Here is a 286975-nt window from a genome sequence, read left to right on the forward strand (position 1 = left end):
TGTGGAGTGAACTTTTTGTGTTTTTTGGTTGTTGTTTTTTTAGTTAACTTAAAGGCAAATGAACTTTCAATCAAAATTTCATACACACACACAAACATACCTGAAGGCTACTGCCTATTAGCATTTTGAGAAATCTAGGTTGTGTAGTCGTGTTACTGAAATGTTCCTAACTTTCCCAGTAAGACCCATTCAGCACACCAATTTGATGCTTGTAGTCAAAATCTTATGCCTTCAGTAGGCATATGTGAGCAAAAATATTTTGAAGATGTCTTCCACATTGATTTGAACAAGAGAACCATTAAAGCAATTATTGCTTGCTGAATGAAAGTGAAGATTTAATGTACTTATTTATCACCCCAGGATGATCTATCAATCAGTATACAATAAACACTGCAGTTAGGTGAAATTGTGTGTTTTGTTGTCTGACTATAGTGTATTGCAAGGTAATAGGTAAAGGTAAAGAATCCCTGTTAAGTCCAGTCAAAGGTGACTATGGGGTGTGGCACTTATCTCGCTTCAAGCTGAGGGAGCCGGTGTTTGTCCACAGATAGCTTTCCGGGTCATGTGACCAGCATGACTAAACCACTTCTGGCACAATGGGACTCTGTGACAATCAACTTTGCCTCCAATAACTTCAACAACCTCCATATTAAACAATAAGTCTTTCCCTCTTTGTCCACAGAAGGGTTTCTCCACTGTAATCGTATACTGAAATAATATCCCGTAGTTCTTTTCTTGTTATGCATTCATTGATTTGCATCCAGTTCTGTGTCTTCCATTCCCATTTCCAGATGTATTTGCCATGGTTTCCCATCTTGATTTTTTGGGGGGAAACACCCCTTCCCTTTACACATCTTCCATTCTTTTTCCATGAAAAGCACCAGAGATTTGATAGCTTTTTCTTCTGAGATGAACAATGATTTAAAATTTAAAGAAGCTAAAATCCCTGGTTAAGGAGCTGCTTTGCATGCCGAAGGTCCCAGTAGGGCTGGGAGAAAACTCTGTCTGAAATAATGGACAGCTTCTACTAGTGGCAGGAGCCTTGAAGCTGCCCATTAACATCTAGCAGCACATGGTCAGCACACTGAGCAGACCAGTCATCTGGTTAGTTGTCCCCACTGTGGTGAGATGCATATTTCTACTTAAATTTTAATCCTTATTTATAAATGTGCATCTATACATGTGCATCACAATATGCAAATTTAATGCAACATTGTGTTCTCTTTTGTACCTTTTTCTGCTGATGAGAATCCTCTTTTTTGGTCACCCTAGTGGGCACCAACTTCTGGAAGGAAAGCAGGGACTCCAGGCTGGGTAAAAAATATAGTTACATCTGGAATTTATTCATACTGACCCACACTGACGTTTGTTTAAACACTTCCAGGAGCCAGACAAGTCTGGAATACGCTTGAGAAGAGCTGCATAAACTCAAAATAGAAAACATTTTCATCTCATTGGCTGGTTTGTGTGGAGAGAAATCAGTTATTTTCCATGACCTAAATGATGTGTTTTTAAATAGTTTTCATTCCTCACTCTAGGGTTCTTTTTGACACTTTAACACCTTTAGAATGTGCCATTTTAGTTCTTGTGGGAGGCGGCAAGCAGTTACTGGGATTAGGGTTTATGGTGAATGCAAACACAGCTAAGGCTTTGAGTAATGAAATGTTTTACAATCTAAAAGTAATACAAAAAAAGTTGGGAGTCAAGTGAAGTGTCACTTTCTTTTGATTAAACTTCTCAAAGCTAAATCTATTCAGCTTCTCAAAAGTATGGAAAATTAAGATATCCATGGAGAAATGCAAGCTTTCAAACAGGAAATAGGATAGAAACATCAGTGCAGTCTTATTTCTATTTTAAATGTGTGCGAACCTGTCTTGCAGTGTATATTTTTCTTATATTTTTATTTTTGATGCAAAAAGGTCGCTCACCATAAACTTGCTGTAAGCAAAGAAGCACATTTCATTATCTAAGTACAGCCAATATTATTTCAGATTACATCAGTTCACAAAAACCTTTGCAAATATATATGAAGTAATGATTTATTGCTTCAGAAACAAACTGTGAAGCACATAATAAATCCTGGTCTATGGATTAATGAACATCAGGGTCTAATACTGAAAAATATTCCTCACCTACCTACCTCAATTGCTTTTAGCTCTTCTGGTGGTGATCAGGTGAGGAGGGAGAAAAGGAATGAGACCACCCTCAAGATTGTTGATGCCATGCCTGGCTTCACAGCCCTTTGCAGACCAAGCTTTGCAGACCAAGGGAACCTGCTGTATAGACTCCCTACATAATTTAGAACCCAAATTGTGCAGGGCTGACCCTGTTCATACACAATCCAGTGCATCAATAGGGGTAAGCTCCAGGTTGCACCCATCAAAAAGGATGGTGAGATGCGGTTGGGCCCTTTTAGCTCCTCCTCTTTCCCCCCAGTACTGTATTGGATGGGTATTGGATGAATTCAGCACACAAATGCATCGTGTTTTCTGGAAAGCAGGACATAGTGTTGCATCCAATGATACCTTTGCCACAGCATAAAGCACTTCTGCTTGCTCAAGTCAAGCCACCATGTGAGCATGCACATTCAGGCTGGGGGGGGCTTTAGTCCCATCCAGGCCCTGCCCCCACCAACCATCAAGGTTTGGGTTGATGTCTTGGTGGGGCTGCTCAGATGTGCATCCATGACCTTTGATGGCTCCCCACCCAGAGCCTCACAACTGCACCCAACCAGACAGGCAATGGCAAGCCTCTGTGTACGCTCTCTATACAGATATTAATTTGTGCAGCATGAAGCACAAAACTGACACAAAACATTGTCCAGACCCATAAGTTTGATTCAAACTTTACTTGCAGAACTTTATTCAAAACAGAACAAAAAGCAGTAAACGATATAGCTGAACAGTTCCATAAGATCATGTGCATGTCCAGCACAGGCCTATCTTGTTGGATATAAAATAACTTTTAATCAGAGCTGACAGACATCTCTCTCACACATAGGCTCCATTAGCCTGCATTCCAGCACCAAGGCTATTGAGGTCCTGGAGAGCATCTTATCACATCTTTCTCCCATGGAACAAAAGATCAAACAGCAACTCCCCAAGATGGTGATTTGCAATTCAATAGCCTCCCATGTGATCTAAGGTTAAATACCACATGACAGTGTAGTAGTTACAGCAACAGTTAATTATCAACCCCTCTAGGATCTCAGAGAGCTTAATATGACCCCATGGAAAATGTGAAAGCCTTCAGTAACACACATTCAGGCATACTCCATTTCAGTGTGAATTAAACAATGATACAATGATACTCTCTGCATGTCCCATGCTCACATCTCTGGCTGGACATGACTCTTACCTAAACATGCCAGTTATTGAACCTAGGACCTTCTGCATATAAAGCAGAGCTTTTCTACTGAACTACAGCAGACTAATCTCAATGGGGCTACAGCTGGGGTTTTTCTTGGGGCCTCTGGTGTTAATGGGTTTTGCTGTAAAGCTTAAAAGTTTTGCTCACTGAAAGGTTGATGTGAGATCACAGATTATTATTTTTTCTCTCTTTTTTAAAAAAAAAAAAGTGGAGAAAATTAATTCCCATTTCAGTGGTCATTGCTCTCATCTTGGTAGCATTTGTTAAGAAAGGATGTTTCACTTTTAATTTGACTCAAGCTATATCTCTATTGTTTTATAATTACATTTCTAGCTGAGGTTTCATCCTGCTATTTGGATGGCCTAAATTACCCACATTTCATTTTTTATGGTACCCAAGTTACAAAATTGGAATGTTCCTTCACATGTGATTAGTTTGAGTAATTGTCAAGAGTTTGCCAAACAGCCTTGTCCACTGAGACATGGGTTGTTAAAAACGAGCCAGACTGTGAATCTTAAAGGAGAGTTTGTGTAAGAGATAAAGACCTGGAATTAACTGGTAGTGTTTTCATGTGTAATTAGAAAATGCATTGCTCTCCAATTAAGAAAATTAATTAAAACCAACCAGATGGTAATCAAGGCATATTGTATTATAATTGTATCTGGCACCTGTATTGCTTTTATGTCCTATACGTGTATTGATGCACTGTTGTGTTTGACTCAGAAAATATAGCTGCAGGAGAATTTATCTACAATGTACTCAGCCCAATATATTCACAGCACAATCCACTCACAGTCAAAAGCCCACTTCAGAATGTGCGTGTGTAGGTAGAAACGGCTTCAAATCACTCAGAGCACTCTTGAAAAGCATCACATGGCAATAGGAGGGCCAGTGTTATGGAAACAGTACACAATAGTGCCCCCAACATTGTGCTAAAGGTAGGTGATGCAGTAAACTGAAGTGTGTCATGTGTGTGTCAGAGTTCCCACAATACAGCAACCAGATTACTGGCCGGGGTTCCATCTAGAACTCATAATTCCTGTTTTTAAACAGCTACATTAGTTGCCAGTTTGTTTCCAGGCTCAATTCAAGATGCTCATGTTAGTTTTTAAACAACGTAGGCTCCAAATATCTGAAACTGCCTCCTTCCCTTCAAACCCTCTCAAGAACTGCAGGTGGAGCCAGGGCCAGATTTAGGTTTGATGAGGCCCTAAGCTACTGAAGGTAACAGGGCCCTTTATATGTCCAGCTGACCTCTGTCAACAACAAATTGTCACTGTTTTTTGTGTTGAATATATGCTATATGGTAATTTATGGACCTAACAGGTATCTAAAGCCGTTTGAACATAACAAAATAAGTATTTTATCAAAGTTATTGTTGAACTGAAATACAATTAAGAAAAAGTATAGTGAAATAATTACTAACCTCTAACTGTATGTAGTTTTATTTTGTTTGTTTTTTATCTTATATTTTGGGAATGTTCATCCAGTTTTTTTCTTTTAATTTTTTTTTGGGGGGGGCCAAGAGAGTGGGGCCCTAAGCTATAGATTGTTTAGCTATTTCATAAATCCAGCACTGAATGGAGACCTCTTATCACCCTCAAAAATTTGGATACAGGGTTGTGGCAGCCTGGAAGAGGGAATTACCGGTATCTGTGACAGCCCCTAAGTCGTTGAACTCCCCACAAAGATGCATCTTGCAATTTCTTTATGTACGTAGTTTTTTTTATGAATGCTGAAGATGAACTCGAGGGAGATATTTTTAGGACCCAGCCTACTTTTATAATTACAGTTAGTTTAAAACTATTTGTAATGTTGCACTTTAAATTGTTGCAGCCTGCCCTGGGGCCTCAGAGTAAAGGCTTCTTCTTGTTGTGTAAGGAGCCAGGAATGCAAGGTACCTTCTACTGAGAATTAAGGATGAGGGAGAAATTCTGTTCATTCTGGATTTAATGTGAACCTATCTAATCCACACTTCCTGAAAAGAATGGATAAACTGAAAGACTTCTCCAAATGTTACAATGCAGTTGTCCAATGGAATAATGTGTAAAGTCTCTAAATTATGCAATCCAGGTCTCCAGCTAAGATGTGTACAAAGATACATGCGCGATGGGAATGTTTTGCATAAACATGCTTATATTATTGAATGTAACACCCCAAAATTGAGTATATTAAGAAAACTGCATACAAAAATGTGTGTATTATGCAAAATTGCATACAAATTGTGTGCATCAGGAGAAATACATACTAAAATGCTGAAGAAAATTCTCTCTCTCTCTCTCTCTCTCTCTCACACACACACACACACATATATATATAACACAACTGATTCTGAAATGTGGAGAACCAAATAGAAAAGTGGAAGGATGGGAAACTGAGAAAAACAAAACTGACACATCTCTCCACCCCTACAGACACTCAAAACATTGCTTATTTCAAAAATGATTTCAAAATGTTACTTATTTCCTAGAACATAAAACAATTTTGATGGCCAAACGCATGAGATCAACTTATTGCCTAGAATATTACAGAAACTGTTTCCTGGGAAATGTGTGAATTGACCCCAGTTTGTCCAAATGTGCCCAGATAATACGTTATGATCTTCACAGCAGCCATTCATTGGACATAGCAGATGTCTGCTGCTTGCAAATGAGCAGTGCTCTGTATGAACTCAATTATTATTTAATCCATTGACCGTGGCATAATGAAGACACAAACTGGTTTAAAAAGACTGGTGACCGTATGTCAGATACAACACACCGCTCTAGTCTTCATCAGCCAAGTGCCAGTGCAGTTCAAGAACACATTCCGGCCATGCAAAAGGACCTGGCAAAAGCTCAGAGCAAGGTGAGTGAGGTATAGGGTCTGGGTAGAGTGGTGAGTCCTAGGCAAGAGTTCTGAAGGATGAATGAGGTTCCCCACTCCAGATCCAGAGGGAAAGGCAAAGATAAATGAAAATTCATTTCCTTGCTCTTGTAACTGTTTGCTCACTCAGAGATGGCAGATGAACACATCATGATGGCAAGGAAAAGGAGCCACATCCTACGGGACCACCTCTTCTGGTATACCCCATGGAGGACCTTACGGTCTGCTAACAACAACACCTTGAAGATCCAGGGAACAACACCCAAGGGAAATTAGACTGGCCTCACCTAGAGCCAGGGCCTTTTCAGCTGTGGCCCCGGCCTGGTGGAACGTTCTCCCACAAGAGACCAGGGCCCTGTGGGATTTGACTTCTTTCCGCAGGGCCTACAAGACGGAGCTGTTCCACCAGGCCTTTGGGCAGGATGCAGTTTGACTCACTTTCCTTTGTATAAAACAAGCCTGAAGGAGGCCCCCAACCCGCTCACAGGTCCTTGTATGATCAGTGGAAACAGTTGGTCCTGGCAAGTATTAACCACACTCAATTCCACCCTAATAATTGCCACCTGCCCAGATTTTAACTTGTCTGAGTTAATTTTAAGATGTATTTTAATTAATTTATGTCTGTTTTTATGCTTATTGCGTTGTTTTTATGATGTTAGCCATGCTAAGCCTGACCTCGGCTGGGGAGGGCGGGATACAAATAATGTATTATTATTATTATTAATTATCCCAGGGCCTCCAGGGCTGACAATGGGAGCCTCACTGGGTGGGTGGTCCTCAGCAATTGTGTAACAATATGCCTGTTGAGATGCTGGCCCTGAACATAGGAACAAACAGTTGTATCCAATGCAATGCCAAGTTAAAGTGGTATATTTGAGCTGGTGGGATGTTGTTGCTTGAGGGGAAACACATGTACAGTGGTACCTTGGGTTACGTACGCTTCAGGTTACAGACTCCGCTAACCTAGAAATTGTACCTCGAGTTAAAAACTTTGCTTCAGGATGAGAACAGAAATCATGTGGCGGTGGCGCGGCAGCAGCGGGAGGCCCCATTAGCTAAAGTGGGGCTTCAGGTTAAGAACAGTTTCAGGTTAAGAAAGGACCTCCGGAACAAATTAAGTATGTAACCAGAGATACCACTGTACATCATTGAACAAGATTTCTGAAGAAGACTCGGCTGTTTTGCAAGGGAAAATGCAAGCACATTAACAAAGATTGCAACAGATTGCACAACAAGAACCCAATATTCCACTGGAGAACTGGAAGGGTAACCTTTAAACTCACATCTGCTAGTGCAAGGGCTAGCACAGGATGCTGGATCTGTCCACTTGGATTGGATCCAGACTAAGACAGTCCCGCTGAAATCTGTGGGATTTTAGTTACCTGTGAGCAACTTGGCCATTAGGACTAAAGCAGGGTGGCCCAACTTTCCATACCTAGTAGGCCGCAAGAGTACTTCCCACCCTGCCTTGACACGTGGGGCTGGAGGAACAAGGCCAAAATTTGATGCCCCCTTCCCAGCCCTCATGCTGCCTTCCCAAAGCCAGCATAACAAGGCACCAGGTTTTGGGAAGGAGGTGGGAGACTCTGGCAGGGTCTTAGAGCCATCCCACTTCCTTCCCAAAGCTGGAAAAGCTCTAACTGGGCTTTTGGAAAGAGGTGGGAGGACTCTAGGGTCCTATCAGAGCCTTCATGCCTCCTTCCCAAAGCCCAACGCCCACTGGAAAGGCAGCCCAAGGGCTGGGGGGCAACATCAACTGTTCCCGAAAGCCACCAGAAATGGCCTTGAGGGTGACATGCATGTTAGACCACCCTGGTCTAAAGTATGACTAACTTAGTCTGGATCTATTCCAATGTTTCTACTACAAATTATGGAGCAGAATAGGACAGGGAATTGTGAAAGGGCTTTTATGGGGTTTTTCTTTTTTTAAAAAAAATCATTTAAAGGTTAAGTCAAAGTTCCTGAACATCAGCACAACTTTGGAAACATTGAAGGATTGAAGTTGGCCCTGGAATGATTTTATAATAATAAGGTGCCCATCTTTTCTTTAAATGGCTGGCAGTTTATCACATTTAATAAAGATTACAAACAATTTTATAACACATATTTTGCAGGATGCCACAGGGATAATGGATGCTTTCAATATGAAGCAGGGTCAGAAAATAATAAGCCTTTTGACAATAATAAATCTATAGTCCCAGCATTGCCATCTTCGATACTAACAAATAAAATGAACAGGGCTTTTAAATAAAAATGGAAATGGCAAATAGACTACAAGGTTTGCTCCTTCAATCTCACCACCTTGCCTAACCCCCACCTCCCAGTAGAATCTCTACTGTCTGGCAAAACAGTTTCCCTGTTCGGATTTTAAATGGCCTGTATTTTAATGTTTCCTCCATTCTGCTTGGCAACATCCCTGTTTCTCACTAACTATGTAGTTTGGAAACTTTTGATAGAAAATAAATTATTCTGCACAATAATCCCATTATAAGGGCATTGCAAGTTGATTGATGCATACACATTCTAGCACAGGGCTATACTGGTTTGTGATTATTTGCAAAGATAGTGAGATACTTCAAATCTTTGATGGGGCTTTTCATTATTAAGACATCTGCAGTTTCCAGGGTCATTTTTTTATTATTATTTGCATTCCTTTCTCTTTTTTTCTGCAATAGTTATTTTCTATCAAAGCCTGCAAAAATTAACCACACAGAGCAAGCTGTGGTATTCAATTAACCTTTACTCAAAGTAGACCCAATATAATCAAGGGGCCTAATTGTGGCCCTCATTTGATCCAGTGCAATGTGTCCTGACTGGTTTTTGGGCAGAGAGATTGTGATGCTTTGTCACACGTGAACTTGGCTACCCACACTCATTTCTGAACCTAGCTACCTCCTTCCCCACTTTTATTGCTGCTGAGGCATAGAGTTAGGATTACAGAGATATAGATCATTTATATGAGGGATAGTGTAGAATGGGTTCATAATTGTTGCTTGATTGTACTGCAAATTTTAAAGGGAATAACATTTTTTAAAACAAAAAACAAACTCTTCGTTTGTTTTATTATTATTTTTGTACCAAACTTGGTTTGAGGTTATTTTCTCATCTCTGCACTTGGAATATTACACATATAAATCCAAGTGCGTGACAGTGATAAGGATATATTCCAGTGTTTATAACCCTTATTTTGGTTTTCCGATCTCAGTTCTTCGCATCCTTAGTGGAATGTTATTGCTCTTTTTGGCAGTGTGATATACTAGAATGGGTTAATCTTTTCCCCTTTCCTATGATTTAAGCTTTTACGACCAATATACCTTGATATACAGCAAACTCCCAAACTTCTTCAATTTCACTGTGCTATCTCTGTGACAAAAAAGCCAGTGCAGAGATAAATTAAATGAGGCTGTCAGCACTTTGGAGTTTCTTTAAATAAAATCCTAAAGGAAGCATCTCTTGAAGGGTGTGGGGGAAAGTGAGAGGGGGTGGAAAACTAGCCCTGAATGAGAAACTAATTTTCAGATGCATGGTTAAAATCATTTACAGGCAAACTGATGATCCGAATGTTCCTGTGGTACAATCCTTGCTGAACAGGAAAAAAGCCCGAAATGCCAGTGAATCGCTTCTCTGAGGACTGCAGCCAAGTGCTATTACACATTTCTTTGCCCCCCACTTTCCTCACAGTATGAAAACAGTCTGCTGACTGAAGAGAATTCTCCTAATTGCTTTAGGAAGCTGATGAAAGATACAAGCCTGCTCTGTTAAAAATGCAAAACAGTAACTGAACCATGTCAAGCAGAAGTGAGAGTCGGTTCACAGAGTTGAAGCTGCTACTTTATCTGTCACCCCAGTGGACGCCTCACAGAAATATAAAATTGAGTGGACGGGGTAACAGCCAGTGAAGGCATGCATGATGTAAATTAGCACTATGCTGAACTCTGTGCTCCAGTTTCACAAAATATTTCTTTCCCTGTGAAAGATAGTTCTGTTTTTCCAGCTCTATTTCTTTATAATTTCAGTGGCTGCAGGATTGAGCCCCTTCCTTCCTTCCTTCCTTCCTTCCTTCCTTCCTTCCTTCCTTCCTTCTTTCTTTCCTTTCATTTTTTTCCAGCACTTTGCAGCCTCCCCAGCTGCTTGGGCTTCCTGATCGCAAACATCCCTATGGGAACAATTGCCTTTGTTTAAACTGAGTGTGGAAACTAGTGTTTCCACTAGTTTTTCACTGATTCGTTTAAAAGTAAAAAAATTTCACTTAAAAATAAAACCAACAATGAACAGCAGTTAGGAACACCTTTGTGCAGACCACAGTGGAGGGGTAACTGAGGCCTGGGCAGCCAACACACCCTTCCAGGCCTTACTGTCTGGCCACTGGAATATCCGAGGCCACACCTACTTCCCAGGCCACTCCTCTTGCCACTCCTGCTTCCCATCCTTGAGTATTTTTGCCTGGCTGGTAGGCATTCAGAGTAGTTTTGTTTTCAGAGAGTGAACCCAGATTGAAACCATTGGAAGACTTAAGGAGCCAAGTTATGGACTGGTTACAGTATCACCAATTACATGATATGTTAAAACCAGACAAGAAAAATGGGTTTTCAGACCAAAGCTCACAATTACAAAGAGATTTATTACAGAACAAAGATAATTTTTTGTCAAAAATGTATATGTGGAGTGGTGGGCTGGCCCCACTCCAGTTGTGATACCACCATGGTCATTCATTCATTCATCATCAAGGCTACCAATTCAAAACACAACAGGAATGGTTATCTGCTGAATCTCAATCTCATATTTTAATCAGTGGCCAGGAGCTCCGAAATCCGCAGTTGAGTTGTGTTTTTTATTAGTACCAATCACAAGGTCACAAAATTGTAGCAAGCTTTCAAATTCTTTGAAACTTTCCATCAGACAAGCTATTACACGAGATATGCAACAAGATATGCAACATCTTGCCTGACAAAGAGTTCTGGAGAATTCAGAAGTGTGGCACTTTTTTTGACATTTTGGTTGCTCCAAATGAAGTTATTGTCCATAAAGTCTTATGGACCAACATGGCTACCATTGCTTTTGATGCTTTAAGAAATCACACTTTATCTTGCTGCATAAATAAGATGTTCAGATATTCACATGCATAAGTCAACTTTCAAAATAAAAGGACCGGAAGTACTCACTAAACCCCTACTCCACTTGTTTGAGTTCTCTACCCTGAGCACCATCGTCTTCCTTCAACACCATTCCTTCACTCATTTCTGATGGTATGGTTCCCAATCCAAGGGTCTTCTCTGCATTGCAGTGTCTTTGCTTCTGGCACAATACAGAAACAAAGATGCGCAAAGAACACAACATTCCAGTTCTGAAACATCTTGGCCGGCTGCCAGTCTGTTTCCAAGTACTCTGCTGTCATTTTTTTAAAACTGATAATATATAAAAATAATAAATACAGGCATAATGTTGTAGCACCTTTTGCAAATAAAAAAATCGGCAATGATGCTAACAATAATGCTGGAAAGCAGCATATAGAATGCTTTCCGTGAACCCATTTTCATCTGTCACTGAAATTGCTTGGGAACAAATTTATTCTTCTTTCTTTTTTACATGTTGCACTTTTAATAGTTTGGCATTTTACAAATTATTATTATACACATGTCCATATGCACTTGCCAATGTGAGCTCAGTGCTTGCCCATAAAAACGTAAAAGGTAAAGGGACCCCTGACAATTAAGTCCAGTCGCAAATGACTCTGGGGTTGCTGCGCTCATCTCGCTTTACAGGATGAGGGAGCTGGCGTTTGTCTGCTTCCGCAGACAGTTTTTCCAGGTCATGTGGCCAGCATGACTAAGCCGCTTCTGGTGAAACCAGAGCAATGCACAGAAATGCTGTTTACCTTCCCGCCGGAGTGGTACCTATTTATCTATTTGCACTGTGTGCTTTCGAACTGCTAGGTTGGCAGGAGCTGGGACCGAGCAACGGGAGCTCACCCCATCACGGGGATCTGAACCACTGACCTTTCGATCGGCAAACCCAAGCGGCGCAGTAGTTTAACCCACAGCACCACCCGCGTCCCTCATAAAAAGGTACACTCCAGTAAAATCATCGTTGGTATCTGCTTTAATGCTAAGTTAGGACAAATGTATAATATGGAAGCATCATAAGTAACAATTCAGTCAATCAAAGCGCAATTCTGTGTTGGTGATTTCTTTAAAGCTTTGGTCCTGGGTACTTTAAGGACTGCATTCCCCCACTGTTAATACTGTGCATTAACAGTGCAATTCTATGCATGTCTGCTCAATATGAAGTCCTATTGAGTTCCATAGAACTAACTCCTAGGTAAATACAGTGGCGTAGCGTGGGGGGTGCAGGGGGGGCCGGCCGCACCGGGCGCAACATCTGGGGTTAGGGCAAATCCACGGGTTAGGGGGTGCAAATTACTTGCCTTGCCCCGGGTACTGACAACCCACGCTACGCCACTGGGTAAATATGAATAGGATTGCAGCTGAAAGTAAGTCACTTGGAACCCAAGGGGATGTACTTGTTATTGCAGATATTAATATTGTGCAGCTTGAAGCAACTGGATGCACGGAAACTTGCTACTTTTGGAATAAAACATTGTCCAGACCCGTAAGTACTGTTTCAAACTTTACTAACCGGAACTTCTTTTTTTTAAAAAAAGGTGCAAAACATTCATCCAAATAATTCCATAAGACATATGCCTGTCGAAGCATCTTCTTAGAAATAAGATAACTTCCAATCAGAGCTGACAAACATAGCGCTCTCGCGCTCTCTCTCTCTCTCTCTCTCTCTCTCTCTCTCTCTCATAGGCTCCATTAACCTGCATTCCAGCCCAAGGCAGTTGAGCTCCTGGAGTGGGAGTAATTTGCACATCCTTCTCCCACGGAGCCTAGAAACAAAGAAAACAGCCACCATTCTTCTAAGGTGGAGAATGATCACATGATCTAAGGTTAAACATTCATGTGAGAACTACCAGAGAACAACAGTTAATTATCAATTGAGCTAGAGCTCAGAGAGAGCTGTTTCTGGCTTAGTATACTCCAATGGAATTTTCCACTGTTAGACTCTTAGCAGCATTCATGCATTCTCCATTTCAGTGTGAATTAAACAATTATACTTAACACTTGTGATTTCAGGATTGTTTTCTAAGACTGATGTTGGAAGACCTTCTCCAGAAGAGTTCACCATCAAAACTTAAGAGACAATTGGGGAAAGGCCCATTCTGACTACAGTGCTCCTTAGCAGATATGCAGGAGTTGCTTGTTAAACAAGGCAATAGGGAAAGGCCTCTCTGAAGATACAGATTTCAAAAATCAGTGCTCCAGGGCGGTAATGCCTGCTAAATTGCTGAGCTGATATTATCTAATTGTTTGAATTAATTCAATACAAAAGCTGCAGAGGCATTCACAGTGACTTAGCACACTGGAGTCTCTTCCGCTGACTGATTCCATCAGCGATACAAATATAGATAGCAATGGTTAGATACAGCTGTCATTTCAACTTGCCTTGCCTGCAGATTGTAGCAGATATGAGTGAGCAAGATTCTGATTCAGTCCCTAACTATTCTTGCCTCCCTGCTGTAAATGAAGCAGTGGGTCCCCATCAGCACGGCTGCATGCTTCATTTGGCACACACAAAAAATCTATTCCTCCTTGGCAATATGTTGAAATGGCAAGGAAAGGTCAAGCTTCCCTTATGCTTTATTATATTTGTTTGTCTAACAAGCAGCTAGGAGCAGCATCTGTCGTTCTTACATTGCCATCTGGTGAGCAAATCTTGCAAAGCAGGCAGGTGCAATCACAGGCTGAAGTTTAAATGCAGCCAAGAGGCTGAAATTTAAATGCAATGGCGAAACAGAAAGGAATCTCCACTGGAGCAGAAGGAAAAGTCACGGGTTCTTCAGAATATCATGAGAAGTGTGAAACAGCTGCAAAGGCCTAGCCAAGGAGCTACTGTAATGGGGCTAACAAAGTTTGTGGTGGGCATGCATACTTGTGGTATGATAAGGTCAAAGCACATAAAGCGTTTAAAAACCATATTGTCAGGAAAGCACTGTTCAATGTTTGTATAAGATATAAGGATTTGCTTGAAAATAAAACTCCAAGGTGGTTGTCACCAATGGAAGCGAAGGCTCAGAAAAAGCTCAATATGGAGGCCAAATGGCCAAAATATTGGGAAATTTTGGAACAAGAAGGAGACAGATTAAAATTGCAGAGTTATGAAAAACTAAAAAACAAAGTGCGAGATTGGCTTCATTATTACCAAATAATGGAGGCCTATAATTTGGACAAGAAAATTGGTTTTCAGGTGGAAAAATCAAAACTGGAAATAGAATTGTTAGAACCCAAAACTAAGAATTTGTCGAGAATGTATAACTTGCTGTTGAAATGGAATACTCAGGATGAAACGGTTAAATCTGTAATGATTAAATGGGCAAAAGATGTTGGACATAATATCATGATGGCTGACTGGGAACAGTTATGGACCACAGGTATGAAGTTTACGGCATGCAATGCCTTAAGAGAGAATATAATGAAAATGATATACAGGTGGTACATGACACCAGTCAAGCTTGCAAAAATCTATCATTTGCCTGATAATAAATGTTGGAAATGTAAAGAGACTGAAGGTACATTCTTTCACCTTTGGTGGATATGCCCAAGGATTAAGACTTTCTGGGAGATGATCTATAATGAAATGAAAAAGGTATTTAAATATACCTTCCAGAAGAAACCAGAGGCCTTTCTCCTGGGCATGGTCGGCCAATTGGTGCCAAAGAAGGACAGAACTTTTTTAATGTATGCAACAACAGCAGCAAGAATACTCATCGCGAAGTATTGGAAGACACAAGATTTACCCACCCGGGAAGAATGGCAGATGAAAGTGATGGACTATATGGAACTGGCGGAAATGACTGGCAGAATCCGAGACCAAGGTGAAGAGTTGGTGGAAGAAGATTGGAAAAAATCAAAGTTTATTTACAGAAACATTGTAAAATTAAGGAATGTTAGAAGGTTGTTGGAATGAAGTAATATGGTTTTAGCAGAAATGATATAAAGGATTAGGTTAAAATTGATTTATTAATTGGTGAAAGACGAGAACTACAGTATATTAAGATAAATTATTAGGTTAGAAACAAAGCTGGAAAGGATTTGCTGAAACATCTAATTGAACTAGAATACAAAAAAGGGAGGTGTGAGGAGGTCAAGGAAATAAGTAAAGGAAAGAAAGCTATGTAAAGGTCTGATCTGTTGTTTTTTTTAATTGTTTGTTTGTATTTTTTATGTTTTTGTTATTTTTCTTTTTTATTGTTTCTTTTTGTAATTTTCAAAATTTGAATAAATATTATTAAAAAAAAAAAGTTTGTGGTGTACTGCAGCCACAAGATTTGTCCTGCATTAGTAGCTGTAGTGTTTGGAAGCAGCCCAACAAATCTTTTGTCCCATTGTGGCTCCTCCAAAGAGCCAAGATGAAATCTGTTCCTTTGAGGACAAGCTCACTCTTTCATTCCTCACAGAGTGTTCAGCTTCCAGCACTTGGCCTGAGCACCCCTTAACCAGAGGCTCATCTTGGCACAATCCAAACTCACTACATCTGGAACATTATAGCTAAGGGGTCCCCTTTGTCTTCAAACTCAAACAGCACACTTTTCCACAATATATAACGGTACAGTATATAAATTTAATAAACAATAATAATAATTTTGGATCCACTCTGTGTCATTTGTCATCCATGTCTGAATCAGAACTGTTAAATCAGAAGCTAGTTTGCCCCCAGTGACTATGTAGAATCTAAAACCTTTGCTTCTAAATATATATATATGGATGGCTTTTTTCAGATAAAACTCAGTGGAACTCAGTTCCAGCACTTCTCAGATGGGTGCCATTGCCATTATGAGAGAACAAGGGAGGCGTTGATTGTGAGTTCTAGCACCTCTTTTTCTAGAAAAGCAACACTCTGTGTGTGTCTCTCTCTCTCTCACACACACACACACACACACACTCCTTTTCACACAAGTGGATGAAATTTAGAAATAAAGTTGTTCCTCAATGATTGATGAAGCCTGTCAAATTTCAGGCAGATCCAGCAGGCAGCATGGGAGTGGGAGGGGTTTTCCAGAGAACATTTAAACTTTTTTTCTGCCAGAATTGGATTCAAACTGCAGGAACAATTTCCCCTTCTGAGAGAATGAAACTGGTCACTTCAGGAAGATAGGTGGAGCAGTTCTCTCCTGCAAGGGGCAGACTTTAATGTTTTGAGGTGGGAAAACAGAACTCACGTCACCGTCTCCAGGTTTTTTTGTGGGCAATTCATTCGAAAACTGGGCTCCCCAACATGCATGAGCAAGTAGCATTTTCTGCTGAAACAAAGACCACCACTGAACGACCTCTAGCTGTGACTGGATGAGTTACTGCGATGTCATGGAATGTCTAATTGTCAGAGGCACCAGCTTGTGGAGGAGATTGGGGTGGCCGATAAATGTGTGTGTTACGTCACAGGAGCCAATTTCCTTTTAAAGCTGCATCAGAAGCAGAAATAATGGAAAGGTTCGCTGCCTTAACTAGGGTTGCCATATTTCAAAAAAGTTGTTGAGCCTACATTCCAAGAAGACATTGTTTTTTCCCATAGCCTCAGCAGCCGTGCATTCAAAAAGAAAATCAAACATTGCATACCCTCCATCATTTTTGTCTCCAGAATTGGGATGTCAGGAAGGGCACAGCTTCTGTTCTGGTGCTCTGGCACTTGTCAGCTGGGTTGCACCTGAGCACCAAATCAATAACAGTATTATTTTTAAAGTGCTTAGTTTCGCTGTGTACATTATATTTGTTGTTTCTTTACTGAGTATGCAACCTTAGTTATCGATTTCGCAATATAACTCTGTGTTTCTTAAATGAACACTAGATGGTGCTTGAAGCCATGCTATCATTTTTTAAGAGAGACCATTCAGTTTTGAAGCTCCTGCTGGCTTCAGCGCTTTGGAGTGAAACTTGGAGTATATAAAGGAACTTGTTGACCACACACGATTTCCTTCTGTACACTGTGCATGAACCCTTCCCATAACTAGTGAGCAATTTTATCACTGTTCCATGTCAAGCAAAGTCTTTCATGTCAAGCAAAGTCTGAACCATCCTGCTTCTATTACAAAGTCTGAATTACATCTATAGGATTTAGAATTCATTGCCTAGCTGAAAAAGATACCTAGCTTCCAAAATTTGAAGGAGCAAGATAGGCACATATGCTTTATAGGAAGTGATGAAGGGTTCATCCAAGAATAGTGAGAAATGTACATGTTCCTTCTAAAATTACATATTTATGATTGCTGTGAAAATTGCAATTAATTGCCCTCATGCAAATTCATCAGCATTTTAGTGTGAATTTCTCCTATTGCACACATTTTTGAACACATTTTGCTCAATATACACATTTTTGCAACCAATTTCCTCTAACATTTATTAATTATTTTATTTAACATATATTTTGTAGGGTATTTTCAATAATATATGCATGTCTGTGCACACCCTAATATTCACATATGTGCACACAATTCTTGGCTAGAGATCTGCATGAAAAATTTGGAGAAGTGCAAATCTTGAAGGATTGCCAATGCAAATTGAACCAAAATTCTCCCCCTTCCCAAGGCCACCTGTTGATCTGGCCTTGCTCTGCCCTGTGTAGCAGCCATCAATCAGCACAACCCAGGAGCAGCACTGTGTAACAAACAGGTATGGTAAAAAGTCTACTAGTTCCACCAGCAGTCTACTAATGTTGAAGCAACACTTGTCTCCTTACTACTTCATCCATTCCACAAAACAAAACTAGAAAGTTCACACCCTGAAACAGCACTGTAGTGGCTAGCCATGAGGCCTCCTATGGATTGGTAAGACCCACCAGGCGTGTAGAACAAGTTCATGCTAGGTCATGGCTAACCAAACTGAGCAAGTGATTAACTTCTTATGGCAAGACCTGACTAAAACAAGCAATACAGGAACTGCCAGGTTACATTCCTCTGAAACATTTTTATGTTGTATGAATGCCTAGAAGAATCAGCTAATCCAAATCATAGTTTAGGCTTAGCTATATTGGTTCCATTTTTATTTTTTGCATTGTTCCGAATCTATGCACCTGCTATACTCTGAATCTTAATCATCATTTCCCTAAATTTTATCAAGCTGAAGCCAAAATCATCTTAGTACAGTGGTACCTCGGGTTACATACAGTGGTGTAGCGTGGGTTGTCAGCACCCGGGGCAAGGCAAGTAATTTGCGCCCCCTACCCCTTGGATTTGCGCCCCCTAACCCGTGGATTTGCGCCCCCTAACCCTAACCCCCAGGTGTTGCGCCCGGTGTGGCCGGGCCCCCCTGCACCCCCCATGCTACGCCACTGGTTACATACGCTTCAGGTTACATATGCTTCAGGTATGTACGCTTCAGGTACCAAGAAATATTGCCTCAGGTTAAGAACTTTGCTTCAGGATGAGAATAGAAATTGTGCTCCAGCGGCGGGAGGCCCCATTAGCTAAAGTGAAGCTTCAGGTTAAGAGCAGACCTCCAGAACGAATTAAGTACTTAACCCGAGGTACCACTGTAGCCTGTTAAAATGACCACAAACTGACTCAGATTTTTTTTAAGGGCATAGTTACACCTTTTACAGTATAGCTCTTCAAGAATAATACCTACTGGATTCTCTGCCACCTTCGACTCCCCCACTCGGTAATCTCTTGGTCACCCAACAGATAATTGTTATATATTCAGTGGTCTGTGTTTGCCTGAGCTTGAGTCTGGACTAAGGATTCTGAGCCCCTGTGTTTTGATTGGATTCATGATATTCAATCACAGAACATTTCAAGATTTGGTCCACTGCCACTGGCCCTTAAACTCTGAGTTATGATACACAGCTTGGGAGTTTAGACAGCCAATCATGTTGAGAGTGGGAGGGGCTCAGAAATGTATATAAGCAGTTGCTTTGCCCCTGTTGTCCAGTTCCGTTAGTTCTATAACAGTTCTTGCTGTTATCACTGTGTCTTGCTTTGTGGGAACCCACCTACATTGCTGTAACACTTCATGGCACCATGCGTCACACTATCCAAATATGTAACACACCCCTCATACTGAGGAAGCCAATGACTTATAGGACTATGCCTCTCTATGAAGCTGCTTGCTATTACATTGATTTTGTTTTGCCTGACAAGGTGTAAACATCTCTATATATCCAAGCTAATGCTTTGATTTTTAAGCATGATGGGGCAGATTATTGACTTTGAAGAAAGAAAAAAAAATGGCATGAGGAATAAAGTAGCTTTTATGCATCAATATATTATGAGTGCAAAGGAGCCAGAAACCTGCCTTCACCGGGGGATATATAGGGACATAAGAATTACTGTTGCGTCAGATCATATCAGCATCTACCTAATCTTAGCCATTGATTTGTACTAGGCACTTCAAAAGAAGATGCAATTATGGATCAGACCTCCCATTTGGCAAGGCCTCCTAAGCCCAGCAGCTAGTGAGTGTGCTATAACTTGATTTGAGGAGGTAGGGTTTCTCTTTGTACTTCCTTTATTCTTTCAGATATCTTTGTGAATAGCTGTGATTTCAAAGCTTCCATGCATGCATATTGGGGCTTTCTGTTTCTCTTAATGCAAAAGAACTCTCTCTTTCTCTCCATGTTGGGAAATCACCATGTATCAACAGAACATAAAGCCTCTGTTCCAGCCTAAGTTTTGGTGCCAGAATATATGGGTTTCACAACTATTCAAGTGACTGCTTAACCAAAAAACATGTTTCTTGTAACTTTACATTCACTGCATGGATTTAATAGAGCTAAATATGCATGCATTAATCTTTTACATTTCTTTCTTTTTCACAGTTCTTGGGGAGGATTCCTTTATATTTTATAAGAGCCTAGCCTGATTTTATTACCTCTTGTTGCATGGAGTTAAGGCTGCATGCTGCCTAATTATAGACAAGAGAATTGCTCGAATTTACATTTCTTTTCTTTTGGCTTTTAAATTATCCTTACACTTTAGCTATGTGCTGTTAGACAAACCCAAGTTAAAGTTAGACTAGTCCTTAATTTTAGGAATTAAGAACTATGACCTCTTAATTTTTTTCCCTTTGGCTGATTTATTTTTTCTCCCTATAGCAGATAAAGCAATTTTTTTCTATCTTTTAAACTTACACAAACATTGCAAAGTAAACATTGTATTCCTTGGGGTAAGGAATTCGCCCACTTGTCCCTCTGTAGTCCATTGTTACTGTTACCTATGTACACTATAAAGAACTCTGAAGAGCTCTTGACTGTTTGCACTTCGCATGATTTGAAACATTTCTTGACACAAGGGGAAAGCCTCCCTGCAGGCATTAGAGAGGCCATCGTGTTAAATTCATTCAGAGTTTACGCAAGAAAACAGTTCAAAAATAGGTCTGTCACGTCTCATTCAGATACACAAAACCTTTCCAGTGCTTGACAGCTTAGGTAAGCCATACCCTTTCCCTGTTGCCATCTCAGAAGTACATCTCACAGTGAACAGCCAAATGCCTGTGGGAAGCCTATGATCAGGACATGAGCACAACAGAACCCTCCTCACTTTTGTTCCCCAGCAGCTGATATACAGAGGAATGCTGGCTCCAACCATGGAGGTAGAGCATGGCCATCATAGCTCATAGCCAATTATGCATTTGCTTTACTGGGCTTTGCTTCATCCATTGACAGGCAATATTGCTAATGGAAAACACAGATTTTGGACATGTAGAAATGGCTGGTGGTAAAGGGTTGTGTACATTCTTAAGGGTGTATTAGGTTTACAAGGCAACGCTATACATTTCTGCCCAAAAGTAAGTTCAGCTACTTTCAGTGGGGTTTACAGGTTTGCCTCCTTATTTTACTACTCGTCTATGATCTTATTTTCAGCTGGATATGTCCATATTTATTCAGTTACACATTACCAGAGGTTGCTCCAGAATCTGGCAGAGCCGCTAGCAGGAAGATCTCCCACCTTCCATGATGGAATCCTGGCAAAGCAGTACGTATCTATTCCATTCTTGACACACACAAACCCCCTTTTTGACGAAGAACTGAGTGCTTCCACTTATCCCTTGTCATTATTAATTCACTTTGTCTTTTCATTCTTTTATCAAGGAAGCTGCCAGCTCTTGTTGCTTTGAGCATCTTGATCTCTCTAAGCTCCCTTCTTCCCATCCATCTCCTGCTATGAAAATTCCTATAATGACTACTGTAACAACCCTCTTTCTGCTTTTGTAAGTTTTCATTTCATCTCCTCCCTCTGCTGTCTGCCTCACTCTGCTGCTCAGCGTGTTCATTCTGCTTCTTGTGTAATTATATCACTCTTCCTTTCTTCTTTCTTCCTCTCCACTCTTCCGTTTTCTCAGTAAATGTTTACATTCTGTTGCTCCAGGGGATCTTTTCTCTTTTTACAAAGCACATGTTTCCCTTGTACCGAATCCCACCTCCAACTTCTCCAGCTTCTCTTATTTGGTCTGGTTCCTTTCTTTAGAATTGTCTTCCTTCAACATTTGGACAACTCCATATCTTTCTCTTTAACAAAGTTCTACAACTTTGTAGGACGTGTACCATCCTAGCTAGTTTCATCTCGAGCCCCTTCCCCATTGTTATTTTCGTATCTTAAGTTGATTCTGAGCAAGGATTTGCCTTTAGGAGAATAATTTTTAACTGGCTAATTACTACTATTAAGAAGAGAGCTCAAGAGTTTTGTTTTGCAAATCCTTATGATCTCTTCAAGCAGTATTGAAGCTGTAGCTACCATGATGCTCTCCAGATTTGACTATTAAGGCCCATCATCCCTGACAATTGGTCAGAATGAATGGGGCTGATGGGAGTTGCAGTTCAACAACATCAGGAATGGACCATGTTGTCTACTCCTGCAGTATTATAATTTTAAACAGGAAGCAATTTCCTATTCTAGGGAAGGAGGATAACTAGAGAAATCAACAGACAGAAGAAATTGATGTGATTTATACATACACACAAATGAATACACCAGACAGGAGCCAACTCCTAGGAGCTGAGGGGCCTTTGCCCCCCCCAATAAAATATTTGAAGAGGCCGGGGCCCCCAAAAGTTGATAAGCATTGCCATTCAAATGGTGTGCGTGCACAATATCATGTGATCAATAATGGGGGTGGGGCTTACCTGCCCCCAATATTTTATTCAAGTTGACACCCCTGCTACCAGAAAATGATATGGTGGCTAACAGCATAATGAAAGCCCTGTTCATGAGACATATTCATATATAAGAACATATGGACAGGGAGAAGTGTGGTCATGCCTGTTAGTTTACCATTCCACATGTCCATCCACAGGTCTGAACAGAGCCTACTCATGAACAACTGCACATATGACCGGGCTCCCTACCTTTTGCTGGGTCGCTCCTCACACAGATACATGCGTATAACTTTTAGTTATGTAGGCTGTTAGGTTCTTTGGCTGAATGTAGAGATGCTGGAGATGGGGGCCAGCAACCATGACCCACAGAAGTCTAGTGATAAATGAATTCATGGAGGCTAAAAATATATAATGTTTGTACAGCATGTATACTCAGGAGTACCAAGTCCAATGAGATTTATGTAATTACATAGACTGGCTAAATTAGTGTTCTAGACATGACAAAGAGTTAAGGTTTCTAGATACCAAAGTGACTGTGCCCTAGAACAGTTGGTTCTGAAACTGAATGTCAAGGAGCCCAAGTGGGGCTGCTGTGCTCATGTCATGTTGTTGTTGTTTAGTCATGTCCGACTCTTCGTGACCCCATGGACCAGAGCACGCCAGGCACTCCTGTCTTCCACTGCCTCCCACAGTTTGGTCAAACTCATGCTGGTAGCTTCGAGAACACTATCCAACCATCTCGTCCTCTGTCGTCCCCTTCTCCTTGTGCCCTCCATCTTTCCCAGCATCAGGGTCTTTTCCAGGGAGTCTTCTCTTCTCATGAGGTGGCCAAAGTATTGGAGTCTCAGCTTCAGGATCTGTCCTTCCAGTGAGCACTCAGGGCTGATTTCCTTCAGAATGGGTAGGTTTGATCTTCTTGCAGTCCATGGGACTATCAAGAGTCTCCTCCAGCACCATGATTCAAAAGCATCAATTCTTCGGCAATCAGCCTTCTTTATGGTCCAGCTCTCACTTCCATACATCACTACTATGCTCATGTCATACTTATGGGCTTCTCATAGGCATCTGGTTAGCCACTGTGAGAACAGGATGCTGGACTAGATGGGCCATTGGCCTGACCCAGCAGGATTCTTCTTATGTTCCGAAGTTCTCACTCTCTAGCAAGGGTGCTCAGGATTGCAGCCTTTGTCAAAATAGTGTGCTAACCCCCATGCCAAATTAACACATGAAGCTTTTGCAGACACAGTGTGCTACAGAGCCCTATTGATCCCTAACAGTAAATTGTAAACACATTTCTATCAGTAATGCAGTATCTCAGCGAACACAAGTCTTTACTGATGAATAAAGGAGGCATTGTTCCACTAATTCATTTGTAGAAAGTTAAGCATGTTAATATGCTAGTCTAAATCGTAGCACTATTTCTTTCCATGCACTGGTACGTTCTTATTTATTATACTGTATATCCAGTGCACATACTATGGAAACTATAACTCACATATTATTAGCATTTAAATAGCTTAATATCTAGTTAAATACTTGTATAAAAGTATGTTCTACCTGGCCTATATTTTGTTTTTGTTTGTTTTTCCAGTATGCAGCTGCCAATGAACAATGCACTAAATTATTTAAAGGGGTAACGTAGAGAGTCTGTTAACTTATTAAAATGGTTCAGAAATATATATTAGCATATAAAAGATTAATTGGAAGCTTGCATTTCTACAGCCCAACTCTACTGATGTTTAAATAAATTTTGGCATTTGTGATTCTGTGCCTGGTGGTGAACTTGAAGGTATTAGCTCTGGAAACACTCTTGCTGGGTCTGTTGACTGTATTTATTTAGCTTGAGTTTCTTTCATTCTGGATGAATATAATCATAGATGCAGCTACATGCAGTCGTGTTTTGCTGCATGTGACTGTATCAGACACAGCCACCAGTCTTACTATATAATAAAAATGTAAGAGAGTCATCATTTGAAAATGCAAGCACTGATAGATGGGGAGAAAGAAACTTATTTCTCTCCTTACCCATGCCTCCCCATCTCCACTGCTATTAGAGGCACAAGAAAGAAACTTACATTTTAAATTCCAGGCTTCTTTCTCAGGCTTCCCCAAGCACATGGGCATTTGGGAACCCTGCAAGAGGAAAAATGTGGGGAGAAGGTTTGGTGAGTGGAGCAAGGGTACAGCCCAAGTATAATAAAAACATAGGAGTATTGTCATGCTGCAGTTTGTTTGGCCACAGATGGGTTCAGTGTAGTCATGTTGCGGAGGGACAGCTAGAACAGTCTGCAAGAATTTGTGTGGCCTGTTCTCAAAGACAGTCACTGAACTAGCACCGGCCTATGGCAGTGTGACAAACTATACTGTACTGAATTTTGCTATGCAGTGGTACCTTGGTTCTCAAACGCCTTGGTACTCAAACAACTTGGAACCCAAACACTGTAAGTGTTCTGGTTTGCAAACTTTTTTTGGATGTAATGGTTCATTTGGATGCAATGGTTCTAGGGGGTTGCTCATGCATAAGTAACCAAGGCAACTCTTGGCTTGGTTGCCTGGTTGAACCCTTTCTGTCTGGACAGCCCTTCACTTGGTGGCTGTCTCAGTCACTGGCAGAATCCGTCAGTGGGCGTTTCTTAAACTTCTTCCAGCAAAAAAGTTCTTTGACGCCAAGTCTCCTCCTACTCTCCCTGCGCGGAAGTCTTCTGCGCAGGGAGGGTGTGGGCAGCGGAGTACCCGTGCTCTCCCCACTAGTCTCCGGTGAAGAGTCCTAGAGCCTTTTCTCCGATTCCCCCCATCTGCCCCCCTTCTCTCCTGGTGTTACGTTGATTTCCTTCGCAGCAGATGGGCTGCCTCTCTCCCTGCTGGGACCCTCTCCAGCATCGCTCTGGAGCCTTTCCTCCGCCTCTGGCTCTGATGGCAGTTCCCTGACACCGGACATGCTCCGTTTTGAGCGTTACACTGAGGTCTGTCTGTTTTTGCTATTCATTTTGCGTTTTTGTTTTTGTGGCTTTTTTGTTTTGTTTTTTTGACTGTGTGGAACCCAGTTCAGCTACTGATTGATTGATTGATTGATTGATTGTGTGACTGCAGTACATTGCTTTATTGCTTTCATTTTATGGATCAATGGTCTTGTTAGATAGTAAAATTCATGTTAAATTGCTGTTCTGGGGTTGTTTTTTAAAGTCTGGAACGGATTAATCCATTTTGCATTACTTTCTATGGGAAAGCGCGCCTTGGTTTAGGAACGGATTTTTGGAACGGATTAAGTTTGGGAACTAAGGTACAACTGTACTTCATGACTTGTAGTTTAATCCAACTCGTAACTTTGCACCAGGGAAGGGCTTTTGATGCAGTGCACACCTCCATTAATGGAATATGTGGAGACCATTTTTGCCAACTCAACCTTCCATCCTGCAGAGCCGTCCCCCATCCATGCCACCTCTCATTCTGTTTTGGAGGGTCTTCCAACCTCTGGAGCCTATTCAACTCTCCGACTCTCTGGATGTTGGAGACTGCAAAGGAGAGATGAAATTGGCAGAAGTCATCTGCCCTCTTCCATTTGTAGAGGCATCTGCAGGATCAGAAGTCCTTCAGCGAGCACAAGGGCACAAATGGATTCCGCCCAAGCCTATATATAGACAAGCCTTTGGGGATGCATGAATAATGGAATATTACTAAGCACATGTCTCATAATTATGTCTTAACTTTCCTAGGTTACAGAGATGTGCCTGTATTTCCTATTTCTCCTTTCATCCACATATTTTTCAAAATGTGAGCAAGGAAATGTGTCATTGCAAGGGATGATGTGCAGTGACCAGGAGCAGGACAAGAGTCTTCCCTCAAGGCAAAATCAATTTTGGTACAAATTCTGCCCTCAAAACTTCTAAGGATCAAAGTACTTTCTACACCCTTACCGCACAAAGGGATAACGAAGACAAATAAAAAGTGGAGAGTGTCTTCTTTTGAGGCATGTTTAACTTGGGTGCAAATTCTGGAGAACAAAGTGTGCACAACTTGCATTAGGTGTGAATACCAAGCATGTGTGCCATTGAACATGTTCCCTTTGAAGATACATGTTAGCACAACATATTTTAAGGCAAAGAGCATAACTGACTCAATGCATTTGTATCTTGTGTACATCTGGTTCAGGCTAAGTTTCTTTTCAATTGTCCTACTGCATCTGCCAAAGTCTCTGAAAGGAGAGCATTTAGCCCATCTGTAAAGCAAGCTCATCTTTACATTCTCTTACTTCTCTCTCTGACAGCTGGAGAAACATTATTCAAGTACAGCGTCTGTATGGAGTGTGTTATGTTGTGGTTACAGCGGATAGGCTATAGTGTGGGAAATGTAATACTTCATATATTCTCACCCCCATCGGGCTTGACAGTGTTTTGACTGATCTTGGAGTTCAGTCTGGAAAAGATTTCCATACTTGCTGCAAATATTTCAACACATGACTTTCTTACTAGAACACTGACTGTTCAATGTATCTTCATTATGGCCTAGAAGGTAACATGATGTTGCTTTTAGTAACAAAGGCTTCAAACCAAATATGCAATGGGAATTTTCACAACGGCACTCAAATATACTATTGTCCATTGGGCTATAAAGGCAAATGTGTAAATCTCAACATAGATGCTATGCCATATCTGCAGAAAGGAAGAGGGATACCCCAGAGTGTGAAAAAAAATGAAAAGCATCTGGTGTACAAGAAGGTAATACCAACCTTGTGTGTTTTTAATATGAAATCATTATTGAAGCCTCGAGGTACCACCCTTTAATAACATTTTCATCTGAGAATAGTGTGATTTGACTATTAGGAAGCACACACATTCTACCTTTAAAATGTAATCAAAGCACATTCATGCCCACAAAGAATTCTGGGCACTGTAGTTTATTACAATCCCCAGCAACAAACCACAGTGCCCAGATTTATTTGAGGGAAAGAATGTGCTTTGAATGTCCTCTTAAGGCACAGTATAGACAGAATCTCAGTTCTGTAGTCAAACTTCAGAAACAACTTTTGAGTAAGAACAAAACTACATTGTAATCTACACTCCTCAGGTATCGGCTTGGCATTGCGTCATTTTTGTACCCAACAGCTCTAGCCTTTTGCATCTTTCCTGTCTAAGTATCTGACAAAGTGGAGACTGTAGAAGAAGAAACAATTGTTTTAGTATAGGGTTTATGTAAGTAAGGAGAACACTTCCCACAGTGAGAGCAATAAGCCATCTAAACTCAAGAGTGTGGGATGGGTGAATGTAGGCAGACTTCTCTACTTAGTGAAGCAGTCAGATGTCACCTTCACCATATGCCCATTTTTAATTAAGCCCGTATTTACCGTATGGGGTTGACAACTTTGTGGTAGCTGACTTAAACATGAATTGAATTACGAACTAGGAGTTGACTTGTATCCTGATCAGTCGGTGGGGCAGGATATTTGGGAAATGGGGAGTGAGGAGGAATAAGACAAGTGTGAATGTGGAGAGAGAGAAAGAGGCAGATATTGTATAATCACTACAGAAAAGAAGCCTGATGGATCTGAGGCAAGGAAAAGAAATATCAGAAGTAGCAGAACTGAGTTTACCAGCAAGAACTTTAGATATGGTAAGGTGGGAATCATAGAATCACAGAACTGTAGAATTGTAGAATGGAAAAGGATGCTGAGGGTCATCTAGTTCAACTCCTTGCAATGGAGGAATCTCAGCTAATGAATCTGAAGGCAGCCCTGTTTAGGGAAGCTTTTAATGTTTAATAGACTATTGTATTTTAATATTCTCTTGAAAGCCACCCAGAGTGGCTGGGGAAATCCAGCCAGATGGGCGGGGTATAAATAAATTATTATTATCCATGACAGATGGCCATTCAACCTCTGTTTTAAAACCTTCAAGGAAGGAGAGTCCACACCCTCCGAGGGAGTCCATTCCACTGTTGAACAGCTCTTACTGTCAGAAAGTTCTTCTTGATGTTTAGTCAGAATCGCCTTTCTTGTAACTTGAATCCATTGGTTCAAGTCCTACCCTCCAGAGCAAAGAAAATAAGCTTGCTCTGTCTTCCATATGACAGCCATTTAGATGTCTGAAGATGGCTATCATATCTTCTCTCGGCCTCCTTTACCAGGCCAAAACATACCAAACTCCCTCAACCGTTCCTCATAAGGCTTGGTTTCCAGATCCTTGAACATATTGGGCCCTCTCCTATGTACACATTTTAGTTTGTCAATATCCTTCTTAAATTGTGGTGCCCCAAATTGGACACAGTATTCCAGTTATGTTCTGACCAATACAGAATGGAGTGGTACTATTACTTCCCTTGATCTGAACACTGTACTTCTGTTTGGTGTATACTTTTTTATACTTCCCAACCCCTGCTTGAGCACCATTCCTGTTTGTGAATGTGCATGTCCATCTTAAAATCTTTACAAGAAAATTTGTGTAACTAACTTCAGTGCTTGAAGGTTATACTAATCAATACTATGCCATTTCAGTTAGCAGAAACAGCATACTGCAAATGTATATGGGCTTAATTTAGAAACCTTGACATATTTCCAAAGTGAGATGCTTCAACAAGATAAGTTTTAAATTTATTCTAGCACACAAAGTTCATTCAGTGAATGTGGTAAACCTTAGATGTACAACTCACAGTCTCCTTCTTCAGTTGAATGAATCATGGACTTACCAAGCAGGTGGGGGCGGGGAAGAAATATCCTTTATTTACTTAGTATTCACAGAAGTAGGATGTCTTGAGCATTTCAATCCCTCCCAATCCTTCCAGAATTTTACACTGACAAAGAGAATGGCAGGAATTCTAAACAGTGTATATAGATCATTTCTTTAATGCTGTCTGGCATTATTCTAATATGAACTTAGAAGTAGCACCATTTTCCCAGTTAACCTTGTATCTTTGTTGTTGTTGCCATCCATTTGTCTCGAGAGGCCATGGAGTGCACCTCAGGGGGGAGTCAAACTGTTGCATTAGCAACACTGAAGTGACCTCCCCAGGGCATAAGCCTAGGCAGTGTGTCTGAAGGTCCTCAGCTGCCCAGACAACCAGACCCCCCTCTTGGCCTTGCTGATTTGGCCCAAAGGAAAGAAGAGCAATACAGTTGGCACCAACTTAGCTACAGGAGTTGCTGGAAGGAGACATACAAGGTATCATCCAACTGTCTTAGGGACTCCACTCCAGATTTGTGTAGGGTTTATAGCCTTTTCTTCTTCCAAAGAGGTCCTGCAAGACATCTTTACAATGAGAGTTTTCCTCTCTCAGATTGACAAGTCCCATCTACCCCTCACTTCTCTCTACAGCAGCCTTTCTCAACTTGTGGGTCCCCAGATGTTGTTGAACTATCACCCCTAGCTAGCAAGGCCAGAGCTCAGGGATGATGGGAGTTGTAGTCCAACAACATCTGGGGACCCACAGGTTGAGAACCACTGCTCTGCAGCATGTGCAGAAACAGCCTTCTTGATAGTTGGCCCCACTAATGGTCTCGTCTGCTCAATCTGCCAGAGCCTAGCTTTGCATGCAGGGGAAGTCCCTAACTCATTGAGGGTTTGAGACCATTGGCTACCCTCACCTGGTTAACTGGCCAGTTGAAGCTGTTCCCAGGGTGCGACTGTCATATGCTGACAGTTTCTAGGAGCTACAGGTGAGAACTGACTGCAGGATGGGGACCAAAGACAGACAAAGGGGAAAGTGAGAGAAACTGCTGTTGGTCACACTGTGGAACAGCTCTGATAAGGCATTAAGATTGTTGGGGCCAAGATGTTCCCAGTATCATAGCCTACTAGGAAACATTGCTACATTTGTGGGAAGCACTTTACAGCAACTTCTCAGAACTGTAGGAAGGAGCAGGAGACAAAAGTTTTGTGAGAAGGCCACGCACCAGCACGAATCCAAATAAATACATATTTATAAACCACCAGAAATAATCAGTTCAAGCACAACCTGCAATTAGTGTGAAAAGGCAAACCCCACACTCACTCTCTAATAATAGAGCCATTTGAGGAAACGTGCAATCAACTGCAAATTCATTCTTACAAGCGTCAAATCAAACAGCAACTCTTCCACTATAGATTCTAAGTGTGAAAAGGCCTTCAGTGCCACTGTGTGGCACTTTTCCTTGTCCCATTGTTTTGTAAATGTATCTTCATGGAACTTCTTACTTCTGGTCTGATATTAACACACTGAACCAAGAACAGGAAGAGTCCCTGCTGCAGACATACTGCTAGTGATTGAGAAGTACATGTGTTCCAATAATTGCATTGTTAAAATTTGATAAAACAGCTGTCCACTTCTTTCACATTTTTTTAGTTCAATAGTTTATTGGAAATAAGGTCATAATTTGAAAGGGATGGTATATGTGAAGAGAGCTGGAAATCACAATTTCTGCCTTAAGACAGGCTAATCCTTTGCACCTGTTTTCCTGGATCATTTTCAAATTTGTTTCAGTTGTTCATTAAGCCTGGAAGATTTGTTAGAATGAGGACAGAGAGATGGTTTCCCTAACTGAGTTCCTGTTCCAGTACTATCAAAGGCTTAAATCCCACAAAGTTCTCCAAGTGATTGATGAAAAGCCAAAAACTAGGCTGGACATTTATTTCAGATCAGGTTTTTGTTTTACCCATATTTCTTAAGGCCATGACCAACACAACTCTTATTTGTTCTTTTCCATTAGTTAGTCCTCTGTCAAAGGTGTCTGTGCTTCAGACATAGCTTATATATTATCTCAATGATCTGTACAAATCCCATACATTTTTTCCCTGAAAGTGGCTGCCATCCACCTTGTAAAAATAAAGAGAACAATCTGTGATATTACAAGTTAAAAAGTTAATATGCATTATCACAAATAAGAAGCTTCTTTTCTCTCTCAAGAGACGCCACATGTGATCATTTCATTACACCAGGTTTCAGCCTTTGGGAATGTTAGCAAAAACATTCTTCTTAGTACCAAGAGAAACCAAGATGTGAAGAACACCATTTAATACATTGGATGATTGGGAAAATGATTCGTTCCAGACTGGAAGAGTGCATTTTAAAATTCGCATTACGTATCATAGAATGGGGTGGACAAAACATAGGCTGGGGCCTACTGATAGCTCTCTGGATGGTGTGAAAGAAATCAGCAAGGATTTCTGAAACCCAATTGTTTAACAGTGGCAACCACAAAGTGCTCCACCAGATGATTTGTTTATTAGGCATTTATCCTTATTTGCTTGCACAAAAGTTGCATGGACTACAGCCACACCATTGAGCATTCATTCTGATTTGTTTGCGGTGAAGTTATAAGACAATAAGCATTCATGGTGCTTGCATGATGTTTGTACATTCATCCCACACTTCACAGTGCATTTCCCCACTATTTTCTAACTGCAAAAAGTTTCTATTTGTGTTTTTTAAAAAATAAATTTGTTGCACTAGAACAACAGAGCATCTTAATCCACCTTAATTTTGCAAACTTACATTTCTGGTATGTGTCCCAGCGACTCTGGGTGGCTTCCAACATATATAAAAACATAATAAAACATCAACCATTAAAAACTTCCTGATACAGGGCTGCTTTCAGATGTCTTCTAAAAGTTGCATAGTTTGTTTTTTATCTCCTTGACATCTGATGGGAGGGCATTTCACAGGGAGGGTGTCACTGGCAAGAAGGCCCTCTGCCTGGTTCCCTATAACTTTACTTCTATGAAATATACTCAGAGTCGCAAAGTGATTTCATGCTCTTTATTCAGCTCATAGTGGTGAGGAGGAATGAATGAAAGTCCCCTCACAGTATCTGCTTTATATACATTATTTACACAATGGGCTGCACATGATTGGCTCATTCCGGAATTCTACTGTAAGCCAATCAGGTTGTGGATTCACTTCTATCTGGAGCATGATTGGGTGGTTCCTGCCAACCAATCATACTGCTGCATTGTTCTAGGACCAATCAGACTGCTGCATTCTGAATCCTATTGTTCTAGGACCAATCAGACTGCTGCATTTTGGATCCTATTCTAGGACCAATCAGACTGCTGCAGTTTGGATCCTATTCAACTCAGTACATAACATTCTAGCAGTCAGGGAACCACCAGAAGGTCCTCAGAGTTGGACCTCAGTGTCCGGGCTGAAAGATGGGGGTGGAGATGCTCCTTTAGGTATACTTTCTGGGGTGTGGGTTGTTTATTACTTACTGGTATTTTATTTTATTGTTTTCACTAAATAAATACGTATTTTAGCTACAAACATTTTCAGGTTGCTGAAAGATTAGCTCAAAGTCCACAATCTTAAAAGTCATCAGGGTCAGTGACCTTCATGCCTTTGGGATGAGGGCATAATGTAGATAGAAGAACACTGAGGTTTGATCCAGGCATGTGAGAGCTCTCAACATGTTTTGTATGCTGACATGTTTGAAGGAAAGCAAAGCAAAAGAAGCATCTAATCTTGCAGGCTCTGACATTATAGCACAGAAGGGCCCCAGCAGCTTTCATCTGCTTCATTTCACAGTACCCCTTGGAGTTCTCAAACTTTAAAATGGTAGCATAGCACAACCATGGAAAGCCATGGAAAAGAGCTCCAATTTTTAATGACATCTTTGTCCCCAATCCTACCAAAATCAAAATAGATTCTGCTTTCTGAAATTATTCAGAAAAATGGGGTCATCCCAAAGTTGATCACTTGTTGGATCAATATACGATCAGTCCTTCTGCTTCTCTAAATGATCTTGAGCTTTCTCATTAGTGCACATTGTACTCCCGCTCAGCCACCATTAAATGCTGGAATGAGTAGCCAGCATACAGCAAGGGAGCACTTCAAACACTGAAGTATTGTACCTTTCATGTGGTACTCTTCTATTCTAGCTTATGGTGTCATTTTCTCCCAATATTGCCAGGTATAAGTCCTAATGGTTTCAATGATTTTTCTATAATAGCCTCCACCATATTTTTAGTGCATGTGGTGGCTGCTGCCTTTAGGACATTTATCACCTTTATTATCCTGCCCTCATAGTTATTGGCTGCAATCCTGCTGCATGCAGTTAGGGTGTTTAAATCCCAAGGAGATTTCAGCAGCCAAATCACAGGCAAAACTGTAGCCTTTGTCTCTTTCTTCAGTTTGCTTTATTGTGCTGTTGTCCAGCTAATGTCCAGCATGCAAGCTTCCCATTGTGAGAGCAGGGTGCTAGACTAGCAGGGCCAGTGGCCTGATCCAGCATGCTCATTTTACGTCCATATGCTTTATATGCAGGCATGTCCAACAGGTAGATCGTGATCTACTGGTAGATCATGGTGTGTTCCTGGTAGATCCTGGTTGATCTCTGGCCCCTTAGCAATCCGCTTCCCCCCAACAACTTTGGTCCATTCAACTGTCGTTGAATGGGTAGATCACTGCCAGGTTTTTTTATATTGTTGCAAATTAAAGACTTTAGAAATTCCTTATTAGCCTATCTTGAAATATAGAATACAATGCCCACTGTTCTTTGGTTTACCTTATCTCAGCTTTCACCAATCAGCCAGCACTACCCTACCCTACCCTACCAGAGCTGGACCATAAAGAAGGCTGATTGCCGAAGAATTGATGCTTTTGAATTATGGTGCTGGAGGAGACTCTTGAGAGTCCCATGGACTGCAAGAGGATCAAACCTATGCATTCTTAAGGAAATCAGCCCTGAGTGCTCACTGGAAAGACAGATCCTGAAGCTGAGGCTCCAATACTTTGGCCACCTCATGAGAAGAGAAGACTCCCTGGAAAAGACCCTGGTGTTGGGAAAGATTGAGGGCACAAGGAGAAGGGGGCGACAGAGGACGAGACGGCTGGACAGTGTTCTCGAAGCTACTAACATGAGTTTGTCCAAACTGTGGGAGGCAGTGGAAGACAGGAGTGCCTGGCGTGCTCTGGTCCATGGGGTCACGAAGAGTCGGACACGACTAAACGACTAAACAACAACAACAACCCTACTGACTGGGACTGATGGGAATTGTAGTCCAAAACAGCCGAGAGCAATAGGTTGGGGAAGAGTGTCTTATCTCTTCAGTAGCATACCATACAAATTGCTGATATATACAGTACATAGTTGAATATCTATATAATCATAACAGGCATGAAATAATACCCTTTCTTAATTAATTGAGAGTGTTGTTAAACAAAAGGCCAAAGGCAGGATGTTGATAGCAGGGCCAAATAAAACAGTTCACACTTACAACGAACCTTTATGGGGTGAGGTGGGCTATGTTACAGACACAAATGACAGAAGCAGGTGACGAGTCTTTCAGATTTCATCCATTCACCTATGGAATGGCGTTGTTGCCAGAATGTTCCAGGCTGTAATCACAATAAGCTAAGTGGGATCAATTCAGATGCACCTCAAATTATTTAAGACTAACTCATCTTACGTATGAAGTGCAGCTGAGAAAGCCACTATGCAATGCAGTAAGAATTATGACGGATGGCTATGTTATAAATTGAACAGAGGTAGTATCTGGGATAGGATGTCAAGGCTTTAGAAGATCAATACTTTTACTTTAGAAGAGTCTGCACCATATGCATTTTTTATGCAGCTGCTTCTAACATATTACAGTTGACATTTATCATGGGGGGTGGAGGGGATTCCAGCATATTCTCTAAACTCAATATTACTTGCAAAGGTGTTAATTGATATCTGTCTAATTTGATTTTTTTCCTCAGTGCTCCCAATTATGTATATTCTTTTCCTTCTTCTTTTTTAAAGAGAAATGACTTAGTTCCATAGGTTTTCACACAGATATCGCTACCAGAATAAAAGTCTCTACCAGGAAAAAAGTCACAAACACAAATGGATGCCGAGTTTCTCATTTCTACCAGCCAGGCTTCATGATGGGACTATCAATATTCCAGGGATAAGTTTATTGAAGAACTGTTCATACTGAATGTGTTCTGTATTTTTAATTGCTATTTTTTTAAAAAAAAAATTACTGCCAGTGCATGATGTACATTAAACTGCAACTCATCTCACAGTTTGGGTTTCTAATTACAGATAGGTAGCCGTGTTGGTCTGCCATAGTCAAAACAAAACAAATTCCTTCCAGTAGCACCTTAAAGTAGTGTATCTGAAGAAGTGTGCATGCACACGAAAGCTCATACCAAGAACTGACTTAGTTGGTCTTTAAGGTGCTACTGGAAGGAATTTGTTTTGTTTTGGGTTTCTAATGTTTCATCAAGTGCTGTTGGTAATTGGGGTGCAAAAATAATTTTGGGATTACATTCCATACATATTTCGTGATAGAACAGGCTGCATTTTTGAAAGCTACAGACTTTCTCTGATTGCACATAAATATTTTTATATTCTCCAGACTGGATTCAGATAGTGGCAATACCAGCCAGACAAAAGTATTTAATTACAATGGAGTTTCTTTTGGGATTCACATTTAGGGAGTCTGAATGTCTGTGGCATTTCTCTGTTTTGGCAGGATATGGAGGTTTTTCATACCTACCATCACCTGATCACCAGCAACCCAAAATAATACTCAGTGACCTCTTCAAATCAGCAGAACTGGCTGTCTGCCCTGCTGTCTGCCCTACTCCTGTTGCTCTAATGGAAGCAGGGTAAGCACATTGGGTCAAGAGACACAAATCCACGCAGTCAAAACAAACATCTGGGCATTGCTCCAGGATGGCTTTTGCCTATCTAGAAGCAACACTGTTCTGAAGGAGGTGTTGAAGGGACAAAAAATGGTGATGTGGGATGCACTGTTGTCAGTTCTTCCTGCACACAAAAAGTCACATTGAAGAACATTCAGAACCTCAAAATAATGTGTTCAGTGAACCCAGGAGGAGTAGACCACAAAACCTCAGAAACTGCCTGACTAAAAAATTGCTGGATGCAGTATGCTCTGACATATTTATTTTATTACATTTATATACTGCCCTTCATCTGTAGATCTCAGGGCTCTTCACAACATACAGAATACACAAAATACATAATAAAAACAAGAACTCCCCCACAAACCAATAACCCCCACTCCCAATAAATTGTGTTCTCCCCACTGGTTTTTTTTTCCGACGTATTTTTTAAAAAAGATATTTATTAAAATTTTACAAAAAGAAGAAGAACATAGGTAATAGAAAAATAATACAGACATACAACAAAAAGAAATACATCTAAAAAGAAAAAGGAAAAAAAAACAATAGAAACGTTAGTAAGAAAGAAAAATCCAATTTTTTACTTCATAATTCTATAACCCTCTTTCTTGTCTTTCTCACATCTCCCTTTTTTGTGTTCCCCTTTACACAATCAAGTTCGGCAAATCCTTGCCCTCTTTCAAACCTCATTTATAATTATATGTTTCAGCCTATTATGTCTCCAGTTTTTCTTCTCTTTTCACATCAATTTTTGCCTATTCTTTATAACTTAATCCCTTGTACCACTTTATATACATCTGACATAATATTACTCTGGTCTTTCCCCCTTTCCCTTTTAATCATCTTTGCATACTCCTTTTAACCATGTCACTTATGCCAAATTATCTTTATATCCAACATCATTTTAACATTCAAACAATTTACAATGCTTCTGTAAATAGTCTTTGAACTTCTTCCAGTCCTCTTCCACCGACTCTTCTCCCAGGTCTCGGATTCTGCCAGTCATTTCTGCCATCTCCATATAGTCTATTACTTGCATCTGCCATTCTTCCAGGGTGGGCAAATCTTGTGTCTTCCAATGCTTTGCGATGAGTATTCTTGCTGCTGTTGTTGCATACATAAAAAACGTTCTGTCTTTCTTTGACACCAGTTGGCTGACAATGCCCAGAAGGAAGGCCTCTGGTTTCTTAAGGAAGGTATATTTAAATACCTTTTTCAGTTCATTATAGATCATTTCCCAGAAAGCCTTAACCTTTGGGCACGTCCACCAAAGGTGAAAGAATGTTCCCTCAGTTTCTTTACATTTCCAACATTTATTATCAGGCAAATGATAAATTTTTGCAAGCTTGACCGGGGTCATGTACCACCTATAAATCATTTTCATAATATTCTCTCTTAGGGCATTACATGCCGTAAATTTCATACCGGTGGTCCACAACTTTTCCCAGTCAGCAAACATAATGTTATAACCAATGTCTTGTGCCCATTTAATCATAGCTGATTTAACCGTTTCATCCTGTGTGTTCCATTTTAACAGCAAGTTATACATTCTTGACAGTATCTTAGTTTTCGGTTCTAACAGTTCTGTTTCCAATTTTGATTTTTCCACCTGGAAGCCTATTTTTTTGTCCAATTTATAGGCCTCTCTAATTTGATAATAGTGCAACCAATCTCGCACTTTATCTTTTAATTTATCAAAACTCTGCAATTTCAATATATCTCCTTCTTGTTCTAATATCTCCCAATATTTCGGCCACTTGGCCTCCATATTGAGTCTTTTCAGAGCCTTAGCTTCCAAAGGTGACAGCCACCTTGGGGTCTTGCTTTCCAATAAATCTTTGTATCTTATCCAGACATTGAACACCGCTTTCCTGACAATATGATTTTTGAATGCTCTGTGGGCTTTAACCTTGTCGTACCATAGATATGCACGCCACCCAAAAGCATTATTAAAACCTTCTAAATCCAAAATGTCAGTGTTCTCAAGAAGCAGCCAATCTTTCAACCAGCAGAATGCTGCTGATTCATAATAAAGCTTAATGTCTGGCAGGGCAAACCCGCCTCTTTCCTTTGCATCACTTAATATTTTAAATTTTATTCTGGGCTTTTTGCCCTGCCAGACAAATTTGGAAACATCTCTCTGCCACTTCTTGAAACAATCCATCTTGTCTACAATCTGCAAAGTTTGAAACAAAAATAACATTTTTGGCAATACATTCATCTTTATAGCTGCAATTCGACCCAACAAGGAAAGCTTCAGTTTTGACCAAATTTCTAAATCTTTTTTAACTTCTGACCAACATTTCTTTGATTATCTTTGAATAAGTTCAATTTTTTTGCAGTCATATTAATCCCTAGGTTTAATCCCACTTTCTTAACCACGATTAAACCTGTCTCATTCTGAAACCCTTCTTTTTCCATTGGTGTTAAGTTTTTCTCTAAAACCTTAGTTTTTAGCTTGTTTAATTTAAATCCTGCCACATGACCAAATTCTTGAATCAATTCTAAAACCCTTTTCATACTAGATTCTGGCTCCTGTAATGTCAAAACCAGGTCATCTGCGAAGGCCTTCAATTTATATTGTTTGGCTCCGACCTGAATTCCTTTAATCAACCGATCCCTTCTAATCATATTCAATAGCACCTCCAGGACCGAAATAAATAGTAGTGGAGAGATAGGGCAGCCCTGACGTGTTCCTTTTTCTATCTTAAATTCTTCTGTCACCACATTGTTAACTATCAATTTTGCTTTTTGTTCTGAATAGATTGCATCTATACCATTTTCAAACCCCTGTCCCACTCCCATTCCCTTAAGATTTTTCTTCATAAAACTCCAAGAAATATTATCAAAGGCCTTCTCCGCATCAATAAAAATTAATACTGCTTTTGTATTAATATTCATTTGCAACAGCTCCAATATATCAATTATGTTCCTTGTATTGTCAAACAAATGTCTGCCTGGTAGAAAGCCTGCCTGATCCTTATGTATCACTTCAGTTAACACTTTTTTTAATCTGTTGGCTAAAATATCTGCAAAAATTTTGTAATCCACATTTAAAAGGGAGATGGGACGGTAGTTCTTAAGTTGTGTCTTTTCAGATTCTGTTTTCGGTATAAGTGTGATGAAAGCTTCTTTCCACGACTCCGGCGCCTTCTTCCCCTCCATAATTTCATTGCAGACCTCCTTTAATGGTTGAATTAGATAATCTTTAAAAGTCCTGTAGTACTTGGAGGTTAGCCAGTCCGGCCCTGGAGACTTGCCCAGTTGCATATTCTGAATGGCACCTTCAATCTCCTGTTCTGTAATTTTATAGTTCAACATCATCTTATTTTCTTGAGATATTTTTTGTAATCCATTAGTTCTTAAAAATTGGTCTATGTCAGTTTCTTTCTGTGGCCCTTGAGTATAAAGTTGTTTAAAGAATCTCTGGAAGCACTTTCTTATCTCCACCAGATTCTGAATATTTTTCCCTTCAATCTCAAGATTTGTAATCGTATTTAACTTCTGTCTTTTTTTCAGCTGCCACGCTAATAATTTTCCACATTTATTAGCTGATTCAAAAGTCTTTTGTCTCATTTGCTTAATTTTCCACTCTACTTCCTGATTCATCAGTTTCATATATTGTACTTGATATAACTTAATTTCTCTCAGAATCTCTTGTGACTTTGGTTTCAATCTTAATTTCTTCTCTCCTTCTTTTATCTTCTCCAAAATTTTGTCCTTTTTCTCATTTTGAGATCTCTTTTTTATTGCATTCTGTTGTATCAAGAACCCTCTCATCACCGCTTTGCTTGCGTCCCAGATTACTCTTTTTTCAACCGTGGTTTTCAAGTTTACTTAAAAATAGTCTCTCAAGGTCTTTTGGGCCTTCTTGACAATCTCTTGATCTCTTAATAAGGTGTCATTCATCTTCCATCTGAAGGAACCGATAGGTGTTAGTTTCATTTACATCTTTACAGCATTATGGTCGGAGCAGGTTTTTGGGCAGATTTCCACCTTTTTTATCTTGGGTGCCAGTCCTCTAGTTATCCATATTTGGTCAATTCTCGTCCATGTCATTTTGGCTTCAGAAAAGAACGTCCCTTCTCTGCCTAGGGGATTTTTAGTTCTCCAGATGTCAATCAAATCCATATTGTCATTCAATTCAAAAAAAGTTTTCGGTAGTCTGCCCTCTTTTGTTACAATCTGTTTTTGTGCTTTATCCATGTTCGTAGATACCACTCCGTTCATATCTCCCATCATAATGATGTTATTGTAATCCAAATAGTCAAACATTGTCTCATGCAACTTCTTGTAAAATTCTGATTTCCCCTCATTTGGTGCATAAATTCCTAAAATCAAAAAATTTTCTCCTTGGGTTTGAATTTCAATTGCCAAAATTCTTCCTTGCTCATCTTTAAAAAGAAATTTTGGTGATAGGCTTTCTTTTGCATAAATAACAACTCTCTTCTTTACTTTATCCGATGAAATAAATTCTTGGCCTAGTCTTTTGTTATTTTTTTGTTTGTTTGTTTGTTTTTTTCAGGTAGTCACTGCATTTTATTGGAAAACATTGATATAATTTTATTTTCACAGCTTGAACTGAACACAACACCACCTGCTTTCAAAGACATTCTTGCTCCAACCTTCCCCCACGCCCCCTGCCTAAGTTCTCAGGTGAGATCCCTCCACCTCTGCTCAACACAGGAGTGAAGAAGACAGGAAATAATAATAAGAGGGGGCGTGGTCAAATCCGCCACGGACTGCGCAAAGCACTCTTCTTTCACCCGGTTTCAGGGAAATTCTGCAGCTCTGTTTCGATTCCCCCTCCAAAACTGGTTTTTTTTTTCTCTTCTTCTTCATTTATTTAATTTTTTTTTTTTTTGGATTAAAAAATAAAAGTGAAAAAAAAGTAAAGAGAAGCAAGTTTGCGGCCCATGCTGTTTTGCCGTGAGGGAAGGGGGGGCGGGTGGGGACGGGCGGAGTTAAGGAAGCAACATTAAAAGAGCACAGACACTGAAGCCAAAGGTGCGGCACAAGCGTTAAAACCGAGAGAGCCACTACGAAAAAAATGAAGCGTCGCATGAGGAAGGCGGGGGGGGGGAGGGAGGGAGAAGAGGGCATTCTGGCGCAGTTGGCATTCACTCAGCAGCGGCTTCACTGTTTTATTGCGGTTCCGTTCCGATGCCTCCCCCCCCCAAACCCCTCAAGCTGCCAATCAAAAGCATTCGCCATACGCGGGGCGACCCCCCCTCCCCGCAAAAGGGGCCTGTAGCATCAGGTATTTACATAGCAGCTCCAATGTCTGGACACAATGCTTAGGAAACTGTAAGGACATTTACAATTTATACAAGAAGGTTAAGAACAAAGACAGAAGTTAAAATTATGGGCGGGTGGTTCGGTTTTGCGTGTGTTTTTTTTCTTTTCTTTTTTCTTTAAAGAGCCAATCGGACAGTTGTCGGACGCTCCCCCCTCCCCCTCTTTTTAACAGCCTCTTCTCCCCACATCATGCTGACGGAGCTCTCTGGAACCCGCCTTCAGCCACAGGCACCCCGGCGGTGGGATAGCGCCCCCCCTCCCACGAAAACGAAGGGGGGGAAAAACAACAACCCAGTTTCCTCCTTGCACCCCTCCTCGGTGTTCCCTGGGGCAAAACCTTCGGTGGCAACCGCCATGTCAATGCGCACGACCACAGTGCCAGACACATGCAACACGATTAAGAAGGTTTTTGCGCTCTCTCCACCCCCATCGTGTGGATTCTTGAAAGAAAGAGAAAGAATCTGCGCCCTGGGAGACAGGCCAGCTCTGGCTGCAGAACAGAAGACCCGATGGAAACAAAAGACATCCACAAGGTTGGAGGTTCTCAGGGAGGTTTTTTTTGGGGGGGGGGTGCACCAGAAGATGTGGAAGGAAGGAAAGGCGGGGAGGGGGAAGGAGGGAGAGCAAGAAGAAGGAGGGAGAGATGAGTGCAATCATGCAGCTTGGGGAGTTTCTTTTTTTTTTCCTTTTTAATTGCTTGGTCAGATTTATTCCACAGCCGATTGTTTTGCTTAGAGAACCAGGTTACTTAAGTAGAGAGAGTGTGTTGGAGAAAAGTATCGAAGGAGAATGGGCATTGCCAGCCACCCACTCTGCGGGCTTCACTTTGCAGTCATCATCTGCACAAACTCTTCATAGTTGACCTGCCCGTCCCCATCAATATCTGCCTCCCTTATCATTTCGTCCACCTCCTCGTCAGTGAGCTTCTCCCCTAGGTTTGTCATCACGTGGCGTAACTCTGCTGCTCTAATGTAGCCATTCCCATCCTTATCAAACACTCTGAAAGCCTCTCGGATCTCCTCCTCACTGTCTGTGTCCTTCATCTTCCTTGCCATCATGGTCAAGAACTCTGGGAAGTCAATTGTGCCGTTCCCATCAGCATCAACTTCATTGATCATGTCTTGCAGTTCTGCCTCGGTGGGGTTCTGACCCAGAGACCTCATCACAGTGCCAAGCTCCTTGGTGGTGATGGTGCCATCCCCGTCCTTGTCGAAGAGGGAGAAGGCTTCCTTGAATTCTGCAATCTGCTCTTCGGTAAGTTGGTCAGCCATGGCCGGGTCCGGGGGGCGGCAGCAGCTGGAGCGTCGAGAGGCTTCGCGGAGCAGCGGCGGCGATGTGGGGCTAGTCTTTTGTTAATTAAAACTTTCCTGTGGAGCCTAATCACGTGTGTTTCTTGTAGACAGATTACATCCAATTGCTCCTTTTTTAATAAATGAAAAATTTTCCTCCTCTTCTCAGGGGAGTTCAAACCATGAATGTTCCAACTTAATAGTTGCAGAGACATGTTGAGGTAGTTCTATTTTCCTCCTACTGCTCCCAAAAGTTCTTCCTCCTTTGACGGTGGTATCGCTTTCCCAGGCTCGTCAAGTCCCAAGGGTGTAAGTACAGAACTTAATGGTCCGGATCTTAAGGCTCTTAGTTCTTCCTCAGTCCCTTTCTGAAGGTCTTCTCCGTAGTCACTCAAAAAATTTTCCTTGTCTTCAACAGATCTGATTTTACCTTTTTTCTCTTTAAAGGTAAAGGATAGCCCCTGGGGGAACTCCCATCTAAAGACAATTCTGTTACTTCTCAATGATGTCACTAGATCTCCGTAGTTGGATCTAAGGTCAAGTAGATATTTCGGGATGTCCTTGTAAATTTCCACTCTTGAATCTCTGATCTCTAAAGTCTTCTGAAAGTGCGCACTCAGTATTTTATCCCTTTCTTCCTTCATTCTGAGGGAGATCAGGCAGTCTCTCGACTTGATCTTCCTCCCTCCCTTTCCGAGTCTGAATGCACTTATGATCTTAAAGTCCTTATCCTCTTCCAGAGACCAAAATTCTGCAAATTCCTGTGTCAAATACTCAATTAAGTCCTCCTTTTCAAGTTCTGGAACTGACCTAATTCTGAGGTTATTTTGCTTATTTTTCAATTCTATCATAGACAGAAGTGCCTGATGTTCACCAATCTGTTTACGCATAGGTTTAATTTCTTCTTGCACAGCCTCTACTTTCTGTTTAGCCTCCTCAGCCGTTTTACGGTTTAATGTAGTGTCTTCCAATAATTTCCCAATAGATTGAGCATTTAAACTGACTTGCTGAGTTAAATTATTAATACTGACTGTATTTTGGTCAATTTTAGTTGATTGTTCAGTCACTTGTTTGCTTACATCATCCAATTTTTCAAAAATTTTATTTAACACTGAGGTAAAGTCCCCTCCTGTGGCCATTCCTTCAGGCCTAGTTTGATCTAAATCTTCCTCTTGTGCCACAGGGACAGTGGGAACCGATGATCTGCGTAGCTGTGAAATTATGCTAGGCTGCTGTGTTTTGGCTTTAGCTGATCTTGTCTTCCCACTCATCCCACTTCTGTCTATGAGCCAAGGTCAATCCCACAGTCTGTTTTTCCCATGGAAAATCCCCAAGTCCAAAGATGGAAAAAATCCCCCAGTAGTTGTACAGCTTCAATACTCCACTAGAGGGACACTATGTTTCTCTTAAACAGTCACAATTTATAAAGTCTTTCCCAAATTACAAAGTGTCCCTTAAAAGTTTGCAACAATAACAGAAAACCTTCCAAGTCCTTTAACTTTTGCAGAGTTATAGAAAAGTTACAGTGTCTCCAAAGAAGTGCGAGTTGCAATATGACAGTTCAAGCAGCCTGACAGTTCTAATAGTTTGGCAGCCCGATCGCCGGGAGTTCAAAGTATTTTGTAAATCCACAAATGAAGAGGTAAAAGTCAAGTTTTCCCTCTTTCACCTCAATTTGGTTGAGGTGGAGTCCTCTATTTGATGTTCAGATTTAGTTCTTTTGGATTCACAGTTTCCAAAGCATAAGTAAAGTAATCGTCGTTGCTTTAAATCTTTAAACAGAGCCGGGAGACGGACTTCCTGGTTGCGTGTGTTCTCCCCACTGTATGCTCTTGAATAATAGCAACTACTACTATTACATAAAATAAGTTGGATTCTGACAAAGTTCCTCAGTCCAAAGGAGGTTTCCTCATCAACTCGCCTCCCCTTCTGCAGCTCCTGTGTCAACTTCATGCTCTCCTGAAGGGCTCCACAGCCCTCCAGAGCAGATTTTCAAGCAACATGGGAGTCTGAACACAAAGGTTAAAAGGCTATATATATATATATATATATATATATATATATATATATCCCACCCTCCTTCTGTTAGTGATCAAAGCAGAACTATGGATTATGGATCAAACATGACAGCAGCAGCAGCAACATTGTCCTTTGATGTCCCCAAAGCTCAGGATACATTACAGAATAAATTGAGGATAAAAGTTAATACTACAAAATTGAAAGGCTATGTAGCACATATCCAACTGAATAGAAAATTTAAACCCACAGGTGCCAGCCTGTTCTGCACACATTTTCCTGCATTCTTATCTGATTCCCACATTGCCTCAGATATAATGAACCATTAGCAAACTTCAGCTTACAGAACAGGATTTCCTTCTCTATGGTTTCCTGTGCACCTTGAAAACCCAGCCCTGAGTAGTGGAGAACCATTAGCAATCATGTTTGATACAGAAGGGATGGAGCATAGGAAGCTTCCTTATACGAAGTCATGAACAACGATCCGTCTAGTGGAGTACTGACTAAACTGCCTTACAGCAACTCTCCAGGGTTTCAGACATGGGATATTCCCACCTTATTTGGAGATGTTGAGGACAGAGGTTGTGGGTGGGTAAAGGAATCTATGGAAATCTAGGGCTTTCCATGTCTCAGTGGAAGTCCTTTTCTGCAGAATACAGTTGGGATCTAAGCCCTTATATCACTCCCTCACAGCCTAAGACTAAAAGCTCCACCATCAATAGTCACAAACATCCCAAGCTAAACAATCAACACCTAACTTGGAATCTGCCCCACAGAGTTCCTGCAGAGTATGAGGAGCAGCTTGATGGTAGAGTCGGGTTTTCTTCCTGTAGTTTCCTTGTCTGGTAAATAATAGCTTGGGGTTATGATAGCTTACAGTTTCTACAAGGAAATTAAAGTTGCTAGGTCATTTGCTTCTAGTTTCCAAGGACTTTACAACACTGAGAAGTATCTTATTATGAAATCATCTGAATGCCAGTTACTTTACTGGTGTCTGTAAACAAAACTTTTCTCAGACTTTAAAATGTATGTTGAAAATGTGGAAGGATGTGAGTCACATTCTATTATTTTCATGTCTGTGTGCAAACAACAGAACAACCTGTTCCTGTACCACACAGAGGGGGAAATCCTAATAGAAGAGAAAAGCTCTTAGTTTTCCCAAAATCAGCTCCAGAACTTAGAAGTGAGTTTATTTGGTACACTAGGATTAACATTCTACTTCCAATAAATTTGAGACCATAGTTGTTATTATTATGGCATTTATTCTCAGAGAGCTTCAGCATTTGTTCTATCTAGCTTCATCAGGCTCTAAAGCTTGATACATCCCGAGTCATTCTGTCTGGTATTGCATTGACCAGAGGTCAATGTAGTTCCCATGAGGAGGGGCAAATATTTACATCAAATGGTAAGAATACAATAACACTCCTACTGGTTCAGGCCAAGGGACCATCTAGTCCAACACTCTGTTTTCACAGTGGCCAGGCAGAGGTCCACAAGCAGGGAAACCCACAAGCAGGCTTATGCTCAACAGCATTCACCCTACCTATTTGCAACAACTGGGGGGGAAAGAGGCATACTGCCTCTGACAGTAGCTGGTAGCCATAGATAGTCTCTGCCTTTGCCTAGTCCTCGTTTAAAGCCAACCATGTTGGTTGACATTGTTACATTTTGTGGGAGCAAATTTCACACTTCACCCAATGCACTGCTTTGAATCTTTTGCTTCATTGGATCTCCCCAAGTTCTAGCATCATAAGGAACAAAAACTTCTGTATCCACAATCTCCACACCATCCAGAACCTTATACACCTCTAGCCTGTCACTTCTCACAATCAGTAGTGCTAGTAAAGGGACGCAGGTGGCGTTGTGGTCTTGGGCTTGCCAGTCAGGAGGTTGGCTGTTCAAATCCGCAAGATTCAAGATTGCCAACCAAGCAGTTCTAAAGCACACCAGTGCAAGTAGATAAATGGGTACCACGGCAGTGGGAAGGTAAATGGTGTTTCCGTGTGCTCTGGCACTCATCACGGTGTCCCGTTGCACCAGAAGTGGTTCAGTCATGCTGGCCACATGACCCGGAAAGCTGTCTGTGGACAAATGCCAGCTGCCTTGGCCTGAAAGCGAGATGAGTGCTGCACGCCATAGTCACCTTTGACTGGACTTAACTGTCCAGGGGTCCTTTCCATTTTAGTGATAGTCATTGGAAGGAACCTTAACTTGAACTACCCTCAAAAACCAGCACTTTATGGTACTTCTGGTAGGTAAGTAGACTTGCCAAAGTGCTGGGATGAGTCTAGGAATAGAAGCCAAACACCTCTTTCTGTCTCATCCTTAGGTTTAAGAAGCTCTGAGAGCTTCCTTTCTCCTACCTTTCAGCATAATGAGAAAGCCAGTGCAACAACAGAAATATCAATAGTGCACAAAGAGCTAAGAAACCTACCATTCCCTTCCTATAGTTCTGATGTTAAGAATGAAGCAAATCTCTGTCACGGTGACCTGTTTTTTAAATGCTTGTTTTTTAAGTGATTGCCAATATACCAAAGAAAAATTGCCCATAAAGTCCCCCCAGTGCAGCTGCATAAAGCAAGAGGTGGATGAGGCTCTCTTAAGTTGCAAAAGAAAACACCCATGGCCAGAATGAATCGATACAAATAAACATTGTTAGCAAGGGCTGATCCAACAGATAGTGAAAACAGAAAAATGTATAATGCTTTGTGGAGTTCAAAGGTAAGTTTACAAAATCTGATTGAGGCGCGTGTAGCACAGTGCTTTGAGGCTGTTAAGTGCCAGAGAGGCTCCATTATTGAATATTTTGAGAGAGCCACTGTGCTTACACATTAATCATCTCATTGAGTCAATACATAATGCTGCACCTTCTTTTGCTGAGTGATAAAGTGGTTCCTATACCTCTTGCCTGCCTTTGTGGCTAGAAAGGTTAGCTTCTATTCCTGGCTTCTAATTTTGCAGTTTATGTATCTCTTCCCATTGCCTCTCCACCTATGAGGGGAATACTGTGGCCGTAATCCTAATTGAATAGTGACTTATGCATGCAGCCCAAAAGGATCCTGGGCTTGCATTTCTGAAAGAGCCATTTCCATGTAGGACTAGGAATATCCCCTGAAGAGTGGCTGCCAGTCAGTGTGGACAGTATTGTGCTAGATGGACGATTGATCTGATCTGGTATATGGCAGCTTCCTATGTGCTGTTCTAAAATCATCTTCAAGACTTCCAAAACATATATTTGGAAAGATTCTTCTCTCTGGTATCAGTCAATAGCTAGCTGAGAACAAAACAAAATGGTTTCCCCCAACTTGTGGGTTAAAACTGGGGAGTCTGAATTGCCAAGTGACATACAGTACTCTTTTGCTTTCCCTAGGATATTTAGAGACAAAGAGGTCATGCAAGCTCATATTTCAGGCACTGAGAAGCGAGCACAGTGAGGAGATTTCTTTGCTTGTTTTGTCAGAATGAGAGCAAAGGGCTGGAATCAGTCAGTCAAGAGCATATTTATAGAAAGTGGCAAGATGACAAAAAGTGTTTTGACATCAGGGTTCAATTTGAGGCAGGGTTCATCAGAACTAAGCCCTCTACTCTGGTTTCAGTGCCATGCTAATTGTACAGAATGCTTTTCTGTGACCACTGAGGGACCACAACTGCTCCTTCACATCTGGAACTAGGAGAAAGGCTCTTCAGGGGGGAAAGGCCCATCTTGCATACAGGCTTCAGCCCCAGCATCTGTTGTTTCACAAATTAAGTTTTATGTGGCACTTAAGACTCAGTTTGTCAGTTGCGATGCAATGCCAAGCCACAACAGGCCCAAACTGTGGTTTGTAAATTAGCTTCAATCCATGGTTTCTGATTCTAATCAGCAGCCAATCAGAAACCATGATTATAGACTCATACATTATTGTAGCAAAACAGAGGTCACCCACATGTTGGGGGCCTATGGGCACATTTGCACACGGGAGAAACTATCATGGGCTCCACACGTACTGTGACAAAGCACATACCACAACCTATTTTACCGGTTACAACAGGATGATTCTTTAAACCTAGTTTCAGCTGAGGGATGGGACCCTGTGGGTGCCATGGAAGGCCTCTCAGTGTGCATGTACACCTGTGGGTGCTGTGCTGGTGACCTTTACAGTAGAACTCGCTGAAGCAAAAGCATGTCTTGGTGTGATGGCAAAGGAGCAGAAAAGTTCACAAGGGCAAGGAAGAGTAGGAAGACAGAGACATAATTCCTCTGATTCAACAAGCACTTTTCATTACTGAACTTCCCTTGGAAATGACAGTTACATCATGTTAATGGTTGCATTTAAAAACCTAATGTTTTATTTGCATTTGAACTTAACATGAATCTGAAGTGTTGAGATATTAGCTGCACTGCATTGTAAGGCACACAGTAGAAAATAAAATAAAACCTGACTGAACCCAGATGATGGTTAACTGATGGTGAGATGATCCCCTTTCATTCCCTCTTCGTGGGTGGACATGTGTGTGGAGGGGGCGGTTGTGTGCAGCTTTAGGAGGGAAAGACAGGGTGTGGCAACCGTGGATTCCTTACTTTTGCTGCTGAGCCAACTGAAAGTTAAATCAGAGAATATTTAGGCAGTCACCTCCTTGCCCTCTTGTCAGTGCTTGGCAACAGAATGCATCAGTACCAATTCAAGGCTCGTTGTAATGCCATGTGCAGGCCAACAGGAAAGGATGGTGGGAAATTAGCTGTGTTCCTTACCTCCATTCTTAAGGAAATCAGCCCTGAGTGCTCACTGGAAGGACAGATCCTGAAGCTGAGGCTCCAATACTTTGGCCACCTCATGAGAAGAGAAGACTCCCTGGAAAAGATCCTGACGTTGGGAAAGATTGAGGGCACAAGGAGAAGGGGACAACAGAGGACGAGATGGTTGGTCAGTGTTCTCGAAGCTACTAACATGAGTTTGACCAAACTGTTGGAGGCAGTGGAAGACAGGAGTGCCTGGCGTGCTCTGGTCCATGGGGTCACGAAGAGTTGGACATGACTAAACGACTAAACAACACAATCCCCACTACATGCCCTACATTTAAAGCACCAATAATTCTGGGAACAGTAGTTTGTTAAGAGTGCAAGGAAGTTGTTTGTGAAGGGTAAACTACACTTCCTAAGGTTTAAGGGGCAGGCGAGTGCTTTAAATGTACTGTGTATATGTGGCCACAGAGAGAACTTGAGTAGTCTGTCCCTCTCCCTCAGATATAGCATAGATGGCAATTCTGAAGAAAAGGCCAATACAGAGGAAAGCTAAGATTCCGAATTCTTCACCTTATCCTACCTTTTACACTTGTGTGACACAATCATAAAATGCACCCTGCCGCAACATCCTTGTGTCTTTGACATCTCTCTATGGGATTTATAATGAAACCCAGGCCATGTGCCTTTAAGCAATTCATAATTTACCTCAGTAGTGTTTTCACTTGCCAGCTGGATTTCCCGGGGAAGATTAAAGCCCTTTCCTATTAAAACACACATTCATTTCTGCCAGGTGTTTGACCGGCAATGTGTGTGTTTTCCAAGTGTGTGTGCCATAGAGCAGATTTCATTTACTCTGGAAGAATGTGAATTTCAGATGAAACCTGACATGGGAGTAATATTTCTACCTTTATGTATTGCCATTTCATTCCCCTCAAGCCCCCATGCCACCCTTTTGATGAAGAAAGCATTTGATCCAGGCAGATCATGGAACAGATGTTAACCCCTGTGACGGCTTCTATGACAAAGGCTCACAACAGCTATTTGAAACAGACAGTAGAATTCATTGTACTTAATAAAAACATCAAACACATTAGATCACTCTTCCCTTTTCTTTTCAGCAGCATAGACATAGTAACACAATAGGCTTGTCAGTCTTTTTTCTCTAGAGAAAATTTTCCGCTTCGGGCAGATACTTCTTGTAAATGTGATACACTTTTAACGTCAGTAAAAAAGGAACAACCCAACAGATCTTGCTGATCAAATTGAGCCTACATAGGAAAACCCTTAATCTCTAAATGCGTGGAGAGTAGGTATATAATGCCATGAAATTTACTTCAGCGTGTATCAGTCTCCACAGCTGAAACAGAGCAATTAATACAGTTGCTTCACTGCCTATACCCAGATAAAGTAAAAAAAAAGAAAGTGTCAGTTTCCTGTCATATGTCTTCCTAGTTCTTCTTTAAAGGGGCCTTTATTCTTCTTCATTGGGACACGGGTGGCGCTGTGGGTAAAAGCCTCAGTACCAGGACTTGCTGATCGAAAGGTCGGTGCTTCGAATCCCCGCGGCGGGGTGTGCTCCCGTCGCTCGGTCCCAGCGCCTGCCAACCTAGCAGTTCGAAAGCACCCCTGGGTGCAAGTAGATAAATAGGGACTGCTTACTAGCAGGAAGGTAAACGGCGTTCCGTGTGCTGCGCTGGCTCGCCAGATGCAGCTTGTCACACTGGCCACGTGACCCGGAAGTGTCTGTGGACAGCGCTGGCTCCCAGCCTCTAGAGTGAGATGAGCGCACAACCCTTGAGTCTGTCAAGACTGGCCCGTACGGGCAAGGGTACCTTTACCTTTACCTTTATTCTTCTTCATACATGCTACTATGTGTCCCCTCTCTACCTATGTACTGTATATTACACCCAAACAACATGTGTTGGAATCTTTAACCCATGGCATAAAACGTTGTTTTTAATGGTTGATGTTTTTTATATTTTGTTGGGAGTCACCCAGAGTGGCTGGGGCAACCCAGTCAGATGGATGGCATTTAAAACAACAACAATTACTTCTGAGAAACCATTACAAATCTAGCACATTTCAAAGCTCTGGCATTCAGAGACCTATATGTTAATGTTCCAGATGCTGAGTTCTTAACTGTGACGCAGGTGTAGGCATCAACAAACATGAATAATGTTGCCCCATACATGTACATTTCCTACAAATAAGATAAAAATGTAGGCCTTGGATTGATGGGGCTTTGAAATGTATTCCTATTGGCTGAGGAAGGCAGACAGTCATATATGATCGGTTATACTGGTAGGCAAAGAAGGTCCATCCTTGACATGTGATCAAAATGGTTCTCTTAGCACCATGATAGGGCCTGCCTCTATAGGTAGAGGACTGTGCACCATTCATGTCCCATATTCCTACTGGTTGGGATAATGTGAGGGCCACTCCCAGGGTAGCTCAAAACACTGGGGAATTTTTAATGTGAGACTATAGTTTGTGGGGGCTGCTCCCTAAGGACCATATGCATGGCATGGACTCAAAAGCCTATTCCTTAGGATTAGGGATAAAAAGAAAGGAATATAGAGGGTTTACACTCCAAAACAATATTTTCTGTCATTGGGCCCCAACAACTCTTAGGGAAATAGAAAGTCAGGGCCACTTGAAACCAGTTCCTTCTGCTTGGGAACAATGATGTGGTCACATACAGATGTTGCACAGTGTCATGAACTAGTAAGACAACAGGGAGAAGAGGATCCTGGCTAGGGGTGTAGCCGGGACTGGAACACACCAGGCAAGCAGGGAATAGAGAATGAGAGTTCAATGAAGGAAATACTCACAGGGTGATAAAGGATAGCAACAGGATGGGATCAGGGCACAGGAACCAGAGCAGCAGGACCCATAACCAGAGCCAGAGAAGCCCCTGTCTCCACAAACACAGTGGGCTCTGAGACGTAGGGAGGCTGAGGCAGGCAAGAGCCCATAGCCCAGATCACTAGCTGGCCAAGTGAGGCTCGTTAGCTCTGGGAGAAGGGGTGTGATTCCTCAACTTGAGTAGGCTTGGGGCAGGTGAAGGTCACTTGCCTCGTCAAGCCCAGATGCTGCAATCAGCATGCATAATAAAAGGGCAGCAGAGCTGAGGTTCTGTGTCTGCTTAATTGCCCATGTTGATGGACCATCAGCACCCCAAAATAGTCTTTATGGGGAGGGGAGAATCCTAAAAGCAGGTAGTGAAAAGGGGAGTGGGGCTGGTAGTCCTTGATCCAGATTGGATCAGCAATTATTTGGTTAAATCTATAGAGGGCATAGGGCAATGGGGGAGAACTTGTAGTCCTCCGCATGTTGTTGGACTCCAACTCCCATCAGCCTCAGCCAGCATGGCCAATTGCCAGGACTGATGGGAGCTGTCATCTATCAACATCTGGATGGCTACAGTTTTCCACCCTTGACATATGAGATAACTGAGTAAGATGAAGCAGAGTGTGAGTAATATTGAGAAGCTTAGGAGGGGAAAACTAACACCAAACATGAGGGGAACCAAATCAGGTAAGGGGAGCCAAAATGTAAAAAAATATCAAGTTGGCATGGTTGATAACTGTTTTGAGAGTGAGGAGTGAGAGAGGAAAGAGAGATCAAAATAAATATATTTTATATGTTAAAGTGAAGGGAGTAGAAGGTTGATCTTCCGCAGGGGATTGCCGTACCCTTGCATGAATAGGTACAAAAATAAAGTAAATGGTGTTGGGAATGGGAAGCAAAGGACCACAAACAGAAGGCTGAACATCAATTCTAGCTGCCAATTCCTTTTAAAGGCTCAGTTTTTAAAGTGTTTTTATTAATATTATACAATTTTGCACTGCAGTCAATCTGGAGTCCCAAGTAAATTTATTAATCTGACATTAAAATTTCCCTACAACTTGGTATATCTGCACAGCCATTAATATTTTACTCAACTGCATTTATAGCACTGTATGCATAAAAGCTTATGAACATTTAATTCCATATCTAAAATTCACTGGAACTGTTCACATCACATTATAGTTAGCAACTTCTATGATGGCTGTTGCTGGTTTTACATCAGCAATAGTTTTTGTGTGTTGAGAAATCCAGGCAAATGAGCTGAAAGGACATATCTGTGGTTTGCTTCTGCATCATAACCAGCAAAATGTCAATGCTAATGTTTACAAGAATGTACAATCAGGAAAAAAATGTGTCTAAACAATATTGTCAGTGATAGAGTAGGTTATGAAATTTAGGCTTAGTAAAAAGCAATTTCAAAATATAAAGGTCATCTGCACTCTTTTCTAAAAGTACCACTTAATATATTAACCTTACAGCTTTGGGGCTCCATTTTGAAGCTGCGTCCATCTATAGCAGGGGTGGCCAATGTGGTGCCCTCCAGATACAGTGGTACCTTGGGTTAAGAACTTAATTCATTCCGGAGGTCCGTTCTTAACCTGAAACTGTTCTTAACCTGAAGCACCACTTTAGCTAATGGGGCCTCCTGCTGCTGCCGCGCCGCCGGAGCATGATTTCTGTTCTCATCCTGAAGCAAAGTTCTTAACCCAAGTTTTATTTCTGGGTTAGCAGAATCTGTAACCTGAAGTGTCTGTAACCTGAGGTACCACTGTACTGTGGAACTACAAGAGCCATTGTTCCTGGCTGTGGCTGATGGGAATTATAGTCAAACAACCCCAACATCTGATGGGCTCCCTATTGGCTACCAATAACCTGCATATTACATTTAAACAGAAACAGGATGCAGCTTATGTGAGGCACACTACTGCTGCAGTTTCTTCTCATGAACGACAACACATGGTATTGTTGTTTTATCTAAAATCTGCTGCTTGGATTATATGAATTAGCTGAACTAACTACACTGAGCAGACTCTCTTGGAAGGTGGGGGACTCTCCTTCCTTGGAGGTTTTTAGGCAAAGGTTGGGTGGCTATCTGTTATGCTTTATTTGAGATTCCTGCATTGCAGGGACTGGACTAAATGACTCTCAAGGTCCTTTCTAACTATACAATTCTAAGGTAAGTTTTTGCATGGACTTCTTCTCCCTTGCATGGACTTCTTCTGGGCTTTGCCACAATCTCTTGTTTCTTCTTGTTTCTTCTTCCCTTAGCTATCTTGTGTCTTTGGAAACTGCCTTCCAGAATATGCACATGGTACTATTTCTCTCTTTCATCAAATCCCTCCATCAAACCTACCTTTTTTGTTGTAATGATGTAGCTTGACCCAGAGATGAGGAATCTTGGGCCAAATGTGGTCCTCCAGGCCTCTCTATGCTCTTGGGGCTCCCCTAAGGCCACACATCCTTCTGAGCCACACCCCTCACCAGCCCGGATTTGTACCTTCCTCACTACTGGCATTTGGGCCCCTGGAAGGTTGAGTGGCCCTCAGGTTCTTCACTACTGGCTTCACTTCTTCAACTTCATCTCAAACTGAAACAAATCTTGGCTGCATTTGCTCATACTTCTTACTTTGGCTCTGCCTCTCCTTGCAAACGGCAAGATGACAGCCGAACCCCATGGAAATGTCAAATCTCAGCAGTGCACTTATTAAATTAATGGACAGTATTTAAGGAGAGCTTGCTATTGATTTGGCTTGTTTCTGCCAATGATAATGTACATTAATTTATACCACAAAAATGCCATTAACTTGCCCATTAAGCATAAAGCAGTACATCTGTGGAGGAAAAGGTACAAAACAGAATACCTAAACAAAAATGGATAGATAAAAACACAGTAAACAAAAGAAAATAATGACAAAGCATAAATCTTAAGTCCAAAAATAGTATTAGGCAGTTTTCCTTCAAAGCAGGAAAGAACATTTTATCGCTGCTTGCTCCACAAACCAACCACTTACCTTCTTTTTTAAAAGAAGTTGACTGGCGTCTTCATTTTTATGCTCTCCAAATCATTCACGGTGTGTAAATACTAACACAAGTTAGTATTTCACAAGTTGAGAGCCAGTGTGGCGTAGTGGTTAAGAGCGGTAGTCTCATAATCTGGGGAACCGGGTTCATGTCTCCGCTCCTCCACATGCAACTGCTGGGTGACCTTGGGCCAGTCACACTTCTCTGAAGTCTCTCAGCCCCACTCACCTCACAGAGTGTTTGTTGTGGGGGAGGAAGGGAAAGGAGAATGTTAGCCGCTTTGAGACTCCTTAAGGGGAGTGAAAGGCGGGATATCAAATCCAAACTCCTCCTCCTCCTCCACAAGTTAAAGCAATGACTATACAATGCCTTTGATACTCTAAGGTGGCTAACATACACAGGTAAGTGTTTGATGATTCATTATATATTCAGTTTGCTAATTGCCTTATGCAGGGCAATGTCTAGGCGTCTTACAATCAAGTTGGGGAAAAACCACTTAACAGCCATCAATAAGTAAACACTGTAACTATATGAAAACAGGAGCATTCTTAAATAAAATTAAAAAAACCCCACTCAGAAATGTTGTGAGCATCTAATGAGATACTCTTAGGAAGTAAATATTAATCTAATGTCTACTGGTAGAATTATGTGTGAAGTTCAGCAAGCAAATTGCCCAAAGAGCAATCTGAAGAGCAGATGACTTTTCTGAACTTACCAAGATGAGGTCTCCAAACTGGAACTGGAATCAAAGGATGGCCTTCCTGTGGGAAAAGGCTGGCAGAAGGTCTCACTATGGGGAAAGTGATTAGCTTAATATAGCATTCTGAGGAAATGCTACAGAAAAGGTGGTTCCTGTCTCAGTGACAAGACCAGTTTGGCATGATGAGCAGACTGATCCTGTCTCCTGGCCTGATGGTGGTACTATATGAATTGGAAACTATGCTATCTGGACATCTGGGAGACAACCAGCATCCTTTGTTGAATGTCACCTGCCATCCTATCCTATGGAGTGGGAGCTGCATTGTGAAGTGTCCTGGAATGTGAATGGCTGACATGGAGAAAGAGGCTAAAGGGTGAAATAAAATACTGAGAAGGACAGAAGTGATGAGAGGCATGACTGTAGGTATGGTAGAAACAGTACAGCCCCAGCATACTAGGACAAATTTGATGTGGTTCAGTTTCTATAAAACAAGGTACTCCATAATACAGACCATTCTGTTTCTGACTTTTCCATTGGTTTGAAAAATATTGTTGCAGAAATAGCAAACGGTAGGGAAGGTAATATACTGCCTTGGTGGTTTGTGAGTACAACTCAGTTGTATTGCTTCTGCTTTGTACAAGTTACTTGAGAGTGAGGAAGGAAAAGAGACATGCACCAGCAGCAATTTGGACAGTAGACTTTATTAGAAACTTTTTTCTTCATTCTTCGGTAAATTCACATTAAAATATGCTGAAGGCAGCTCAGTCTGAACATTCGCCAACCTGCCTTTACAACAACTTCCAGTTATAAACTAGATAACTGATCAGGCAGAGAACTTTGAACAAAGTAGGAAATGCAAAAAAGAAAGCAGTGTCTTTAAAAAAATAAGTTGATCCCGACAAATGAATACAGATTGCAAGCAGTGGAGAAGATGACAAAAAAGCCATCCCCTGGGGAGACAACTTAAAATTGGATACTCTGTACAGAGCTTTGAACAGATATGCAAAATACTGTGTCAAATACATATTAAAAGAAAACCCAGTATTTGGAATTCATGAAGTACAAATGATTTTTAAAAATCCAACTTAAAAAGTGACATATTTTGAAAGCCGAGGGAGGGGGTTGCTGTTGAAAACACCAAATTGTCAGCCCAATCGGCAACCAAGTTAAGCTAGAAAACACTGATTTGAGGAAATTCCACCCTGCTGAAGCAACAGAACGAAAACCAGCTGAAATGTGCTAGCTTAACTGATTTTCACATTGAGCTGATTTTCTTCAGAAAAGATCAACTACCTTTAAAACCAAGACACAGCTGTTTTATGACATAATTTAAAATATGGTGGGTTGGGTACCAAGAGCATGTTTTTCTGAAAAGGCAGAGCACCTAAAAGTAAAGGCCACAAACTAACAGTTCCAATGCAGCTCATATGCTCCGTGCGCACAAAGATTCCTAACTCCCTTCTACAGAGTTTGTGGGAATCTAGTGTGCAGTCCAGAGCACTTTCCTTCACAAATGAGAAGAGGCAACCTCTATGTGTAAGGAACTTACTTTGGATCAAAACAGATGTCTACAGAAAATGTGATTCCTTGGCATATTTTACGAGTTAAATCTCTGTGATGTTGTTATTCTGGTTTTCAGAAACCTCCAAACAGGTTATTGTTTTTTGGGTAGCCCACGTTTAATCTGTACAAAGGGAGTTTCTAGCCCCCTTTGCTCTAGGGCTGCTTTTGGGGATTAGATCTTCATCTGCTGCATAGCCAGCGCCAGACCTAAGTCAACATACAGAGCATCTCTTTGGATGTGACCTGTGAAGACAAGCAAGCTTTGGATTCTGCGTAACAAGGCTGCTAACAGTGTAGGCAACAATAATTTCACTGAAAGATCTAAACCAACTCAAAGAGTTTTCACATTCCTTAGTAGTCTCCAAAATGTTCTGCCACGGTTGATTAAAAAAAAAGAAACGTTTAAAAATAATAATTAAATAACACTCAAAATATCCACCACGAAGATTTATATTCTGATGTAAACAATTTCTGCCATTTAGAGGTCTAGAATTCGTATTACTGATATTGTAAATAATTTTTCAAAGACTGAGGCAAAGGTAGAGTTTCTATATCATGCAGGCGTTCTCTGCCCAGAGCAAAGCGGATTGATCTTCGGCACAGGTCCATGAGAGGCAGGGGTTCCGCTGAAAAATGAAACAGAAGATACAGTATCAATGTATTTTCCCCCTTCTCCTTTCGTCATTAATTGCACTCATCTTTTTTATAATAGCTTTCCCGACTCAAAATGAAGAAGTTAATCAACTAACATTTCAGTAGAATATTCAGTGCAGACCTTCAAAACATGCATGGAACACTTGAATTTAACGCAAAGCTATACTTTAGCACAGCCTTCATGTGTGTAGTGGTTAAGAACGGTAGTCTCGTAATCTGGTGAACTGGGTTCGCGTCCCCACTCCTCCACATTCAGCTGCTGGGTGACCTTGGGCCAGTCACACTTCTCTGAAGTCTCTCAGCCCCACTCACCTCACAGAGTGTTTGTTGTGGGGGAGGAAGGGAAAGGAGAATGTTAGCCACTTTGAGACTCCTTAGGGTAGTGATAAAGCGGGATATCAAATCCAAACTCTTCTTCTTCCTTCATTTGTTGGGGTCTACAACTCCCATCAGTCTTAGCCAGCACAGTAAAAGCTGCCTTAGCAGTAGAACAGCAATATATACCTCAGTCAACATGATACAAAGCAGCACTGGTGGTACATTTGCTATTTGTTTCACTGTACATATAACGGCACATATTTGGAAGTTCAGATTCTAAAATAATGACTCAACAGATCCCCTATTAGAAGGGTTTTCATAGAAACTCAAGATCCTTTAATTAGATTTAGAACACAATACTCTTTACAGCTGGGTTAATGGCACACCATTATTTTATTTAATTGTTTAGGAGAGAGAAAAGAATGTTGACTATCCTTGTTCTAAGGCAGTGCTCCAAAACTTAGGTCTCCAGCTATTGTTGTACTACAATTCCTATCAGCCCTGACCACTTGTTCTGCTTGCTAGGGATGATGGGAGTTGTAGTCCAACAACTACTGGAGACCCAAGCTAGAGAAACGCTATTCGAAAGGAAACCTTTGACAACATGTCTTTTCTTTCTAGGAGTTGAGAGTAAACAGAACTAGGGGATTCCCTTTCTTCTTCCATGGTAATAAACAAGCTTTGTTAATTTCACTAGAAAGCCAGTTTGCATTAAACAGCTTTATGCAAATACATACAATATAATATTCACACCCACCCGTGGTCATTTAATGGACATACAATGGGACATTAAAGAAAACAGATTCAACTACACTTAAAAGGGGAGATAACATGTAGGAAAGCTTTAGTATAATTTCACTATCTTGGGCGACAGGGGGGAACTATGACCATAGCTCTGTCAGACACTCTACAAGTCCAAGCACACTGGGACAACTATACACTTAAAATGTCCACACAAAGGTCTTTCCCTTTCACTGGAGCTACTAAATCAGAACTTACATCTGTAACAACCCTTTGCTGATTGCTGCCCCAGAAATCTTGGACTCAGTGGCAACGCTGAAACCATGATTAAAGACGCAGAGTGGTCAAAATTCCTGGTGGTCTCAGAATGCTAGGAAACCACCAAGACTAGCAAATGCATGTAAGCAAAAGCAATTTGATGTTCAACTAAGGCCTTCCAGAAACAAAAATATAAGCAAATGCTAAAAATGGGAGGGTGAGGGAATCAGCGAATTCTTGCAGCAGCTGCTAGCTTTCAACCTTCAAACACTGTTTTCTAAGGAGATATTTTAAAATGTTTTCTTCTTCACCCCACCCCCGCTTCATTCTTAAGAAACACACATACACACACACACACAAAAGTTACCGTATTGGCAATAATTAGGTTCACAGTCTTAATGAGATGATTGATATTGTTGGCAGTTAAACACATGGGGGGTTGGGGGAATGGACAAGATGAAAGCACTTCTATAGCCATGTAATGGCTGTGAGTTATTTAATTGTTTTGAGCAGATGTACACAGAATTGTACATTTCTCACAGAGATACCCTCTTTCATGTTGTTGTTGTTTTCCGGAGGGGGGACGATTGAATATAGTGGATAGCTGCTTTTCAACATATTGTTTCATGAATATTTTATTTCGTAATTTTGAATCTTACTTTACTTGCAAATCACTTTGGGTCTCCTTTTGGCTGTGAGAAGCAATAAATAAAGGCAAAAGCTAATAATAAAACTGTAAAGAAAACAGCCTAAACTCCGCTGAATGCAACCTGTGCATCTGGGATGGGACAGCTCAGCTAGGGCACAGGATTTTCAAATATTTCACTAAAACCTGTGACAGAGTTATGTCTTTTAAGACTACTTGCCAATACTAACCCCCTAAACAGGAAATAAAACTTTTTTTTAATTCTGAACTTTTTCTATTCTTTAAGTACAGGTAAATCTACACTAGCTGTTTCTCCATTTAAAAAAAGGGAAAGACCTTTCGTTCATGCATTTGCTATGTTTACTTTCCCTATCCACCCCCTTCTGAATTAACCTGAAATGCTACTAGCTCGCTAGCCACATTCCTTTGTAATCCCTCCATCAGCTTTCAGTTTTCAGCCATATCAAATTGATTCCTGGTCATGACCCGAACTCATGAATGATCATCCTCCATCTAGATTGCTCTCCCATTTTAATCCCCCCCCCTTTTTTAAACCACCACCACCCGGCACTGGTCTCTTCCTTAGTTAGACTTTAGTTACTAAAAGAGCTGAATTTCTGGTAATCTCAAAGCTCAAAGTTGGTCTTCCATTTCTATCACTTGTCTTAGCATGAGTCAAACAGGAGTCATCAGAAAACGCTTGCTGTACAATTGCATACCACTGTTATTTTAACAGCAGCCGGTGTCTTCCAGGTGTTTTAGACTACAACTCCCATCACACACACACATACATGTTTTAGTCCAAAACATCTGGAGGGTACCAAGTTGGTCAAGGCTGTTATTACAACCCAAAAAAAACTAGAGGAGGAGGAGACTCATGACTTGATCCAAGTCTCTGGTGTACCAAAAATTCTAACATAAATTCTGTACCAATTGGTCTTATGGAAATGATAAAAAGCATTGTCAGCGTGTTTGCCATTTAATAAGGTAAGGATACTCCAAAGATACTCTCTGTTTACTGTTAGGAAAACACAACCAGATAATACCCAAAATGATGGGGCAGATTTTGTGTGTGGTGAAAAATAAAGAATATGCACAATATAAATGCAAACTCATGCCATTCTTGGTAAGTATGTGTTGTTGTTTTTTAAAGAAGACTGAAAACATAATTTGTGCAACTGTACTAATTACACACATTGCACAATTTAAAAAAGGAAAATGCAGGATTGAAAATATTTTAAGTTCTTTTAAAGTTTTTTTAAAGTTGAGTTTTCATACAGAATCATGAATCCTTTCATTCTGATTTTTGAATAACAAGAGCCTAGATGTAACCCATCAAACAGTGAAACATGAGCTTCCGCTGATATCTCTCTCTCTCTCTCTCTCTCTCTCTCTCTCTCTCTCACACACACACACACACACACCTCTTCACCAGGTACATACTTTCCCCTCCAATTTATCCACATATGAGCAGCTGGAAGCCATTATGTCAAAATCCCCAAACCTATGGGCAACAGATGGCACAATTATCTGTTATCAGCTAAGAACAATAAATAAAAAAAAAAAACATTTTAGTGACTTCAGAAGTTGTTTTTTTAGGAGAAATGAATTTTTACTTTTTCTCACCTTCCCTTATTCAATTTAATTAAAGTAAAGAAAAATGGCTGGCATTTCAACAATGCATCTGAAGAAATAGGATTCTGCCTATGAAACTTCATGTCGCAAGAAAGCCAGAAAGTATAGGAAGGTACCATGGTATTCCTTCAGCCAAATCTTGACATCCAGATTCACCCCTGATTCACACCCTGTGCTCTCAAATAGCTCTCAAAAAGAGAGAGTGCCCAAGTGACATACTTTGACCAAGAAGCTGTCTCATGATTACATTCATCAGAGAACTCCTGCACAAGCTAATAGGAGTCTGTCTAGGTCAGGAAGACCATTTCACACACAAATATCATCTGGATCAGAAGTATCATCCACGGAACAAATTCATCCTATGGTAAAATAAGCCTGCAAGTGAAACCATTCAGTAGAGATCGCACGTTGCCATTTACTTTTAGGACATATCTGGAAAATTTATCTAAATAAACATGGGCTCTCATGTAGGAGCCCCTGGGTCAAGGATGCTAGGCAGATTTGGGGGCCCCAAATCCATGTGATGATTTATTTCAGTTTAACATTTACTGCACGTTTTGCCATAAATTGTCATGGAAATAAGTACAAGAACCACTGCATGGAGATCTTCCTTTAAGATTTTTACTTGACATGTTGCCCTTGGGACTTTTCCTGCAGTCAATATCCTGACCAAATCACACCCCTCACTGACTCTGCTTTGCACTCTAACTTGCTGGAATATACCCTAAACTCTGATAATAGTATAGTCAGTCAGAAATTTCTTGCCACCACAGGAAAGGGTTCATTTACTTTCATGTACAATGCATATGAGTGGCTAGAAAAGAAAAGATGATATAGATTCTACAAGTCCAGTGCATTAGAATACCTCATTTATTTTAGAAGCAAAATTGGCCCACGGCCCATCTAATTAGTTTCATTAACGTTCCTGCCAAAAATACCATCTTAATTCTGTATAATATGGTCTTTACCCAACTGTAAAGAAAGATGATACATCAATGTGAGAATTAATTCAAGAGATCAGTCCAGGAGATTAATACTTGGATGAAGTGAGACTGATATTGTACAGTATGGGCACGTGTCAACAGGAGATTTACAACAGGCATACAGTAAAGGATGGAATTCAAGAAGGGTTTGGAACCATCCAGTAACGTAACAGGAATCAGCGGCAGAACTGTTTTCAAGCTGGTTTCACATTTCCCCCCTCCCAGTTAAATTACAAGTTTCCCTTATGGGGAGCTTCCAGACAACTTGTGTACTGAGCATTCATGCTGATTTGGGGGTGAGCGGGCAGCAGGGATAGATGAATTTGCACCAAAGCAAGTGTTATCTCACACTTCCCACTGCATTTTCCTGTCCAGTCATTTGTTTGTTTGTGCGAGATCTCCAAATCAGCTTTAAGTGTGCAGCCTGAATTTGCCAATACAGTGGTAACTCGGTTTACGAACTTAATCTGTTCCTGAAGTCTGTTCTTAAACCAAATTCATTCTTAAACCGAGGCGCGCTTTCCCTAATGAGGCCTCCCGCCACTGGTGCCCTTCCACTGTTCGGTTTCCGTTTGTAGACTGAGGTGAGGTTCGCAAACCGGAACACTACTTCCGGTTTTGCGGCGTTCATAAACTGAATAATTCATAAACAGGATTGTTCTTAAACTGAGCTACTACGGTATGTGACTGAATCCCACCTCCAAGATATGGGCAGTCTAGAAGTGGCTTTTTTCTCTGCCATCTCCCCATCTCCATCTATAGCTTTGGAAGTCTGTGTAAGTGTAACTTTGAATGCATGGAACAAGGAATGAATTATAGAACTTTATTGATTAGCCTTCCAGTCAAATCAAATTCTATGCACAGAACAGATGCATGTATTTCTGTAGATTTTCTTTTTTTCAGAAGTGCAATGATAAAAAGCAGCACTGGAATAACAATTATGCTAAGTGTGTTACAGAGCAGAGCAAGTTCTTCCTGCAGTGTCAGATTGATTCTCCATTTCACAGAAGAGTGTTGCTCCTTTCTGGTATCTGAGCAGAGCAGAGTCCACTTGAAGGAGGCTTACAGATAATGAGTCCAGCCAGAGAAGCAAAATTAATTGTTCTGTTTATTCTTCAGTGCAATGCTGAAAGTAGCCCAAAGTAGCCCATTTGATTTCCAGAGTTTCTAAAAAAGATGGGTGGGAATAGTACAAAAAAACAAGTTTAAAGGGAAAGTCGGGAGAGGCAAATCTCTATGGAAAGACTGAGGGTTATTTAAAACCACAATAGAAACTCAGCTAAAATATATACCACAGATCAGAAAAGGTAGCACCTAGCCAAAGCCAGTGTGGTTATAAAGCACAAAGAAGCTATTGGAGGGAAGAAAGCTTCGTTCAGCAGAATGAAGTTTTGCTCAAATGTAAACCACCCCTCTATACATTCGCACGTGCACACACAACACACACACAACACACACACATGGAGTAGAGTATGGGGACCATCATTAGAAACAGACACAACAGCAATAAAATTATAAACCAGAAGCAGAAAACCAGCTGGGGAGATGAACAGATCATTGGATAACAAAGTCTGAAGAATAAGGTGGTCAAGTCTGTGGGTGACACCTCAAACAAAACGGACATTATGAAGTGCTCCCAAAGAATCCCTCCAAACTGTGTTAAAGGACAATCAACTGTAGCGCCAGGCAGGTATTTTCCGTCTCACTGAATTATAGTATTTGTGAGCGGTGACAAAAAGACAGCATCTCCAAAGGGTTAGGAGGCATGCGAGAAATCTGAGAATTTTGGGACAGCGTTGAGTTTACAGATGAGAACACTAAGGGTAATTCTCTCTCCCCCCCCCCCTTAGAATAAAGTCTCAATAGCTGTGATCAGTGGCTGGCAAGTCTCTCCATCACTGCAGCCCTCTGACTTTCTTCCAGTCGCATTGCCCTTCCTGTGCCAGATCAGCACTAGTGTTGTTTCCAGGGTGACCTGGCACAGAAAGAGGAATGAGTCCAGAAGGAGCTGAGTACAGAAAGATGTGGAGAGGTTCACTGGCAACTCTGACTGTGGTTGCATTAAAAAAAAAACTGGGTAAAAGTCCCACCTTTGAACACCTTGGCTGTAAAGAAAAACAAGCCAACTCCCTCCCACCCCAAAGATTTCTTCAAAATATGCACAGCCAAGCAGAAAATAACGAGAAATTTCCTCTCCATTTCATGCATGGGGGGTGTTTATTGAAAATAAGCACACCCTTAATAAAATGGCAAAAGTTTCCGTCAGTAAAGCATGAGACTATTGATCTCAGGGTTGAGAGTTTGAGGCACACATTGGGCAAAAGATTCCTGCATTGCAAGTTGTTTGGACTAGATGACCCTTGCGGTCTCTTCCAAATCTATGATTCCATGAAATCTATAACGTCATCAAGTGTTCAATGATGCACCCTGGGGTTCGAACAAATAAACAAAATCCTTGACTTTGGAGCAAAACGGATATTTACAGAAAATTTGATTCCTTGGCATATCTACTAGTTAAATCCCTGACTTCACTATACATTGAAGGGCCTGAGCTGGTAGTGACAAACCAGGATCCATGCTTCGGCTCATTGGGAAAGGGATCAGAAATAAATTTGCCAATAACATGGTGCACCGTTTTGTATAATCTATGGTGGAACTACACTTGAAACAATATATAGTTCTGGAAATTGTCCACCTGGAAAAAGGTTTGAACAACCCTCCCATGGAGAAAAGGTCACATTTTGGACTTCTCCATGTTTAGTAACATGGCAAGGGCTGACACAATAGAGATTTATAAACTTACGCATAGTGCACTAGAACCAAGGGCAGACCCACAAAGAGTCGTCCACATTTTTCACATGACAGTATCCTTCTTCTTCAAAAGGGATGTTCACACTAACTCGTGTGCCGAAAACCCCATACGCAGCATAGATAAGATGGACTTGAGAATATAAAAAAATCTCTTGTCTGAAGCAAATCCTCTTAGACAGCCTTCACTAAAGCTTCATCTGAAGCCTCCAGATGTTGTAGGACTACAGGAATGAGGGAAGAGCCAGAATGGTGAAGGCTGCTCTTAAAAATAGCATCCTGGTAGCAATTCCGAACAAAAATCTAATGCAGGCATGTCCCAAGTTCAGAATCTTAAAACTGCCTCTCATATCACTGTAGCAGAAACTCTCTTCGAAACCAAAATTAAAGTTTTATTATTGTGACCAAGTCATTCTTTGTCACGGCGATGAAACGTGCAAGGTTATAGCTGCTTTTAAAACTTACAAGTTCTGTGCTTGCTTATTGAAGAGTCAGACCCATGGTATTCACGTATTTTGTTCCCAAGGGTAAATATGCACAGGATTGCGGTTTAAGCATCCAATAAAACTTTCCATTACATTGTAGAAAAACTGCCCTACTGGTAAAGGTAAAGGTAAAGGGACCCCTAACCATTAGGTCAAGTCGTGACTGACTCTGGGGTTGCGGCGCTCATCCCGCTTTATTGGCCGAGGGAGCCGGCGTACAGTCATGTGGCCAGCATGACTAAGCCGCTTCTGGCGAACCAGAGCAGCGCACGGAAACGCCGTTTACCTTCCTGCCAGAGCGGTACCTATTTATCTACTTGCACTTTGACATGCTTTTGAACTGCTAGGTGGGCAGGAGCAGGGACCGAACAACAGGAGCTCACCCCATCGCCGGGATTCGAACCGCTGACCTTCTGATCGGCAAGTCCTAGGCTCTGTGGTTTAACCCATAGCGCCACCCGCGTCCCTGCCCTACTGGGTAGGATAATAGAAAGATCTGTTTGAGTGCTACAAAGGTTGACATGTGATCCCTCCTGCACACCCACCAAAGCAGATCCTCATGATGCATTGAACATCACATGTGACATCTGACTTAAGAGCAAGCTTCCTCAACCTCAGCCTTCCAGTTGTTTTGAGACTACAACTCCCATCATCCCTGACCACTGGTCCTGCTAGCTAGAGATCATGGGAGTTGTAGGCCAAAAACATCTGGAGGGGAGAGGTTGAGGAAGCCAGTTTAAGAGAATCCCTGCCTTCTGGTATGTGCACATATATCCATGTCATAACCATGGAGAACGGGCTTCATTAAATTATCAGACAGGATTAACAAATTAAAGAAACATGCTGTTTTTTAAAGAAGTATTTGATTACTGAGCATTGCACTGCATAACCTTTCCTTAACCCTTTCAGTTAAAGATGATCAATGCACACATGTACACATATGGGTGGCTGGAGTGATGAAACCAGCAATGGCCCTTGTGTTCCAAAAACACTTTAAAAGTTTCACATAGTGTTGAAGGCTTACAAAGCAACACAAGGATTTTAAATAATCAAGTTAGTCGAGTTACAGTGGCAAAAAGTAACAATGAAGGCTGCTTAGGTGTTGCATAATGAGTTACAATTTTGTTTAAGGGTTTTATTGCTCCTTTGTGAAAGGGCTGTTTGACATAGCTGTCAGTCTGTCAGCCATTAATATCAACACATGGTCACAAACATGTTCAGGTTAAATGCTACAATCACTTCATGTGGTGTTAACAACAGCCAGCATGAATGCATTCTGTGAACTTCCAAATAAATTTCTACTTTCCCATAATCATAGAATTGTAGAGGGTCATCTATTGCAACCCTGTGTGGTGCATGGATCTCAACTAAAGTATCCATGACAGACTTTCCTCCTCCCTCTTTCTCATCCTGTCTCTTCCATTCTCTTCCTGACCTTACCAGATTAAGCACGCTTTTCTTTCTTGATGAGACATTTTTTCTCTCTGTGGGAAGCAGCTCTGCAGACTGACTGGCTGGTTGGCTGAGTGCCTGCTCAGTGCAGCAGAGAAGAGAGAAAGATTCTCTATTACAACCGCTGATTTTTCAGGAGAGTCCTGCAACCTAAAAAACCCCCCACCGAAATGGTGCTGGCCGCTAAACAGCAGCCCAGTTGACATATAGCACTAAACCATGGCTTAGTGTTGTGTGCCTGAACTGGAAAAAGCTACAGAAAAACCTGAGTCTGTGCCCTCTTCCCTTTCCCTCCTAGCAGTTTTTAGTGTTGCTTTCACCAAATCATGGCTTGTTTCCTACAAACCAGATTTTGTGGCTTATAACCAACTCTGGTTAATTTCAAATCTTCAAGACAAAGATGATAAAGATGGCTTGTGCTAAACTCTGATCTTTGGTTTGCATGGAACAACTCTGGATTGTGTGCCTAAGTCCTCCTCTCATACTACTGCAGGAGGAAGAGGGAGAGGGAGAGGGGTGTTTGCAAGCCCACGTCTCAGGATACAGTGGTACCTCGGGTTACAGATGCCTCAGGTTACAGACTCTGCTAACCCAGAAATAGTACCTCGGGTTAAGAAATTTGCTTCAGGATGAGAACAGAAATCATGCTCCGGCGGCGCGACGGCAGTGGGAAGCCCCATTAACTAAAGTGGTACCTCAGGTTAAGAACAGTTTCAGGTTAAGAACGGACCTCTAGAATGAATTAAGTTCTTAACCCAAGGTACCACTGTATTCTAACTTATACAGGCAGTGCTAAACCAACTTACAGAATCTGGTGCCCTCTAGATGCTTTTGGCTGCAACTCCCATCATCCCTGACTATTGGTAATGTTGGCTGGGGTTGACTGGAGTTATATTCTATAACATTTGGAGGGCGCCAGATTTTTGACCTGGGTCAGCTCCTACAAGATGTGCAAGAAAGTTAGAGGTGAACTTCTGCCACTTGCCCTGTCACCCTTTCCATTCACCTCTGTGACTTACATAGTGACTTTCCCCCATTACATCTGCAGTATAGATTTTTTTACTAGCTATGCCAGTACAAAATGCACCGGACGCTTTAATGTACACATTGATCACCCCTAAATTATAAAAGGTAATGAGATTCCAGGCTTTTTTTTTAAAAAAAAAAGACAGACCGGTTGGCTAAATACATTTATAAAAAGCCAACATAGTTTCTTTTCAGACTTATTTAACATCAACTTGATTTTCCATAATGTTCCAATTATCTCTTGGTTTCGAGAACAGCCTGACAACAGCGGTTAAGTGCAAACTTATACAGCTAATTCACTACTGCATTATCAGAACTATCAGGTTTACACCTTCCAGGTTGAGATGCACTTTGAATTATTCATCGGGTTCTCCCCTTGATCCTGAAAAAGGTCACACTTTTTCATACAATTTACTTTATTGATGTACTTTCTACATACAAAAGCAGGACCATGCATTATTAATCACTGCCCTTCATATGCCTGATAACATCAATTAAATGTGGGTTTCCTAGTCCCTCCCTTTCATGAGGCTCTAAACAATAAAAGCTGATCCATGGCAATAAATTGACACAACCACTTAAAGGACAAGTTGTAGACATCTTTATCATCTAGACCAGCTTCTCCCAACCTTGGGTCTCCAGGTGTCATTGAGCTACAACTCCCAGTGCTAAAGGCATACTCACACAACCAATCCTGTTTTCATTCCTAACAGATTTATTTATTTATTTATTTGCAGATTTATAATCCACACTTCCATAAAAAATACATCAAAGCAGTATACAATGTACAAAAATAAGATCACTAAAAAACACCCATAAAAGTATTGTTAGAAACATCAATAAAGCATTGATATATGCTGATGGTTTAAGAAGAGAAAATTAATATTGCAGAGGCTTGTCTAAACATTATAGTTTTCAAAAGACATCTGAAAGAAGGAAGACATAGTTCCCACTGAACCACTATTTGGTAGCGAGTCCCTTAGAGCAGTGTTTCCCAACCTTGGGCCTCCAGCTGTTTTTGAACTACAATTCCCATCATCCCTGACCACTGGTCTTGCTAGCTAGGGATGATGGGAGTTGTAGTCCAAAAACAGCTGGAGGCCCAAGGTTGGGAAACACTGCCTTAGGGCATAGAGTGAAGGCCAACCCAACCTTAGGGCTTGGGGGAAACCACCAAAAGTGCCCCCTCAGAAGATATCTGTGATCAATGTGCAGCATAAATAATTAGGTGGTCCTTTCGACACGCAACAAAGTTGTTTTCAAAACACACCATCAGATACACAAAGGGAAAAGCAATGTTAAAATATGCCACCTGATTCCATAGATGGGCAGAAATGTCTTGTGATCAATGCACACCAACAGATGGTTGCTTATAGACCTGAACTAGTAAATCTACAAGCACTAATTGGTTTAGGATTGACTCTGGCCCCCAGTGTCAAGAGATGAAAACATGATAAAATCAATCACACATCCGTGCCAAAAATACCCAGTGTGTTACCCTTTCCCCCACTAATCAGTTTGCATATACCTGCTATTAAAGTTTAGAGAAATGTAGGAGTGGTCCCTTGAAACTTTTCTGGAGTGTCTTCACACACACTTCACAGAATGTTAAATGCTTCACTTTTACCAAGGCTCTTTATTCATAATGAAAGGGCACAGCAGAGACACAAGAGCATTAATCTGCAGATAACTTCCTTCTGCTTCCTTTATTAGAACTCAAGAGGAATAAACACAAGCTATGGGTAATTTATTTAATTCGATTCTCTCTTCTTTCTTTATTACCTAGGGCCCTCCCCCCCACACACACTTCCCTGTAGCTTGTGTTCATTCTTCTTGATTTCTCAGCACTATAAAATATATTTGGCCTAAACATGAGATATGCAGTTCCCTCTTCCAAGCAAGGAAGACAGACAGCTGGTGTTAATGCTTCATCACAGGTTACTTAGGATCAGCACTCTGACACCTTAGCATGCCAATTAATAAGCCCTATGCGTATTAACCATTCCTTCAGCCAGCACGGACAAGATGCTTCATAATATAACCTCATATTTGGCACCTCCTCTCTCTTTCATGTCTATCAGTATTTTCTATTTTATTCTTGGTTTTCCCCCTTGCCAGATATATTTAGAAATATCTTTTTGCCATTTGTTGAAGCAATCTGTCTTGCAGATCACTGGTATTGCTTGAAACAAAAATAACATTCTTGGTAATACATTCATCTTTATGGTCGACACTCTGCCCAGCAACGAAAGTTTCATTCTATGCCACATTTGCAAATTTCTTTTAATAATCCCAGGTTTTCAAATAATTATCTTTATATAAATTTATATTCTTTGCTATTAACCATACACCTAAATACTTAACCTACTTTTCAATCTTTAGACCTGATATATTTTGTAATTTATTTTTACTCTCATCATTCATGTTTTTTACCAGGAGCTTGGTTTTATCTTTATTAATTTTAAGACCTGCTATTTCTCCAAACAAATTTCAGAACTGACTTTATTGGTTCTTCTACAGAGATCACCAAGTCATCTTCAAATGCTTTTAATTTGTATTGTCCCTGTCCCACCCTTATTCCTTTAATATCTTGATTGCATCTTATTCTTTGTGCCAAAACTTCTAAAACTAATATAAACAATAAAGGTGACACAGAGAGAGCAATGCTTGTTCTGCCGTGAAAGAAGGCAGAGATTTGGAGTAAGCTTAAAAAGAAACAGCTAAAAGATTACAGAAGACACAAGAAAGAATACCACTCAAGACAAAACGGTGCCGTTTCTAAGCAAAATGCAGTGCCACATTTGATGGTCACGGTTTATGGCAGATCCTTTAACCTAGGAGGGTCTATTTACGACATATTAACTAGAGCAGAGCCAAAATTGTTAAGTTTCAAGCCAATATCTGCATGTACAATGAAGAACCTACAGATAATAATTCCCTCCCTCCCGAAAGTGTTCCCTGCTGCACATACAAGTTCTGAATCCTAATTACGGCTTATATAAAAAGCCTCCAAAGGCTGATTTTTATAAGCACACAAATCACAGTCCAGGGAAACAGCTGACTCTCAGGGGCAAGAAAGCTATGCATTTCCCAAGCTCATCTAGGTTCATATCAGCAAAGTTGCCCGATCCAACTGAGCGAAACTTTAGGCAGAGGTACATTCCCTTCCTTGTCCCTTGTAACTGGTAGGACTTTCACTTCAGACCTACCTCAGACACCCTACCCACAAGTCCATTCACACTGGCCTTCCCACAGTCTATGTACGATGGAATGTGGAGCCTACGTGAACTGGATTTCAGGTTTCTCAAGGAAGCTGTGTCTCCTGGTTTGTTTAAAAGCTTTTCTATCACAAACTGTAGGTTCTTTTGAGATTTCTGAATTTGAAGAAACGTTTGAAAACAAATTGCTCCACATTTGAAAGGCAAATACCAAAATACTGCATACCTGAAGATCTTAATACAATTACCAGTAATGATAGTTGGGATCTTTACTACACCCATTTTTGCTGAGATTCGCTTATCATTTGGCTTCTAGTGAACAACTGTGGAAATACTGCATTGGAACCAAATTTAACTGTTTTTAGACATGGAATGTTTTGCACATTTTTGCTTTATAGCTACAATTGTTTTTATAATTAAGTTATTGCTACAATGTGGTCTGGGATCTTATCTTCATCATTTTTGTTTCTTGGAGGGGCCATAAGTCATCTGCTCCAAGCAATTTACCTGCTCCTTCTGCCTCTCAAGGCTGCAGTCTCCTATGTTTGTCTTTCTCTGCCATTGATCAGCAGTATTACCATTACAAATTATGAGTTGTTCCTTAATGAAGTAAAGTATCACAGAAAGTTGGATGAGTCCTGCTGACTCTTAAGGGGGCGGGGAGAGAAAACTGGTTTTGAAATATATTGTGAGCAAATTGTGTGTTTCTTTCTCTTTTGATAAATGTAAAGATAAATGTAAACTCAGTAAAGAGAATGAATGAATGGTTTTATTAAGGATAGAAGGAAAGGAAGAAGGCAAACAGGAAAAAAGAGGTTGAAAATAAATGGAGCTTTGTGGCTAAAACCTCTCTGAACCTTAACTTACTACTTACAGCAAGACATTCTGGTCTCCTGAAGAGTAAAGTTGCCAGGCTGGAGGTCAGTAAGGGACCAGATGAATCCCTGATGGGAAGGACAAAGGTTGTACAGTGGTACCTCGGGTTACATACGCTTCAGGTTAACCTAGAAATAGTGCTTCAGGTTAAGAACTTTGTTTCAGGATAAGAACAGAAATCTGGCTCTGGTGGCACGGCGGCAGCAGGAGGCCCCATTAGCTAAAGTGGTGCTTCAGGTTAAGAACAGTTTCAGGTTAAGTACAGACCTCCAGAACGAATTAAGTACTTATCCCAAGGTACCACTGTATATCACAGTCCATTTTTAAGGATTCTCTCACCCATGTTGGGCTGAGTGACAGATGCCTTTATCTACAAACCCTTCCTGCTTCTGTATCTGAATTAACCTTCCTGAAGGCCTTGCACAACCAACTCCTGTCACAATCCTGTCAAGACTCTCACTGCACTCCCTGGGTTCTCTGCTGCTTATGGACCGAGCAGGAAAGATCAGGATATAAGACTGAACATCACAGCAGGCTGTATAATTTTTGTGCTGTTGAATGCCATAATTTCATCACACAGTTATACTGCAACAAACAAAAAACTTATCCATGATGACACACACGGCAATGCACTTACAGACCATCATCCCTGAGTGGTCAACAGGCAGTAATTTATGGCCACTGTCCACCTCACCCAGGGAAAAATATACATTTCCTTTCAAAAGCACATATGTTTAAAAATCCAATACCTGAAGACATTCAGCGTCTCATACTGCGCAATCTCTATCAATTGCCAAGGGTATGAAAGTAAAAAGCAAGTCATTAAAAAGAAGGTGACCTTTATGCTAGAGTGGATTCCATTAAAGCTGTTTTCACAAGACGAGGGAAACCTTTAAGTTGCTACCGGATGAACGTTCAGAGTTTTGATTGAAAGTAAATTTGTTCATTTAAAGCAATGTGTCAGTAGCAGAAATCCACAGGAAATCCAAGCACTTCATTTCGACAACACGCAAACAGCTAAGAAAATATCTGCACTATACAAATAAACAAGCCCCAGTCTCTTCACTTCACTTCACAACACAACTCTTCTCTTTCCACCCACACATGATTTTAGAACTGGAAGTGAAATAAGTGAAAGCAGATACTGTATTTTTCCCTGTATAAGACGGTGCTTTTTGCTAAAAAAAAAAAAAAAAAGGCAAAAATTGGGTGTTGTCTTATACACAGATAGTGAATGCGGAGGGGGGGACACGGGATTAATGGCAGCAGCAAGCAGGAGATTGGCAACGGCTATTGGCCGTGTGATTGGCGGCTGCGGCAAGGTCTGCTGGTGATTGGCTGTGGCTGCAGTGATTGGCGGCTGCGGCAAGTGGGCTGTTGGTGGCGGCGAGCGGGCTGTGGGAGAGGTGTGCAATTGGCAGTGGCTGTGGCAAGCGATCAACAGTGGTGGGCAGGCGGGTGAGCGACTGGCGGAAGTGACCCCCCCCCTCCAAAAAAGCTAAGCAACTTAATTTCTTAATTTTGGGTTTAAAAAATAGGGGTCGTCTTATACACGGAAAAATATGGTATAGTTTGTCATGAAATAGGTTGAAGGCTGTTAAAAAGAATACTGCAGGGCTTCACAAAAGGCTATTAAACAGAGTGCTTTACCATCTAATTTGATCTAAATCTTCATGTAGGCTTTCAAAAAGAGTTTCTAGCACAGGGGTCATTTAAACGGCCCACGAGCCACCCCAGAACCGAGCCACCCACTCAGTGAGTCCCCACACGCTGTGCTAAACCAGCGCAGAGTGGAACGGGGACTCACTTCCCTGGCGCCGGAAATCGCATCTATGCAGATGCAGACACCGGGAATTGCATCTGCGCAGACGTGATCTGGCCCATGGAGAAATCTCCACAGGAGTGAACCGGCTCAGGCGAGGTAAACCTTGTTACAGCATCTCCTTTTTGTTGTAAGGCTTATCTCATAGCTCTACATAGTATATTGCAATTGAGTTACTTTGCACATTTAAAACTAGAAATCTGTCCCAGCTCAGAGTACACACGCCTCCTTCCCTGCAGCTTGGAAAACTACAATGACGAGAAATTTATTTTTTCCTGGGACATGTCTATGGCAGGAATTGATGCCTTGCAAGGGGGTCTCCAGTTGGGGGAGGAAGTGAACTGGAGGCTGCTGAGACCTGCCATGTTCCTAACCATTAGAATCTGAATTTCAGAACTGGCATGGCAGAGAGTTTAGTGAATGATCCAGACTCTGGCCACTAAGTGGCAGGACTTTAAGGAGCAGCAGAGCTACCACTGCATCTGCACCCCTGCCATGCATGGCAGCTGGGGATTCAAGGTGGAGGGGGGCATGGCAGTAGTGGGACTGGCTCGGGGTCCAGCTAATTCCAGGGAGGCTTAGCTCCTCCCAAACCTGCCTATTGAATGGTCTTGTTTTAAGGGTTACTTTGTTCTGCTTCCTGTCATGTTCTTGTCGTTTATTAATGCTTTTTTAACTTGGTGTATTTAGACAGTCAAACTCCTTGGAATGATAAGAAAATGATTTGAAATAAGAAACAATACATCTCTTCTATACTTCGTGCATCGTCAAACATTTAGGGTTACATTCAACACAGTGCTATGCAGCTAATTTTGTCACCAGCAGGAGATCTCCTTGCACAATGGAACAATCCCCACCTCTCGTCCTGCCACATGCCCCCCAACATCTCTTCTGGGGGTTCACCAAACTCTCCAGAGCAGATTTGGGAACAGTGCAGGGTTCATGCAGGGGCGAGAAGACCCCTAGTACATTACATTAGCCCTTCTTTTCAGCTGGGTTACATACTGCCCACCACAGAACTGTGATTACTTTACAGTACTTGAATGCACCTTGGCAAGCCTTGAGAAAACGTAGAGGCTGACTTCCCCAAATATTTATATTTCGTGCAACTGGGAAGCCCCCTGAATCTGCAGAGATAAGGAGTAGGAGATGGTTGTTGCACTGATATTTCAGCGGTCAGGACGTGCATGTTCTTACACTCCCATTTAGGAGTAGGCCTTTAGGGCATAAAGACAGGTTCTGGATAGTTCCCTTTGGTATTATGTACCAGGTTATAAATCTAAATATATTTCAAAAAAATGATGAAGAAAGTCATGGTAGAACAAGTGAAGACAGAAAGGGAGGGAGGGAGCGAGGGGGGGGGTCATAAACTTCCTATGAGGAACTTGTCAAGTCCATACTTTTCCATTATTAAATAATTCCATTTAGAAGGGTAGTAGAATAAGACAATCAATCATTTCTCTTAGCCATCGTTAAGCTTTTGAACTGCTCTTTATCCTTCCAACATCCTTGAAGAAAGGCAGTGGGGTGGGGCACGAGCGAAGAGAGATCTGAGCAGAATTGATTGTCACCCATGGAAATAGTTGAATTTTGCATATATATAAAGAGAAACATTGCAACATCAACAATTCTAATGCACAGGAAGGAAATGGACCACAAAAATTGGAGGCCTATTTTGTCAATCAACAGCAATTAGAATGCAGCAAGCTAGCTGGCCAGGCTACCATCTCAACTCCCTCTGTGCACATGGGTGTCTGAATACCTAAAATCCAGGACTAGAAAAGGCCTACCTCAAAGTTCTACTTACAAGTTAAACCAATACATGGGGGGGGGGGGACAGGGCTGGGCTGTGTAGCTCTTGCCTTTGCATCTGTGCACACAGCAGAAATAGTTGCTGGCCTTTGAGAATAGCTGTACTTGTAAAGGCCCCCCTTCCAGCACACATTTGTGCTGTGTGTACATGCCAGCGAGAAGCATTTCCAAGCATGCACAGCATGGCTGGTGGTGGTGCTACTCAGCATGGCCCCCTGCTCCCCCCACATGCTCATTAAATAGAACACTTGTCTAGGGCTACTGTGTCAAATTAATCACGTTAGTTAAACAGGTTATTGTATAAAGTAGTAGTATTAGCTTTCAGAACAGGACCATTAAGACAATCTCTGAAACAAGTCTCTGAAACAAGCTACGCAGAGTAACTGTGTCAGTCTTCTGCAGTAAAAACACAATTGTCCCCTGCAACTTCTATCAAGAAGTACAGCTGTGGTTCAATTAGCACTGATCTATTTTGCTATCTCCTAGGAGATGTAATGAGGTTAAGATAAAACCAAGTAGTTTCTCATTTACCTGATGCTCTCCGACAGTTCTCTATACAACATTTCTACTGTTTTACAATCTAAAGTTTGTTCTGGATGTTGATGCTGCAAGATGTAACAGAGGCTAGCTAGGTCAATCTCACATCAACATTACTCACCAGAAATCCTGTTTTTAAAACTGAAGATGATTGCATTTTCTCTTAACAGACCACATCTGCAGTGCTTTAATTTTCCAGGTGTTTTCTTGCACCTAGAAGGTGCCACATAGTATTTATATTTTATTTGACTAAGATATAGTATTTTTTCTTATTTAATTGATTTATGCCAATGGTGATTACTAATGGCCAAGGAACAAAAATCACCCTATTTGGTATATTTTTCAGGCAATGTTCCATTTGTCAAGCACTACAATTCATCTTTGAATTTCCCACTCTATTTGCCTTTCACAGAGCTTGAACGCTCTTCTCTGTTTCTCTTAATGCCTGTCATTCACACACTTGTTTGGGGCTATTTTCAAGTTTCTCTTCAGAGGTCCTGCTCTAAGTATACTTGCTAAATGAGGTGAGGTAGGAAGGAAAGGGGCCATTTCGTAATGGCACCCCAGTTATAGAACAGCCTTCTTAAAGTGATTCACCTGGAGCCATCTTTTGGGTCTTTATAGCACAAGTTGACTACCTTTTTGCCCACCCAGAACTTTTAAATAACTTATGAACTTACATTTAGTTTTAAATAGCTGTGTTTTACTTATCATTTTGTATTTTATTTCAATAACATTTGTTTTGTGAGCCACCCAAAGAAATTATGATATGGGGTGACCAGACAGTCATCAAATAAGAAATCAAGGTTTTATACTTTCCATCCATGGTTTCTTTGGTAATTTTTCTAAATTAACATACTAGTTTTTCTAATATTTTCTGGTAAGTGGATCCTTCCAGGCTTCTTAAACCATGTTTATTATTATTTTTCAGTCACCAGTATGTTAGATAAATTTCAGTAACTTTCAAATACCCCTCTATTCCTGAATATTAAAAGTCCAAGTCAATTATTAAATACATAAACACACATACAAGCCCCTTTTGACACCATATCCAGCCCTACAAAGCCAAAATCTAGTGCTAGTGGTGAGGTGAAATTTTACAAGTGTGTGTCCCTCCGCATACAGAACATAAACCTTCTTTGTGCTAGGCTATTAAAAAATGGGTCGACATTTTAAGGCACTCAACAAGATTGCAAATACTGATGACGAATACACAGTTTCACACAGTAGTAGAGAATTGTCCCTTTGGGGGTGAAGTCAAACTGTTGGAGGGTTACAGTACCTGCTGTGGCTACAGAAACCAGTACAGGAGAGACATGTTTTGTTGCATCTGTTACTTCTGTAGTAAAAACACAATTGTCCCCTGCATCTGTTCAAGTAAACACAATTGGATTTTGGGATCATTCAAATGGCTGTAATTAGTTTCCATTTTTGGAGATGGGAAAATATTCCTGAGATGAGTGTGAGCAGTACACACACACACACACACACACACACACACACACACACACACACTTCTGCTTTCCCAGATGGATCATCCAATACTCTAGTGCACTGAAGGTGCCTAGTCTATTTGATGTTTCATCAAAGGGAGACTGTGAATGGTGCTGCAATAAATCTTGGAGAATGCTGAGCCAAAGAGGATTAAGCGTATGACCGAAAAAGGCCAAAATTCCACAAGAGGAAGCTGCTTTATTCAAAGTCAGACCACTGATCCTTCTAGCTCAGCATTTCTACTCTGACTAGCAGTGGCTAGCCAGGTCTCCAAATTGGGGGTACAATGGGCACTGACTCCCTCCTACTACAGCTTCCACACTGCTCCCAAATACACTACTGAGGAGTTTCAGCACTTTTTAGAGAAGTGTCTGTTACAGCTGAAAGGTATAGATAACTCTTAAGTTATGAGTCTTTTTGGATCCAACCCCAAAGCTACTAATACAGTCTTGTCTACCACTCATACTAAGAAAAAAAATGTATATAGTAACAATGCATCAGATAGAATATACATGTAATAAAATTAGCTATCTTTCCTCAAAGGAGCTCATGGATGGTGTACGTGGTCCTCCTCCCACCCACCCCAGCTTTAAGCAGGTTAAGTTTAAATTGGGTGACTGGCCAAAGGTCACCCCGCGCACTTCAAGGTCACCACTGGTCCTGCTAGCTAGGAATCATGGGAGTTGTAGGCAAAAAACATCTGGAGGGCTGAGGTTGAGGAAGCCTGCCCTAAGCACTCCACCTCCTTTGCTCTCAGCATAAAAGTGCTACCTTCAGAAAAAGCTTCCAAACACATTACTTTATATTAGGTCAGACCAATGGGCCATCTCACCTAGCAGGTGTACCTGTTGTATTGTCAGGGGTTTGGACCATGTTGGCTACCACTAGTTTACAGACTGGCAGAGTAACGTAAGCAAAAAGAACAAGAAACGGGCCCCAGGATGCTTGCATGGCCTGGCAATTTGTTTGCTTTGGCTTGAAAGGAAAAGGAAAGCTGCTGTAGTCTTGAGTGCCATTCATGCAGGAATATATAAGAAGGGTACCATCTCCATCAATATTCAGTATCTTTTCACCTGGACCAACCGTATTAAATTTTGCTCTCAGTCTGAGCTTAAGTAGCTAATTGGCACTGGGTCTGTAACCAGAGCGTCAAGCAAAACAGGCAACTTCTGCAGAAAGCTGGATGTTTGCTTCTGACAAGACAGCACCCACTCATTGCTCCCGACAGCTCAAGGACACTCCATTACAGGGACAGCACTTCAAACACAACAACTGTCAGTTCAATTGCATAACCACAAGTGATGCAGGTTTACAATCTACTTTTCCTGTCTGCTCAGGATTTTAATCATTCCACACATGTCAGTGCATTAGACACATTTCATGGATGGTTCTTTCACAAAATTGGAAAGGAGGGCTTTATTACTTTTACTGCTTATCTGTAGTTAAAAGAAGGATTTATATAAAAAAAAAGATTAGGCAACAGACACCTTGGCCTGAAGAGTTCAATGGATGAAGTCTGTGGCAGCCGGCCGGGTCTGGGCTAAAAGACTATATTATCCCTACCCAAGCAGCACATTAGAAGCAAAAGCAGCACATAGAAAGAAATTGGCACCTTTTCTCGCCTCATTGCCAGAGCTTTACCTCTGGCCAGCCTCTAACTCTGACTTGAGAGAACAAGAAGAGGGACAGGAATGTCATCAATCATAGGAACACATGACACTGCCTTATGCAGAGTCCATCTAGCTCAATATTGTTTATGCTGTGTGGTGTAGTGGTTAAGAGCAGTGGACTCGTAATCTGGTGAACTGGGTTTGATTCCCCGCTCCATCACATGCATCTGCTGGGTTAATCACACTTGGGCTAGTCACAATTCTCTGAAGCCTCTCAGCTTCACTCACCTCACAGAGTGTTTGTTGTGGGGGAGGAAGGGAAAGAAGATTGTTAGCTGCTTTGAGACTCCTTAGGGTAGTGATAAAGCGGGATATCAAATCCAAACTCCTCCTCTTCTTCTGACTGGAGAGGCGACTGCCAGGGTTTCAGGCAGGGGGCAATTCGCTTCCCTACCTGGAGATGCCAGGAATCGAACGTGGGACCTTTCGCCTGAGGTGTCAATGACCTATCCGTGAGCTACAGTCCTTCCCCATGACAGAAGAAACACAAACTACATAACCAAAGGCCCAGTTCAAATGTGTACTCTGACATGGCACCCTCCAGATACACAACTGCCCCAACCTCACATGTTGCTGGTGCTTACTTCCTAGCATACCATGGGAAAAACATGCCCCATAATACAATTTCAAAGAGAAAGTGTATTTGAGTGCCTCTTGTATTGGATGAATTTAATACAATATATCAGGTCTTGGGGCTGAATGTAGTGTCTTTGAACCAGGATAGTGTCTACTGCTTTCCTGTATGTAGAGATATATGCATACAAACACCTGGATTTTGCATGGCAGGAATGCAGCTTACTATAAGAACCATGTCTATTGCTCTGCCTGCTTTTTGCCTCTGGTCTGACCCACAACTGGCACTTTGGCCCCGAAAGATTGTTCCTGAAGGAAATGTTGCATTCGTGTAGGGAAAAAGGATCCCCACCACAGCTTTAAACAACACTTTGACATGATCAATGTCAGTTTTGAGAATAAGTTCCCAACATCTCCCTTTGTGTCTTCTGTGAACATTTAATCACCTGTAAACACCAAAAGTGGTGTCTGCAGTTTTCAACACTACCACATGCATTTGATGTTGCATAGATAATTAAAAGTCACATCCTACTACATTTGATTAAAATACAAACTGGAGCAAATACAATAAGCCAGATCTCAAAATGCATGAGATCATGGATATCCAATGGAAGTTAAGCACTGAAAGATTCACACAGCGTATAGGTGGAATCTATAGGTACAGGTGGAACCTAGTTGGTGGAAGCACCAACTAGGGAAGCTTTAAAAGAGTTTATAGACAAATTCATGGAGGACAAAGCTATGTTCTATATTCATAGTCAGAGGCATTATGCCTCTGAACAACAGGGAGTAGCAGGTGGGCAGAGTGCTACTATACCCAAGTCCAGCTAAGCCACTGTGAGAACAAGATTATTATTATATATTTATACCTCTGCCTTTTTCCCTGGCAGGAACTCAATGCAGCTTACCAATAAAATAAAAACAGAGAAAAAAATCTTTAAAAACAATTAATAGAATTAAAACACACAAACACCTATGAAAAGCATACAGATAATTGCAATAAAAACAGCATGGCACCAGCCCTTTCATTAAAAGTAGTCAGTTCCCCAAAGCCTGTTGGAATAAGGAAGTCTTCACCTGCCAGCAAAAGGACAAGAAGGAAGCCAGTTTAAACTTTTCTAGGGAGCGAGTTCCAAAGTCTGGGATGCTGGTGAGATGAGCCATTCGCCTGGTACAACAGGCTCATCTTATGGTCTGCCCCCACAAATATCAGTAAAGTTTCTTATCTTAACAGTCCACCTACTCATATCCTGTTAGGAAGAATTTTGTTATGTATTTACTACTGGGGTGTGATCTTTTCTATCTAGGAATTGCCCATTATTCAATTATCTCTTGATCCAGCTGCTTCAACAGCTGTGTGTTTACTTCGCAGACAGAGAGGACACTTATTCAAACAATTAAGATACAGAACAAGGCTTCTGTCAGCACTCAGATTAGCCCTTTAGTGGACTGGTAGGGAGCGACAGATAGTGCTGCTTTTCAGAGGGTACTAGAAACCAAAAGGTTACTTTAGTTTATGCCAAGAACTGGAGACCAATAGGCCACGTCCACAGTGCATTCTTTGATAAATTATTGTACCTAATCCTTGCAAATTATGCATTCACATATGGCAGTGTACAGCTTTTGCTTTTGCACGTGAACAGGGAGGAGCTGTGTGAAAACAAGGCTAAAATTACCCAGGCAAGACATGTAAAGCACTTTTATGTCATTTTATCACTCATGGTTTCCCCAAATAATCCAGGGAAGTATGGCTTCTTAAGAGTGCTGAGAGCTGTGAGGAGATTCCCAGAGTTCCTTGGGAAGAGTGATTTATTGTTAAGCCACTCTGGGAACTGCAGCCTTTGACAACTCTAAGGACACTCAACAAACTACAGCTCCCGAGATTCTTCAGGAGAAGGTATGCCTGTGAAACGTGGTAATGCATGGTGCAACGTGGCCTAAAAGTAAGAACCCACCATTAAGGGTTCATATCGACATTTTAACATATGGGGCTAAATGAAATCGAGCGTCAGAACAACTTGGCCACAATAAGGAAATTTTGCCCATGGTGTGACTATTTTCCACCTACCCATTTCCACTCTCTGGCACGCTATCTGTATAACCTAGCAATTCTAAAATAAAGACGCGCTTTTACTCTCACAAGATTGAATTTATTGCCCTCGGCTGTACTTGAGGGACAATTCCAACAGATTCCACACGAAAAACGTTTATGTCCCTGTGGAGATGGCAGTACCGAATTGGTGGCGCATGCACTTCTGGCCTGCACTCTTTATAAAGACTTGAAGAATGAGGTTATCACCCCTCTTTTCCTGTCCATTCCGGGTTGTTCAACCACTGCCACAATGTCTTTTCTCTTGGCAGATCAAGATGAGCAGGTGACAGCAAAGGTTGCAAGGTTTTTAGCTTGGGCAATTAGAATAAGATCCACTATTTGACTATTGATTCAAAACCCTAAAATCTATTTTATATAATTGACCTTTTTATTTTTATTCTTTGTATATCATATTGTTGTTTTATTGCTATGGTCATGGCTGACACAAATAAAGATTCATTCATTCATTCATTCATTCATTCATTCATTCATTCATTCATATGGGGCTGCAATAAACAATAACTGGAACTTTGGCATTGTGTCTATGAAGTTAAACATTCCCTGTGCACACATGCATGTAATATTTTACTGTGAGGTGTAGGTGTTATCTTTACTGCTGATGCAAACTACTGTTGATGGGTTACCTCACTGCAAAACGTGACTGTTTATGTGTTGGGGAAAGGGTGGCGCCACTGTGTTTGCTAGCTTGAAGTTTCCTGACTTTGGGATTTCATCCATCTGAGCACTGTAGGCTGTACAAAATGAACACGTATCCTGGGGGCATAGGAAATAGTTACCCGCCCCCACAAAAAACCTCACATATATCACAGAAACAATTATACCGGGCAAAACACAATGCAAAAATAAAATACGTCTTTCTGATAAATTCAAGATTTAATAACGATCTCAAAACAGCAGGCTGTAGCAGACTATATTCCTCCTTAACTTTCCGAGTTCTCTAACCAATGACTTCATCAGTAAACACTTTGCTCAGGAGTAGTACTAAATCTCTAGAACACCTATGTGAGGAATGTGTGATGTAGGGAGCAGGAAAGAGAAGGAATGCAGACCAAAAAAGAAACCCTAGAATTGTGCTTAGCTTTCCACTTACTGATAAAAGATTTGCCAATAGTTTTATAGAGTTAAAGCCCAACAGTAGCCAGATATTCTCAAATAGTTTTGTTAGAGCCACAAGGACACAGAATATAATCAAAAGAACCGCCAGGCCAAAAAAGATTAAAAAGTATGAATTTGCTACATGGAATTCCCGCACAAGTTTTTTTAAAAAACAAAAATCCCAAAACACACACACGCACAGAGACAAAACCTTGAAAGTGAGGAAACAGTCATATAGCATTGGTTACTTGCTAAGCAAAGACATGTTCTACCAAAATGCCAAGAAAAAAATTAATGAAGAGAAGAGAGTAAAGTGGGAAGGAGATTGAAGATAAAAGGTTTCATTATCTGACTTCAGGGAGTGTAAAAGCATTGCAATTCTACACTGTTATATAAATTGTTACTTGCTGAAGTAAAATTATTTATGGCATTTAAATCCTGCCCTTTCCTGTATCTCAAAGAGACAAAAACAAAAACGGTTCCATTTTATTCTAGTAACTCAGTGAATTGAAGTTAGGTCAAAAGATAAGAGAAAATACAGTGGTTCCTCAGGTTACAGACACTTCAGGTTACAGACTCCGCTAACCCAGAAATAGTACCTCGAGTTAAGAACTTTGCTTCAGGATGAGAACAGAAATCGCGCAGCAGCAGCGAAAGGCCCCATTAGCTAAAGTGGTACCTCAGGTTAAGAACAGTTTCAGGTTAAGAACGGACCTCCAAAACGAATCAAGTTCTTAACCCGCGGTACCACTTTAACCTAGTGCAGAAGCCGCACTATGTATGGCAAAGTCGAAACTGCAGCCTCCGGAACCTGGTTTGGCCTGATACAACCACAGAGCTCTGGGCACCCCGACTTCATTACTCTGCGGAAAAGATTGACAGGGACATGGGGAGGAAGACTACCAGCCAGTGGCAATGCACTTGCCATGGTGGTTGTGAAGGCAAAAACACAGAAGCCAGAGCCTGGGTTAGTCACATATTTTAAAATGAGGAGTTCACTTTTTGGAGTCCGCCACACTCCTCTAGAGTACAGCAAAATGTTCACACTGGGCTGGACGATGAATTCCTGAACTAAAACTGGTCTATAATGTGAATATCTGGGAGGTGCCCATTTGATGGTCCTGCACCATCCTGAAATTAAACATGCTGTGGCACAAAAAAGGGTGAGATCTCCTGGCTCTGGAATGCCCTCTCCTCCCAAATCAGATTGGTGGCCAATTCTTTTCCACTTTCAGCACCAATTAAAGAGTTATTTATTTCTCCAAGCCCTGGGGTGATTCATTTGCCTCTACTGTCTGCTGCTCTTAAGTTTATTTTACTGTGGTGTTATTTTATATTTTTACAGGCTGCTGGTGTCTTACTTGGTGCTTTATTGTTGGCAATGTATTTTAATGCTGATCCACTGCAACCTGCATTGTGTAATGAATAGAGGGATAAAAACAGTTTGAATAAATAAACATTCACAGGGGCAAGCCAGTCAAAGCCAGTATCACCTTTGAGGCAACTTCACTAACTTCCAGCTTGTTCCTGGAAAAATCAAAATGCTACTTTAGACCAGTGTTTCCCAACCTTTTTCTGACCATGATTCCCTTTCTGTGCCTCCCCATGGGTGTAGCCAATGGGTGGGGGCAGGAGGCAGCTGCTCCCCAATAAGTAAAAATCAGCAGAAATCAATACAAATATGAGGTTCTGTCCCACCCTAACAAAAATCCTGGCTATGCACATGCCCCGTCCTCTGTGCTATCAGTAGAAAGGTAGCTATTTAAATGTTTTGTTTGTAAATGGAACATGTTTTATCGATATTTTTTATAAATTATACAAGATACAATTACATGAAATGATACATAATGAAATATTGTTGAAGCTGAAAAACTTAAGCGTGGAACTGGAAGGTACCCCAAGGGGATGTTAGAATTCCTGCTCCATGATTGCAGTCATGGGATTTTTGTCTTTCACATGACGGTATATGTTTTGACTCCACAAAGTGGGAAGTGACGGAGACAGGATGTTTGTGTTACTGTGTTCCGTGAAGTGGGACTATTGTTGTTTGGTTTTTTCTCTTTGCTGTCTGATGCTAGAGAGAGAGGGAGCCATGTTGCAGTGCTCCGTGTGTGTTTATATGTAAATAAAGTAGATTAGCCAAAATGCTTAGTTGCTGAGGTCTGTTACGCATGATGCGCAAACTCTGAGGATCCCTAAGTGTGCTGGTGTCTGTTGGCATTGGTTGCTGTGATGTTTGGGCTGAAGAAAGCTTATGAAGCTCCCAAACGATCGACCAGGAGGGAACATGCCAGTCAGGCATGTGTCTCTGCCAGGGTCCTACTCAAGTGTAGGCTGATCTCCTGACAGGGTCATCTTTCTAATGCAACCCCCTGCAACGTAGGAAACTCAGCTAAAGCATCCATGTCAGATGGCCACTCAACCTCTCTTTATGAGTTTGATGCAAAATATTTGTACACCTTGATACAGCTGGAATACTCCCCAGGTTTGTTTTTTTCTTTCAGACTAGCACTTTGAGTTATCATTTGTGATGTCAGCAGTTATTTCAAACCAATTACTGGAATCGGATCTTTCCAGACAGGATATATTTACAACAGTGTCTATAGTGCCTTACAATAAACTGACGGATGATTCATGCTATTTTTCTTAGTTGAAGTCATCAGAAGTAATCTGGAGCCACAGTGACAGCATAACTAGATGTAATTCTGTGTGATCTGCCACTTTACATGGGACTAAGGATTCAAAATATAATTTGCTTTGATTTTTAAAAAATGTTTTGCTGATGGTAAAGATCAGAACACAAATGACAAAGTATTTCATTGCAGCTTCTTTTAGTAGATAAGTTTCTTAAGATTTCAAATGACAATCCTGGAAGAAGAACCAACTTCATGTGGAGAACAGACATGTGTCTTTCTTTAAATGAACAAATAAATATTTCTCCTACCAATTCGAGATACAATCAGAGACAGTACCATTTTATTGCCATTAACAGCCTACAATTAATTAGATTCTGTATGACTATTTTAATGTGTTAATAGCTTGCTGCGGTGTGGAGGCAGTGCTAGATGTGCTCCAACTGTGAACACTAGCAACAATCCAGAGCATACATATTTAGCGGATAAAAATTGAACCATTATTTATATTCCAATTACTAGTCAGGAGGAATCCGCACAACACAGATCAAGGGAAGGCCTTGCATTGCCCCAGGTTCAGTCCCTGACATTTGCAGGAAGGACTGAGAAATATCTGCATGAAACCCACTTTCAGCCAGTACTGAGCTAGAGGGTCTGACTCTGTCTAAAGCATCTTCCAATGACCCCAAGGAAGAGCTTATCACCAGGAAAATCCCACTTGTGTGAACCTAGCCACATTTTGATGTAACAAAGCATGTCAGCCTGAATGCTTAATATATATTTATGAGATATTATTATTATTACTATTATTATTATTATTATTATTTACATGTACTTCTCAATTCTAAAAATATTTCCAAGGAACTAACTCCAAATACTTATAAAACAGAGTCATCATCAAAGGGCTTTAATTAGGACTGATGTTAAACCTGAATTATTGCAAATCTCTTGCGACCCGAGCCTTAAACTCTTGCTTTTTGCTGCTCTCCTTGAGCAGCAGAAATCAATTCTTCAAGAGCCTCACACTGCATTATTGATGTGGATATGGCAAACAATATCCATAATCCCATTAGCTGACCTCTAAAAGAAATGTTAGCAAGTATGTGATATTTAAGGGGGGTGGGAAGAGACTGTGAAGCCCTTCCCTAAACTCATGCCTAGTTGGACAGCTCAAGGCTTATTCTGGCACATGGCCTATAAAAACAGCTGTCAGTCAGGTGCTCATGTATTATTCAGGAACTCCATGGGCTTTGTGGGCCCAAACCTCTCTTGTCTCTTGTTGTGAGCATTATCTAGTCAACCATGCAAGGCATTCAGGTTACTATGCAACGTGAGTTACAAGAAATAAAAAGAATAAGAATGCCTTTCTTCCAGTTTAAGGATGCATTGGTTGTTGTACAAGTTTAAATCATCTTAGGCCCGCTACCATTTGGGGGCACTTGTCTGTGAGAAGTGTCCCATTTGACACTCAGATATTCATTTTCAGCTGCCTCCCCATTCTGGGCAAGTGCCAATCTGTGCTTGCCCAGCTTTCACTGATCTGACACCTGTGACCCACCCCACCCCCGGCTTCAATATTCTGTGTATGAATATTGCTAATGAAGGAAAGGAGTCCTAAGAGGCACACTAGCTGACCTAGGATTTTCATTCACATTTCAGAATATTTAGTGTCCTGTGCAAAATAAATATCTCAACCGCATGTGCATTCTTAGAATTGCCATGTCTGCCCGTTAAGTTATCATTAGCATGTTGCTAACAATGACTTCCACAACTCTGGAGATGCCTGGATGATGCCCGAGTCAGAAATTTTTGTATGCCTCTGGGCAGCACAAAACTCCTACCTCCATCAATAAAGTGCAGGTGTGTACAGTATACCTGAAGGAGCGTCTCCACCCCCATCATTCAGCCCGGGTGCTGAGGTCCTCCTCTGAAGGTCTTCTGGCAGTTTCCTCACTGCAAGAAGTGAAGGTACAAGGAACCAGGAAGAGGGCCTTCTCGGCAGTGGCACCTTCCCTGTGGAACGCCCTCCCATCAGATGTCAAGGAGATAAAGAAGCACACAACTTAGACATCTGAAGGCAGCCCTATATTAGGTAGTTTTTAATGTCTGACATTTTTTCATGTTTTGATATGCACTGTAAGCCGCCTAGAGTGCCTGGGGAAACCCAGCCAGATGGGTGGGCTGTTGTTGTTGTTGTTGTTGTTGTTGTTGTTAAAGAGAGATCATTTCCCAAGAGGGCAAAGCCAGTGGCCAGAAGATGACCCAAGAATTCCTCAGGCACTGAATCTTTCAGATGCATTTTCATTGTTCAAAGCTGCTTTGAGAGAATCTTAGATGAAATGCAAGTTATCAAAATGTCTATGTTTCTATGATTCCATATAACAACCTTCTATATAGAGGTGGGTGCTAAAATGTTCACAATATGGATTTCTTCTGAGACCTTCTTTTAAAAAAGGAAAGAAATGGAAGGTATTTCATTTTTCAACAACTGAAAACAGGAGGCATGCATGCTATAAAACCAAAGTCAATTTTGTTTAGCTTGGCTGTATCCCAACCTAAACTTTTGGGCTTTAAGCAAGGGGGGAGCTATACAATTTCCCTGCCCCTTCAACCCCCCACAGTTGTTATTTTTTTAAAGAATACTGGGCTACTTAATTTTATGAGCAGCTCTGCCAAACTAGAATAAACAAGTCTGAAAAACATTCCCACAAAAAGGTTTTTCACATAAACACGCACATAAGAAAAGGGTGGGGGAGAAGTCAAACCAATGGGGATTGGAATATATACAATTGAGTAATCCAGGGAGCTAAAAACTCACATGCCAGCTGCTGAGCATGTACGCCTTAGAATAAAATTTCCATTTCCACAAGCTCTTTGCTACTAGGTAAGGTTTCAATGGACATGGATTCTGTTTCCTAATGAGCAAATCCCACACAAACAGACTCTGCACAACTTAGAAAAGAATAAACAATGAACTTTTTGCCAGTCTTTTGGATTCCCATCAGCAAAGATGAGCATTACAGATAGCAAAACTTCCTTTGGTTTTGCAGTCTATGTGGTCAGTGCTAATGCACTATAATAATGGATCGGTGGTCAAAGTCGTTAGCTAGAAACTAAAAACGCAGGACAGGAAATAAATCAGGATCGCAATTTTTTTCTTTTCTTCTGAAAGCATTTTTGGAATGCGTTGCACACAAACTCAAGGTAAACCCCAATATATAGCTACAGAAAACAGGAGTGTGTGTGTGTGTGTGTGTGTGTGTGTCCATCCAGTAAGTAGGTTTGCTTGCAAAGGAAGTCTAGCCTGCGTGTTCAAAGTTACACAAGCTCTAGGCACAAGTTACAGAATAAGAGCTAACAAACTACATTGAGGGTGTGGGACCTAATTAAGCCCAGTAGGTCTCTGAAAATTTGGCTGGTAAGGCCATTTGGGGCTAACTATGCCCACCTCATGTGACATCTGGCGCAGGGATCTGTTATCTCAGAATTAAAAACTAACATTGGGGATAAAAGATCTACAGTGGTACCTCGGGTTAAGAACTTAATTCGTTCTGGAGGTCCGTTCTTAACATGAAACTGTTCTTAACCTGAGGTACCACTTTAGCTAATGGGGCCTCTCACTGCCGCCACACCGCCGGAGCACAATTTCTGTTCTCATCCTGAAGCAAAGTTCTTAACCTGAGGTACTATTTCTGGGTTAGTGGAGTCTGTAACCTGAAGCATCTGTAGAAGCGTCTGTAACCTGAGGTACCACTGTATTCTCTCTGATCTTAGCTCTATGCACCAGAATGCTAAGATAGGAGATAAGCTTCTACAGCTGTCTTTTATCAAAGAAGAGAATGTGCAAGCACATACATAGTACTAAACTGCTTTCAGCTCTATGTATCTTTAAAGGGCAACCACCCTTACCTCATTATGGAGGAAGTGGGTTGGGAGATGGTTTCTCAGGCAACAGGGTACCACTGCACCCATAAGGTGCCATGCTAATGACCCCAGAGTTGGATTAGTACTCTTTTTAGTGCCTGTTATTTTCATTTGTTGATAATAACCCTGGGAAAGTTTTTGGACAAAAGACTTTGGAGATCCGCTGCCAGTCATTACAAAATGGGCCAATGATCACATGTATTGAAAGGCAGCGTCAGAATATTCAGTCTCCACATCCAGTGTAGGTGTTGCTTGTTAAATGTTCATGCTGCAAGAAGCCAAGAACATTATTTTGTATACTTGCTGCTGCAAAACCAGCAAGGTTACCCTTCTAAACTTTCTAGCAGAGGTTGCAAAGATACACCTTTTGTGAATCATGTGGCTTGCTTATACAGTACTGGCTCCAATATATTGCAAAATAAGCTCCTGTAAGAGTAAGTCAAAGCAGAGACTCCGTTTTTCTTCCCCCAAAGGGATACTGTTTACACACTTTGAAAACAAAACACAAATAATAGAGATGTTTTATGGGTCCTTGAACAAGGACAACACAGCATTTCCCCCCATTCCTCATGGTACACTCAGCCTTGCAAAACAACATCTAAGAGCAGATGCAAAGTGTGTTCTGTATCCCACTCTTCTCCCCAGCTAGAACATTAGCCTGTCACTGCCCGAAAATATTTTTCAATATTCTATACAGAACGTTCCTGCATGCAATTACTTTTAATGACAAACTGCGACAGTCCAGAGAAGTACTTTTGCTCTCCTACTTCCCCGAGAAACGAGATATTATGTTCAAGTTAGCATTTGTAAAGAAGATTTACCACCTGCCTTGCAGGCAGGAAAAAAAATGGGACTAGTAAAGGGGGGGCAGATAGCCACCTTTATAAAAATCTATTGTCTTAGTAGCATCGCCAACCTTGGGGGTGGGGGTGGGGGCTCCTGTGGACACATTTGCAAAATCAGAGAAACTGTCAGGAGCAACACACATAACCACACAACGAAGTGCATGCACATTCTTAGTATTAAAGAGCCAATCTGAACTGTCACATTATACTAAAACAATAGTTTGCTTCTTACTGAATATCCTCCCTTTCTATCCATCTGCATTTGGCACTGACATATGCAAACCTCCCCATTTAAAGTACTGTATCAATCCCTTTCAGACATAAGTACGGCAATGATGGGGCACGTCAAAGATGATAAAGGTAAGTGATTGGAACTGGCGTTTTGTCCTGGAAACATCTGCTATCACAAGTAGGATGTTTAGGAGGGAACAAAATGGTTGGAGAGAGCATTAACTTGCTTGTTCTTACATACAGCTATCAATTATGAGGCCTTTTCACAAGAGATACAAGGAGGAAAGGGGTTTTGTCCAGAACAGGGGCTTTGTTATTATTGTTGACATGGGATGGAAAAGTGGAAGAGTGCCAACTTTAAAAATCAGTTGCCCATTGTGGCCGGTTTTGAGTGCACATTTACATTTCAGTAATGAGAAATGCAACACAGTACACAGATCCAAGTGACACTTGTGAAAAACACCATGATTTGAAGCAGTGTACAACAACAGTTCAGCTGTAACATGACCCACACCCACAATTAGAAAATGTGAAAGCACCACACCCATGGCTGTTATGGTATCTGCCCTGTTCTTAAATCTTGGGATAATTATTCCTGTCTCTAAGTATTTCTCATCTACAAAATATAAGGCATCAACTAGATGCCTTTCCTGAGTCGTGCATTAGAACTCCTTGTCTATAGCCATTAGGGAAGGGCCATTGCTCAGCTGTAGAGCATCTTCTTCACATGCAGAGCAGCTGAGGTTCAATCCTTCCGCCTCTCCAGGTAGGGATGGGAGAATTTCCTGCCTGAAATGATGCAGAACAGCTGCCAGTCACGGCTGACAAGACTGGGCTTGATAGTCCAATGGTCTGATATAATATAAGGCAGCCTTCCTATGTTACTATGTACAAACTCTCAAGAAGTGCAGCAGGTTATCCCCATCATTCTACATTCTTTGCATATCCCCTTGTCCCAGGGTACTGTTTTTAACCGTGCTCCACAGCTGGTGAACTCTGGGGTTGTAATTTACACAAAATAGCGGGGGGGGGGGGGAGAGAGATTTCATAAACAGGAACCCTCTGCCCAATCTGCTATATAATCCTCAGAAGGCAGTGTTACATCTGCATCAGTTCTCTGTGCTCCTCTAAAATTCAGTGGGTCAACCTTATTTCTCTCTGAAGCACTGAAACGCATCACTGAAATTGGAGCACTACCAGCAGCCATATGGTTTATACCACAATCAGACATCTGAATAAGCAGTTTCACTTTACAGTGGCTTTGGGGGAAAGAACTCCAGTACTTTTTTAAAAAAAAAACACACCCCAAAACTCCCATGTCCTATATAAATTAACATGTTCTTAAACCAATTCACTTAAATATAACAAGACTGAGTTCAGATTCAGGGAAATAAAAACACCAAGGCTGTCTAAATAAAATACTGACATGCATTCCTAAAGCTCAATTAAGTGAAAGGCAACTTATCTACATGACTACTTATCCCTCAGATACAGCCAACTCAGTACGGTCAGGGTAAATAAGAGAGTAATTTAATGCATTTGAAACTGTGACAAAGACTGACATCTATATTCAGTCAGTGGCGGAGGAAGCGCTGCAGGCCCCGTGGTGAGTACCACCCGGCATTTTGTCACACACACCCCCAGTGGTGACACCCAGAGTGGCCCGCACCCACCACATACTCCTTCCTCCGCCCCTGTATTCAGATCTACCTTAAATTAGTAAGGTAAAGGTAAAGGACCATTAAGTCCAGTCAAAGGTGTCTATGGGGTGCGGTGCTCATCTTGCTTTCAGGCCGAGGGAGCCAGCGTTTGTTGACAGACAGCTTTCCAGGTCATGTGGCAAGCATGACTAAACTGCTTCTAGTGCACAGAACACCGTGACGAGTGCCAGAGTGCACGGAAAAGCTGTTTTCACCTCTGCTGCAGTGGTACCTATTTATCTACTTGCACTGGCATGCTTTTGAACTGCTAGGTTGGCAGAAGCTGGGACAGAGCAATGGGAGCTCACCCAGTCGTGGGGATTCAAACCGCCAACCTTCTGATCAACAAGCCCAAGAGACTCAGTGGTTTAGACCACAGCGCCACCCATTCCCTTCCCTTCTTTTACCTTTTAGTAAAGATGGAGAGAGGTCTGTCATTGGGGAATAAATGCTGCCGCCTGGCTTAAGCGTTGTGTGCTAGTCAAAACAAGGTTAAAAAAGGCAAGGATTCAAAGATATATTTTTTGCATGCAGCCAAGAGCATTACATCCAAATTCCACTTCAACAGTTCCTACTGAAGAGCCAATACGCTTTTTTAAACTGCATAACAGCTTGTCATTTCAGCAGTGGGAGCTGCTGAAGTGAAAACAGAAGTGAAGCTCAAGGCAATGCAAACTGTGTGCAAAATGCACACATAGGTTCTTCTGAAAACCAGCCAAGAAAATATTTCCTAAACACACAATGAATGGAATCCAAATATCCACTTTAGGCAAGCCCAAGGGTTTGGCACATGATATATTTTGCCTTTCAAACCCACATGCCATATGAAAAATGCTTTTGAAAAACTCTCCATCAACCTACCCAATTTAAAGAGTGGTTTGCCACTTGACAAAGGAGACTACAATATTCATTAGCCATTCCTTTATAAAAAGCCTAGGTGCTCAGGGAAAACTCCTGATGACATTCCAATACACAAGCTAATAGAATCCATAATTATAAATATTTGTGGAGTTTACTAGGACTCTACTGGTATTAATTTTGCATTGTGTAGTTTTTGAATTTGATGGCCCCAAGAGTGCATTTTTCCAAGTTGATTACAGGCTCTTTTACAAAGAGATACCAATCGAGGCCACTCAAACAAAAACAAAAACAAAAACAGAAGACCATAAAAGTTAGGAAAGATATTGAGCAGTACATAGTCTACATCAACTTGCAAGTCTGCTGAATCTACACAGAGGAAGAGGCCAATTTATTTTCCTTTTCCAAGATGCTTAGCCAAGAATGTGAAGAATTTAGAATGAACTGAACCAGCAAAATGTGTAGAGATGGTGTTATTAGACATTTATAGTTACTTTACAAATATGCTAGCAGCAGAAGGCAGGACCCTTCAACTTTCACAAACATATATGAGTACTTGGAGCCAAGAAACAGCATAAAACTGTGTGGCATATTTTAGAGGGCACACAAACACAAGCTTGTTCAAATGACAGACAAAATCTCTTTGACGCAAACAAGGAAATAATTTTCAATTGCACTCTCCCCTCAAAATGAAACTCTTGTCCATTAATTGAGGGAGGAGAAAGATGGGTGTAGGAAAGTTCTCTACATCATTACTGTAGTTATTACAAATAAATAATAAAGAACAAGAACATTCAAGAACATACCTCAGGTCACAAAAATCCCTTATAAGACACTTTCCCTCTTTAGAATAATACCGAAACGGCCAAGGAAAAGCAGCACGTTTTGAGAATTATGCAAAGCAGTGAAAACTAAGATAACTTTTGTAATCTGGCATGGTGAAAAAATAGGTTGCAAGCAGCAGCATAACAGAGGAGCAGACCTTCAATAAAGTCTTGAAGGGTGCCCCAATAAGCCTCTGCAAATATGTTAAAGTATTAACTAATTGTTTGCTTCCCACTGAAGCATCCCCATCCATTCACTTATTTCATATACAGTGGTACCTCGGGTTACATACGCTTCAGGTTACAGACTCGGCTAACCCAGAAATAGTACCTCGGGTTAAGAACTTTGTTTCAGGATGAGAACAGAAATCGTGCTCCAGCGGCGCAGCGGCAGCAGGAGGCCCCATTAGGTAAAGTGGTACTTCAAGTTAAGAACAGTTTCAGGTTAAGAACGGACCTCCAGAACGAATTAAGTACTTAACCCAAGGTACCACTGTAAAGCCTAACAAATATAGACCAAAGCGGTGAGCACAATGGCCATTTACATTTTTCCGCAAACTGGAAAGCTGGGGTGTGACAGGGAGAGGTGGGGCAGGAAGGTGATGAGGTTGGGATTGTGCGAGCACCCTAACAGAAACCACTCTGCCCTGTCTCTGCTTTGCTTCAGAAATTGGCAGCAATGCCACTGTCAGGAGAGCTATGACATGGTCTCGGTATGGCTGCTTCTCTGTCTACAAACCTGCAAGAGAGGGCCTTCTCGGTGGAGGCTCCCAAACTTTGGAACTAGAGAAATTAAACTGGCTTGCTTTCATGTTGTCCTGTTGGCAGGTGAAGACTTTCTTGTTCCAACTGGATTTTGGGAACTGACTGCTTTTAAGGAAAGGGCTAGGGCAGGCTTCCTCAACCTTGGCCCTTCAGATGTTTTGAGACTACAATTCCCATCATCCCTCACCACTGGTCCTGCTAGCTAGGGATCATGGGAGTTGTAGGCCAAAAACATCTGGAGGACCAAGGTTGAGGAAGCCTGGGCTAGTTCTACAATGTTTTTGATGTAATGATCTGCGTGTTTTAGTACACATAGATCATAATTCTATTAATGCTCATTTGTTTTTAATGATTGCTTCCCCTCACCTATGTTTTTAAGCTGTTTCTGTTTTAGCTGTAAGTTACCATGAGTCTCTGTTAGGGGGAAAAGGCAGGGTATAAGTAAATATAATAATCATGAAATTCACATTCAAGGGGAGGGGGGAATTTGCACAATTTTTCATAATTGGCTAATGTGTACTTTTTCTTCCCAATAGGAATGTGTCCCATCGCTCATTCATCAAGCATTCTTTGGTGAGGGCACAATCCAAACTCCTACTTGGGAGCAGTGGGGATCAAGCTCTTGAGCTACTTGTGCCAGCCAGGAAGGGGAGGGTGGGGCAGAAATTGCACTATTCTTTTTAAGTCCTAACTCCTTTCTGCTCTTTGCTTCACCTAACAGAAGTCACTGCAGGCAACAGAAAGGACCTTTTTCTTAAAGTGCAACATCCTTCATTCTATAGCCTGGGTATATTAAAACCAGTGGGAGTTATATCATAGGATTTATGTGAGATGTGAAGATCACTGATGGCTTACAACTAGCGATAGATGGGGGCAAACTGCGATCCAGTTCACATTTAAAGGCAAACCTTTAAAAATGTATTTGATTTAACAGTGATCTATCAGTAGGCTTCATGGCTCCCCACTGGTCTCTGAAGCTCACACAGTCAAGGCACTTAGACAGGTTTCCTTAATTACTTTTTCTAGGAATCGTTTCTTTCCCTCCAGAGAGTGAACGTGTGGCTCTAGTATGTTGGATTGTTGCGCAAGTATTGCAGCTATACTGCAGAACCTGAGATTTGCCCAGAGAAGCCAACTGGGTGCTGTAACAAGTTGAGAAGACTTCTGGGAGAAGCAGATATATTGTTGAAAGAAAGGGGGTTTTTTTACCTAAGAATATCTACCTGGTTTTCATAAGTACAATAAAACATTTTAAAAGAATATTCGGCTAAATGTTACTGGGGCATTGTGTTACTAGTATGCTGATGATGCTGTTGGTACCCAGCTCTATTTTGTAGTATCTGAATCAGGAGAGGCCATGCATGTCCTAAACTGGTGTCCAAATGCACTTATGAGCTTGATGACGGCTAGTAAACCATGGCTGAATCCTGACAAGATGGATGGGAATTGGGTGTGCCTGGGAATTAGATGTGTACCAGCTTTTGGATGGATATCCTATGAAACCACAAGTGAGTGGTCTGGAGGTGCTCCTAGATTAATCCCTGTTATTAGAGGCCCTATGTGGCCAGACAGCCCACTATGAATTTCACCAACTACAGCATGAAGCTACTAACATGAGTTTGACCAAACTGCGGGAGGCAGTGGAACACAAGAGTGCCTGGGGTACTCTGGTCCATGGGGTCACGAAGAGTCGGACACTAATAATAATAATAATAATTTATTATTTATACCCCACCCATCTGGCTGGGTTCCCCCAGCCACTCTGAGTGGCTTCCAACAAAATATTAAAATACAGTAGTCCATCAAAGATTAAAAGCTTCCCTAAACAGGGCTGCCTTCAAAAGTCTGGTAGATGTTATTCTCTTTGTTATCTGGTGGGAGGGCATTCCACAGGGTGGGCACCACTACCGAGAAGGCCCTCTGCCTGGTTCCCTGTAACTTGGCTTCTCGCAGTGAGAGAACTGCCAGAAGGCCCTCAGTGATGGACCTCAGTGTCCGGGAAGAATGATGGGGGTGGAGACGCTCCTTCAGGTATACTGGACCGAGGCCGTTTAGGGCTTTAAAGGTCAGCACCAACACTTTGAATTGTGCTTGGAAACGTACTGGGAGCCAATGTAGGTCTTTCAAAACCGGTGTTATGTGGTCTCGGCGGCCACTCCCAGTCACCAATCTAGCTGCTGCATTCTGGATTAGTTGTAGTTTCCAGGTCACCTTCAAAGGTAGCCCCACATAGAGCGCATTGCAGTAGTCCAAGCGAGAAATAACCAGAGCATGCACAACTCTGGTGAGACAGCCTGCAGGCAGATAGGGCCTCAGCCTGCGTGCCAGATGGAGCTGGTAAACAGCTGCCCTGAACACAGAATTGACCTGTGCCTCCATTCAGGACCAGGGAGTCCTCCACCCCCTTCAGGACCAGGGAGTCCTCCACACCTGCCCGCCTCCTGTCCCCCAAAAACATTACTTCTGTCTTGTCAGGATTCAACCTCAATCTGTTAGCCACCATCCATCCTCCAACCGCCTCCAGACACTCACACAGGACCTTCACTGCCTTCATTGGTTCTGATTTGAAAGAGAGCTGGAGCTGGGTATCATCTGCATATTGATGAACACCCAGCCCAAACCGCCTGATGATCCCTCCCAGAGGCTGCATGTAGATGTTGAAAAGCATGGGGGAGAGGACAGAACCCTGAGGCACCCCACAAGTGAGAGCCCAAGGGTCTGAACACTCATCCCCCACCACCACTTTCTGAACACGGCCCAGGAGGAAGGAGCGGAACCACTGTATAACAGTGCTCCCAGTTCCCAGCCCCTCTAGACAGTCCAGAAGGATGGTATGGTTGATGGTATCAAAAGCCGCTGAGAGATCCAGCAGAAGTAGGAAACAGCTCTCAGCTTTGTCCCTAGCTTGCCGGAGATCATCGACCAGTGCGAACAGTTTCAGTCCCGTGATGAGGCCTGAATCCCGACTGGAAGGGATCCAAATGACTAAACAACAACAACTACAACTACAACTACAGCATCTGAAGGGGCACAACGTTCCCATCCCTAGTCTAGATTTCGGCCAATGGTTTCATTCATATATATATATATATATATATATATATATATATATATATATACACACACACACACACACACACACACACACACAGAGTGAATCAAGTTCAAAGTTTCTTAGTTAAGTAAATTATTACAGTGGTACCTCGGAACTCAAAAGTAATCCATTCCGGAAGACCGTTCGACTTCCAAAATGTCCGAGTTCCGAGGCACGGCTTCTGATTGGCCGTCAGCTTGGTTTTTGCACAGTGGAAGCCGCATTAGACATTCGTGTTTCGAGGAACATTCAAAAACCGGAGAACTGACTTCCAGGTTTTTGACATTTCAGAATGGAGCTGTTTGAATTACGAGGTAACACTGTATAGAGAAACAAGACTACAATCATGCTGTTACATAAAATACTCATGGAAGTTTTGGTAGATAAGCCCTTTGCAGGCAGAGGGGTAAAATCCTGTTTTGTCTGTGAAGTTGTTCCTATTTTTAGCTATCTGAACACAGCCTTGCTCAGGGCGATTTCTATTTGCTTACGGTTCGTTTTCTATTCAGCCAACTTCTGTCAACTTCCAAAAGAATTACAAAGCATTTTCTGTACAGATAATATTTCCCAGGTTAACCTCAATTGCTATAAAACTTTGAGGTCCTTTTATCTTCCTTTTAAGATGTTAGAAGTTTCATTGAAAATACAGCTACAGTGTGCTGGCAAGAGTTCAATTGATAAAAACTCCTAATGGGAAGGGGCTATTTTAAAAATATAGTTATAAAGGTGAAAGTTAAAAGGTCCAAGCCTTTGTGATTTTTTTAAGAGCTAGCACACAAAAACAGAGAAAGTTCATAAGGAGAATAATTTAGACATCCTTTTTGAGGCTAAATGGAAAGAAAGTGGAGCTAAGAAAGATGCAGCCAACAGTATTTGTACCTTTTCAGACGATGCTCCTTTTTGCTCACTGGTTTTATTTAGTGAGCCAGATCACCCTATCTGCAAACTGATAGGATAAATTTAAAATGAACTTAAAAGCTTAGCCTTGCAAGGTGTTTTTGATTTTTTTAAAAGGTATGGGTTTAGTCAACCTTCATGGTGTAGAACTTGAACCCTCTTTATATATAGAAATACACACATGGAAAAGGCCTCAACATACAACACTGGCAAAACTCCACATGGCAATCCATTTTTGCAAGTCGCTGCCTGCTGATCCTTAGAGCAGGAGTTAGACCTCACTTTGACAGAACAGAATAAAGTTGAAGGCCATTGATGCTTCAAATCCAGACTGGGAAGCAGCAGATTGAGAAATCTAGATCAGCCTGAGTTCTCCCCCACTATTTTGGCATCACAGTGATACCTGCATCAGAAAAAGTTTTATTTGTTTCTATACCACCAAACATAAAAAAGTTAAAAAAAACCTCAATATGATCACCAACGTAAAATCACCAAGGAAAAGAACAGTATAACTTGCAATTCAAATTAATCATGAACTTAAGCAGACCACACCTCAGGGATAACTTGAGTGAACAAATGAGCATTAAGCAGGCTCTGAATCACCAGGACTATAGATATTTGAGAGTGCATTCCAAGGGCAGGTCTTGTTACACTAAAGGTGCTGTTTTGAGCAAACGTAAGATGAACCTTATGAGAATGCAGCAGTACTGAAATTGTCTCTCCCAACTGCAACTCCCATCATCCCCAATGGTCAGTGGTGGCCAGTGGACAGGGATGATAGGAGTTGCAGTGAAGCAGCATCTGGAGGGCACAACATTGGCCATCCCTGATTTAATGTATGAAGCACCAGCTGTAAGTGTAACACTGTACAAACACAGGTGCAATCCTGTCCAAGAGGAGGGTCACAGCCCATCTATCTTCAACTGTACTCCAGAGCTATAAATCTTTGCTCCTGCCTAGTGAAAGGGAAAGCTGCTTCTATAACACAAAGTGTTTTTACAGAGATCTCAAAAAGTGGACAGATCAGAACCCAGTTTTCAAGCCTGACTTTGAAGAATATAGTTTTGCAAGGCATTCCATCATCAATTCAACAAGAACCCAGTCTGCAAACATTAAAAAACCTGATACTCTATAATTAAAACTTCCACTGCTAATCTACATTTTTGCATACTTCTAAAAAAGAAGCTTAAAACCACAAAAGCATAAAATAATACTCACACATTAATTCCACAGAGTTTTTAGCCTGAAAAAAATTGTTGGGGAAGGAGGACAGAACTGCGGCAACATGATGTAGGCGCTACAGTCATTTTAGATATTTGTCAGCCCAGCACACTCATCTTACTACAGCTGCAAACTACAGATTATCAGCAGCACCATCACCCAGATGACATTATTTCACCAGAAGGTTACAGGACAGGAAGATGCAACTTTTCCCCGACTGCACATTCAGTATGGAAGAAAACTGTTAAGCTGGCAAAGCTAGAAACATGTTTAGGTGTTTGGGAAAAAGAAATCAGAAGTGTGGTGGAACACTTACGATCAAGTCCGTTGATGTATCTCATTGTGATTTCACAGTGCCCCCATACCGCACTGACTATAGGATAGAGTTTTTTCCCTTTTAGTCCCCTGAAGGCCACTCCGAGGTACTGTCCATCCACAATGAAGCTAAGCGTCCCTTCATCCATATCCAAAACCACCAGTAAGGAGTCTGGGAGTACAAAAGACTCGTCCGGTTCCAAAAATACGGGATATGTCACCCCAGGCTGATTTTTGCAGTTGTGATAAAGTTTGTTGCGCCCAAGGTCCCAGCCCCATGACTCATTATTGCTACCAACCAACGACGTATATCCTACAGAATGCAAAGGCGCTTCTGCCGTTGACACTCCAACCACAGCGTGTGTTCCTCGCTGCCTGGCGGGCCAGTGGATCTGCCAAACATGTAGGCCCCTTGTATACCCAACTTTGCCTCGGATGCAGTCTGTGCTTTGGGCTACTGGATGTCTGTGAAATGTCAGTTTGTCATCTTCCTTCACAAATATATTTAAGGATCGGTCTTCATTGTTCCAAGCGTGCTTGTACTGGACCTCCAAATGGGCCGGGGGCATATCCAGCAACATATCCAATCTCGCAGGCTTGCAGAAATCTGGACCCCTCAGTTCTCTTTTAACAGGTCTGTAAGGGGGTTCCCGAACATCGACAGACTTTATGCTCCCTGAGATTTTTTGGCCCATTGCTTGGCTGCAGATTGCTTGGCTGCAGGGAACGAAGGGTGGATCTGGTCCCAGTGTTAACTCATGAAAACACTTTCAAGCTGAGCCAGTGGACTCTGTGCATGTAGACTGGATTTACTCTTGCCTTCTGGACCCGTCTAGAGCCAATGTTTTCTGAGAATACACTCCTAGGGGGGAGAAAAAGTAGAGAGAGTCTCCAGTTAAAAAGCAGTCAACTTATAACCCACATATGTATTCCTAAAAATTTCTATGATTGGTGCCAAGTTATTTTAAAATGAAGAACTGACAATTCTCGGCTTCATGGGCTTTGTACAACAGCGGCCACTAGCCAGACTGTCAGCAGGATATATTGAGCCTGCAGTGTTCCAAATACAGACAGCAATTTCCGTCTTTTCATAATAGACACAGACATTCCACACCTTTTGCCCTTCCACCCATATAGTCTAGTCAGCGCTGTCACGTTGTACAAGAGCTTTTCTCTTCATTATCAGGTATGCATGAGACCATCCATTTTCACTTGTGCTTCTTTATAGTGCTTCAAAAAGAAATTCTTTCGGCAAGCTTTTTACCTCTAGCATTTCTCTTTTCTAAATCTGCCTTTCTAATCCGAATACCTTGTAAAGGAACCCAGACTAGCATAGCTGGAAGGTATCCCTGGATGATAGCAAACAGCTGTGAAACTTGATACTTCACCTTTTTAAAAAAAGTCATGCCCCTTAAATAAATATATACGGCAAAACTTGTTTTACGATTTGTGATGGGCTTCTGAAAAGGAAGCTGGAGAGATTTAACAAATGTTTATGGTTCTGAAACGTCTTTTGACCAGCCCATCCTGTGGATTGTTTGGTTTGAAAATACAAATGGAGGTGTTAAGTGGTGCTGCTACTATGTTGAAAAGCCTGAGCAGGATACTGCCTGCATATGTATTTATTTAGGCTACATACCATGCTAAAAATCCATGGGTCTTTGACATGAGGTATTTCCCATCTGACATGCTTTTTGATGGTGCATTACATTAACCATCTTGTTGAAAAAGACACACTGAATATTCACTTGTATTTGTGCTAGGGAGCAACAATGAGCCACAAGTTGTGTGCTAAGACAGCTCTGCGTGTGTGTTTAAGGACACCCTCTCAAAAGGTTGCAATGTCCACACAGCTCAAAAGAAAGCTACATGTCTTAAGTTTCCAGACTTCAAGTGATGTATATTCACACAACAGCAATTCTGAATGCCCAACAGTAAAGCACCAGAAGTAAGTTTCACCAAGGCTGCACATAAACAATGCCAAAATCTCATCTAGACAGGAAAGAATACTCCCAACACAGAAGGCTGGTTTACTAACTGTATAATGTCATGTGTTAAAAGACTGTGTACTTAATTGAAGCTAGGCAAATTCTTGGCTAGGTTATTAGAAGGCTGCTGAATAATAATATGCAAGCATGCAAAGTCCCCATGCATGAAGTCTTCATAGCAACTTAAACAGAGCATTTTTATTAAAGCAAGCAGTAAAGTCATTAAATGTACAGTCATACCTCGGGTTACAGCCGCTTCAGATTGTGTTTTTTCAGGTTGCGGACCACCAAAACCCGGAAGTACCAGAACGGGTTACTTCCGGGTTTTGGTGGTCGCACATGCACAGAAGCGCTAAATTGAAACTTTGAGCATGCACAGAAGCGCCAAATCACAACCTGCGCATATGCAGAGGTGGGTTGTGAACGCTGCGGGTTGCGAATGTGCATTCCACACAGATTACGTTCGCAACCCGAGTGTCCACTGTATTTAAGTGTTCACACACACACATACATTACATTCAGTATCATCACAATTTGATGTTGTATCTTGTTCAAGAAACCAATAGCTGGTGAGTTAAGGGAGATGGCCATCTAATATTGAAAAAATCATTATCTTTGGTGACCTTGAATGGACTGAGTTGAATGCCTTCAATAACTACTTCTAAATATGATTTCAGAGCATCTCAAAGTATATTGAAAAGTACTATGGCAGTCTTTCAGGAATCCAAGAAATTTTCAACCTGCATCTGAGGCAAAAGAGGGCTGAGCATCACCTGACAGAAGGCCCCCATAAGCATCTTCGAAAAGGCAACATCCTTCAGAGTATAATTCCATAAAATGTATGGAGCTGCTGCAAGAAGTGAAAACATTTCCCTAGTGCACATACAGAACCACTTCATTGGCTTTGAACCAGGTAGCAAGCATCATTAGATATTGATGGTAAAGGTAAAGGTACCCCTGACCATTAGGTCCAGTCGCAGACGACTCTGGGGTTGCGTGCTCATCTCGCTCTATAGGCCGAGGGAGCCAGCATTTGTCGGCAGCCAGCTTCCAGGTCATGTGGCCAGCATAACTAAGCCGCTTCTGGCAAAACCAGAGCAGCACACGGAAACGCCGTTTACCTTCCTGCCAAAGCAGTACCTATTTATCTACTTGCACTTGACATGCTTTCAAACTGCTAGGTAGGCCAGAGCTGGGACCGAACAACAGGAGCTCACCCCATCGAGGGGATTTGAACCGCTGACCTTCTGATCGGCAAGCCCTAGGCTCTGTGGTTTAGACCACAGCACCACCTGCATTCCCTGATATTGATGGTACACACCTCTAAAGTTAGAGAACTCTCAACTGCTCTTGTGTCTCTTCTTTCTCTTATAAGCCACTATGTGTCTAAGAGTGACTTAGCAGTTATTTTTCTTTAAAGCAGTTATTTTTTGCAAAGCTTTTCATGGTGGAGAAATCCTTGGGGCACAGAAAGTGGCAGCGATCTCAGCACATTTCCTAACCCGTTCTCTAGTGCTCACACTGCAAAAACAATCTGCTCCAGGACTCTAGACAATGAAAGTGAAGGTAAGGCTAGAAAATGCTCACAACTAGAAATGCCTTCACACATGAACACACAAAGAGGTTAGTAGATATAGAATTCCTTGCAAACCTTCATGCCGCCTATAGTCTCTGGAGGAGAACAACTGGCATAGCAGTTTATAGTTTCTTAACAAGATTGCCAATATGCGATGCTGATGGAAGGATACAAGCGGCTAACTCTGCCACACACACAAAGCCTTGCACATTTATAATTCTCCTTCTATTATGGGAGCGAGGGAAAGAGGCTATGTGATTCCTCCAAGTTCGTTTCAATGGCATGAGCTCAAACAAATACAAATTCTTCCCAATAAACTGAAGCGGGAATGGAAGAGAGTATGCCCAGAAATCAATATTCAGTTTTCCTCCGTTGTGGGATGCAATAAATAGTACCAAAGGTAAGCCAAAGGGCAAGCCTGCCTAACTAACAGCATTGTGATCAGCTCCCTTCCTGACCTTTTGCAATACAGAATGCAAAAAAAAAATTCAATGTGCACAATAAGGAATATTTACACATGGTGCATGTTAAACAATCTCCTCCTGATTCACTTGCAAATTGCAAAAGCATACTTTAAAAGTTATCCTATATTACATGCCAAGTTCATGCCTTTACTGGTTGTTGTTTTTAAGCCATGGTAATTTGCTCAAGACACATCCAAATTCCCATTTCTCTGCCAAAACATTTTATGTTTCTGGTTAACTTTTGGCATTTACAGAAGCCGTGTACTACTGGCCACCTCACATAAACTGAACACAGTGGCAAATGAACAGAGGGCACTAACACTCTGGTTAGCTCTGCTGAAAGAAACTGATTCATTGCAGAAGCCTGTGCATGTTTACTCAGAAGTCAGCCTCTCTGTGATCAACAAGATGAACTGCTGGGTAATCACGTATAGGACTGCAGCCTTACTTTTTTGAGGAAAAAACCCATTAACTCCTGTAGGAGGCAGAAATATTTCTGTAATGGTTTCACAAGCATCCCCCACATAGCTGGGAAATGGTCAGATTAAAAGCACGGCATGCACCCAGCAGTGAGCAAGCCAAAGCCAAGCCGGAAAAAGAGTGTCAGTTTCACTTTCCAGCACTCTCAGTGGAGCTGCCAAGACATTAAAGAATGTTATTCTCAGCACTAACAGTTAAATTGAAATCTTACCCGAAAAATTAAGTTGGGGAGATTCTATTTCACCGTTAAAAAAAATGCAGCCTGATACTGGGACAAGATAAGCATGTCAGACTTCTTGCAACACACAACGCTACTGAAAACATCCGGAAAACATTTGCAGATCTAGTTATGATCATTTCTAAACATCGAATTAGATACACTCTTTGATATGCAGCAAATAAAACCATACAGAGATCTTGAATGGATAGCAGAATGATTCCATATAGAGATACCAGGGGTTTGGACGTGTTATGTTTTTCTTACTATTTTTACTTGCCCAGGCACCTGGTTTTCCTTTTTCAATGAAACAAACAACACCCTCCCTGTTTACACACACAAATCCCTCACTACTACAGTATTGTAAATGACTGTTTTAGAGAAGAGCTGATGTTTCCACCCACTCGCCCGATATGCCCACAACGCTTACCCAGCCTGGTCCCACTAGTGCTCTCCAGATGTTTTGGAGTATAATCCTACCAGCCACAACCAGAGCACCTAATGGCCACAAATGATGGGAGCTGCAGTCTAAAACTTCTGGAGGACTCCTTGCATAAAAGCCTCCCTATGAAAAGAGAACCTCACAGTGGAATCTCTTGCTCAGGGTGGACCTAAGCATACACAGAATCACAGAACTGTAGGAGTTGGAAGGGACCATGAGGGGCATCAAGTTCAGCCCCCTGCAATGCAGGAAACTTTTGCCCAATGGGGCAGGTAAAGGACCCGTGGACAGTTAAGTTCTGTCAAAGGCGACTATGGCGTTGCAATGCTCAGCTCGCTTTCAGGCCAAGGGAGCTGGCATTTGTCTACAGACAGCTTTCTGGGTCATGTGGCCAGCAGGACTAAACCACTTCTGGCACAACGGGACACCGTGACAGAAACCAGAGCGCATGGAAACGCTGTTTACCTTCCCACCACAGCAGTACCTATTTATCTACTTGCACTGGCGTGCTTTTGAACTGCTTTGTTGGCAGGAGCTAGGACAGAGCAACAGGAGCTCACCCTGTCGTGGGGATTTGAACTGCCAACCTTCTGATTGGCAAGCCCAAGAGGCTCAGTGGTTTAGACCACAGCGCCACCCATGTCCCAACGGGGCACTCAGAGCCATGACCCTGAGATTAAAGAGTCTTATGCTCTACTAACTGAGCTATCCCAGCTATCTAACATGGCAAAGGGAAACTCTTCCTTGACCCAAGAAGGACCCCTTTTATCATTCCTTACTCAACCCTGCATCCTCTGACCACCACCCCTCCCAAAGCCTATCAACTTGATACTTCTGTAGAAAAGTCCCCCCCCCCTTCTGTAGGTGACATACATATGCCAGTTCAGGGGCAGCTCTCATTGTTCACACGAGTGACATTATTTGTGCAAACCAATTTGCACACCATTTCTATCTTTCAGGTCTTCTTAAAGGCAGTAGCGGGCATGGTATCCTTCCCATTCTACACATTCAGATAGAGAAGAAGAGAGGCGATGAATTAAAGGCAGTCAAAAGGGTGGGAAGCGGGGAAGAGTTCAAACAAGAACGGATGTGCCATGCAGAGAATTCAGCAGGGCGGTACTACCGAAGCCACCAGAGCACAATTCATTTCTGCCAACACACTTTATTCCTCTCCGACACAGAACTGTCACGTTGCAGGACTGTGGTTGCTTTTAGAAGCAATGGCTTTTAGTCTGGAATGAGTCACTTCTGAATGTTAAGAGTGAAAATGCAAGGGGCCCTTCTCTTTAAAAGAACCTTCGGTCTGGTCAAACTGCACCGTCGACAGCCTCTGATTATGACTTTGAAGCAGCAACAGGCTGGTATGAGGGAGGAATTTCTTCAGGTAAGCTTCTGGGAAGGCATGCCTCTTTCAAACGCCTTTGGGAAGTCACAAGGAGAACATGAGGACCACAGTTCTCTCTTGTTGTTGCTTCCCCAATGACTGACATTCAAAGGCAACTAGTAGCCACTAATAGCTTTACCTTCCAAATTTGTCTAAAGCTCTCTTTCAAGGCATCCAAGATGATGATCATTCGCTGGTGCCAGCAAATTCCATAAGTTAACTATGTGCTGTATGAATAACTGCTTCCTTTTGTTTGTCCTGAATCGCTGCCAGTCAGCTTCATGTGGATGACCTTGAGTCCAAGTGTTATAAGGGTGTGTGTGTGAAACCTTTCTCTTCACTCTCTCCTCATAAGCAGATACCCCCACCAACCCACAAAACAGAACTAATACTATTGCCCCTCGCACCATTTCGAAATTATGTGCAATGCTAAAGCGAAACCAAAAATCTGTACAACTCAAAATAGTGGGGAAAGGAACCACAAAGGGCTGGGGGATACACAAGACACAGCACACCAGTAATATAAACTACCAGAAATATTTCAGGAACTGACATTATTACTGAGACATCTGGAATGTTAATTTAAGTCAGGTGTAACTAATCTGCTCCGAGAACAGGCCCAGAAAAAAGGTCACAACCTTGCCTTGTAAAGACAAATAATTTTTTCTTAGAAAGCAAATGCTGTAGCATCCAAACACTCGATTGAACCGTCAGACATATGGAGATGGCCTGAAGGAATCGTATGTATAAAAATGGAATAATGATACATGAAAAGTATAATTATGAGCATTGTAAAATTATCACCTCAACCATATGACCTCTCAACAAACTAATGATTCCTTTGTGATTTCATAAATTAAGCCTCAATGCTCCATATCCAAATTTGGCAGCAGACTAGGGACCCGTTTGGCAACAGGTTAGGATGCAGAAGAAGCCCGTTTAATTGTATTGTCATGGTTTGACTACAGCTGGGTTAAAACTCTTGTTGCCACAGGCTACCTTTTCCTAAATTCCTGTTGCCCAACAATATACTAGCATTATCGTGTTTTTCTACACAAATGGAAGCTCCCAGATCCCTGTCACAATGACCTTTAAATCTGTTCATCTTATTGTAAAAGTTTTATATTAAAGCAAAAAACTTAACTAACAGCCCTTTAGTTTCCCCATTTGTTAGTACCTTTTCCAGTTTTGTTTTCTCCAGTTGTAAGTTTCCCAACCATGTATGTTGGACCGAGTGCTTTTGGTAAAATACTCTTCAAGTATTGTATTGGCAGATATTGAAAACATTGAGGTCTCTCCTCCAATTATTAACTTTATTCTGTGTCTAGACAATGCTTGCTCATTTATAATAAAGGGGTTGAATCTGTCCACTTTATTTTTTTCTCAGTTTTGAAAAATATGAGTATACCCTTCTATACTGTCTTGTTATGGTATGATATTAAAAATGGAAGTTTGTGTACTTGCAAGGTCTAGAATCATAGTTCTGTTTTCCTATAATGCTACCTACGTATTTTGGAGAGCAACTAGCTCCTATCTCCTGAAAATGAAAGCTAAAAGTCTGACTCAGTTATCCTCAATAATATTTTGCCATGTACAGTGGCAGAGGATACAGTTATGGGTTTGTTGTTGCTTTTTAATTACTATTATGTCTTTGGCTTTTTAAAACACTTTTGCACCTCAACTTCCAAGTCTCTCACACAGGGGCATGCAGATTATGGTAGATTTTACCCTTTAGTAAAGGCAATACCCTCAGCAAAAATGGAAAGCAGAAACTGGTGAATAATATGCTTTCATTAAAGAGTGATACTCTTAACATTGAAGAGAGCTGCCAATTGTATGAGAGAGATTAAGGGATTGCACATTGTTCCCTGAGGAAGAGGTTTGCTAGTATAATTTGGAGGAAGTATTATAATTCAGCCAAGCACTCAAAATGAGGTTGATTAGTTTGCCAACAACAAAAGGCAAGAATACACCCCACTGAGACCTGGCATTCTTAACTTTCCAAGTTCTACCATCATCTGTTGATTATGTGAGAATAGCTTTCAGCACCACAATGGCTAAAAAAGACTTTGGTGGTAAAGGGGGCTGGGGGAGTAGAGATCTCTTTATGCTATGGGGCAACACTCTTAAGAGAATTTCAATTATAAGAACGTAAATGGAGTCTGAATGGATTCTACACATTAGTTGCTGCTGAGGATTTACAGCTTAGTATCACGTTTCTCTGAAGATTCATGCTCTTGATTTGTTTCTACTGCAGTCCTGCAAAAAGACTCAAAAACCACAAACATTAAAGAGCACAACTAAAAGCCACAGTAGCGCCTTAACACAATCTAACAGAATTTTCTTTGGCAAACTATTTTTTCAGAAGAACCAACTGTACCACTGAAGACAAATTAAGGTTTCTGAAGGTCACAAGATAAGGCATTATCTATCTATCTATCTATCTATCTATCATCTATCTATCTATCTATCTATCTAATCTATCTATCATCTCCCACCTGGCCTCTCACTAAACTGAAGGGTGAGACAAAATCATTTACGACCACAATAATCCCACAGTATAGAGTTATCCTCAATGAATTCAGTGGGACTTATTTTTGAGTAGCCAAGCATAAGAGCAGACATCAAATATTTGTATTTGACAACAAATTTATATGAGTAAATTAATATGAACCCTTGAAAGTTGTTAACAATTTATTCAGCAGCTGCCTATTTAGGAAGGCCCCTAGGAGACCGGTAACAGGCTGGTTAGTCCTTAAAGGAAAAGGTACCCCCCCTGTTAGGTCCAGTCGCGGACGACTCTGGGGTTGCGGCACTCATCTCGCTTTACTGGCTGAGGGAGCCGACATTTCTCCACATAGTTTTTCCAGGTCATGTGGCCAGCATGACTAAGCCGCTTCTGGCGGAAATACTGTTTACCTTCCCACCAGAGCGGTACCTATTTATCTACTTGCACTGTGACGTGCTTTCGAACTGCTAGGTTGGCAGGAGCAGGGACCGAGCAATGGGAGCTCACCCCGTCAGGGGGATTCAAACCGCCGACCTCCTGATCGACAAGCCCTAGGCTCTGTGGTTTAGACCACAGCACCATCTGCGTCCTTAGGCTGGTTCAAATGCAGTGCTAATAATACCACCAGGTGGATCCAAATATATATTGGCCTATTTCTACCTCTCTCTTTTTTTAATGGTGACCCAGGCCATTCGTTGTGAGAAAGTTCCTCACAACTGTGAGTGGAGTGGATAGAATTCCAAGGATGTGAGTGAAACAGTCAAGATCCAGTGATCCACTGGCATGCACCTCCAGATGATGGATATGTGAGGCACCATTTGGGTCCCCAGGCATCTTCACTTGGTTGCACTTGGCCAAGAGCCTGGTGTAAAATGTGCCTGGCACCTGGGTAATTTTGAACACTGGTTATGGAACAACTTGCCCCATGAAGTATGATTGGACCATTCCACCATTTCAGTCTGTTATTAAAGACCGTTTGAAGGGATATTGTGAAGAGGAAGGCAGAGACCAGACAATCTGCCTTGCATTATTTGGGGAAAGCATGCAATACAAATATTAAGATTCTATTTATCTGCAAAAGTTCATACGCAATTTATGTGGCCAAAATTTTACTTGCTTCTATAGAACTCCTACAAAGTTCCTAGACAAGGTTTGATAGATAACAAAGTACACTAATACTACATTGAATAAGACATGAACATTTTTAAATAGCTGCTGGAGAAGCCAAGCGTGTCTTGTAATATAAAGTGCCACCACATATTTAAACCTCTGTAATTTAAAACAGAACATTTGGAAGTGATGGACATAAAACTTTCTATTTCATACAGAGCAGCTTTATTTCATTAAAAAGGTGCAAGTGTCTGTGTGGAAATGTGGAAAGTTTAAGCACAGGGGATATCTATTAGAATTAGAAAGTTAATTTATTTAGCCACAGGCCACAACAAAATATTTAAGCAAACAGAAAGCACAACAAATTAAACAGATGTAAGTTGTTCAATTTATCAGCAACTAAACCATGCCCATATTTACAAACTCCGCTCTTACTAGAACTTCCAGGAAATAAAAAAAAGTGTAACTGTGATAAAGCACTTAGCCCTTCTATCATAATCAAGAGTATTTTGTCTCTAGTTATGTTATGTTTCTTGGAAAGAACAGTACAACTGGAGGACATCTGAGTATATGGAACATTATAGGAGGACATGAGATTTTCCTGAAGCCTACACAAAATGAGATTTTTGGTACACCAGAAGGGACCTGGAACGTCCACAACTGTTTGGTGATAGGTCACTGCAGCTATCACATTTTACTTCTCTGATAGGACTTCCTCCTTCACCGCTTTTGCTAGAAAGATTTTGACTGTCAAGGCCTTTCCCATTATGTTGGACCTAGAGTGCAAAATTTGGCATATTATGAGAACTCTGAAGGGCATATACAACTGCCTAAGTTTTCAAAATACATGTCAGTGAAGCAGTACTGGATTTGTATTTGCATATAGTAAATTATTTATTAGTAAATAATTATCTATTGACAAATACTTGGAAAACACTAGTATAATGTAGACAGGGCCCAAATTTTGGCAGCCTTAGCAGCTATCTATAATTTGTGGTCACCCCAACTTCACACACATCATGCAAATTTATCCCAGGCTCCTGGTACACAGAAAAGAGATGTGTAGCCTGTGTCTCTTCCGATGTCACTGGATAATGGACGTTTCAGTCCAGCAACATCTGGAAGGCCACAAATCCTGCATCCCTGATGGAGGATGCCGTGGGAGTTCTGAGTCGGTCTTGCACTTCATGTTAGGCTTTGAAAAACCCCAGAAGCAGTGAAGTTAGTTCTTATTCCTTCTAACGGTCTAAAGTCCAATGATGTGAGAAAGTGACTGTGTCTCACAAGTTCTCTATGGATTCCAGAAAAGCTAAGAGAGGAACAAAGTCTGTCTCTCTTGTTGGGCATGAAAGACACAGTCCCTCCAACTTCCCTAACTGCAGGGGTAAGGTCTTTCACTTTGTACTAGCATCCAGGGCAGGTAACTGCTGAAAAGATTTGCTGCAAAATTTCTACCCCAATGTTTCTTTATAAATTCAAAGCAACTTGAGAAAATGACCAACACAACAGTCAGCATAATAATAATAATATACCAATACTAAACTACACTAGAATGTTGGTGAAAAGCCTAAAAGCACACACATGAAGCTTAAAAGAGAGGGAACCAACCACAACTTTCTAGGGAGGGAGTAAAAGACATGTAAAAGACATTGTTGGTCCCCAGAATCTAGCTCAGTGAACAGATGTGGGAAGCATGGTATCACATTCTGCCTAAGGAATCTCACTGCAGGGTTAGTTCCCTGGAAGGACTCGTTGGTGGTCTTCTTGTGGTGAACTAAATAAATTGAGACATGCATAGGATTGAGTGTACAAGACTACAATCTTAGGCTGAAATCCTACACATACTTACCTGAAAGTATCTCCCATTAAACTCAATAGGACTTACACCTGAGTAGACACACATAGAATTGCACTGATGGTGGCAGAAACTACAGGCACAAATACAGACTTCTGTGCCAAAGGTTCTTAAGGCCAATTTAAAACATAACTCAGCCCTAATGTAGACTACTAAAAGGGGAGGAAAATGTTTCCACAGAGCAGCAATCTGTGCAAAAGGAGTAACATTTATAATGAGCTTATCATATAAACCAGACCAACAATGGGGAGTCTATCTCACAGACACACCACCTGGCAGGACCTGGTATGCATTCACATTCCATATGATTCAGATAGATGATCCAATAAACCTAATTACAATCATTATCTCCAGTCACCCCCTACAAAAGCTTCCAACACATCAGCTCTGAGATAACTGCAGCCTTGTGGGAGTACCCTCTGAACTGGTCCTAGTCTGGAAGTTCCAAGTCAGCAGCCTGAGTGCAACTTTGAAGTGGATTGTAAAGAGATCTAGCCAGCAGCCCTCTCCTACAATTGGCTTAAGATAAGCACCAAAGTACTCCTGAGTCTCTGAACCATCCTTTTCCACTGGCACTGGACTTGGTTCAGTTTGTTTTCCAATCCTTTCTGTGCTTCCCTCCCATTTGTATTCTCATCCCTTGTGTTTTGAGAACTTTATTCCATGCTTTGACAAAGGAGAGATGTGTACACTGAGGGTCATGGTAGTCTGTTTGTTGGAGTTTTCTAAGGGAAGGAGGGTATTCCTGAAAAAGAGTGAAAGAGACAAAGAGAATGTATCTATTGTGTGGATGTGGTTTCAGTTAAAAATCATGTTTTGCAGTGCACTCTTTTGCACAGGAGGGAAGCGGGTGACGCTGTGGATTAAACCACAGAGCCTAGGACTTGCTGATCAAAAGGTCGGCGGTTCGAATCCGCGTGACAGGGTGAGCTCCCGTTGTTCGGTCCCTGCTCCTGTCAACCTAGCAGTTCCAAAGCACATCAAAGTGCAAGTAGATAAATAGGTACTGCTCTGGTGGGAAGGTAAATGGAGTTTCTGTGCACTGCTCTGGTTTGCCAGAAGCGGCTTTGTCATGTTGGCCACATGACCCGGAAGCTGTACGCCAGCTCCCTCGACCAATAAAGCGAGATGAATGCTGCAACCCCAGAATCGGCCATGACTGGACTTAATGGTCAGGGGTCCCTTTACCTTACTTTTGCACAGGCATAGGCAAACTCGGCCCTCCAGATGTTTTGAGACTACGATTCCCATCATCCCTGACCACTGGTCCCATTAGCTAGGGACTATGCCTGCTTTTGCAGATGGAGTTGCAATGCTGGCTTTGTTCATACAGTGCTTCTACTTCTCCGTTCACAAAGCTAGGGATCTTACCAATTTTTTGCACATTCAGGTAGGTAGCTGTGTTGGTCTACCTATCTGAAGAAGTGTGCATGCACATGAAAGCTTATACCCAGAACCTAGTTGGCCTCTAAGGTGCTACTGGACATTTTTTAAATTTATTTCAATCTTTTGCACAGTTCAGCTGCATCACCCAGATACCTTGCAGTGGCATAAAACACTGTCACCTTATACCCAAGACACTCGGCTGCTATCCTATACAGGTTAGCCACTCCTTGACAGTGGATATTGCCAGGTTTTTAATGAAAAATAATGCTTTGAATTAATTCACAACAGCATCAAATTGAAAACTAAATAACTCTGGGTGTCCCGTCTAAGCATACTGCAATTTAGACTTTGTAAAAATCCACAACATAGAGATTGCTGTCAGACTGAACTGCAAAGTTGAAGGCTATATTATGCCTCTCATCTACTAAGAGATGCCTTTTCAACTGTGATAGGGATGGAATGGGAAAATACAGTAAAGAAAGAGCCAAGAGTTCTGTATTCCGAATTGAAATCGTAGTAAGTGTGTGACCCGCCACACACTAAATTGCCCTTGCCTCCTGATTGCCCAATGTACCCAGAATTCAATCCAGTGCCTCATTCTGAATGAAGCCCCTATTTGAACTGGTTATAAAAGAGGATTGCTGTAAATGCAGTGTCATTCTTTGGTTTCCTGCCAAGCAGTGTTCCAGAGTCTGTTCAGCTGGCAGACAATCCTCTTTGCACAATGTGTCATCTAAAGTCAGCTTTTACAATACTGGGGAAAACAACCTTTATATTGCTCTCCACTCTTATTGCTCCAGTTAAAAAAAGGGGGGGAATTGTGTGTTGTATATCATTCTGCTATCTATTTAAGATAAGCAAAGGAAAACTCTGCCTGGCAGGCTTCACTACTTACTACTATCAGCAACCCAGTACCTAAGTCAGGAACCTGTTTCTCTGAAGTTGCTAAAATAATGTTGGCACAAAACACCGATAACAAACAAACCCCTTTGGGTAAAAGTCTCTATCCCACTCTGCTCTTTCCCAGAGGAGGCTGTCTTCCCAATCTCCAGAAATGAGAACTGCTTATACAGTGTCTCTCTGTCTTATCAGGATTAAGTCATAGTTTACAGACCCTCATCTAGCCTGTCAACAACCCCAGGTTAGATCCAGCACATCTACAGATTCTCCTGAGTCAGAAGGAATGGCTAGCTGAGTATCATTGGCTTTCACATTTCAAATTCTCGTAAATGGAATCCTGTGGGACCCTAAGCACAAAAGCTATGGGGCGAGTCCTTCAATGCTACTCTCTGCTAGGAATTCTCTATGTTGAAGCACCATAACACTGTGCCACCAATCCTTCGAATTACTTCAGGAGGGTGTCATGGCCCATGGTATCAAAAGCTGCCAAGAGAGCAAGGAGAATCAAAGGGCTAGTATTTTTTCTGTCTGATAAAGGTCATCAGAGAGGGCAACCAAAGCTGAAACTGGGCCAGATTGAAATGGGTCAAGATAATTCACTTTATCCAGATGTGCCTGCAGTTACCTGGTCACCACACTCTGGATTACTTTGCCCAGAAAAATAATCTACAAAGTGGAAGCTGTCCAATATCTCAAGGTCCATGGAGGGCCTCTTTAGAAGGGGTCATGGCATCACCTCTTTCAAAGCATTTGACACAATTTTCTCCCACAAGGCATTAACAATTCATTGGGCCCAGCCAGATAATTCTTGGCTAGCGTGTACCCACCATGAGATTTTGTCCTAGACTTTTAACTTACACTTACATTCTTGAAAAAACATCAAATGTCTTTATGGTAAACTACCCTTCTAGTAACTGAAGGTGACCTTTCAGACAATCTTCCCTACCATCAACAGCTCCACCAACAAACATTTTAAACAAGTATTAGTACAATGTCTTTCTTCAAGCAAACAGACACCATTTCTCAGGAGAAAAGGACAGTGTGATCCTACTCAGTGTAACCCTATGCATGTCTACTGAGAAGTAAGTCCCATTGCGTTAAGTTAGATTTTTTCCCAGGTAATGCAGAAAAGGGGGAAGCTTCTTTAAAAGGTAACCTAGCATGGCATGGTGCTAAGAACAATAAAACATGGAAGATCAGAAGGCAAGGGGCAGAATGTATTGAATGTAAATTCAATGAAGGGGGGGAGGTGAATGAGAACACTAAAATGGGAGCAAAAACAAGTGGAACATGCAGAACTCTAAACTCTACCCCCGCTCTACACTAATAGTATAGCAAAAGCTGAAAATGCACAGTTGTTGCATCAAAGAGGAAAATGAAACATAGAAGTTGGGACACACATCAAGATTTGAGGAAAATAGAGACTCATGAACGGGCAAGCAGATGGTGATTGACTTCTGCATAAGAGTAATTGAAAATGCAAGTCATAGACACAAAGAGGGTGGCAGACAACAAGCATAGTATTGGCCACACATCCTTGGAGCAGATGGTTTGTGCTGGAATAATCCCATGCCAGCAAACAATGAGAAAAGCATGTGTGCCCAAGAAACAAGAGATGACAAGCGGTTGTCTGGCCTGGTTAAGCCAGGACTGCAGGGCAGAGGGAGCAGTGGGGGAGAGACCTAGCTGGCAAATCCTGCTGCCAAGATGTATCCAAAAGGGCACCTTTAAAGTTAAATTCACAGGCGCCAAAGCTGGCATGAAGAATGTGCAAACTCAACATCTCAGCTGCTTTAAATACCAATAAGCCATGCCATCTTCAACTTCTAACCTGGAGTCCTCTAGGTGTTTTTGACAACAACACCCATCAACCCCAGCTAGCATCTTCAGAGTACCAGGTTGGGAAAGGCTGATTCAGATAATCTAATTTCTTGCTGTATACTGACATCCTTCATTTTTGCAACCCCCGTATTAACTACCATATTTTTTGCACCATAACACTCACTTTTTTCCTCCTAAAAAGTAAGGGGAAATGTCTGTGCGTGTTATGGAGGGAATGCCTATGGGTGGCATGCCTATGGATTTTCCTCCTCTAAAAATTACGTGCGTGTTATGGTCAGGTGTGTGTTATAGAGCAAAAAATACGGTACATTGCGGCCTTGTTCCTGTCCAATAATCATAATGAAATAAGGTTTGCTTCTTGATTACAAAATGAGGCCATAGATCCCCGTGGAACTGCTAATTCTATGCTCTGCTGGCCTAAGGCCTGGATTTGCAAGTTCCACAGTATCAGAGAATTCCAACTTAAGCCGATGCAACACCAGCTATACTCCCTCCTCACTTCAAACACATGAAAAGCATTTTCTCCTCAGAAGTTGAGTGGAAGCTGGGGGATCTTACCATCATCATTCATAATGAAATGTACAGCTTCGGAGTTGTGCTAAAGTGAAGTGTCTGTCATGTCATGGACGAAGATTGCAAATAAGGAATGTCAGAAGAACAGCAAAATTAGCTGGTGGCAACTCTGTGGTGTTCACATGTTGACACTGAGCCCAGGTACATGTTGTCTCTAAACACAAGCGTTTGTGTGAATGATACAGGTACACAGACTATACATTCATTGAATATTACATGTGAATATGTACATGTAATATACATTCGGTTCAACTATCTGTGTAAACAGGTACACAGACTGTACACTTGTTGAATGTAACATGCAAGCATGCCTACTTTTTCAAAGCCAAAAGAGAAAGGACAGTAACAATTACTAGTAATAGTTACCAACTGCAAACAGCTTATTAGGCAAGCTCAACAGTTTGCAACTTTTTAGGTTTGTTTACAAAAGACAAGTAAAATAAAGTTGCTAAATTAGATCACTCTTTAGGGCAGGCAGGGCCATACTCAGTCCTCCAGCTGTTTTGGGACTACAGTTCCCATCATCCCTGACCACTAGTCCTGTTAACTAGGGATGATGGGAGCTATAGTTGTAAAACAGCTGGAGGGCAAAGTTTAGCCATGCCTGCTTTAGGACATAGCCCTCCATATGTTGCTGGACTACAACTCCCAACATTCCTGAGCATTAGCCCTCCTAGCTAGGGATGATGGGAGTTGAAGTACAACAACATCTAGGGTCATAGATTCCTCTCCCCCAACCTCTATGATATCAGAAAATTTTCCAGTGCAATCTGAAAGATTCCCAGTGCAAATGACCCTAATGTGCATGGGAACATTTTCCAAACATTCCTGTTGGAAAAGAATCCCAATTCAGAAGTTTCTGGAAAACCTACATCACTGCCCATGAACATCAAAGATAAATCCCAGATCAGCTTAGACAGGTGGTGAACCTATTGTGGCTGTCAATTGCAACCTTACAGGTCAGGGATGTAAGTGGGGTAAAAGTGCTTTAATATGGAGACAGGCCATGAACAGGAGAATTAACTCTTGCTCCTCCAGAGAATGACAAATCCAACAGATGGAACACCAGCAAAAACAGGACACAAAGACGTTTCCTTTCAAAGGGAGTTAGACACTGACCTACACAAAGTGGGACAAAACAGTATCTAGGGAAGAAAAGGAGACAGAAATAGTCGCCTGCTCTTGGAACATGGAAAATCCATTACACCAAGCTCACACTGCCCCGTGCCACAAGAAGTCTGCAGAGTTAATAAGGAATGCCACGGACCAGCTGGATACAGTTTTCACTCAGCAAGCATTATGCTACAAGATAATATTTCTTTTAAGGTAAACCAAAACCTGCATTTTAATGCTTTCCTCTGAAGTCTAAACTACTCACCTCCTCATCCCCCCAAATACCCATTATCTACACTGCAATTATCCAGAACCTGTGCCCTTTTGCATGTAATTTAGTATCCACTTACTTGTAAGATATTAAGGCTGCTGCTTATCTGGAAATTATGCAAGCGCCCCAAGCAACGGAGATGTTCTGTAATTATCTTCAACTTTACATTGCTATGCAAACAATCTCACCAGGATTGTGTAGGAGACCTATTATTATCCCAAGCAGCAAGAAACTATTAAATAATGAGATTCATTGGGAGCAATTGTCCAGGGAGAGCACAGGCAACCACTCCCGAGTCCATTGTTTCCCATAAACAGTTAATGCAGGGCTGTGGTTTTTCGTTTCACAGCTCCTAGTCCATCCACTGGGCTCCCTCCTCAGCAGTGTCTGAGAAAGTCAGAGTGCCTCATATGCATTAATAAATTAAGCCTCAGTGCTCTTGCGACAGGAGGGGAGGAGTATTATTTTTCCCCTAAGTGCAAGTGGTGAAACTGAGCAAAGAGAGGTTGCCCTAGGTCAAACAACGAGACACTGGCAGGCACAAATGGAAGAATGGCTTCCATTCTTGCATTTTAAACCCCACAAGCCTATTTCTCATGAAAGCCATGACAATTACGTGGACCAGCAGCAATCTTCTCCCCCTCAGTGTATACTCACACAACTTCCTGCTGCCATTAGCAAAAAGTAAATAAACGAAATTGCATCACAAGCTACAGGCTGTCTGAGCTACGAAGATCTATTACCCCTCCACACACATACACACACAAAGATGAAAACAGTTGCAAGGCTGAAAAATAGTCCTTTGGGAGCAGTCAGTCTCTTCTCTCCGGATAAGTCATTTCACAATGCAGTGTTATCTCGTTATGAATGGATTCTGTCACCGAGGGCAGGCAAGCACTGTTTAAAGGGAGGGAGGGGGGAGCCTAGGCTGATTGGCGCTAAGGATTGCAGCTTGTAATCAAACGGGAGATTAAAACAGTTGCTCATCTGTGGACAAAGAACTTTTCAGGTGGGATATTTCTCTCTCTCACACACAGCCCCCCACACAAAAAATTACTTGCTATCCTAAAGGTACAGGTACTAAAATCAGAATATTATTCTGTTTCCCCACCACCACCACCCGCTTCCTTTTTCTAGAATGAATGAGATTTGGTGTCTGAGAAATTCAATAGGGGTCTTTAGTGAAACCCCACACAATATAGCATGAGATGTGGGGCGTTCTGAATGGAATTTCAGCAATTCTGCAGAACATCTCTGGGAAAGGCATGAGCAGAACTGATGCCTTTCAGAAGCCTCCAGTTCCTACAAATCTAAAAAGTCACCCTTCCCCCTCCCCACCCCGCTCCCGCCAGAAAAAAAGAGCAAGCTTAGCTTTGATTCGTGAGAGAAAAACTCCTGCCTCACTTTTGCTAAGGACAACTGCACAGATCTCGCTCAGGACTCTTTCACAATCGCTCGTTTGAGAAGTTGCTAACAAAACCTTCAGCGACTGCCAGTCACAAACCACTTGGCCAGGGACAATAAGGCGCTTATTTATCCGAAAAACCGTTTGCTTAGCTCGCTGCTACAAGACTGGACAGACCAAAGATTTTTTTTAATGGGAAAAAATAGCCTACGCTAGTCATTCGCAAAGCAGATCCACTGAAATCAATGGGCACGTTTAAATCCATTGATTTCAATGAGTTTACTCTTGAGCATGGCCAGCGTTGGCTATGATCACATACGCCAAAGCAAGGGCTGGAAAAGTTCTGAACCTTTCGCCTTTCGGCTGGAAAAGTTCTGAACCCTTAGCCTTTCGCTCCCGAGTCTCAAAAACGAGCCTTTTCTTGTTCCAGCATCACCCCTAGTAACTAACTGGAGCTGAACAGAGCCGTGGCTATTTTGGAGTCTGGCTGTGCGTAAAGCAGCCTCCGGGAGCGGCCCCTCTTCCGAAAACTTACCTCCAAGGGAGCAGAAAAGCATCTCTGGCTGGATCCCGGGTTATTACTTTTCCCTCTCTCACTCTTGTCTTTTCGGATGTTCGAGACAAAATCCAGGAATGCTGGTGGAGAGGAGAGGAGAGCGCGCAAGCCTCTAGGAAGGCAACAGACAACAACAGCACGAGATCTTCTTGGGACTTCCCGAGAGCATTTCCCTGAAAAGTGGCGGAGGCACCAGACGGATCCAGGCAGGTTAATATTCCGCGCACCACCCCCCTAAAAAAAGGGGGGGAGGCTGCGGAGACTTTGGAGGGAAGTTGGAGGCGACTCGCGCCAAGGCCCCGCTTCCCGCGCTCCACGCGCCCGCCCGAGACGACAGAGGCGCAGACAGGAAACTCCCCGCTGGAAACTCTTCCCCAGAAGGAAGAGTGGCCTGGGAGCGAGCCGGTCCTGGTGCTTCTCCGGCCCGCGCGCCCGCCCGCCCGCCTCGCGACTGCTCCTTCAAAGGCTGCCGTCGCTTTGGTGCCTCCGCTTTCTCCTCTGCCCTCCTCCTCCTCCTCCCTCCTTCATGACACAGACAGCCCAGATGGGAAGAGCCTGCCGCTGAAGCCAGGCCGGTGCCCCATCCTGAAAGCTGATCCTGCTGATCTCATCACCGAAGGCTACTAATCCAATGGCCAGGGAATTAAGAACAGATGGTGACGCCCCTTCTCTCTCTCTCCTCTCTCTTTTTTTCTAACCTCCCCCCACCCCACCGCAAAAAAACACGACCATTCAGCCTACAGGCAGAGAAGCAAGCAAGCGCGCACACATACGCGCGCGCGCCCCAGACACCCGAGTCCACACCAACAGGCTGCAAAAGGGCAGCGGATCTCCTCGCCAGCGGTGGCACAGGCTGCGTTTCCTGCCGGCGTGCCACACCAGAGTTCCCTGGCCGGCGTTTTACACCAGGCGGGGAAGCTGCATTATTTAACCCCTTGTGCATAATCGGTGCGAGTCAACCTCTGGAAAGGTGGGGGGTGGGGTAGTTTTTGCAATTTTAGGCGCATGGGAGAGTTCTTACAAGGGTGTGGCTTGTCTATTGTGTCACTAGCCATTCAAGGTTTTTTTTGTTTTAGAACATCCAGTTTTGTTTTGTCTTCTGAATGGGGTGTTTTGCAGAGTTATTTATTCCCTGGCTTTAGGGGACACTGGGGTGAGGTGAAGAGGGAGAGCAGATGCATGTATTACCGTTGTATTTTTACTGCCAGGGCGGGGAAGAGCTGCGTGTGGGATTTTCTGCCTGCTGTGCCAAAAGAAGCAAGCTGGGTACTACGCACCCTTTTGACATTTGCCGCTCTGGCTTGGGCTGGCTTGAGCTGACCGAGAGTACTCCTTTTTTTGTCTGTGCTTTATGAAAAAGCATAGATGCTATTTTTCGCTCTTGCTGGACATAATGGGAGCTCAACAAGTGGAACAGCTTTTATTTCTTAATTTGCATTCATTTAAATTGGGTCCGTCCTTTCAGTCTTTAAGTTTCAGGGGTTCAAAACACCTCTTTTCATGAGAGTGGTTCCCTTGCAAATAAATATTACAATTTATCAGCAGTGATATAGTATTCCCTCCCCCTAAAAAATGTGATTTTATTTTTATTTGTCTTTCACCACCACCTTTTTCCAGGGCGGACCTGTTTTGTTGACACAAAAGGGCAGATTTAACAGATCCTGTGTTCAGTTGGGAGGAGTTCAAGTGTGATTTAAACATGCATGAAATAAAATATTTTGAAAAGGATTTTAATTTTTAATTATAGGGTGGATTATTCCTCCTGCTTCAAAGCCATTTGGATTATTATTATTATTAGTAGTAATATTTTATTATTTATACCCTACCCATCTGACTGGGTTTCCCCAACCACTCTGAGCTGGTTCCAGGAAAATATAAAAACAATAGAACATCAAGTATTAAAAACTAGCCAATATAAGGCTGCCTTCAGATATCTTCTAAAAGTTGTGCTGTTCTTTATTCTGAAGAGTCTCTTAAATCCAGTCTATCTTTAAGGCAGTTTTGTTTGAAAAAGCAGTGCTATTTCTTAATTTATTTACTATTTGTATGTATTAGCTATGTCATAATATACATTTTCTAGGCAATGGTGTTTCTACTATAGCAATTGTGTGGAGCAGCTAATCGAAAAGAGGACGCATACCCTTGCAATATTGTCATGCTCAATGCTCTCAAAAGCTTCCATAAATCAATAGGTACTCTGCTAAAGTTCAGTTTTCATTTACTTCAGTCATCTCCATTTCAGATCAACATATAGTTCAGCATACTGTTAAACTTAAAATACCATGTGTTGTTTCCAGTGCTGTGCCTGAGGTGTTCTCCTTGCACAATAGGATTTCCCCTTCCTCCCCTTTTCCCATACAAATATGCTCCAGAGGGTTCCCAAATGCTGAGGGTGCACAGGAGGACAGCAGAGGTGGAAGAAGTCTTGTTACAGAAATGGAAGTCTAACCCTAACCCCATGCAATCAAGACAAATGAGTTATTTATTCACTCTACCTTTATCCCACCTTTCTTTTATTGAGCTCAGTGCAATGTTCATACATTTACCAGGCATTCTCCCATCGAGGCACAGACCAGAACCTGATTAGCCTAAACAAGATTGCTGCATCATGTGCCTTTGGATTATAACCCTGACACAATTGACTACATGGCCAATATAATATATAGTGTCTGGATGACTTCATTGCGGCCACTGGAATTTGGCTAAAGCAGCTTTCCTTGTGTATAGCATGTTATATCTTGAAATAAGTACTGTAAGATTTCCTGCATTGCAATGGGTTGAACTATCCATGTTTCCCAACCTGGAGTCTCCAGCTGTTTTTGGACTACAGCACCCATAATTCCTAGCCACTGACCTTGCTAGCTAGGGATGATGGGAGTTGTAGTCCAAAAACAGCTGGCGACCAAAAGTTGAGAAACACTGGACTAGATGACCCTTGGGGTCCCTTCCAATTCTACAGTTCTGTGGTTCTATGAATCAGTATGGCAACACCCCACCCCCTGCTCACACACAATCAAAACATGCTGCAACCAACTACGACTTGGACCCTCTGATCTCTTGCACCAGCAAAAACAAGATGCCTATCCATGTGATGCTGAAAAAAAGCTCCACTCATGTACTATGTAAAGAATGAAAGTTTAGTGTCTCCCTTGAATTTCCCCATTCCCCATTTCTCTTTCCTCCTCAACCCCACATTGCCTTTAAAAATAATTTCTCAACCTGACTGCAGTTGACCTGTATGAAGGATTCTATGATTTGAAAACAAGAGACACTGAATGACCTTTTGTTACTTATGGGAAATCTTTTAATGAAAACCTACCTTTCAAAGTCAGTATTGTACTTTTTTATTGATAAACAGACAGAAAAGTATACATTCCCTTCAGTGTTACAGACTACGTCAGAAACCTATACAGTTGTACCTTGGAAGTCGAACAGAATCCGTTCTGGAAGTCTGTTCGACTTCCAAAATGTTTGGAAACCAAAGTGTGGCTTCTGATTGGCTGCAGGAAGCTCCTGCAGCCAATTGGAAGCCACAGAAGCCGCGTTGGATGTTCGGGTTCCAAAGAATGTTTGCAAACCAGAACAATCACTTCCGGGTTTGTGGCATTCAGGAGCCAAAACATCCCAAGTACCAAGGCGTCCAGGATCCAAGATAAGACTGCATTTTGTTTCTGAATACCCGGTGCTGGGGCTACTCACATGTGGGGAGAGTGCTATTGGGTTCAAGTCCTGCTTGTTAGCTTCCCATAGGAATCTGCTTCGTTGGCTATGTGAGAACAGGATGCTGGATGAGATGGGCCATTGGCCTGACCCAACAGGGCTCTTCTTATGCTGTATTGATGTGCCAATGAAAAATAAGTGTTGTTGTTGTTTAGTTGTTTAGTCGTGTCCGACTCTTCGTGACCCCATGGACCAGAGCACACCATGCACTCCTGTCTTCCACTGCCTCCCGCAGTTTGGTCAAACTCATGTTCGTAGCTTCAAGAACACTATCCAACCATCTCGTCCTCTGTCGCCCCCTTCTCCTTGTGCCCTCCATCTTTCCCAGCATCAGGGTCTTTTCCAGGGAGTCTTCTCTTCTCATGAGGTGGCCAAAGTATTGGAGTCTCAGCTTCAGGATCTGTCCTTCCAATGAGCACTCAGGGCTGATTTCCTTCAGAATGGATAGGTTTGATCTTCTTGCAGTCCATGGGACTCTCAAAAATAAGTGAACTGCTAGTAAAAGTTACAATGATCTTTTTTTCTTTAAAAAATGACCCCTAATGAAACACTGTTTAACTTCTACGTTATAACATAATGTGGTAAATAGAAAGCTTTCATGCAGGCTCCCAACCAGCATATTATCATCTGCCGAAAAGAGCACATACTTTTGTCGAGGTTTATCCCCAGCATGTTAAAAATAGCAACTGTCTGTGCTACAACCATTATTTCATTACTGAAGATGGTATATGCTTCACTTAAAGTGGAAAGCTGCTATGACAGCGTATATAAAATCCAAACACTTCCTCTGACAACTTGCATAACTCTCCTTAAAAGAGGATCGGCGATACTCTCAGTAGCATTATCCATTTTCAACTTCTTCAGAACCTGACCTTTCTCACACAGAAACACTGCCAAAGCAACTGATTTTGAAAGAGATGTGGTATATGTGTATAAAGGGAAGAAAGAAGTGTGTGTGTCTTTCTCTCTGTGTGTTGCTAAGGGATTTTTGTGAGAGTATATGTTCAAAAGGAAAAATCACTTGCAGGACAAGTAGGCAAAAAAAGCATCATAGGCACCGCACTGCCACTGCCCAAGATTGTCCTCAGAGACTCTGTTCTTGGGCAGACCACTAAAGTTCGTCAAGTAAGTAGATACTAGAAATAGGGACTTTTCAGTGGTGGCTCTATACTTGTGAAGTTCCTGCCCAAGAATTTAACTTGCCCCCCCCCCAGTGGCTTTTAAATGGTCCCTAAAGGTTTTTTCATTCCAGCAAGCTTTTTATTGATTCTAAAAACATCAAGGGAGATTGCACCATGAAATCACAGAATTACAGTTCATCCAAATGCCCGGTGCTATCACTTGTGGCTTGGTTTTGATCGCAATACATGCATAAATTAGTTTACAAATGCCAAGGTATCTGTTATTGTCAACAACAACTGTTTCAGGAATTATTACCTTACTGCATTGCATTTCCCTCTGATCTCGTTGTGCATAACTCCCTCCATCCACTGTATATATATATTTACATAGTCAGGATAACACTTCATACACCTGATGAAGGGAAATGTAGTCCACAAAAGTTCATTGCACCCACATCAGGTCTTCTCTAGGGGAACAGCCAGTTCCTTCAGAGCTCCAAAAAGCACAACTTTATCCTTTTCTTATTTTGATGTAGTCTACAGCTGCTGCTTCCTTTAATTAATTTTTTTGCACAGACTTTTGGCTTGTCCTCGCCATCAGAATAAGCATGAATCATCTCCACCTATCACAGTTTGGGTCATCTTAGCTCCCATTGAGATGGATATCCAGAACAATATGGGTTATCAACACTACTTTGTCAAGCCTCAAGAGGTATTGTCTCAGGGAAACGGACACTGATAGCTCTGCTCACAGAATTCTGATAGGAAATGCATACCAATATGGACATTCATGCAAGATACATTCACAAGAGAGCCAGGATTGGCTGACCCGCTCCTGCCAAGTGGATATTTGGTAGCAAACTTAGTTTTATTGCTATGTAATTCATGGAATGGGGCATAGAAACATGAGTACACTAACATCCCATATGCACTTAACTCACATGGATGTACCTTAAAACATTGTGGGTACATGAGCATGAGTGTGTGCACACACTTTAGGAAAAGCCAGTTCTCCATTTGTGTTCCTGAAACCATATTTCTCCCATATATCACAGTGATCCTGGGAAACGTGATTTACCCTACACAGAGCTACAATTCCTAGCACCCTTAAACTACAGTTCCCAGGATCCTTTGGGGGGAGTCATGTGCTTTAATCGCAGGGCATGAATATGGCCAAAGTGGAGGCAGCTTCAGATTTTTGTCTTAGTCTTTTGAAGAAACTGAGAAAAGAATGGTAGGTAATCTCTTGCTTTTATGGTTCATTGCTTCTCTGAATACATTGCAAATATAGGTATCATAAAAGCAGTACAGGCCATGATAACTTAATTAATGTTGGCCAGATTCATTCTCGTTTTCTAGGAAGAGCTGTCTTGCTTTCAGGTCTGTAGCCAAGTTCATAATGTGTAATCTTTCAAGAAATGATTTGTGATTATTATTTTTAAAAAATCCAGTTGCCTTATAAACAGTGCTTGTCATTGTGTGAAAAATCAGACTATGATATCAACAGGCCTGCAAGCCTTGGAACAAAATAAACTCTTTTGAGCCCCAGCAATGAAGCAAGCACAAACCAAATATTTGTTTTCCTGACTGTTTACAGGAAACATTCCAAAGTAAAAGAAATGCCTTCACAATTCCTTTTACGCTTTGCTCATGCCTCACTCTCATCAAAGTTGCAGTCCTTAAGGTTATGTCAGGTTCAGCTAACGTAATTTGATTTCTCCGTGGATCAAGGATGCTAATATAAAACTATTTCTCCATGTAAAGTGGAGAAAGCATTTTTGCAACTCCTGTTTCATCCATTTTGTACACAGCTTAGCAGAAAAGATGGGCTCCCTTTCCTCCAACACACTGGAAGTATAATATCACTGAGTTCGGGCAAATGTAGAGCTCCCAGAAAAGGAGATTGAATCAGTATTGAATAGATCCATTTATCCTGTATTTTTTTTTCTTTACCAAAAAAACAAAAACAAAAACAAAAACAAACCTATTCAAAAGAGTGGCTCAAGAGTCCAAAAAGTGATGGAATATACTCTGCAAAACCTTGATGTGTAGTCCAGAATGAGCCTATGCACAACACCACGGTAAACTGAGAGGCCTGTGAAGGCACCTGTAGCAGAGATGGAAAGTACTGTATGTGGCCCTCCAGATGTTGTTGGATTCCCAAATTCCATCACCCTCAGCCAGCATGACCAATGGTTTGCCATTCCTAACCAAGGACATGCACACACACAAACAACCAACAGGATTGCAGTGAAGAGAAGAGAGTAAAGAGGGGCAGCATGGCTGGTTTTAAGCAGAGGTTGGGTGGCCATCTGTCATAGATGCTTTAGTTGAGATTCCTGCATTGCAGGGGGTTGGACTAGATGAGTCTTCCAACTCTATGGTTCTATGATTCCCTCACACTGACGGAATCTGTGGAGAAATGGCAGTGGTTGTGTCCTTATAAATATCTGTTGTTTTCTTCCATGGCCAGCAGGATCGTGAAAACCCTTGCCCAAAAGATGCTTGAATCTTTAAGAATTGTACTGCAGAAGGAACTGAGTTATTTACAGTGGTACTTTGGGTTAAGTACTTAATTTGTTCCGGAGGTCCGTACTTAACCTGAAACTGTTCTTAACCTGAAGCACCACTTTAGCTAATGGGGCCTCCTGCTGCTGCCGCACCGCCACCACATGATTTCTGTTTTCATCCTGAAGCAAAGTTCTTAACCTGAAGCACTATTTCTGGGTTAGCAGAGTCTGTAACCTGAAGCGTATGTAACATGAAGTGTATGTAACCCGAGGTACCACTGTATTCAGAAGTACCAAGATAAAATAGTTCCCTCAAATCCCACAGCTAACATTTTCTCAGTCCTACATGGAGAATGTCACTGACCAGGAGACTTAGTACCACTCTGCAACCATATAGTGGTAAAAGCAGACTAAGGTACTCTGGTTTAAGTTAATCAGGATTTGCAAGACCCATTTTCTAAGATCTGAATCAGTGTCACTCCCAAGAAAATTGGCTGGGTGTCAATTTCACTCATGATATCTGATCCAGAAAAATGGGGAGCTAATCAGCCATGTGCATTTGGATAGCAGAACTCATATTAAAACACTTCCACCCAAGCTTCCAGATTCAGTAGACATTTTTCCACTATGCTGGGTCATGTAAAAGTGAACTCTTTAATTAGCATATTGAATAAGCCACAGTTCATATCACTTCACTAAATTTTTATTTCCTTCATTAAGTACCGTCTCCTGTGCTACATAAACAGAAACACAAATGCCTGCAACAATTCATCATTATATCCCCCCAGCCACTCACAGCTCTGTATAGCACCTAACTAGGAGCAAGTTAAAAAAAATGACTGCATTCTCCCTTGCTTACTCATATTTCTTACGCTTCCTGCAAGGAACTCAGAACAGCTTATGCATCACTTTGTTTTATTTATTTATTTGCTTGAGAAGATTATCGGCTGCTGTTTAGTACAAAACTCCCAAGACAGCGTACAGTTTAAAATAACAAATACAAGAAAGCACAGTAAAAAAAGAAAGCAATATGGAATCTTAGAAGCAGCCTCCATAAAGGCTGTGAACTCAATAAAATCAGAAAAAGCCAGAAAACAAGAATGGAACCCTGCGAAGGAAGATCCAACACATTGAAATACCTGAGCAAAAAAGAGTCTCCTGTCAAGGCTGAGAGCTTCTAGGAACCACCAGTGAGAGTTGAGTATTGGGCAGGGACCAAAGGTGGGCAAACTACCCCAGATGGACATGATGTGTCCCTCACCAGAGGTAGTAAGGTAAAGGTAAAGGACCAGTCAGAGGCAACTATGGGGTTCCAGCGCTCATCTCACTTTCAGACCGAGGGAGCTGGCGTTTGTCCACAGACAGCTTTCCGGCTCATGTGGTCTGCATGACTAAACTGCTTCTGGTGCAATGGGACACCATGACAGAAGCCAGAGTGCACGGAAATGCTGTTTTCTTTCCCACCACAGCGGTACCTATTTATCTACTTGCACTGATGTGCTTTCAAACTGCTAGGTTGGCAGGACCTGGGGCAGAGCAACGGGAGCTCACCCCGTCTTGGGGATTTGAACCGCTGACCTTCTGATTGGCAAGCCCAAGAGGCTCAGTGGTTTAGACTACAGCACCATCCGTGTCCCTACCAGAGGTAGTAACCCTCCCCTAATACCCCACAAACCTGAACAGTCTTATATAACAGACTGAAAATGATAGAGTGATCCAATTGTACTTCATGGGGCAAGATATTCTATAATCAAGGCCATGACAGGGCCTCCTTCTTGTCTCGCTCAAACAAGCTTCTTTGGAAGGGGTCAGGATGATATGGAAAGAGACAATCCCTAAGTATTCTGTGTCTTAAGCCATTTAGGGATTCAAGAGTAAGAACCAGCTTTAGTTCCATGGACGTTTTCATTGTAGCAGAGGCATATTACTGGAGTCAAGTTACATATTTCAGCTGCTTCATCTTAAAACATTCAGTTAGTATTTTGCCATATATATATATTGTGTGTGTCTGTGCGTGCGCGCACACATATTGCAAGACTCTGCAAATAATCCTCCTGAGGGCTTTGTTCAGTGTGGCCCAGATCCAAAATTACTCAGCTTCCCACAAGCCCGTCCACTGACCTTGGTTTATTTATTTAATTATCTTCCTGCCAAAATATCATGCAAACAAAAGTGCTGCTATATCTGAGTTTGATTAATATGGTTTGATTCCCCCCCCCCCATAATTATCATGATGTATACTGGGACAGAGTCAAAAATTAAGAGAACAAAGTTTTACGATTAGCAAATCAATCTTCTCTGGCACTGTTTTTGCTCGCCTAAACCAAATGATACACAAAGACTTTGAGCGACCATGATAGCTGATTTAAAATATCAGGGAATACATTTACATAAATAGTCTTGAAGATTGATTCCTGCAAATGTACTGCCAGTAAAACAAACAATCAAAATACAATATATCTGGAATAGCAAATAAGGCCTACAGAGTTATTTTATTTCACTTCCTATCCTACTGAATTGTATTTCCTGAACCACAGATTATTACATTATTACAAGTTTGTGTGTGTATGTGTGTGTGTGTGTGTGAGAGAGAGAGAGCTTACTTCAACAAAAGGCTTTCAATTATGCTTAATAATCTCCTTGAGTCTTTAGTTTAAATTAGTTGCTTTACTGAGTTTTGCACAAATATGGATGTTTTGGCCAATGTGCCCACTTGCTTTTTAAAACTTGAAAGTGCCTATTTAATTTTAAAGCCTGAAAAACACTGTATCACCTATTACTGAGTTTGAATATACAAGGGCTGTGTGGCTGCTGAAAACCATCTGGGGGCTAAGAACACAAAAGACGGCTAGTAAGGGTGCAAATACAAAGGATCCTTGGGGATATGGACGTGTGCACCACACAAAGGCTGCCCGCTGTCTTTTGTCGTGTGTGGTATTCCGGCGCCCTCCCCCCCCCAGTAAAAGAGGGTGGGGGAGAACACAGGATCATCTAACAGAGAGCTGAACATCAGGAAGTCCTCCTCAGATGGCAGCCATCAGTTTTAGCTGGGACAGATGGTGAACAAAGGTGAAACACACACAATACACACGGGCCAACTAAGCAAGCCTTTCTACCCTTGAATTAAGCATTTGTTTCTGAAGATTTGATAAGCAAAATGTAGCTTTTGCAGATACAGAATTAGCAAGCCAAGTTGCCAGGTCTTTACAGGACTGCAATCACTTTCATATAGCTGCTCCTCTGACATTAAAGCTGTGTGTCCCAAAAGTTTTAACGCAGACCCTCCAAGTGTCCCTATTTCTCATTTGATCCCAGAATGTCCCACTTTTCCTTAGGATGTCCCTATTTTCATTGGAGAAATGTTGGAGGGTATGGAGTTATCCACCCCCCAAGCTGTCTGAAGGCAATCCTGTATAGGGAAGGTGTTTTTTTAAAAATGTTTTATTATGTTTTTATATATGTTGGAGCCTGCCCAGAGTGGTTGGGGAAACCTAGTAAGATGTGTGGGATATAAATAGTAAAATTATCATTATGGAATGGGACGTCCCTATTTTCATCAGAAAAATGTTGGAGGGTATGTTGAAGTAGGTGGGACCCTCCTGTAAATGGAGGCTGTGCACTATTAAATTAGCCAGCTGGGGCTGATGGGAGTTGTGGTCCAAAATATCTGGAGGGCACTAGGCATCCTAGTATCTTCTTTACAGAACAGAACTATAACAAACCAAAGTGGGGGGGGGGGGCGGGGATTTCCAAAAGGTGGCTCTTTGTCCTGGATCTTAGGCAAGTCGATCCAAAAATCACAGTTTTTTTGTAAAAAAAGCAACAACCCAACAACAACTGGTTTTTGCTTTTTGAAATATGGCAATCCTACTGTTTGTGAATATTTGAAGTGATTTATCCATCAGAAACTCAGGACATTTTATTGGCCCCCAAAAGCTAAAGCTCTGAACTACTCAAGGAAAGTTCCCTGCACCCCGGAACTTCCTTTCTCCTGTATTTCTGAATGCTAGAATATATTATCTGTTCCCATTGTTTGGCTTTCCTTTCATCAAAGTTTCTTAGTGATCAACTGGAATTTTCTACTATCAAACATTTGAATTTATTTTGAAGGATGAGGCAATTCAAGTAAAAAAACAACAACAAACCCATAAAGGACCTTTCATAGAAATTTGTGACGGGACTGTTTTGACCCTCTTCTGGGTTGTGTTTTTTTGGTGGGGGTGTTCAGTGGGAACAGAGAGTTTTGCTATCTTCTCGCTGAAATTTATCTGCTTATCTGATAACAACATGATTCTAGAAATGGAATTTGGCAGAGGAAATATGGACAGTAGACTGATTTATCATTCAGAGCACTAAAACAATAAATAATCTATATTTTGAAAGTGGTTTTTTAATCCCTAAATCATTCATGATCACAACAACCCTGTAATATCTCCCTTGACATATGGGACTTATTTTGCCCGTACCCCAGATTTGAACACATTTACTGGAAATTCAGTCATACTGACATTTAATGGAATCTGCTTCTAAGCCAGTTAAGCACCAGAGCTTGAAAGTGTATAGCTCAAAGTTATCCAGTAAGTCTATAGCCAACTTACAGTTTTCTTTCAGTTTAATTACACTGACTATGTGTGCAGACAGACAAATAAATACACTTAGATTTTATTCAAACATTTGGAAGGAGTGCATGGTAAGTCCTTATGGGACTGTGCAATCTCAGCATGCCTGTGGGGTCAAAGTTTAATGTCACTCCCATGTCAAAATCCCCTTAAAAACTGGAAAGCCAGTGTATCATTACAGCGGTATTTTTCAGAAGATTGCCCTGTTTGAAGGTTACTGTGTTCCTTTTCTTTTTGCCAGTGTATATCTAACTTCTGCTCATGAGTTGAAAAGGCAAATTCGTGGTGTTGCCCAAACCTGTAATTACTCAGTTTGGAATAGGGGTTTGGCAAAAAAAAATAGCATAGATCTGTGTTCCAAACCAGTTGCCATACTCTGGTTATTGCTCTTGAGCATGGATTGTAAGCTGAGCTATGTAAAAAGTTCTCTCCACACTAATTTCCTTTCTCAGTGCTGCAATAGCTGTTGTAGTGGTGTTTCCATCCTGGCAGGGCGTGGAAATAGCTCAGTTTCCTCAGCCCAATTCTGAATTGAGATTCACCCATCACCATCACTAATTTCAAGAGCTCAAAACATCACACATGAGGGATCCCCTCCCCCCTCCTACCTCTGGTGCTATCTCGAGTTTGGGCATTCTGAGGCAGAAAGCTGTGATTAAAAAATAAATATACTGCTGCACTACCATTGCCACCTTTGGTAAACCTTCAAACCTTTTGAGCCCTGCCCTCTCCAGTTGTCCTTTAAATGCCCCCTATCCCAGCCCCAAGCCAAAAGTTATGCAATGACAAAGATGGGCTCAGAGCCACAAAAGTGATGTGTGCCTTTGAACATACATATGCTCAGATTCAGAGCCTTTTGGGGGTTGGTAACGGAGTCTATTGTCTGATTCCATCCACTGTAGAAGGAAGCTGGTGTATGAATATACATTGGCTCTTTATGGATTAGCCCATCTGCCTTCTGAAATGAGAAAAGAGGTAGCACAGCCATAGCAGCTGCTTACACAGGGCAAAGGAGACTGAAGAGGGCAAGACTCCCCCCCCCCCCCGACAGTGAGCACCAGATGAGGATCATATAGCCTGTCTATATTATCTCCACTAGGGAATATTTTGTTAAAAAAGATTGTTTTGTTGTGGTGGTGGTGGTTGTTGTTGTTGTTGCTGCTGTGTATGATACTTTTGTTTTGTAAGCCACCTAGAGGATTTCATTGATGAGCAGTGGTGTAAATCTAAACCTCCTTCCTCCTGTGGTCAGCACATTGAGAAGCAGAAAGAACTATGTGCATCTTCTTCTTTGGTGATCACTTGTAGCTGAGTAAGATTGTCTTCCATAAACACGGTTTGGGCAATGGGTCTGTAAGTGACCATGGAGGCCAGTTCTGGATCCACATGTGCTTCCACAGTGGGGACATAGGTTTCCGGATGGGAGTTGTTCATGGTGAGGGTTTGCCAAGCATGCCTTCCTCTTAGCATGTTTCTCCCTTTCATCCTGAGTTCGAGCGTCTTCAAAGTCCATGACATCTTTGGTAAAGGCTGTTCTCCAGTTGGAGCGTTCGCAGGCCAGTATTTCCCAGTTGTCGGTGTTTATACTACATTTTTTTAGATTTGCCTTGAAAGAGTCTTTAAACCTCTTTTGTTGCCCACCAGCATTACGCTTTCCATTTTTAAGTTCAGAATAGAGTAGTTGCTTTGGAAGTCGATAATCAGGCATCCGCACATGACCAGACCAACGATGTTGAAGAATGTGCATACTGGGATGGTGGCATAGATGTGACAAACAGGAAGGCGATGATGCGGGGGCGGGGGGCATACAGACTGGGTGCTGTGCAAATCTCAACTCTGGATCATGGACACCCATGTCTGCTGTGTTGAATCGTACCCTGTGCCCTGTTACTTAATGGATATTGTGGCTTTGTTTTGAAAAGCAGCTCTGTGCTGCATGTAGGACTACATTTGTACATTATTTTGAAGTTGCAGTGAGTGCAAAATGCAGCTGCTAATTCTTATGGGTGCTAGGGTGCTCTTCAGGTCATCTGTGAGCTGGATACAATAAAGACCTCTAAAACCTTACCTGTTTACCCAAACTTTCCTGGACCCTGATTTTTATTTTTCATTTTGGTTCACTTTGTACACTGTTTTCTTTTTGAATGTACAGCTACATTTTGTTTTCCTCTCGTTTTCAAGAACGGTTGTCATTTTTTTTTGCTTTTATGTAAACTTAACCATTGTTTTCATTATAAAAAGTATAAAAAGTTGCAAATGAAAAAAATAAATGTGAAGTGTAAAAAGAATGGGAAGTTTTGCTTTTAACTTTAAGGAAAACAGGCTCACACTTTTTGAATGCAACTGGCATGAATTGCAACACTTGCTTTTAAAAGAACTGTTTTATTCCAGGCTCAGCTATTAGTTAGGGAAGCCTGTGGAAAAGCTGACAAAGGTATTTTGTAATACTTTGGTATTTAGTTTGGTTCTGGCTCATTTTATAATTGTGCTAAAAGCCCTATTTTGTGGAAGGGGGTTGCATGCTGGGTTAAACGATGGAAGACTCAAATGCCATGCGAAAAGGAGGCGATACAGTAAGCAAGCAACTTCTGGGAAGCTGGAGAAGCTGAAATTTCACAGGTAGCTTAGAATATAATGGGATCACTTTTCTGAACTCTTGCAAAAACTGTTCTTAGGTTCAGACAGGCAGTTGCCTCTTATAGGCACGTGCAAGAACCCTGAACTTACTTTGTTCTCTGTACATGCTGGTTTCACTGGAAATTATGCTCTCTCTAGTTTAATTAACCTGCCGTATTTCCTCCAGCCCCCTTCTCTAGTAGAAGTCAAATGGATAGAGAACAGAAAGGGCTGCGTCCCTGATGAATCTGCTCTTTTGCAATAATTCCCTAGCCAGTAGACACATGGGAGTAGCTGCTAAGACATTTGTATCTTTGCAAGGAATATGTTACAACCATATACTAAATGTGTGTCTGCACCAGCTGTTTTTCCTGGGTTTGTTCAAGCTCATAGGAGAACAGCTGATACTGGTTGAACCTTGCCCTGCCTACATCACATCATATTTTGAACTGGGTTTTATTTATTTTATGTATTACATTTATATACCACCTATATCTTCCCAGCATCTCAAGGTTTTGTCCCAGGTTAACCAGCCATTCATTAACAAGCTGCTAACTTCCTTCCTGGGACATGGGTGGCGCTGTGGTCTAAACCACTGAGCCTAGGGCTTGCCAATAGGAAGGTTGGCGGTTCAAATCCCCGTGACGGGGTGAGCTCCCGTTGCTCGGTCCCTGCTCCTGCCCACCTAACAGTTTGAAAGCACCTCAAAGTGCAAGTAGATAAATAGGTGCCGCTCCGGCGGGAAGGTAAACGGCGTTTCCATGCACTGCTCTGGTTTTGCCAGAAAGCGGCTTAGTCATGCTGGCCACATGACCCAGAAAAACTGCCTGCGGACAAACTTTGGCTCCCTCGGCCAGTAAAGCGAGATGAGTGCCGCAAGCCCAGAGTAGTTCATGACTGGACTTAACTGTCAGGGGTCCTTTACCTTTTTAAACTTTCTTCCAATATGTCTCTCAGGTTGTAAAGACATTAATGATGTGATTGGCTGCATTCATGATGTGATTAGCAATCACTCTCTCTCCTTCTCTCTTTGTCTCTCTCTGTGTGTGTTAAATGAATAATAGGCACAGTGGGGAGTGGGTGTGCACAGGGAAGGGAGGTTTAAGCCTGAAATCTCCAGGAAACCCCTCCTCCCCTCAAGAGACTATTTGATTCAAGTTACAAGAAAGGAGATTCTGTTTGACAGTGAAACAGACTCCCTCTGGAGGTGGTGGGCTCTCTCCTTCATTGGAGGTTGGAAGGCCATCTCTCATGGATGCTTCAGTTGAGATTCCTGCATTTCAGGGGGTTGGACTAGATGACCCTCAGGATTCCTTCCAATTCTACGATTCTATAAATAACAGAATTTTCCCATTTGTTGATTAATCTTAAAATATGCAAAGTATTTCAATCTAAAAATTAGGGTCTTCTGATGGAAATAATATCCAAAGATAGAAATAAAAAACAAAATGGGAAAACCTATTCCCAAACTAACATATCAAAGAAGGTCTGGAGTTGTACATGGCACAATAATCACACAATCCTATGTATGTTTTACTCAGAAGTCAGTGCCGTTGTGTCTTCCTTGAAGGAAAGTGTGCATAGGACTTGCAGTTAAGGAAAACCTTGATGCAGTTATTATACTAAAAATGCTGGAGATACTAAGAAGGTGAAGCAAATCTTGTGCATATTGTGAAAATGTAAAATTATAAATAACTTTTGGGCAGACGTTATAAGAACCATACAAGAAACAGAGGATGATAGGTTTGCAATTTTATTCAAGTGGTTCTTTTAAATGATACTGCAGGCTGTGTCAGAAAGAAAAATAGGAGCATAGTGGGGAAAAAATATGCTATGGGCAGCAAAAATTCTTATTACTAAACACTGGGGTGGGGAAAATAGAAATAAACTCTCTTGGGAAGAATTCTTTAAGAGTTTGGAATGTCATGTTTACGTATAAAATTACTGAAATATCACATCTGAGACTGGATATATAAAATAGCAATCAGGCATCTACAGAAATGTGGCAGCTATTCAAAGTTTATTAGAACTGTATAAATATGACATGGGAGATTTGTGTGGTGTGGCAGTTAGTGTTGGACTAGGACCAGGGAGATTCAGGTTCAAATTCCAATCAGCCACGAAGATAACTGGGATCTCAGCCAGTCAAAATCTCTTAGGCTAACCTACCTTACGGGGTTGTTGTGATGATGAAGAGAGTGGAAAAAACAATCCAGCCTGGTCTACCTGAGGAATCATATTCCATGCATTAAACCATAACCACACACCAACAGCTTTTAAGAGAACTCACCTACAGTATTAATTTATAGGTTTAAGTCATACCACTAGAACAAATTTGCCATGTGAGATAGTGGGAAACTACAGTAACTACCGTATTTGTATGTTCATCTAAATTTTAAAGGCAGGAACAGGCAAATACTATTTACCCATAACCCAGACTTTAAAAATGTTTGCTTGGTGGGAAAAGGTCCACTGAGCTGGATCCAAAGTTAGTCATGCTTAAAGTAGACCTATTGACATCAATGGAACTTAAAGTAGACCTATTGAGATAGATGGAAGTAAAGTTCCATTGATTACACTGGGTCTGCTCTTGACATGACTAAGTCTGGATCAACCCCATTGTGTCCAATGAGATTTACAACACAATCCTCAACCTGTTTACTTAAAATTAACCCTTAATACAAAGGTTATTTTGTATTAAGGGTTAATTCTAAAGGTTTATTGAATATTTACAGATGAATTATAAACAGATAAAAACATTGGCAGATTATTGTAATAACCTGCAGTTTTATAAGAGTATATATTTAAAGAAGATGATTAAATGAGTAAATTAAGTTAATTTGGATATGCAGAAGATATTAAAAACAAATTTAAGGAACCGCAGAAAGTGAGGGAAGGAAGTTTTGAAATATCAAAATGATTGTAAAATTAGTGAAATGTATAAACTTGAAAAGTATAAATAAATAATCAAAAAGACAAAAACCCCATAATTAACCCTTAATAAGTGTGTTTACAACTGTAGACGTACACCTAAGTAAATGTGCCTTACAAATCAAGGCAACAAATTTGGGACTGGACCTAATGGTCAGGGGTCCCTTTACCTTTAAGGTTTAAAGAAAACGTATCTGCTACTCTGTTTCCAACTTTATTTTCCAACAGAAAATTCTGTTGTTGTTTTTAATCTATTTTTGTCTAGTGGCTGAATCTTCTCCATCCAAAATGACAATGACATGCAGATTCTGGAAAACACACTGATGTATAGCAGGCAGGTGTCCTATATTCTGCTTCTCCCTGTGTTACCTTTTACCATATAACAATTTTACTGCCACAAGCAGAGGGCATCTTAAAGGGGATTGATGTTGACCAGGTTTTCAGTTTGGTCAACATGGAATGTTGGGAGGCTTGTTTGCAATGGTTTGCAATAGTTTTTTCATATCTTTTATCATGACTGAACATCAGGCAGCTGGTAGGTCCCAAAAGTCTACCCAGGTGAAAAGTCTTCTAGGCAAGTACTCTAGTCTATCAGAACTATTCACACAATATTTTCTACTTCCTCAAATAGATTATCCTGGACAATTTAATGTGTCATGAGCAAGGGAAAAGGTACACTGTCAAGAGTAGTAGTTTTGGAATTATTTACTGTCACAGTTATCTCTTGTTAAATTTGAAATGGCAAAAGGCAAACAATTCTGCTGTACTGTAAATAATACAATTTCCTCCAATGTCTGCCAAAATGTGAAAAAGACAGCAGAAAATTTTCTATCATTGAATTTATTCAGGTACTCTGGTCTGTCACTCTTGAGAATATGAGTAGTTTGTCTTTTTTTAGTCCAGATTTCATCTGTATTAACTCCTCCATCATTTAGGAAGTTTTGCCTGGAATTAATTCAGACAAGAAGAGACCACTTGCCTTTGGATCCTATTCTACATGCTCAGGAACCTCACCTTGACAATGATGCTTGCCCCACCCCCAGTCCTGTTGTCCAGAATGTGGAAGGTGACAGGGAATGGCCTCTAGAGGGAGGCATTTTAACAAGGACCAAACTTAACAAATGTCAGGCAAGAGCTGGGGAACTCTGTGGCCCTCCAGAGGTTGTTGGACTCCAAATCCCACTGACCTAGCTTGCGGCCCATGTACAAAAATAATGGCAGTTTTAGTCCACCAACATCTGGAGGGCCATAGGTTCCCACCCCTGCTTTAGACCATAAGATAACAGCTAATAGCAGAATAAATAAAGAGATGATAATAACAGAATGCCAATTAATTTATGCTATTGCTTTCACAGGTTCATCAGCAACCCTTCACTCTTATTCACAGAATGAGGTCATTTTGCTATTAAAACACTTGGACCAGGAAGTGAAATTTTTAAGCATTTGAAACTGATTCAAGCATTTTAATTAGTCTAGATTGATCTAGTGTGGCTATGTGCTCATCCAACTCTTCTGGGCTGTATTTCTAGGCACAGATATCTCAGTGTCCAATTGCTTTTTCCCTTTTCCCCTCTTTCCTTGTGAAAATCCACTCTTTACCGCTGAATCGGAACAAACAGCAATCTGCAGAAAACTCCAATTGCCTTTTGTTTTGCTCAGTGTTAAAGCGAGGGTTTTCCTGGGGAAAGCGGGGGGGGGGGGGGAGAGCAGTCAGACACAGAGCTTTAAAGCGTGGACCTGTGTCTAAGAAGCAAAGGGCAAAACATAAGTGTGGATGAACCCTATGTCTCAGAATGGAATTTCATCACCACAAATACAAGCTACTTAAATATCACAGCTTCCTTAAAGGAGCAGCACAATTTGCTGTTTTGTGCCCAGGCTAAAAACACCCAGTGACAACCTCTGGCCTTCCACACAAACTAGCTGTTCTCAGGTGTCTTTTGGGAAGATGCAACAACTGTATTGAGGTACAGGCACTGAAAGTTTTTACTGTAGTCAATAAGTCTTCATTCCACCAGGTTTTGTTTGATTTTGCAGATCACTTAAATCTTCAATTCACTCTTCCAATGTGTAAACAAATGAGGAGTTTGTGTAAATTCATAGCTTGCTGTTTTAAGATAACCAATCATGTTATCAGGTCTAGAAAAAGGAGCAGAATGTGAGATTGGCCAGTATGAAATGAATTATTGTTACACCAACTTTAGTGTTCTAAATTCAGGAAACCTATCTGTTGGAGGTTATTGCAATTTCTTACTAAATTATATTTTCTAAAAGGCTATCTTTGGGGCACGTTAGTCAGACAAGGTCAAATACGTGTGGCTGCAGTTTTCTCCTTTTATAAAATATCCTATCGTAATAAATACAAACTGCTGGATTTGTAGTTGAGTGCTTGCTTCAGAATTCAGTGGTTCAAAGGCACACAGCCTTCAGTCCACTTGCTTCTTACATACAGGAGGCACATGATAATTCCCCCAGAAAAGTATAGCCTGTCACATTTTATTACTCGAAATATTGAAAAGCAGATAAGTATCCCACTTAAAAGAGACAGTGCTTAATCTGTAATCACTTCAAAGACCTTTCTAATGACTTGGCACAAGCTCATCTCTCTTCAGTTTAACTCCAGCTTTGATGTTCTCACTAATCTTCATCTAACCCTCAGCTCAGAAAAACATAATCACACATGAGTTCTTATGAATATGGCAAGCACCCCGGACATAGAATATGTCAAAATCAACCTGGCAGCCAAGCATATTAGAAGGTTAAAATAGAACGTGGGCTTGAATTCTTAGTGGTCCTACAGATAGGACAACCATTTGTGACTATCCTAAACAGAAGATTTTGCTCTGTGATGGCTCCAGGAGACCAACCATGCCACAGAATTTTCAGACATTTGGAAGATGAGCTTTCTCAGCCTGCTTCAGCTTCAGCTTCATTGACCAACTACCTGTGGGTCAGAGGTTCCTCATGCCTGCCCTATATACATTTTGGGCATATGCTCTGTATATATCTTACCTTTATTGACCTTCCTATTAGTTTCTCCCATTTTCCAACTAATTGGTGCATGCACTGCATATTGTCTCCATGGCAACCAGCCCTTGACTGGTTATGCCACGTTCCTTAAACCGTACTCGTCAATTGGGCCTCCTTGACCTAGTCATTATCTCATTCCAAGACTGTATTTCCTCCTCACAACATTGGCAGAACATGGGTCTGTCCAGCTAAATTAATACTGTATGAACATTTGTGGCATGGGTCAAAAAGCTTTATGCAAGGTGGCTTAAATTGCTCACACATTTTGTAATTAGCAGAATACACATGACAGGGGTTAAGATGCAAATAATTCATAGTCATCTTTATAATTGGGAATCCATTCAGAGGGAAATAAAGGGCAAGTTAATGGTACCAAATTGTTTCTAACAGAGAAATCCTAACTATAGGAAGCAGATGTTAAATTCTGTAGACTGAGCCAGGGTGAAGAACTTAACACTGGCATAGGCACTAAAGTCAAAGATCTGCCAAATCAAATTATCTCATCCTGGCAGATCTTGGGTTTGGATTGCTCTGCTAACATTTCTAGCAAAGATGCTATCGTAATAGTCACTTGGCTACCACAAGGCACGTTTCATGAAGCAAACCTACATGGTTGCTATATTGTAGAAATGGGTAATAAGAAGTCAGGAAAGACTGATTTGAACTACACTGACAACAATGTGGTTTATTAAACTGATACAAACTACTCACATCTATGAATAGCTACATGTTTGAGGGTTGGTGATCTCTGTGTGAAAATAGTTCATAATAATAGTCATTTAGATAGGCAGAAAGGTTTCTGTCTGCCATACCTTTGAACGAGGGGATTTTCAAGGCACTGTTAACTTGCCTCCATGTTCAGGTTGCATTTGTGTTCTAGAGCAGACATGGGCAACCAATTGCTCTCCACATGTTGTTGGAAATCTGGCTATTGGATAGACACCCCCACCCCAGGATTGCTTATGCTATTTTAATATGTTTTGTGCTTTAATAGGCTAGAAGCCTAATGGAAATGGTGTCTGAAGGGTTCAATGGGCCAACTCAATGGGGATACAGTTGTAAGTCATGTGTACAGGGTGACTATCAACAGGGTGCAATGCTACCACTGAAGTACTCAACTCACAAGGTTGAGTAAGATCTTTATATTTCACTCACTTCAGAAGAGACATTGGGTTTTATTGATTTGGGAGAACATCATCAAATAGTTTTTAAAGCATTATTCATCATGCAATTCGAAAAACCACAACTACTTAAGTTTCTGCCTGTATAATTGTGAACCATAGTCAACTTCCATTATTTCAGCAAAACTCCAATTTAGTAAAAAACACACACAAAAAACCCTACTTCATTTCCTCAAAGTTGAAGGCCAGTGGAAATGCACTAACAATAATGCAGGGTTAATCCTGTTCCTAAAGTGCATTACTTTAGTACTTGCCAGGGAGATGGGAATATCAACCCCAGCTGCTCTGGGAGAAAACCTTCAAGTTTTGACTGAAATACATTGTTCTGATCATTATTTAAAGTACAACAAAAATCAAGAAAAGGTCTCTCCTAATCAGAAGAACGAGAAAACCAGAATGTTGTTACTAGATTGCCTCAGCCTGCTGACACACAAATTGCTTTTACATTTCATGTATCAGCTAAAAGTCACAGCCACCTGCATTGTTGTTGTTGTTTAGTCGTTTAGTCGTGTCCGACTCTTCGTGACCCCATGGACCAGAGCACGCCAGGCACTCCTGTCTTCTACTGCCTCCCGCAGTTTGGTCAGGCTCATGTTTGTAGCTTCGAGAACACTGTCCAAACATCTCGTCCTCTGCCGTCCCCTTCTCCTTGTGCCCTCCATCTTTCCCACCTGCATTATGCTTACCTAAATATTACTATTTGCATAGTCTTAGAAATATTGTATTGTTACACACCCTAATTTTTGAGTGGCGTAAAATTCCAGAGGTTCCAGGTGCTTACACAGGATTTGGTTTCCCTGGAATGAGGGACAGCGGAGACTGTGGTGTCTTTATGATATATGGTTTACTTACACATATATACATGATGAGCCTAAAAAGGAGGGGCTCACAGCTTTAACTGTTTGTTTTTAGTATTTTGGTTAAAGAATAAATGGGGAAATCCTTGGCTGCCTAGATCCAGATTTGAGGCAAGTACTCTTTGGTGAGAGAGCCCTGGCAGAGATTTAAAATCACAAAACATTCAGCAAAATAAAGTGTGGAAATATAGGCTATTAGACCTTTAAAATATACCCATCTAAGTTGCTTCCAAAGTTTCCCACTTCCCTTAGCATAGAGATCACACATGTGATAAGTTAAAAATCGTTTACTTACTAACTCTTCACAGGTCAGATTCATGTGCTTTTCCATGGAGCAGTGAGAAAGACAGGCAGTACAACTTAGTTTCAAAAAGTGGTAAAAATTATTTTATAGAAACACAAAGATGGCTTGCTAAAGCCATGCAATCTGGGCTTGGAGCAGCCAGCCAGACATCCTTCCTGGTAGGGTTACATGCTGGGAAATAAGGGAGAGAATAACGAGTTGGACAAGCCTTCCTTCCAAGCTAAGCCTGGCAGGACAGCTTACTTTATGGTCTTAACCCCTTCATTCATTAATTAGGCTTAAGCATGTTGGTTATATGAGGCTGAATTATCCCACATTCATGCTCCTAACAGGTCTTGCTTCTCCCATAGTTACAACCTTGGATTCCAGCAGAAGGCATGCATGACTCTGACTCCTAGCTTCTGCCTGCAGTTTCTGCTCTCAGCTCCCACACATAACACCGGCCCTCGTTTTTGTCTTTTACCTACCAGCCAGGTGAGGGAGGGAACCCACCCATTTGGTCTCTGGCACAGAGCAACCCTGTGTGTGTGTTGCATTTCCCTCCCTCCTTCCATGAAAATGGGTGTCAAGCTTCAGTTATCTGGAGGTGAAGAATTGTATGCATGAAATCCCATTCCAATATTTCAGCATTCAGCAGGTATTACAGACAAACTTCCAAGTGGAATGCCAGTTAGTTTAAATAACTAAGCACCTCAGGTCACCCACCCAATGATAGGTAGCTGTGTTCATTATTTCTACAAATAGTAATTCCACTTAGGATTCTCTGAATCTAAGCCAAGTGACTTCAAAGAGTCTCATACTTTGTTTCCGAAAGCTCTGATAAGTGTATCAATCAGCTTCAATGTTTTACATGTAATGGTTTTAACCTGACATTTTCCCTATTTTTCTGCAAATATCTAAATGGAGCCCAAAATAATGAGCTGAGGAGAGTTCTCACAACTCCATTTGCTATGAAAACATATGTTGCAGAAGGAAACTTGAGTCTTGAAACAAGAGCAACAAAAATTAGAAGCAGTTTTTTCGTAGAAGTGAGTCATATATACCACATGTAGCCACTTACAACTAGGATGCTCAACATGAAGTTGATGTGTTTAATCCTACCAATTAAACACAGCTGTAACTTTGGAGGCAGATTCTGTTTATTTCTCCACACCTGCCTAAGACCTGTCAAACAGGCTTTGCGGTTTTAAAATCTGCTGGTTCTTCCAGCATATTCCCCTGATAATTTGTTATTTTTGAGGATGAAAATTTTCTGCTGTTAAGGGAGGCGATGAAGAGAAAAATAACTGTGCTCTCCTTTTTATACCCTCTCCATGAATGGAGCCAATTCTTCTGCCTGATAACTTCTGACTAGTAACGTTTTATGCATTCAATTAGATATTTCCATGGGCGGATGGGCGGGAGGAACACAGCCATCTTAATGACAGAACAGGGTTATCTTTTAATTACTCTAAAACGCTAGCCAAGGAAATCACTAGGAAATAACTAAGACCAAGTCTAAGGAATGAGTAGTGCTTGTTTGTTTATATCTGGATTTTCCTTCAAGGGGAAATCAATACATTTATATCTGGATTTTTTTCCAAGAGGTTCAGGCTGGTGTACATGCTCCATGCCCATTTTATACTTCAGGGTGAGAGAGTGGTCATCCAATGAGCTTCAGGATTGAGTGGAAATTTGAACCCAGATGTCCCCAGTCCCAGTCTAGTACACTAACCACTATTGACATGGAGCTCCAGTCTGCTCCGTCAATGAGAAAGCAGATGAAGTTGCTGTGCTACCCAACCAGTTCTTCCATTTATCATTTCTCCTAATAACCTCCCCTGCTTGCTGTGGCAATAGAAGGTCCATAGAAGTTAAAGCACTAGAGTAGGTGAAGAAATGGAAATTGTATGGAAAATGTCACACCTGTTTCCTCTGCTTTGGGAAATCATGAGTATACTATGTGATAGAACATTACTAGAAGACTTCTGGTCATGAAGGCTAGATGGCAAGGGACATAAGTAACCCCCAGTCAACCAGTTATTAGAGAGCAGATGTTTGATCTACAAAAACACATAGCAGCATAAAGCATAATTTACAAACAGCTCATTCACCCACCTTCATCTAGTTAGTGGCTGCTTCTCACATTTCTTTGATTGCTTTTCTCACATTTTCTTGATAAACTACTTAAACTGGATTTACGGAGTGACCTGGGGCTTGCTCAGGATTGAATACCTACCCCATCTGGGATCCGTGCATGCTACAAGTAAACTGAGGTGCACAGGAATCATAGGGTTACATCCAGCTGGCAGCAACACTAGAGGACTTAAGAAGAGTTCAAAACCCTGAGAGATTCAGATCTACAGTTGGAGCTTCATACATGCAGATGGCCACCTCCTTCCCTGCTGAAGTCAGGGAACGTGTACAAGTAGCTACCGTGCATATGGAACATTTTCCTAATTCAAACAAGCAACATAATAATACATTGGATATTCATCGGAATATCTCATTTGGTCAGTCCCCATTCTAACATATTACTTGAAATCACAAGCCTGTCTCAGCTACAAGAGCTAGCCCTTTTCTTTTGTAAAGGTCCTACAAGGCTTGTTGCAGTGGGGTCAGTCAAGGATTAGCCTGTCCTGTGAATAAAAAGGATAAAAGAGTTGGGCAAATTAAGCTTCCTGCAGAAGAAAATAAAATAATTCAGAAACAAAAGGAGGGTTGAGGATTATATTTTTTTTACATATTTAATTGCTCCTTGCTGTCATGCTAATCGCAAAAGCTTTTAAATGAACCCCAAGAAACTAATTTAGCTCATCATCACAGAGATTGCATTATTGGTTTACATCTTTTAAACCATTCAGAATTAGCCGTGCTTTTCAAAGGAAAGGCTCTAGGTTCTTGTTGCATGCTGCAAATACTCCACAAAAACAAGGGATACTGCAAATGCCTTGTGTTCTTTGCTGTGGATGTGAAAACTGCCTCACTGTAGTAGGGAAGGCCTCATCTGCACTATAGCAGGCATAGGCAAACTCGGCCCTCCAGATATTTTGGGACTACAACTGCCATCATCCCTGACCACTGGTCCCGTTAGCTAGGGATGATGGAAGTTGTAATCCCAAAACATCTGGAGGGCCAAGTTTGCCTATGCCTGCACTATAGTGTTGCAGGTTTGGCGTGGTAGGGGTGGGGTGGGGTGGGGGTCAAGTCTGCATGATGTCCTTTCCAATTTGAGGGTCCTGTACCTAGTAAGGGTTAAAAGCTGATGGATTCTAATGCTAACTAAGCAGTTGTAAGATAATGGCCTTAGCTTGCCACTTAAGTACTTTCATTAGTATAACCAAAGAAGTTGATCTGTGCTAGGTGGGTGTTCCTCCTCATCTCACCTAGCTGGTAGTTAGAAGGAGAACAGCAGTTTTTCTGTGACATGAGCCAAAGGCAGACTACAGGCTGAAAAGCTGAGACAGACTCACACTTGATTTGGTTGGATCCAAAGCTGGGAGAAGCAAGATCTGTTTGGGTGTTCCAAAGATACAAAGTTCTGGGTAAGCTCCTGGATCCCCTGGAATCTTTCACAGCTGGAGGATTGGGGTGGTGTGTAACAATACAGTGGTACCTTGGGTTACAGACGCTTCAGGTTACAGATGCTTCAGGTTACAGACTCCGCTAACCCAGAAATAGTACTTCGGGTTAAGAACTTTACTTCAGGATGAGAACAGAAATTGCGCACTGGTGGTTTGGCGGCAGCAGGAGGCCCCATTAGCTAAAGTGGTACCTCAGGTTAAGAACAGTTTCATGTTAAGAACGGACCTCCAGAATGAATTAAGTTCTTAATCCGAGGTACCACTGAACATTTAAAGTGATATTGTATTACTTTAAACAGTTATGGCTTCCGCCAAAGAATCTTGGGCAATACAGTTTGTTAAAGGGTGCTGAAAGTTATTCGGAGACCCCTATTCCCTTCAGAGAGTTACAATTCCCAGAGTTCCCTGGGAAGAGGGATGGATTGGTAAAATACTCTGAGATGACCAGTGTTGTTGGTCATCTCTGTTGCTGGGTGGGGGGGAATCAGCTGGCTTATGTGTGCCACAATTCCCATAAGTATCAGAAATAGTTTCATGAAAATAGAATGAGTCACAAAGCTCCATCAACATGCATGGCAAATGTGGAAAAATGAAATTCAAACAGAACTCAAAAAGACCTAAGTTCTATGAAAATGCAGGCTCAGCCTGCACTACAAATGAAGTTAACTAATTGTTCCAAAGAGAATTGCAGGACCAGTTTACATAGCTATGGCTATTTCCCCAAATAACTATATCTAGTTGACGGGGCTTCTGAATCTAAACAGACCTACTTTCCCAGGACATGCTCCTTGCTGTTCCTTCTCCACTCACAGCCAAACAACCTGGGGGATAAGAGTTCTCTGACAGTGCTTCACCAGCCCAACTGGCTTTGTGCCAGCCACTGCTGAAGACAAGACACTTCCTCTGCAGCCAATATGGAAACTGATGAGCCTAAGGAAGCACAGAGTGCTTTGCTGTGCCTCCTAATAATCCTCTGCCACTGCTTCACAAGCCTGGTCAGCTCCTAGACATAAAAAGGTAAAGGGACCCCTGACCATAGGTCCAGTCATGACCGACTCTGGGCTTGCAGTGCTCATCTCGCTTTATTAGCCGAGGGAGCCGGTGTACAGCTTCTGGGTCATGTGGCCAGCATGACTAAGCCGCTTCTGGTGAACCAGAGCAGCACACGGAAACGCCGTTTACCTTCCCGCCGGAGCGGTACCTATTTATCTACTTGCACTTTTGACGTGCTTTTGAATTGCTAGATTGGCAGGAGCAGGGACCGAGCAACGGGAGCTCACCCCGTTGCGGAGATTCAAACCGCCGACCTTCTGATAGGCAAATCCTAGGCTCTGTGGTTTAACCCACAGCGCCACCATAATCCTCTGCCACTGCTTCACAAGCCTGGTCAGCTCCTAGACATACTGTACTGCTAACCCCACACATGGGACTATGCATTCCCCTCTTCTCTGAAGCTCAGTTGCTTCCCAATTAGCTGAGCTGTGAGAAGAAAATCACGAGGATTGGCAGTGACACAGCTAGGCACCAAATGATTCCTTAAACCAGGGTTACAGTCACCAAAATGGAATGCCTAGTTGCCGGTTTGGGGGCCAGGTGGCTTGAAAGACATATTTTTCAATATGACATTTTGGTTCCTGAAATTCGTTCTGACTGTGCAGATAGAGTTCTACAGGATGTGTTGCTAGTGTGTGAAAACAGTCAAGATCTAAGGATTCCCCAGGCATGCACCTCCTTGGGCATCTTCCCTTGGTCACAAGCGGCTGATAACCAGGGGCAAAACATGCCTGGTGGATTTGGAATGCTGCAGGTGCATATGGCTGTGCATGTGTGTATTTGTGTGAGAGACAGCCGCCCTCTTCTTACTGATCAGGGGCTCTGCAGCCCACCCCCCTCTGCCCTCTGCATTGCAGGAAGCTGCAGTAGATGGCCTTTGGGATCTCTTCCTGATCTGCAGAAGTTGCATGTGGTGCGCATGAGAGAAAGAGTGAGGGTGCGGTTGACCATGCTCATTGCCAGCACTGGACTACCCACCTGGCTTTTGGCCCCAACCCACTGCCAGCATAGCACGCCTTATCCCAGTAGACAATGTTAGGCTTGATGGACAAAGAGTCCATTATATGTATCACACCAGCAACTAGTACAGCTGAACCTTTCGTCTACTGCACCTGCCCAGTTTTCACCAGTGTATGGCTAGAGAACTCAAACTTTCCTTGACACCAGCTTTCCCTTTCTGTTCCTATGACCTCATCCTACACATACATCTACACACCACATTTCCCAACAGACATCTGAGTGTTTATTCACTAATCTCATGCCAGGATGTCTTCCATTACTCATGCACTAGTCGTCTCAAAACATTTCAAGCAATTTACCAGCAAGACTCGTTTGATGTTCTCATGCAAATTGCACAATTGCAGATAAATTTGGAGCGTTCCAGTCACACAGAAAAAAGAGTATATGCCAACATTTATGTAAAATGTTGTTTTACCTTCAAACATTTCCTCTCTACGTTTTGTCTCAATAGCCCTAACTGTTACTATGACTGCAAAAACAAACCATGCAAACTGAACGTAGGCTGAAAAAGCTTGCAAATTAAACCATTGACGAAACTCTTCAAGTAAACAGGAAATCGTTGTTGCAAACAAGTCTCTATAACTGTGGGTGGGGAGCCTCAGTCCCCAAGTGGGGTAGGGGCAAAATGCAGCCCATCACCCTTTGTTTTCTGGGCCTTCAAAGGTGATGGTTTCACACACAACCTCAAGTGCTTTTGCCTTGCTGAAGGTGTTGCTGAACTCCAGTAATGGCTACTGCTTATCTGGAAGGAAAATTGACATGACATTCTTTTAATCTGACCACTTTTGCCTCTGGTCCAGCCCATCACTGGCAAGTGACCCCTGGAAAGGCTGCCAATATAAGAGAGAACCTCTCAGTCTGAACAAGCTTCCCCACCCCTGATCCACCCCTGAACATGCAGCCGCTCCTTTTAAAGAATCTAGTGTATTTTAAGAGACTAACAAAGTGAGTTATTTTATATTTCTTGCCTGTAAGAACTTTTTTAAAAAATAATTTTTATTAGTTTTCCAACACAAGTAAACAATCATATAGAATTTTCCACAAATTTAGTTCTATTTGGACTTCCTTCAGCTTCTCTGACAATCATCCATATATACCTCTCAGTTACACATTTCTTCTGTTTATATTGCCATTAAACTTCCCTCCCACTTCTATTTCTTTTTAACAATATATCTCAACTTTCACAGTTTTTCTTGAAACCCCACTAGCGTTGTTTGCACATCACATGTTCTTTTCAGATATTCGACAATTTCCCCCAGTCCTCGATGAACTTTTGGTCTTGAAGATATCTAATTTTCCCAGTTAGTCTGTCCAGTTCTGCATAGTCTGTCAGCTTCAGTCTCCATTCTTCTACCGTCGGTATTTCCTCTTGTTTCCATTTCTGGGCCAGTAGAATTCTTGCTGCCGTAACTGGAAGAGATTACAGTCCTTTCTTCTTATTTCCTTTCCTGTACAGTGGTACCTCGCAAGACGAATGCCTTGGAAGACGAAAAACTCGCAAGACGAAAGAGTTTTTTGTTTTTTGAGTTGCTTCGCAAGACAAATTTCCCTATGGGCTTGCTTCACAAGACAAAACGTCTTGCGAGTTTGTTTCCTTTTTCTTAAAACCGTTACTGTAATACTGTACCAAGTTTGAAGCGAGAACTGGGCTGGCAGGGAGCGAGCGAGGGAGCGACCTACCTTTTCCAGTTTCAGCCTTGGGGAAGGAGAGCGTCTCGCTCCTTGAATGAAAGCAAGGCAAGAAAAGAGCGGGAGCAAATCTCTTCCAAACGCGATCACGAGCATGACAATTAGTCCTGAGTTCCAAGCAGAATAACCCAATATGAGAGAGAGAGAGGGAGGGAGACTCCGGAGACAGAGCGTGTGCATAAAAGTGCACAAAAGAAAGACTGCAGAAGGAGCCAAAGAACAAATAACGGACTTGGGCCCAACAGAAGCGGGATCTAGCAGAACGACGCAGAGGGATCCTCTTCTGGAGAGGGCACAGAGGAGGCAGGTGGGCTGGGATCCAGCAGATCTGGCTGGGTCTCTGCGCTGCCGCCGCCTCTGCCTCTCTCTCTCTCTCTCTCTCCCCATGTGGCTGCTCCATTTTGCCCTAACTGCGCGAAGGCAGGAGGAGGGGACCAAGGAGGAGGAGGAGGAGGAGGCATCCACTGCGCTTGGGCCGCCGCGAAGGCGCCTTTGCAGGGGTGGGAAGAAGCCGGGAGCAGCTGCCGAGACTGTGGGGAGCCTGGCGGCGTGGCGCAAGGTAACGGGGGGAGCAAGGGAGAGTCCGCGCCGGGCGCTTCGTGCGTCCGCCCTCGGTTCCTGGGCTCGAACTTCCTTTGGCACCTCGTGGAGAGAGAGGGAGAGGAGCGGGCTGGGGCTTTGATGTGGGACGCGGTTTGGCGGAGCGAAGACGCGGCAAGGCTTGGCGACAGAGGAAGGGGGCTGTTTTCATGGGGAAGTGGGAGGGGGTGTCTTTGCCTCTTCCCGGCAACAGATCCTCCAGGCTGGGGAAACTCCTCCTGCTGGGGAGCAACCCGCTTTGTGCTTTGGCCGCCATCCCATTATAAAAGGAGTACTGTAATAATGTTCATAATACAGTACCAGGGTGCATCCGTGCTTCACAAGATGAAAAATCCGCAAGACGAAGAAACTCGCAGAACGAATTAATTTCGTCTTGCGAGGCACCACTGTAATCCCTAAAAGAAAAATCTCAGGTTTCTTTACAAATGTATATTTTAACATCTTTTTCATTTCATTGTATATCATCTCCCAGAATTCCTTCACTTTCTTACACTCCCACCACATGTGATAAAATGTTCCTTTTTTTTCTTTACATTTCCAACACTTGTTACACGTCTTATACATTTTTGCTAATTTTACCGGTGTGATATACCATCTGTAAAACATTTTCATAACATTTTCTTTTAGTGCCATACAAGCAGTGAATCTTAAGTTCTCCTTCCACAGTTTTCCCCAATCCTCAAACTATATATTGTAACCAAAATCTTTGGCCCATTGTACCATTACCGATTTAACTTCCTCATCTTTCATATTCCATTCCAACAAAAGGCCATGAAAAGACTTAACATGGAGACCAATTGGCCAAGGTACTGGGAAATTTTGGAGCAGGAGGGTGATAAATTGAAATTGCAGAGTTATGAAAAACTCAAAGATAAGGTGCGGGATTGGCTGCATTATTTTCAAGTAAGAGAGGCCTATAATTTAGATAAAAAGATTGGCTTCCAGGTGGAAAAATCAAAGTTAGAAACTGAATTGTGAGAACCCAATGCCAAGATATTATCAAGAATGTATAATCTGCTGCTGAAATGGAATACTGTGGATGAGACAGTGAAATCTACTATGATTAAATGGGCACAAGATGTTGGACATAACATTATGTTTGCTGACTGGGAACAGTTATGGACCACTGGAATTAAATTTACGGCATGTAATGCCTTAAGGGAGAATATTATGAAAATGATGTATAGGTGGTACATGACCCCAGTCAAGCTTGCTAAAATTTACCATTTGCCCGATAACAAATGCTGGAAATGTAAAGAAACTGAAGGTACATTCTTCCACCTTTGGTGGACATGCCCAAGGATTAAGGCTTTCTGGGAGATGATTTATAATGAAATGAAAAAGGTATTTAAATATACTTTCTTGAAGAAACCAGAGGCCTTTCTCCTGGGCATGGTCGGCCAATTGGTGCCAAAGAAGGATAGAACTTTCTTTTTGTATGCCACAGCAGCAGCAAGAATTCTCGTTGCAAAGCATTGGAAGACACAAGATTTACCCACCTTGGAAGAATGGCAGATGCAAGTAATGGACTACATGGAAATGGCAGAAATGACTGGCAGAATACGAGATCAAGGAGAAGAGCAGGTGGAAGAAAATTGGAAGAAGTTTAAAAACTACTTACAAAAACATTGCAAAATCTTTGAATGTTGAGGACACTGAAATGAAAAGAAGAGGTTCAAGTGATTAAGATAAATAAGAATATGAAAGAAGGGATAGATATTGGATGAAAATTTGAATAATATAATATTTGAAGGAACTTTTAAAGGATAAAACTAATATAAATGAATTTGCTAAATTAAATTTGAAGTGGAATACAAGAAAGGAGGGCGGGTGGAAGTCAAGAAAATAAGGCTATGAAGGATATGAATTTGAAAAGAGTGTTCTTTTTATTTTTTATTTATTTTTTTTCTATGTTAAGTGTTTGTATTTTTGTATTTTTGTGGTTTTGTATTTTTCTTGTGTTTTTCCTATTTATTGTTTATAATTTCTTTATTGTGGAAATTTAATAAAATATCATTAAAAAAAACATATTCCATTCCAACAATATTTTATACATTTTTGACAAAATTTTACAATCGTTATTTATCACATCTGTCTGGAACTTTGAATCTTTTTCTACATAACCCCTTTCTTTAATGTCTTTTTTAAACATTTCATTAACCTGAAAATAATGCAACCAATCATAAACATGTTCTCTAACTTGTTCATATGGCTTTAGTTTCCATTTTCCTCCTTCTTTGGTTATCAATTCACCATATGTAATCAATTACCTCTCATATTTATTTTCTTTACACTCATAACCTCTAGTGGAGACAACCAGTGTGGAACTCTAGGTTCTAATAAGTTTTTATACCTATCCCATATTTCTATTAGTGGACTCCGAAATATGTGGTTCCCCAAACCTTTATGAACTTTGTTCTTTTCACACCATAGATACGCGTGCCATCCAAATCTGTTATCAAATCCTTCTAAGTCTAGTAACTCCTTATTCACTAGTTTTATCCATTCTTTCAACCAGCAAAGGCATGCTGCTTCGTAGTATAGTTTCAAGTCCGGCAGGGCGAAGCCTCCTCTTTCCTTTGCGTCCGTTAATAACTTAAATTTAATTCTGGGCTTCTTGCCCTGCCAGATATACCTTGAAAGTGCTCTTTGCCACTCTTTAAAAATTACTACCCCCTTTATTATGGGGATAGTCTGAAACAAGAATAACATCTTTGGAAGGGCACTCATTTTTACCATAGAGATTCTACACCAAAAAGATAACTTCATTCTTCCCCACATCTCTAAATCTTTCCTTATTCCATTCCAGACCAGTATATAGTTGTTCTGAAACAAATCAATGTTTTTAGGAGTTAACCAAACTCCTAAATATTTTACCTTTTTCACCACCTCTATCTCTGTTCTTTGTTGCATTATTTCTACCATACTTTGATCCATATTTTTGACAATTATTTTAGTTTTCTTCTTGTTTAGTCTGAACCCTGCCACATTTCCAAATTTCTCAATCTCATCCAATACCTCTTTTACACTTTCTAATGGTTCTTCAATCGTAATTACTAGATCATCTGCAAAGGCTTTCACTTTGTACTCATTCTGACCAACTGTTACCCCTTTTATTAATTCATTTTGTCTCATCGACCTTAAAAAAACCTCTAGGACCATTATAAATAGTAGTGGTGAAAGTGGACATCCCTGTCTGGTTCCTTTTGTTATTTTGATATCTTCTGTAGTCACATTATTAACAATTAATTTTGCTTTCTGCTCTGTAAAGATTGCCTTTATCCCATTAAAAAACTCTATCCCTACATCCATATACTCCAAATTCTTCAACATAAAATCCCAAGAAATATTGTCAAAGGCCTTTTCTGCATCTACAAACATTAATATAGCTTGTTTCTCATTCCTGGCAGTCAGATACTCCAAAATATTAATTATATTTCTTATATTATCTTTCATCTGCCTGCCTGGAAGGAAACCCACTTGATCTTTATGAATAATTTCTTGCAATATCTTTTTTCAATCTATTCGCTAAAATCCATGTGAATATCTTATAATCTATATTAAGCAGTGAAATAGGCCTGTAATTTTTAACTTGTGTTAAATCTGAGTCCTGTTTAGGGATAAGTGTAATAAATGCTTCTTTCCGCGTTTCAGGGATGTCTCTTTCTCTTGCCCGTAAGAACTTGGGGCTGTTGCAACAGTTCTACAGAGATGTGTTAGATCCCTGTTTTGGGAGTTTTCATAACAATGTTTCACAACTAAACTCACAGCCAGATAATACTGAGCTGAGTACAGCTGGTGCCACTTTTTATTTTATCTCTGTGTTTGTTAAATTTATATCCTGTCCTTCCTCCCAAAGGAGCTGATGGCTTTAGGCTTTGAGCCCATTCCTGAGCCAGCAGCTGGCAGCAGCCCCACTCCTGAAAGGAGTTTGGAACACGGGTAAGCTACACCTGCATAACTTACCCTGGTGCAAATCACACTCACTTCCGAGTTCAGATTGCTCTGCCCATCACTTCATCTGCTGTTTGCGAGAAATGGCTCAAAGGTTCGAAATTGCTTTCAGTTCCTCAAAACACATTTCTGTCCAAGGTAATCACAAGCAAACTGTCTATTGGTATAATTAAAAATCCAAATTGAGGTGAGGTAATTTATTCTTTGCTTTAAAAACATTGACTTAACATGAGGCTATCTCCACAATGCACTCATCCTGGGTGCTCATGATGTAACTTGCTGATAAGAATCTCAGCACAGCATCTTTCCTTGCAGAAATGAAAGATACTGTGAAAGGTTTCCACAAAGAAGGTAGGTTTTTATCACATCTACCAGTGTACTTTGCAATTGTTTCAGGTTCTGATTAGAAGAGGTGGATATATATTCAGCCAATGCACATTTTTTTAAAATGAGATTAGCATTTTGCTAACTATTCATCATTGGCACAAAATGTGCTTGGCTTCTATGCAATATATTACGACGTCAAACCCTTTCATGACCAATGTTCTCTGTATGCCTTTTGTAAATACATTGCACTGTGCAGAGGTAGACAGTATGCAAAAGCCCATTAGGCTTTGGCATGGGGTGTTTGGAGATGGGCACTATCTCTGGTGGGGAACACTTCATGCTCCTTCTGGATAGGTCATCCACCATTGGTCGCCCACTGTACGTCACCTTCATAGATTTGATGAAAGCCTTTGACCTTGTCAGTCTGAAAGAGCTCTTCACACCGCTCAATGAGATAGGATTCCTACCTAAGCTTCACATGATGATGTCCTTCCACAAGAACATGCGCAGCACCATCCAATATGACAGCTCATCGTCAGATACCTTCCCTATAAAGAGCTGTGTGAAACAGAGCTGTGTTCTTGCCCTAACTCTCTTTGGCATATTCGTCTCCCTCTTGCTCTCATATGCCTTCAGCTCAACTGAAGACAGTGTGTGCATATATTCTGTAGGTAGCCCTGTATAGAGAATTTCAGGATGACTTTGGTTATCACATGGCAGGACAGACTTTCAGACAAAGATGTGCTCTCCCAAGCCCACATACCCAGCCTGTTCACACTCCTGGCTCACCAACATCTATGTTGGCTTGGTCATGTCCACAGAATGGAAGATCTCCAGGGACATTCTCTACCCGGAGCTGGCTTCAGCCACTAGGCCTGTTGGCAGACCAATTCAGAGTTACAAAGATGTCTGCAAACATGACATGAACGCTGGCAACATTAACCCTGCTATGTGGGAATCCTGTGCAGATGACCACAGGGCCTTGGAGACAAGCAGTCAGGTCATATATCCATAGCAGTGATGAGAGGAGCAACGACTGCTGGGAGGAGTGCAGAGAGAAGAAACACCATGGCGCATCTTGTCGCACCAGTGCCAGAGGAGGAAAAAACCTAAACACCTAGCAGAGTTTCCAAAAAATAGACCAGAGGCAATTGTACCACATCCAGCAGAGCTTTACTGGTACTGAAGGCAAATGAGCATAAATGATCACAAATCCAGTACAATCAGGATTGGCACAGTCCATAAAAATTCAGTTGCAGCACTTACAATAAAACTTACAAACTTATAATAAGATTTAACCTTAACACTATGCATACAGAAACAGAACACTAGAACAAAAAGAGATAGAAGAGAAAGTGAGTGAGACCCAGGCTCCTCCTGGTCTTACTATTATAGTCAGTATGACCCTGACAGAAAGAACAACAAAACCAGTTTAAACCAGCTGTACTCAGCTTCCCAGCAGAAATATAACACAAACAAAAAACCTTCTTGTTTCTTTCACACAGGAAGAAAACCTTTCACAAAAGAGCAGAAACATTCTAGAACCCTCTTGAACTAATCAGAATAGGAAAAATCTCTACACATCAGATCAATACTTTCTGCACTAAGAAATGCAGCACAACCAGATGCCTTAATCTGTCTGAGCTGCAACAAAACATGCCTCTCCTGTCTTGTTCTGTACAGCCACAGCAGGCACCGTAACTCTCCAATGGTTTGACATCACCCCCAAAGGCACACTCCTCCATTGTCTCCCGAAACAGATGGACGCCAACATTATGCTTTGGCATGGCAGTGGAAGAAATTCTGAGTTGGTTAAAAAAGAAGTAAGTCAACACAGAGAGGCCTGAAAAGAGCCATGCAGGTTGTTCTTGCATGTACACATCAACCATCAACACACTTTAAATGCCTATTCAAGCAAATGTCTGAAGATGGTTGTTATCTTCTCAATAACTAAAAGAAGAGCAAAGGCTAACGATTTGTCGGCAAGTGAAGTCACACTTGAGAGTAGACCCACTGAAGTTAATTAACCTCAGTTTATTTAATGAATTACAGCATGTATCCCACTTAATCACAAAAACCATCTAAATGATTAGTCATGTTAGTTACAGTCATTATTTCCAATGGGCCTCCCTCTAAGTAGGATCAAGAATGGATACAACCCAAAGTTCCTGGGTTGTTGTTTTTACCAATAAACACACGTTATTATGTTCCCATTGCAGAAGATTGCTCACGCTTTCGTAAAGAGTGAGACTTTGTTATTCACATTCTTAGTCCAAGTTCCCCCTGATGTACGCAAACTGAATATGCTCCTTGACAAGCAACAGATGTTGTCGTGGATGCAACTTAATCCTCATTGGGATGAATGGGAAGGAAAGCGTGTGTCTTTAACACAAATCCTGTTTGTACTGATCAAACAATGGTTGTGGAAATATTTCTGCAGCACTCCACACTTTGTTACATGCTATATAGATAGACTAGTCAGTCATGAATGTCAGGGGATTTATGCATTCATATCTCTCTCTTTTTTTTCTTCAGAAGCCAGTGGAGGCACAGGAAATTAAACTGGAACCCTCTAATCTCATGAAAGCTCTCTCCAAGTCACTTGGGGATGGCACTTATGAATTTTTCATTGTGGCTCTGTGGCGGGGTTGTCAATCAAAGATCAGCTGAGAACCTTTCCCAAGAAAGCTTGCTGCAAGGACACAAGTAAACATCGTATCAGACAGTTCTCTCCACCTGAAGAAAGTGGAAGTACTGGAAGCAGACCAGACTTTTGGAGAAGACACTGGTACCACAGAGTGTCACCAAAGGTTGTGTTCTGTAATGGCTCTCCATTACATGGTCATTTTGATTCCCTTCTCAATTCTTTTGTATGGTGCTATTTTGTAATAATGTCAGCATCATACAAAAGTGCCTTTCTGGTAGCAATTGCACAGATAATTGAAATCCTCACCATTCTTTGTAATCAAACTCCCTTTGAAAGCCAATGGGTTCTTCTCAAAAGCACAATCATCTCTAAAATCTCTGTATTTTTCCAGCATATACTTTTTATTTCACCCATTTTGCAGTTCTTAAAGATATGATTGAAGGAAATTGATTTTCAACACCTCCCAGATCTTAAATCAAGCAACTGTTGATCCTTTCAGCTGCTGATATGCTGACATCTTCCAGTGACACACTAAAGGTGCCAACTCTATATGCAATTACCTGGGATTAAGTCCCACTGAGCACAGTAAAACTTATCACAGAATCATAAAATTGTAGATTTGGAAGGGACCCCAATGGTCATTTAGTCCGACCCCCTGCAATGCAGGAATCTCAACTGAAGCATCCCTGACAGATGGTCATCCAACCTCTGCTTAAAAACTCCCAGTGTTTGAATCCTTATGTATAGGATTGTCCTGGAATTTTTATTTTTAATGATAGAGATGTTTAATTTGAGTCCATTATATTGTATGCAAATGATATCCAGAATGGAACTGTAAGAGCTTGCTGAATGCAAATGTCTAAAATGAATTATTCTTGCACACTAACTCCAGTGGATGCATTTATTGTTAAAGGAACAGGAAACGCTTGTTTATGTGTAGGAACTCAATATTCTGGATCAAATTTAAACCCTACTACCACATTTGGGGTGCTTGCTATCTTCTACATGGCATTTTCTTCAAACACTTTGTGAAAATTTCTTCAATTTCCCTCAGCATGGCTTTTACCTGATCCGATACCTGACGTTCTGACTCAGAAGATCTTAATCACTGTTGAAATTTGGTCGTTTTTGGCTTATAAGATTCAGAGGGCAACAAAAATCTCTTTTTAAGAAAACAACTTCATGCTTTACATTTTGCAACCTCTAACTCAGATAAAATTCTCTTAGCATTAGCTTGGCATTATGTGGCTCTTCATACGTAGCAGAGGTAAAATGATGTTTCATTGTACCCTGATAGTTTCTGAAATTAATCAGAGTCTTTCCACTGACCTTTGACTGAACCGAACACATCAATAATGGTAATTGACCGTGGAGGTTAGAAATCCATTCAATATTTGATTATCAGGAATTCTTATTTACTGCTGATTGCCATCTATTTGTCTCCAAAAGGAATGCTGCCTAGACCTATGGAAATTCTCACCTTGCATACTGATGAAGGATGACTGCTAATTTAGCTGTAGGGGCTTTTCACAGCTGAAAAGGAGACATTCCTTTTAAATAAAATTAGGCCATTAAGATGATGGTACCTGACACTTACCGTATTTTTCGCTCTATTGGACGCAGTTTTTCCCCTCCAAAAATTGAGGGGAAATGTGTGTGCGTCCTATGGAGCGAATGCAGGCTTGTGCCATAGCCGCGCGCAACCCCTCCGGCAGGGAGAAGCTGCACGGGGCTATGGCTTCTTTAGCCCTGCGCAGCGTCTCCCGGGAGGGAGAGGCTGCACGGGGATAAAGGGGAAGCCAAAACAGCGAGTGGGATCCATCCCACTCGCTGCCTTGCCTTCTTCCATAGCTGTGCGCAACCCCTCCGCAAGGAGAGGCTGCACAGGGCTATGGCTTCTTTAGCCCTGCACGGCATCTCCCGGGAGGGAGAGGCTGCACGGGGCTAAAGGGGAAGCCAAAACAGCGAGCGGGATCCATCCCACTCGCTGCCTTGCCTTCTTCCATAGCTGCGCGCAACCCCTCCGGCAAGGAGAGGCTGCACGGGGCTATGGATTCTTTAGCCCCACGCAGCCTCTCCCAGGAGGTAGAGGCTGCACGGGGCTAAAGGGGAAGCCAAAACAGGTTGTGTGCAGCCTGTACGCTGCTCTTTGGGGCTGGGGGGGAATATTTTTTTTCTTGATTTCCCCCCCAAAAAACTGGGTGCGCCCTATGGTCCGGTGCGCCCTATGGTGCGAAAAATACGGTACCTAGGAATTACTCTCATTGAAGTCAGTGCAACTTGCTTCTGAGTAGAAATGCCTGGAAGTGCACTGTAAAGATGCTACCTTTAAGTCCATTTTGTACAACGTAGGGCTTGTCCACACCAGTTTACTGTGTGTCTACAGGTAAACAACTGCACTCCCATTTAATAGGCATAGTCCACATGATGTCACCCTCAAACAACACCAGACTTGATTCTTTCCCCCTGTATTTGGGGCAGCGGTGGAGCAAGCCGATCGTGAGCCTGGGGTGGCGTGCGTGCCCTGCGCCCAGAGGCAGGGCGAACTGGGCACAGGGCCTCCAGGGCCTCCAGGGCCTTCCACTCAGCTGCCCTACAGCTAAGGAGGCGGCGGCTTGCGGGCAGACAGTTTGGGGCAGCACAGAGCCTGCGGGCAGCCAAGCCACCGCATCACTCCCAGGAGAGCCGCGTGACTTGGGTGTGCTGCAGACCCCGCAGTGAGTGCCGCCTGGCATTTTGTCACCCCCCTCAGTGGTGACACCCTTTGTCACCCCCCTCAGTGGTGACACCCAGGGAGACCCGCCCTCACCGCACCCCCTTCCTCTGCCCCTGAATTGAGGGTTTATGCCGTACAGGGAAAATCTGATAAATTTGGGGGAAAATGTGCTCCAAACTGTTCCACTCAGGGTTGCAGATAACTTGTTTCAGTGTTTTTGAGTGGGTGGCTCAATTGTCACTTTCTGTTACCCTAATTTCCATGCCCACTACTTCCTCAAAGCTTTCATTTCTTTTCCAGTATGCTCCTGAACAGAGGATTTTTATTTTTTGCTTTTGATTCCTCCAATTGGCCCAAACCAGAAAACTACGCAATCAAACCACACAGAGACACAAAGCAGATATATTCTGCAGCGATCTGAAAAGTGTGCGCTGAGAATTTACATTTGCTTTCATTTCATTTCTGGCTGTGCTCCTAACTATGTCCAGCACATTCTTGAATAGAGGAATGTAGCCTAATTTTATTCTTTTGATTCATTAGATTTGTGCAGAAGCGGAACTCTGCACAAGCAAAGAACTTCTAAAATGCCTATACCAGATATTGTGCAGCGATCTCTGAAAAGTGTGTGCTGAGAGGTTACAAATGCTTTCGTTTCTTTTCAAGCCGTGCTCAATACTTTCTCTCTTTTTTTCTTTCCCTCAAATTTGCACAAAAACTGCACAAGCAAATTTGCAATTGCCCAACACTGTGCTTTTACATACTTCTTGGGAGCATTTTTTTAAAGATGTGCAGGCAGCTATCTGCATGCATACCCTGTCAGTACTTAATCAGCATGATAGAATAAACAAATTATAAGGCAGAGACAAACACAAAAGGGAATGCCTACTGCTATGAAAGGGAAAGACTGTAGTTTGTCCTTATATACAAATTCAAATATGTGTGGGGTGCATGCCCCCAGTCTAATTCAAATGGAGAAAAAGTGGATTAACAGCTAAATACTCTTTCTTTCACCTGCAAAAGCAGTTCCTCTCTGTTCTCTTGACCTCTCTTCTTAACTAAAACAGGAGGTAATGACATGCCCACAAATTCTAGTTATTGATTGAAAACCACAGAGTTACTCTCCTGTAGCTACAAATGCATGCATGATTGTTATGTATTACAGGGAAGCCAGCAATCAAAAAGTACTGGGTTTTTTTAAAAAAAATAATCATTAAAAACCTTTATCCTTTCTATTAATTCTTAAGATGTCTAATGTTGCAAAGAAGTGAGGTTGGCCTTTGGAATAAATTGACCAAGCTTTTCTCCCCTTTCCTGTCCTTATTTTTTCACTTTTGAAGAAGATAAGGAACTTGGTAAGATAAAAATAAATCAAGCTGCAGCTGACTTTGTGAGCGGATGGACTCTACCTGTTTCTTTTAGATACAGTGGTACCTCGGGTGAAGAACTTAATTCATTCTGGAGGTCCGTTCTTAACCTGAAAGTGTTCTTAACCTGACGTACCACTTTAGCTAATGGGGCCTCCCGCTGCTGCCATGCCGCCAGCGCACAATTTCTGTTCTCATCCTGAAGCAAAGCTCTTAACCCGTGGTACTATTTCTGGGTTAGCGGAGTCTGTAACCTGAAGCATCTGTAACCCAAGGTACCACTGTATTTTAGCATGTAAAACTGTAGCCATCACCCCCCACTCCTATTCTGACATTCTATTTATACCTTACTAGACATGCTGCAAATTTCAAACAGACAAATGAAGTGTTATTAATGAAAACCCCAGAATGAAATCTCTCCAACAGCCCTGGAAGCGGGGCTGCTGGGCTAGAAGGATCATTTGCCTTTTGCACAGCCCATTTCACACTGACCTCAACCTCATGTCAGAGGTTGTTAGCTTTTGTAAAACCTTTTGTAAAACCTCATCAGGCCCCAGGAACCAAAACTGAAACAAAATTGGAAAAATTAACGTATGTCCCTTCCCCTCCCTCCCTTCCCCCACCCCCAAAAATATATATGGTGGAAAATACAACTTTTAAAATCAAAGCTCCATCCATTGTCTGCTTTCATCAGTTATTCCCTCCTTTACAGAAAGTAGGTGTTCAAACAAAACACCTTTTAATGCAAAACACCTTGTGGCGAATCTGTGCTGCAAACAACTGCCACGAATTCTTTACAAATGTAGTCAACCAGTTTGGTGTTGCAGCTTCTCTTACTATGGGAAAGAACTGCAAACATAGGCTTTATCCTCCAAGCAGGTCCGATTCCATCAGGCTCACAATCAGATGATTGCTGAGGGTTTGCACAGAGCCATGCATTGCACTTTGCAAGCCCTGAGGTTCAGCTGTTTGTCAAAACTGGCAAAAACACGGCGTCTTTTCTCTCAAGGTTTGATTTCAAATCCCATGGGCAAAACATCTACCCCACACATCCCGAAACTCGGCCCTCCAGCTGTTTGGGGACTACAATTCCCATCATCCCTGACCACTGGTCCTGTTAGCTAGGGATGATGGGACTTGTAGTCCTAAACCATTTGTGGAAGGCCAAGTTTGGGGATGCCTGCTCTACCCTGTACACTCTATGCAGAAGACAAGCCAGTCTACCATACTTTTTGTCCAAGTCAAACAAACTGTTTATTATCACTCATGAGACACAGTTTCAAAACATTACCTGCTTCACCTCCTTCACAGACAGTCAGAGATGCTGCACTGAATTTCATTAAACAAGCCATTGGATACTTTCCCTCGTACTAGTTTCCTGGAGTAATTATATCCAAATCCATAGTAACTATTGTACTATTTTTATTAATTCTATTTAATTGTATTTGTATCACACCTTCTTCTCCAAGGAGCTCAGGCTGGTGGACATGGTTCTCCCTCTCCTTAGTTAATCTCCACAACAACCCTGTGAGGTAGGTTTGGCTGAGAGGCTGTTACTGGCTCAAGGTGACCCAGTGAGCTTCAAGGTCAACTGGGGATTTGAATCCTGGTCTCCCAGGTCCTAGTCTGACACTCCAGTCACCACACCACACTGCCTCTCCTAGTCCGTCAGACTATTTGATAGCCATTCTCTCTTGACTGCTCATTGTCCTTACTCTTATTCTCTCTGTAGCACCATTTCTGCCTTTATTACAGGAGTACAAAGGCAACCCTGCACTCCTTTGCAGCAAATAATGGATTGCAAGAGGAGACTATGTCAGAGAAGACACCCCTTCACTATTCCTGTCCAGGAGGGGGGAGGAAATAATAATTACTCCAAATCCCCAATCAATCTGCAGTGTTTCTTGTTCTCTCATCTCCTTGGGATGTTCTGAGTGTTACTGGATTTTTCAGCCATAGGATCTACAAGAAGCATTGACAAGGGGAAAACGTAGACCAATAGCAACACTTTATGTGGTAGTAGCCCATTACAGTGCATTGTACAGCTGTCCACAATCATTGATTTATCCAGGACGGTGTTAATCACCTCTTAAAATTCATACACACGAACACAAACCCAGCTAGGGGACATTGATGCTAAGGGGATGTCCCTATTCACCCAACACACATACACAACCTTCCCCTTTTCTTTACCGGATTTGCTTAAGAAGTGATGTAGGTCCCCCACCACCACCTTACTGCATGTATACAAAATTGACAGGTTTTTCTCCTTGCATTTCATAGAGGACTGCTGACAGGCTCTCCTTCTAGCAATATGAACCGCAGACAAATGAAAGATGAAAGCACTCACTAAAAATCAGTGTCAATGTGTCTTAATCTGGATCTTACACAGTAGTGGTGGGATTTGAACTTTTTAAATTTTTGATGCCCTCTGAATATTATAGGCCAGAAATAATATGAGCATTGTTCAGTTTACATTCCCAAAGTACTGGATAAGCTATTTGAGGCTGCCTTTCCTTCCACAAAGATGCAGAAGGTTTAGTTTATTAAAGGGTAAGAAATTTTATATTTAAGAGAAATGAAACCATTCCTTCACTAGCCTCAAAAATGTGCCTGATGTGGAAGATTTGATGTAGTCACATTTAAACAGCATTAATTTTATTTATCCATTTATTATTTTAATATTTATAAACCACATTTTTGTAAAAATACAACAGGGCCATGTACACCATACAAAAGTTACAGCAATGATAAAAACATCAATAAAACATCAGTTTAAAACATCATAAATACTGGTTGGTTAAAAAATAAAAATCTGCACATTTCAAAAGCCTGTCCAAACAACATTTTTAGGTGATGTCTAAAAGAAGACAGGGATAATTCCTGCCAAATCCCTACTGGCTGAAATTTCCACAGGGCAGGGTCTGCCGCACTAAAAGTTTGGTCCTTAGTAGAGGCCAATCAAACCTCAGGGGTGTGTAGAAACACAAGAAATGGCCTGTCCAAGGATCTTCAGTGACTGAGGTGGCGCATAAGGTGCCAGGTGGTCTTTGGGGTACTTTGGGCCCCAAGTTATTTAGGGCCTTGTGGTTTACAGAAAAACATTGAAACCTGCCCAGCAGCAGCAAATTGGCAATCATAAAATCACAGAATTGTAGAGCTGGACAGGAACACAAGGGTCATGTACTCCAACTCACTGCAATGAAGGAATCTTTTTGTCCAACATGGGGCTTGAACCCACAACCACAAAATTAAGAGTCTCATGCTGTACCGACAGATGGATCTATCCATGCAGATCCCTCAGCAGAGGTGTAACATGTCGCAAGTGGTCAGCTGCTGTGAGTAGTTGCTGCTTTCTGTGCTAGCTGCATCTTCTGGACCCAGATACAAGGGCAGCCGCTCATAAGCTGTTTTATAGTAATCACAGTTTCAGCCACATTGGTAAAAAGCAGTCCCAGCCACAGAGGTCACTTGGGCGTCTAGGGCCAGAGTGGACCAAGGAGTACCCCAAGAGAGCAGACCTACTCTTTCAGAGGGAGTGCTGCTCTTTCCACTACAGGCAATTAATCTGTCTCCCAAGAATGGGAATCATCCACTCTGTTTTACCAGGATTCAAGCTCAGTTTCTTAGTCCTCATTCAGGTACCTGTTCCAGGGCTTGCACAGCCACTCCTGACTCAGATGTGATGGAGAATGAGAGTTGGCATCATCAGTGTATTGGTGACACTTCAGAAATATTAATGCCCTCTCCCAACTGCTTTCATATATATGTTGAACAGCACTGGAGAAAGGAAAGTCTCACACTCCCAAAACTACTTTTAAAGCATTACCTTGTCTTTACCCAGTTTCAGATGGCTTACATAAAATTAAAACAAATACTTCGATAAAAATAGCTACATCAACAGACCAACCAGCAAGACCAACCACAGAACAATGGAAAACAATGGAAAATCAACAGTATCTAAGATCGGTAACCAAAAGCATTCTAGGAAAGAAAGGAACACTTCAGAGCTTTGGGGCAGCTGACCTGATTTAGCAGAGCAAATTTTATTTACTTATTTTCTATTCTTGCATACTACTTTTTGTCAAACATGATCTTAGTAACACAAGCCCTAGAAGAGCATAGACCAAAGGCAGTGGTGGGGCCATAGCCCCTTCTGTATACCAGAAGACTAAACAAGTAGACAATCTTCAAGCTGTTGACAACCTGAATAAACTGGCAATGCAAAAACACATTTTTCAATGTGACATGTGGCAAAATTGGCCTTAAACTAATGTCTGAAGAAAATTACTTGAGATCAGTTAAGTGATATATGTCATGAATAAGAACAATGGAGGACAGAATTGATGTAAGTGTGCCCTCAAAGTCATGAATAGCACCAGTGTGGTGCTATATGAAACTTTACATCCCAGTCATTCATAAATTCATGAACTTATTTTCTGCATTGCCAATGAATATGTTGTGTGCAGATAGCATTCTTCAGCACCAACAGGGGAGCCACTCTTTTGCAGAAGTCCATGTGTGCACTTGGGTCCTTGTGCCATGGTGGCAGACAAAATAATTATTTAGACATCTTATTATAAGGCTGTTTTATACAATAAGCTTTGATACTTGTATACTATGCAGAACTAAACAATGCATGCAAGTTACATCAGCTGTGAAGGCTGCACATGTCTACATGTATTACAAGTCTAACTGGCTGTAAGTATTTATGGGTTCTACTCATGTATGCTGATAAAGACTAAGAGGGCACAGATACACAATCTATGGCCTGATAGCAATATCCATCATGAAAAGGCGATTTCCCTGAATCTTAGCCACTGACTGTTCTGGGTGAGAATAAAGCTTTGCTTGGAAAAGACTGGTGAGTGTTGCCCATTCCTCACTTGATGCCACCACATTATGTCCAATATACTTACTTGCACATGCTATTCTTAAAATCTTTTACATCTAAAAGTTTTCCATGCCTCAACCTCTGTCCAAGAGTAATATTCATTTAGAGAAAACCAATCTGTTCACATTTTTTATGCAATGCAAACATATATTTAATTTCTGGAAAAATGCTTTTGATTTAGGTTTTAGGACCATTTCAGCTGAAAAGTTATTAATCCTGAGTGTATGGTTAAGTACCACTTGAACAAATTGCACTTTCAGTATGAGACACGGAGCTTGTCTAAAAAGCTACAGTTGAAGTTCCATTTTCCCAGGTTCCACTTACAGCTCCTTCTTGTTTCCCAAAAGACCTTTACTTCCCACAAATGTACCCATTTTGACTTCCTTTTCTGAGTTTCCTCCCTCCACCACCCTTTTAGAGCTCTCTCCTTTCTACAGCAAGATGCTGGCATCTACTGCTCTCCTAATAGCGACCTTTACCATTTCTCAGCTTCAGCAGGAGTCTAGCAGCTTTCTGCAACCGTGACAGCATAGACAAAGTGTCAACTACCAGCCAAATAGATTTCTCACCCCAGTTAGATAGAGGCACCAGTTTGGTCCATCAAATATTAAGGCTAAACCTGTCAATCATCAGCAATATAAACACAGCAAAAGTGAGGGAGGGGTTGACCATATATTAGGAACTCATTTATCCAAATGTAAGACAGATTTTGAGGATGGCAGCTACACTGGAAGAGACACACCTTTGGGGTCTGCAAGGCTTTGAGGATGCCTGGTTTCCCATGGACATTTGGTCCATTTGGTCAACCAATGTGAGAACAGGACACTGGCCTGATCCAGAGGGCTCTCCTGATGTTCTGATGAGTAGGCATTACAACTGCAGTGAGATGGGCAGTGCAAATTTGTTCCCTGTAACTTTAAGGTATAATATCATTGCAGCTGGAAATAATTTGCATCTATTTTTATATAGAAAGGGTTTACTCCATATTTGTGTCTTCTAGAAAACACACACAAAAGAACCCCTCCCTTGGTTCACACATCTATCCATTCATCTGCTGGAAAGAGTCAAACACATCTATTAAAATCTAATGGAGTCTTCTAAAAATAGCCCTTTCCTTGAGGCATTTCATTAGTAGCAGCTGGAAGATTAAAACAATATACATTACAACTGGTTCTGAACTTTTATTAAGAATTAAATGTCTGATCTACTATATATAGCTACACGTATTCCAACAGTAGTCTTATGGACTCATTATATTGTCTTAAAAAAAAACCTGTTTCCAAACAGAGGTCATCCTTTCAATAATCGTTTTAAAGGCAAACGTAAGATCTTAGCCTCTTGCTGAAGTTTTCTACTTAAAAAGAATATTGCAGTAGTATCTATGAATAGCTAAAAATTTATGGAATCTCTCATACTTTATCTAAAAATATCACACACTTCATTTCTGTTTGGACTGACTAAAAAGCAGAGGCTATTGTAACATGCAAGATTTAACAAGAGATACAGGCAGCATAAGACAAAAAAACAAGGTCTTCATTTTTCCATCACTTGATCCAAGATAAAAATAGAACACACTAAAATTAAATTAGTCTAAGCTCCTTTATCTGGTCTTAATGTTTAAAGTATTTCCCTCAATGGGTCTAAATAGGCCAGAAAGCCAATATTTTTGTCCTCCCCTCTAGCGTTTTTTCATAGGCAATATATGCTTTGACAACAGTGGACAAAATGGAACTCGAGCCAAAGAATATATTGCCTTTTAAAAAGTGCTAGAATTTTAAGACTTTCTTCCAAATTAGTATAAAGAGTTTCAACAGGAGGCCAAAGTGTTTTTCAGGTCATTCTGAGAATTCTAAATATAGCAACAGTTGCTGGTCAACTGGAAGTCATTATCAGAGTTCTATGTACATTTGGTGAAAACAAGATGAAAGGGGGTGTTTAGGCTCTGGAAATATGTAAATTTACTAAGTGCTTTTGTCAGAGCTGCTTGAGACAATGGCTGGATTCAGACATAACTAAACTATAGTTTGTTTAGATTAACTCAAGTTTGGTTTTATATCCAATACTACCACACACAAAAACCTGCTAATTGGCCCACCACCACCAACAACAACAAACCACAATCTGAAACCATGGATTGAAGTTGACTTGAAAAACTCTGCTTGGTTTGTATCAGTATCCTGGCTCAGTATCCTGGCTCACTCCTGGTTGACGTGTCACTCTGTCCTTACCCAGCCACGGAGATACAAGGGAAGAGAGGCTGGAAAATGAAATAATCCAGCCACCTAAGAAGTTCTCACTGGTACTTCCATAGTCTTCTCTCTCCCTCCTTTTGCTGCCTAGCAACAGCATCTTTTCTAGATCTACACTGGCCTCCAGCCCAGCTACTTCGCTCTGCAGGAGTAGCCTTGCGACAAACGCAAAAAATTTAAGGGATCATGGGTGCTTTTACCTATAACAATGACTATGTTAATGACTATGCATACTTTCACTCTTAGCAAGCTACATGAACAGTTCAACCAGTGCAATTATGCAGTTTGATCACTAAATTGTTTCTGCAACAACTTGCCCTTTCCACCCCACAAGACCCAGGTTATCGCTAACACCTGTTTTTCTGCTTAATATTTAGTAACATTTTGGCCCTGAAAAAACCACATCCATCTGCCTTTAATAAAAGAGCAGTCACAGCTGGAAGGACTTGGGTTCAGGAGGTTTTAAAAGAAAGAGTTAATGAAGAGATGCTTTAGGACTCTGTTTTAAAAACAAGGAAGATTTCCAAGGTGGGAAGTGTTTGTGTGTCCCAACCCATTTATGCAACTTGTCAAAGGCAAGAGAATTGGTACACATCATGGCTTCAGTATATCCCCTGGGAATTCACATAAAAGGGGTCAGACAAAATGACATTAGGCAATACAAGCCATCACCTGCAAAGGATTCTGAATTTCTTCAGCAAACCATGGTTGAAATAAACTATAGCTTTAATGTTCCATTTGAACACAGTACAGGCTGCTTGTGCATCAATGTGACCAATATATATTTGTGACCAATAGCTATTTTTCTTATTCTTGGCCATCAGAGATTTAAAGGAAGCTTCTCTTAATTAGCCTTTATTGGGGGGGCACTAGGGGCGCATTGGAAGATGGCCAACAATACCATCTCTCCGACCCACGTGGGGTAATTAAGAGGCTGTTATGGGAGTAGGCAGCCTCCCTTGTTGCCCCAAGGGAATGGGGAACACTGCCCTTGCCTGCTGTGCCCATAAATCACCCCCAAATTCGAAAGAAGGGGGTGAGGTCACTAGGCAGAATGCCCCCATGTGGACCTTGGCTCTCCTGGATGCTGTCTCTGATAGCGCACTAGCTGCAGCAATTTGGAATAATTAATTACAAAAGAAGCAAATGCACATATTTCAAGTGAAGAAGGGGAGTGAAGACTGCTAATTTAAGTGACCTCTGCGAAAGAAGATGACGGGTTGAAGCAACAGGAATATTTTACGATGAAGATATATCAAAGGCTGGGTATGTCGGCAACGGGACTGAATGGGGGGGGGAACCTTTTTTACTTTTCTTCTATGTGATTTACCAAGAACCCCTCCTCATTAGAACCGTCGATTTAACTGACCCAAGCAGGAAGATTAAGGTCTGTGTGGAAATAAATTTTAACCAAAAGTATGCTTTATGGAGATCGAGAAGGAATAAGAGCTTTTGGAATGGCACAGCAATTAATTCGGAGTCGCCATCTTGCCAAAGGATTTATAGCCGGGAGGAGGAAGGGACTTGTTTTCAGACTGCATTCCTGGTGAATCTCCTCAGAGGTTTGAGAAAGGAGGCAGATTGGTGAAGATTAATGACGCTAAGACTGTTTTGATGTACGGAAGTGATGTTATATGGAAAATGTCTGGATATGGCTACTGGATAAAAAAAATATCCACGCAGGATTACAAACTGTTTTAACCAGCTTGTGGAGACTATCAGAGGTCACAAAGAGAAAGGAAAAATATATGAAAATAATAACAAGAGATGTGGAAAAACAATAAGAAAGGACTGGATAGTACTGTGAACATCATATGGTTAGATTTCTGGACATTAAAACAGCAGCAAGAAGCAAGAAGTTGATTGGATCCCCTTCGGAACTTGAAATATGGGTACCCCCAACAAAAAAATAAAATTCGGCTGTGTAATTTGGAATTTATGTAATTTGGTTTGATTTGATGTGATTGGTCAGTTAATAAAAAATTATTCTCAAAAAATAATTAGCCTTTATTAGGTTAATCATTCCAATTCAATGGTCTGCTGCTTCACAAGAAACATTCTTTTTTAAAAACAAACAAACAAACATTTGGTGTTTTCCAAGTTCAAACTGCAGCTTTTAATATTCCTTAAGCAATGCAATATTTTATTTTGCAATCTGATACAAAATATTTCTCTATTTTGTGAGGCCATTGGTCATACTGAGAGGGGCTGATGAGAATTGTAGTCCAAAACATCTGAAGGGCACCAGGATATACAAGCTGCAGTATTGGAAACAAAGCTACCATGCTGTTCCACAGCTCCCTTGCATTGAGCATAGCTCAGTGGTAACGCATATGGTTTGTATGCAAAAAGTTGTGGGTTCAAACCCCACCATCTCCAGGTCGGACTATGAGAACATCTCTCTGGAACCTTAGAGAGCCACTATTATGTAGCATAGAAAACCCGTGGCCCTCCAAATGATGCTGAACTACAGCTCCCATCATTCCTAACCATTGGTCATTCTGGCTAGAGCTGAAGTACAGCAACACTTGCAGAGCCACAAGTCCCCCATGTGTGATACAGACTCTGCTAAGTTAGATGTACCCATGGCATGACTTGGTATAAGAGATGCTTCTTAATGGGTTTTGTACAAGAAGCTTGACTAGTGGTCTGTCTCCAAAGACTATGCATTTTCTCAAAAGCTTCGTTTATGAAAAATGAACTATTTTTAGCTTCACAAATGCACACGGTGTGAACACACAGCTTTCTATGCTAATGTCAAACAAAATCATGCATGAAAATCAAGTCCTAGTGTAATCCTAGAAGTGCTCCCCCAGTAGATAAAATGGCAAATGCGCAGCTCATTACAAAGGAAATGTTGACAACTAATTCAGACAAGCTATTTATGGCAACTCTGCATTCATCTTTTAAAGAACAATGCAAAGGCATACAAATTAGCTTGTGCAATTTGTCAAAGGCTGCAGAGAATCTGGAGCATAGGGCAAAGTAATTTGGGGTTCTCGTTTCAAACTTTTCTACCTGCTGGGATGTTCATTGTGACCCAAGAGAACAAATGTTTACCTTGTTTTCTCTAGCTCTATTTTATAGAAAACTCCACGTCACTCGTGATAGTCTGAAAGTCACAAGGCTGGTGGAAACACTGGACAATGGAATGGGTGTGTTGCCCATTGTGGGGTACCTCCTGAGGCATCTACCTCACACTGGCTCATGAGTGGGCTGGCTCTGTCCCTGCCCACACACAGATAAAAAAACCAAGATCACTTAGTTAGGTGCAAGCCAATAAACATTCCCAATTTCCCCCCAACTGCAACCTTTGAAAGCAGTTTCCATGTATACCAGGTGAGTGTGTAGTTTTCTGCTATAGAGCAATTTTATACCCAGCAAGTATGGTAGATGTCAGGCAGTCTGTTCACTTACTTGTCTAGTGAAAATTGTCAACAGTCCACAACTTTCACCCTAAAATCCTTCTATCAAGCACCACTCATAAGAAAGCCGGTACACAATTCTGTAGTAAGAAAGGAAGAGTTACAAGAAGCAAAGGGATTAAAAGCATCATATTGTTAGTGTCAGTAAGTCACAAGCTGATTGGCTGTTCTTGCAGTCTATCAATCTTGGGTGGAAGAACGTCAAACCATAAAATCTGTTGCTTGTGAAACTAGTTCCACTTCAAAGGGTCATTCTGCCAGTATATAGCTAGCCTTAAGAAAAATATTATTTTGATTACAATGTCAATATCTAATGGTTCAATTATTTCCATTCAGTGAGCACCGAAATGAAAAAAGGCTACAGAGTTACTGAGTGTTTTTCTTCTTCAAGATAAGTTTTACAATCAACATTTTAAAAAAAAAGAAGAAGTTGCACGAGGATCACTCAAAAGTCAATTTGCATATAAACAGTTTGATTAACTAATCTGGAGGAACACAAATTGTGTACAACACTAATTAACCCCGCTAAATTGGGAACCAGACAGACATGGAAATTTTCTTCATAAAATAAAGTAAAATACATAAATCTCTAAGTCATATTTATTAGGAGGAAATACTGTACACAAACCACACCAGAACAAACTACTGGCTCAATGTCTACAATATGAACAACTATGCTATCTAAAACAGAAAGCCTGGTTAACATTATTATCACTTGTGTTATAATTCCTTAACTGCATCCTAGCCCTCTTTAGATCAGGGGTGGGGAATCTGTGCCTACCCCCGGGTATTGCTGGACTACAAATCTGTTCGCCTGGGTCCTACCCTAAAACTCTAACCACTGCACCACACTGGCTCTCATTCCATGTGAAACAAAGAATGCTGGTGATAACATGAAGGTTTATGCACAGTTTCTGAAGGGTGAAGCCATCGTCACCAGAACTAATGGCACTGAATTTATTGCAAAGCAGGTTCACCATCACTCATCTTGTCTTGCATACCAGAAGGGAGCCAAAAAACCTCAGCCCAAGAACAAACAGCATGAAAGGCAAAAAATACTGTCTCTTTGCATGACAGTAAGGTGGTACATTCCACAGAATGTTTCTATTTTTATTGACGAGAAAAACTGTGAAGAAGGAAGAATTTATCTGCTAAAAAATATTTATATTCATATCCAGTACATGTTTTCTGTAATAGAAAATGGAAAGCCTGGAAATGCAGATAAAGAAGGCATATTGAGATAGGCCAAATTCACACATAACGCTAAGTTAATCCAAGGTTTATTCTTGACTAAAGCTTGTAGTTAAGGAGAAAAGAGCTTAACCACCAGCCTGGGGTCAGATGAGCCACATGAGCCAAACTTTCGCTTAATTGCCAAGCCAGGTTGGGTTTCCATAGCAGTGAGCAGAGGGGAAATGGCTGCTGGGAGGAGCACAGAAACAAGAAACACCCTGGTGCATCTGCAGCAGCAACACTGAGCGCCTTCATCTGCCCCAGCTGCAACGAAACATGAATCTCCTGCTTTAGTCTCCACAACCACAACAAGTACTGCAACCTTCCAACAGCTTGACCTAAGCCCCAAAGAAGCACTTCTCCATTGTCTCCTGAGTCAGACAGATGCCAACAATACTGACCTAAAAGGACTGGGCAGGGACTAAGTGGGTGCTGGCTCCTCTGTGGTCTGCAGTCTCAGTAAACTGTAGTTTGGCTTTCCAGGTCATGTGAACCAAGGCTGTATATTGTCTTCCTGCTTATTTAACTTACATGCAGAATTCATCATGTGAAAGGCTGCACTGGATGAATCCCAAACCGGAAATAAGATTGCCGGAAGAAATATCAACAACCTCAGATATGCAGATGACACAACTTTGATGGCAGACAGTGAGGAGGAATTAAAGAACCTCTTAATGAGGGTGAAAGAGGAGAGCACAAAATATGGTCTGAAGTTCAACATCAAAAAATCGAAGATCATGGCCACTGGTCCCATCACCTCCTGGCAAATAGAAGGGGAAGAAATGGAGGCAGTGAGAGATTTTACTTTCTTGACCTCCATGATCACTGCAGATGGTGACAGCAGTCATGAAATTAAAAGACGCCTGCTTCTTGGGAGAAAAGCGATGACAAACCTAGACAGCATTTTAAAAAGCAGAGACATCACCTTGCCAACAAAGGTCCGTATAGTTAAAGCTATGGTTTTCCCAGTAGTGATGTATGGAAGTGAGAGTTGGACCATAAAGAAGGCTGATCACCAAAGAATTTATGTTTTTGAATTATGGTGCTGGAGGAGACTCTTGAGAGTCTCGTGGACTGCAAGAAGATCAAACCTATCCATTCTGAAGGAAATCAGCCCTGAGTGCTCACTGGAAGGACAGATTGTGAAGCTGAGGCTCCAATACTTTGGCCACCTCATAAGAAGAGAAGACTCCCTGGAAAAGATTCTGATGTTCATATAAACCCCTGGGAAAGATTGAGGGCACAAGGAGGACGACAGAGGACGAGAGGACAGTGTTCTCGAAGCTACTAACATGAGTTTGACCAAACTGTAGGAGGCAGTGGAAGACAGGAGTGCCTGGCATGCTCTGGTCCATGGGGTCATGAAGAGTTGGACACTAAACGACTAAACAACAACAAATTTCTAGTGAAATAGATAAGTGCTTATCTGGATAGTGGTTATCTAGTGAAATAGATAAGTCTATTTCTGTGAAGCCTGAATTCCTTGAGCACCCCTACAGTATCAAAGGAATTGTTGGTGAAAATGTGTTTATAGATGTGCCATTCTGCAGGAGTCTCAGTACAAAAATCACCTGTGAGATGAAGCTCAGTTGTGAAAGAAGCATTCGCTTAACAGAAGGCTGCAAGCATTCAAGCACTGGATGCAGCTTTTGCTCTGAGCAAGAAGACATTAAATGTGTTGACAGATGCTGATTTCCAGTTCCTGAAACATATTCTTGAAGGAAAGGCTGGTGCTCCAGATTTATTGAAACCACTCTTTATATGCTTGCTTGCAGGGCTTTATTCAAGAAGAGGAAAGGATAAGATAACCAAAAAGATAGTTAAATCATTCTCTTGTTATATGTTATATTCAGGTACTACTGAGAGTCTGAATCCAGCAAAACATCTTTAGCTCAGGATGGCTATAAATGGCATGATTAGAAGGCCACAGATGTTCTAAACTAGGAACGGGGAACCTGTGACCTTCTTTCCCAGAAGCTGAACTACAACTCCCGTAATCCCTGATCATCAGCCATGTTGATTGAGGCTGAAGGGAATTGAAGTTCAGCAACATCTGGAGGGTCACAGGGGTCAACTATAGTATAACTGAGAAGTGGGACATCCTGGGCATTTTCATCAGCAAGTCAAATGTGGCCGATCTTGTAAGCGATAAGGTGCATTCCTATGACCTCTTTTGTGTGTTCACTGAATGTGTGAGGGGTTGGAATGGTTAACACACTGGCTGGCAATATTCCTGGCAATCATGGGTGGTATTCAACTAAGTTTTAATCAGAGTAGGACCCACATTGAAATTTACAGGCCTAACGTAGGCAGTTTTCATTAAATTCAATGGATGTACTCTGAGTAAAACTTAGTTGAATACCACCCCATGCATTCAGTCACAATGTGAAGTGAGAAAAGGACCCTAAGTGTATACAGCCGTAAGCATGTAGCATCCCTTCACTGACATGGGAACCCTGAATGGCCAAGCCGTCCCAACTGGATAGAGGATCTGCAGGGCACCAATGCTGGATATGCAGTTGCATATTCTACTCCTCCATGGATATGTGAAGGGGTTTATATGAACATTATTATATGTCTAGCTTATGTAAATTGCTAAAGTTAATAGCTGAAAAGCAACTCAACTAAACACACTTAAAAGAAGATGGTGTGCATTTGATACTATGATGTCACCAGCAGTTCAGATTAAAGAAATACTGAAGTGGGTGGGGTGGAATTCAAAAACATTCACTGGCCAACTACCCCAGCAGAAGTTCTGGTCCCTACTTCAGATCATTATCTCTGGCTGTAGTTTCACCAAGCAAGTTTCATTGTTCCTGCATTAGAAGTTAACACATCTGAACCACATGACAATCGCATATGATCTTGCAACTACAAAACTGGCTTTGACACCTTAAGAAGAACCCCATACAGTCTGATCATCCAGTTTCGATGATTTCACATCCAGAGAAATAATCTATTTATTTTACAATTCATATAGGATGCTTTATTCTGGGCAAAGCACTTCACACACATTCTAGAGCAGCTGTCTCAGGGCACCCTTGCTTCCAAAGAAAAGCTTTGCTTTGGCATAACTATAAAACTACACAAGATAAGCTCTGAAGATTGAGAAAGAACTGCAAGTGTCATTCTTATTCAATATTCATATCCTAGAGAGGAGCAAAAATTGAGGGGCTTGTTATTCTCTGTGTTTTCTTCATGCAGGGAGTCCCCTCAGGCACTCTTTGTTCTTCATGCTTCTGTGGCTGGGAGCCTGATTAGTGGCCAAAGGCTAGTTTATGCTGATGCCTGTTTATTTGTACTAAATCTATTCTTTGCCCTGAAGAAACCTTACTTTACCATACACACCTTGTCAGCTGAGGAAAGAATATGCACACTTTTTGACTCAGGAGTTGGTTAGAGGAGTCAACGAGACGCAATGTCAAAAAGCTACTTTAGTCAGCTTTGCCTCTTTTCTTTCTCCTTTTAAAATTTGTATTTATTTATCATAGCATGTAACAAACTGTTGTATCAGCCAATAAACATGAGCCATAAGCCTGTGCAAAAGTGGCAAACTATCTGCTTTTCACACTTCTGTTTCACTTCGAAAGTTTCTGTGAGTTTGAGAGGTGGCCTTGTCATGTGATCTTCCTGAAATAAATGGTTACCGTACTGCAGGCATGTCCAACTTTCCATACTTACCATACTGCATGAAAATGCAATGGGTTTGGGTCAGCTCTGGCTGTTTTGTCTCTTTCCAAAGGTGAGGTTGCAACCCAACAGTAGAGCAGTTGATTTGTATGCAGAAGGTCTCAGCTTCAACTCCCCAGGAGTGGCCGTTCCAGTGGGGTGTGCCACTCAGCTGTACTTCTGACAGCAGCATCTCTGCCACTTTACCAGAATAGGGCAGGGTTGACCGCAAAGTCAGGGCTGCTCTGGTACACTGGCAGGAGCATTAGATTGCTCTGCCAGTACATAGCCCCCACCAAGCTGCTACCTTGCCCTGCCCTGTCCCTGCCCTGTTTGTGTAAGTAGAAGTGACACTGATGTTGGGAGGACAGTCACGCAGCTCTGCCCTACTTTCTGGCTGCTCCATTATCTCCTATTAGGGCTGAGAAATATCATTGCCTGAAACCAGTGCTTTTTCTTCTGGGGGTGTACGCAGGGGTACACATACTTTGTGAATCTAAGTTTGGCCTCATTGAGGGGCAGTATTTCAATATGAGTAGGAAAATGAGAGTACCCCTAAACATTTTTTTAAGGAAAAAGCACTGCCTGAAACCCTGGAGAGCTGTTGTAAGTCACCACAAAATATATTACTAAGCAAGGTGGACCCAATGGGTTGAATATGGCACAAGGCAGCTTCCCACCTCCATTCTTGTACCTTTCCCTGACATAACCTAACACATACTTTCACCACTTAGACACCTCACATGTAATATTTACACATATTTTCAAAAAGTAAATACCAGGATGAATTAAGTTGTTGAGCTTTTTTTTTTTAAGGAAACCACCGAGATTGTGGTAAACATATGACAGCCCTATGTTAAATACTCTTCAAGTTGAATATTTATTTTGCTAATCAGCAATTTTCAAATCACGTAGGCCATATAACGTTGAATCGTGTTAGCCAACTTGCTTTGAGTGCAATCCTATGCCTACCTTGATGGGTAGTAAGTCCCACTGATCTCAGTGAGGCTTACTTGTGAGTAGGCTTGAATAAGAGTCCACTAGAGAGGTTAGTTTGACAGCATGGAACCTTATAATGGAACATTACAATTTCTGTGAGACTAGGAAAGTGAAAGTAATCGTGCATAGCATTTCACTCAATCTTGACAGATGGTCCTTTTGTTTTGCTTTAGTTGTATTCCACCGCACATCTCCTATTCTGCACTAAAGCAAATATGTTGTTCAATGCTGGTTCAATGGAATAACCCAACAGCATTTTCATTGAGAACAGATTAGTATCTCATGTAGTTTCCTGGATTAGAATCCGCAAAACTAGGAATTAATAATAGTAATGATGGCACAAACTAAAATGTCCACCATAAACAATGCTCTAATTACAGATAGGTAGCCGTGTTGGTCTGCCATGGTCAAAACAAAATAAAAAAATTCCTTCCAGTAGCACCTTAAAGACCAACTGAGTTAGTTCTAGGTATGAGCTTTCGTGTGCATGCACACTTGGTATCTGAAGAAGTGTGCATGCACACGAAAGCTCATACCTAGAACTAACTCAGTTGGTCTTTAAGGTGCTACTGGAAGGAATGCTCTAATTACTTTGTTTATAGGGGCGGAGGGGGACTCTTAACTTGCTGACTTTCACAATGCCTAGTCATGCAAATGGTATTGACAACTCAGTCTATTATTACATGGTCACACTATGAGTAATGAACACATTGTCAAAAATGTGGTTCATTATTCCTATCACATATGCATATTGCACTTCTTATATACATTTCTGGTTATCAAATAATACATAAAATGATAATGCCACACAGCTCATGTCAATGAAATGATCAGATTGTGAGACAAAGAAGCCTTGTGCTTTCAAAACGTGAGATAAATTAGACAAGTCCTGCAAAATTCCTTTAAGCTACTTCATGAAAACAGTTTAGACTGCAATCCTGTGTATAATTTCTTAGGAGGGAGCTCCTTTCAACTCAGGTTTGAACTGTACAAAATATAATTATGGACAAAAAATGTGGAAAATGTTACACCAGAATGCAAAATCCACAGACCAGATGTAGCAAGGTGCCATGCAGATGTTGCTGGACTACAACTCCTATCAGCCCTGATCATTGACCACATCAGTTGGGGCTGGTAGGAACTGTAGCCCAACATCTGGCTGGCATCACATTAGATATCACTGCCATGGACTATGTGGGAAAGTATACTGGATTTCCTTACAACAGGGGTGGAGAACCTGTGGACTTCCAGATGTTGCTGGCGACAAACTCCCCATCACCTTTGATTATTGGCCATGCAAGCTGGGGGCTGTCCAAAAATACCCTTGAAGCTCACAGGTTGCCCATTCCTGCCCTACAGTTACTACCCATGGATCTTTTCAGTAATGCCATGTGGATTTCTCCTTGTAACATAGCATTTTTCATAAGCTGTTCTCTACAAGAGTAATTTGAAAGCACTTTGCTGGATAAAAATAATAGATTGGAGCCAGATCTTAATAAGAGCAAAGTACAGGAACGGCACAGGAATTTCTCAATGCCAGAAATAGCTCCCACATTTTGAAATGGTAAATTCTATTGCTTGACATAGTCCAGTTTACATGATCATTCCCAGGCCTCACCCCCAGTTCTGTCAGTTTCTTCAGTGGATCTGCACAAAACAGGAAGAGAAGCCCCTGTATAGACATGGCATACATGTAATTTGGTACACAATGGCTACACCATACCCCTGCTGTCAGAGGCAGTATGTCTCTGAATACCAGTTGTTGGAAACAGTAAGTGGGGAGACTGCTCTTGTGCTCAAGTTCTACTTCCCATGGGTATCTGGTTGGCCACTGTGAGAACAGGATGCTGGACTAGATGGGCCATTGACCTGTTCCAGCACGGTTCTTAAGTTCTTATACCATATTTTTCGCCCTATAGGATGCACTTTTCCCCCTTCAAAAATGAAGGGGAACTGTGTGTGCGTCCTATGGGGCGAATGCAGGCTTTCGCTGAAGCCTGGAGAGCGAGAGGCATCGGTGCGCACTGACCCCTCTCGCTCTCCAGGCTTCAGGAAGCTATCCGCAAGTCTCCCGCGCCTGGCGGGAGGTCCCGCCGGGCACGCGAGGCTTTGTGTGGCAGCCTGCATCCCGAAGCACGGGGTGCCCTCCTGAGGATGCCCCGTGCTTCGGGAAGGTGTCCGCAAGCCTCCCGTGCCTGGCACGACCTCCCGCCGGGCGCAGGAGGCTTGCAGAGGCAGCCTGCATCCCGAAGCATGGGGTGCCCTCCAGTGGACACCCCGTGCTTCGGGCAGATGTCCGCAAGCCTTGCACGCCGGGCAGGAGGTCCCGCCGGGCTCGCAAGGCTTGCAGGCAGCAGCCTGTTCTGGGGGCTGGGGTCGGGGGAAGCTCGGGCTTCCCCCGCGCCAGCCCCGCGCCTGGGGGGGAAATATTTTTTTTTCTTTATTTCCCCCCCCCCAAAAAAAAACTAGGTGCGTCTTATGGGGCGGTGCGTCCTATGGGGCGAAAAATACAGTATTTCATTGTTACTGGTTTGATACAAACCTAATAATAAGCGGCTCAGGACTGCAGTAACTCAAGGACCACATATAAACTGACCCAGGCTCTGTGTTCGTCATCTGAGGTCCTTCTTTATGTGCCTCTTCCACAAGAATGGGCCTTTTCTGTGGTGGCTCCTCATTTGTGGAATGCTCTTCCCAGGGAGGTTTGGCTGGCACCTTCATTATATATCTTTAGGCCCGGGCGAAAACATTCCTCTCCAACCAGGCCTTTGGCCGATTAATATTCTCCAGCCTTTTAAATGTATTTGTGTGACAAGAGGTTATTATTTGATTGTTTCTGTTTTAACTGTTTATTTGTACTTTTATCTCATTTTTTTATCTTGTGAACTGCCCTGAGATCCTTTGATGAAGGGCAGTCTATAAATCTAATAAAGAAAATAAAGAAAGAAAATAGTTGGGTTCAGCAGTTTTGTATGGTCTGTGCACCACACTCCAAATAGGAAAGAGAAGGATGAATTAAAATGTATGGTGCGGAAGCTGAGCTGCAGTCAAATCCACGCTTTGCGTTATCTTCTGCTGATCAGCATTCACAATCAAGCAGATATTTCAAAAAGTGAGCTTGTAGGAAATAGAGAAAGTGTTTAGCTCCTATCAAGGCAGTAAATCAGAAAATGACATTCTAGCCAGGCATCTGTGCCTCTTCTTTCCGTTTGATATCTGAGACTCTATTTCAATACCTAATTTCTTCCTTACCAAGGCTGGATCTAGACACATCAAAGAAGTATTTCAGTTAAATGCGTTGTAAATTTAAACAGGGGAAACAGTTAGAGAAAAATGGGACTCCACAGCGCCTTCTGGTGGCACAATGTTATATCACATATACAATGCATATAAATCGCTTTTTCTTTACCAATCTAACTGAGTCCCCAGAGATATCATACTGAGATTTGACAGCTCAGTATAAAAAGACATGTAATTTCATGTACGTTATATCTTGTGGAATCAAATCAGTTGCCAGCACTTCCCATTAATTTTTCTGAAAAGAAGTCTTTTGGGTTCAGTTTCTTGCTCACATTAAGCTGTCCGCTAAAGTAAAGTAATAAATTACCAGTTTCAATTGACAGTGGACTCCACAAAATATTTGTGTAAGAAGTGCACTGGGGGAGGGGGATATCTACCTACGCAGCTATCTATCATCTATCTATGTATGCATGTCTTACATTTCCACAGTTAAAACTGTATATAATGATTCCCAAGGAAATTGATACCAGTATTGATTTCTCCTTTCTTATGCTCTGAGCAATGTCATGCTATCATTTATACAATTCTATTATACACACACACACACACGCACACACACTGGGAAAGGTTACTACTGTATATGAGACTGATATTTATTTTAAAAAGACTGTAGAAAATGTAAATAAGGAACACTTTTTGTTATATTTTTAAAACATATATTCTTAAACTGTATTATGTTCTATGAACTTCAGATGTCTTTTAAGAAGTAGAATCCTGGGAGAAACTGTCAGTGTTCAGTGGCCCAGATTTCAGTAATCAAACACAGTGAATTTTTTGTAGGAACCTTAGCTGAGTATTTTCTTAGATGTGGATGAAAGAGAATTGACTCAATCTAATGATCTACAGGATTCCAGCATGACCATAAATCTCCACTCAAAAATTCAAGTTGTCCATCAGAGAAGCAGTAAAAGGCTGTCCCACAACCTCTAAGTGTTGGGTTCACCAACCATCATCACTCATTGGGCTAGATTGACTAATGGCCTGACTCTGTATAACACAACTTCATATGTCACTAAGTGTGTTCAATTGCCCTTATACCTCTAGTTTCTTGGTAGAGATCTATAATTGTCAGTTCTAGCAATCTTTGTGATGGTCAGCCATATATTGCGCAATCCTTCTAGATCAGGGTGGTCCAACTTTTCATACCAAGTAACAGTACTTGGGCACAGAAGCCATGGGCTGCACACTGCCTTATCACAGCAGTGGGGGGGGGGGCAAAATTTGATGCTCGCCCCCGCACCTTCACATTGTCTTCCCAAAGCCAGCTAAGTGAGAACCTGGGCTTTGGGATTGAAGCAGAAGGCTCTGGAAGGGTTCTACAGCCCTCCCACCTCCTTCCCAAAGCTGGGAAAACAATAACTAAGATTTGGGAAGGAGGTGAGAGGACTCTAGGACCCTGTCAAACTCTTCCTTCCCAAAGCCCAGAGCCTCACTTACCTGGCTTTGGGAAGGCAGCAAGTGGGCTGGGACATCATATGTTGCTGAGGGAGGTCAAATTAGGCCATATGTTGGACCACCCTGTTCTAGATAAATGGCACAATACCATAAGCATGCAAACATTTTGGGCAATTGGAATCTTACTGAAGCAAAGACAAAAGCTTTAATAAATATGTTTTGATAAGGGCAAATTTGCATGAGGTGCCCTAATTTCAGTTTTTACCTTGTCTATCCTCACAGACTCAAACTGACTTCTGATCATATTAATATGTAATATACTGCTTTGAAAAACCCCTAATTACTCAGCAAATTTTCCTATTCTCTGCATGTTTCTTAGCATAGTCTGTAATCCACATTTTGTACAAAACCACAAGAATTAATGCCAGGCTTCCAGTGCATCATGCATTTTTCAAATCCTCCCGTAGTATTTGACTAGTTGGCATGACTAATTGCAGTGCATCTATCTCCTTCTGCAAGTATGAATTCTTTTCTACCCCTTTAATTTTTAAAAAAACTTCCCATTTAAGTATGACTGAGGGCACCACCATATGCTGTGGGCAATGAAATATTCATTATCATCCAAAACAAGGAGAGGAATGTTAAATTTGGGCATAACTAACTAAGGGAATCCTGTACTAATGGTAAGGAGACTGATCTTGCCTCAGAGGTGAATCCAAAAGGTTCCTCAAGACTTGGATCCTTGTCCTATCTCATTTGCAACCCATTGATTCCATATCATCATGCATTAGAGACTAAAGAATCATCTCACAAGGTAGAAGAAGTTGGAGCTAAACAGTCCTGTCACCATATTTCTTTGAACAAGAGTCTCAATGAATAGGAACATTCAAATTGGCCGTTGTTCCCAAGAACTCTCGGTCACACAATTTAGTTTATTCACTCACCCAGTAGCAAAGACCAGCAACTTATTGTTGGCATGTGAGAACTATGGGTTGGCGAGTGAAGACTAGCAGCTCCAGATGTTCTGCTTGTGCAACGGAAAGCACTCTCTTTCCTCCCATTCCCCAGTCCTCCTAAATCTGTCCAATCCTCAGAGCAGTTTAGGGGAGGACACGGGGCGTGTGTATGGGGAGGACAGGAAAGTCCCATTATGCAAGCAGAAATCCTTACACTGCCAGGATGTGTTAGCTGAATGCCACCCACTAAAACATATCTCCTTCTTATATATGAACTGTGCCAGTCTAGAATGTAGCCTCAAATGGCTGGGGGCTGTTGCTGTGCTGAAAATTTCTCCTGTGTCAACCACCATTCTCCAACAATTAATGAGAAAAGAAATGGCATTCAAAAATCATCAAAGGCGAGAGAAAAATTCCATGAAATTCTCATGTGTGGCATGGGGGATGCAGATTGCATGTTGATGGGCACATGTGAGTGTCCTTTGTTTAACTTTGCAAATCTTCTCACCAATGATCTGTACTCTGCAGCCTTCCTGAGTGACTGCTATTCCATCAACCCCTGGATAAGATATCCAACCATAGAGATTACCTTTGCAAGATAAGATAGATATGACCACACTGAATTCTAGTCAGTTGCCCCTTCAAAAATGGAAGAATCCCTCATTACAACTCCAAACATCTTGTTCAGATTTAATCTAACTATTCATTATAAATTTATTAAGCAGGAATTCACTGCTTGGCTTTTTGGTATTTGTTTTATGTTCTATGAGGAATTAAATGTTGCTTAATCCTCTGCAGGTGCACTAGCTGAAATTCATTAAGCAGGTTACTCATCGTTCTAAAAGAATCTGAATCCGTGATACAATGAAACCGGATTCATCAGTGTGAAAAGTATTGGAAGGATACCTGGCCTTAGTCTGCTGATGAGCTGACACAGAGCTGAGATGTAGGAGCTGGAAGGGGCAGTAGATAAGGATGCTGTGAAAGATAAAAGGGCTGTGTCTGAGAGCGTCCTCTCTTGGTCCCAGCTGGAAGCAGCAGGAGGAGAGGGACAGAACCAAAGGAGAAGGAACACAGATAAAAGAAGGAAAAAGCAAAAAAGAGAGGAACAGTAGGGAAGACGAAAGCGGAGGCAGAGATCTAACAGGGCAGGCCATACCATTAAGCAGGGCTGCCAGAAAGGGTTTATTGGAAGGAGGAAAAGGAAAAAGAACTAAGTGGTCTTAGTAACAAGTAACAAGTCAGTGGGAAAGGGAGAAAGGACTGATAGAAGCAGACACCGTATATGGAGAAAGGGAAGTAAGACATGGGGTTGTCCAGATTTCCAAATAATAGCATAATATAAGTATCTGTGATTAAAAAAGTCTTGAAGTAAGGTTCCCACCAGGCAGTTCTCTGAAGACAAATGGTCACCTGGGATTCTCATGACTCTTGGGACCTCAGGCAGGTAAGAAATGAAAACCAGCTGAGCAGTAGAGGGGGACATCATTGTAAGTGAGGAAAGTAGGCTTGGAGAAGAAGGGATCAGGTTTAAGGAGACACAGGTGGGTTATATAAGGATGTCTTACAGAGCACATCCAACCGATGCATTAGAGGTTTACCACCACTGCAACACAGCTCAACCACTGAATGGTTTGATAACTGAGGTAAGATATGAACTAAGGGCATCTAAGCTCATAGTCTTAACCAGTAGACTTACACTAGCCAAAAATATGAAGACCTACAGCTGTCTATATATCTGAGGATGGTGAATAATGATGACAGATGTCAATTGTTGCTATTTTCTTTTGCAGATACCCCTTTTTGAAAACCCCTCTTGCTCCCTCTTGCACAATGAGTGGCTGAATTATGCCCACAACATACCTCTGCTATTTGCAGCCTCTTTACATGCAGAGTACACTCTCGCCAAGACAACTCCGCATTTCAATTGCAGAAGCTGTCAGCTCTGCAAAACTGACAAATGCAGGCTGAAAAGACAAGGAGCTGAAATAAAAGCACTGAACCATATCAGCCTGAGAAGAGATGAAAGGCTGAAGTTTCAAAATGATTTACTTAATAAACCCAAACACTGATTTCAGCCATGAACCTGAAAAAACTTAATAAATGTTGCATGGAGGCCACAGACAATTTCTTGTGCAGTTTAGAATAAAAAAAACACGAATTGCTTTCGGGGGGAGGGGGAGAAAAACATTATCCCATAAGAAGGAGCTCAAGATCCAGGGGGAAAGCAAACTAAATTAAAGACTTATTCAGATTACATTTGCAGAGTCCTGTCCCACTTGCTGCTCACGTTGACCTGGTAGTGACCTCATAATAGTTTTGCAGAATGAATCTGGAGCTGCTTCTATAGTCCCAAGTGGAAGTGGTGAACAGGCACACCAGCTGCACCCTTTCTGGAGAAAGAAAGACCTGGTCACAGCTCTTCATCCCTTACTTGCATTGAGACTGGATTACTGTAACACGTTCTGTGACCCTGCCTTTGAAAAGCATCTGGAATCTTCAGAGAGTTCAAAAAGCAGTGTCATAACTCTTAACTGGAGCCAGTTTTATGGAGTACATTATTCCTCTTTCATGCTAGTTTCCACTTCATTTCTATATGCAATTCAAAGAGCAGCTTACTACCTCTAAAGCTTTCAACAGTTAGGACTGGTATGCTTAAAAGCTCTCTCACACACTCCTCTATGATCCTGCCCATCCACTGGGATCAGCAGGAAGAACATTTTCCATGTCCAGCAGTGGACAGCAGGGTGGGGCAACAGCCTGACCTCCTGGCAGCTGAGTAGCTGCTGACTATTGGGAAAGTAAGTAGGGGAAGAAAGGCAGAGTGGAGGTCAGCACTGTGCAAATGCACCAGTGGAGCCAATATGGTGTTCAGGTGGTGCAAGTGCAAAGCATAACCTTTCCACCTTGCTCTTCCTAGTCATCCTCCCAGTAAGCAGCAACATGACTATCAGCTACTGTGCATGTATGCAAGCAAACTCATATATTGTACTACCGCCTAAAAAGGGATGCCTCTTGGTAGACCTCCATGTAAACAATGCCTTAGGTTCACCATCTAAAGTTGAATGTGGAAAAGGTCTTCCCACTGCGGTGGTGACCATCACTGCATATTCTGGAAGGAAATACCATAGTTTAACTATGCATTTTGTGATGTTCTGCCTTTTGTCCCTCCTGAATCTCTCACTGTTCAACATCACTGGATAACCCCCGTTATGAGGGTGGGAGAAAACCTCTTTGTCCACTTTTCCAAACCACCCATATCATGCTCTGCACAACCACATTATTTTACTTGCCCTTTTCTGCTCACTTGCCTTAGTTTTGTGAGGTGTCTACTCTGCAAAAATAGGTTACTTTTGATTATCCCACAGCTGTGGTCTGAACTGTGTTGATCTGTAGGGGTTTGATATCAGCTGAAGACATTGCTTGATGTCAGGAGATATATAAGCAGGTACAAGAGCTGTACAAATCTCTTGCCACAAAGCAATAGCATATAGACATGATATCAGACACCTACAGGTCAACACAAACCAGAACACAACTGTGTGACAATCAGAAAGCAGGAAATAGCCTCAGAAAAATAGAGCGCTTTCTGGCAGCTCCACCTCCTAACCCCTGACCTTCCAAACTGTGCTGGGGAGTTAATTTGGCAGGTGAATGAACTTGCAACAAACCCTCTGTTGCAAAACACCACCCATCACTGACAGAATATGACATTTCCTCTGCACAACATTTTTTGTTGTTAGAAGTTTATGGGGAAAAGTGTTTTCCAAATATTTTTCTCTGAGCAATGTTTAAAAGGAATAGTTCCATGTATCTCTTTGAAAAACTGCTGGGATTTCCCTTCACTATTCCAGTGCATATTCATTCATTTGATTCCTTTGACATTATATTGTGTGTGGTTTTTTTTAAAAAAAATATCAAATTCTGTCCCCTGAAAGATATTCAACACTTGATGTTTGGCTAAAATTGGTTGCAGGAGCAGCAATTTCTACCTGTGCTGAGCCTGAACAGACATAAGAGTAGTTGAGGGCAACAGAGGAAGTGATTGGCTAATCACCAGTGCTTAAGAGGCAATTACCAGGCCTGAAAACATTTGCACTGGGTCATCAATCTACTGCCAGCTGTGATAAGTTGTCTGGATGTTAAGACCACCACATTCGTCTTTCTAAAAAAAAAAAATCAAATCCAACAGATGTCCACTGCAACTCTGATTTTGAAGACTCCATGTCCTAGATTGCTCAGTTTATGAGATGAATGAATTATGTCTCTTGAAACAGCATTGCAGGCATTCAGGGAGCTTATAACCACCTCACTAATTTCTAGTCTCCCCCACTAAGGCAGCAGCTGCTAAAAGCATATTGAAAATGGGAGCTGGTGAGCTGCTCATTCTCACAGTGCTCTGATTATAGAAATCTTTAAGGAAGAAAGGAATGTTGGAGAATTACATCATTATTAACTTTATAATTAGTAGCAAATATATACATACATTTTATACATAAATATAAAATGCAACAATGCACTTGTGCATTACAAATACACATACATAACATTAAAAGCATCCATAGACACACTTACAGTTCCTCTGAGATGAGAATGAAAAATAGATGAGATATTTTATTTATATTCTTGATTTAGGTCAGGAAAATAGGTAAGTCCCCTTCTCCCGCCTCCCTATTCCGAACCTTTTACAAGTGACAGATGTAAAAACTCTTTTTCAATGCAATCCTATGGATGTCTACTCAGAAATAAGTCTCATCGAGATCAATGGGATTCACTTCCAGGTAGGAAAGTATAAGATTACATCTTGAATGTCAAGTTTCTATGTAGCAGCTTCTGTTCAAAGCTGTCACAGTCATTTATCTATTAAATTTAATAAACTTTATACCCTGCTTGATTGTAAAAAACAAACAAACAAACCCTCAAAGTGGTACATCCAGCACAATTAATATTACACAGGAGAAGGGGAGAGACTGGACAATATATGGGTATTGTCCTACTAATGGACATTAGCTGAACTTCATAGAATGACTGCCAAGTGGATGACCAGTGATGGCATAAGTGGTGCAAGAACTATAGTTCTAAACATTAACATGAACCAGCCCAAGAATACAGTCCATGCTGCTTCATAGATACAGCTGTATGTGGGGCTTCCCTTGCGCTGCTTGATCCGGAAGCTGCCGTTATTGCAGAATGTTGTGGTGTGATCATGTACAGGAGCAGGATCCTGTCAACACATAACATCTCTGCTCAGAGACCTGCACTGGTTGCCCATTTGCTACTGTGCCATGCTAAAGGAAAAATGAGAAACAAAGAAACCAAAATTGACACATCCTGCCCACTTTCCTTCAAACACCCCCAGCGTCCTTCCTGAAACTTAAGTGCCAATAGTAGCAGATTATCTGAATAGTATTCTTCAGGCACACAAATGTTAATTTTAGGGCTGAGACAGCACCCAGAAATATCAGACAGCTCCCTGGGATAAATGGATTCAGTGGTGTAGCTAGGCAATTTCAGACCCCAAACTTAATAGTCTTAGGGGGAGTATGCAAGGCTTTCAGATGACCGTCCATATTACTTCAGCTATGAAGTACACAATTAATATTTCTCTTCTCTCCTCTCCCTGCTTCCCAGCCTTCCCACCATTCCGTGCTTTACAACTGCTCCTGCATTTCTGATGTGTTAAAGCAAAAAAGCAAACAAAGAGAAATACCCTGAGACTACCCAGAGTTTCACCAAGCACATTTCAATCATGACCATGTGGAGGCATGGAGTGGTGAAGGATAAGCCCCATTTTGTTGCAGAAAATGGACTCCAAATCCCATCAGCCCCAGCTAACATGGCTAATCATCAGGAGTGATGTGAGTTATCGTCTAGCAACATCCAGAGGGCTACAGGTTCCCCACATTTTTACTGTTTCAAAGTAAAAATAATAATACAGTGAGTACCTGTAATCATGTATCTGCTCAGGCAGCCAAACTATAAATTTGAGAAGGATAAGAAGCCCCAGTGAGCCCCAACATGTCCGTGCTAGCCCAGCTGCTGATACAGGCCTGTTTGCCACTCCTACAATCAACTGATATTCCCTGGGTAGTCATTTGAAGGGGCTTGTGCTGTGGCCCCAATGTCCAGCCTTAGCTGCTGCAGACCAACATTCAGCCCCTTCATCACTGGTTTACTCCCAATCCGAGCTATGTCAAACACCAGAAAGTATTACCTGAAACAAGTGATGAGCCAGTGCTGCATTGAGACAGCTCCATGGATCTCATGGTAGCCATTGAGCTGGCCCAACCAAACTGAAATCCTTGGGAATAATTCAAATGGAAATTCCCAGGTGTCAAAAAAGGTTATTTATGTATTCCACTACTGCGGCCCATGTTTTCTTAGCCCAAAACTGGAAAACGAGCGAGGTCCCAACTAAAGAAGAATGGCAACTTAAACCAATGGAATATGCGCAGCTTGCGGACCTAGCATATAGAATAAGAGAACAAGAAGAACATACGTTTAAAGAAGATTGGAAAATGTTTATTGAATACACGGGGAGAAATTGTGTACACTTGAAAATGTTGGCAGCCTTAAGATAAGTTCAACAGTGTAAATAAGTTTTGATGGATGTAATAATAGAATACTGAATGGTTTAGTTTATGCAAAATGTGCAGGGATTTAATATTTTAATGTTCCATTATTTTAATGTTGTATTTTATTTTTGTTTTTAAGTTGTAATCATTCATCTTGTTTTTATTATTGTTTGTAAGCCGCTCTGAGCCCGGCCTTGGCTGGGGAGGGCGGGGTATAAATAAAAATTTTTTATTATTATTATTATGTTATGCAAAATGAACCATGGAAGAGAAGAAGGGAAGTCACTGATATTTTAAGGTTGTTTAAATGAATATTCTAAAATGTAAAACAGAAAATTTAATAAAAATTATAGGAAAAAAAGAAAGCAACTGAAATCCTGAGGGTCTACGGTCCTTTGGTCTCAAACCAACTTTGCCAGCTCTCTCTGTGTGTGTATATAAGAGAGAGAGACTGCATGTAGAAAGTTCAAACTGGACCCAGCTTTTTTGTAAAGTAAAATGTCTAATGTCCCACATTGGGACATTTCTTAATATTATAATCTAACTGTGTTGGCTTTCCTTCATTTTTTGACACTCTCTTCTGGCAGCAACAAAGGCCAGTTTGTCCAGGCTAAATCCAGGCAAAGTCACAGGTGTTTCTTCTTTAAAATCATTTTCAGTCTTTTCTGTCTCTGTTTCTAAACAGTAATACTGATCCTTCAGAATAGTAATAGGATAGCCCCATTTTAACCTTATTATTTTGCTTTCGGATAAAGTTGCTCACTTTTTAACTCCTGTCAGAATTTTTATGTTCAACCATAAAGAAAGGAGCAGCCGTAAAGCCTCAAAAGTGGGCAACATTCTGTCATGGAAATCACCAGTGAGATTACTCAGAATTGAATGTATAGTTTCCTCCAGTTAAAATAATGTTAACACCACAGAATTTTACAGCTTTAAGGATCACAACTTTAATTTCATAATGGAGCCTATTTTCTTTCCCATTGACCAGAACATTTTTGTTTTTCAAAGCATAAAGTTCATGAGGGTTGAGGTAACGTGGTACTTATAAGTCAGTCTATACATACATGTGAGCACTTAGCTCTCAGCAAAAATCCAAAAAGAAAATAAATACGCTTCTATTATCTGAGTCAACAATATAGTCTTGTTTCTTGGACCCATATCAACCGTAACAGACCCTGTGATCAATAGGTGAGTCCTTTATAGTGGTGCTGTCATCAGTGGCTGACTTGGAGCTCTCACATTTTATCAGAGACCTGTGCAATGCTGAAATGTTGTGTCCCCCAGCCTCTCATGATTCATTTGACACCATTGCTATGCCCCCCCATGGCACCGGCACCCAGTGCCTTGGAGTCCTGGGAAGCCAAGGAGGATGGCTACCAAATGCTTCAGATCGATATACTCATTGATTTTGTTTTTAAGGGAAGTGATTCCCATGATAATTTCACTGAATTTTTCTCTTTCCTATGATCATTTTCAAATGCAAGTTCTTTTCTCGTTAATTGATGCATAATGACTGGGGATTTGAGGAGGTACTAGCTGAAACAACAGCTTTCATCCCAGTTCCAAGTTCAAACCTTCCTGACCTGGGCCAATGGACAGGTACGGTATATAAAGACAGTAGCAGATGATCTCATGCTGGGGCAGTGGTGCTCACCTGACCTTCCAACAGATGATTCACCGCAGTGGGGTGGGGAGGGGAGGTCAGCAAATGGGGTAGTGGTTTCTCTACCAACCAGGCTAGTATATTCACCCCGCCTCTGCTCCACAGTCCATCCATTGTGCAGTAAAATACATTGCTCAAATTGTGATGGTGTCATCTTTCTTTCTTTCTTTTTTTCCTTTTTTTAAAAAAGAGAGTTCTGACTGACATTATTCCTTAACTGGTATTAGACTGAGAATCTGGCATACCTTAAACACAAATGCCGTCTAATTGACACGTGTGATCTCACTGAGCTGATGTAAACCTGGAGGCTTGCCAATGAGTATGAATAGATGTAAACCGTTGGATGATGCTGTTCAGCATCGTGTTCGTGCAAAGTTCCAAAGTCCTGGCTAGACATGATATCACAGGCTAACTCCCTGGCACTGTTAGCCCACACCCAGGTGATGGGCACCAGTCTCCCTTCATGCTTACTAATGCTTTGAAACCACTTGCACAGCATCTGGAAAGCACCCAAGACCTGACCCCTCAAGCGGTATTCAAGCCCTAGTCACCAAAGCGATGCACTGCACTTAAAAAAAAAAAAGCTGACCAAGGCAACTTTGGGGTAGTTGCTGTCCCTCAGCCTCACTTCGCTTTGTTTATCTATTCACGATTGTCAAAAGTGCTTCACAAAAACAGCAAAAGCTATCAAAGTGGTGTACATAAAACAAAACAAAAAGAGAGAATATAAAATACAAAAAGATTGTGAACTCAGTGCATAAAACCCCTTCTACAGTTATATGTTTCAGGGAAAACCACCTTAAACAAAACCGCTGCTGCATGGTTGATACGTTGATACTTGGCTACGAGTGATCGCCAAAGAAGAAAAAGAAAGTGGGTGGGTGTATGGAGATGGGAAGGAACTAGGAATGCCACTCTGAGAGATTTGAAAGGACAGCTAGTCAACATCAGAGGACAGATAGACAAATGTGTCATAACAAAGACTACAAGCTGGGTCTGGTACATGGTTCTGCTGGGTTTCATAGAGTTCAATAGGTAGCTACAACCATATACACCTTGCTTGCAAGGGAGAAAAGGAACCTGGTAAGGTGGCAACGTGGTTCAGTAGCATTTTCCAAGCAAAGGAGGGCACATCACCCCATTAACTTATTCAATTAACTCACTGACCTGTCAAGCACAGCAGTGTTCAACCTAGCTGGCAGGGACTGCCAGGGTTTCAGAAAGGGGCTCCTGCCCTGGTCTAACTGCACATGCTAGTAACTGAGCCTCTTGCCTGCAAGGCACGTACTCTACTTGCCCTCATCAAAGCCAAGCAACTCACGCCACTGTTTGCACAGCTGCATTGGAAGATCACACTTTTAGCATTTGTTATGGAGTATCAGTCTGTAGTGTGTGTCTGCACCCTTTTCACCGATCTTGATGGTAAAAATGAAAACAAACTTTACCAGATAAGTGTAAATACCCAGGGAGGACTGGAGAAAGATATCTTAAAGGTGGGAATCCTTAAAAACAAACAAACTGCTTTGAATAGATAAAAACGTATTTATTCTAAACTAGGGATGATAAACTCTGTCCTGACTTACCCTGAGGGAGACTCTGCTGGGGACTTCAAGAGTTTTAAGCAACCTGTTACCCAAATGACATTTTCACCTACCTTGTAAAAATAACGAGAGCTACTTTGAAACTAGTATTATGCAGTCTATAAAAAGCTTACTGCACAGCAATAAAAGCTGAAAAAAAAATGTACTAATATCAGAAGCTTTTATTTAATCATATTGACATTATAAAAGTACAAATCCCAAAGTGGGAAAATTATTATCTGTATCATTTAGATCGTCTTTCCACTCTGCATTTTGCACATAACCACTCTTAGTCACAGATGAATAAAAAGAAATCAGAAATTGTCATGGGAGGGGGATTGAATGTTTTAATCTCATTTATAGGAGGGGGGATCTTTTAAAATATTCATTTCCATTTCTGTCCCACTTAGAAGGCTTTTTTATGTGTGTCACCCTTAAGACAACCAGAAAAACAAGACCATTAGGATTAGGATTATTATTAAATTTATATGCCACTTAATACCAAAATAGGTTTCTAGGTGGTTGTCCTTATTATAGCTTGGTACCAGGTGAATTGTTCCTTTGTGCAACCGAGTTACACAAACCATTAAAGTATAGGTAAAGGTAAAGGGACCCCTGACCGTTAGGTCCAGTCGCGGACAACTCTGGGGCTGCGGTACTCATCTCGCTTTATTGGCCGAGGGAGCCGGCGTACAGCTTCTGGGTCATGTGGCCAACATGACTAAGCCGCTTCTGGCTAACCAGAGCAGCGCACAGAAATGCCGTTTACCTTTCCGCTGGAGCGGTACCTATTTATCTACTTGCACTTTGATGTGCTTTCGAACTGCTAGGTTGGCAGGAGCTAGGGCCGAGCAACGGGAACTAACCCCGTCGTGGGGATTACAGCAATTAAAAACAGGGGACAAGTGAAGAAATCTTAGGAATTCCTGTGTGCATTTAAAAGCCAGTCAAATGCCAATATAGAAGAGGCTGCTTTTATTTCAGCAGGGAGTATATTCCATAAAAACAGTGCTACCACTGAAGCAAACCACATCTGCATTACCATACGCTTATAATCATCAGATAGCGACAAGCCTAACCAGACTCCATTTGCTGATCTTAATGCCCTTACCAGGAAAGGGAAGTATATCTTTCAGGCAAGCTGGTCCAGAGCTGTTTGCAGCTTTATATGTCATGAACAAGACCTTAAATTTGGTTCAATGGCTAATAGGCAGCCGGTGCAGGTTCCTCAGCACTGGGACAACATGCGCCTGGTATGAGGCACCATTCACAATCCGAGCCACAACCTTCTGAACCCATCTCAGTCTCCAGACCAGTCATAAGTGAAGTCCCACGCAGAGCACATTACAGTATTCTAAAAAGCGAAGCCTCTTTCTAGTCACATTCTCTACATCATGCATACTTTTAATATCATTATCAGAAGAGCCCTACTGGAGCAGATTGAAGGTCTGTCTATTCAATAATGGGTTTTTAAAAATTTTAATATCAGGCATGTGGGGTGTTCGTGTCTGATTGTCATTAGCAAGTAGGAGAGTGAGAGAGCTGCTTTTCCTCCTAATGCTAATTGCCACATGGAGTTGATCTTTACCAAGATGGTCGCTGGGGAGCGAAGGCTTAAATCTCCCCTCCCCTGCCATGTACAGTCAAACCTCGGTTGTTGAACGTGATCCATTCCAGAAGCCCGTTCAGCTTCCAAATTGTTTGACAACCGAGGCGTGGCTTCCAACTGGTTGCAAGAGCCTCCTGCACTGAAGCGGAAGCTGCGTCAGATGTTCAGCTTCTGAAAAACATTTGAAAACTGAAGCATTTGCTTCCCAGTTTTCGGCATCAGGGAGCCGAAAGGTTCCAAAACGGAGGCATTCGGGAGCTGAGGTTTGACTGTACAGTGGTACCTTGGGTTAAGAATTTAATTCGTTCTGGAGGTCCGTTCTTAACCTGAAACTGTTCTTAACCTGAGGTAACACTTTAGCTAATGGGGCCTTCCACTGCGACCGCGCAATTTCTGTTCTCATCCTGAAGCAAAGTTCTTAACCCAAGGTACTATTTCTGGGTTAGTGGAGTCTGTAACCTGAAGCGTCTGTAACCTGAGGTACAACTGTACTGCACTGCTGCTGCCAATCTACCTACCACGTGGATCTGATTTAAAGCAACAGCAACCTTAGGGTAGATTTTACTGACTGAACAAATGTCCTGAGGAAGCCACAAGTAAGGCTGGAGGGCACTATTCGTTTCCTGCTATTCCTGCCCAGTATTCAGTGACAAACCACTTCTGTAAAAACAGTTCATTGTGACTAATAGCCAGTGACAGACCTGTTCTCCATTATTCTTCCCTAATCCCCTCCTAAAGCTATATAAGTGAGCATCCATTATCACATCCAGTAAATACTCAACTTTTTAAAGACAAAAGTATTGTGTTTATAAGGTCAAGTCAATGCTTTTGGCGGGGTTAGATGTTTGTCAAATGAGTAAGTTAATGGAGTATGCCCTTTCTACATACCTAAATATGATCAAGGGCTAATCTCTCCCCACCACATTGACGTTCTATAAATCCTGTCCGTTTACAAAATGTCTGTTCAGCTGAAAATTGTGGCTGTGAAAGAACCCATTATAGAGAGGCTGAACTGTGCATATTAATCTCTGTTCCCTATGAGCAATCCTAAATAAACTGGAATTTGGAATGGGGATTGCTTCCTTCTGAAAATGAGCTCCCACTCCACTGCTAACAATAAAGGGAGAATCCACAATGTAAAGTGGCAGGAGGACACGCATCTGGAGGAAGCAATATAGATTTCTGGCCATCAGCCCAGCCATCCTGTTCTCCTGGGGAAAGAGGAGGGCAAAATGGTTCATAAGATTACACCTGTCCTGAAAGGCTGAAACATCTGCTCAGCTCATTAGTTATTGGATTAGTTCTGCATCAGGAAGCCATCCTGTGGTACCCATCATAATAAAATGTAATTGTTGGTTGTAAGGCTTTCCTTGAACCAATTCCAAATTCCAAATTGGATTTTTCTTTTTAGGCTTTTCAGCTGGATAAAGTGATCAGTGATCAGAATTTGTGTCCATGCATCTGCTAGAAATGCCTGCTCACACTTTCCACAAACGGCGAGGTTTTCATGCGTTCACACAGTGACCACAGCAATCAGTGAAGATATATGTCTCTGATCACACAAGGCCTGGAGGTGGATGCATGAGCAGAGCTAAAACCACCTGCTATTCTCAGCACATGCCAATGCATGTTTACAGGAGCAACTTCCTCATTCAGGTGTTGTGGGGCTTGTCAAGGGGACCTCATATGCTGTGTCCAGAGGCTGTGAGAGGCTGGGATGCTGGGCAGCTCCTCACTCTACCTGCTGAAAACTCCAGGCAGATGGAAGTTACTTCTGGAGGTATCCTCACCAGTGCAGCCAACATTTACCCTGAAATGGGGTGAGGAGAGGCCAGCTGTAAGATGTCTTTCCCAGCCTTCACTATGGGGTCCCAGGGCAGGTTACAACCATTTGAAAATACAAAATTAAAAGTGGTTAAAACAGGTTGCAATCAAGAGCACAGGATAGGTGTGTGTTTGTGTGTGTGTTTGTTTGTGTGTGTATCTATCATCTCCAAATATATATGGCTACAGGTACTTCTTTCTTGACCAGGTATAAGCGGAAGGCCCAGGATTTATTTCATCCAGTCAAATGACCTTTGCTAACTTTCAACTCTTTAATGTCAGAACTTCTACAAGGCCTTTTCAGCATAGCCCATACCCCCACACCCTAACTCCCATGCATCCCCATTATGCAAAGTGACATGCATTTATTTAAATCAGATTCTAAGTTCTGTGTCGTCTCAAAATACATCTAAAAAAACAAAGAAACCCCACCGATGATATACTTGGCTGAAGGCAGTTATGTGCACTGAGCAATCTTAATGCACCAGCTTCAAGAGCTTGTTCTAATATAATCTACAGTTCTCTCCAACCTGTCAACCGTTTAAACTGCAGCAATTTTACAGCAGTGTATTAGATGAGATTATTTCAACAAGGAAAGCAGCTGTTTCCTCAGGAACTCTTTCTAATTCAAAGTTATGACAAACTTGATTGCAGATAAGTCACAGCACAGTTTTAATGTAGAATCCATCTGTGACAGAACATATGCACAAATAAGATTCTGCAAACAACCTTCTAGTATTTACCATCAAGGACAGTTTTATAGCTATTTATAAAACTAAGTCTAGTGAAGATATAACCAAAGACAACCTTTACACAGCAGTCTGAATTGACAAATCTTCTGCTCAATCTTCCTGAAGTCCCAGAACTATTCTGAGTGCAACATTTAAAATCCCAAACCCCCAGCAGAGTTATCAAGATGAGAGGCAAAACACAGAGGCAGAACTCCTTTTTTTGAGACACTGTCACTGAAGGAAGGGTAAGCAGGCAATTGCTGCAGATTGCTCCTTCAACCTGTACCCATCTGTACCTGCTGCCTCTCAACCTTGCTAGGGTGGAAGCCTCCATTGTATTGTAGTTGCTTGTGTGAATTAAAGTAATCATTCCATTTGGGACAGGCACCTCAGCACCCAATCCAATAAGATCCATAGAATATGAATGATGATTCCTGGGGAGCTAGACCACACACAGGGCTGAGGAAAGCTAACTTAGAAGCACTGCAAGGAAGTTCAATAAGGCTTCAAGGTGAAAGAAAAGTATAAACCTATAACTTTAGTTTGTGGGTGTTTATTTTTAAGTATTGACAAAGCACCCAGTTCAAATACCATCTCCATTTGTAACAGGGTCTAAGATAAACTAAAAATTCAGTTTTCTCAAGTCTTCTGCATACTTTCCTTCAGAGCCTGAATCAATCCTGTTATAACACCAGAGTTTCCTGCTCAATCAACCAATGTACAATTAAAAAAATTAATGAACACATTACTCTTTATCTAGGTCACAATGATAAAAGCAATTCACCCTTACAATGATTCTGAAACTGTTGACCTAGAATGAGCATGTTTTCTATTGCCTGGTATAAAATATTATTTTATGATGCACATCAGAAAAATTGCCTGCTCTGACCTGTGTGGGGTGGAGGAATCACCGATGATATCAAGCAAGAGTAATCAGAAACTGCAGGGAACAAAGAAGACAGATATACACTAAGGTAATGTGTCCTGGATGGAATAGTTAATACTAGGAAACACCTGGCAGGAAAGTTCTGGAAAGGTAGCTGAAGGACTAAAGGCAAGAACTGAAGAGCTGGTGCTCCTACAGCACCTTATCATACTTCCAAGTGTCATGGAGGGAACTTGTTGATTAATTTGTAAAGCAGTCCTTGGTTTACAAATAGACACACACACAAACATACATATATTCAAGATGCTAAAGGAAGCCTGGGATGATCATAATTTTCAACTTTCTGCGCAGTTAATATTTATTTCATTTATTAATCACTTTCCATAGTGACTTACATTGCAATAAAAGCACATACAAACTGTTACATATATAACATTAATAAAAACAATTGCATATATAAAAACAGAAGGATGTTAAGAATGCACACACACATACAAACAGTGAGAACTGGCCCTTTATCTCCATAGAACTCTGCAAGCAGAATGGATTTATTGACATGAGAACTAGTTTTACACTCTCCAAAATTCAGTTTGCAACTGTCACCTCTTTGCCTTAATGGCCACATTTTTTAAGAACCTCCAGCAAATGCTAGAGGCAGCAAATCAATATTGTTAAGAAAACATCTTGACTTTTGAGGCCAGAAGTCTTAGAGGGCGAAAGGACCTTTAAATCAGGGCAGGAAATGATAAGAGTTCCCTGTGGTTTTTTAGCCAGTCAGATGCTTTGACGTAATATTTCAATAAACTGAACAGCGCAGCCACAACACATCCAACGTAAAGTGTATCCTTAAGAATCAATGGCTCCATCGGCACTAGCATGAAGTCAACTTTCTATTCAGCTCCCATCTATATGCAAATAAGAAGGGACATGCATGGGGCAGTGGGGGAAAGAGACTCTTATAGCTCCTCTAGAGACCAATGCATATATTTCAGCTCTGCAGACATGTATTCGATGTGCATTGTATTTTCACAAATTTACTGTACTTTATACATAAGAACAATCCATTGGATCAAACCAGTGGCCCATCTAGTCCCGCTTTCTATTGTCACAGTGGCTGACCAGATGCCTATAGGAAGTCCGTAAGTCAGACATAATCTCAACAGCACTCTCTCCTCCTGAGGTTTCCAGTAACTGATATTCAGAGCCATATCACCTCCTACAGTGGAGAGGTTAAAGGTAAAGGACCCCTGGATGGTTAAGGCGACTATGGGGTTGCGGCGCTCATCTAGCTTCAGGTCGAGGAAACCATTGTTTGTCCACAGACAGCTTTCCAGGTCATGTGGCCAGCATGACTAAACAGCTTCTGAAACAACAGAACACCGTGACAGAAACCAGAGCGCACGGAAACACCGTTTACCTTCCCACCAGAGCGGTACCTATTTATCTACTTGCACTGGTGTGTTTTCAATCTGCTAGGTTGGCAGGAGCTGGGACAGAGCAACGGGGGCTCTCTCTGTCATGATGTGTCTTGGGTAAAGTTCTGTGGGCCAGATAGAGATGCCTGGAGGGCCACATTTGGTCCCCAGCCCTGAGGTTCTAGCCCTGTCCTAAATAAACAATCCATCTTCTCTGTTATTTTGATATCATCCACTCTGTTGCTGAATAATCTACTTAACTAGTTACTGACAACTGTTAACCAACCAGCATAATTAAAAATAACTTAACACAAGCTATGTGGCCATTTGTTCACCGTCTTATTGCTGGTCAATATACTCAGCTGCTTTTATTGGATTCCCTGCACTGGTTTTATTGGTTTCCTCTAAAAATTCACCAACATAGACATGAGTGTTATTATTTGCAAAAACTGAACAAAACCAGTTCCAATTCTTTTCAGCGCTCACAGCACACTTCACCCACTTCCTTCCTTGGAAAGAAATTTCATGCTCAAGTGCTCTTCAATTCTCCCTGTTTCTTGGTTGCCCATAACAATTCTGGCTGTCCACAGATGGCAACATAAACAATATATATAGGAGATCATTTTTATGGGGTGTTTCAGTTCCAGACAGGGGAAAGGAAGAGAGTGAAAGTCTTCCCTCAGTAAGTACCTTGAGACTACGGTTGGTTTGGAAATATTTTGTGATTCACTGAGTTTCTACAGTAGCAGATGTTACTAAAAGCAGTTTAATTAAAGAAATGTAGCTACTTGTGGAATTGTGCACAAAATACGACTTTCAATATTATTCCACAGTTGTAGCGCCTAACTTCAAAGCAGATAAAGCAGGGGTCAGCAAACTTTTTCAGCAGTCCACTGTCCCTCAGACCTTGTGGGGGGCCGGACTATATTTTTTGGGGGGAGGGGAATGAATGAATTCCTGTGCCCCACAAATAACCCAGAGATGCATTTTAAATAAAAGGACACATTTTACTCATGTAAAAACATGCTGATTCCCAGACCGTCCACGGGCCGGATTTAGAAGGCAGTTGGGCCGGATCTGGCCCCTGAGCCTTAGTTTGCCTACCCATGAGGTAAACTAAAACAATGAACAAAGCATGTATTTGTATCAAGAGCCTTTGAACAGTTTTGTAAGCAGTTATCATACTTTATTAAAGCACACAATTTTCAGCCCAGTTCAGTTAATTCATCTGTGTGTGTCTCCCTCTTTTTGCCCCTCCCTCTCTCACACCACACCCATGCCTTGTTTTCTGGTACACCACTATAACTTACCTGAGCACATTGTAGCATTAAAAAAGACTGGGGAGCAGCAAAATTACTTATCATGTTGTCCAAATCAAGCCATCTACTATGTCTTTCTGTATGTTTATGGCTTTGGATGCCTCTTGAAATATTGTCACCAAACTCAGCATGAGGGTTCCTGAGGGAAAGGTGATGGTCTGTATCAACATGTGAGTGCTGGGCACCATTTTGATTCAAGGTGCCAGGCCAAAACATGACTTCACCCTATTTATGATGTAATGGATCAAATCCACACCAATTTGGATGGATCTGAAGATACTGTCACCTGGTTCAATTTGGATACCTTTTGAGATGGCGTTGCTCAACTCAGCATGAGGATTCCCAAGGCTAAGGTTGTGGTCCTTTATGTTGGCCATCAAGTGCTATTTAAATCAAGATGGTGGACAAAAACATGGCCTTGGAAGCCAAATTGGCATGATGAGCCCTAAAACTCACAAATTGCATTATCCATTTAAAAATCACATTTGTTTTGGTTTCTTATAATTTCCAGGCATCACTGGACACTTTCTGTATAATAAGCAATGGTTGAGTACTTGCATTGTATTGAGTAAGTGATTTCTAAGATATGTAACAGAAATGAGAAACAACTGCCTGATGGGACGCCAACAGAGGAACTCAGTACATGTGTGAAAACTAGCAATTTTCACTCCACAGAGTGGAGAGGTGGGAATGGATGCTCTCATGTTCATTTTCCAGATTGCTTCAATGTGTGCTATAAAGACAGCTAGGCAATAGGCCTCAGCATGTGCAAGAATTGCTTATCTTTTCTGTGAGCAACAAGAACAATCTAGCTTTGTTAATAGATGGTATTCCCAGATCATATTTCCCCCCAATGGATCTCCCTTCTTCTAAGTAGCTGCTTGTGGAATGTCTTACTAAAAGGGGAATCTTATGAAAAATGCCTGCACATATAGAAAGTAAACCTTTCTTTCTTTCTCTTTCTTACGATCAGACTCATCAATAAAATCCATTTCGCTTAATTGCTGTACAACTTTTGCAATGGTGTGCTTACTAACATATTAATAATATTTGGAGGAATTGGTGGGGGGACATTGGAGCCAAGTCTCACAAGGAGAAAATAAACATGCCAAGATGAGAAATGTAAAAATGCAACTGAAGATGGATGAGAATTGAAATTGTTTGTGTGAAATGCAAGTCTGCCTGATAGGATACAGTAAGGCCTCAAAGATGCTAACCATATGTTCAGGGGGCGAGGGGAATCCTTCCAAGATTTTGTAGCTCAGCTACTGCCATAGTGAAGAGCTAATACTTTTATAGGGTGTCCTTGATAACATCTTTCCCTGATCACAGTGATAGGTAGAGTTAAAAAAATAAAGTGTAGTTCCAAAATGTTGGGGATTGCAGCCATTATTGTTCACAGTACACAGAGTCTTGAATTACTGAATTAAGATAGAGAATTGAAGATATGCAGCACAATGGTATGCACAGGCATCCAGAGGAGGGGGCTGCAAGGGCAGCAGTTGCCCCCTCCCCAGATAAACCACAAACCCAAGTTTTCCAGATTTCATTTTAAAGCAAAGAGTGAGTTTCTAGCATTTGCAGAACCTAAGATGTGGAAAAAAATGTGAAGACACTATTCTCATTTTTTGTGATAAACTAGCCTGCTCCTGCTTGCAATGTTTTATTGCCTGACCCCACCAAAACACCCCCACACACATTCTGTGGGCACTCATCATGCTGTGCCTATTACTCACAAGAAAGTTTCACTATATTGAAGGGGGCTCAGTACCAGGGTAAATCTGCATAGAATTGCAGTCTTTAACATGTGCTGTCCAGCAAATATATATGACATGACTGCAGCTAGGTGTCAGGTATACACATGGCAATCTATCCAAGTTTTGCTCAGGTCCAGTTTGAGGAGGGAAAGATTCTTAGTCTGAAGAATATAAGCCTCCTAAATCAGCTATTTTCTCAGCTTTGCCAGCATCCTGTCACCTTCCCTTTGTTATGAAAGTTTTAAAATATTGAATAAATGGGTTCACAAAAAATGAAGGAATTAATCAGAAATGATTTCCCCCCTAAAGCACAACACTCTTCATCTCTCCAGTCCTACTCCTTCTCACAGACATGCACCCATCCACGACTTAAAATGTGTTTTAAGTATTGTTTAGCGTGTGAAATAGTTTATTGATGCAAGATTCATAATACATTTATTGTTTTCCTCAGAACTTAAACCTGAATACCAGGAGAAGAGGGGACCATTTCAGCAATTTTCGCAGTGCAGAAAACACAGGTGTTGACATAAAACTGAGGTGCTTGCCATTGCTTATGTAGCAATACCATTTTTGAGACAGAACATAATTTGGTGCTTGCCACTGTTCATACACCACAGAGGACTTTATGCTAGATTTGAAATACCTCTCAGCTTCGTCAGGTTGTCATTTACCATCTTCAAAATAGACACAGTACAAATCTCCCTCTAATCATGGATTCTGAGAAACATGTTTCTCTGTGTGGGTGTCTTTGTGCCTGCTATTTTGAAAACGTACAACATTCCGAATATCTTCAGAGGTCTTAATGTTTGAGATAATTTGATTTTTGTGCATATGTTTGTAAAATGTGCAATAATAAATGACAGAACCACAGGAATAATCTTAACACTTGCAAATGAGCAGTAAGTTAATTCCCTTTGGGGGAATTTGGTTTAGTTTAGGAATTAAAAAAATATATGAATCCACTGATTTCATAACAACTGCTCAACGTGTCTGAGACCTCATTTTTCTGTGAGGTCCAACATGTGTTCACCTTCTTCGCAGTTCCAGGTTTACATACACACATAAATTCTGCATGTATCCATTTGACATAGTTGAACATTTATACAATTTCACTCTGATCAGATTTCCCTGTGGATTGTGTGTCATTCTTTCCCCACCTATTTTCTTGTTAATCATCACTCCTGCCGGCTCCTATTTTCTTTCTGCCAGCCTGTGTCTATAATGTTTTTGCAGGTAGAATTGTGGCAGTGCTATGTGTTGAGTTTTCACAGAAACCTTACTTGAAAGTTAATGCCATGCAACACACAAATTAGTATTCATTTCCTCCCCCATTTAAAAACCTTCATTTGACCTATTTCACCAGGGACTGACAAGACGTCCCCATTCTCCAAAAAGGAAATTAGTGGATGGATGTGGAAACTGGTGTGCGAGGCTTAGAGAGACAATAGCAATACTTGTATGCACAACATCATCTTGCTAAATCTTTTGAGAACTAGGCACAAAGACTGCGAGCAAGAGGATGAAACTGAAATTATCTCTGCAACTCAATCTTGAGAGCCCCATCTCTTATCAATTTCACTTCTTCAGTGAAGTGGCTTCAGACTGACTCAAAGAGGTGAAGGGAAAGCCTTAATAATTGCTCTTGCAGTCTTTTATACACAACTCTTGGAACTTAAAAAAGATGTTGTGCATTATCACAAAGCCAACAAAAACCAGTGCTAAGACTGAGGACTTTCCTCTCACCTCTCTGCAGTGGAAGCCTCTTCAATCTAGAGGGTGAAGACAACAATTTCTTGTCAATGTCACTGTCATAGCAGATGGAGTTCAGACTGACAACAGAGGGAAGGGGGGAGGAAGCTTTCTTACTTTCACTACTGCTCTTTGCAGTCTTTGTACACATTTAAGTTAAGCAAGAATATGAACGTTACCCAGTTCACAGCTGTAATGAATACCAACAAGTGGCAATCCAGCAGGAACAAGGAGTATCAACAAGGCACTCTACCCCTGTAGCTCTTTAGCCTGGCAACAGTCTAATTTGCCAGCACCTAAATGATACTGAGCCTCAGAACAACTTGGCCACAATAAGGAAATTTTGACCATGGTATGACTATTTTCCACCTTCCCATTTCAACTCTCTGGCAGCCTATCTGTATAACCTAGAAATTCCAAAATATAGACGCTCTTTTACCTTCACAAGATTGAATGTATTGCCCTCAGCTGTACTTGAGGGACAATTCCAACAGATTCCACACAAAAAATGGTTATGTCCCTGTGGAGATGGCAGTACCGAATCAATGGCTTGCACTCTTTATAAAGATTTGAGGAATGAGATTATCACCTCTCTTTTATTGTCCATTCTGGGATGCCCAACCACTGCCACAGTGTCCTCTCTCTTGGCAGATCAAGATGAGCAGGTGACAGCAAAGGCTGCAAGATTTTTAGCTGGGGCAATCAGAACAAGATCCACTATTTGACTATTGGTTCAAAAACCTAAAATGTATTTTATATAATTGACTTTGTATTTCTACTCTTTGTATATCGTATTGTTGTTTTATTGCTGTGGCCAATGGCTGACTCAAATAAAGATTCATTCATTCTTTAGCCTGGAGGACTAACTTCATGCATATACATATACAGTACCACAGTAAATACAGTATGAATGGCAATGGACACCGATGTAGTTAATAATTACCACAGATCCCACCATCTAGAGATACTCTACAGCAGGGCAAAAGGTGTTTACTACCTACTGCTAGATATTTGGGTGATCTGAAGTAGATTAACCTGGACTTCTGACCCCCAACAGTGTGCTCCCGCACATAAAATTATATTGCTGAAATGAAGAAAGCTGCAACTAGCCAGGAGTGCGCAGCAATTTCATAGAGATGAAACACATATGCCAGGTGAATAAAGAATAATAAATAGGTCAATGTCAAAATCAAGAAAAGTAATAAAAGTTTAATTTTTATAGTAGCTAAAAAAATAAGCAGTTACTTTGTAATAAGAAAGGAAGGCGCTTGTTATCAAAAACACAATTCTTCCTTATTTTACTACATTTACAAACAATTATATCACAACTCAACAGGAAAGGGGTAATTCAGCTTTTATACTAACACTGATTAAAATGACAGATTTGGAGAACTGGTATGGAGCCAAGATTCTAGCAGTCTAACATCCTCCACTGAGAAATCTGAACAATTCTATTGAGAGACTATAGAAGGACTCAGTTACCACCTGAAACTCATTCATGAGGCCAGTGTCCAACTGTTCCTGCTTTCTTATTCTGGACCTTCAGGTGGATACAGACTCTACCTCTCAGTCCCTATTGTACATGCTACAAACTATTGCCTATTCTCCAGGTTCCCAATGGCTCAAACAGTACAGACAACATGTCTTCACAAAGTGTAGACCAGAGATGGGGAACCAAGTGTTGCTGGATTACAACTCCTATCAGCCCCAGCCAGCAAGGCCAGTAGCTGGGGATGTAAACCTGGGGCTGAAATGCTCCCTTCTGGCTTCTAGTACTATGATATTTGCAAGCCTACAGGACATCTTTTTTTCCTGAAAACTATTGATTTAGCCTGATTTTACTGCCATTTTAAAAAAATACAATAGCAAGTAGCAGCGCCTCAGCAAAATGAAAATTATAGGTACAGTCTTGACAAATTTAAGTACCCTGGAGTCCCACTAGAATCAGCTTTAAGCACAAAGCTGATTTCAATGGAACTCTAGTGCACTTAACCTTCTCCAGATAAAACTGGCACAGGACTCTCTCCCACCCACCGTCACCTGATCTGACACTTCAGATGTGTTTGGGAACAGGGAATACAAGTTGGAGGCCCACCTGAATAAAATGTCTCTGCTTTAAACTTTAGAAGCTTGAGCCTGCTTTGGTGGAGTTTGGGAGAACCTATGTAATTATTATAATAGGCTATATTCCAAATGAAAATGAGGAATTAGATTATTATCCATTATTCCCTGTTTAGGGAAGTTTTAAATGTTTGATTGCATTATTATTATTATTATTAGTATTCTGTTGGGGGCCACCCAGAGTAGCTGGGGAAACCCAGGCAGATGGGTGAGGTATAAATCATTTATATATTTATGATGATGATGATGATGATGATGATGATGATGATGAAGAATAGAAGCCAATGAAAAATACCATAATTTGTGTTTGCTTCAGATTTCCTCCAACCCTTCATGTTTCATTGCCCTCAGTGATAGTTATTTCATTGGCAGTAGGAAAAACACACGGGTAATTTCACAAACAAGAAGCCGGTTTATGACAAATCAAAATTAATAGGTGTAATTTAAAGGAGACTGAACACATGTACAAGACACTGAAAAACCACCCAACTTTCCCTGGATTATCAATTGAGCTCTTTTCATGATCCAAAATAAAGCCACTCATCCCGTGGCAGAAGGGGAAGTTTCCAAGATGGAACAAATGTCCTATCCAAAGCTCTGTCACCTCACTGCAGCCAGGGTGGGAGGTGGGGAAGCTTTCCCCTTTTTCTCTTCAGAAGCTTTTAACTATACTAATTCCAGTGATTGGTGAAGGCTCCTCATGGGTGGGATGTATATGAAGAACAAGAAGCCTTCAGTTCCTTACACTAGGATCAACAACATGTCCCCCAAATCATACATCATCTGGACCGCCATTCAGCTTTCCACAAGATACCACACGGTGTACAGCAGCATGAGAGCCATCCTGCCAGTGCGACGCCCTCTATGATGGCAAAGGAGCACTTATGCCACTTCCAACAGCCCTGAACTTGGCCTTTGGATAGCTGTAGGATTGCTCTGTCCATCAAGGTATTATTTTATCCTGAACTCCATGCTTGTAGATGGCTCGTGCATTTTGGTGCCAACAATGAGTGTGTTTGCAAAACAAGCCGCAGTGGCTCTCCCCATAATTTTATTTTTTATATTTTTTATCACAGATCCTTACAGGAAGAAGGAGCCCCTACATCTTCCCTTCAAGTGCAACACTATCCAATCATGTCAAATCGTAAAAGAACTGAATATTAATCAACAGCAGCAACAAGGCTGCAAAGTCAGCAATAAAACTACTTTTATGCCACGCAGTGCAGTCAAATATTATCATCTGCAATGGAAACCTAATGAATATTTCATGTAGCATAGCTTCAAAATCTGAAGAGCTTATTTTCATTAAGCTCTTGATTTGACACCTGTCTCTTTAAAAGGGCTGTGAATTTTATCTCAGGTAATCAGAAGCTTGACTAATACTAGTATAAATATATTTATTGCATATAAAAACTTCTGCAGGAAGCAGTCTTCCTGGATGTGCCTTTTCATGTGATGGGACTTTCCCTTTAAATGTGCAAATCAAATACTAGATGCTACAAATTACAAAGATGCTGCCAAAATCAGCTGCCTTGAAAACTCATTCTCTCCCCTGATAATGTCAAGTAATCAAAAATATATGACATCACTGTGTTCCAAATTCTATGCCTCCGCTAGCAGCATCCAATGAAATACAGTATGGGTGAGGAGGGAAACTCAGAATGGGGCAAAATCATATTCTGAGCTTTTGATGACTAGGCATTTCAGAGGAAAGAGTAGAATAGACATTAATGTATGTCATACTTCTACAAAGGAACTTGTGTTCAAGGCGGGCCAGCAAACAAAACAGCAATAAAAATTGATTGGTTTGGGTACATTTCAGTAAAAATACATAATATATACATTTCAATAGAGTCTCAATACAATTGAATAAAACATTGTGTGTGTGTGTGTGTGTGTGTGTGTGTGTTTAAAACCAAACCAGAATGTCTGCATAGATATATACAGTGGTACCTCGGCTTACAAACACTTCAGGTTACAGACTCTGCTAACCCAGAAGTAGTACCTCAGGTTAAGAACTTTACCTCAGTATGAGAACAGAAATTGCGCGCCAGTGGCGCGGTGGCAGCAGGAAACCCCACTAGTTAAAGTGGTACCTCAGGTTAAGAACAGTTTTAGGTTAAGAACAGACCTCCGGAACGAATAAAGTTCGTAACCAGAGGTACCACTGTACTAAAATCTAATTACGCACAAAAAACACCATCAACAATCACCCCATCAATGCGAGTTGTAAAACAAACCCACCCACAAATCAAGGTGCCCACCCCTCACATCTATCTGGAGTAATATTGCACAACATGCCCTGCCCCAAGTATTCTCAAAATATTACCCTTCCTCTGCAGGGCCAAATGTAAATCACAATCTATTTATTGGCAGCCAGGGAGTTTCTCTCTTTCCGTACAGATGAGGAGATGACTCCTGGGCTATGGTTTATAGCAGTATCCACATGGCATTCATAATATCTACTTTCATCCTGTGGGATAGTCACATGATCAGTGGGCTCATTGTGGCTTCCACTACCACGCCTTGCCTAAATCACTGCAGCAGCTAAATCATTATTCTCAGGGTTGGCATAAGGAGGCAGTAGTGTCAAGTTCACCTTCCAGCAGAGAGAGCTTTCTGGTAAAAGCCCATTGGACCTGCCCCATCTCTTCATTGTAGCAACCTGTTTATTCACCTGCCTTGTGCACTGGCACATACAGTGAAGGAGCAGTACACAAAGGCGCATCAGTCGAGGCCAACTTGCTCATTGGCTCTCTGCCTGGCAGGCAAGCAAGTAGAAGGAACGATGAGCAGCATCTGGTACTAATGCCACTCAAGAGCTAGACTCACCAAGGGAGCGATGAATGGAAGATGTTTTGTCCAAGGCCCTCCAAAGCCTGGAGCCAGCACGGAAAATCCTGAATAGGGGAAAGAGAGCTATATAAAAAAATCCTTTGCCTATAAACACACACACACACACACACCAATGTGCAACACTGATGGGCAAACCTCATGCTATGGCCTCAACTGTGAGCAACAGTAACAGCCAAGTGTCTGGCACAGAGGACAAGCTACCAGTTGTACAAGAAACAACAGTGGTACAAACCATGGAGGTATAGGCAGAGACTGTCATTCAATACCTCCTTGAGGCACAAACTAGACTCCCCAGAGACAGTATCCTCTGAGCAAGATTTCTCTGAGAAACTGGTCCATTTTACACCAGGGGATTCATACTTCCCAGTGCCTGCTCAGCAGTACAGTGGTACCTCAGGTTAAGAACTTAATTCGTTCTGGGGGTCCACCCACCTTGAGGTACCACTTTAGCTAATAGGGCATCCTGCTGCTGCTGTGCCACCGTCGTGCGATTTCTGTTCTCAGCCTGAGGCAAAGTTCTTAACCTGAGGTACTATTCTGGGTTAGCGGAGTCTGTAACCTGAAGTGTTTGTAACCTGAAGCGTCTGTAACCCGAGGTACCACTGTATAGGCAATGCACAGAAAGCTTAAGCCCACAGGACTTCCTCTTCAAGGCTCTCCACTCTTCCAGCCCAATAAAGATGAAAGGCCACAGGTGGGTATCAGAACTAAGCCCAGTGAGGGTTATATTCACCACTGTTACCATGCTTACAGCATCTTAGCCATCCACCCCATACTAGGGGTTGAGGTCTACAATGGGGGATCCTGCTGAGTGTGCCTGGGCAGGGCCAGTTGGTTTGGCCCCTCACACCTCTGTGAGGAGCAGTTCCACAGCTTAGGGGCTGCCACGGGGAACACCTTCTCTTGAGGTTCTACTCAAGCTTCTGAAGGCAACAGAACTACCAAGAGGGTATCTCAGCTCATGGAAGAAAAAATTGAACTGTCCTAATACACAGAAGGCAAACCTGATTTGGCTGAGCCAAAAAGAAAAATAGCCAAAGACTGAGCAGTAACATACACACTAATAATGAAAAGAATTTCAGTTCTTCAAATGTTGAGGCTTCTCTAGGACATGTGTTAGCTAAACTGCCAGCAGCAAAAAATATGATTTTTAAAAATTGTCCTCAACGTTGCATATCATTTTCTGGAACCATAAAACTACTATACACATAGATAAAGGATTCTCCAATCCTTGTTTCTTTAACTCTCCTCATATACAAACCAGGGGCAAATCTGAATAAAACATTCCACTTATCTCTGGCATATGATAAAGTGTGCTTGGTGATCCATAGAGAATAACTGAAAGACTGCCACTCAGAATGGCAATGTGGATAATCACTTGCAACCCACCCTATGTCATCTTTTACAGAAGTCTAACCAGTATTGTATCTGCCCTGGGCTGAATTTGTAATTTGCAAGCCTTTCAGGGCAAGGGCCTGTCTCTTGTAGATTGTGCAGCAACATGCACTTTGATGATGCTATATAAATAACAATAAACCCCTGCAAACTATGGGGAAAGGTCATAGGTCGGTATCTGCCTCAAATGCAGAATGTGGCAAGTTCAAGCCCCAACATTCCAGGGAGGGTATGAAAAGAGCCCTATCTGAAATCCTGGAGAGTTGTGGCCAATCCCTGTAGACAATACTGAGCTAGATGGACCAATTGTTTGACTCAATAATATAAGGCAGCTTTCGATGTTCCTTTGTTGCAGTCTGGTGGCATGGATGCTGCATTTATATATGGGTAGTGTCATGGGTTTACCCCAGTGTGAGCAGATGTGACTGTGTAATGCGCAAGCACACAATACATCGCCCTAGCATTGCTCTGAGCCGAAGACTGTAAATGCATCAAAACCTTTCAAATGGAAACTCAATAGATGGTCACTTTATTGGTGTATTTCCCCCCCTAAAATAAGCATTTCCCCCTTTTTCACCATACATCAGTGGTTAACATTATTTGGCTGCCCCCCATCAAGATGCCCCCCCATTTCCCTGGGCAGTGGGTTGGGGGAAGCAGCTGGGCAAGGAGCATGTACTTTTGGGTACCACGGCCTAAATGTGCCCTGGATGTTTTCATGTAATGGTATCCTCTGCAATCTCCAGCTGGTCTTTCATGGTCTAGACCTGACAAGGCCAGCAGGTTTGCTGGTTTGGTCACTTCAAAGATTAATAATAATAATAATAACAATAATAATAATAATAATTTATACATACATACATACATACATACATACATACCCCACCCATCTGGCTGGGTTTCCCACAACCACTCTGGGTGGCTCCCAACAGAATATTAATAATAATAAAAAGCGATAAAACATCAAACATTAAAAACTTCCCTAAACAGGGCTGCCTTCAGATGTCTTCTAAAAGTCAGGTAGTTGTTTATTTCCTTGACATCTGATGGGAGGGCATTCCACAGGGCGGACGCCACTACCGAGAAGGCCTCTGCCTGGTTCCCTGTAGCTTCACTTCTTGCAGTGAGAGAACCGGCAGAAGGTCCTTGGAGCTGAATGATGGGGGTGGAGACGCTCCTTCAGGTATGGGAAGAAAGCTGGCTTCTTATTGTAAGGAAGGAAGGGGGATGTGGGGCTTGGTGAAATACAAAGGTTGAAAAGGGGTGTAAGGAATAGTCAGGTTTGGTGAGCAATGCGAGCATGGACAGCAGTTCCTCCTCAAGCAGACCCGTATTTTTTTGCTCAGACCTCACTTTCGACATATACACATTTTTACTTATCAATGGGTTTCTTGCATACATGTTTGAAGTAAGTCAAGAGTCCCTTCAAGTGGGGCTTTAGTCCATGTCTTTCTACAACTTTAAGTATATGTAAGAGACCAAAGAGAGCTTTATTTGATTTGGGGTGCAAAGGAATTGCCCCATTGTCATGTTAGAGCTAGAATTTGGACAACACTGCTAGATCAGAGATGACAAGAAAGAAAGATGTTAAATAGTCAGGTCAAAGCACTGATGAAAAAAATCCTCATTAATTCAATTTCAGTACCATACTTTAATCAGCAGGGAGGTTGCCTTACAACTGCAATTTGTACTGTATTTAAACTTCCTTTTGTTGAAGCTTTAAGAAGCACTGTCAACCAGTTTCTCTCTTCCCAGCACAAACCAAATCTAAAGAGACATGAATAAAACTCAGAAGACTCAAGTAAGTACTGGGGATTATGGAACTACAGTGGTGCCTCGCAAGACGAAATTAATTCGTTCCGCAAGTCTCTTCGTCTTGCGAGTTTTTCGTCTTGCGATGCACGGTTTTCCATAGGAATGCATTGAAAATCAATTAATGCGTTCCTATGGAAACCGCCTTCCCCCGACCTCTTCTGGCGGGCGGCATTTTAAAATCGCCCGGGACAGCGGAGGACTTCTCCGCTGTCCGGGCGATTTAAAAGCCCCTGGGAAGGCAAGCAGGGGGGACAAAGACTTGCCCCCCGGCTGCCTTCAGAAGAGGTCCAGGACAGGCTTCGCGGACCTCTCCGCAAGCAGCGGGAGCGCTCCTCAGGCTTCGCGGCCCCGCCGCCCGGCTTCGGGACATCGTTCCGATGCCATGCGGCGGGGGGAGGCTTTCTCGCCCCGCCGCCCGGCATCGGGACGATGCCCCGAAGCCGGGCGGCGGGGGGAGGCTTTCCCGCCCCGAAGCCGGGCGGCGGGGGGAGGCTTTCCCGCCCCGAAGCCGGGCGGCGGGGGGAGGCTTTCCCGCCCCGAAGCCGGGCGGCGGGGGGAGGCGTTCCCGCCCCGCCGCTCGGCTTCGGGACATCGTTCCGATGCCGGGCGGCGGGGGGAGACTTTCCCGCCCCGCCGCTCGGCTTCGGGACATCGTTCCGATGCCGGGCGGCGGGGGGAGGCGTTCCCGCCTCACCGCCCGGCATCGGGGCATCCTTCCGAAGCCCGGCGGCGGGAGGAGGTGTTCCCGCCCCGCCGCCAGGCTTCGGAGGAGGTCCGAGGACAGCGGGGAAGACGAGCTGCGCTTCCCCACTGTCCCGGAGATTTCCCTATGGGCTGTCGTCTTGCGAAGCAAGCCTATAGGGAAATTCGTCTTGCGAAGCGCCTCCAAAATGGAAAACCCTTTCGTCTAGCGGGTTTTCCGTCTTGCGAGGCGTTCGTCTTGCGGGGCACCACTGTAACTTACTGAGAAGCTACATCGACTAGATTAAAGCCAGAGACATAGTTCTACAACTGATTCCCCCAACCCACCAACCCAGCTATGAACTAGTAATAGATTTCTATAAATAAACACACCCCACAAGTTGGGTGTGCTGTCACATTTTTCTTCCTTAGCCTTTTCTTGCAATCATGGTATTAGCACAAACTCCATTTGCTGGAATTCAGTCATATCAACCTGAAATCATAGAGATTATTTCTTAGTAGAGACAGTTCTTTTTCAGAGAAGTAAAAAAATACTTCCACCGCCTGCCCTCACCCTCTTCTCTACCCTTGACACTTCCCTTTCCTGTATTGTGTCTTCCTTTCAGTGCTAGGGAGAGAACTGTGAGGGCTTTCTTCCCACTTGGACAGCATGATGGCACCACTCTAGAGCAAACAAACAGTCACCTTTTGAGTCACCTTTCTCCAATCCCAATATTTTATTCCTTTTAGACTCACCAAACAACTGGGGACATGTAGCAAAAGTACAGAGAGCTGATACGACAGAAGCAAGTGGGAGAGAGCAGCCCACCCTATCTCGAGGACAATTCCAAGGATAATTCCAGCTTCAAGTGACAGTGTTAAGTTGTGGGTGAACATATCAGACGACACAGCGAGTCTTCAGACAGCTCTTGTTTTTTCACAGGCCAGAACAGAACTGAACTGAAGGGTGCAGTCAACCTGCTTATATAGAGCTCAACTACAACACAACAGTAACAACTTTCTGTAACTATCCAATCACTGAACATCACTTTCAATTCCTTATTTGCATATGTGGACCTCAGTGAAAACTATCTACAGTATCCCCCTGCTGGCCCAGGGTGAGAACTTCAGTACATAACAGAGTTGGGAAAGAGACAATTCTTTCCTTGTCCTCCACAGTCCTGTTGAGCTTCATCAAGCAAACATGTTATGATTAGATGAGGGGTGGCCAATACAGTTCCATCCAGGTGTTGTTGAACTATAATTCTCATCAGTCCCATCCAGAATGGCCAGGAGTCAGGGATGATGTGAGTTGTTATCCAACAACATCTGGAAGACACCCCTAAAACAGACCAGCTACATTCATAGATAGACAGACAGATACATCAAAGAGTAAGGAAGCATTAAGTACTGCACAGTTATTTCAAGGACTACTGGCCTTTCAGAAAACTAAAGCTATTGGATAGAAATCAAAACTTCAATGGCAATAAAACAGAATGAGACCCCTTTGTCTTAAGCATGAAAGTATACTGCTACAACTAGTAAAGCCCCACTGGATTTAATAAAGAACTGCCTTTGGCATATGCTAAATATTCTTTTGACACCCGCCATATATACAACAACAAAGCTGACCTTACCTCAAGTAATCTATGACCAGAGATTCCATAGTTAGGAATTAAAAGTCCGCTTTATAACATAAAAGACTGACAGCAGGAAATTGTGCCTTTGGGTTAAAGTTCTCTAAAATATACATCAGAAACTTGCAATTAATACGAAAAAGAGGCAAGCAGAATAGACCAGAACAGGTGCTTAGATTACTAGAGATAAATGCCTACTCAAGAGCTTCTGTTCTAAGGCTAGTGGCCAAACCAGCCAATAATGGCTTGAGGACAAGAAATAAAAATGAAAGTACTGTCCAGCCTCATTATCTTTCTAGCTTTGGGGAAGCCAGACAGACTACTTGTGTTTCGTACTATTGGAGGTCTATGATTAGGGTTATAAAAATCAGCACATTTATCCATTCTCTGGGATAGACATGGGAGGCAAGGAAATAAGCAAGCTGCTTTGACCTCTGGGGTGGGATAAACAGCTAGAAGCTCGCCCTTTCTTCCCCAGAAAATGGCAAGATGTTGGCTGAGAAGGGCAAGGTGCCGAATGTAAGAAGGTAAAATGCTTTTGGGAAATGATTTATAATGAATTGAAGAAAATGTTGAAATATACATTTGTTAAGAAACCAGAAGCATTTTTACTAGGCATTACAGGTAATGAGATAAATAAGAAAGAAAAGAAGTTATTTTTATATGCAGTAACAGCAGCAAGAATATTGATGGCCCAGAAATGGAAACAGGAGGGATTACCTACAATAGAAGAATGGAGAACTAAAATGATGGATTATGCAGAACTGTACAGAATGACAGGAAGGATCCAGAATCGACGAGATCAAAGATTTACAGAAGATTGGGAAAAGTTTATCCAATATATGCAAAAACTGAGTGATAATAAAATTACGTTTGTAAGCTTTAAGGAAGCTCTGTGAGGGGAAAGGGTTAAAAGGGCAGAAATGTGTAAAAAGTAACAATAGGAAGGAATGGCAGACAAATTGAGGGAAGTCAAAAAAGAGAAGTAAGATGTAATTAAGATGTATGGAATGTATAAATTTGTTTTTGTATTGGAAAACTAATAAAAATATAATATATAAAAAAGAGAGAAGGGCAAGGTGCCTTGTCTAAAGTCTCTGCATAAGTAGGTTGGTCGACAGTGCCCAGTTTCTTCCCTTTTCTGGGGCCTGTGTTACCAAGGAGTGGTGGTGGTAGCAACTACTGAATAGTAGGAAAACAAGGAAGGGGTGTAAGAGGCTTTCCTGAGCCCCCTTCTCCACAGGGAATGACCTATCAACACAGAATACATGCATACATCGAAGGGGTTTCTATGGGTTTGGTTTTTGCTTTTGCTTTGGTGTATAAGTGCTCAAAATAAATCTCACCCTCAACATCTCCAAAGAAACAAGCAAGAATAATGCAGAATTTGGTGCTGTGGTAGCCTATGTCTTTGGGGGAATGAGCAGTACTGTATATCATTTTCCCACTGGGTCCATTCATGGTACACAGGCAGCTTGGGTAAATTCAAAATTAACAAGTATATTGAAAGGAATTGGATGGTTCGTTTGATTTCTCAGAAAATTCCCAATGCAGCAGTATCTTCAAATGTGAACTCCTTTCAGAAGTCCCTTGTTTACCTGAGGCAAAAAAAAATGAGTCAAAATAAAGTAATTAAATATAGATTTTTTTCATCTCAGAAAGCTAAAAAGCTAACACCATGTTGCTGGGGGGAGGGGTGGAATATAAGAGTGTTCACAGCTCCCAATACCTGTTACAGGCAAAATAAGCCAGCAGAAGGTATATCTGTAACACTGACTATAAAAATTCAGCTACTGGAGCTAAATTCTCCTTTGTGGCTGGATGATACACAAGCGTGAAAGCGTTCTGTGTTGAAGAGTATATTTGACATCTGGATTACATGAGGATAGAAGCAGTGAAAGTGTCTCTTCTGCTTCAATAGCTGGGACAGGCACCAAAAAATCACGCCTGAAACTTTCTCACAGGAATTTAAACAATGCCAACGTCCAAGGTTTTGAACTCTTTATGCCAAAGGGCTGAGAGACAGATGGATCGGTGACATTTTAAGGTTGGATAACTCACGAAGTTCTAAAGCACAAAAGCATTAGCATAACAACTGAAAGCAGATAGCCTGCAATTTCTACTGGTTTGCAATATTAATTTCTCTCTCATGCAGTTAATGAGATATTGGCTACTAAAGTTGCATCCAGTATGAGTAGAAAGGTGGGGGCACAATGCTCTTTCATGCCTACCATTCATTAGAGAAGAATGTAAGAACATAAGATGGGTATGCTAGATCAGACCATCTAGTATAGCATCCATTGTTAGAAACTCAGATATATAAACCAGGCACCAGATATATAAGCTAGGCTCTTTAAACCAAGATTACAGATGCCAAAATAGAATGTCTGGTTGCCATTTTGGGGTAAGACAGCTAAAAAGTCTTATTTTTCAAATGATGGACTGACTGTGATTGATTTTCACTTAAACATCTGACTGGTTCAAATGACAACCTTGAGCTAGGATAAGAACTTTAAGAACTTAAAGAAGAAAAGTCATTTGATCCAGCGACAGTCCACACACACACACATCTATATTGGCCTATTCCAACCTCTTTTTCTTAATGGTGACTGCTCCTGCAGAGGCTGCACAAAAAAAGCGTTTTGGATTCTGAAATTCATTCTGATTGTGCAGATAAAATAAAACTGATAGAATACTACAGGATGTGGTATTAGTGTGTGAAAACAGTTCAGATCCAATGATTCCCAAGGCATGCACATCTAGAAGGTGATGTCAGGTGCCATCCTGGCACCCAGGTATCTTCACTTGGTCACAAGTGGCTGATAGCCAGGTACAAAATGCGCCTGGCTAATTTTGAACACTAACAGCCTCCTGTTCCCAGCACTCTGCTCACCTGCATTTCCCACCAAGTGATATTCAGAGGCACCTGCACTGTGGGAGATACAGAATATGGAATATGCTTACACAAGGAAACATTGTTTATGGGGTTACCCTATGGCTGATTCACACCACTGAGCTTTATCCATCAGATCATGTAACTTTTCCTTTACAGCTCACCCCATGTACTACTCAGTTCACATTATTTTTTCTTCACAGGTATGGCTGTGTGTTCTTATACACATGGTGGAAGGGCACCGGCGGCAGGAGGCCTCATTAGGGAAAGCGCGCCTCAGTTTAAGAACAGACTTCTGGAACAGATTAAGTTCATAAACTGAGGTACCACTGCATTTGGGTACAATAAGGTTGGTTGATTCAGACTCTTCTGCTATCCAGAACTGCCATATATTATTTGTTTGCCCTGTGTGTGTGTCCAGAGTGACTGGGGAAACCCAGCCTGATGGGCAGGGTATAAATAATAAATTATTATTATAAATTATTATATGTATTTTTTCCAGGGGAAGTTTCCCTGAGGCAAAAGAACAAGGGGGAAAACCAGACAATTTTTGGACCTGCCCTATTGAGTCTTCACATTAATCACTAATCTTCATTATTTTCCATTGCGATGTTCTGCTAAAGAAAGCCCACTTACATTCGTCATGCTTTACACGTGCGGTGAAGAATTTGAAAATAAGCTTCTATTCAAATGTGTTTCTTGCACAATAACTTGAACTACAGAAGAACTCTATTTAACAATTGAGAAAGAGAAACAAACATCTTAGGGCTGCAATCAGAAATTGGTTTAGATCCAATGTGCATAAATATTATGGCAGAAAAAAAGGGGAAGAGAGAAATGCATTTGTTTAAATCAAATGGACCAAATCAATACCTACTCCACATCTACTTCTTGTGGATCAATCATGTCAAGGATAAATCTACAATTCAGGCAAAGCAGCATTTAGTTTTAATCTAACTTAGTCTCATTAACTTTGTAAGCTTTGGCCCCATTGACTTTTTGTGTTCTTAGAGTAAATGACAAAACACACTTTCTTACGCCAGAATGTTCTTGTAAAGCATCTTTGTGGTCCTTTAAAGTATTGATTTTTCATCAGGTGATTTAATACAAAAACAATGGAGCAAATTAAGTTCCTTTCAAGCAGCTTCACTAACCTGACTAGGAACAAGTAAGAAGCACAGAATTTTCAAAACACTCTACTCTTTATTGTTAAACTCCTACACATATTGTCTATCCTTAATATATACCATAAGACGCACCTAGTTTTTGGAGGGGGGAAACAAGAAAAAAAATATTCTGAATCCCAGAAGCCAGAACAGCAAGAGGGATCTGACTTCTAGGATAGCCTCTTGTCCTGGTTTATGGGATAGCCGCACACAGCCTCTCTCGGGCAGCAGGATGAAGGCTCCCCCTGCCCAGAAGAGGCTGCGCTAAGGCAGAAGCCAGGACAGCAAGAGGGATCACTGCACGGTGATCCCTCTTTCTGTCGTGCCTTATGGGATAGGCACGTGCAGCCTTTCCTGGGCAGCAGGAGAAAGGCTCCCCCAAGAGCCTCACTCCTTTTAAAGAGTTGCACACCCGCTCCACGTGGCTCTTTAAAGGGACCGCTGAGCAGAGCCTCCCGCCTGCATTCGCTCCATAAGACGCACACACATTTCCCCTTACTTTTTAGGAGAGGAAAAGTGTGTCTTATAGAGCGAAAAATATGATACATTGAATCTTCAAAGCATATACATTTCGGTAATCCTTGAGTGTCAGCCAGGTGCAAAAAAAGTGGCATCCAGACTTTTTGAAGTGTTTGCAAATGGAGAATCTTTAGGCACAAAATGCACCTGGCTCCCTGCTAATTTCAAACCCTGTGTGGAACCCCCTCCCATCAGATGTCAAGGAGATAAAAAACTACACAAATTTTAGAAGACATCTGAAGGCAGTCCTGTAGTTTTTAATTTCTGTATCATATTTTTATATGTACTGGAAGCCGCCTAGAGTGAAGAGGGGTGTTGTTGTTGTTGTTGTTGTTGTTGTTGTTGTGGTTGTGGTTGTTATAAAAATGGTTGTAAACTGTCACGAAGAAGTTTGGTCAGTGGTGAAGTCCATAGTTAGTGAAGTGTAGGTAGGTTCCCACGAGGCAAGACACAGTGATAACAGCAAGAACCTTTACTGAACTAAAAGAACTGGACAACAAGGGCAAAGCAACTGCTTATATACATTTCTGAAGGCCTGGGTCACTCTCACTCCCAACGTGATTGGCTGTCTAAACTTCCAAGCTGCGAATCATGCCTCAAGAGTTGAAGGCCAATAGCAGAGGCCCAAATCCTGAAATGTTCTGTGATTGGATATCATGTATCGAATCAGAACACAGGGACTCAGAATCCTTAGTCCAGACTCAAGCTCAGGCAAACAAAGACCACTGAATACATAACAGTTAAGACTTGCCTGGGATCATGACACTTTGGGACTGAGAGGCATGGAGTCCAAGCTCCATTAATACAACAACAATGGACAACATTGACATTGATAAGTGAAAAGGAGGCCACCACAGAAGACGGGGCACTGCCAGGAAATATGATTAACTCCCCTCACTTCCTCCAATGTTGGGACCATAGTAGTAATAACCACAGCACTTCCATATGTGTTTGTATTTTTCTAATATCTTTCTTTCTCCAAGTTGTGCCAGACTCCCAGCATCTTCTTGATCATATCACTTCCATCATCAAGAGCTTCCCTGAAGAAGAATAAATTTAGTTGCATGGCAGTATGAGATACTTTCACTTTATTCCCAGCAGACATTAGGCCTATTGGGCATCCAATACTCCTATATGATCAGAATTGTGTGAGATTGCTGGGAGTATTTCCTCTATTGTGTCTCCCCTGTGTCTGGTCTCACTAGTTTCCATATGAAGATCTCTTGTGGGGAGCCTGCTATACTCGTGGGGGCTCCCCACACAATTCCAAACACTGCACGATCAGGGTTTTAAATTGTACAGGGAGCTTCCCCAGGTTCACTGACTCATAACTGCAGACATTTGTCCTCCAGCACATAAAGGGTGCTTGGGGTAGGAAGAGGGATACAACGGAAAGGGGTGAGGAAGCAAGCTCATCCCCGCTCTCCCTTGTCCAGTTCTAATCATGTGGTAGAACTGAATGTCCAAAATGTAGCAATTAAATCCTTGGATGTGAAACCAAGGTTCTGTACCAATATGTAGACCAATATTGATTCTTCTGTGAGATCCTAATACACACACACTGAAGATTACCTCTGAAGCAAAAGTTCAATTCAGATAGCAAAAGATATCAAAATCTCCCCCTTGATTTGGAAATCAGGAACACCCTGGACGTTTTTACAATCCCTCCTTCTCTGTCATCTTCCCTGTTATGCATAATTACCTTCTGCCTCTGCATGTTTTGTGAGTTTCTGTATCTGGATCAGGCTATCTGTGATTTAGTACTGCAAGCTAAGAATTGCCTGCAAACTACCACTGGAAACCAGCCCTGGAAGAAGGTTGCAAATCATGGTTTGGAAGGCTTTGAATCACGTCCAAAATACATAGCAGCTCACCTATGATGGCATGGAAGAACAGAACACAGCATTGGCATTAACATCATCTAAATAACTAACTTCCACCAGCAAGTATTCCCTTAGGCAATTATGAGCCTACTGCAGGCAGTTTACATAGCACTTTGGTCCAACTATTTTCAGACTAGATTAGCATCACAGCATAACATTAGTGACACAACATTAGTAACATTCATTTCATAAGGCACAAATCGTTATACAACATGTAGTGTAATTAATGTTAGAAATAAAAATAAATGCCAGGAGGAACCAACAGTTGGGAGTGAGAATGTTAAAAGGGAATGTTCTCAAAAACTATGAACTCCATACTCTAATTTTACAGAAGCTATAAAGCATTTTTAAATGCTAAAAATTATTCATTCAAAAAACCTATATAAAGAGAACAAGAAAAGGCAGGAAATAATTAGTGAATGCACTATACAGAGCCAAAAATGAAAATAAGTACACAATAAATACAAAAAAAAAAAAAATTAGGGACACGGGTGGCACTGTGGGTAAAACCTCAGTGCCTAGGACTTGCCGATCGTATGGTCGGCGGTTCAAATCCCCGCGGCGGGGTGAGCTCCCGTCTTTCGGTCCCAGCTCCTGCCCACCTAGCAGTTTGAAAGCACTCCTAAGTGCAAGTGGATAAATAGGTACCGCTTTATAGCGGGAAGGTAAATGGTGTTTCTGTGTGCTGCGCTGGTGCTGGCTCGCCACAGCAGCTTCGTCACGCTGGCTCCCGGCCTCTTAAGTGAGATGAGCGCACAACGCTAGAGTCGGACACGACTGGCCCGTATGGGCAGGGGTACCTTTACCTTTTTAAATACAAAATTAAAAACAAAAATATGGATATGGATTATGGCAATATTAAACTAGATTAAAAAATCACAACATATCAAGGCATGTTCTTAAAAATAACCTTGCATTAAAGTATTTCTTCTTGCTTCAGCAGAATCCCATCAAACTCAATGGAGTTACTCCAGAGTAATTAATTGAAGTACATTGTGTTAATGAGATATATTTTTCCCTGCTCAGAAATTGCTAGTACTTGTACAATATTGCTGCAATTTGCTTGTGGTGGTTTCAAGGGTGCTTAGATTCTGCAACTGAATATATATTCAGTTCAACAGTGCCTTACAAGCTCGTATTAACATAAGATACATTATGTTTTCTTTTCTGAGGACACAAAAAGTAAACCAAATGGAGCCAGTGTAATACAGTGGGCAGAAAAGGACTTAGAGCTGAGCTATATATCCATCACCATGAAACTTACTGAATGATGACTGTGAGTCAATTACTCTCTTTCAGACTAACTTATCTCACAAGTCAGATCCCTTGCAGTTTATTTGTACCTCCCAAGTCTCTCCCAGATAATGGATAAAATGGAGGCATATACTGTATGATGCTTTGATCTCCCTGAAGGAAGGTGGGCTTGAAATGGAATACACAGTAATTCTTAGTAACTGAACAATATTCTTTAGTAACTGTGCAAGATGATAATAATTAAATGGAAGCCAGTTCATACAACAGGTTGAAACATAGAAAGGCTCCCCAAAGCAGGCTGATTCAGAAGAAGATGAGGCACAAACTCAATGGCTCAATTCAAAACATAGCTTTCTATGAAGGGAATGTACCATGATAAGTTCTACCCACAGTTAACTAATAAACTAGGATCTGAAACTACAGTTTGATACTGGTGGGTTTGAACTAACACTGGACAGAACAAGCCAAGTTTCCAACATTCAAAGGTTATGAGATATTGCAGTGTGTTCATATCAGAAACTTAACTTCCTTTTCTCTGCAGCAAAGGCAGAGATAATGAGTGAAAGTTATAAGAATGCACCAAATTGTCCTCTTAATACTAAACTATGGTTTAGTATTATGAGTCTATGCTTTGCCCTTCATCTGAAACAGATCAATGTGTGTTGGAGCATTACTTTACTACCCCAAATGCCCCAAATCGTCATTGTGTAAATAAATTCTTAAACGGAACTAAAACTTCAATCCTAAACACATTAAAAGACAGTAAGGGAGCAATGTTACAAGAAGGTAAAGCAAGACCAGAGTAAATTAAGCCGGCATAAAGTACACCAGATCCAAACTCTATTCAGGAGCAGGCTTGTTGATGGCTGAGGCAGCCTAAACCTAAACAAGTCTTTGAAAGAGTGTTTGAGTTGCACCACCTGTTTTGCTGGCTTACTTTCTTCCTGTTTGCCAGGTCACATGACTGAGCTGAATCAGTTTTGGATCCCCCCCTCTGGCCCCACCCCTGCCACGCCCCTTTTTCATGTTTACACTGGCTTAAGATCCACAAGGCTGACCTCAGACAGCTGGGATGGGAAAAATACACCCAGGTATCTCTAACTGAGCCAAATATAGGGAGTTAAAAGGATCCTGCTGACCCAGCTGCAGCTCCACTGGATCCAGATCCTAATTCCGCTTATCCCAGAAGATCTTGTAGCAGGGTCAGCTTTCATGACGGTAAACATTTACAACAGGTACTTGGCTCCTATGAGATATAGGTCTACTTTCATAGATTACTACTATTATGATGGTTGGAAAGATAGCAGTTTACCATCTGAACCCATCCTATGTAAGAAGAGCCTTACAACTTAATTGCAATTTACTCATGGAGGTGAACAACTTCAATGGAATTCAGTAATAGGTGCGAAAATGATAGCAGCCTCAGCAGGTCAACCCAATTATCTTGTCTTTGATGATGGGCATTTGTAAACGCCACACAGGAACTGTGCAAAACTCTACCCAGATTTTTATTCATCTTCTGTTCTGGTCTTCTAGGAATTATGCTGTGCAGTCCTATGCCACTTTACTCAGAAGTAAGCCCCTCTAAGTTCAAGGGGGTTTTCCCCTTGTAAGTTGTTAAAGATTGCAGCCAAACCAGGGTGGGTTTTTTGTTTTTTTGTTTTTTAAAAAACCTATATCCCAAAGTTGCTTACAATAATAAAATATACATTAAAATGAAACCAAATCCTCAAAACGCATTAAAGCACCATCAAAAGAAACAACCAACATCATAAACACAGAAAAAAAATCCAAAATCAATAAAAGCAGCAACTCCAAAAACCAAGTGAGCATACGGTAAAAGGAAAATTGGCCTAAACATATTCATAATGGGTGGTAGTCAATGAAATTTTATTCAGAGTAGGCCCATTGACATTAGAACACAGCTAAATGTAAAGGCAGCACTGTATTGAGTAGTTTTTAATGTCTGATATTTTATTATGTTTTAATATGTACTAGAAGCTGCCCAGAGTAATTGAGGAAACCCACCCAGATGGGCGGGATATAAATAATAAAATTGTTGTTACATTAAGTCCATTAAATTCAATGGGTCTACTCAAAAGGTCTTCAGCTAAAGGTCTTCCTAGAATACCACATTACCTGTATGGCCAAACACCTAAACATATTAAGTGTCAACGTTTGGTGAATTTCAACCAGGAAAGCATTCCACAGAGAAGGGTAAGAAAACAGAATACAAAGATGTATTTTGGTACATCAACCATAACTTTCATTACTACATGAATTTCTCTAGTTCTTTTATATAGCAATCTCTATAAAAGGCATATAAAAAGACATTTACCTATTTGTTCTCCTTGTTCTTGCGAATCACACATATTATCTCACTGATTAAGCTGGTATTTATCACATTTTCCAGAACTCCAACATTTCATTTCAGAAAAGGATAAATTATCCTTGCAGAAATTACCTTTCAAATGAACAACTTTTTATAGTTTCTCAAAAGCAGTCTCCGTCTCTGAATGTCCTAGGAGTAATAAAGATAAGCTGTGTCCTTCACATGCAGAAAGCCCTATCTCTTCAGTGAAGCTCACTTGTTTTGATAGGAAAGGATTTCTTGTTCTAATAACTATAAATCATATCTTTAAAAAACACCAAAAGCCAAATGAACTATAAATGGAAATTAATTAAAAGTGTAGTTAAGTGCAACAGCACACAAATCTCAGCAACTGGTATTCAGAGATGGTGGAACATAGTCATTGTGGCGAGTAGTTATTGCTATTATTATTATTATTATCACCACCTTTAGGTAATCTTGTATAATCCTCTTTTAAAGCCATCCAAATTGGTGTCCATCTCTTCAATTTGAGGGAGTTAAACTCCATAGTTTAACTATGCAATGAGTGAAGAAGTGTTTCCTTTTATCTATTCTGAATCATCTAATGTTTGGTTTCATTGGATGTCCCAAATTCTGATGCTATGTGGGGATGGATAGTTTCCACATTTTTGTCAAACGATGTACAATCTTGACAGCTCTACCCATTTTAAAAAATGAAAAAGCCCAAATTGTTGTAACCTTCGCTCAAAGTTGGCTTAGCCCCATGATCATCTGGGTTGTCCTTTTCCGAACCAATAGCCAGTCTTAGTGGCTGATCTTCGGGACAGGATACATATTTTTCATAGAAAAGCAGCAATTTCACCTTTGAGTTATTTGAGAGCCCTCAAGTTGGTGCCATCTGGGATCGGTGATTTGTCAGTAAGACCTAGAACTTCTCACCACAATCTGCCTCAGCTCCTCAGACTACCTTCCTGAGAAAGTTATTTCAGACACTGGAATCTGCCCTTCATCTTCGAATCTGAAGACAGTTGCAAAGAATTAAATCAGCTTCTCTGCAATCTCCTTTTCCTCCTTTAGCACACCTTTCATTTTCTTGTCATCCAAACATCCATCAACGTCCTTGATTATTCTCCTATTTCCAATATATTTAAAGTTTTTTTTGCTAATGGTCTTTATGCTTTCAGCAATGTGCTCCTTGAATCTTTTTATTTGTTTGTTTTTGCACCTGTGAGCACACATGAGGTCTTCCTTGATGCTCACAGAGTCCGCTCCCTCCATCAAAATTGCTCTTCAAAGGAGTATTCAATTATAGCCAATTGAATAGGTTGCAATGTGTGCCTGGTTGCAGTGGGTGTGGTGGCCATTATAGTTTCTGTCCTTAGCAGATATGCCCACAGGCCAAAAGAGAATGCCGATTCCTGCCTTACTATCTCCTTGCACTGCATTTCTTGTGTTCTCTTTTTTTGTTCTCCCCATTTGGACAATACTTCCATTTTTGGAAGGAAGTCTTCTTGCCTTTAATAGCTTCTTTGACACATTAAATTAACTATCCTTCCTGATCTGCAGCATACATTCGAGCTGAGCTTTTATTATTGTGATAGAGAACGTATTACTGAATAATTTCATCGTATAATTCTGAATTGCCTGGTGCATTCATCATGATCACAGTTCTTGCACCTCAACTGGGTACACCTTTGATCAAATTCCTGCAAGCTACCTTACTCCAGAATGTTGCTGACTTTCAAGATTTTGCCCCCAGTAAGATGGGGGAAGAAATATGGAGAAAGGAACAATACACGGAGATTACAACAGATACTATAGAAAATACATTGTGTGGATTTAAGCAACTGGTATGAGATACTTTGGATATTTGTGGTCAAATGGTTGAGAACTTAATGGACCATGGAAGCATCTAGTAAAATTAGGATGAACAGATTGTCAGAAAATGTTCCATCTGTTGAGTGGCTAGCCTGCTCAACCTGAATGGCACGAGTTTGATCTATGACATTCAGCAAGTAGATTTCCTTCCTGCAACCAACAATAAAATCATGGTATCTTACAGTAATAACTCTAAATTCCTCACATGCAGTCAATGCAGAGCTACTCTTTCCCACCTAGTCACAAGTATTTAAAAATAAAAAAGGGTATTAATGCTGCATTTCAATTAATAGCTCTCATTTGCAAGCCCTGCATGGTGCTTTGAAGTCCCAACTTCAGAACTTCAAAGCACCCTGTCACCTGACATTATTGTGACATCAGGTGATGGACGGGTGGGCAGCCTCACCCACGGTGCTATGTTCCAATAAAGATCTGCCTGCAGTGCCAAAAACAGGTTCCGCACCCCTGATTTACAACAAAGCAGCTCCACTAACAGCTGAAACCTAATGAAAGAATATGTGCCAATGTTTCCATTTTCAACCTCAAAGGGAAAATCATTCATGCTTTCCATTCACTCAGACCCTTACTAATAAGCAAGACCCAATCATTCATCTATCTTATAAAAGCCTGAGATGGCCAGCAGTTATTCTTTTCATATTATACCCATTTCTAGAGGGTTAGCCAACAATCTGGGTTAGTCTGCAGCAGCAAAAGCAGTGAATGGTCTTGGGCACCTGATGTCATCATAAATTGATCGATTGACTATAAATCTATTGGCTTTCACGTTGTGGGACCTACAGCAAAACTTTTCCTTTCTGTGTCTTAAATGTGCCCAGCACAATGGCCTCCCCCTGCGTCTAAGCCAGGAGCCAAAGTAAACAAGGAAATCCAAATATAGATAGGTAGCCGTGTTGGTCTGCCATAGTCAAAACAAAATAAAAAAATTCCTTCCAGTAGCACCTTAAAGACCAACTAAGTTAGTTCTAGGTATGAGCTTTCGTGTGCATGCACACTTCTTCAGATACACTGAAACAGAAGTCACCAGACCCTTCTAAATAGTGGGAAGGTGGGGAGGGGTATTACTCAGAAGGGTGGTGGGAATGGGTGATTGGCAGATATGGAAATCCAAAGTAAGGGATGTAAGGAAAGAAAACTCAAAGAGCAGCAGTTCGCGGTACCCCCCCCAAAAAAAACCCCTTGGAGATCAACAGGTTCATACTGTGACATGAGGGGGGGAACCCCCACTGGAAACAAAGCTGCATTTCAGGCACAAGGTGCTTTTCGACTGAGATTTGGCTTTCTTTTGACAGCCACGACCCCCCCCCCCCAAAAAAAAGAACTTCCGAAATCCACAGCTATATAGGTAGGTTGTGCGTGTTTCGTAAAGCGGGGAGAGAAGAAACGCAGGCAAAATGCCATTTTCAACCCAAGACGCGCTCGAGAAGCAGACAACCGCGCCATCCCCTCGATAAGGCAGGTGCGCAAGGGGAAAGCGAAACCTCCAAGCAGCGCGGCGTTGCGCCTTGGATTAAAGCAGAGGGAAACTGTCTCCTGGTCCTTGCCTCCTCCCTCCAAACTTTCCCGGGCAGTGGGGATACGGCCTCCCCTCCGTCTCCACTTCCCAAGGGGTCGAACCTTTCCATCCAGGCGCCCCTTGATTTCGCTGCGCCCCCCATGCCACGCCGGGGGTCGAGGAGGAAGAAGGAAGTGGTTGCCTGCCCATCCCAAACCTCCCTGCCCGGTTCCCGGGGAAAAGAAGATCTTAGCACAGAGAGAGAGAGGCTGGCAAAGCTAGGCGAGGAGCGAAGAGACGCCGTGCCTGGGAATGGGAATCACTCACCGCGCGCCCGCTTGCCCTGAACCCGGCGGGAGCAGCGCCCTTTGGAGCAGCCGAGAGAGCCCTCTGGAGCTCGGCGGGGAACTTCATCAGCTGCCCTTCCTCGGAGCCGGGGAGTCTTTTGCTGCCGGCGCCGCCGGTTCCCCTTTGGCGCGCCGCTCTCCGCGCTGGCTCGTAGGCTCCACCAGTCATAAACAGCAGCAGCGGCAGCCTCCGCCGGGGAGAAGGAGGGCGCACGGAGGACCAGGGCGAGGCCACTGCTGCTGCGGCTGCTCCACCCTGCTCGGCAGCTGAGCTGGGACCGTCACCCAGCAGCCAGGGTGGAAGCAGGAGGCGCTGCGAGGCTGCACCAGGGGCGCCCACAGGGTCCTAGCGCTAGGATGGCGCATCTCCGAATGGGTGCTGGGTGGGGGATGGAGGGAAAGGTCGCACGCGCACATACATTGTCAGAGAATCATAGAACTGGAGAGTAGGGGGGGGGGGAGCCCGAGGGTCATCTAGTCCAACCCCCGGCAGTGCAGCAATCTCAACAAATCATACATGACAGATGCTTAAAACCTCCAAGGAAGGAGAGTCCAACACCTCCTGAGGGGGTCTGTTCCACTGTCGAACGGCTCTTACTGTCAGAAAGTTCTTCCTGATGTTTGCTGGTACAGTGGTACCTCGGGTTAAGTACTTAATTCGTTCCGGAGGTCTGTTCTTAACCTGAAACTGTTCTTAACCTGAAGCACCACTTTAGGTAATGGGGCCTCCCGCTGCCGCCGCGCCGCCAGAGCACGATTTCTGTTCTCATCCTGAAGCAAAGTTCTTAACCTGAGGTAATATTTCTGAGTTAGCGGAGTCTGTAACCTGAAGCGTATGTAACCGGAAGCACCACTGTAATGTCCTTTCTTGTAACTAGCCTCCAGAGCAGGAGAAAATGAGTTTGCTGCACCCTCCATGTGACAGCCCTTTAGATAATTGAAGATTCCTATCACCTGTTTTCTAGGCTAAACATACCCAACTCCCTCATAAAGCTTGGTTTCCAGACCCTTTATCATCCTCCTCTGCACACATTCCAGCTTGTCAATATCCTTCTTTACTTGTGGTACACAGAACCATGGGCATAGCCAGGATTTTTTTTGGGGGGTGGGGCAGCCAAAGTTGGTGAGCCCCCCTGCTCCCCCCCTCCACATCCATGCACAGAACTGGACACAGGTGTGGTCTGACCAAGGCAGAATAAAGCAGGACTATTCCTTCGCTTGATAGGCACACTATATTTCTGTTGATGCAGCCTAAACTAAGATTAACCTTTTTTGCTGCTGCATCACACTGTTTACTCATGTTAAGACCCCTAGATCCTTTTCACATGTACTGCTGGCAAGACAGTTGTCCCCCCTCTTACATTAGTGCAGCTAGTTCTTCCTGCCTAAGTGCAGAAACTTACATTAGTCCTTATTGAAATTCATTTTCATAGTTTGTTCCCAGTTCTCCAATCTGTTAAGGTAATCTTGCATCCCAATTTTTTCTTTGACAGCATTGAGTATTATGAGTATATTACGAGTATATTTTAATGATCATATATCTTATTCAAACCCAACTGAAAATAAAAGCTGTTGCCTTCTAGCTGAACTCCAGTCCATAAAAGCCTATCAGGATTTTGTATAGTTTTTGTTTTTATTATTTCACATTTATAACCACCCTCCCTCCCCAAAGGGAGCCCAGGGCAATGTACCTTAATAAAATTACATAAAAGCAATGTAAAACAGCACTAGAAGATATAGCAAGACAGCAGTTAAAACCATCAGTGTAAAAACTTCACAAAACTATTAGTCACAAGCCAGTATAAACAAGAAATGGTTACATTTAATGTAGCACAAAGTTAAAGTTAAAATTTATGCAGAATAAATGTAGTGACCATTCATAAGAGTGGTAACTAGTGACCTGTTATTGGTAGGAATAGTTTTGCAATTGAGTGCTAGTTAAAGTAGGGCTTAGAATTTAATCAAGGTAAATGTTAAAATATAAGCCAGGCCAGTTTCCTGATCAGGAGATGAGCCATTTAGAGAACAAGGGGAAGTCATTAGGAAAGACAACTGGGCGGCGGGGGGGGGGGGGACATTTGCCAAATGGCAAATGGGAGAGGCCCCTCCATCAACTCAGAGTTAGTAGACAAAGTCAGAGTTTGAAGTAGAGTTTTAAGAGTCGAATTTGTGTGATGTGACCTGGAGAAAAAGGTGGCAGGCAGTTAAAGTCAACAAGCTGGAAAGAGGGTCAGAGCATGATAGTTTTGAATCCAGAGCTGCGTCTATGGGAGAAGCAAACCTTTTTGGGGTGATTATGCTTTGAGCCCCTCCATTGTAGGCTCATGTTGTATATACCGTATTGGCCTGAATATAAGCCTCACTTTCCCCCCAAATTCTGACCACGAAAAGATAACGTGTGGCTTATATTCGTGACCTTATGGTATGCAGCCAGGAGTGCGGGGCAGACAGTGCCAGAGGCGCAGCAAAGCAGTGCCAGCCCCATGTATAGTCCCCCATCCTCTCCCCCAAGGCCAGGAAGGGAGAGAGCAAGGAAGGGTAAAGGCCACTGGCAACACAGTGTGCCCCCCCCCCCCCAGTATTCAGCCAGGAGCAGCGAGGAATGGAGCGGCTTATATTCTGGTATTTTTTTCTTTTCCCCTCCTCCAATTTTAAAGGTGTGGCTTATATTCGGGTGCGGCTTATATTTGGGCCAATACAGTAGTACCTCAGGTTACAGACACTTCAGGTTACAGACTCTTCAGGTTACATTATCCGCTAACCCAGAAATAGTACTGTACCTCAGGTTAAGAACTTTGCTTCAGGATGAGAATAGAAATCATGCGGCAGTAGCGGGAGGCCCCATTAGCTAAAGTGGTACCTCAGGTTAAGAACTGTTTCAGGCTAAGAACGGACCTGCAAAATGAATTAAGTTCTTAACCCAATGTACCACTGTACGGTATGTGTAAATAAACCATATATCATAAAGACACGGCAGCCCCATTCCCAAAAGGACACAGGGACCCTGGGTAAGTGTGCCTGGAACCCCTGCAATCAGAGATTGGAGTGGCGTGCAACAATATGTCCTTTTAATGCCTAACATCCTTCAATCTGCAATGACACCATTAGAAATAAAAAGCCTTTCACATTTGGAAAGTAGGAGGATCATGCTTTCCTGATGGTGCAAACCTGCTATTTCTAGTCCTGGTGAATCATGATGGAGCAGACTTTACATGTGTCACTGATCAAAGCCATAGTATTTCCTGTCCTGAACCTCACCCCTTAGGAGGAAAATCACAGATGGAAAAAGGGAAGGCAATTTTATTTCTTTGCAATTACAATGTAATGGCTCTGGTTGGAAAGTTTCTACAGCTTATGATGTGTCATATGGTATTCTAGGGGACATGTCTGAGATGGCAGGATGTGATTACTGCTATGTCAAATAGGAGTGCACTTTATCATAAGAGAAAACCACTGTCCACTGAATGTCTGGAAAATGCAAGGACAAGATTTATAGCAGTGGGCACACCCCTCTGATACCAAATCATGTGTATGCATGGATAATCAGAAAGGGTGGGTTTCTAGTGATTGATTTATTATTTAATTTTTATACTACTTGATATATTTAAAAATATCTCTAATCGGTGTACAGTGGTACCTCGGGTTACATACACTTCAGGTTACAGACTCCGCTAACCCAGAAATATTACCTCAGGTTAAGAACTTTGCTTCAGGATGAGAACAGAAATTGGGCTCTGGCGGTGCGGCGGCAGCAGGAAGCCCCATTAGCTAAAGTGGTGCTTCAGGTTAAGAACAGTTTCAGGTTAAGAACAGACCTCCGGAACGAATTAAGTACTTAACCTGAGGTACCACTGTACAGAAAACCGAAGCAACAACAGGCAACTTAAATAAAATATTTCAAAAATACACAGTTACGCATATTTGAAATGTTACATTAATACGAAGTTACAACTATCTAGAAATCCATATCAGTTTATTTTCCTTCTGCCACACCTTCCCTGTCAGGCTCTGGGTTCTTGCCCAGGGTCCAAACAAACTCCCAGCTCACCCACAGAAGTCTCATAACACGAAGAGTTTCTGGAAACAACGGCCACCCCTCTGGTCTCCCACTCTAGACTTGCTTTTTATGGACAGGCCCAAGGTGGATAATACTTCCTCACAGTGGCGTAGCATGGGTTGTCAGCACCCGGGGCAAGGCAAGTAATTTGCGCCCCCTAACCCGTGGATTTTAGTAGGGGTAGAGAGCTGCGAGTGCGAGCGCGCGCGCCCCAGATGTTGCGCCCGGTGCGGCCGGCCCCCCTGCACCCCCACGCTACGCCACTGCTTCCTCAGGCTGCCCCGTGCCTCTTTGGTGCCTCCTGCCTCTAGCCTTCCATTCTGCTCAATTTGCTACATCCTAGCTGTGATGTCCTGTGGTGCCCCCTAGACTCAGCACCCAGTGCAGTGGAACCAGTCGCACTGCCCTAAAACCACCTCTGATGCCCACCAGCACAGCTCAGCAGAAAGCCCTGAAATAGGATGTTCCAAAGGTGGGGCTGGGGCTGAGCCGACTCAGGATCTAGGGGATCCTGTGCTGCTCTTACAACCAGCATCTGGTACCAGCAAGCATCTGCCTGCCCTCCACTTTCTGCTGCTACCACCACAAATGGCCAGACTGAGTATTTGGCCATAGATCCACCACTGTGCAAAGCCTTGGCATTACCTCTGCCTGAGTGCATGTGCAACATGGTATGCCAGTTACTACAGATGCAGGGCTCCTCTTGTTTGGTCCTAACGGTTGGCACCCCAATTAGGGAATACTTCCACCAGGGCAGCTTACATGGCAACCACTTTGATGTCATTGCAGCATCAGGAATAGACCTTTTTATTCTGCCAGGCAATCTTGAGTTTTATTTCCAGCGTTTGGTTTTTACGCTGCTTGTTTTCCTACCATTTGAGTTTTTGTCATTTTGCTGCATTTATTGTGGGTTGTTTTTCGCTGTGTTTTTTATTTTTTCCTGTCCTTGTTGTAAGGCAACTTTCCAGGAAGGTGCTGTATAACTATCTTAAACAAACAAACAAACAAGCGAGCGAGCAAACAAACAAACAAACAAACAAACAATGTCTCCATGGATCTAACTGCTCTTATTATAGAATAGCTTCAGCTTAGGCACACATTTAGCAACATGACTGAGATGCACAGGCATGCACACACACACTTTTTCATGGATTGAAGCCCTTTCACAGAGATGAATTCACATAGAATGAATCCTGTGTATGTTGGCGAGAGAAAACAGACGTAAGCTTCATATATCCCAGACCTTTGTGCATTCATTAAAATGTCTGTAAAGATGGTCCCAACCTTCACACATAGATGCCGGGACTCTTTGGAGACATTCCAAACAGAATAGATCAGGATAGACCCTGCTGCAATGAAACTGCATTACACCAATGTCCACAGTGGCAGATTTACAGGTATTTGTCATATTTTGCAGAATCAGGGGCTCCTGTGACTGGTGGGCCCCCATGTTATTAGTATGCATTGTTAACTGAGAAGATACATTTGAAATGTGACTGTAAATAACAAATCATCATTGTTGAATTCTAGTGTTTTAGTCTGTTGCATTGTTTCCACTCCTCATTTCTCCTAGACCTGGATTAAAGTCAGCGGAGGTTAGTATATTAGGACAGGGGTTGCCAGCTGGGTTTGCATGAAGTCCTTCATTGGTGTCCCTCAACAGGGAAGCCAGACTCTGAGCTTTCATTAAAAAGGAAAAAATAACTCTCTAGCCCTTCTAGAAAGGAAGTTAAGAAGCATAATGTGTAAGTACCTTTCTAAGCCATTTCTGTTAAATGAGCCATCCTGGCTGCTCCCACTCATCAGTGGTTTTAACCAATGAATGATGCCAGAGCTGTGATTGATAAATAAGTTGTGTGGACACCAAGAAACAGGAATCCTAGAAGTTATAACAGGACTGGATTTATAATGGTGCAATTGGAGGAACTGCACCAGGACCCGTGCCAGCAGGGCCCCCAGATGCTGAGCTTTCATTTTTTTTAAACAAGTAAATCTCTAAGCTTTCTAGAAGAAAAGTTATGGAGCATAACTTCAAAGCTGGGGGTCACCAACCCAATGCAAGCAGATAGACAAGTATAATGCTTCTTCTAGCTCTGCATTATGGAGCACTTGCTGGAATTGGAAGGACCTACCCATTTCTGACTCCTATTATGATCATCATCATCATCATCATCACACTTAATTTATTACTTGCCTTCTATACTTCTGTCTCAAGGCAATTTACACATAACATAATTAAGATCAGTTAAAAACACAAAACCACAATACAGTTTAAATCATATTAGATGGAGAGGAGAAGAAAGGTAAGACAGTTACTACACCTCTGGGTTTTTGGAGAATGTTGGTGTGAACTTGAGCTGAACATGCGAGAATCGAAAATCTCTACTAGCTACGATTGTTATGTTCTGCCTCCACTGATGGAGGCAGGATGCTTCTGAAAACCAGTTGTTTGGAATCACAAGCTGTTGCACTCATGTCCTACTTATTGACTTCCCACTGCCTCCTGGTAAGCCACTGAGAGAACAGGATACTGGAATAGATCAACCTTTGGCCTGATCCAAAAGGACTATTCTTCATTTATAACATTTCAGTCCACCTGTATGCCCATTAACAACATTTTAAAAAGGCGGCCTCAGAATCTTCTCAAACTAAAGGCAACGTCTTGCCAGAAGATGAAGAGTACATCCGTACTAAGCAGGAAATGTTGAAGAACACACATGCTTAGTATTGCAGTGCTGTCTATATTGACCTCAGCTCAACTGTAATTTAAAGTGGCTCAGTTGGAATACTCTCCAATTTCTTAACCGGGTTGATTGTTAATCAATGAAAACTCTGCTTAGTTGCTCACAAAAACCCTGTAAATCCCATTGCTGTCATGTTTCCTTTTAGGGCTAGGCCGAGGGATTTAGTTGCCTGAAGCAAGATGAAGGTGACCAGACTGGTGGTTGGATTTTATCTGAGCACTGGCAATGGAACAGCGTCTTTCACCACACCTGAAGGCAGCAGACAAGCACAGCGGATGCTACAGGGTAAACTCAGCTGTTCCCTAATATCTCCATCTCCACCCTACCTGTGACCCAAGACAACCACTCCACTCCGCTGAGTAGCAGAGCCTGCCCTGTTTCTTTTCTAGGTTGAAGGGGAAGGAATGATTGTTGTGTCCTAGTCAAAGGATTTAATCCATTTAGTCTTCTGTTACCCCACAGCTTGCAGGACATCACGTATAATTTAGGAATAAGACCTTGAACTACCTACCCTAAAGTCTCAGGAAATAGCAAGGAATATGCTATGGTACAAACAATGTTTAGAGCTGGTTTTTAAATGAATCTGTTTCTCATTTGATTCTCCCACAATGTTAATGAAAATGCATTTACTGTGCTAATGTTAAGCCACAGAAGAATTGCTCAAAGTCCTAGAAAATGGAACAGAATAATGCACAGTAAATGTCTAATAAAAGCTGTAGGTTCACTTTAAGAGGTATGCTGCACCTGAAGACTAACAATATGGTCCTGCTTCATTAAAGAACTAAACATGAGCATGAATGTATGTTAGAATCCTATTGAGCTAAATGGGATTTTTAAAAAGCCAATTCTTAAATACTTTTTCTGGGTAGAATATTTTTGTGACTTGAAGTTCTGATTTATCCCTGATATGACCTAGTTTTAAAATGTTAATAAACCTGGTCTAAAAACAGGCACTCATTTTCTTCATGAGCCTAAGTTATTATGGGCAATAAATCTAATATGACACACTCATGCACTGTCTAGTAATAGATCTGAAACCAGGAAATTACATTTCCTATAGTAAAACACAGTCTCATATGGTACTGCCCATTATATTTTTGTTGTAGATCAGGAATCAGACCATGAAATAGTCCAGAAATATATGTGTGTACGTACGTAGGTACACAAACACACACATGTGACACAGATGGTCTACTATATAAACTATGCTAGATTATATAGGCCACTACGTTAGTATGATAGATGCTTGGTCCTTTCTTCAGTACAGATTAAGGTAAAGGTAAAGGTAAAGGACCCTTGGATGGTTTAGTGCAGTCAAAGGCGACTATGGGGTGTGGCACTCATCTCACTTCAGGCCAAGGGAGTCCGTGTTTGTCCACAGACAGCTTTCCAGGTCATGTGGCCAGCATGACTAAACCGCTTCTGGCACAACAGAACACCATGACACAAGCCAGAGCGCACGGAAACGCCATTTACCTTCCTGCCTATTTATCTACTTGCACTGTTATGCTTTTGAACTGCTATGTTGGCAGAAGCTGGGACAGAGCAACAGGAGCTCACTCCTTCACGGGGATTTGAACTGCCAACCTTCTGATTGGCAAGCCCAAGAGGCTCAGTGGTTTAGACCACAGCGCCACCCACTCCCTCAGTACAGAGTAGTAGGCAGCATATCCGCACCTTTTAAATACACCTCAGGGTTAAAACTGAGAATAATGCCAGTTATCTAAGCCAGCAGTGAGTTCACTGAAGTCTACTCTGCAGATATCATGATTCACACTTGATATCCAACACCTCTAGCTAATGCTAAAGATTCATTAAGAAAGCTTCGGTTTTTCATGTATCATGGACCATTAAATTTGCTATTTCATATGCTTCAGATGTATTTTTCTGGCAAGGTTTGAAACATTTAAGGATGATTTCACTTTACACTTCTGAAATGATCTTCTTTAAAACTTTGCAGATTGGCTATGCAATTAATGTTGAAGAATGCTTTTATTACAGCAAACTCAATGCTTCTGCAGTGGGCATTTCCTAGGGAATAGCCATGCTTTGTCCTCCCAACCTTTTATGGGGCATCTGCGTGATATCATGAAAAAAATTCTGATTCCATATTTTCCCAGTTCAGCTTCATTCCCCCTGAGGGGTGTTAATGCAATGAACCCCTCAGGTTGTAAATAAACCATATATCCTAAAGGCACCACAGTCTCCGATGACCCTCAATCCAAAGGAAGCACAAGCCTGGAAGCCCTGGAATCTCACACCACTCAGAGACTGGTGGCATGCAACAAAGTGATGTGTCAGTGGGACTCAGCAGATTTAGGAAGGATAGGAATCCCCAGCTTTAAGTCATGAGGGGTAGGCTGTGCATTATCCTAAGTTTTTCTTTTTTCTTATTATTGCTTTATTGATTGTAAAAAAAAGAAAAACAGTCAACAAAGGGAAAAAACAAAGGATAATATAAATTACCCAAAAAAATAAAAATCATTTCTGACAACACAACTTCTATTATGACTTCCAGTCACCCCATCAAGAGTCCCAGGTTTCTTTTGAGTAGTGCACTTTTCATTATCACTCCAAACTTCTCCCAAATTTTTATTTTAATAAGGTTTTCTATGTTCATACAGGGGTCATTCTAAGCCTGCCAGAGAATTCACATTTTTACAATGCTCTTTAAGATATTTTCTGTAAATTTCCTACTCTCTGATAAATGTTTGTTCTGTATTATATCTAATTCTTTCTGTCATCCTTGCTAAATCTGTGTATTCTACTAATTTGGTCTGCCAATCCACTTTGGTCGGGATGGAATCTCCCTTCCATTTTTTGGCTATTAAGATTCTTGCTGCCACTGTTGTGTATAAGAAAATCTTCCTCACATTTTTTGGAATGTCTATACCTATTATACCCAGTAGAAAGGCTTTAGGGGGTTTTTTGCAAAAGAGATTTTAATCATCTTTTTGAGCTCATTGTATATTATATCCCCAAATCCCCCTATTTTTCTATAATTCCACCACATGTGAATCATTGTCCCCTCCGCCTCTCTACATCTCCAACAAATGCTTGACCCAGTTCTATACATTTTCGCCAATTTTGATGGTGTTAGATACCAACGGCAAAGCATTTTCATGAAGTTCTCTTTCAGGTTATAACATGCAGTAAACCTCAAGTCTTCAAGTTTTTCTATAATGTGGAGAGAAACATCATACTCTGAAAGAAGATTTAAGAAAGATTTAAGAAAAACTCCATCTCTTACAAAGTTTTAAGGAAAAAAATTATTTGGTGCTTGTTAAAACCATAGCTGTGAATTCAAGCCATTTCTGGGATTTAATGCCAGGAATTAATTAAATGTGCCCTTTGCATTTTGTTTATATTATTGTGCTTCTACTCTTATCATCTTATTGTCTTATTGTTTAACTTCTACATAACCTTGAGATGGATTGTAATAGGTGGCTAGGAAGTGATTCATAAATTAAATGAATTATATTCATAATAATTAGCAATTAATAACAAGCAAAATATGAAATTAAGGCTGCAATATTATACACACCTAGAAGAAAATTTCATTGAGCTCAGTAGGACTTACTTATTGGTAGACATTTGTAGAATTTCTCTGTAAAAGGGGGAATTTGGGTATAAGCACCATTTGTTTGGCTACATAGCAATTCTCTATTATAACCTTTTAACAACAACTAAAAAAAACCCCACCTGCCTCTAAATTTGGTAAATCTACTATGCTTTTGCTCCACATTAGATGAAAATTGTGAATTTTTTATGTCGACAGATTAGTGCTTTAGCTGTCATAGCTGACTAAAAGAACCAACCAATTCAAAGATTGCTTATTATAATCTGGTGCTAAGAAGACAAGTTTTCCAAATGCAATGGCTTCAGCAGAGGGCTAGAATATATCCTTCCTTATCCAACAGCTTTTGAATATAAATATAAATGTAATCCTAATATTAGACCCGTTAATAGCAAATGTCAGGACTTGTACATTTCTTACTGCTGGCTCTACATGGGGTCAGTTTTGTGCTTGTTAAGATGCAAACATTTAAACCATTTTGAAAGGCCTGCAAGAAAATTCGAAGTATTAAAACATGAATCAAGAGCTTGGTTTCCCATCTTTGCAGTTGCTCAGTTATATGTCTTATATACTAGATATGAGGGATTATGCTTTTTGAAGTCTTCCACTGTTCACTGCCCTGTCAATTTAGATAGTTTCAACGTGATAGTTTCAACTTGAATTGTCAGGGAGAGATCATTAAATTATTTCCTGATGTCTTTAATGAATTGTTTAATGAATATGCAAATATCAGTCATGAAGATTAAATCATGTTTCTATATTCACAGTGTAATGCAAAAGAATAAATTATTGAACAAAGGAGGTGAAGTCAGTCATCTATAAATCCATATAGAAAGAAAAGGAATTCTCTTGATCTCTTGCCGGATTCCCGTTCTACACTGGCCTGTGTTAACACAACACAGTAAGTCAAACTATGAATGTGCTACAAGGCTGCAGCTTGTGGTTAGTGAGAAGGATGCTTAACTACAAGCTCAGGTTCAGATGACATGCTAAGCCAAACCTTGGCTTAGCTCAGGGTGGCAAAGGAGTGAACGGGACCACAGAGGAGCCAAGTGGTTGTAAGTTCTGCACATTCACACAGTCCCACAAGTCATAGTTTGGCTAACCATATCATGCAAACCAGGCAGTTGTCCATGCTGACCATGCCCTGGTTTCCACAAAATTCTAAGCCATGGTTTATAACCAAGGTTTAATTTGATCATTTGAACCCAGCCCAGCTTATTAACCAAGGTTGAGTAACCACAAACAAACTCATAAGCCATGGTTTGTGGTTGGTTTTTATAAACTTTTAGCGATGGGCGCAAGTGAGGCCAGTATACACTGCTTGAGCCATTAACACCATTTCCTCTGGAGCAAGAGGTCAACATGTATAAACCTTTATCTTTAAAAGCCAGTTCATCAGGGATGAAGAACCCTTGGCCATCAATAAGTTGTTGGACTACATATTCCATCGCTGATCACGCTGACTGGGGCTGAGGGGAGCTAAGAATCCAACAATATCTGGAAGGCCACATGTTCCCTATCCCTGCAATCTACCCTTCAAAAATACTGTATGTACGGTAATCTAATGCACCATCGAATCTAATGCACACCTCAAATTTCAAAACCTTGACACCAAAAAAGTATTTGTTGGTGAATGTGTTTTTCAAGTTTGCTGTCAAATCTAATGTGCCATCAAATCTAATGCACACCCTAATTTTAGCGACATAATTTGGCCAAAAAAGGTGCGCATTATATCTAGCAAAGATTCCTCATATTCCTAAACTGCTTGCTCTGTTGCAGAGCTTTTTATTTTAATATCCCATTTTGTGGTTTAAACACCATTTTGTCTTCTATTATCAGTGGACTGCGCACCCATCTTTCCTGCAGACCTTTAAATAGTTATTTATTATTTGTTGCATTTAAATCCCACCTTTTTCTTCATAGAGCTCAAGGTAGCATAGTTCTCTCACGGCTCATTTAATCCCCACAACAACCCTGTGAGGTAGGTTCGGCTGAGAGGTAGGGACTGGCCCAAGATCACCCACTGAGCTCCATGGCCAAGTGGGGAATCTCCCAGGTCCTAGTCTGAACCACTACACCACACAAGGACATTCTCCTGTTTAAAAATACCCATCTGCTAATGCTTTCCCCACTAGGATTTACTTTCTAGACACCTTATAATAACTATAGCTGTCATCTAAATCATTCCCAACTTCTTAGCATCTTTCTTAATATTGAATAGAAATCTCTGTAGGAGAACATTCCTGCAAAGTTTTTAGTAACATTTTGACCTCATTCCGAAGATGAAACCAATTTAAAAACCAAAATAAAATCTGGAAGCAGAACTATAAGCAGATGAAGCAATCATTTTAGGGTCCATATGCACTATACTTATTCCCTGGGGTAAAATCCTAAAAACCTCAAGAACTTCAATCTTAAAAAAAGGTCAACAACTTTGGTTGGCTCACACGGCCCTTCACTTCATTAAATCTGGCCCACTGCACTATACATTAAAAGCAGGCATAGCTACGGGGACTTTCATGATTAGCTTCTACACCATTGTGTGATGCTTGGAGAATTTGTGGATCTAATCACTCCCAGGGCTACAGTTTCCGGAGTTGTTTAATCACCCGTTTACCTTTACCAGGAATTCTTGAATTATAGCTCTCTGAGAGGAACAGGGAGCTCCTAACAGCTTTCAGAACCCTTAACAAACTATAGCTCCCAGAATACTTTGGGAGAAGTCATGGCTGTTTAAAAGGGCACCATGGTGCTTTAAATGTATGTCATACCCTCTAACACCTTGAAGGCAAAAACTGGGATCTTCCCATTTTTTTCTCATGAGAGAATGGTGACCATTTTGGGTGCCATGATCTTGCACGATTTCTCAAAAAAAAAAAAAAAAAAAAAAGCACTTTGGGGGCATGCCCTCCAAAAGAATGTGCTTTGGGTTGCCATGCAAGATTGCAGCCCCCTCCCAAGTGTTCTTTGGAGGGAATAGTGGTGTGAAATTGTATGATATCTTGGTGCCCAAACTGGCCAGTGTTCTCTCATGAGAAAAATAGGATGCCTCGGGTTTTCCGGGACAGTTGCTGGGTATGATGAGGTGTGAATGTAGCTTTACTTCTGTGCAATAGGCTACATTCCAGCCACACCAAAAGCCAGGGACTTTTCTACACCCACCCACCCATCCCTCCAGTCTCCATCCAGGCAAGCAAGCAACATTGATTCTCACAGTTCAGTAACACTTTGCAGTGTTCTTCACTTTTGGTCCCTCACTCCTGGTTTAGAATATAAGTCTGCACGGGCACGTTTCATTTGAATGTGCCCTAAAAATAAGCAGTTCAGAATGCATCAAATGTCTACACCACTTTCACCGAACTCAGACGATTGCCTCTGTCCTCACCTTTACTGAAGCAATTTCTTGGGAATATAATAGAAATCTGAAAGGAAGAACAGATGGGATTCTGTCTGCTCTGTCATATTCCTAAGATGCTGCGATTGTTGCTCTGGAGAACACCGTCTTTGCAGATGATAATGATGCAGTCTGCAATTTAACACAATAAACTTTATTCTGATGGGAGCATCTCAGGTCTGTGCGTTTTAAAGAGTAGCAGTGAGGAATGAAGCAGGTAGGAGAAATAATGTATCTTAAAGCACTGTAAAGCAACTCAAGACTATTAATAGGGAAGCTGTTGCTATTCATTCATTCATTCATTCATTCATTCATTCATTCATTCATTCCTACACCACTTTATGCCAAAATAAACTGGCCATGACAAGGCTAACCAGGCTCCCTTCGTTGATTGCTCCCAACACCTTTACTAGGCATTGAATGGGAAGTCAGTCTTTCAGGTAACCTAGTCCAGAGTTGTTTAAGGCTTTAACACTGGCTCAGTGGCTAATAGGTAGGCAATGCTGGTTGTTCTCAGCACCTGTGTGATATGTGCCCAATAAGAGGCACAATTCACCACCTAGCTACCTCCTTCCGCATGTAACAATTCTATCAACATTCAATCTTTATGATGTCCTAAAATGACAAATCAAGCTTTGCAATGAATTCCAACCTGGAATATCACAGTAGAAACTAGATTCACATTGTGTCAGGCTTCAGGGAATCTGCTTCCTCCCCTCTTTGGCAAGTAGATAAGCAGAGCAAAGGAAAAGGAGTCTTCTTAACAGTAAGAAACTTTAATGATCCCAGCAAGAGAACAAAGAATCCCTTCCTAGAAATGGAGGTGCTCCCAATTAAGGGTTCCACCTACTTCTTCCCTAGTCACCCATGTCACTACCATGTCTTGTAACCTGATCTTGTAACCACCATGCTTTCTGTGTTGACGCCTTATCAGCTCTTCTTGACCTTGGGCTGAGCGGATGGATGTTTTCCAGAGACAGTGAATCTGTTAACTCTCTCTCTCTCCCAGTGCAGCTTCTCCTAGTTGTTCCCCATCCAGTATTTCCCTGCTTCTGCCTTTTGAACTATGCCCCTCTACAAACCACTGTTCCAAATCTATACTGTCCTCCTGCTCCTGGGAAGATTCAGGAACCTGATCAGGAGCAGGGGGAGAGGAAGGCTCCCACCATTCCTCCACAGTTCAGCCCTCCTCAGCACAGTTCCTGACAAATTGGAAATTATATTAGAAGGATTCAAAGATCTTAGAATTCCGCCTCATGTGCTTTTGCATTTTAAAATTATTTTTTCTCATAAAGGGGGCCTTAATAAAGCTGTAGTAAGCACAAACATTAATAATAGATTGGCAGTAATTAGATGCTATGTCATACTGTGCAATTTTCCATGGACTTTTTGAAATACTGGGGGGGGCTTGATACTCTTTCTCGGCCTTTTGGCTAAGATCAAGTGTAGTATCTGTTTTTATCAGTTTAATATCTGACATGTCCTCTATTTGAGGACTATATATTAAATGGAATTTTGGAGTTGGTTTTTTTTGAGAGCCAGTGTGGTGTAATGGTTAAGACCGGTAGACTCGTAATCTGGTGAACCGGGTTCGCTTCCCTGCTCCTCCACATGCAGCTGCTGGGTGACCTTGGGCTAGTCACACTTCTTTGAAGTCTCTCAGCCCCACTCACCTCACAGAGTGTTTGTTGTGGGGGAGGAAGGGAAAGGAGATTGTTAGCTGCTTTGAGACTCCTTCGGGTAGTGATAAAGCAGGATATCAAATCCAAACTCCTCCTCCTCTTCTTCCCTCCCAGCCTTCTTTTCCCTGCTGGGCAACTCTTCCTCAGCTGGTTAAATCTCCCCCCTCCTGCAATTCCCATGAGGACTGCTCCAACACTGCTATGAAGTTTTTTCCATCAAAACTGAAGGAAAGGGTGCAAAGCTGCAACATTTCCCCCATCTTGCAATTCCCCTTGTGCTGCTCAGCTGACTAGGAAATAGCCGAGTGCTGACTGCAGAAAAAGGGGCTCCTCTGGCTGAAGAACAGGATAAATTCAAATCATCATCATCATCATCATCTTTATCTAGAGCCCCACGTCTTCCTCTTGCTTGGCTGACCAGTGTGAGGGCAGTGGGCCAGAAACAGTGCATGCAGAGTGGATTGCACACTTCTGAACAAGAAATAGATAATTAAATAAATGAATATGTTTAAATAAATTAATTTAATTTATATACTGCCATTCACCACAAGATCTCAGGGCAGTTCACAGAATAAAATGGCATGTTTCTTGTAGGCTATGCATATTGACCAGATAATGTGCAAAATGCAGTTGAGATATGCATATTCCCCAAGGCCTGTAGGAGACTGTACTTAATGGCTGGAGAATAGACAAGAGTCAGCAGCGGAATGCACATGCCCAAGACTTACTGGGGATTATGTATATTGACTGGGAAACGTGCACAATCCCCTTCATGGAAGGATTATGTGCACATTCCCCATAAGGCCTAGTGAATGTGCACAATTATTATGCACATTAATCTCTCAACTTGCATTCATTCCCCTTCACACACACACACACACACACACACACAATTTGCTTCAAGTGTCAGTGTTAATCTTCGGCAAGAAAAAGTATTTCAAATCCAAGTGTCCATTAATCTTTTTAAAAAACAAAACAATAAAACTCTGAGGCACTGAAATTGTTATGCTGGCTCCACTTTCCCAAATGATGGAAAGTCCAGAGATACCGGTACAAAGTTTAGTTTCCTTTGGATAAGAGTTTTTTGGTGTAATACCCATGGATGTTTTAGCTATCTTCCATTAAAAACTCCAAGTTGTTATGTGCCCATGGAAAAATACTAGGTTCTAGTTGTCTTTTTGTCCTTTCTTCAAACTCGGATGCCTATCACATTCTTAAGGTAAGTAGAGACATTTCTAGCCATCAAGAAAATACAATCTGTGTTGTTCAATCCCAGCTACCCATTGTTGAGTCTGGCAAAAATATAGTTATAGCTCCATCGCTGATAATCAAGACTATCAAATACTAATTGTGCATACCAATAATTAATTAATTGCATGGTCTTGTGTGTCAGGAAACCTGCTGGGGCTCTAGTACCTAGCAGAACCCACCATCATTGACCTTCGACTTCCACGGTGGATGTTGGTGGGTGTTACAAATTGCCCTTAAAGTTTCCCACAATGCCCCCAGAGCATTGTGGGAATGTATTATGCTATGATCTTAGAGCCATTGTGCGGAATATAAAATGACAGCTCATGGGCATCCATTACTACTGCCAGGTAAGCCTGTGAGAGTGGGGATGCTCTGACATGAGAGATGGTCACAAAGAGCACCTTGCCCTTCAAATGCACACATGTTCCCAATGAGGTGTTGCATGTGAATATAGGAACTATACTTGAAAGATCTTGGGCATCTGACTGTAACAGATGATAATACTAGACAATGGAGCTTTGGTCTGAGAAGATTCACTGCCCAAACCTGCTATTAATTTCAAAATCAGATTCCGAGTATTTCCCCCCACCCCTTTCCTTTTCTGTTCCTTAAAATAAATGATAAAATTATGTAGGAAACGCTCTGCTTTGGTTTCTAAAATGCTAAATTAGAACACACACATTATCCTGACAGGCTAAGGAGTGCAATTTAACAATGACTCCTTGGAGAGAGATCGGTTAATTAGAAGGGAGCCAGTTGCTTTTATGCTACCTTGCTCTGTGAGATCATGTAATTTTAGATCTCCCTTGCTAGCAATTTTGAAGAAGATAGGATACAAATTACATTAAAAAAATAAAAGAAAAGTTGGTGGCCAGATGCTAATTTAACTCCTTGCACCATAACAGTTCCTAATCATTTGGTGAGAATCCTCATCTTTCAGCAGCTATGTTGTTGTTTTTATTGTTATGCATTTAAAATTTCTTCCTGTTCCCCACATTTCTTTGCCCTCTGATTTTAAAGCAACTCATTTTGTACTCGGTGCTAGAGTGCCAATAATGCATTTTAGATACCTAAAACAACAGTTACTTTATTTGCCCCTCTAAACACCTATTTCTTTTCAGCATTCTAATTGAATCTCCTAAGCACACTTGTGAGAAAGCTGAAGATGGCCATCCTGGTTTTATATGGCAATAAAGATAATTGAGAAAAATGAGGCTGTGTGTCTAGCTCAGAACCATATATTCACTGTGAGAGGTGCATTAGGAACATAGAAAGGAACTAACAGGATGAAACTATGAAAAATCAAGGTGATCTATGATTGGATGAATATCTTTTTACGGTTCCTGAAGTCTACCTAGCCACCGCTCCTTCAATGAGAGGCTCCCATGTAGGTCAATAAAGCTACACAGCAATATAGACAATCCCACTTGAGATCCATAGTCTGTGACTGTAATGGAAGAGTAGATTATAACTTTCCCAAGTAACTTTTCTTATTAATTATTTTTCTTCATTTATTCAAAGTATGTATAAGCTGCATTTTAGGACCATGCCCTCACAAAGGAACACACACTCAGTGTCATGTGTGAAGAAGCCTCATGAAACAAGCCTTTTGGGTAGAAAGACTGGTTTGAGTCACGCCTGAATCCCAGCAGTTTTCATTTCCCAAAATGAATTACTGCTCCTCCCGTAGCCTTATGTTTTCCATCTCCTTCAATTTATGTTTATGAAGATTTTCAAACACCACAGATAGAAAGCGACAAAAGGGCAACCTATAATTATTATGAATGAAAAATTATACTGTCATTATTCATGTGTCCCCGTCGGTTTCAATATGAAAGTGAACAAATGCTAGATTGTGAGTGCATTTTTTTCCCCTGGACAAGAGAAAAGACATAATTTGTCTTAATGGCTATTTTATTTGAAAGGTTTTAATTTTTTCAAATTGCTAAATTAAACGGAACTGAAAGCAAGGCTCACGGAAGGCGCCAAACCTAATGCTACGGATTATGCAGAATGAGTTTCTCCGCAGAATAAGAACGTCATCAACTCGGTGATTGTCAGTAAATGCAGCTTTTCTATTAAGGGCTGATTGCTTTTCTTTCCTCTTCTGTTAGCATTTGCATTTGTGCTAATAGGAATGTGAGGAGGCAACCTGTGTGTCTCCCGTGAATCATCTCCATGGGAAGGAGCCTAGTCTGATAATACTCTCAACCACATTTGGCACTCCTGTGACAGCAACATTCCTGCAAAGTCATTCCTGTAAAGCCAAGCCGGACAGGGAATGACATTTGTCAGATGCCACCATGTTCAAAGCAGGAACCCTGCAGACCAGCCATTGACTCCCCTTGAGCCACCATGGCCGCTGGTTGGAGAGGAAAATAGACAGAAGCTTGATGTAGCAGCCAATGGGTCAGTCTGGTCTACAGAGGATACAAAGATGCACACACTTGGTCAAAAGCTACTGGTGAGTCTACTGATCTCTTCCTGTGCCTTCAGACTTCTAGCTCCCAGTCAGCCTATCACTGGTCTATCACCTCTTACTTGACTTCTACTCAACTTGCCTGCCCTAACATACCATTTGGCTTGAGCATTTGAAAACAAGTAGGGATGGAGAAAGCATCAGTAAGTAAGGGGCTAAAAAACAAAGCCTCCCTCTCAACAAGAGAAAGGATAGAGCTGCACACACATTTGCCTGAACCTGCAAACTGTGGACTGGATGAGGGGCACACACATCCCTCAGAATCCAACTATCTCCAGTTTGAGTGAGGAAGGTCTGCAAGGGGCTTCTACCTACGTTCAAACACAAGTAGAAAGCCTCACACAGAGATATCTGACTTTATGCCTCTCCTTCCTAGAATCACAGAATTGTAGAGTTGGAAGGAATCCCAAGGATCACCCTAGACCAACACCCTGCATTACAGGAATCTCAAAGAAATCATACACAACAGATGATCATCCAATCTCTGCTCAAAAACCTCCAGTGTAGGAGAGTACACCATCTTCTGTGTCACAGTCTGGTTCATGAGCGATCAAAGTCCCAGCAGGGACCGGGGGCAAGATGGCGGGGTGGGAGCAGGAAGGGGGTCCAGAAGCCAGGAGTCAGGAAGCGAAGAGTCCAAGGGTCAGAGAGCCGGGAGTCAAGAAGCCGAGGGTCCAAGGGTCAGGAAGCAAGGAGTCACGAAGTCAGGGGTCCAAGGCTCAAGAAGCAAGGAGTCAAAAAACCAAGGTTCAAGGATTAGGAAGCAAGAAGCCAAACACAGCAAGGCAGGAAGGGTGTTGCTGTGGCAAAGAGCTGAAGGGAAATGCTGACCTTATATCCCTTCCCAGCTTTTGCCACCAGGTTACCAATCAGCCTCACCTGTGAGGCCACTCCTTGCCTCTTCAGAACAAACTTAGGAAGGCTCCAGTCCTGCAAAGTCCTATTGGTCACAGGGCCTGGCTCCTGCATGCACACCTGACATTTTGAAGGAGTCCGTTCCACTGTTGATCAGCTCTTACTGTCAGAAAGTTCTTCCTGGTGTTTTGTTAGAGTCACCTTTCTTGTCACTGGAATCCATTGGTTTGGGTCCTTCTCTCCAGAATAGTCTCCTCTCACAGGGCAGGCTACAGCTGGTGCCACCACACAGGCAAAAATCTAACTGGTACATTTTCCTGTGGTGAAGATGAAGAAAGGGGGAGGGGAAAATTAGGCCTATCATGTTGGTGCGTATCAGACAACTGAATTGTTAAAAGCACAGATTGTTCATGGCCAGATCAGACATTACCCATAAACTGGAGAAACTCAAACACAAGATATGAGGACTTGTGATTCCCTCTTATGATGAGATCTGTGAGGTCCAGAGGTTATTTGGTTGTGGGAGTTCATGGTAGATAAAAATACACAGAGGGCAGTGCGGGATTATTATCTATTCCTTCTGCAGCCCCTCCAGGGCAATGTCTCATAATTTAAAGAAACCTCTAAATGTTAGTGACCATCACAGCCCCCACAGAGCGGGGAAATGTACTTTCCGTGGTTTCTCACTCACAATCTGAGACTTGTGGCATTAAATGACGTAGTGCAAAGCTGCCAGATCAAATGTATTTATTTTAGTCCTTTCTCCCAATGTAAATAGCCAGCGTTAACTTTATGGTGTGCACCAGCAATAAGCTATTGAAGGAAATGACCTAAACCCAATAAATTCTTACATGAACATAACAGTGTGTGTGAGGAGTTCGCTTGAACTTTAGAAGCAAATTGGCTCGAGTAATGTCAACAAAGCAAAACTACTTCAGCTCACAGTAGCAACACACATTCTGCCTCTTTCATGTGTGTGCATGCGCAGATACACGCCAAACTCCTCCCCCCCTCCCCCGCAGATGCCAAGTAGGCTTGCTGGAAGAGAAGCCCCAACAACAACCCACATTTAATTATGGCAGGCTGAGTGATGTAGCTTTATGATGGATGGAGAAAAGCTTTTCTCAGAACATTAGAATTCATGGACATCCAATGAAGCTGAATTTTGGAAGATTCAGGATAAGATAAAAGAAAGTACTTCTTCATAGTTAATCCGTGGAATTCACTACAACAGGAGGCAGTGATGGCCACTAACCTAGATGGTTTGAAAAGAGGATTGAACAATGGTCCATCTTGGTCAGTATTACCTACAATGACTGTCAGTGGCTCTCCAAAGTTTCAGATGGGGAGTTTTTCCCAGCCCTACCTGGAGATACCATGATTGGACCTGGGAACATCTACATGCAAAGCTGCTGATCCACCATGGAGCTACATCTCTTCCCCCTTTATTTAACTCCCCCATGAACTCCACGACTGGGCAGCCGGCTGTTAAAGGATTAATAATTGCTAGCAAGCCACTATATGAGCTAAATGATGAAAAGAGGTTATTGTTGGCCAAAATATAGCTGTTAATACAATCATTAATTCATGGGAGGCCTGGTTTAAAGCCCACAAACATTTCTCACTGCCTTCGCTGCATTTTCCATAAGATCCTATACATTAACAGCTAATGTGTTCTATTAATGAGCTTGTTGCAATATTTCTTAAATACAAAAAAAAATATGTATTTCCTACTGTGAAAAGGGTATATATTATTTGGTATAAATGTGCAATTGAGTGACAGAAATGTTTTTTAGAAGTATGAGCTAAATGTAACTGTTAGCTATATGACACGACTAATTACTGATTTATACAACCTTTATAAATTAACTACCAGAGTTCATTTGAAAAGTGGAAAGTGTTAAGAAATATGCTTGCTGAGATGTCAGTAAATCAATCAAACATATTAAGTAATTAAATGTTAAACACTTTGGTATAAGCATTGTAAAAATGTAAAGGAAATTATTGTCTCTGGCTCTGTGCTTAGATAGATAGATGGTAGATAAATGATAGATAGAGATATAGATAGATAGATGATAGATAGATAGATAGTTAGATAGATAGATAGATAGATAGATAGATGATAGATAGATAGATAGATAGATAGATGATAGATAGATAGATAGATAGATAGATAGATAGATAGATAGAGATAGATAGATAGATAGATAGATAGATAGATAGATAGATAGATATAGATAGATAGATGATAGATAGATATAGATAGATGATAGATAGATAGATAGATAGATAGATAGATAGATGATAGATAGATAGATAGATAGATAGATATAGATAATATTGCTTTGAACTCTCTGATACAGCAGCAATAAGACAACCACCATCTGCCCTCCTTTCCCAACACCAATGGCAGTAGTGGAAGTCATTGCTTTCTCCCTGCACTTTTAGTCTAATGCCATTATCAGTTGGTAAGTCAAGTATTCTAACATTTCAGTCCATCTGCATCACATTTCAAGAAGCTTGCTAAAACAAAATAACAAGAAAAAAAAGGAGGGGGGATACAAAGTCCACTGAACCACAGAACAAGTTCTGCTGCCCGACCTCTGCCACTGTTCGGAAAATCACTTTTGAAATAAGGAATTTCAAAACATTTTGGAAAGCTGCTGTTTCCAAAGAAGAAGCAGGGGAGATCGAAAGTCTCAGAGGTACGTCTAAAACAGTTCTTGGGAATGTAACTCATTTCTTATTGCCATTTTACACACAAAACTAGACTTAATGGGTTGTATTCAACTAAGTTTTACTGAGAGAAGACCCACTGAAATTAATGGTTCTAACTTAGCTGTGTGCATTAATTTCAACGGTTCTACCCTGAGTAAACGTTAGGAGACCAGCACCCAAAATATTTTGTTTTGCTTTCTTTGCATGTTCAGCTCTCAGCAGGCTGGTGATCAACTTCATGCAAAGCTTATCTCCCTTACCTTTAAATGTAGTAGAAGCTCTTCCTTGCAGCCTTCATTAACTTAATTCTCTATATAACATTATCGGGGAAACCTCGGTGAAGAAATCATACTGTGGCCTTTTAGACAGACCAGACCAGACCAGAAACAACATTTCTGGTAGATTTAAGAGGTAGATAGAGGATTAACTACAAAATCCTATACATAGAGTTTGCCTTTTTGCTAATGTGGAAGAATAACTGAGCTGCCTTCTATCACAACATTTTTATGATTATACAAGCGCCTTCTATCATAAAGATTGCATTCACAAGACAGTGATTCAAAACTCTATTCATTGAACGCCACTGAAATGCAGCTTAGCTGCAAGGGTAAACAGAGGCATCCATCAACGGACAGGCTGAGAGAATAGCAATGAGAAATTTCTACATGCAATCTGATATGACAAATCCCCATTCTTAAAAGAAGTCACATGCTTTCTGTTTTATGAGAATGGCTACAGTCCAAAAGAGCATTGATTCTTTAAAAAATGACAGTTCCGTGTAAGGGATCATTAGGAAAGGAATTGAAAGCAAAACTGCCAATTTCATAATGCCACTATACAATTCTACGGTGTAACAGCATTTGCAATACAGTGTACAGTTCTGGTTGTGTCACCTCAACAAGGATATTGTAAAGAAAAGTTCAGAAAAGGACAACCGTTACTATCAAGCGGGTGGAGGACTCGCCTATGCTATGAGGAAACGTAGCATTTGGGGCTTTCTCATTTAGAGAAAATGGTGAGTATGATGTTACATCACAGAAATGTATAAAACTGTTCATCATCCCACTAGAACTCATTGAAGCTGAATTCTTGAAGATTCAGGATAGATAAAATAAAGTATTTCTTCACACAGTGCACAGAAGGCAGTGTTAGCCCTGGGCAGGCAAACTAAGGCCTGGGGGCCAGATTCAGTCCAATCGCCTTCTCAATCTGGCCCACGGATGGTCCGGGAATCAGCGTGTTTTTACATGAGTAGAATGTGTGCTTTTATTTAAAATGCATCTCTGGGTTATTTGTGGGGCATAGGAATTTGTTCATTCCCCCCCCCCCAAAATATAGTCCAAGGTTGCTCCCCACAAGGTCTGAGGGACAGTGGACCGGCCCTCTGCTGAAAAAGTTTGCTGACCCCTGGTGTTGGCTATCAACCTTGGTGGCTTTAAAAAGAGGATTAGACAAATTCATGGTGGAGAGGACTATCGATGGGTACTACCACAGCAAGAAGCAGTTATGCTTCTGAATACAAGTTACTAGAAACCACATGTACTGGGAGAACAGGATGCTGTACTAGGTGGGCCATTAGGCTGATTCAGCAGCCTCTTCTTATGCTTTTATAGTTGTATCTGCTCTCTTACAGTAAATGGAACACCTCTGGCCCACTAACTCTTAATGCTACAGATAGGTAGCCGTGTTGGTCTGCCATAGTCAAAACAAAACAAATTCCTTCCAGTAGCACCTTAAAGACCAACTAAGTCAGTTCTTGGTATGAGCTTTCGTGTGCATGCACACTTCTTCAGATACACTGAAACAGAAGTTTCCAGACCCTTCTATATAGTGAGACCTATTGCAGTCGTTAAGAGTCGTCAACAGGCTCATCACAGCTATCTGCCAATCACCCATTCCCACCACCCTTCTGAGTAATACCCCTCCCCACCTTCTCACTATATAGAAGGGTCTGGAAACTTCTGTTTCAGTGTATCTGAAGAAGTGTGCATGCACACGAAAGCTCATACCAAGAACTGACTTAGTTGGTCTTTAAGGTGCTACTGGAAGGAATTTGTTTTGTTTTAACTCTTAATGGTTCATGTTCTTGTTTGATGAAGGCCACACAGCTACTTCCTAGGAGACTTAGTGTCAAAGGTTGAATTATAGGCAAAGAACCTATGGGAACATCCCCCCCGCCCAATGATGTGTACATACTATACCAGGGGTCAGCAAACTTTTTCAGCAGGGGGCTGGTCCACTTTCCCTCAGACCTTGTGGTGGGCCGGACTATATATTTTTTTTGGGGGGGGGATGAACGAATTCCTATGCCCCTCAAATAATCCAGAGATGCATTTTAAATAAAAGGACACATTCTACTCATGTAAAAACATGCTGATTCCCGGACCGTCCTCAGGCCGGATTGAGAAGGTGATTGGGCCGGATCCAGCCCCCGGGCCTTAGTTTGCTTACCCATGCACTATACATTTAAAGCACCCTCCAAGAACGCTGGCAACTCACAGCACCATTAGCAAACTACAATTCCCAATATTCTTCAGGGGATGTGCTTTAAATGTATGGTGTGCTTGCAGCCTAGTCATTTCAGAAATGTAGTTTTCATCAGGACCAAGGAAAGAATGAGTCCCCCCCCCCCCCGCAATTCCCTACAATGATCTGATATTTATCAGTCCCTCAGTTGTTTTCTTACTTTTTCCTTTTAATTCAAAGACATTTAATGTCTCGCCTAATTTGGCCCTGAAATGCAGCTGAAATGTGACCTGCTCCAAAAGACTTCTTTATAAAGCCAGTGTTTTGTAAAAGTGAAAGTTGTAAATCCCAATTCAGCTAATCTGAAACAGATTGCTAATTTTTTTTAAAGGCATGAATGAAAGGAGCAATTCTTCAAGGTGACTTTGGAAAAAGTTACACAGCATCAAATTGCTATGCAGGGAACTTTATTATCATTCCATTTTGATTACCCTGTGGCAGAGAAACTGTCAACAGGCTAGTGGGCAAGAAGAACTCTGAGTGATAGGGAAATAATCATAGGGGAACATGCAATCACCTGGGAAATGAAGCTTCTCCCAGAGCAATCGCACATGTACTTGTGGCAGCCTAATGTGCCAAGAGCTATCCCCATCCCTTTTAAGAGCAATCACAGATGAACATATAAGCAGAGCTTCCCAGCATCCTCAGAAACATCTGTTTCTCTTCAGAGATTTTGTCCAAAAACATGTATACATACACCCAATCACTAAAGTGGGCACAACATCCCCGCCTTCTTTGCCTCGTCACCACTGACTTACTAATTGCCCTCCTAAACCCCCATCTCAAGGCAATATACACAATAAGATAATCAAAAGCAGCTAAAAACACAAAAACTATAGCTACATTTAAAAGACTAAAAGTAGACACTCATGGTTAAGACCCATTTATCCAGATGGGAAGGCCTGTCAGCACAAACATATTTTCAGTTGTTTCTGGAAAGTGCAATAGTGAGCACCTGGTGTATCTTGGCAGAAATGCTACTCTGCAGAACAGGGGCAGCCACACTAAAAGCTCTGCTCTGAGGTACTTCTAAGGAGGATATTTCTCTGTCAGCATCTGAATTCTAATAAGCTCAGATTCATCTGCAGTACAGTGGAAGCTCGGTTCTCAAACGCCTCCATTGTTGCACGGGTCGGTTCTCGAACGCCGGAAACCTGGAAGTAAATGCTTCCATTTTTGAATGTTTTTCGGAACCCGAACATGCAATGTGGCTTCCGTTGAGTGCAAGGAGCTCTTGCAACCAATGGAAAGATGCACCTCAGTTCCGGAAGATGAACGGGCTTCCGGAACAGATTTCGTTCAAGAACCGAGATACCACTATATCACCAAATTGCAATGAGCCCTCACTACAGTGACATCTACACCATACATTTAAAGCATTATTACATCACTTTAACAGTCAAGGAGAATCCCGGCAACTGAAGGTTGTTAAGGGTGCTAGGAATTGTAGCTCTGTGAGCTCAGCATCTCTACTGCGTCGGCATGTCTAGAACTGTTAAGCATGATGACTCTGTATGGAGATAGCAGAAAACCGTTTCCCCGCGAGCTGCACTTGGTATAGTAAACATGATTAAAATCTGATTTACCCAATCAATTTGCATGTGGCTTGTCTGCACGTCAGTACCACATGTCGCTGGCACTCCTGGGACAGATTGCAGACATGGCATGCAATTGTGGAGACTCAAGCAGAAATTGGCTTTGAAACTATCACAGGGTTTTGCTTTCTGTCAATCTCCATTTCCATCAGCCCAAGACACATCACTACTACATTTTGAAGTCTTAATTACCGTACACATCAACACTTTAGGGTGCAATCCTAAGACTGCATACTTAGCTTCAGTGGGTTCAATATGGCCTACATCCAGCCAGCATGGATAGGATATACATATACATATACATATACATATACATATACATATACATATACATATACATATACATATACATATACATATACATATACATATACATATACATATACATATACATATACATATACATATACATATACATATACATGCCTTGCTTAATCATAGGGATTTGTAAGGATCGGGCTATGTGCTTTCTAATTTAGAATTGTTAAAATCTAGCTAGCTCAGCTCACTTTAAGAGAAAACACCCTGTTTATACTTCTCTAACTACAGAACATTTGTCCATATTGAATGTATAGACAGCTGCTGTCCAGGCCTTTTGAATTATGTATGGAACCACCTGGCATAGTGCAAGTTCAGTGAGATGCAGAATATATTTTCTCATATAGCAGACACAAGAAGAAGGATTCATTATCTTGATGATTTGAAGTTTCTGCGATATCTCTTTAGATAGTCTCTCTAGTCTACAGCATAACTTCTAGCTATCTTGGCATAGCCAAAATTTCTGAATATGCTGAAATGCAATTAAACCAGGGTCATAGGGTGACACTGGAACACACAGAGAATCTTGGATTAGCTGGTGGTTAAGCTGACCAAAGCTTAGATCATGGGAATGAGAATGCATTCACGTTATGGCCAGAGAAAATGGGTTTTATTCTGGGGCACACATCAGAAATATCCACTGATACTCCCTGAGAAGTTAGCAACTTGACTCTTTAAATGACAGCCTTTCATTTTACAGGCACAGCAGTATTTGTATATCTGTAAAATCATATGCTGAGATGCTTACCTGCTACTGAGTGCCAAACCAAGAAGGATCTTGAATACAAAGTAATATATTTAGGATGCAGTTGTCCTGAAATTGCAACCTGGAGATACGGAGCCAGATAACAGACTCCACTTGTGATCATATAAAATCCACATATTTATTCTAATCATATTGCTGAAATGTCAATGAGTATGTTCTGGATGCAAAGTGTGCACAGAAGAATCTGTTCTGAGACAGAACAATAACCATGATAGACACATTGGCAGCATCACACTGGTTGTTTGCATATTCATGGTGAGATGCTGATTTCAATTCACATGAACCTTTTCATTGTATGGAACAGCTAACAGGGGAGTATGCAAAGTGGCAATTTCCCACAAATAGATGATGAATCTGACTAGGAAAGAGAGTTGTTTCCTGCTGGGGCATTGTTGCTATTGTTGATACGACTGGGTGGCCCTGTGGTCTGATTTTTCACTAGTGGATGTGTTCCATTAGTTGAGGGTACCAACCAATACTTTGCTATGGTTACTTTTTAAAGAGCTTGGGGTAGAAAGAAAACCAGAAAAACATCATATCAGGGGGGAAAAACTAGATTTAATGTTTTGGCAGATGCTTACTTATGTACAATATTACTACCTAAGTTTTCTATTTGTGTCTATCCCTAGCACATCCAACTTACACTTTCAAAGTCCTTATAACTGAAACATAAATACTGAATTTTGATCATGGGCAATGTGTCTGAACTCCTCTGATGCAAATGGAAAAGCAAAGGCATCATAAAATGCTTACTCTGGAGGAGCGATGGGAGATTCTGGCCATTTTGGGTCTCTCAGTTTCTCATTTTTCCAATCTTAAATTCAGTTATCCACATTTCTGTAGCAGTTTTCAATTTTTAAAGAAAGATCCTTTTGAAAATTTATCAGCATTTTAGTGCAAATTTCTTATAATAAACACATTTTTATGTCGTTTTGACTAATACACTCATCTTTCCAAGCAATTTTTTGCGTAATAGCACTTTGATGTGCTATTTTCATTAATATTATCATTTTTAGGCACACATTTACCTAATATATGCATTTTTGAAAACAATGCTTAGCGAACTGCATGACAAAATTTGGACAAGTGTGCATTTTGACAGATAGCTGTGTTATGCTTCTCATATTGTTTTGGAAAGTGAGCATTTTAAAGATTTAAATGCAACTGAATTAAATTTCCCCCCATCCCTACCTTGATGTATTCTGCCCCAAACTAGACCAGGACTAAGTGGTTTGAGACAGACTGAATTTTAACAGCTTTCATGCTACATTAAAATAATGCCAGAGAGCTCTGCAGGAAGCAAAACCTCACTCTGGATGATACATCATAATTTGCCTGATCTTGTGGCTGATTCAATGCTGTCACCTGTCACTATCTGGAAGTGCTTATCACATACAAATGCTGATATGCTCAGCGCTGTTGACGGAAGAGTAACAGCATGACCCCAATCTGCAGCTTCTCAGATAAGGAGACAAGTATGCTTATCATGTTGTAGGGTATCACCTGTCAGTTTCACAATAAGGAGAACAAAGTGCACGCTCTCTGGAATACAGGATGGGTGTGCATGTAGCATCCTCAGTTGTTATCTGAAACCCACCTTGTTTTTCAGTGGAAATTGTGTTAAAGAGTTCCACCTTTGTCTTTTGTCCTTTTTTGGGTGAGGCGGGGTGGAGTGTGTAGGGTTTCCTGTCCCTTTAATATATTCACATTGCACAGAAATTAAATTTCACCACTGAGTTTTTTTCAATGTTATTCTCAGTGACTACGAGTGTCTTTTACCAGCTCTGTTTGATAAGACAGCTATGGCCATTTCTGGACTGGGATATCTTGACCACTGTTGCCAATGTAACTTCATTGGGGTGGAATATCGCCATCACATTGCACCACTACTGAAATAATTGCTGCCAGTTAGCTACTGGTTTGGGTTCAAGAGGTTGTTCTTGGAGTACAAAGACCTATGCATCTTGGAGCCAGGATATCAAAAGATCATCTCATCTCCGACACACCCAACTGGTTACTGCTTTATCCAGAAGAAGTCTTGATGTCAGAATTGGGCCTTGGAACTCCCTCTTGTTATACAGCAGCCAGGCAGCATCTCTATTGTCCTCCATTGTTGAAGACAATTCTCTTTCAACAAGCCTCCTTAGTGAATTTTTAAAAAATCCTATTTGGTATGTGAATTAGTTTCCCAAGCTTAGTTATGTTGAGATGGCGCTGTGTGAGAATGCATCTATTTAAGATAATGTTTCAGCCGGCACCTGGAATATGGAGTATAGGATAGCTTTGTAAGTTATCTATGTTGACGTCCTCGCAGTCTTTCACTCTGTTGGGACAGTCAAATGCCAGCTGTGACTTATGTAAACCCACCATCACTTTGGTGGGAACAGACCCCAAGGGTATGTAAGCCCCAAGAACACCTTTGTGAGCTGGAACCTCTGTGTCAGGCTATCCCAAAAGCTCTGCATACCGGCAAGCTCCAGATGTGGAAGTCATACCCATTGTCATTTGAGGGGTTCTCTGACAGTGCCAGGGCTGTAAGATTATGGCAATGCTTTGTAGCTTTCTTTGGACTATTTAATTACTCATTTGCTTGTTCACTGTGTTCCAAATTCAAAAAGAACCATTTCCCCTTTGGTAATACATCTGTTAATGATGTTCACAGAAAAAGGTGCTAATATTTTTCAAGATAGCACCAGCCCTGTTCAGATAGGACCATTCCCAGTGATCCTTCCCCAGCTGGCTCCACTTCTGACCTTCATATGTTTCAGCATGAAGGTCCCAAGGGGGCTTCCAACAGTGTCCATTTGAGTGTCCTTAGAAGCCTCTTTGGTGATTCGTCAGCATTCCCAATATGCCTATTCAGCTCAACAAAGTTGGTGCCCCTCAGATCTTCACACTGAATGCATAGTGATCAAAACTGGAGCTGATAACGATGTTACGGGTGGCAAATAGCCCGTGTGTGAGTTATTTAATTCTGGTTCTAATAAGACCTGAATTGGGCTGATAGTCTATTGAAGCAGAGCTGGATTTAGGGGAGTTCAGCTGGTTCAGTTGCACTGGGCATAGAGCCTCAGAAGCTGGAGGTGCCACATCTATGAGGTAGAATGGAAAGCTGAGAGGTGGGGAGTGCCAAATTTTGATGTCACACAGGGAGCTGCTGAAATTTGGGTCCATTCACATGATATTGGATATCGCCCATGAATCTTTCTCCAACACGCACTTCTGGGATGATAGTGAAGTCCACAGCTAGAATCACAGATCCGATAGAATCTGGTATCAAATGGTTCTTCATTAAGTGTGGCTTTTAAGACAATAGAGTAGTTTTGGGAATCTAAAGCATATGTTTCCCATAGCATGGAGAAGGAAGTCCTTCATCAGCCATTATTAGAGCCCTGCATTTTCTTGCTCTTGATTTGACCACTAAAATTAACTTACAGCTCTAAACTTGGCTCACATCTATTTTAGGCTATATTTCTTTTTAATAGCACTAATAAAAATAGCATAACTGTGTTCTCTTGAATGTAAGTCATCGAGCTTCAGATTGTCAAAACAAATCAAATCAATTTGTTATGTGTTTGCATGAAGGGGTTGTGGCAAATCAGCGGTCCAAAGAAAAGGCTAAAAAAAGAGAGAGTTGTATAACATCTAAAATCAACACCAGCTATCAGTGGCCCTTTGAACTGCCATATGTAGTTTTATCTTCAATCTGCCTATTTCCGTTCAACCATGTCTTTTTTAAAAGCAGAAGTCAAGCAAATTGACATTTGGTCTTAGGATAAATTGTATTTTTACAAATCTGACATGGTATTTTGTCTATTTTGCTCTGGCATAGGAATGTAAGGACACAGGGCCAGCTTGAGGCTGCCAAGCAATGAATATACTTCCTTCCAAAGAGAAGACATCAATAGTATAAATCAATAGATGATAGCTGTGTACAAGCTAATCTGTTGGCAGCACAAAAGTGTCTTTCTGCTCACTCCAAAATCATTTGTGTTGGTCCTGAACATGCTGCTTTCACTCTGGATCCTGCCATACATAAGAGTGGTTGTGATTACTTGAAATGCATTTGAAAACCCTTCTCTTGGTTCGGTTATCCATACCTTTCCTCCCCAGCGCATACCCAGGAGAATGAAGGAGGAAATGGTGATTGTGATCTAGGTACATGCCCACACATAATGTCATTGGGCAAAGGTGAATACACGCCCCATTGCTGGGGCCACATACACCTGTTTTTAAATGGACACAGTGTTGGGGAATGAAAATCAATCTGCAAGGAGTTTTTATTTTTAGAATAAAAGCAGTTTGTGAAGAAGCCCTTTTCAGGGGCTAAAAATATGTAATGCATCTAGATTGTTTGTGGACGATGTAGAAAAAAACAAGTACTCCATTGTTCTGGAATAAAATGTTGTCTTGAGCCTCATATTTGCTGCACGTATAATACTGCCATGAGGTTATTTACTTATTTATAGTTATCTCCTGCCTTTCTCCCCTCATGCTGTTGGCAGACTATGCATCTTGAGTGAATTAGAGTGGAACTTACAGTTTCTGGAGTTAAAGGGCTTTATTCATGCAGGAATAAATTTGCAGACTGAGTAGAGAAGAGACAGAGAAAGTCACAGACATCTTGTCATATGGAGAGAAGAATAAACAAAATGGTTCAGTTTTAAGGGTGGAGTTAACTTAGACAAAGAGGCTTACAAAGAAGTGCTGGCTGGATTGCTAGACTAACTGTGCCTCCTTGCATTTGCTTTTCTACAACACATGGAACCCAAGGTGGCATACACGTCATTCTCAAAGCACCCATCAGTCCCATACCTGCTTAACTCCAACAAGGTGATGGCCTCATGAGCCTTCAGCTCATACATAGATCTAGGGAGCAATCCTATGCACAAGAAGCTGGCAAAAAGCTTGCTGATGTAAGTTAAGTTCTAAAACTTATTCAGCTACGGGACTGCAACTGCTGCTCAACCTAACCCTGTCAGAGGGAAAATGAGTCTTTAATAAAGTGTTCTATGCTGAATTGCCAGATTACATGACAACCTGAATGGGCTTAGGTTCTAGCCTAAGTCTCCCCTCTCTGGGAGGGGAGGACTTGAACCAGCCTTGGCTTAGTCAGCTTTGACTTAACTGACTGAGCCAGTATGAGCCAAGTTATCCCAGCATATTTTCAGTTAAGCCAGGGTTGGGGGCTGAGCCCAAGATCTGCTACATCCTGAGCTGTTCAGTTTAGCAGATCTTGCCATATGATTACCCCCCGCCAAATGCTAACCACCCATTTGCCTTCATGATATATGGCTAAGGCATCCCTCACCCCTCCTCAAAGTGTTTCAAACAGAGCTTACTGCTAGATAAGCATGCATCTAAATTGCATTTTTGTAGTGTTTGTATATGCATGGTTTCAGGATTACAATAGCGGATAACCCAAGCAGTGGTCCTGGCATGCCAGAGCTAAGTGTACACAACTACAGTAACTATAAACAGATTTTATTTTTATTTGTTTCTCTAAGATGCAATGTGCTTAATAAGGAACAAAATGTGTTAATAAACTGGCACAAAAGACTAAAGTGTATAAATTGTTGCTACGAATTAAGGGAATAGTTATTGCAAAGCACCTCCCCCTTCCCTCTTCGTATTATGGTTGCTACCTACACAGTAGTGCGCAGATATCTCATAACGTACTTTATAGCACAAAAAGGACAGTAAAGAGAAGCCAAACATTTTATTTAAATCTCAGGGGGAGCTTAGTTAATGAAAGCATGATATAGTAAAACAAATCATAGCACTCACTTGGAAATCTATGTAACTGAGAAGCTGTCCCTGCCTTCTAAATAATTGGTTGTGTTGTTCTCCTGTTACCTAGCATTTTTCAATAAACATAATCAAAACGCTAGATTATTTTTAAAAAATTGGGTAGGAGTAATTGTAAACATAAATCAGATGAAGGAGCACCACTCCAAAGGGCACAAAAGATCTAACGTGTTTGGTTTGGGGAAGCTTTTATAGGTTTTCATTTTTACTGTGCTTATTATAGTTTCAATCAGCTTTTATTATTCAAGAGGTTATTAGGAAGTATAAATAGGCTTGGCAATAAACTAAATAGGATGGTTTTAAGACTGAAATAAACAAGGCTAGAATGTAATTTGAGAAAAATGACGCATCTAATTTTTTTCTTCCATGTGCTCAAGCCCTGTTGGATAGGACCAAGGTTCCATCAAGTCAAACATTCTGTTTTGATATCCTATGCTTCCAGGAAACCCACAAACAAGGTAGTATAGCAGCAACTTTTGTTGCCCTCTGCTAAGTGGCATCATGTTATGGACTGGCTGGATGCAGAGGAATAGAGGGAGGTGTCAGCTGGAGAACCCCCAAAGGGTAAAGGCTCAGAGCTCAGGGATTGGTGGTGGGATGATGATGAGTGGTCAAAGGGAGAAGAGGGAGAAGATTGGGAGGAAGAGGTGTCCGAAGCTGAAGAGGTAGCAGGGTTTAGTGAGCAGGGAGAGTCTGTAGCAGAGAGAAGTCCAGAATCTGAAGCAGGAGAAGAGGGAGGCTAAGAGGCAGAGATGAGTCAGGTTGTGAAGAAGCCAGGATGTCTTCCCCTCCTGGTGTGACAAGCTCCTCTGCCCCTGGTCTGCCAGGACCTGAAGAGGTATGAAGAGGGAGGAGCAAAGACAGGCACATTGGCATAGCCTCAGATTGCTTGGGAAGGACCTAGGAGAGGAGGAGATTTAGGTAGCTGTGGGAAGGCTGGGACCTTTAGCCTCTACAGTTGCCTCAGAGGGGTAAGACCTATCAAGAAGAGCTGCTGAGCAGGCCTTGTTTCTTCCCAAAAAAATTAACTTTACATACGCTGTGTGATTTATTGCTGGCTGGCTCCCAGACACATACTGACTCCCTGCTTGTAATCCTGATTATTATCACCCCGACCCAGCAGATGTTATTTTCATTTAATACAACAACCCCTAAACACTTGCATATTAACTGAAAAGCACAGTCAAATCCAGGACAGGCAAGCAGATCTAGGACACACATCAGACAATGAGGGTAGAGGAGCCAGTCTTGCGGACTAGCCTGCTAGCAGCCACTTTAAAGAGCTTCCTGTTGCAGATATGAGGAGCTTATACCACCCAAAGAAAGCCACATGGCATTCAAGGAACTGCAGGAATGCAGAGTGAAAACTGACACTTCAATAGAGTTAGTCCCAGCTAATGACAGAAACAGGGACGCGGGTGGCGCTGTGGGTTAAACCACAGAGCCTAGGACTTGCTGATCAGAAGGTTGGCGGTTCGAATCCCCACGACGGGATGAGCTCCTGTTGTTCGGTCCCTGCTCCTGCCAACCTAGCAGTTCGAAAGCACATCAAAGTGCAAGTAGATAAATAGGTACCGCTCCGGCGGGAAGGTAAACGGCGTTTCCTTGCGCTGCTCTGGTGTGCCAGAAGCGGCTTAGTCATGCTGGCCCCATGACCCGGAAGCTGTACGCTGGCTCCCTAGGCCAGTAAAGCGAGATGAGTGCCGCAACCCCAGAATCGGTCACGACTGGACCTAATGGTCAGGGTTCCCTTCCTTAATGACAGAAATATGTATATATGGAAATACATGTGGTGGCACTGAAGCCTGCCTACACAAGTAGCTGATATCATTTTATGTCTCGGGCTTATCAATTCCAGGCTATCGAGCTCGCCTTCCTCTGATAATAATGCATATCCCCGACTGAGCAGGTGAAGTGAATTAGGAAGAAAGGGTGGGCAGACATGGAAGGCTTACATAACATGGTATTGTAGGATTCAGGCTCCTGCAGCTGGCTGGGTGGCTCTGATATCATCTGCATGTGCTGCTGTTATAATAATCATGGGAATGAATCACAGAAGTATTTGCAGTTTCTGTGCATAATTTCCCTTCTCTTCACCCCCCCCCCTCCCCACCAAATGCTTTAATTTGGGTCAAAGCTTCCCATGATGGAGACGTCTCATTAGCTTATAATAGTTCTCCCCCTCACTCTCCTGCTCTTCATCTCATAACTATTATACCATTGAGGAAGGAGAAGGCGGGCTCCATCACAGCTCAAATCTCTTCAGAAACGCTACATAAGTAAATCCTATCCCTGCTATGTCCCATAACCATCCATTTCTTTACATATTGTAGAGTGGGTTGGACAGGAGAGAGTTAATGGAGCTGGACAGCGCCTTGGTATAGCTAAGTTACCATCACCTTCCTTTGTTGAAGAAGATTGTCTGATGGCAGTCTCAGTTGCTGGCCTTTAAAATGGCTAGGACTGGGGTAATATTATTATTATTATTATTATTATTATTATTATTATTATTATTATTATTTATTATTTGTACCCCGCCCATCTGGCTGGGTCTCCCCAGCCACTCTGGGCGGCTTCCAACAAAGATGAAAAGTACACTAAAATGTCACATATTAAAAACTTCCCTGAACAGGGCTGCCTTCAGATGTCTTCTGAATGTCAGGTAGTTGTTTATCACTTTGACATCTGATGGGAGGACGTTCCACAGGGCGGGTAGTCAACACAATGCCCTCTACATGTTTTGGACTACAACTTTCATGGTCTCTGACCATTAGCTGTTTTGGTCTGGGATTGATGGGAGTTGTGGCCCTAACTACCTTGGAAACCACAAACAGTGACCCACACAGCCAAGAATGGCATGACAACTTGTGCCTGCAGTGTGACGTTAGGTCACTACACACGGTCTGTGTACAAATTACTGGCTTACAACTAGGTTATTCTTTTTCTCAGGTTGCATCAAAATGCAGTATTTCATAAGAAATGACAGACTAGATCTGAACTGTGGCCAATGTCTTGTGTGAACTGCTTCCCAAACCAATGGTGGGATTGCACCGGATTCCGAGTAAATGAGATTGTGCACACAGCTTATGATGGCTGGGAATGCATGATCAAAGATGTGAGATCCCAAGAGAACATCTAGTTTTGTACCAACTGAATGGCTACAGGCAGGGTGCCAATGGCAGTAAAACACAACAGTTCCTGTTTGCCAAAGTATGTGACGAACATTTCCCCCTTACGTCTAGACTGAGAATGTTTTCTGCTGACACTCTAAGTTAGAAAATGAGGTGGCTATTACTAGAAGGTTGGATTGAAGTCAGTGGTGCATTCAAGTACTTTTAAAGCCATGTGCTCAATTGGAATCTCAGCGATAATAAGAATATGAAAATTGGCTCGTTAAACATGTCTAAAGAAATAAGAGCAGACAATAACAAGATACTTAAAAATGTAAATGAATCACTTTAGATTTCACAGGGTTTGCTACCCCCACCCCCAGAAGAATAATGAAACTGAACTTTGGTTATCAAGTAAAGTTCTCCATAAACTTATTTTATTTTATAAAACAACCGCTATGCCCTACAGTAAATGATTTGTCCCATTGGGGTATAACTATTAATGATTTCAGCTAGAGAAATAGGCAAAATAAAGCTGCTTAATGTTTTATTGCTGGCTGATGCTTCCACATTGCTACTGGTCTTTCCCCTGTTCCACATGCTAGAGAAGGCTTCTCACACAGATAGGTCTGATTCAGTATAAGGCAGTTTCCTATGTTGCTAGGGTGTGAGAGTTCAACTGATCTGGATGTTTAAATAATAGCAGCTTCAAGTGAGTCATAGAAACTGTAGTGAGATGCACTTTGACATGAAACCGGGTGTATTTTGACATAGGGACAATTCCAACACACAACCTCCTCCCCTCCTGCTGACAGCCACCAAAGAAACCATGTCACCCTCCGGTGTCCAACAGATCTTCACTGGACAAGTGCTTTTAAACATGTTCATAAAGAATCTGGAGTTAAGGGTGACGAGGTGTAATCTTTGCTGACGACACCAAATTATTATGTGTTGGAAATGGTGGAGTCAGACTCAATGGTAGGCAGATTTTGTCTCCATCCTCCTGCATTCTTCAAGGACAAAACTGAGACAAAGAAGAGGGGTGATGCCCACCTGGGGTACAGCTAAGCCATTCGGGACCAGTGAGTCTCCCACACCTGCCCTCCCCCTGTCCCCCAGAAACAGTACTTCTGTTTTGTCAGGATTCAACCTCAATCTGTTAGCTGCCAACCATCCTCCAACCACCTCCAGACACTTACATGGACAAGAGGAAGCGTGTCTTCACACAATGCAAAGTGATGACTTGAAACTGGTTCTAATAGGGCTATTCATCATCATCATCAACTTTATTGCACTAGCCAAAGGCCATGGCATCTTGCACAAAGGGAACAAAAAGAAAAGCAACAATAACCGTAAAAACCATAAAAACATCAGGCACTGCAGATACAATAAACCACAATCATGTTTCCACAAATTTATTTGTTGCATACAATGGAATAACAAGGGGTTCTCAGGTAGAATGTGCCAGCTTAAATGTCCGAATCACCTTTGCAATTGACCGCTATTTTATCTAGTTCTTTTCTCCTGATCTTCTTAGCTGCCAACGCATATAGTGCTACTTGATAAGTTACGAAGTCATCACTCAGCAGCCATTTCACCCTTTTCACCCTGTTCAAGTGTGTTCCATTCGTTAGCAGGGGTTTTATAAATCGGTCTCTTGGTTCTATATACAGTGGTACCTCAGGTTAAGTACTTAATTTGTTCCGGAGCTCTGTACTTAAACTGAAACTGTTCTTAACCTGAAGCACCACTTTAGCTAATGGGGCCTCCCGCTGCTGCCACGCCGCCGGAGCCCGATTTTTGTTCTCATCCTGAAGCAAAGTTCTTAACCTGAAGCACTATTTCTGGGTTAGCGGAGTCTGTAACCTGAAGCGTATGTAACCTGAAGCGTATGTAACCCGAGGTACCACTGTACAGCGGGCACTGCAATAAATAGTGGTACAGGCCCTCTATGCAAGGTTGCCCACACAGGCAAAGTCTCTCCTTGTACTGTACTTTGCCATACCAACCATCCACCACCGCCAAGGGCATCAATTGGAATCATAAATCTGCAAAAGCGATTCTTAGTACGGCAAGTGGGAGCTTTGTCAAATAACTAGCTTGTATATGCTCTGTTTTGATAAGTGGGAACCCTGGTGAACTTTTGGTAGAGGCAATTGATGTTAAATCCCTTTCTGCATCAGACCTGAACAGACAATCTCTTAAGTGCCTCTTATCCCTCTTCATGATCACCTGAAGATCTTGTAATTGATATTGGATCAAGAAGCGTTGGATGCAAGGGCGATCTGGCTGCGACATCTGTGACCCCATTGATCACCAGGGTTGATTCGGCTGATCTGGCTGGCTAGGCAGGTATCCCCTTCCTACCTCACTGCTCCATGTGCGTCCCTCCCGAAGCTGTGCACTCGGTGGAAGAGGACAACCATCCTAGATAGAAGAAGTGTACCATTCTTCAGTCAAGGGTTCTAATAGGAGACTAGACAGATTCATGGAGGAGGAGAAAGCTATCAGTGGCTACTAGACATGCTAAATGTATACTACGTTTGAAGTCTTTCTGTATGTAATTAGTTGGGCACTGTGAGGAACAGGGTGCTAGACTGGATAGTCTTATGTTGACATGATATTAAATGCACACCCTCCAACATTTTGAAGCAAAAATTTGGGACGACGTCTTATCATACGGGTATCGAAGGTGCAACCTTGGCATTATCAGCAGCATACTTTAACCAACTGAGCTATCCATGTAACAAGAAAAGACTCCAAAGAACTCATCAGAGACATGAAGAAGGCAAGCATCAAGGGGGAATTTGATTAAGGGTTTGCATCTTTGGTGTCTGTTTCCTCAAAGCTATCTTCGTATCTTGCGTAAGTGAGGGAGAACAAAAGAGCACTTCTACGACTTTAAAATATAATTTGACAAATGGCTGCCTCCTATTTTCCAATTTGAAGGAGGCTCATGAGTTGTGGAACAGGCACAAGTCTGACTACGTTGGATAAAAATAGATTTAAATCTCTACTGCAAACAGAAAGGATAGCCAAATGGTAGTTTTTATAGATACCTCATTGGCACACACTATAAATTTATATCCGTTTGATGTCTAAATTGTTTCAAATAACGGCAAACAAAATGAATCTTCTCAAAAAGCAAACAAAAATTTGGCAGAAACCCATCAGCTTGCCAGAATCTCCAGTTGAAGATGACTTATTCTCTCCCCCCCCCCCTACAAAATGATGCTTTTCCATCAGTATCAAGTCCGGAGTCAATACATCTTCATCCCAATTGACTACAAAAGTCAATAGTGCTTTTTAAAGGTTTTTGTGGTTGTTGGTGATACAATTCACAGCAGCAAATAATGGGGCCAGAGAAGCTTGCAGTCAAAATACAAGAGTAAAGGCCAAGCTTGACTTTCCTTCCATAAAGGTCATATAATATATAACTACTTTAATAAATGGGCAGAGCAATGCAAAAGGAAAGGGGTGGGAAGGTAAACAGATGAACCGCCTTTCTCAGTGCCCCTCCTGAGGCATACTATCGCCCTTTCTTGTATATATCATATCATATCATTGGAAATGTAAAGAAACTGAAGGTACATTCTTTCACCTTTGGTGGACGTGCCCAAGGATTAAGGCTTTCTGGGAGATGATCTATAATGAAATGAAAAAGGTATTTAAATATACCTTTCTGAAGAAACCAGAGGCCTTTCTCCTGGGCATGGTCGGCCAATTGGTGTCAAAGAAGGATAGAACTTTCTTTATGTATGCTACAGCAGCAGCAAGAATACTCATCGCAAAGCATTGGAAGACACAGGACTTACCCACCTTGGAAGAATGGCAGATGCAAGTAATGGACTACATGGAAATGGCAGAAATGACGGGCAGAATCCGAGATCAGGGAGAAGAGTTGTTGGAAGAAGACTGGAAGAAATTTAAAATCTACTTACAAAAACATTGTAAAATTTTTGAATGTTGATGACATTGAAATGAAATGAATGGGTTCTAGTAAAAAAGGTAAAATAAGAATATGAAAGAAGGGATAGATATTAGATAAAAATTAGGAACAAATAATATGTGAAGAAAGATAACTAAGGATAAAATTAATAAGAAGGAATTTGCTAATTAATTTTAAATTGGAATACAAGAAAGGGGGGTGTGAGGAAGTCAATAAAATAAGTTTATGAACGGTAAGAAATTAAAGAGAGGGATTTTTATTTTTAACCCTTTGAATTTTTTTCCCTTTTTTTAGTGTTCTAATTTTTTCTTTCTTTTTCTCGTGTTTTTTCCCCTCTATATGTTAATTGTTTGGTTTTTTTTGTATTATGTTTGATTGTTTATATGTTCTGTGTTTTTTTTCTTTTTATGTAACTTCTTTCTTTGATAAAACTTAATAAAATTATATATATATATATATATATATATATATATATATATATATATATATATATAATATCATAAACAGTTTCTAATATTGTATAATATTGCATTTTAATATTAATGCTGTGTTTTTTTGGTATGTTTGTTTATTACATTTCTATTCCATTTTTCCTCCAAGGAGCTCACATAGTTCTCCCCCCCCCCCTTTTGATCCTTGCAACACCCCAGTGAGGTAGGTTAGGCTGAGAGACTGCATCTGGCACAAGGACATGCAATGAGCTTAAAGGCCAAGTGGGAGCAGAACCCTGGTTGCCCAAGTCTTAGTCTGACACTCTGACCACTACACCACAACCCATCTGGGGACCTCATGTGATGGTGGTGGTGGTGATAAGTCTCTCTATCTTCTATCTATCAGCAGTCAAGGGCTGACATCTGTTTTCTCCATTTGAGGGACATGTCTGAAGATTAGAATAGCTATGGATCCTTCAGATCCATGCCTTTCACCAGATCACCCCCACTTTGCCTCTATAATGTTGGTGCTCAGAAGCTTCAGAAGTTGGAGCAGTGGTGGACAAAAGACCTCAAAAAGTGGGATTCCCCTGTCCTAGAGAAGATTTCAGTCTTTCTCCACCTGCATGGAGGGAGATCCAAAGCAGCTTATGACCCCAGGGATGTCCTGAAGTGGCTTTCATGAGATACCTCTTAGCATCGGAATGTAATCCATGCCTTCCCTGATCTTTGAAAGACATATTTCTGAAAAGTGTAAACTAATTTCTAACTACAGCGTATAATGATCAACTGGCTGGACATTTGTTATATATGCACAGTGTTGGGTGCTGGTCTTCAGAGACAGCAGACTACCAATCACAACTCTCACATTTGTACGAGTTAATTGAACTGTTAAATTCCTTAGTGGACTTGAAGGTTAAACTTACGACCGCATTAGAGCACAGCATCATATTGCACAGAGAGGTATGGAAACTAAGATCTATGTTTTTTAGCTGCAGATAATTTGTGTTACATAATAAAAGGCTATGACTTGTAAAAGGAAAACTCATCAATAGCTTGCTTCTTTATTTACTTGCATGCTTAAATATCCTATCTTTTCCCCAAGGTGATGTACATAGTTCTTCCCATCCCCATTTCCTCCTCAAGGAACCAATCCTATGAAGTAGGTTATGCTGAGAGGTGGCCCAAGGATGTGCAATGTGCTTCGTAGCCAAGTCCAATACACTAACCACTACAAGTGTGCTCTATTCATTGTGACAACATTCAGTCCTACCCTCTGTTCCCATTCCTAAGGCAGTGACCAACTCATAAGAAGGCTATCATCCCATGATGGCTAAGTTTGCTCAGTAGCCCTTAGTGAGGGTCTAGATTTTTGGCAGTACATGGCGGCTAGTGGATTCCACAAATGCACATGTTACCTAACACTTTCAAAGACTCCTTCAGGGTTTCCAAGTATGCTGAAACCATACTGATTCTCCACAAGGCTTCTCCTTGGATGTGTTTTAATGCATCAATTTACTAAGGACAAATGTTAAGGTAATGGGTGTTCTCTCCCAGCACTGGACTGGACCTCCTGCCTGGCCACATCAAATACATAATTGTATTTCTACCGTGATCTCACATGAAGAGGAAACGAGTCAACAATACTTAACAATAGTGCATGCTTTTGCATCACACAGACAGGGGAATGATGCCAAGCCAGGTATTCTGGGAAGTGAGAATCACAACTGGAATCTGCTCAAACTGAAAGTGGATAATATGTTTATAGTTTAATTGCATTGTAGTCCCTGTTTAACAAACACAAAACCAAATAAGCCCCCCCCCCCGCCTTTTTAAGCGAAGCTTTTGAAGAAGTCTGCATGCCATTCAAAGCAGCCAGCAAATTTGATGAGATGTACAGCAGAGACAATCTGAGTTAATTGCTATGGGTGCATAAAAGCTTAGCCATCTGTGCTATTTGATAACTATCAGATAAAATAGTTGGCTGATTATTCAAATTGTTTTCAAATAATTCATTGCAATTCTGCAAGCAACACCCAAAGAGATGCCATCATTATTATTATGCAAATTTTGAATGGCACATCAGAGCCATAATTTTTGTTATACGCTTATGAAGAGTCTCCTCCTATCAACTCAAAAGCAAAATAAATAAATAAATAAGCTCAACTGGAAAAAAAAAACCAAAATAGAGTCCAAATGACTTCTGCTTGGCTTCCTGAAACAGTTTGGTGAGGCATTTGTGGTGTTTTAAAATGCTACCTTGGGATTGCTGTCAAGGCACCTTCCCCACCTACATGTGTTCAATTCACATGCAACTATGTATATATTCATGGCACTGGGAAATAATTAAATAACAAAACCAACAACAACAACAATTTATTATTTATACCTCGCCCATCTGGCTGGGTTTCCATTTAATCCATTTGAACTGCAAAAAGGCTCAAAAAGATCAGAAACAGCCAGAAAAGAGTGGGAAAACTGCAAAAAGAGTGTAAAAAATGGGAAAATAACTAGCAATCCCAAGCACTTTGAGGTACTGGTATACCTCCCACTCCCTGCTTGTCATTGCTTCCACATTGTCCTCCAGCGGTGAGAAAGATGGAGGGCCACAATTGCCATCATTCATGCCAGTGCTGCTGGGTTTTTTAAGGGTTTCCTGAGGTTTAGGGGGCGGTTACAGGCTTTTTAGATGATGTTCCCCACTATAGGTGATTTTACATACCCTGGAATGTAGCTCCTGTGTAAGTGGGGAGATATCTGTACATCAACACATACTGTAGACATCTTTTTTGGATTAGAAGAGAGCCATTTAAAAAAAAAAAAAATCCACTGAGGAGTATCTGGAAAATAGCTGTCCTGCTCACGGCATTAGCATTGAAGCATGGCAGATCTGGACTCCACCTCTGAAATAATTTTCATCAGCCTACTACTGGCACAGACGTATTGTGGACAACCGCTACTGCCATAACTGTGCCTCATTGCAAGTTGTCTGAGATCCTGCACCATCCAAAACAAAACTCCCAAATCACTCACAACTCTGTGGACTCTTCTCCTATGTCTGTCTACGCCATTTTGCACATTGGGGCTCATCCCTAGGAAAGTGTGCATGGGCACCAAAGTCCGAGCTGCAGCCGTTGCATATAAAAATACCTCCCTAAAGGCATTCGGGATGTCCCTGCCAGCAATACTTAACAGAAATGCCTCTGGTCTTTTTAAAAAAGTTATTCCAAACATATTTTTTTTTGTGACAAAGGGGTGGAAGGAAGAAGAAGTCCCGACAATAATGGATTGGCATAACAAGCTACAGTGGTACCTAGGATTAAGTACTTAATTCATTCTGGAGCACCACTTTAGCTAATGGGGCCTCCTGCCGCTGCCGCGCTGCTGGAGCCCGATTTCTGTTCTCATCCTGAAGCAAAGTTCTTAACCTGAAGCACTATTTCTGGGTTAGCGGAGTCTGTAACCTGAAGCGTATGTAACCTGAAGAGTATGTAACCCGAGGTACCACTGTACAAGAATTTGCTGAAATGGCGCAAATTCTTTGAATAGCCTGAGAGGCAATTCAAAACAAAAATTTATGGAAAAGTGGGATAGATATAATATATATGTTCAAAAATACAGTAAAGGTTCTCTATCTATGCTAGCATTCGAGAGAGCATTGGAGAGAGACTGAGAAATAAAACCAAGGATACATATTGATATAAGAATGTATTTGATAAAATGTAAAGAAATATACAATAATAAGAGTACATTCATTTGTAAAAAAAGGAATGTACCACGGGATAGACAGGAAGCCCAAAGTGTTGGTACATATATGATTTTAGAATACTTTTTTTGTCCTTGGTTTTTTTCTTTAGGCATATGAACTTTGTATATACCAGTAAACTTTGTATACATGCTGAAAATTATATTATAATAAGCCTTGTAATGTAGTATGATAATGTAAATAAGAACGTTAATAAATAAATAAATAAATAAATTGTTTAAAAAGGGAAGTGTACATGGGACTGAAGCTTGAGGCATGTACCCGTGTCTTATACTGTCTGCATTTCACTGGACGACCCTTTTGTTCCAGTTCACCTGACTTGAAAAACATCTTTCACAAAAGATGAGAAATCACTTTAATGAATGGTTGGTACATTTTATTTTAGACTTAGAATCATAGAATCATAGATTCATAGAGTTGGAAGAGACCACAAGGGCCATCGAGTCCAACCCCCTGCCAAGCAGGAAACACCATCAGAGCACTCCTGACATATGGTTGTCAAGCCTCTGCTTAAAGACCTCCAAAGAAGGAGACTCCACCACACTCCTTGGCAGCAAATTCCACTGTTGAACATCTCTTACTGTCAGGAAGTTCTTCCTAATGTTTAGGTGGAATCTTCTTTCTTGTAGTTTGGAGCCATTGCCCCGTGTCCGCTTCTCTGGAGCAGCAGAAAACAACCTTTCTCCCTCCTCTATGTGACATCCTTTTATATATTTGAACATGGCTATCATATCACCCCTTAACCTCCCCTTCTCCAGGCTAAACATGCCCAGCTCCCTTAGCCGTTCCTCATAAGGCATCGTTTCCAGGCCTTTGACCATTTTGGTTGCCCTCCTCTGGACACGTTCCAGTTTGTCAGTGTCCTTCTTGAACTGTGGTGCCCAGAACTGGACACAGTACTCCAGGTGAGGTCTGACCAGAGCAGAATACAGTGGCACTATTACTTCCCTTGATCTAGATGCTATACTCCTATTGATGCAGCCCAGAATTGCATTGGCTTTTTTAGCTGCCGTGTCACACTGTTGGCTCATGTCAAGTTTGTGGTCAACCAAGACTCCTAGATCCTTTTCACATGTACTGCTCTCAAGCCAGGTGTCACCCATCTTGTATTTGTGCCTCTCATTTTTTTTTGCCCAAGTGCAATACTTTACATTTCTCCCTGTTAAAATTCATCTTGTTTGTTTTGGCCCAGTTCTCTAATCTGTCAAGGTCGTTTTGAAGTGTGATCCTGTCCTCTGGGGTGTTAGCCAGCCCTCCCAGTTTGGTGTCATCTGCAAATTTGATCAGGATGCCCTTGAGACCATCATCCAAGTCGTTGATAAAGATGTTGAATAAGACCGGGCCCAAGACAGAACCCTGTGGCACCCCACTAGTCACTCTTCTCCAGGATGAAGAGGAACCATTGATGAGCACCCTTTGGGTTCGGTCAGTCAGCCAGTTACAAATCCACTGAGTGGTAGCATAGTCAAGACCGCATTTTACCAGCTTCTTTACAAGAATATCATGGGGCACCTTGTCAAATGCCTTGCTGAAATCAAGGTAGGCTACATCCACTGCGTTCCCTTCATCTACCAGGCTTGTAATTCTGTCAAAAAACGAGATCAGGTTAGTCTGACATGACTTATTTTTCAGAAATCCATGCTGACTATTGGTGATCACAGCATTCCTTTCTAGGTGCTCACAGACTGTTTGCTTAATGATCTGCTCCAGAATCTTCCCTGGTATTGATGTCAGACTGACTGGGCGGTAATTATTTGGGTCCTCTCTTTTCCCCTTTTTGAAAATAGGGACAACATTTGCCCTCCTCCAGTCTGCCGGGACTTCGCCTGTTCTCCAGGAATTCTCAAAGATGACTGCCAGTGGTTCTGAGATCACATCTGCCAGTTCTTTTAATACCCTTGGATGCAGTTCATCTGGCCCTGGAGACTTGAATACATCTAAACTAGCCAAGTATTCTTGTACTGTCTCCTTAGTTATTCTGGGCTGTGTTTCCTCTGCTGAATCATTTGCTCCAAATTCTTCAGATCGGGCATTGTTTTCTTTATCAGAGAAGACTGAGGCAAAGAAGGCATTGAGGAGTTCAGCCCTTTCTGTGTCCCCTGTTTGCATTTCACCATCTTTTCCTCTGAGTGACCCCACTGTTTCTTTGTTCTTCCTTTTGCTACAAACATACCCATAAAAGCCTTTTTTGTTGCTTTTAACCTCTCTAGCAAGCCTGAGTTCATTCTGTGCTTTAGCTTTTCTGACTTTGTATCTACACGTGCTGGCTATTTGTTTGAATTTCTCTTTGGTGGTTTCCCCCTTTTTCCATTTTTTGTACACATCCTTTTTAAATCTTAACTCAGTTAAAAGTTCTTTAGATAGCCACCCTGGCTTCTTTAGGCACCTTCCATGTTTCCGTCTCATTGGTATCGCCTGAAGTTGTGCTTTTACTATCTCCCTCTTAACAAACTCCCAGCCATCATGAACTCCCTTTCCTTTTAGTATTACTGTCCATGGGATCTCACCCAGCACTTCCCTAAGTTTTATGAAGTCGGCTTTCTTAAAGTGAAGAAATTGAGTCCTAGTATGCTTGGCTGCTCCTTTCCGCTGTATAGTAAACTTCAGAAGAGCATGATCACTCGCGCCTAATGATCCTTCCACTTCTACCCCACTAACCAGGTCATCAACATTGGTTAGGACCAGATCTAAAATGGCTGTTCCTCTTGTTGCTTCTCCCACTTTCTGGACAATTAAGTTGTCTGCAAGGCCAGTGAGGAATCTGTTTGACCTTATGCTCTTGGCTGAGTTTGACATCCAACAAATATCCGGGTAATTGAAGTCCCCCATTACTACTATCTCCCTTCCTTTTGCATGCTTGGCCATCTGTTCCAGGAAGGCATCATCTATGTCCTCCGTTTGGCTTGGGGATCTATAGTAAACTCCCACAATGAGGTAACTGTTATTCTTCTCTCCCTTAATTTTGACCCAAATGCTCTCACTTTGGCTTTGAGGTTCTAAATCTTGGATCTCTTCACAGGTATACACATCCCTGACATATAACACCACTCCTCCTCCTTTCTTGTCTGGTCTGTTTCTCTGAAATAGATTGTATCCCTCCATTATTACATTCCAATCGTGGGACTTATCCCACCAGGTTTCAGTGATGCCTATTATGTCATATTTAGTTTGCTGTACCAAGAGCTCAAGCTCATCTTGTTTATTTCCCATGCTTTGCGCATTAGTGTACAGACATTGAAGTCCATTAATCATTCCCCCGTGTCTCTTATTTAAGGATTTTTTCCTCCCACCACTAGGACTGCGTGCTGTTTGCTCCATTTGGTCTATGACATTTGGATGATCATCTTCATCAATTGATAGACTCCTACCTTCAGGAGCACTGTCTCCCTCCCCCACATTAGTCAGTTTAAAGCCCTCCTGATGAGGTTTCTGAGATTTTTGGCAAAAACATTCCTCCCAACCGTTGTAAGGTGCAGCCCATCGCTTGCCAGAATTCCATCTTCAAGAAACTGCAGTCCGTGATCTAAGAATCCAAACCGTTCCTGTTTACACCATTTGCGAAGCCAGCTGTTCACTTCCACTATTTTTCCCTCTCTCCTGGGCCACGTCGTTCAACTGGGAGGGCAGATGAGATGACAATTTGTGCATTTAATTGCTTCAATTTCCTGCCCAGAGCCTCGTAGTCTCTTTTGATCTTCTGGAGGCTATTGCTTGCAGTGTCATTGGTTCCCACATGAACCAAGAGGAAGGGGTATTTGTCAGTGGGTTTTATGATTCTTTGCAGTCGTTCAGTTACATCTTGGATCTTAGCCCCGGGGAGACAGCATACTTCCCGAGACATTTTGTCAGGCCCACAGATCACTGCTTCTGTTCCCCTCAGTAGGGAATCCCCTATCACCACTACACGCCTCTTCTTAGGTCTGGTCAGGGTTCTTCCGTGAGCTGACCGTTCCAAGGTTGCCTGCACATTCCCTGAGGACTGACTTTGCTGCTCGTCTTCATATACCTGATCGACTGTAATGTTAGGTTACTGCCTAAGCTGGCATTTTTACTTCAGTTATTCTACTACTGACTGAACGACCTGACACATCCATGAGGAAGCACAGAAGAAAATGTAGCTACGTAAAGAGCCATGAAATGTGGCCTTTTGCCTCTGTCCCACACTTATTCTGCTGAGAAATGTTAAGCATTAGGGTAGAAACCATTTTTAACGGTATTACATAAAAGTCTGTTTCTTTTTATATAGAATAGATGCACTTTCCCAATGAGAGGATTATTTTTGTGCTTGAACCATGTCACAATTTTGCCAGAGGTAGAATTTGCATCATTCACTCTGCGATGAGCTAGGATAGCAGGGGGCAGGAAAAAGAAAGAAAATATGCACTGATTTTTTAGAACAACAACAGCAACAAAACAAGTTAAAGAACACAAAGTCCTTAACTTATCTTTGTTCTAAGTATGCTATATTGTCAGTGGGCATAGCAAAGAGTAATCGTGGCCAAGGAATATTACCGGGGGGGAGGGGGATATTTCACTTTCTCTAGCTCTTCTCAATTGTGCAAAAATATACTCACCTACTTTAATTTCTTCACTTTTAGCAACGATGAGCAAACCATTTGTTTCCACCACGACATCAAAATGCAAAAGAGATCAGGTGATCAATCCATTTCAGTGGCATAACTTACATTAGTATATGACAAGTTAATTCTGAAGTAAGTCAACTGCGAGGCAATTTACTGAAGCAGAAAAAAATGTGAATCTCTTTGGATAGACAGCACGTAAATTAACAGGCAGCGTAGTCCTCTTGAAATCAATGGCAAAGCTCCCATTGATTTAATGGAGCAGGGATTGCAGCAAAATACTGTAGTTTGTGTACTTCCTTACTACAGAGCCAAAATCTTCTGGAGGCCACTGATTGGAAATAGATGGCACACATCCAACGAAATGCACTGAAATCGACCTGGATTGGCTCTTGGCATGCTTCATTGAGACCTCAAAAAGCTTACCACAATAATATATATTCCGGACTTATTTCAGCATGTGCCATTTGCCTGAATATGACTGGCATTTACCTGTGACAGCATAGCTGGAAGCAGTGTAGATTGACTGAAAACTACACTTGCCATACGCAGCAGTTGGCAGCCAGGACCTTTCTGGGAGGCTTCAGGCAAGTCTGTTTCTCAGCGCTGGATATCATTAGGCAGAGTGAGGTGGCGGCTGCCTCAGGCAACTGATTTGGGGTGTCATAGTAGGGCAGCAAGTTGCTATTAATTATGGTTGTGTTTTATTGCCAGTGTGGGAGAGAGGTTTCAATGGGATTTTCTGACTAGGGCACCAGAATAACTCAACTGCCCTTGGGTACTATCTACCCTGACAGGCAAGTCATTTGCTAATCCTCTGGCATAATAGTGTCTTGAGCCAGCCCTGTCAACTCCTTATCTGTACAATTGATCAGACTTAGTCTAAGGCAGCTTTATATGATCGTGTTAATCATTTTACATGGGATTGTCCCCTTCCATGCATTGGGGACTTGCTCTTAATTTTTATTCATGTTGCTGCTACTTTATGGGAGACAGGTTTGAGAAGAAAACCAGCAACAGTCAGATCTACAACATATCCTTTCTCCAACAAGCATCAAGCAGATGGCTCTTAGGAGGTCTTAAGCAGCTTTTAAGAGAGAAGCCCACATGGCTTCTGTAGCAAAGCTATATCAGATGTCTTCAGACTTTTGACTGGGCCAGAGCACAAACCTTGCTCACACCTGCTTGCACCTAAGTTTCAATGAAACAATTTAGGTTTGAATCTATATAACAGCCTCTTGATATGAAAGTGGTTAACATTGGTTGTCCTTGTTTGGACAAAGGTATATGGTATGGCTCCTTCGTGGATAACTGCCTTGTTGGGGCGAAGGGGCTTGAATAACTCAGAGAAGTTATGAGCCATGCCGTGCAGGGCCACCCAAGATGGACAGGTCATAGTGGAGAGTTTTGACCAAACATGATCCACCTGGAGCAGGAACCGGCAAGCCACTCCAGTATCCCTGCCAAGAAAACTCCATGGACAAAGTCAACAGGCATATAAAAGTTATGACTCTGGAAGATGAACCCCTCAGGTTGGAAGGCGTCCAACATGCTACTGAGGAAGAGCGGAGGACAAGTACAAGTAGATTCAGAGCTGATGAAGTGGCTGGGCCAAAGCCGAAAGGTCACTCAGTTGCGGATATGCCTGGAAACGAAAGGAAAGTCCAATGCTGTAAAGAAAAATATTGCATAGGAACCTGGAATGTAAGAACCATGAACCTTGGTAAGCTGGATGTGGTCAAAAATGAGATGGCAAGAATAAATATTGACATGGGCATCAGTGAACTAAAATGGACAGGAATGGGTGAATTGAGTTTGGATGACCATCATAAAAGAAATGGAGTGGCCCTCATAGTCAACAAAAGAGTGGCGAAAGCTGTACTGGGATGCAATCTCAAAAATGATAGAATGATCTCAATACAAATACAAGGCAGACCTTTTAACATCACAGTAATCCAAATTTAGGGACGTGGGTGGCACTGTGGGTTAAACCACAGAGCCTAGGACTTGCCGATCAGAAGGTCAGCGGTTTAATCCCTGTGACAGGGTGAGCTCCCGTTGCTTGGTCCCTGTTCCTGCCAACCTATCAGTTCGAAAGCACATCAAAAGTGCAAGTGGATAAATAGGTACTGCTCCGGCGGGAAGGTAAATGGCGTTTCCGTGCACTGCTCTGGTTCGCCAGAAGTGGCTTAGTCATGCTGGCCACATGACTGTACGCCAGCTCCCTTGGCCAATAAAGCGAGATGAGCACCGCAACCCCAGAGTCGGCCACGACTGGACCTAATGGTCAGGGGTCTCTTCACCACTGGCTGTGGTTTGAAATGGTTCTCTGTTGCTTGAGAACAGCAGCAAGGGAGTATGGTATTGTGTTCATTCATGTTCTGCTTTTGAGCTTCCTAGGAGCATCTCTTTGGCCACTGTGGGGAAAACAAAATTTTGGGCTCGATAAGCCTTTGCTATGATCCAGTAGGGCTCTTCTTATGTTCCTATGGCTTCAAGGAGACTATCTGGTATTGAGTAAAGGGAATTAAAAATCATGCAGAAGCTGAATAATAAAGAGAGGCAAATAAGTAGTGAAATAGTGCCGTAAAAACTGCTGTGTCTATTTTTGCTCTGTTTATTCAAGAGGAGCAAATGGGAAAAGAACACAGTTTCATTCTAGTGGGATTCAAATGCTTCAGTGCCTAGCCTAGGGCTGTTACCAAAGCAGAATCTTTGTGACAATGGCGTGTGACAGTTTCTTTGCCTATGATAAAAACAGAAGATGAGCCTCTTGGATAGGGCTAATGGCATTCTGTTCTCACAGTGGCCGGCCAGCCAGATACCTGTGGGAAGCCTGCAAGCTGGGCATGAGGGCAATAACACTCTGCCCACCTGTGATTCCCAGCAACTGGTTTTCTGGCAGCGGAGGCAGAACACATCCATCATCGCTAATAGCCATGGATAGCTTTGTTCTCCATGAATTTGTCTAATCCTCTTTTAAAGATATCCAAGTTGATGGCTGTCTCCAGTGGGAGCAAGTTCCATAGTTTAACTGTGCACTGTATTCAGGTAGGTAGCCGTGTTGGTCTGACGCAGTAGAAATAAATATAAAAATTAAAAAGTTGTCCAGTAGCACCTTAGAGACCAACTAAGTTTGTTCTGGGTATAAACTTTCGTGTGCATGCACAGTTCTTCAGATACACATGTGTACTGCATGAAGAAGTACTTTTTTTTTTAATCCACACTGAATCTTCCAAAATCCAGCTCCATTGCAATGAACCATACTGGTTGCTGTAGGTGCTTCTTTCATTGGAAATGTAAGCAACAAAATTATAAAGAACTTTCAGGAATAAATCTTTGCCAAGACCCACTTTTGTGGCCATACCATATTTGTTGTTGTTTAGTCGTTTAGTCATGTCCGACACTTCGTGACCCCATGGACCAGAGCACGCCAGGCACTCCTGTCTTCCACTGCCTCCCGCAGTTTGGTCAGACTCATGCTGGTAGCTTCAAGAACACTATCCAACCATCTCGTCCTCTGTCGTCCCCAACATCAGGGTCCTTTCCAGGGAGTCTTCTCTTCTCATGAAGTGACCAAAGTATTGGAGCCTCAGCTTCACGATCTGTCCTTCCAGTGAGCACTCAGGGCTGATTTCATTAAGAATGGATCGGTTTGATCTTCTTGCAGTCCATGGGACTCCCAAGAGTCTCCTCCAGCACCATAATTCAAAAGCATCAATTCTTTGGTGATCAGCCTTCTTTATGGTCCAGCTTTCACTTCCATACATCACTACTGGGAAAACCATAGCTTTAACTATACGGACCTTTGTTGGCAAGGTGATGTCTCTACTTTTTAAGATGCTGTCTAGGTTTGTCATTGCTTTTCTCCCAAGAAGCAGGTGTCTTTTAATTTCGTGGCTGTTGTCACCATCTGCAGTGATCATGGAGCCCAAGAAAGTAAAATCTCTCACTGCCTCCATTTCTTCCCCTTCTATTTGCCAGGAGGTGATGGGACCAGTGGCCATGATCTTCGTTTTTTTGATGTTGAGTTTCAGACCATATTTTGCGCTCTTCTCTTTCACCCTCAATAAAAGGTTCTTTAATTCCTCCTCACTTTCTGCCATCAAGGTTGTGTCATCTGCATATCTGAGGTTGTTGATATTTCTTCTGGCAATCTTAATTCTGGCTAGGGATTCATCCAGCCCAGCCTTTCACATGATGAATTCTGCATATAAGTTAAATAAGCAGGGAGACAATATACAGCCTTGTATATTGTATATCCCTTCATGGATCACTGCCTTGCCATGGCGAAGGGGATTGAATAACTCAGAGAAGCTATGAACTATGCCAAGCAGGGCACCCAAGATGTAACATGTAGCTGGGCCCTAATACAAAAGTTTCATGTATTCGGATGTAATACATGAATGTAGCAGATCTAGGGTGTGCATTACCATCTGCAATCTTGAATGGAGGTTTTTGGCTTGAATACAACTGGATGGATTGAATACTAGGATTAGATAATTCCTTTATGTAGTTTTCCTACAGCACCTGATATGCTGTAGGGGAAAATCATATTCTGTTTGCATGGAATATACAAGCCCAACCACTGAATCATTATTTTCCTTTCTCGAGTTAAAAGTTCAATATTTTTACACATGTCCAATATTTTGTTAGTGCTAAAAATGGCACTTAAATTTTTAATCCATTCCCTGGAAGGATGTCAAGATTTTAGACCACCCTTACAGCAAAATGAGATGGCTGTCATGTTGTAGCCTACCTAACCTCCTTGGTAATCATAATATATCATTTTTGTTGTGAGTAATTTGAGCCATAGTCCCAGGCCTTCAAGCATATCCAGTATCTATCTGCCTGGAAATCCCCTAAGCAACTTGTGAGTCATTCAATCACCGAAAAGGCTTGGAAGCATTTCTACTAGGAAAGAAATCACTTACAACCTTTTATTATTACACATTTTTAAGCAGGCTTCGAAGAGTGAGAGACCTTGGGGAATGATGGATTTGTGGTTTATGCCAATACCTGTGAAAATAGCTGAGCAAAATTGTCATGAAAATTTACTTCCACGGGAACAAAACCTACACAACTGCTTTTACCGGACGGTGAATGTTTCTTAAAAAAAAATTAATTATATTTAACTTGAACATCCATCAAAGCAAACTCCCTTCAGGAAAGTAGACTAGTGCAAAGCTGTGTTTAGTTAAGAATTAGATAGCTTGTGAATTGGACAAGCAGAAAATAACCCATGCTCCAAATTGGAAAGTGAACCCCATGGACCGACTGTTCCCTATAAAAGATTTTATAGGATGGGGTCTTTTTTTAAAAAAAGGCTGAGGCACTTGGCCAACAACATTAAGGTATCTATTGAAGTAACAAATGCATTGCTTCACCATGGAAATTGAACCCTTCCTGATAAACAAAATTGAATGCCCCGATTGCTGTGTCAGGATTCTTGGCAAGGTACAAACAGGTTATAGGAAAGATGAGCAAGAAAGAATAGGCCATGGATGGTGCCTTTATAGCAGAAATGGGGAATCTGTGGCCTCCACTTATTGCTAGACCACAGCTCCCATAATCCCTGTGCAATGATGCTGGAGACTTGTAGACTGGGCAGTATCTGAAGGTCCACAGGTTCCTCAACTCTGGTTCATAGAAAGCTGCCATACCTTGATTCAGACCATTGGTCCCTTGAGCTCAGTAAGGCCCACACTGACTGGCAGTATCTCTCCATGGTTTCAAGACGGGATCTGTCCCAGCCCAACGTGGAAAGGCTGGGGATTGAACCTGGCACCCTTCTACATGAAAAGCATGTGCTCTACAACTGTGCCATGTCTACAGCCTGCCTTTACTGTTGCTTCTCCTCACAGCTGTTAGAGAACAGCTGTGAGGAGAAGCAATTGGATGCATTTCCTTAATTCAAACACCTCTTTTCCTCTGTTTCAGATCTCCAGTGTAACTCTCATCCTTCCTTCTCAGTGGATGTTCCAAGAGTGGATTCACTGGGGTTTTTTTTAATAAAAAAAAAAACAGCTTGCAGAAGGAAGATTGTGCCCCATTTTTATTGCAACGGTGGAACTAGTGAAACTAGAGCTGGAGGGTGTTTAACCGACGTAGTGTGTCTCTGATCAACAGCCTGCCCTGGAGGAGGAAAATGTTATCTATAACCGGAAAATAGGAACCTGCCCTATACTAAGTCAGACCATTGGACCATCTGGCTTTGTATTGTCTACTTTGACTGGCAGAAATTCTCCCGGGTTTCAGACAAGCTTTTCCTAGCCCTTCCTGGAGACATCAGTAATTGAACCGAAAACCTTCGCATTCAAGGCAGATGCTCTTACTTATTAAGAAATCAGGTGATCTAATCATGGATTCTCCATATTACACTGGCTTTTGACCCTCAGTACCCTATGGCAAGGTGATGGACCTTCCTGGCCTGATCTTTATCTCCATTGCTGCCCCTGAGCCAACTTGGACAGATTCTACAAGCTCTGTGCCTCTCTCCAGATCACCTGCCCTGGCCTCAAGGAAATGCATTTGTTCACTCTGGGCTGGAAACGCATTGCACCCATGACTTCTGTCAAGCAGGCAGATAGTCCTACATGTGGCTTTCTATGCAACCCCACAGCCCTGCTAGTCTTCTACTTGCACACCCATTATGTCAGTTTACCTGAGAGTTGTTAGGTCACTGATGGGAGGTGCAGCCTGGTTTGCCCTGCTGCTGAATTTGCCCAGTTGTTTGTCACTTGTTCCCTTGGTTTGATGTTTTGTCGCTGGTGCAGAGATGCTACATCTGCTGGGGCTTGCCTCTTGCTTGTGGAACAGATTCCAAGTAGTCATCATCATCGTTAGTCCCTTAAGCAAGGCACTTCTATATAAAATATTAGGGAGTATTGCACTCAGCTGCTGTAGCTGACCGTATTCATTTTTACTTGAATCTTTCACCTATTTAACATCCCAAGCTACTTAGCATTTATTTATGGAGTTTTAAAAAGTCACTTTTCA

At 41.7% G+C, this 286975-nt stretch overlaps 1 protein-coding gene and 1 pseudogene across 4 annotated transcripts; both read right to left on the reverse strand.

Moving 5' to 3' along the window:
• Nucleotides 1-41835: 41835 nt before the first annotated feature.
• Nucleotides 41836-42608, reverse strand: LOC309342794 (calmodulin-1 pseudogene; annotated as a pseudogene). The gene has a single exon. The product of its transcript is annotated as a calmodulin-1 pseudogene (transcript).
• A 13945-nt stretch (nt 42609-56553) lies between these two features.
• Nucleotides 56554-230631, reverse strand: SPSB4 (splA/ryanodine receptor domain and SOCS box containing 4). Of its 3 annotated transcripts, none has more exons than XM_081861652.1 (3): nt 230348-230631; nt 100958-101818; nt 56554-58059 (listed from the first exon to the last, which is right to left on the reverse strand). In XM_081861652.1, the coding sequence occupies exons 2-3, from the start codon at nt 101649-101651 to the stop codon at nt 57932-57934; spliced, it is 822 nt and encodes a 273-aa protein (XP_081717778.1). In that variant the 5' UTR covers nt 101652-101818; nt 230348-230631; the 3' UTR covers nt 56554-57931. The 3 variants fall into 3 exon arrangements, with proteins under 3 accessions (XP_081717778.1, XP_081717777.1, XP_081717779.1); XM_081861651.1 differs by lacking the exon at nt 230348-230631 and adding an exon at nt 121007-121877; XM_081861653.1 differs by lacking the exon at nt 230348-230631 and adding an exon at nt 107420-107477.
• Nucleotides 230632-286975: the final 56344 nt, after the last annotated feature.

This window comes from Podarcis erhardii (assembly GCF_964252035.2).
Source record: "Podarcis erhardii genome assembly, chromosome: 5".
Lineage (NCBI taxonomy): Eukaryota > Metazoa > Chordata > Lepidosauria > Squamata > Lacertidae > Podarcis > Podarcis erhardii.

Coding starts and splice junctions, on each gene's coding strand:
- SPSB4 (XM_081861652.1), bottom strand. CDS start 101,651: ATGGGCCAAAAAATCTCAGGGAGCATAAAGTCTGTCGATGTTCGGGAA. Junction 58,060..100,957: donor ATACATCAACGGACTTGATC/GTAAGTGTTCCA, acceptor TTCATTTTTCAG/CGGAACCCCTGCCTCTCATG.